General features: G+C 41.5%; 1 protein-coding gene across 15 annotated transcripts; it reads left to right on the top strand.

The window, feature by feature from the left end:
- The first annotated feature begins 90266 nt into the window (after window positions 1-90266).
- MEF2C (myocyte enhancer factor 2C) lies at window positions 90267-260825 on the top strand. 15 transcript variants are annotated; one of them, XM_053409318.1, is made up of 12 exons: window positions 90268-90451; window positions 105091-105188; window positions 166666-166862; window positions 186174-186377; window positions 213487-213624; window positions 225688-225874; window positions 228279-228326; window positions 247812-247984; window positions 251198-251221; window positions 252294-252423; window positions 253595-253730; window positions 259454-260825. In XM_053409318.1, exons 3-12 carry the CDS (start codon window positions 166809-166811, stop codon window positions 259773-259775), a joined length of 1416 nt encoding a protein of 471 aa, XP_053265293.1. In that variant the 5' UTR covers window positions 90268-90451; window positions 105091-105188; window positions 166666-166808; the 3' UTR covers window positions 259776-260825. The 15 variants fall into 15 exon arrangements, with proteins under 15 accessions (XP_053265298.1, XP_053265293.1, XP_053265295.1 ...); XM_053409321.1 differs by lacking the exon at window positions 213487-213624 and adding an exon at window positions 213281-213424 and having other exon boundaries at window positions 90271-90451; window positions 259550-260825; XM_053409312.1 differs by lacking the exon at window positions 213487-213624 and adding an exon at window positions 213281-213424 and having other exon boundaries at window positions 90273-90451; window positions 166669-166862.
- The last annotated feature ends 27533 nt before the right edge of the window (window positions 260826-288358 follow it).

Raw genomic sequence — 288358 nt, 5'->3', positions numbered from 1 at the left:
AGGATGGTGGCCTGCATTTTTAATAGTTTTGTCAAAGAGGGGATGTGACAAAAGGATGTAACATTATTCAAATAAAATGGCAAATTAAAAATAAATCACTGCTCTTAAAACATAGTGACTCCTTGAGGACTGTGTTGGGGAGTAGGACACCCACCTGCCCACCCACCCCCAGCAACGCTTCTATATTAAGCAGGATTAAAGTAGAAGTAATGTAAATGCAACTAGACTACTTGGCTATGATTTAGGAACCTGATTTTGCAAACCCTCCAAGGAAATGCTGAAGGTGTCTACAGTTTCTTGCTTTCCGCTGTAGGGCAGCTGTTTGACGGGAACCTTACATGGACAAAGTAATCAGTTTTCCTGACTTTGACTTGACAAAGGTCATTCATGAAACTCAGTTCATTCTATTTAGTCAATCTCATTTATGATTTCTATGGAAGACTGGCTGAAAATGGGAGAGGTACAGCATGGGATGGTCTCAGAATACTAATATATCCTCCATTTCCATTCTGAGATATTTTTTTCTAATGACATGTGAAAAATGAGGAGCTCTTCATTGCCCTGATCAATTTCACAACACACGTGGATGATTCCTTATCAAAACACAGGATGAAGTGTGGGAATAATAGATCCAGAGACAAGGTGTAGGGCTCCCCCCCCTTTTTTTGTCATGTCTTCTGATTTACAGCTAGAATGTCCTGGGTTCTTCCTAATGCAAACTGAGTTGCCTCCATACTGCACTTCATACAATATATCCAAGGGCTGTTCACAATAAGAATGAACAATAGAATGTAATGCCAATTTTAGACCTTGGTTTAATGACCATAAGACCGTTCTGGTGATGACTGACAATTTGAAATTAAAATTCAATAAGAAATTCCATATGCTTAGGCTGGAATTACATGATACAGCCAGCATGTTGCTGACCAAGAAAATAACAGTCACGGGCATTTCCCTACCCTCTCCAGGGTAATGTTTAGTAAGGCAAAACATGTGATCTGTCACCATTGCATCAAGAATGTTTCCACTACTGCAAGCTGCAGCCAGTATGGTGAAGTGTTTTTTGGGGGGGGGATGCACTGTAATGATGTAACATCATATTTTGCATGAATTAATAAACTTTAGGGGAAAGATGGAAAGAGTAGCGAGTGAGAAGAGCATTTGTCCTTTATATGCAATGTAAACTGAATGTCTTTCTTCTCCACGTTTTTATACATGCTTTTCAATATGACTAATATTCCATCAAACCAGCTAAGATATCACAAGAAAATATTTTGAAGTGTGAAAGTGAGCTATTGATTGCTATGCCTGTGTCGAACCCATGGAGACGAAACACTGGCAGGAAGAAACAACATCTGGAGGGCATCTGATTTTTATTTTTATTTATTTTTTAGGGTCTGAGAGATTGGTAATACATGCTTGCATGGATTAAGTTTAAAGATCCATTTTTTTACCTCTATGGATGAATCTCACAGGAGAGCTATTAAAGCCTTGAAAGTGCAGGAGCAGCAGGATAGAGCAACTCAGTGGGCATCGCATGATGGTGACCAAGTTAGAGTAGCAAGGCATGGTCAGGACCCTACGCACAGACAGAGAAAAGCTTAGAGGAAATTGGTGCAGTGAAAATAAGAGAATGTCATCCCACCAGCCACTTCTCCAGTGTCCACAGCATAGAAATCATCACCATCAATCAACCGAAGGTCACATAATCCATGCCACTGCATTCCACTGAGAAGGAATGTTCTAATGGTCCAATCAAGTGCATATTGTAGGTATTGAGCTAGAAATTGGTCACGGAGTTGCTTGCACCTCCCTGACTAGTGGTTTGTGTTGCTATACAAAGGTCTGTTTTACACTCTGACACATGCTGGGCTGTGGCAAACCTGAGCAGCACAAATTTAGGACAAATGGAAAGTGGATTACATTCTCCACAGCTGCATAACATAAAAATACAAGATATTTTGAAACTATTTGTAATTGCTCAATTGAATAGATTGGAATTTTTTTTCTGCATATGCAAATCATCAATTACACATCCGATTTCTTTTTGCCTCTAGCCTCTGTCAGAGAGGCTTCTTAACTACATCCCATGGGAAAATGCATATAGCCTGACTCATTTTCAAGCCCTGACAATTGGGATCCCCTGCAGTCACAATTGCTGAAGCACTCTACATTGTATTTTTTTTTAATATAAAAAATTCCCCTGCTATACATTTCTTAAAGGTGCTGACTGATTAAATCTAAACCTCCAAAAGGTGTCTAGGGAATGTCTTAACAATGGAAAGTTAATGCAAACATCAGGTGCACCTGAGTTGCTTCTATATGATGAGATCTACATCTTGCAAGAGAGCAGATTCAAATGTTAGCATTTCTATGGGGAGTGTGAAGGCAGAAATGGAGAGAGGTTTGCAAAGTCTATAAAGAAATTGTGGAAAGCCAGGGAGAAAGGGATGGGATGAAGTTAAAGCAGAAAGGGTGGTAGATGTGAGCTAATAATTATGAGGGAATAAGTAGTCCTTTACTTAGCTGCAGCTATATTAAAACTTTAGAAATGGAGAGTTGATAGGAAAGGCTCATGCCTCAACACAGAATTATTGACCTACACTAAAAGCCAGTCTATGCAATCAACACCATCATGTACTTCAAGAAGATAACAGATGGATTGATGAAAATACCTCCCCAAAAAAGTAAAAGAAGAAAACTCAGGAAAGGAGCTCAAGGAAACTCACAATAATCCAATTGTGTCAATCCCAAAATGTTCTTCCCAGTCCAAGATATAGCAGTCTGTGTGTGCACAGTCCCATCAACCAAGTCAGCCCTAGGATAAGGATGGTGGTGGGGGTTGAGGATCTGATTCAGGTCACAATTAAATCTGAACATGCCTAATTCACACTTTCTGAATAGTTATACAGAAACTGAAACAGTCATCCTTCAAACTTTATGCTTCTCTGAATTTTGAGGTGCAGTTCTCCACAAAAAATCATATACTAAAGTGTGCATAGCCATGCAAAATTGCATTGTGGAAGGAAAAATGTGTATATTGGGCAAGATTGCATACAAAAATGTGTCTATTAAAAAAAGTTATTCTAAAATGTTGATGAATTTTCAGGAGGACGTTTCTTTTCTTTTCTTCTCTTTGCAAACTTAGGTGGAAAAGTGGTGGATCAAACTTAAGAGAGAAATTGAAACTGACAGATTCACCATCCCCCTTAGTAAAAGTGTATTTCACCAGGCAACCAATAGCAGGAGCTGAAAATCCCTCTGCTTTGACTGGTCATTGGGGGACTAGGCATAGCTCTATGAGAGATCCTTAGCATGCAGAAGGTCCCAAGTTCTATATCTGGCAACTCTGATTAAAACAATTTCAAGTAGCAAGATGCAGAGAGAGCCAATTCCAAGTGGAGAAGACTAGATGAACAACAGTGTCATATTAATTAGATTCAGATAGGTAGCCATGTTGGTCTGATGCAGTAGAAATATATATATATAATAACAATAAATGTCCAGTAGCACCTTGGAGACCAACTAAGTTTGTTCTTGGTATGAGCTTTCATGTGCATGCACATTTCTTCAGATACGTGGAAATATATTTTTTTAAATTAAAAAATGTCCAGTAGCACCATAACGGGGTGCGCTCCCGTTGCTCGGTCCCTGCTCCTGCCAACCTAGCAGTACAAAAGCAGTCAAAGTGCAAGTATATAAATAGGTACCACTCCAGCAGGAAGGTAAACGGCGTTTCTGTGCACTGCTCTGGTTCGCCAGAAGCAGCTTAGTCATGCTGGCCACATGACCCGGATGCTGTCCACGGACAAACGGCGGCTTCCTCGGCCAGTAAAGCGAGATGAGGGCCACAACCCCAGAGTCATTCGCAACTACACCTAATGGTCAGGGGTACCTTTACCTTTTAAGGAGCTACTGGACAATTTTTTTAATTTCTTTTATATATTTCCATGTATCTGAAGAAGTGTGTATGCACACGAAAGCTCATACCAAGAACAAACTTAGTTCATCTCTAAGGTGCTACTGGACAATTTTTTTATATATATATTTATATTAATTAGACAATGATAGACAACTAAGTAGCAATAAACAAAGTTCAAATGCATACTCAAACTCTCTTCCCTTTAGTCTCGCTACCAATGAACTTCCATTTGATTTTTTTAAAAAAAAATATGACCAATTAGCAAATCACACAATACAAATTAAATAGCAGATTTTAAAAAAATAAAAATCCTGAATGCAATAGCTTTTAGATTCATGTAGACATCCCCTTATTGTGCTGTTCTTTATGCAGTGCTGATTTTAGGTATCTAAGTGAAAATGAAGCCTCAACACATCACATAAAGGTGGAGCTAGGTGATAAGATAATGATGCCCATTTGGAATCTGCTATCTGTAGTGATTGCCCGTGGCATTCAGATTTGAAACACATCTTCCATTCTTTTTCAATAGGTGTTACAAATGTTCTTATCAAGGGCATAGGTGGAGTATCTTGTTTTTGTTGGACTCCAATTCTCACCAACCCCAGACAGCTTAATCACAGGCCAGGGTTGATGGAAATGAAAGTCCAGCAATGTCTGGAGGGCCATAAGTTTCCCACCTCTGGAATATAGGGCGTTATCCAATTGCTATTGTTGTTTAGTCGTTTAGTCGTGTCTGACTCTTCGTGACCCTATGGACTAGAGCACGCCAGGCACTCCTGTCTTCCACTGCCTCCCACAGTTTGGTCAAACTCACGCTGGTAGCTTCGAGAACTATAGACAACAGGAAATTGTGTTGTGAGATGAGGGCAACAGCATTTTCTTTTTGAAAAGAGACATTTCAAAATGCCCTAAATTTGCCTGGTTTCTGTCTCCCCCCCCCCCCAACACTTCAAAATGTGGGAAGTAAAAATACTACTTTACATGGATTTTGAAAATATTATTTCAGCCTTCTCTTGATTTGATGTAGGGTTTTCTCCATAAACATGAGGTTATGCTACTGCTGATGTAAAACAAACAGTTGAAAACCACCATTATAAGTATTCTTTGAACTGAACTAACACACATTGTTCAGTACGAATCTGTATAATACTCTCAACAATAAAAACAAGTTGATAGCAAAAACAGAGAGTAATTTTTCAGGAAACAACAAGCAGGTAACAGCCTTGTGCTGCCAATTTCAAATTAGTCACACTTCCAGTTCCTGTATCTACATGGTGGTTCCAAAATATATTCTGAGTGAAGTCTACTTTTTATTCCCAGTATGTTATCATTCTTTTTCCCAAGTCCTGGTCATGCAACCAAACAAAGTATCTCCAGACTCATATAAAGGTTATTAGAGCAAGTACTTAACATCGCACACACACAAACACACAATGAAACAACAAATTGCACCTACTAATCATTCTAGTAGAATCAGTCACACCACAACCTTCATGGAGTCATTAACTGTCATCAGGTGTTGTGTACAGAACTCATATGGATATATATGGAGGTACCGAGTATCAGAGCCCCTGCTCCAACTTCAACACATTCAATATCCTGCTCAGTCATGTGAACAAAGTCTTTAGCTCTCTTCAGGTGTGTGCAAAGCCAACATGAAAATAGGAGTGAGCATGCCAAGGTCCACTACCACCCCGCTGCCTTCTTACTTACCCAACACTGGTGGTGCAACAGCATCTTCCACTGCTGCTGAGGGCAGTAGGCTAGGACAAGTCAGGCCATGTGGCTCAAACAGCTCTATAGTGGTACCTCAGGTTAAGTACTTAATTCATTCTGGAGGTCCGTACTTAACCTGAAACTGTTCTTAACCTGAAGCACCACTTTAGCTAATGGGGCCTGCTGCTGCTGCCGCGCCACTGGAGCCCGATTTCTGTTCTCATCCTGAAGCAAAGTTCTTAACCTGAAGCACTATTTCTGGGTTAGCGGAGTCTGTAACCTGAAGCGTATGTAACCTGAAGCGTATGTAACCTGAGGTACCACTGTAACATCTTGTCACTGCTCCTCACTCACCTGTATTTGCTGCCTCAGGCAGCCACTTCATTTTACCTAATGGTAGGGCTGGCCCTACTACAGAAATTTGTGTAAATGGATGAGAAAGGTTAAAGAACTTGCAAATGTTTGGAGGGGCTCTTTTCATGCAAAGCTATCTTCAATGTAGCCAATTGCATTTCAGGGTCTGCTTTGACAATGGGTTAAATCAACTCAGAAATATTATATCAAGGACCAAACTGACTCACTATCCTTATGGAATAAAATAGCATGGCTAAGCTAAATCTTTTTAGACATTCTTAATATTTTCAGAATAATTTTATTTTTATTGTGTTGTATTGTTACTTTGTCATTTGCCGCCCTTTGGCAAGCTACACTCCTTTGGGAGGGAGAGCCAGAAATGTAATTAATAAATAAATATTAGGTGGTGGTGGGGAACCTATCACAAAGAGGGGGAAAGTATTCAACTCATACTGTTTCTCACACAATCTTAAAGCAAGATCTCTCTTCTTGTGCTATCTGTTGCTTCAATTATATCCGTATGCTGAACTTACATTAATAATAGTGTACTAATAATAGCAATAATTATGCTGCACTGTTACCTTTACAGCTTCAGAGATTTTTCAGAGCCATTAACCAATTAGTACAGCAGTGTATGATTATCATTCCCATTTCACAAAAGGGGAAAATGGAGGCAGCTTAGGTCAGAAGTCCCTGGAAGGAACCACTGAAGTGAAGAGTTAAATGGCTTGTAGTTTTTCTATCGCATATATTGCTATTGATCCTAGTTATGCACTATTTTCAAATCCCTCTTGTCAAGTAAATCGCTTTGAATAATCTAATTTCTGTAGCATTTCTTTCATCCTGTGGAGATTCAGCAGATCAATGTTTCATAAGATCACTGTCTCATCCCAGCTGATTTTCAGCTCTAAGTATTAAATTAGCCAATGTCTAAAATGATGCTTTCACAAACCAATGCTCTGTTGATATTGTCAGCTTAGAGGATTGATGGGATGAGGGAGTGTAATACAAATTACAAATATCAAAGCAAACAATCACATCAGTGCTTTGTGTGATTGCTATAATGCTTAGCAAATATGTTTACTCTTCAATTGTCATGGCACTCCTTTTGTTGGGACTTTGGAACAAAACACCAGTTCAAGTATGACAAACATCTGTGCTGTTTCTCCACATAGACATGCCTGGTGTTAGGATGTACGAGAGAAATGTATGAGGAGAATTTCTAGTTTAATGGTAGCTCTTCCTGACTCCCAACCTGGCCTGATTCTATGCTCTAGCCACCTCAGGCCTGGAGAGCACAAATGGCCCTCTAGTGCCCACTCTCTGGACACATCCCCTCCCCATCCACACACCCTCTTCCCTCAGGCTACACTGCTCAATGACTTTGCTGTGCACCCTCCTTGGGTGGTGTTGTTGCTTGCTTAGAATATGTCCTTGAACTCTGGTCATGCCTCTTTCTTACCTAGATGAAGGACAAAGAGAGGTGTGTGTGCACAAAGGTGAAATTTAGATGTGTTACTCCACCCACTTTTTCCTCTGGTCCTGCTTGCTTCTCTCTCCGGCCTAATTGGTTCTTGGCACAGACTTCAAAAGCCTTCTAGCCACAGCAGGGACCATCAGCTTCACCAACCTCTGTCGCTGCCAGCGGTCTCACAGCAGCCATCAGCAGTCTTACTCTCCTGTAAGCGCCATGGCTCTGGACCCATAACCCTGTTGTTGGGATACTGCCGAGAAGATGGGGGCATCAGGCAGGCCCCCAGCTGGCTCCAGCTGGCAGCCAGCAGCTGGTCTCCCTTGGAACAGCATCAATTAGCAACACAAGCCTCAGATACGTTTAGTGCACGCTCTATCAACAGAGTGCGTAAATCTTCTCACAGCAGAAGAAGCGGACAGAGAAATGTGTAAGCATAATGTACAGCATTTTATTCAGCATAGTTCAGGAACAAGGGAAAACATGTCTGCTTCCCTTCGTCTCCAGCACAAACAGCAGTAACACAAAAGCTATATACAAGCGGAAGTTCCCAGCAAGTGCTGGAAGTAAACAGGCATGTGACACACAACAGCCTGTTCTCTTTTAAGGTGGAATGGAACTACGGTATATCCTAACACTGTCCACTACTGGCATGTGACTCCCAGAAGGTTGCCCAAAGAGAAATGTGGTCATTGGGCTGGGAAAGGTTCCCACCACCACCAGGTGCTCTAGCTAATGCTGGGCTGAAGTATAACGTCCTGTTTTTTTCCACCAATTTAGGACTGCATGGAGGCAGAAATGGTCCTCAAAGATTGGTATGTTCTTTAGGGGCATGCCAAAATGGAACCGTTGTTGGAGAAGTGGCTAACTCTTCCAGTGAAATGGCGATGTTCTGCCTCCCCAGTTAGAGGCAATAATGTTTCTGAATACCAGTTGCTGAAAACCACAGGAGGGGGAGAGTGCTCTTGTACTCAGGTCTTGCTTGCAGGTTTCTCACAAGCATTTGGTTGGCCACTGTGAAAACAGGATGCTGGAACAGATGGTCCATTGGTATGATCCAGCAGGCTCTTCTTATGTTCTGAACATCTCCCTCTCTTTTCACAATAAAAACATATCTAACATGTGATGCTGGTGGAATAGCCTGACAGTGTTTCATCTTCATTTTGAATGGAATAAGGTTATTTGGAGGACGACGAGGAGGAGGAGACAACCACCCACTCCCCTAGTCTTGCTGAGAAACTTTTTTCTGATAGTGCTGATACAAACTTTAAAAAGAAAATTTGAGCCTGTTTTAGGATAGTTACTTCTTTATTGTGGAATCAATTTGCCACTCAGGGGAATGCCTGACTACTACAATTGTTAGGAGAGACATTTCTTAACAGTGCCTGTATAGCATTTGGTGTAGCAGTCTCATTACTGTGGAACTCCTTACGTATTAATATCAAGCAAGTGCCAGCAATATGAAATTTAAGACACTTTCTAAAAAACTTATTTATTTGCTCAAGCTTTCCCTGAAGTGTGAACCAGCCATGTGTTATATATGTTGTATCACCGATGGATTTAATAGTTTTATTGTTTGCATTCTATCTATATTGTTTTATGAGAATCCTATGTTCTTCATGGCTTAGATCTATCTTATAATTAAACATTGCACAAATCTGTATAATCTATTAATTGAAAACCTAGAAAAGCAATGCACATTTTGACTGATTATATACAAAGGACCCCTGCTAGAATCCAGTGATTGATATGGCAGGGAGAAGCGTCTATACACTAAGCCATCAATATTACAAAAGTTAAGTGACCTTGACCTTTCAAAAGCTCATAGCTCAATCACCAGTATCTCTGAAACTCTTTTCTCCATTTCTTCAAGCGCACATCAACTATTATAAGAGTGCTCAGGAGCAGCTGGTCACTGAAGCCACACTGCGCTCAGCTCTGCGCTTGCCATCCTCTGCCCCCTAGCTTTTCCTGATTATTCCTCATTTTCTAATGTTCCTTTCACACGGCAGTACCTGTTGTGTTGTGGAACCATGGCTTTTTAACCAAAATACTAGCATGCAGTGCTAAACTTCATTCCTACCAGCTGATGTTGTGTGATGCAACAGTGAACGACACTGGATAATGTCGCTACTCCTCTTCCCATTCTACACATAATTGCTTCTGTTCCCCTATGATTTCCCCATGAAAACAGGACTGGATGCTGGTACACTGCCCCAAATTTATCACTTTTCTGCCATGTTTTTCCAGGTTAAGGGGCTGCAAATGAATTTTTTTCCTGAAATCAAATAACACAGAAATGAGCAGTGGCGTAGCATGGGTTGTCAGCACCCGGGGCAAGGCAAGTAATTTGCGCCCCCTAACCTGTGGATTTTAGCACTCAAGTCTCTTCCACAGTGCGAGTGCGCGCCCCCCCCCGATATTGCGCCTGGTGCGGCCGGCCCCCCCTGCACCCCCCACGCTACGCCACTGGAAATGAGTTCTAACCTTTTTCCCAAAGTGGCTTTTATGTTGCTTAAATATAATGCGGAAATCAACAGGCAGGGAGATGTCTGGGAAATGGAAGAAACTGGCTTGTGTATGCAGCCGGTAATGGTTACAGTTTTTACTTGATTACTAATGATCCATGCTTAAGTTATCAAGACATCAGCAACCATGGGATTCTGTCATGTTATTGTTGAAGCCAAGCTGACAAACCTCACATGGGTGAGTTGTGCATTCACGGTATACTTGCTTCCATGCCATTTAAAGCATGCATTGCTAACAATTCTCATACAAATCTTCCTGTAATCTATTGAATAGCTTCAACTAAACTAAGGCATTAATTTCAGTGTGTCTCTCTCTCTATGAAATATGATTTGTTTGTTTTCCATTGTGTAAACATCTGCTCAGGAGATGCTTGCATAAAATGTCTCCCGTTCACCCCAGATCATACATACCTAGCACAATAAACTCGCTATTGTCATTTCAGACTAGCAGATAACCTCATTGTTTCGGGGAGGAAAAAACTGAAGGTGAGCCTAAACTGTCTTTTAATAGAATTGATAGAACAGTTGTTTAGAGATGACTGTCAAATCTCATAACCACAGCTCTCTGCTTCACAATATTAGCCATCAAATACAGTTTTCTGCTTGTCATATCAACATACATAATGTATCAGAAGAATGTGGAGAGACAATGCATAGAATTCCTTGCCCTTTGTTTGGTTTGCAGCTTAAAATTTAAATATAGAGTGTACTTAGCCCAAAGGTAAGTCATTTTAAATACTGTTGAATTTAGTGGTAGAGATTTGACTGCAGTCCTAAATTTACTTACTAGGAAATAAGCCCCATTGAAATTAGCAGGATTACTTCTGGGTAAACTGTTTTACACTTACAACACATGCTTAACTCCTCACTGAAATTCATGGGGCTGCATGATTATAACTGGATCCTGGTCAGTTTACACCCATGTTAAGCCATTTATAATATTTTAAAATAAAAAATAAACAGAGAAAATCCTTAAAACAAGTAAGTTTAAATGGTTGGGTGAGCAGGATTGTTTAAAAGTCTGCCTTTTTAAGGAAGGTGTTCCACAGCCAGAGCATCATTGCTGAGAAATCCTTTATCAACTGTATTGCTAATGTGGAATTGCAAGCTTCTGCTGAAGGAGGCACCTGGACAAAGGCCTCAGCAGATGATCTACAAGCATAGGGAGATATGGAAGGAAGCACTTTCTCAGGTATTTCTCACTAGTTCCCACTGAGACATGTGGGCAAAGCAATGCTCTATCATACTTCTGAAGTTAACAGAATTCACATGGATCATTTTTAAGCTCTGTTGAAATTAGTGCTGACAACTGGCCAACTATGGATGGTGGCAAAGAAGAAGTAAGCTATGACTCAGAGGCACCTTGTGGGGATAGAGGGCTCTGGACATAAAGTCTGTCAGTAGAGATGATGGACTAACTGCAGTCACTGGAAGGTCTTGCAGGCTGTGACAGCAATCTCTGATGCAGGACAGGCTCTCTCCATCACCTACCACTGTAGCCATTTTCACTCATTGCCTTTGTGGCCTGATGAAACTCAAATCCCCAGGACCGGATGGATTGACTTCCAAATACTACAAGGTTCTGAAGGAAGGGTTGATACAACCTTTGAAGGAAGTCTGTAACGAGATTATGGAGGGGAAAAGGGCACCTGACACGTGGAGAGAGGCTTATATTACGCTTATACCAAAGACAGAGACTGAAAAGACCCAACTTAAAAACTACCGACCCATCTCGCTATTGAATGTGGACTATAAAATCTTTGCTGACATTTTAGCAAAGAGACTGAAAAGAGTTTTGATGGAGGAGATTCATGGGGACCAAGCAGGCTTTCTCCCGAAAAGGCATTTGTCGGACAATGTAAGGAATATAATTGACATTTTGGAAAAGTTGGAAGTGAATATAAACACTAAGGCTGTTTTGATATTTGTGGACGCCGAGAAAGCCTTTGACAACATTTCTTGGAGTTTTATGTTGAAGAACCTCCGGGGGATGGGGGTAGGCCAAGGGTTTGAGAATGGTATAGGTGCAATATATTCTGAACAGAAAGCAAAATTAATTGTAAATAATGTAGTTACAGAAGAGTTCAAGATCGAAAAAGTGACACGACAGGGGTGCCCTATCTCCCCATTACTTTTTATATCGGTCCTGGAGGTTTTGCTTAATATGATTAGGAGGGACCAGTTGGTTAAAGGGGTTCAGGTCGGAGCTAAACAATACAAACTGAGAGCATTTGCAGATGACCTAGTACTTACATTGCAAGAGCCAGAAGCTAGTACGAAAAGAGTTTTGGAAATAATCCAAGAGTTTGGTCAACTGGCAGGATTTAAATTGAATAAGTTAAAGACAAAGGTATTGGAGAAAAACTTAACACAGGTTGAAAAAGAAAGGTTTCAGAATGAGACAGGGTTGACTGTGGTTAAAAAAGTGAAATACTTGGGTATAAATATGACAGCTAAGAATGTGAACTTATTTAAAGATAATTATGAAAAAACTTGGACAGAAGTGAAAAAAGATTTAGAGATTTGGTCAAATTTGAAGCTTTCCTTGTTAGGCCGAATTGCAGTTATAAAGATGAATGTATTGCCAAGAATGTTGTTTTTGTTTCAAGCGTTACAAATAATGGATAAAATGGACTGTTTCAAGAAGTGGCAGAAAGACATATCTAAATTTGTCTGGCAGGGCAAAAAGCCCAGAATTAAATTTAAGATTTTAACGGATTCAAAGGAAAGAGGGGGGTTTGCCCTGCCAGACTTTAAACTGTACTATGAAGCGGCAGCATTCTGCTGGCTAAAAGATTGGCTGCTTCTTGAAAACACAGACATTTTGGATTTGGAAGGTTTTAACAATATCTTTGGGTGGCATGCATATTTGTGGTATGACAAGGTTAAAGCACATAAAAGTTTTAAAAACCATATTGTCAGAAAAGCACTATTAAATGTCTGGGTCAGATATAAAGATTTGCTGGAAAACAAAACCCCAAGGTGGTTGTCGCCAATGGAAGCTAAGGCAGTTAAAAAGTTAAATATGGAGCCGAAGTGGCCAAGATATTGGGAAATTTTGGAAAAGGAAGGGGATAAACTGAGACTGCAGAGTTTTGAGAAACTAAAAGACAAGGTGAGAGATTGGTTGCACTATCATCAAATAAATGAAGTGTTTAAATTGGACAGTAAAATTGGCTTCCAGGTGGAAAAATCAAAATTGGAGACTGAATTGTTAGAACCCAGTACTAAGAATTTGTCAAAAATGTATAATCTTCTGCTGAAATGGAATACACAGGATGAAACGGTTAAATCAGCTATGATTAAATGGGCTCAGGACATTGGTCATAATATTTTGTTTGCTGATTGGGAAAAGTTGTGGACCACCGGGATGAAGTTTACGGCATGTAATGCCTTAAGAGAGAATATTATGAAAATGATCTATAGGTGGTACATAACCCCAGTCAAGCTTGCAAAGATTTACCATTTGCCTGACAACAAATGTTGGAAATGTAAGGAAAAGGAAGGTACATTTTTTCACCTCTGGTGGACGTGCCCGAAGATTAAGGCATTCTGGGAAATGATCTACAATGAACTGAAAAAGGTATTTAAATATACTTTTCCCAAGAAACCAGAGGCCTTTCTCTTGGGTATTGTCGGCCAGGGGGTGTCAAAGATAGATATAACTTTCTTTATGTACGCCACAACAGCAGCTAGAATACTCATTGCGAAGTACTGGAAGACGCAAGATTTACCCACACTGGAAGAATGGCAGATGAAGGTGATAGACTACATGGGCTTGGCAGAAATGACGAGCAGAATCCGAAACCAGGGAAGAGAAGCAGCGCAAGAAGAATGGAAAAAGTTCAAGGACTATTTAAAGAAATATTATAAAATTAATGAAAGTTAGAATGATGTTGGACTGGAAAGCAAATGGTTACTATTAGCAATGGTTAAGACAAGGAGAATAAGGAAAATTAGTTCAAATTTTAATTAAAATAAGGGAAGATTTGCTGAGTTATTGATAAGAACTTGGAATACAGAAAAGGGAGGCATGAGGAAGTCGGGGAAGTAAGGTATAAGAAACTAAGATACGAAATGGTACATGTTTTTTGTTCTGTTTTTGTTTTTGTTTTTTATGTTTGGTTATGTATTTGTTATATGTTTGTGCTGTTATAAAAATCTGTAATAAAAATTATCTTAAAAAAAAAAAGAAACTCAAAATCCTCACACTTCCCTAGACTGGATCATCAGGTCTCTGTGGACATTCCATTGTATCTTTTCAGGCTAGAAACATGATGCGCTCATGATGACAGATTTTTTCTTGTAGACTCCAATGACAGTCAGCGAAAGAGAATGGCACAGATGATTCAGGGCTGGGGAGCATTATTAACACCTTAACGAATGAGCTTGCTACAGTGTAAGCAGGTTAATGATGAAAAATAATTAGTTATGTAATTAGACTCTGTCCACATGAGACACATGCAGGTCTAAGTGCTTTGAATTAGATAACACCTGACTTACCCAGAGAGAGAAAATAATGAAAACTTGTTAAGAGCTCTGCTCTTTTAATTAGAGTACTGTGGAGTCCTGAAATTTTCTCAGTTTGTTATTTTAGTTCCTGGTTGGGGAAAACAGCAGCTTCTCACTGGTGTCTTGGCCTGCTAAATTCTTTAGCATTCATTTAGACCAGGGACGGGGAAACTGTGGTCCTCCAGATGTTTGAGGACTCCAACTCACATCAGTCCCCGCCAGCATGGTCAGAGGGTTGGAGTCAAACAACAAGTTCTGGATGGCCACAAGTTCCCCACCCCTGATTTAGAAAACAAGTAAAGTTGGTTAAAGTGTGGTTCTGATAATACCAAGGTTGCAGGTTCGATCCCCATATGGGACCACTGCATATTCCTGCATTCCAGGGGGTTGGACAAGATGGCTCCCTCCAACTCTACAACTCTATGATTCTATGACCTGCCTGTGCTGCTTCATTTTGCCAGACTTAGACCTAGGGAAGGACAATCATGCTTTTGTAACCTACATGGTAGGATAGAAAGCTCTACAGAGGGTTATCTAGTTCATGACTACTGCAGGGTTTGCTTGATTTTCATGAGAAGTGTCTCTTTAAGAATGTGAGAGCATAAGAAGAGCCTGCTGGATCAGACCAGTCACCCATCTAGTAAAGTATCCTGTTCTCAAAGTGGCTAACCATATGCCTGTGGGAAACCTGCAAGCAGGACCTGAATACAAGACCACTCTTCCTACTCCCTCTGTGGGACAATACCAGCAACTGGCATTCAGAAGCATTACTTCATCTGACCTCTATCTCTCTCCTAAGACTAGAATTCACTATCACTCAATGGCACTGATCAAGAGCAGATGCAGGGTGGACAAAACGCTAGACATCTTCAAATGATGGGAGAGGAATTTGATTCAGTTTGCATTTCAAAATGATCCTACCTAAATGTGTACTTTATGAAACAGCAGGCGAATCATAGCACAGCCATTATTTGGAATTTGCAGTTCTTTTAAATTTTGCAGTGCCGAGTAATGTACACACAAAAATGCATATACTAGGGTAAAAATGTACGTGAAAACATATATTTATAAAAATGGCATTTACAAATGAAGGGTTGATTTGCAAATATGTGTCCATTGGGCAAAATTGCATACCCAAATGTGTATAGTGGAAAGATGGCCATTAAAATGCTGGTGCTATATTTTCATGCGGTTTTTTCAAAACATTTTTTATAATTCCCATCAGTCAAGAATCAAGATGGTGGCTGCCAGCAGAGCTGTGGCGAATCAAATTTAAGATTGGAAAAATGAGAAATGGAGAGCAACAGATATTTACAGATTCACCCATTCCTACAAAGCACACAATTCGTTTTTTGGAATGTGCTGCTGCAAGATGTGATGACAGTTGCTACCTGAGATGACTTTGAAAGGGATTGGACGAGTGCACAGTCTACCCATTGCTCCTACTCATGATAGCTAGATGGAATGTCCGGGTATCTCAGTATCAACTACTGGGAAGAAAGAATGGGAGAGGGCAAATCCCTTCTTGCCCAGATACATTTGTTTGGCTATAGTGGGGAATAGGATGCTGGAGTAAGTGGACCTTTGGTCTGATCAAGCATGGCTCTTCTTTTGTAGCCAGGATCCCAGATTGCAGGCTTGTTAATCCTAAATTACACACAGGACTAGCAGCTCATGGGGCATTCTGGGTTAAAGAAGCAGCAAGTGGTCGTTTTCATATATGATGCAGACTTATAAATCTAGCTTGAGCTTGCTTTGAAAGCCTCGAGCCCTGTTACCTGTTTCCCAGTTCACTGGGACACAACAAATTCTTGGAAGCTGCCTCCTTCCCCATGTCCCAAACACATATCTCAAATTAACTCAAAGTACCCTCTTAGCAACAGCATCTGTGCCTATCTTTTAATTTATTTTCTTCATAAACTGATACAGGAAATGCATCAGAATGCTCTTTGACTATGGCATAGGATCTCTGACCAATCACAGGTACGCCCTGTTGCTGTCCTAATTCAAAAGCATTTCTAATATCTTCCCACTTTGTTTCCTTTGTTTCAAACATAGAACGAAAGAACAATGGAAGATTTTGCAAGTCGGGAGGAAATATTGCATTCACTGCATCTGTTTCCCTGGGGATTTGACATACACTTGCTTTCAAGTCACACTTTGTTCCTTATTACCTTAGATTTGTAGAAGCTAAAAGCAAGAATGGGTTCATTCTTCTGTGGAAAAACCAACTGTGGCACCTACATGTGATATCGTCAGTCTACGGAATCCCACAAGCAGCTGAGAGGGCCAGTCTCTCTCTCTCTCTCTCTCTCTCTCTCTCTCCCCCTCTCTCTCATAAAAGCCTGTCCTGTTGATAACATTTCCTAAGAGTGAATAAAAGATGGCACATTTGAAAACAAGATGGAGAAAGCATCCTCTCAGTCTACAGTCACAGAGCCATTTCTCTTCTAGGAATTTTGTGCTGCTGCTCTGACATTGACAAGGTGTTTATATAGTGCATTTCTCAAGATGTCCTTGGTTGGAGGCCTGGAGAGTTGCCACAAGCTGACACATGAAGTTCCATGCAGCGCACAAAAGCCATGGCTGTACACAGCAACAGCTGGACGGCCACATCCGCCAATTGCTCCGATAACACTTCATTAAGAAACACAGAAAATGCTCCAAATATTTCCATGCCTCACACTCTGAACCTGGTAAACTGATCAGGCAATGTAAGGAATTGAATGTTGAATTCCACCCTATGAGTTGTCGCCTTTTTTGTCATAATGTAGTGTAGTTGCTCAGAAGCCTTGTAACAGTTAGTCTTATTCCTGATTTACTCCCATGTAGGGCAAACTCGAGTGGAGTGGGACCACATTTTTAGTCCCCAGTCTTGACTTTGAGCCTCCCCCCCCCCTTAGTTTGGGTTGAATGTGGTTGTCTGCATAGGAAGGCCAATGAATGAGTACCTGCACTTGTGTAGAGGCTCAGTACAGTTGGGACACTCACACAATCCCAGGTGCCCTGGTCATGCAGAATCCCTACATGTAAAGAGGAGTTAGCCTTCCTATGCAGACAACCACACTCTGCACATGGATGTAAAGAAATGTATGAAAATCCCTGACATCAGGGATGGGGCTACAGGTTTCCCTCTGCTCCCATCTGTACTTGAGCATGCCCTACACACAAAAGACTTCTGCATGGGCCTACTACCTTGCTTGGAGGTTTCTCACAGGCATCTGGTTGTTCAGTGTGAGAAGAGGGTGCTGGACTAGGTGGGCCATTGGCCTGTTTCAAATTTACTTCTGCTGATTTTAAGAGGTCATTTCAAAGGATATTTCACTTTTCAGAAAACATTGATCTAATTAATCATGGATAGAAAGAAGTGCCATTTTAAGTGGAGTGCCGTGACATGAAAAGGCCAGTGCCCAGAATTTGTTGAGGGAGGAGATCTGAGTCTTCCAAAATGACTAAATCAAAAGTGACTCCGACATGCCGCTCAGCTTGCCAAATAATGTATAGGCTCATTTAAAAATAAATAAATAAATCAGAAAGTCCTTTTTCTCTCTCATTTAGTGCTGAGCTCTGCAAATAAAAGACATGCATTCATCGGAAGAAGGCGTAAAGATGTGTGCATCGAAAGGCTGAAATACTGACAGTCTTTCCAGTGAAAATCCTCTTTATCCAAAGGCGAAGCACTCTGCAGGCAGCTACACAGAAGCTTAGAGTCCTTATGTTACCCTCCTAATAATAATCTTTAGGGCTGAACAGCAATGCAATGCCCATGTCAGCTTAAAATGCAAACTTCCTGCTGACTGAGTCAGACAGATGATTGTGAGTGAAGGACCTTCTCTCTCTCTAAGAAACAAATTCCCTTAAGTATTACAACTTCTGTATTTCTAACCATATATAAAGGCACAGCAACCATCCAAAAATCAAGTTTCTTCAACTGCTTCTATGGATTATATATTTAAATTCCTCAGCTGAAAACAGAGGACTAATGAGCCAATCCTAAGACTTGCTGAGCCAGCACATGGCTGCTTAGGATGGAGTCCTGCTGGCTGCTACAACAGGAAGACTGCAGGGATATTAATGCTTGTCATTAAATAGACATTGTGCCAGGGTTGCAAGCAAGAGAAGATGAACAATCTTGGGGGCCTGGGCATGGATACTTGCAGAAATAATTCTGGGATGGGGTCTATAATATTGTTATTGGCTTGCCAAACACAGTCTTTGTAGAATTGAACCCATGCACCATAACATGGTGCTGAAGAAAAGCAACAGCAAAGAATGGTGAGCTGTGCCTGTTGGTGATTTCCTGGATTGCATGGGATTATACATTTCAAAACTAATTTCAAACAAATTGCCTTCCTAGAATCATAGATATGTAAAGCTGGAAGGTACCTAAGTAGGGGTGCCAACTTGAATAAAATATTGGGGGGAAGGCCAAGTAAGCCCTGCCCTGCATAATCCATCACACAACACAGTGCACAGTGCACCATTTGAATAGCAAAGCCCATCAATTTTGGGGTGATCGATTAGAATATAGAACCATAATAATTAGTAGTCATTGATGACTAGTGCTAGCAATAAATCAATTGTTACAGTACAGTCATACCTTGGAAGTAGAATGGAATCCATTCCAGAAAGCGTGTTCTCCTTCATGGAGAGCACGTGTTGCGGTGGGGTCTGCTGAGCCACCCCTCTGTTACCAGGCAGGGTCTCTAAAGATGGCCTGGGGCAGTGATTGGTTCACTGGGTTGCTGGGGAAAAAAGTTATGTTGCAATTTTGGTGGGAGGGGTAAAATGTTTAAATACTCTGCACGCAGCCTGGAGCTTTCTCTTTGCTGCGTGCAACGGATCACCCGCCCACCCGCCCTTGAGTAAGGGGTTGTTGCATTGACCTTGCTATGCCTGTCATGGGGTCGTCTGCTGTTGGGGCAGGGTAGGAATTTTGTCCATCTGGCTGATTGGCTGGGCCATTTGGTTTTTGCCTACTGCGTAGCAAATCGTCACAACTTGTAAGGTTGCGGTTAGGCATTGGTTATAAATTGGTGGAGGAGGGGTTAGGATAGGCTGGGCCTGCCCCTCCATGGTTGCTGCGGAAAGGGAATTCCGTTAAAGGAATCCTGGGGCTTGCCATCTTTTCGTCCAATCCCTGGAATGGGACTAGGGCCGGCAAGCCTTCGGGGAGCATGCGGATGAGAATTGAGGGTCTGTGACTCAGCTCCATTTCTCCCCAACTTGCTTTCCCCAGCACTGTCTTTCGTTGGTGCCCGGAAGTCAGTTCTGTCCCCAGGCGGGGGGACAGATAGTCTTAACCAATGCCTAAACAACCACTCATGGTTTTGTATTTAAATAAAGTTGTGGCCAAAATTATGCCAAAAACCTTAAACAAAAATTAAGTGTGCGTTGTGAGTTATTTGGGGGGTGGCTTGGGGACCTCGACACGCAAGTCCGTTCGACTTCCAAAACATTAGGAAACCAAGGTGCGGCTTCTGAATGGTTGCATGAAGAATGTTCACAAACTGGCACATTCACTTCCGGGTTTGCGGCATTCAGGAGCCAAAATGTTCAACTCACAAGGCGTTTGGGATCCAAGGTATGACTGTATATCACAGAAGTCTTTCAGCTCTCTCTGTAGCTTCTGTTTCTCTTAATTCCTTCTCTTCTTTCCTGGAATCTAAGCAGAAGTGTTAATTTTTAAAATCAAATGGAGCACATTATGTACCACTTTTTGCCAGTCTCCTATCATTGGTCCTAAGTCAGTTTTCCATTCTTTTGTAATTTCAGTTTGTGCAGTTATAATTACATTACTAATCATCTCCTGGTGTCCTGTGTGCACCAAATTAGCGACATAATTCTAGAGAAGCCTTAAGTGGAGTTAAGGGCAATATATATGGGTATCGCCCGTAGCTTTTCTTCTGCAATGTTTTGCGTTATGTATACACTGGCGTACGTGTAACAGTTGGCATCGCTCATCATTCCTCACCTTACACATGCTGACAGGGTGCAAACTCATTACATTATCTCGATGCAACTTAACGTACAGTATTATGCGCCCTGGTATTGAATCTGAGCTCCTGAAACATGCTGCAACCCAATGGAAAAAACATCCCTATAAATAGCAGTGCCATTTCTAGGCAAAGAGAAGCAGTATTTGACATTTTCTTGAAAATGTTCCCACCTGGTTTTGCTTGGAACAGCAGCACGATCGTTCAATGACAGGAAAACTCTCTGCCAAGCAGCTTTTCCTTCAATATGATCCCGCTTCTCTCAAATCATGCAAAGAGGGTTCATATAGCAGTGCTTTAAAATACTGTATATGAAGAGCTATATAAAGCGGTGTGTTTTGCTCTACATCCCATATTAATAGCCTTCTGCTGCTCAAGCAACTTTATACTACAACGTATTATTCATCACCTTCTATTCTAGTAGTGATTATTTTGTAAACGCAACACAAAGGTCTGTCATAGGGAACTATTCTAAATCATACCAGCAAAAATAAACATTGCTATATCAAAGCCCATTTCTTTCACTAAGGTGCCTTATAATGGCACATTAGCATAAAATACACAGTGCCGGCTTTTCAGGTTCACCCATAACGAGGCATTTGAATCTAAGTGCATTAGATGCTGTTACACATGCAAATGATTTTGGCAGCAGGCTCAGTTGTGAATCATATCTGCACAATTTAAGCACACTTATGCAGTCTTGATGTGTGCTTTGCCTAACGGTTACTAGCCACAGATGGATTGGTCCCCAATAATTCTCTCTTACTCTGTCTCTGTCTCTTTCTCTGCCCCCCCCTTTAACCTATCATAGATTCATAGAGCTATAGAGTTGGAAGGGACCCCAGGGTCATCTAGTTCAACCCCCTGAAATAATAATAATAATAATAATAATAATAATAATAATAATAATAATAATAATAAAAAAATAATAAAAACAACAACAACAACAACAACAATAATAATAATAATAATAATAATAATGATTTATTTATACCCCGCCCATCTGGCTGGGTTTCCCCAGCCACTCTGGGCAGCTCCCACTAGCATGATAAAACATCAAACATAAAAAACTTCCCTATACAGGGCTGCCTTCAGATGTGTTCTAAAAGTCAAATAGTTGTTTATTCCCTTGACATCTGATGAGAGGGCGTTCCACAGGGTGGGTGCTACTACCAAGAATGCCCTCTGCCTGCAGAAATCTCAACTAGATAGATGCTTAAAAACCTTCAAGGAAGTGGAGTCCACCTCATCTCATGTATGTTCCACTGTCGAACAGCTTTTACTGTCAAAACGTTTTTCCTGATGTTTACTATGAATTTCCTTTCCTGTAATTGAATCCATTGGTTCAGGTCCTAGCCTCCAGAGCAGGAGAAAACAAGCTTGCTGTATCCTCCATGTGAAAAGTCTTTAGATGTTTGAAGATGGTTATCATATCTCCTCTCAGCCTCCTCTTTTCCAGGCTAAACATACCCCTCTCCTTTAACTGATCCTCATAACAGCTTGGTTTCCAACCCTTGATCATCTTGGTTGCCCTCCTTTGCATACATTCCAGCTTGTCAATGATCTTATTAAATTGTGGTGCCCAGAACTGGACACAGTACTCCAGATGTGGTCTGACCAGGGCAGAATAGAGTAGTTTTATTACTTCCCTTGATAGGGACACCATAATCCTGTTGATTTGTCCCTACTGAAATTCATCTTGTTAGTTTGGGTGAAGTTCTCCAATATGTTAAGTTCATCTGAAATCCTGAATCTGCCTTCTGTGGCATTGGCTGCCCCTCCCAGTTTGGTGCCATCTGCAAGTTTAATGACCATCACCTTATTACCGTATGTAAAAGTGAAAAGGAGTATTTCCTTTGGTTGGTCTTCTGTACATGCTTGAATTGAGCTTCACTTCTGCTCTGTAGTAAAATCAGAGAGCGGAAAAGTTCATCAAGATCACATGAAGATAATTATGTCCCATTGATCCTATGAAGTCTTTTATCAAAGGGAAAGTATGTGATAATGTTTTCCCCCCGAAGACTTGTGTAGTAATTGTTGTAATTTACAAAGCCCTGAACAACTTAGGTCCGCAATATAGGGACCACCTGAATCCTTGTATTCCAGCTCTATCACAGAGATCATCTGCAGGAGCATTGTTGGTTGTTCTCCAAGTTGGCGAGGTTCATTGCTATCATGGCAGAGTACTCTGCCAATAGAGATTCAGCAGGCACCTTTTCTTTCAGCTTTTAAATGCCGTTTGACTCCTGGAACCATTCTAAAACCAAGGCGCAGCTTCCGATTGGCTGCAGGAGCTTCCTGCACTCAAATGGAAGCCACAGAAGCCATGGAAGTTGTGTTAGATGTTCGGCTTCCGAAAAACATTTGCAAACCAAAACACTTACTTCCGGGTTTGCAGCATTTGGGGGCCGATTTTGTTCACTGTACATCTTTCCATAATAGTTAGCTGAGACAGGTTTCTCAATCCTGTCTGAAGATGCCAGAAATCTAACCTGGGACCTTATGCCTACAAAGACACTGAGCTATGGCCCTTCGGTTGTTCCTTTTAAGGGCACCTTCATATAATATATTTAAAGCATATTTAACACACATGTCAAGCACATGTCTTCCCCATAAAGGATCCTGGGAACTATAGTGTGTTAATGCTTCTGGGAACTGTAGTTCTGTGAGGAGTAAACTAAGTTCCCAGAATTCTAAAGTAATATGTGTTAATTGTGCTTTAAATGTGTTGCATGGATGTGACCTAAGATTCAAGGCCTTCTCCAATTGTCTTATAAAAACCCATGCTCATTTGAATCAATCAGCACATGATTATCATGATTCAGATAAAGATGCATTTGCAAGCAAGGCTTTGTTCTCTGAATGCAATTATAAGTAGCCATTGTGCTAAGAACAGCATATAAATCCATTGTGAAAACCTGGATTCGATTGTGCCTTAGTACCTGGAAAATTAGAGCTCCTTCATGTACACAATAGATGAACACTCCCCTGCTCAAGACACCCTGTCACAAATCCAGAACACAGATAATAAACTGGCACTGGGCAGAAATCACAGTGTGGCTCCCTGTGGATCCTGATCTCTAACACACTCTTTCCTAATCATCGGGGGATTCTCTTGGAAACAGGGATATGTTCAGTGGGAAATTCAGAAGTGCATGGTCCCTTCATGAATGTCATGTCCCCTGACAGTCTAAGAATATGCAATAATCTTAAAGTTATGTGATAATAATAATTAGGTGTTCATTTCAACAATCAGTGTGGATCTCTATGGGTTGCCTTTCACCCAGACCTACTATTTTCTGTGCACATACATGAACAAATGATTTGGAGAGTTCCAATATCTTCTTGTAGGGTGATTTAAGTTGTGTTTTCCATGAAGTTCCATTGTACGTGACAGAAATTGCACACCCTTCTCTTGAAAGCACCCTGTGCTTGCAGTGCTCCTAAATCCTTAGCTTTGGAGCCTACAGCGGCAAAAAAAATGCTTCCCTGTCAAGCTGATTGGGCAGCTCTTGGATTCTAGAGACAGAGATTCTGCAGGGACCTTGCTGAAGAAATGGTAACAGGCAGTGCTGTTTTTCTAGAAAAAAAGAGGTTCCATAACTCACCATGAATGCCTCCCTGGTTCTCTTATAATGGCAATGGCACCCACCTGAGAGGTGCCAGAACTAAGTTCCAGCAAGTTCCAGCTGAAAAAAGCTTGGGTAACAGATATGTGACATAGACACACACAAGTGACCCCAGAATAATGTAAAGGTAAAGGGACCCCTGACCATTAGGTCCAGTCGTGACCGACTCTGGGGTTGCGGCGCTCATCTCGCTTTATTGGCCGAGGGAGCCGGCGTACAGCTTCCAGGTCATGTGGCCAGCATGACTAAGCCGCTTCTGGCGAACCAGAGCAGCACATGGAAACACTGTTTACCTTCCCACCAGAGCGGTACCTATTTATCTACTTGCACTTTGACGTGCTTTCGAATTGCTAGGTTGGCAGGAGCAGGGACCAAGGATTGGGAGCTCACCCCGTCATGGGGATTCGAACCGCCGACCTTCTGATCAGCAAGTCCTAGGCTCTGTGGTTTAACCCACAGCTCCACCCGCGTCCCTGACCCCAGATTACTGCCCCACTAAATATGGCAAAGTGGCCTCCAGGATCCCAAAGTTTGCTTTTTTCCAACCCACTCCTTCAATTTTCTCACCTGTTTCTCTCCTTGGACAACCCAGCCCTATCCTCTTTTGTACATCTTGGATCAAAATGGAAGGAGGGTTTTTTTGGTACAGCCGGTTGGGCCTATAGCTTAGGAATGGAAACATTCATATACACAATGTCCTGTCCACGACTGGCACTGAAGGAAGCTATCCATCTGATTGGAAAAACTCGGGTTGATGAGCTGTTATAAAAAGACAGGTGCCTCGGCTTCCAAAGCCCGGCTTTCCAGTTTGACTTCCACTGATTCTCTGTGGGCCTCCAGTGTTTGGAATACAGCATAGGAAAAGATCGGCATGTGATGAATGCTCAAAGGCTCACTTCTCCGCTTAATATTTTTAGATGATATATTCCACTTTCCAAGCTGCGGTTGGCTTGAACCACAGCCACTGCACTGACGACATTACAGGCAAGAAAGGAATTCTGAAATATGACATATCCTAAAGTCTGTTCCCTTGCTGTACAACAAATCCCCCGTGTTTTCGATTAAATTAGGGGAAACAGGAAGCAGAAGTTGAAGTTTATACGGCATTTCACTTTGTTCTTTGAACAAAGTTTTGTCTGCTCCCTTTGAGTCAGTAAGAATCAAAATAACGTTATGGCTCTTTAACACATAGCTAGTATGGATGGAAAATTGTAAGGGCTCATAAATCAAAGATCTATTAGAGGGCAGAGCTCAAAACTAATTACACTAATATGTGACATGCCCTTTTCTTCTCATCCAAAATATGCTCTGCTCACACCCTTGCCATCTCCTTTGCAAGTTTTAACTACATTATTTATTTTTGCACATTGCCTGCAGGCAGTTCACAGGACAGAGGGACCCTTCCCCATTTTATAGGCCCATTTAATGGTTTACTTGGCAACCCTAAAACTTAAGAAATAGTGTGTGTGTGTTATGATAAAAGAAACAAAGTTATGTTTTAACCGTCATCTCCCTCAAATCTGAAGCTCTTTAAATATCCGGACTCATTGTGGGAAGTTAATACACTGCTTCACTGAATTTAAAATCAGTGTATTGTACAATTATCTCTGCCCTTCTGAAGCTTCGAGCATCATTGGAAATCAGTTCTAGAGAGCAAGAGTCAGAGTTAGCAGATGCAAGAGACATCGGGTTCAACAATGACTAGGCTGTGTATGACCTTCTGCTGATTCACCTTCATCTTCTTCTTACTCCTCCTTCTCCCTTCCTTGCCAGCTTTGCTTGTTTGTTTTCTTTTTACACAGTGGGAAGATGGGCATAACATTTATTATTATTATTATTATTATTATTATTATTATTATTATTAACCGCTTAATATATTAAAAATAACTCTAAGCAGTGTACAAATAACTGAAGCAACAACAGACAACTTAAACAAAATATTACAAAAATACAGCATTACATATAGAAATGTTACATTAATACAAAGTTACTAATATAAAATGTCACTGGTTTTTAAAGCTGAAGGGTGATATACATTGTTAGTAACTTAAAGTCATTAATTTCAATGGATTTACTCTTAGTTGGATAGCAACTGAAGACTCACCCATCACAATACAGGAAACAGTTTTAAAGTGAACTATGGATGTCTATGTGTGATACTAAAAGTTCATTTCAGCTCCATTTGCACAATGGGAGTCCATGAATGGGTGCTACTAATGTGGACATCCATTATTAGAGTAGTGTGGCTACATGGAAGAGGATAATCCAAATTCAGCATCTAGCTGAAAAGGGCTGAGTCTGTGTGTGTGTGTGTGTGTGTGTGTGTGTAAATACTTACATCACTTCCAGCTGTGAATGGCACCAACCCATTGGTGCTTGTGAAGTTGCCAATAAATATCCCACTCCTGCAAAGAAAAATCTTTGGAACATGTATGCATGTCATTTGAGCTGCAAAGGTAGAATGAAGCCAGGCTCACCTCAGGGCTCAGGGATGTAGTGACAGAACTCTTTGTGTTATGACATCTGTCTTCACCATCATAGTGGATCACTTTAACCTCTAGGGTTGCCAATGCATGGAAGACAACAATTTTAGTCCATAGGCCAGGGGGTTCAGAAGGCAGAGATAGATGTGCCTCTGGAGACAGAGTTCAAGGATTAAAGGACAGAGCCCCTGCGACTGGGATGAAGCCCAGGATTAAAGGAGCAGACAATACAGAAAACATTATGATGGACTAAGGTTCACAAACCAAGCAGTACATGCATACGTGGTTGAAAACCAAACGCAGATCATTCTAACACAATCCAGACTACAGCTGTCTCACAAGCATAAAGCAAGACCTAAGAGTGCATAACTTAAGTAGTCTGCGGCTAGGCTTGTCTACTCCTCAGATCGCAAATATGGAGCCTATTATTCAAGAATTGGGTACTCAGGGGGGGAAATCTAGAAACTATTTGTCAGTTTCACAGGGAGGAAGCACCAAAACAGAGAGTTTCTATCATGGAGGACAAGCAGAGAATTCATAAAGCGAGCTCAAAAAACATGCAAGGCAGATAATTCAAGGAAGTGAGCCAAGCCACAGGCTATAAATTAAGAGAACGCGTAGCAGAGGTATCAAAAGAGCAGATCACTCAAGAAAGTGAGCCAACTTAGCCATAGACTACAAGTGGTCATAATAGGCATTATATTGTCAAGCAACTAAACATGTAGAAAACATGTTCCCATTGCAAGCCTCTCCCTTTCATAGTGACACTCTTTGTCACAAGAGCATGTGGGTCAGTAATCATACAGTTGAAACTCCAGTTAACTCTTGGTTAGCAAAAACACAATCCCTACAGACTGAGCTGAGTGTCAGACCTAATGAGCACAGCAGCTCATTCCTGGTGGTCTTAATCCATGAAAATAAGTTGCTGAGACTGAAAGTCCCTGCTTCCCCATAGCCGTCAGTCCCCTCCTCTCCAGCAATCAGAGCGTGTGTGAAGTCTGATGCTGCCCCACCTATTTCAGTCCTGCAATGATGGCTGCAAGGATACTTCTGGCTCAGAAATGGAAGAAGCAGGAACTTCCAACATTGGAAGAATGGCAGATCAAGATGGTGGAATACGTAGAGTTGGCAAAGTTGACGGGGAAGATCCGGAATCAGCACGATGAACTGTTTCAAAAGGACTTGAGCAAATTTATATTTTATATGAAAGAACATTGTAAACATCTGAAAACGTTTGTACGCTTGAGCTGAAATGTTTTGTAATGTGAATATAAGGAACTGATTTACATATAATGAGATGAAATATAAAAAGAAGATAGAAGGTAAAAAAAGTGGCTATAGAAATGCTAAGAATTTAGTAAAGATGTTTGGAAGTCAGAAAGAGGGAGGGAAGGAGGTCAATGCTCAGTTTGAGCAATGTCTTAGGTTATAGAATTATGTAACAGAATGTGATTATGATAAATAGGGGAAACTCAATAAAAATTATTATTAAAAAAACCTATTTCTACTTCTGGTTCTGAGAGACAGGGCAGGAGGGGAGCTTGTCGCAGTAGGAAGAGGAAAAACCTGTGACTCTTCATCAGCCTAACTCATCTCTGCCTCTTGGCCTCCCTCCTCTCCTGCTTCAGCTTCTGCCTCTGATTCTGGCTTTCTCTCTGCCGCAGACTCTCCCAGCTCACAAAGCCCTGTGACCTCTTCAGCTTCTGACACCTCCTTTTCTCAGTCTTCTCCCTCTGACTGCTCATCACTGTCCCACCACCACTTCTCAGACTCCGAGCTTTCTTCCCTTGGTGATTCCCCAGCTAGCTCCTCCCACCACTCCTCTGCATCCAACCAATCCATGATACTTTTCACACAAGCACACAAGCACAAACATGATCACATTTTCACTCCTAAGATAAGAACATCTCTCTCACTGACTCACACAGTCACAGAGCAGCTACTATCTCTGGATAGTGTGGATGTGGGATGGCCAATATAGACAGCAAACAGTAGTGGTAGGTGGCTGGTTCAAGGAAGAAGAACACCATTTCCAGCTGCTCATCAATATACTAATGAGACTGCAATCCCATGGAAACTTTCCAGTGCTGTAGCCCACAGTTTTTCTTCCCTCTTTAATTTTGATGCCATCCATTTCTTGCCTTCACTAGATTTCTTTCCTCTCCTCAAATATTCCTCTTCAGCAGCAAGAAGTGGAAGGGGAGACAACCCCTCTAGAAACATAACTAATTCTTGCAGAAATGGCTTTTCCAGTTAAATTTCTAATGGGAATGTTTTTGAGAGGTATTTTATTTCTGCCCAGGTGCTAAGGAGCAAAGTTAATAAATTAAATGTTCATATTCATTTCTCTTTGGTCACAAGTTAAGGAAACTTTTTGCTGTCTTGGAATGATGCTCAGGCCAGCATGCTCTCATTTTTCCTTTTGGAGTACATTGAAATGTGCATAACCATTTGTTTAAGTGGTTTTTACTGAAAACTGACCATTGTAACAATAAATACAGCATAGACCTTTTTATTCAGTTATGACAGGGAGAATGAGCTTGTCGAGCTGATGGAGGTAGCAACAGGAAACTTATTTTACTAGGGGCATAGAGCCAAGTTGGGGAGTGAGTTGACATTAGAATGTAGCACTCTTCAGACACACACATCAAATGTGTGAAGATAGCTACAGGCTGTGCACACAAGTGAACCCTGAACATCCCATGACTCCTGGAGACCTTCCAACATTGAGCAGGAAGGTCTGAAGGGTCTGAACATGCTTACCTGTAGTTGGGAGGATTTGGGGGGGCGAAGGTGGGAATGATGCATGCTGGGATACTGGAGATGGGACTGGTGTGTCTTGTCCCATGCCCTCTACACAATTTGGGATACATCCTGTTCAGGAATAATCCCTTCTACTAACATCCTCTTGGCACTGGAGCAACCCCAATACTTAAAAACTGAGAGTTGGGTCAAATCTCACAATTTCCAGGGCATTTTCTTTTTCTTCTTTTCTTTTTCTAAGGTACAGATAGTTAACAGTTGCAGAAGATAAGGCTCAGTAAAACAGTTCCAGATGTTGATACAGCTTGTAGGCTTTTGCAGATACAGATACACTTACAAGTACAAATGATCTCTGTTCTTCTAACTAAATTGAGCCATTCTATCATTTACCTTATTGAAAAAGACCGATGTTGAGAGATGGAAAGAAGAAAGAATCCCTACCAGAGAGGAATGGCAAACCAAGCTGTTAGACTACGGCAAAACGGCAAAACTGACCAGAAAGCTCAGGGACCAAGAAGACAAAAGCTTCAAGAAAGAATAGGGAAAATTTATAATTTACTTAGGAGACTGCTGTAAGCAGATGACAACATTAGCAGGATTTCAACCTCACTTGTAATATAACAAATACTATGGACAATGTGGATAGATATAAAATATAGATTATGATATAATCTGCAGGACCCATGGAGGGAAGTCTTGAAATTCGGAGAAATCTCTTTATATGGAATGTATTTGGTTTTGTTATAAATATATATCTGTAAAATCAAATAAAAACTGTTTCAAAAAGAAAAAAGAAAAAGACTGATATTGGGGTGTTGGGGTGTTGGGAGAGGTTTGTTGTGTGTGCCAGAACTCCAAATCCATTTTCATCATGCGACCTCAATTTGCCAGTATGTGATTGAATCCCTCCTGAAAATACAGTCTGGAAGCTACCAAGGTGAGAAGCCATGCAGGTGAGCTCATTTCCAGACCTATGAGCCAGAGGTAGCCCCCAAAACAGAGCCCATTTTTGTTCTACGCCGTTACACATTCAGGATACGTTGATGCATTACATGAAGCAGTTGGGAGTACAAAGTGTACCTAGAGGAAGCTGTGCAGTTAAAAGGACTGAATAAAAGTGCCTTACTGTAGCAATAGCCCTTATTTTCCCCTCTAGGCTTTTGAATCCTTTACCAAAAGGCATTCAGAGCTGTGTCAATTCCCTTGCCAAAACAGGTGTAGTTTCTTGGTGAACATCTTAACAGAGCTTGCAACTTCAGATCTTCCTCTGGCCTGTGGCTTGGCCTGTAGCTAAGCTATTGATAAGCTCTTGGGGCTTAGAGTGGCCACCCATCTTGTTCTGCAGCTAAACCTCCCAGTTTTGTAGGTGCTTTCCTGCCCTTCCAGTTTTGAACTTACAGTTTGATTCTTCCCCCCCCCCATCCACTGTGATCCTATCATGCTGCTATCTAAGGTTTGTGAGGCAGCTACATTCTCTTGAGCAGTGTGTGGTAGTATAAGGAGCAAATAAAGTACAAGAAGAAAGGGGGAAGCTTTTACCCTTCGCCTGGCCTGTGTAAATTGATCTGGCACAAAAAAATTGAAGTGAATAAATGCTTTAGAAACCTCAACAGGAGAGAGCAAACTTTTAAAAGATCAAGGCAGCCAGGGACCCCGAATGATTTCTGGCCTTCCAGTGAACAGAAACAGAAATACATACTGCAGCAATGTGTCTAAAAGATGATTGATTTGTAAGATCACACTGTCTATCGGAGAGTCACAGTAGATCTCATCCATCCCACCCCAAGTCTTCAACTCACCATGCTAGCGTGGATCAGCAGTTCTACTTCTATTGTCTACATCAGGGTTTGTGAACCTGTGACCCTCAATTTGGACCACACCTCTTACAATCCTAGACCATTGTCCATGCTGATGAGAGTTGGAGTCCCATGACACCTGGAGGTCCCCATCCCTTGTCTGCAACAACAATAAATAAATAGTAATAATAATACATATTGAAATTACCAGTTGGAATCCATCAATAGTGGATGGGCTGAGAGCAGTCACTAGTGGCCGAGCTACATGGGTGGGGAAAGTCTTCTCCACCTTCTATTCATTCTCACAGTGTGTTGTTCCATACATGCATCAGGCATGGTAATTTTTAATGTTCTATCTTGATTGATTGATTTTAGAATATGTATATGTATTTGTGTTTGTGTATATTCAGGCATACATACACATGTATATATGCATGCAAAATGTGGCCATTATACACTGCACTGTGTGTGTGTGTGTGTGTGTGTGTGTGTGTGTGTATCTATCTATATTCACACATGTATACATATAGACATGCACATACAATACACAGAACTTTCTGCCCCTACTTTAGCTCACATTCTGGGCATAAATATAATGCATACTCAGGCTGGGAAAATGTTTTCTGTTGGTTAATGCTTCCTGTCATTATTCCTTCCAAGATCACCAGCAGCTTTCAATGCCTGATTTAGCCAAGGGCCTGGCATGATATAGGTTTGTGCTAATCAATCCTTTAATTTGCTCAAAGTAAGTCATTCCTACTAATGTTCAAGAGCAGCAGTGGTGCAACTAGTGCAGTGTTGAAGGCCACAGTGGAAACATATCACAAACCACATCAAATATGCATTCCTCTGTTGCATGTGATGAACATAACTTCCACTTAAAAATAACAAAGCAGCTGGGTTTAACTGCTGCCATATTCTGAACCAGTTGAAGCTTCTGAACCATGTTCAAGAACAGTCTGATGTAGAACACATTGCAGTAATCTAAGCTAGATGTCACGAGATGTCATGGCTGCAGAAACACTTTTTGAATATCCCAACTAAGGGCTTGTCTCATGACATGAGAATCATGCCCCCTAGTCCAAAAAGACTGGCCCTGGGTCCTGGGCTGTGGGATATGTGGTATACTACAGAGACTGTTCCTGTATTAATGTAATTACCACAATATGCTGATGACACACAACTCTACTTCTCCTTTACATTTGCAGGTGTGGCAGTGGATATACCATCTTGCCTCAATAATGGGCTAGATGACAGTCAGTAAACGGAAGCTCAGTCCAGATAAAATTGAGGCACAGTTAGTGGGTGGTTCCCTAGACCAGATGGATGGAAGTTTGACTACTCTTGAGGGGTTACACAACCTCTGAAGGAGCAGGTACATAGCTTGCAGGTCCTCCTGGATCTGTTGCTGTCACTTGAGCCTCAGGTGGCCTCAGTGGCACAGAGTGCCTTCCATCAGCTTCAACCGGTGACCTAGCTATACCCCCATCTGGACAGGAATAGCCTCATTCCTGTCATCTATGCTCTGGTAACCTTCAAGTTAAACTATACAATGGGTTATATGTAGGGCTATTTCTGAAGACGGTTCGGAAACTTCAGCTGATGCAAAATTCAGCAGCCAGGTTGCTCACCAGGACAAGATGGTTTGAACATATTGCACCAATCATGGTGGGACTGCACTGGCTACCAATTACTTTCCGGGCCCAATTCAAAGTGCTGGTTTTGACCTATAAAGCTTTAAATGACTCAGGACTGCAATACCTCAGGAACCACTTTTCCCCATATGAACTGACCCTGTGATCATCATCTGAGGCTCTTCTTTCTGAGCCTCCTCTGTGAGAGATTCAGAGGGTGGCAACATGAGAATGGGCCTTTTCTGTGGTAGCACCTTGCTTGTGGAATGCTCTCCCCAGGGAGGTTTGCCAGGCACCTTCATTACATATTTTAAAGTGTCAGGCAAAACCATTCCTCTTCTCCCAGGCCTTTGGCTAATTAAACAATCAATGGCCTTTTAAACTGTGGGGTGGTGGTGATCATTATGATGGCGGCAACCACATGAGATTCTTAAGGCAGATAATATGCTAGGATTTAAGACACTGACAGAATTAAGACACTGATATCAATCGCAATGATACTCATACAGTCATGATGCAAAGAGCTAAATATATGCAGAGAGAGGGATATGTTGTGTTTGCATTCTTGCTAGCTCTCCATTTCAGAACTGCCAGACTGTTCCCAAAACCAAACAATTTCCTGTGAAGCATAGGATATTTATAAATAGCTGGTGTATGTGTAAAAGTACTGAATAATGTAATAAGTTTCTTTGCACAAGTAAGCAATACCTGTAGACCTTTCTTGACACCATTTGGTGATTTATATAACACCTAACACCCCTTAGCAAACAAGCTCTGGTTTTAAAATTAAAATGAGCGTAGGTAAAACACCACCAACAAAAAAACCAACCCTCATCCAAAAAAAAAAGTGCTTTCCATAGGACCACAAAGAGTTACACAATAGGGCTTCTGTAGCCGCCAAGATTATCTTGAAAAAGCAAATTCCGGACATGAAGCAACCCATCCGAGACAAGGAAAGATCAACCATTTGCAAACCAAATAAATACAGCCTGCTGCTGTTGGCTACCAAATGTGACTCGGCGTAGGAGGAGAGGAGGAAGAGGAGGGATTTGGGGAAGCAGGGACCATTTACCGTAAATGAAAGCAGAAGGTGCCCAAGAATGGCAGCAATCGTAGGTGGAACACTGCAAATGTCCCTCCAACCCCTGGGAAGAGACCCTCACATTTTAGCAAAATAATTCCATACACGTTGTATGAAGGGCATTGACATTCCTAATACATGTGCACGAAGATCATTCATCTATATGGTGAACATCAGCAAAGTAAGAGGAAAGGAGGATTCAAAGAACGCCTTGTGATTTCACAGATTTCATAGAATTGTAGAGTTGAAAGGGACCCTGAGGATCATCTAGTCCAACCCCCTGCAATGCAGGAAGATGCAACTGTCCCATACGGGGATCGAACCTGCAACCTTGCTGTTATCAGCACAGTGTTCTAACCAACTGAGCTTTTTAATATCTCTGAGTCCCTCAAGACTTGTCCCTTCTTTTCTGGCCTATTTCCACTTGGTCTGGGTGGGAGGAGCACTTGCTGATTCTAGCTACAAAAGTTGCTGCTGAAGGTACAAGAGGCTACTCTGCATACCCTGCAACATTTTTCCGATGAAAATAGGGACATCCCATTCCATAATAATAATAATAATAATAATAATAATAATAATTTTATTTGCACCCCGCCCATCTGATTGGGTTTCCCCAGACTCTCTGTGCAGCTTCCAACATATGTAAAAACATAATACAACATTAAACAATAAAAAACTTCCCTATACAGGATTGCCTTCAGACGGCTTGGGGGTTGGATAACTCCATACCCTCCAACACTTCTACAATGAAAATAGGGACATCCTAACAAAAAATGGGACATTCTGGGATCAAATCAGAAACCGGGATGCCTCCTCTAAATCAGGGACGTCCTGGAAAATAGGGACACTTGGAGGGACTGACCTTGCTGTGAGCCCAGAAAAACATGTTGCTCAAATGCTTTCATTAACTTATTGATCATTTAGATTTTGTTAGATTTTGTAATTTAGTGGATCATGTGATACCCCTCCTCCATGCTGTGAACCACTTTGAGCATAGTTTCCAATGGAAAGATGGCGGACAAATAAATGGCGATGGTGAGAACTCTTTTCTCAACTTGTAGCTGCTATGAAGAGCGCGTTACTCATCATCAGATGCTGCCTGGGTGGGAGATTGCAGCTGTCATAGCTGTAGTGACCAGAGGGGCAGGGCTAGACAGTGACTTTATACCTACACATACCAGCATTTTGTGCACACATAAAGGCTGTCAAATTCTCTATTAGGGCAGAGGTTCTCTACAATGCAATATACTGAGCAGAAACTGGGTTTCTCCTCATTCTTAGTGAATATGCATTGATGGAGACATGCAGTTCACAGAAACCCAATCCTGCAAATAGACAATTGTTCATTCATCATTGTACTTCTATTTCAGTAGCCACCACCTAATAGTCTATTCCAGTCACTAGAATGTGTAGTAACTTACCATCACAAATCGATGGTACTGGTTTGTACGATGTCAGAGATGTAAGGCTGAAAGGGATCAAAATATGAATGTAAGTGAATATTCAAGTTCAAAGCTACTCATTATTTAGACGAGGTTGCTCAAGGATGTCTGAATATGCCTTTGATATTTAAGATCTGATTTCATATATGCAACTGATATGTAATGTCTAATTTCATATATGCAATTGAAAATATAAATTTGAAAATATAACCTTGGTTAAGGCCTCGTCACCTTTGGAAAATTCTGTGACTTCCTGCCCAAGACTGTGGGAATCTATATAATTCTAAATATATTTTTTAAAACCTGGAAAAAAAATGTAAGGGGGAAATGCTTACACTAAAACCCCAGCCATAATGAACCAATGTAAAAAAGAATTCACTGGCCCAAAAATGGAAACAGGAAGAATTACCGACGGTGGAAGAATGGAGAATGAAATTAACGGACTATGTAGAACTTTACAAATTAACGGGGAAGATTCGATACCTACGAGATCATACGTTCACCGAGGACTGGGGCAAATTTGTAGATTATCTGAAAAGAATATGTGATGAACAGATAACGCTTGTGGGTTTCCAAGAAGCTCTGTAAAAGTATTTGGAATATTGTAAAAATGGGAATAGGGTTGAGGAGGGTATAAAAGGGTATATTAAAAGGCAATATTAAATTAAGAAATGCGTAAAGGAAAATATTAAAACAGAAGATTGGCAGAGAAACTGAGGGAAGTCTAAAAGAGGATTGTGTGAAAAATCTTGATATGGTTTTATAAATTTGTATTTGAAAATGAATAAAAAAAATTATAAAAAAGAGTTCACATTATATGCAAACAACTTGTGGGTAATATCTGTCACTGGGTGCTTGTGAAACCCTTTCCTCTTTAGAAAGCCGCAAAGAAGCAAATCCATATTTAGTACATTTAGAATAATCTCACAGTAGGTTCTCAGAGGGTCTCTGGTTTTTACATAATACAGATTTACTCTTAGTCTTCCGGGTAGCATAACAAAGTTGTCAAGACATTAATTGCTGTGATTAACTTCTGTGTGGTCTTCTTCCACACATCACATGGAACCAAGTCATTATTCAAAGTGACAAGGGGCTGATTAGAGATCCTTTTCATGTCATGGATCCCATCATTGGGAAGGTTCAGAAAGACAGATAATGTCTTGCCACTATCACCTCTGAGTATTCATATCTATTCTCAGAGTGGTTTAATAGTCAATCCCCCTTTCCAGGGAACTCTGAAAATTGTAGTTTCCTGAGGAGAATTGGGTTCTCATAACAACTCTCACCACCTTTAACAAACTACAGGTCCCACAACCCTTGGTTGTGTTTGTGATTCCATTTAAATGATATGAGGACAATGGAAAAACTTGTCTTTGCTCAGTTTTAAATCTGCATGCTGAATGAGGCAACTGTTCCACCACTAGTCTGAGACAGGTCTGCCACTGGTAAAAATATTACCCCTGTATCGACAATGCAGAATATTCCAGGGGATGAGAAAATGACGTCTTCTTCTGCAACATATTCTCTTTTGCCAAAAGCATTGGTGCTTGCTGTTGACTGTCCACCAAGGGGATAAATTTAGCTTTCTGCTATGAATACTTATTTGTTCTCTACTTCTTTTCAATTATTATCAATTCTTTTCTTTGTGCTTTCACAAATGGGGGAAAAGTCAGAACCACAAATTGTTCAGAAGCTTAATCTGCTGCACAACCAGAATTAGATGTGATAATGAAGTTTCTGTTGCTGAAAGAGATATTGCTAACTGATGTATGTAGTGAGAAAGATGTCCACAAAACCAATACAAAGGCTACGTCAATTTTTAAACATCTTGTTCATTTTTTTATTCAGCTGATGTCACAGCATTTGTGTGAAGATGTTCTTTTAATTAATTACGTTATATGTTGGAGAGCAGTTTCTTCAATGCTCTTATTGAAAACTGACTGGAGATTAATAGCATCAGGAATATTCCACAGACCGATGCAAACCTATCATTCTCAGAAGACTATGAGAACTGATGCTTTCAATGCGGCCTGAGGGACAACTTAGTAGTTGCAGGGATGGTTCTTATTTGTGATGGAGAAGATTTGGTGTAGCTTTTTAAAAACAAGCAAAACACGTTGAATGTTTCTTTTAGGCTTCAGATAAGCAACAAAAACAGGAGAAGATTAGTGTCTGAGTCTTTTGAGATGTGACAAAGCCTTTCCAGCATCTTGCCAACAATGAAGTCGAGTGGCAGGCTGTTTTCTTGAAACTTTACACAAACAGGAGTCATATAGTCATCAGACTAACATCAACAATCAGAAGGAAAGCAAAGATATTGGAATATCAAATCCAGGCATTATGTATAGGAAGCTTCTCCATTCAGTGGAATGGTACGGAATAAGCCATAAAACTAACTTAAGTTCTGTTGACTTTAAAAGGATTTCAGTTTGATGAACACGGGTTAAATCAGAGCCAGAAAGTTGAATGTATGAAAATCACATGCACACCATACACCTAAAGCACTCATATCACTTTAAGAGTCCTGGCTTCCCCCAGAAGCACCCATAACAACCTACAGTTCCCAGGATTTTTCTACCTTATTGTGCAACATCTGAATTGGAATGCTGTACATCTTCCCCACAATGAGAACCATGAACTAACTATTTTCTATTTGCTTTCATTAGCTAGCTGGCGATTCATTTTGCAGTATGTGCGGACAGGCCCTATTAATCAGAAGACTCACAAGTTCAGTGCCCGGAGACATGATATTCTGATCCTTCTTTATATTAAAAAGTTTGTCTGTGTTCTCAGTAACTTTTTCTTCCTTCCTTAGTATTACAGTTTCATCAAGATGAAAAGTAAATTGGTCAAAGAATCAAAAGGGGAGATTGGTGGCATTTGGTAACCTCATTAACCAGTGGAAGGCTGTTCCACAATAGTTCATGCTATCAGAAAACAGGTCTCCTACTTCTCAATAAATTGCATGAAATTGCATGACAGCATGTTACACTTTCTTATGGTGTCAAATTATAGACATAGAACAGCAACACTTGAAAACAATATGATGCTATCTAACTAGTGCTGTGATGGAACGTGAGAAGGGGCGGGGGAATCATTGATATCCTTCCTTGAAATCTACCACCTTACCTGGATTGTTATAAAGAGACAGGGCTTCTTTCAGAATTCCCATTATCATTATTAGAACACTGTTGACAGTCTTGCTGAACTTCAGATGCATGACTAAGATTTTCTTGTTGCAGCAGACATTTTAAAGTAGTGTTGAATTTTGTGAAACATTTCTATTGTTTGAGTGTCCCATTTACTGTGGATTGTTTTTATGTTCACCTCTTACAAATGTGAGCAATTAAGTGGTATATAAATGTCTCAGATAAATAAATAATAAAACCCACTTTATTCCCTGGAAATGGGGAGACTGTGGTGACTTTATGATATATGGTTTATTTACACAGATATACAACCTGAGCCGATAATGGAGGGGTTCCCAGCATTACATTCCAAGAGCACCTCTTGCTTCTCTTTAGGGCCAGCAGCCTTGGGTGCAAAACAGAAATCGGCCATGCTCTTTGCCTCCTTTTACAACCCATCCCAGTTTTGCTAACTCATAACTGTTAACTGCAGTCCTTTAAAAAATTAACATGGGCCTTTTGTCTTAATACCTAAAACCAGGGCCTAGGGAGGGGCTTCACCCATTTGGCTGTCTAGCATGGAATCTCCTCATGGTCTTGTCACGCCCCGGGGGGGGGGACTTAAACACAATGCAGAGTTCCCCCCCAAAAAAATAAACCAGAGGCATTATACTTCATCCAGCAAAGCTTTACTGCTACTGAAGGCAAATCAGCATAATGGTTACAAATCCAAAACATTCAGGATTGGCACAGTATAAGAAATGCAGTTGCAGCACTTACAATAAAACTTACAATACTTATAATAAGACTAAATTTTAACATGAAGCACACAGAACACCACACCAGAACAAAGAGACAGAAAGAGAAAGTAAGTGAAAACCCAGGCTCCTTCTGGCCTCTTATTATAGTTAGCATGACCTTGACAGAAAGATAACAGAACCAGTTTAAACCAGCTGTACTCAGCTTCTCAGAAGGAATAACCCAAACAAGAACCTTCCAGAACACTCTTGAAATAATCAGAATAGGAAAGATCTCTTCACATCAGATCAATACTTTCTGTACTAAGAAATGCAAACTGACAGGTCTTTCTGCCTACCTTTCATTAGGTCAACAACTTTGCCATTATCAAGTGAATACCTCATGAGGAAGCTGGCCTGTGTTATTTCCAACCTTTGCTAGATCCAGGAATTTAGGGCTTTGCTTAAATTCCAGCTCTCTACTGAATCCAGAGTTTTAGGGAAGTCTAACTGCCCCCTCAGAAACTCTTAAGAGTATGTATCAGTACTGTATGTCAACACACATCAGGATGTGATCCAACCCTTATACACTCCTGTGTTTGTAACTTTTGCCGCTTATGGAGATCAGGAACATATCCAGAAATGTCCTAAGGCTCATTTCTCAGAGTATGATGAAGCATAGATGTAACACCAATAGAAGTTATGTGTCATCTTGAAAATATTCACACCTCACTGAGGAGCTAAATGGGGACAGTAGGCTGCCCACTGTCAACACTGTTGAATGCAGTTTGTAAGAGAACCCTGCATACTGTATTGCAACTTAAGGCTCATCCAGACTTCTTTTTGTACCACGTTTCTAGACACAGGGCTGCACTTTAAAGTTCAGTGTCTGAGCACTTGTTTGTTTGATTGATTGATTTGACCCGGTGATTTCCCCATGAAAACCAGCTCTTTAACCACTGAAAACAATTCTGTGAAAAACCTATATTGTCATTTGTTCTGATTCAGAGTTGGTTTTCCTAGAAAAAGTGGAGGAGGCACTTGGTCATGGACTGGGAAAGTGCTGATCTGTGCCTTTAAAGTGCCTTAAAATTGTGTATGAGCCCTTTGGTATTCTGCTTCATTTTAATCCTGCAGTCAGGAGACACATGCAGCATGTGGCCCATAGTTTGTGTGAACTGGTGTCTCCTCCAAACACTTATGACTTGCCTCCATAACACCTGCTATGGCTGTTGTTCAGAAAAGTGCTGCCGCGATGGCATCAGTTGTCACAAACAGGCTCTCATGTGAGGTGTCACTTGGTAAATAAAGAATGGTGGGCATAAATCTGAGGTGCTTCCCAATGTGCATCAGAATGGACATCTGAGTGCCAATGCAATCTGTTGGTCATAGAATTCGAGTTCCACTGAAAGCACTGAACTGCTGATGAGGGAAACTGCATTCAGTAACATCTGAAGGGACTGTGCTGGCTGTCCCTGGCCCAGCCCATTTATTAAGCTGTCATGGTCTGAGTGCTGTGAGGAGGCTCAGGCATGAAGACCTAGAGTAGAGCAGCAGTTTGTTCTGGGGCAAGATGTTCTGGGAAAATCTTGGAGGAGGCCAAGTAGATGGTCCGGAGACGTCTGCTTTTCAGCTGTGATGCTAAATCCTATGAGGTATTCCCCTCCCCCTTTTTTTTGGTCCTAGCCCAATGCAGGCTTCTCAGGCAGGCCTGGGTTCTGGCACACTTCCAAGGCTTCCAGGGAATTTCAGCTTTCTCTTTTTTATATAAGATATTTATTAAGATTTTTTAAAGTATTACAATAAAAATGAAAAAAATAACAAAAATACAAAATAAAAATAGTTAAAAGCACACAGATTTTCCATTGCTTATTTTCCTTTAGCTTGTTTCCCGGACCTCCTCATACCTCCCTTTTTTGTATTCCACTTCAAATTGTTGGTTCAGCAAATCCTTACCATTAGATTTTTCCCTATTTATAACCCTTTTTCCATATTCTCTTAAAGCATTGCAGCTGGAAACCACTTAATTTCTATCCAACATCATTCTAACATTCATTAATTTTACAATATTTCTGTAGATAGTCTTTGAATTTCTTCCAATCTTCTTCCACCGACTCTTCTCCCTGGTCTCGGATTCTGCCAGTCATTTCTGCCAATCCCATATAGTCCATCACCTTCGTCTGCCATTCTTCCAAAGTGGGTAGATCTTGTGTCTTCCAATACTTTGCAATGAGTATTCTTGCTGCTGTTGTAGCGTACATAAAAAAAGTTCTGTCCTTCTTTGGCACCAATTGGCTGACAATGCCCAGAAGAAAGACCTCTGGTTTCTTCAGGAAGGTATATTTAAATACCTTTTCCATTTCCTTGGGCACGTCCACCAAAGGTGAAAGAATGTACCTTCAGTTTCTTTACATTTCCAACATTTATTATCGGGCAAATGATAGATTTTTGCAAGCTTGACTGGAGTCATGTACCACCTGTATATCATCTTCATAATATTCTCTCTTAAGGCATTGCATGCCGTAAACTTCATACCTGTGGTCCATAACTGTTCCCAGTCAGCAAACATAATGTTATGTCCAACATCTTGTGCCCATTTAATCATAGCAGATTTCACCGTTTCATCCTGAGTATTCAATTTCAACAGCAAGTTATACATCTTTGACAAAATCTTAGTTTTGGGTTCTAACAGTTCTGTTTCTAATTTTGATTTTTCTACCTGGAAGCCAATTTTCTTGTTCAAATTATATGCCTCCATTATCTGATAATAATGAAGCCAATCTCGCACTTTGTTTTTTAGTTTCTCAAAACTCTGCAGTTTCAGTCTATCTCCCTCTTGTTCCAAAATTTCCCAATATTTCGGCCTTTTGGCCTCCATATTGAGCTTTTTCTGGGCTTTTGCTTCCATTGGTGACAGCCACCTTGGGGTTTTATTTTCCAATAAGTCCTTATATCTTATCCAAACGTTAAACAATGCTTTCCTGACAATATGGTTTTTAAATACTTTATGCGCTTTGACCTTGTCATACCACAGATATGCATGCCATCCAAATACATTGTTAAAACCTTCTAAGTCCAAAATGTCTGTGTTTTCCAGAAGCAGCCATTCTTTCAACCAGCAAAAGGCTGCTGATTCATAATAAAGTTTAAAGTCTGGCAGGGCAAATCCACCCCTTTCATTTGCATCAGTTAATATCTTAAATTTTATTCTGGGCTTCTTGCCCTGCCAGACAAATCTAAAAATATCTCTCTGCCACTTCTTGAAACAGTCCATCTTGTCCACAATTTGCAATGTTTGAAACAAAAACAGCATTCTAGGCAATACATTCATTTTTATCACAGCAATACGACCCAACAGTGAAAGCTTCAAGTTTGACCAAATTTCTAAGTCTTTTTTCACTTCCGTCCAACATTTTTCATAATTATCTTTAAATAAGTTCCCATTTTTGGCTGTCATATTAATCCCCAGGTATTTCACTTTCTTAACCACAGTCAAGCCTGTCTCATTCTGAAACCTCTCTCTTTCAATCAGTGTTAAATTTTTCTCTAAAACCTTAGTTTTTAACTTGTTCAGTTTAAATCCTGCCACTTGACCAAATTCTTGAATTAGTTCTAAAACCCTTTTAGTACTAGATTCTGGCTCCTGTAACGTCAATACTAAGCCATCTGCAAATGCTCTCAGTTTGTACTGTTTGGCTCTGACCTGTATACCTTTAACCAACCGGTCCCTTCTAATCATATTCAGCAGAACCTCCAGGACCGATATAAAAAGCAATGGGGAAATTGGGCACCCCTGTCGTGTCCCTTTTTCTATCTTAAATTCTTCCGTCACCACATTATTTACAATTAATTTAGCCTTTTGTTCAGAGTATATTGCACCTATACCATTTTCAAAACCTTGGCCTACCCCCATCCCCTGTAGGTTCTTCTTCATAAAACTCCAAGAGATGTTGTCAAAAGCTTTCTCCGCGTCCACAAATATCAGAACTGCTTTAGTGTTTATATTCACTTCTAGTTTTTCCAAGATATCAATTATGTTCCTCAAATTATCAGACAAGTGTCTTCCCGGGAGAAAGCCCGCTTGGTCTTTATGAATCTCTTCCATCAATACTTTTTTCAATCTCTTGGCCAAAATGTCAGCAAAAAATTTGTAATTCACATTAAGTAACAATATAGGGCGGTAGTTCTTAAGCTGAGTCTTTTCAGTCTCTGTTTTCGGTATAAGTGTAATATACGCCTCTTTCCACGACTCTGGTGCCCTTTTCCCTTCCAGAATTTCATTGCAGACTTCCTTCAAAGGTTGTAATAGCCACTCTTTCAAAGATCTATAATATCTAGAAGTCAGCCCATCCGGTCCTGGAGGGAATTTCAGCTTTCTCAAACAGGCCCAGAGCCATTATACAAGCATATATATATAGATAGATATAGATAGATATATATAGATAGATAATATAGATATATAGAGATATAGATATAGATATAGATATGGATATGGATATAGATATAGATATAGATATAGATATAGATGATATAGATATAGATCTCTGAGCCACCTCTACACTGTCCTGTAGGTTGGTGGCAATGCTCTAGAGAGAAAGAAGATTAACACAGAGGAAGGGGAAACTAGAGGAGCTCTCAGTGGCATTGTGATGGCTGTAGAGACAAGGCCTGGCTTCTGATTGTCATTGTCAAGTCTTCTACCTGGGTGGTTTTTGAGACACAGTACCTTCACATGTGCTCTGCCCCTGAGCTTTAGCCTTTCCAGACTACCCTTGTTGGTGGTTGAACTTCCATATGCCCTCATCCCTGGTTTAACCCAGGACCATTCAGGAGCATGCCTAAATGAGGCTCAAAAGTGTCCTGTACCAGCTGATACTGAGTGTCTGCAGTTGTCCACTCCCCAGCAGCTGTGAAATCAAGCTTTGTATCATTCTTTTTCTTAAAAAAAATAAAAAATAAAACAGAACCCATTTATTTCCCACTTCAAATTCTCCCTGAAATGACTTAAAATGAACAAACAAACACACATCAGTTTGTGTGCAAATCTGAGATGATCACGAAAAGCACACCAAATGGGACAAAGAAGGAACAATAAACTGAGAAGTAAACATGGCAAGGATCGCTAGAGAGGTTTACTGAGGCAAACCCGAAATCAGAATACACGTCCTAGTGTGGTCGCCGAAACACAGCCGCCCCTCAATTTATTTAGATACATCTGTACATATAAATATCTTCAGCTCCTCATCGCGAGATGTGTTTAGGTAGTCGGCATCTGGGTCTGGAAGGCTCCCCTCCTCAGACACTGAATCGTCAGTCTCCTCTTGACACACAAGTGCAGCAAAGCAGTAGCTTCTCCTCATGGCACCAGTCTGAGCAGCTGTATCTCCTAAATCATCCACCCAGGTCTCCGCTTCTGTGTGGGTGGTAGAAAGAGAACAGAATGACAGAGCAGGCAGCTAGTGCTAAAGAATTTAGGAGTAGTAGCCTGAGTCATAGGAAATAGCTAGCGATGTCTATGTGAGGTGGCTGGGCTCTGCCTGCCAGTCAAATCCTCACTCAGCCATGAAACATACTGGAGGATCTTGGGCCAGACACTATTTCTATTGTGTAGATGAAGGCAGAGAAAGGGAATCTCTGCTATCTTATTTAAGCAACTTGGAGGAATGGCAGGATAATGATAGCCTAATGATGCAATCCTTGTGTATATTAAGGCATGCATTAGTTTGTACATATCTTTATATGTGTGAATGCAAGAGTGATGTCTGAACTTGGTAGAAGGGTGATCTTAATTGCTGGAAGCTGTCTTTTTATGACACACACACACACACACACACAGCCAGTTCTTGATCCTCTGTGGGAACAAGTACCCGGAGTGTATTTTGATTACATGTCAGTGACTGTCTTCTCAACAAAAACAAAAGCCTTGCTCACAAGCAATGTAAATATAGGAAGTGACTAATTCACAGAAGATCACCCTTTTTCCCTTGTGAAATGGAAACTTGCAGTTTTCCATTTCAAAGTAGAGGAGCTGTGATCTCGTGCAACTGTGCAGCTCCAATGATACAAATCAAACTCTCTATGTATGTGGGGATGAGGGGAGGTTGCTTCCAGACTGTCAGTATTTTGCAGGAAGCATTCGAACAGAAATTTAGGTTTGCATAATTAAGGTGGGTTCAATAACTCTGGTACAACAAATCAACTTTTTAAAGGACAGGAAAGTGATAGGAAAATGCACAAAGAAAATGCACACAAAGAGTGCCCAAGATTGGGGGGGGGCTGTCATGCACTCCACATGCAACAACATGTACGCGACATGTGTCACACACATAACGTTGCATCATCAGAAGGAGGCTGGCATGGTGCGGCTTCTTCTCATGCACTTAGGAGGAGACAGTCACTGAACTGTGCCACACTTGGTGTGACACTCAGCTTCCTCCACCCCCCTTAATACTAAGGGGGCTCAGCCCCCTGCCAGCAGATATTAAGGGGTACCAAAGACACTACCCTTAAGAGTCGGCACACCTGCTAAGAAGTGTGGGATAGATTGATAATGTGAAGGTGAATAACCACGATGCGTCTAAATCAGAATAAATGTGCATCAGGATGAAGCTCAGCAAACAGGTTGCTTAGAGTAGCTGAGAGAGTGTGTTTGTTTTGACTGTTGCCAGGCTTATCACTGGAACTGATCCTTTTTGATCATCCCAATATGAGTGGTTAGTGCAAGTCTGTAGTTCTGTTATCACTTGTTGATCACAAATATGGGTACATTTTTCCACCGAACCAGTTAAAGATAATGTAATAGCTGCTTAGACACATAGCATGGGTCAGGACTGGTTTTGTTTGGGGAGGTCCCCCCCGCCCCCCCATAGGATGAAAGTGAGCATCAGAAAGTTAGAAAAGATTATGGGTTAACATTTGATTAACATAAAATACGTTTTCAGCACAAGCTCACTGAGGTATAGCACTTTTCTCCCACCAGAAATGCAATTCAGTGTGAGTTGTTTCCTAAAGGGAAAAAGTACATGTGAGAATTTAGATTATTTTGTCTAGCACAGCTGCTGCCTGTACTGCAAAATGAGAGCTGCAACTGATGACAAGGTAATATGGAACTTGACACCTCTCTTGGCGTTCACCCAAGAACGCAGAATGTTTTAGCTGGCCTGTGGCATGCGATACATTTCTTAATTGTTGATAACATATAATTAGGACAATGTAAGCTAAGTTTAATGAAGGCAGTAAGTTAAACCAAAGGGCTTTACTATACTTGGACAGACTCTGTTAGTCTTGGAGTGTGACTCTGCAGAATAACATTTTATAAACAGGACAAAATAGCATCTTCTCTTCACAAACTATCAACCTAGAATTATGGCTGACACCCTAAGCCACAGTAAACGCTGTGTGCTGAATAAACGTCAGCTGGTCTGAAGGGGACACGGTGCCTAAAATAAACTTTTCTCCTTAAAGATGCTAAAGTCAAAGCCTGCATGGAAATTTCTGGCATGCAAAGGAATTATTATCTCATACTGAATACTCTCTGCTGATCTTTACAGACTTAGGCTGCAATCCTGTGCACACCTTACCTGGGAACAAAATGAACTGAACTCAGTGGAACTTACATCCGAGTAGACACATGTAGAATTGCACTGCACTTTGGTCTTAAAGGTAACATTATGATGGGGGATGATCTAGTCATGCTGAGCACTTTTGAAATACTGATGCCTCCAACTGAAGTGAATTAAGAATGCATAAAAATATATTAAAATCTGTGAGAGCTGAAACAGCTTAATCTAATTAACTCCTGACCACGTATTTGCATGGTGAGCTGCCATCAGGGGCAGGTGCCGGGAGCAGGTCAGTAATAACTCACATGGCATCAGTGAAGTTAACTCTTTATTCAAAGAAACAAACAGCTCAGGAGACCAGGCCTAGTGAGCACAGCAACTCTTCCTGGTAGAGCTTGCCCCAATTAGGCAATCTGAAACTCCTTCAATGAGTTTATATCTGCTCCGCCCTCTTCATAACTTTTCTGTTCCTGCAAGACCATGGGGGGAGGGGAGCTGGTCACAGCAGGATGGGGAGAGTTCCTGGACTCTTCTGCAGTCTGCCTCATCTCTGTCTCCTGCCCCAACTCCTCTCCTACCTGAGTCTGGACTGCCATCTGCCACAGCATCTTCCTACTCACTAAGCCCTGTTACCTCTTCAGCTTCCGACACCACCTCCTCCCAGTCTTCTCTATCTTTTTCCTCTGACCACTCAATGTTGTCCCACCACCAACTCCTGGGCTCTGAGCCTTCTTCCCTTAGGGTTCCCCAGCTGGTTTCTCCTACCACCCCTCTGCATCCAGCCAGTCCATGACATGTGCTGTAAAAGCATGAGTCACTGGCACAATTTCGTGTGACTTACTTCAGAGTAGACATTCACAGAATTAGATCATAAGTAATAATTACATCCTACTTTATTTCTATAAGAACACTATAGGCTAATCCTTGGTCTCCCACACCAACCCAATTCTTCCAATGCTTGCAAAAGATACCAAGGCTCACAATTTGATGAGCCTTCTACGAAAGGAAATTCTTCAAAATATGAGAATAAAGGGTGATTTGTAAATTATAACATGAAAGACACGTGGAAGCCTTCTTTGGGAATTCAAAAAATAGGTTAACTTAACACATGCAGGGTATGAGGAAGAGCTTTCTAGTTCCACCCCCTCATTCTCTCACTCTCCATGAGCCAGAGGTGGACCTTCTGAAGATGCAAACCTACTGAATTCATGTATGCTTCCTACATGTTTTAGAACTCTGATTTTCCAAACGTAGGAAGCCCACACAAAAATAGACTCTCTGCTTCAGAAAGTCACCTTCCAACTCAGGCAGGGTTGACAAAAACTGTGGGGGATAAATCTAGTGTGCTGTGCTTATCTTCACAGTGCCCCCCTGGTTAAGTTACAAGTACCTGAAGGGGACAAGCTGTTTGATATGGTGGGTACCTCCTTGCAGAATTCCATTAGGAGATTGCCATACATGAGGGTTTTGCCAAGCTTGAAAAAGACTAAATATATTTGGGTGGGCACAGTGGCATGAAAATACTCTCCCAGCCTGTATGGTAAGCTGCTGCAGCAGCCATCAACACAGAGGAAGAGCTGCCAAATAGAGCAATTTAAAATAGTGACCTATCCAGCATGTGAGCTAGTCCTAGGAGTGGGAGAAAAATTTGATTCAGTTCTCCTTTGAAGGTGGACCGGACTAATTCATACTTTCCAAAGCAATATGCAAACCAAAACAAAAATCGCACTTTTCTGAACTTTGCAGTGCAGTTCTCTGGCCAAATAGTGTGTACAAAAATGTATATATTAGTAAAAATAACATACCAAATAGCATTATATTAGGGCAATCTGCTCTGCACAAATTTGTATAATAGGTAAAATTGCATAAAAAGCTGTGTCTACTAGGATAAATCCACATTTTTAAAAAAGCACAAGCTTATGTGGAAATGTGGAGAAATGAACCAAAAACTAGGGGGAAAGTGAGAAACTGGGAAACAGTGAAATTAACAGATTTGCCCATCCTGGGTTGGTCTTCCCATATTTCATTGAGTCATCCAATTTGAGCTCCTGCCCCTCAGGTGATAAGCAACAAGGCTAGAGGACCCTACTTCCATATGAAGATTATATACACATTTGTTACTGTGATCTCCTCACACTCAGCTACTCTTGATTATTGTAAGCAGCAAATTCATTCTTATATATGTCTACTCAGAAGAGGCAAGCCTTGTTGGATTCGGATGGCTTACTCCCAGGAAAGTGGGTACAGGATTGCATCCTTGATGAACTGCTCATCTTGATGGATTCCTGTTATGGTTATTCAAACAATCCTTTGTTAAATAAAATTTTAAAAAAACCAGGAATAAAACGTGGCCGGGTATCCAAGACAAGAGGGAAAATGCAATTATTTCAGTATATTAAAAGAAATCTGCACAGGGAATAAAGATGGTTCTGTTTATTCATTGCATGCTTTCGAAGGCTTTTTGCTCTTTAAATTTGTTCTAATGTTATCAGAATTGATTTTTCATCTCTGTAATCCCAGAGAGAATGCCTTTGGTGAAGCTCTCAGTGGTTACCTATAATGAAGAATCAGTTTGCAGAACAGTTGCTATGCTTGCTCTTAAATCCAGAGCTTATCTAGAAAAAAATCCAAAGGGCTAAATATAGAGGTATGGCATATATGAAATATTTATTTTGGCACAGGTGTCTAGAATACCAGGAAAGGGTGTTTGTTCGCATATTTTATAGACTTTAAAATAAACCTTGAGTCTTGCTGTAAGCTTGCTTTAAAAATTCACAGGAGATAATAATGCAAGAGACAATATCATTTGTGTTGTCACTGATGTCATTATAAGGGGGGTGGGATTAGCGCAAAGCACATGTTATTCACACAGTTTCAATCTTTAGCATCTCCAGAGACAACCAATAGGTGATGATGGGAAAGACCTCTGCTTGAGACCTGGACAGCTGGTGCCAGTCATCAGTGGTGACTGGCCCATTTAGGCACATGGGGCACTGTTGGACCCGCCAGCCTCAGCCTGCCCTCAGCCAACTCCCAGCTGCCTGCTTTCTACTGAACAACCAGTCCAGCAGTTGGTACTGCCCATCAGCTTCCTTCTCCTCGATTTCAATGTTGCCCTTTGTGAAACTCAGCAGGGAGGAGGATGGGGTCTAAACTAGAACGATCTGGGGTAACTTGTTATTGGCTCTGGCACTGCCTGTCATTGGCTCTGGTTCCACTACTGATGAGACGCCTTGCCTTCTGCCCTACAAGTCACAATGAGCACCAGCCAGCACTGGTAGATAATACTGAGCTGGATAGGCAAATAGTCTCATCTAGATTAAGGCAACTTCCTATGCTCTTGAGAATGAAGTCTCTTAGTTGACACTAGAAAACATTGTGTTGCGTGAGAGCTAGTTGCATGTTTACTTTTTACCTTTATTTAAGGATAGCATTTTAATAGAGCTGGCTCTCTTGGGCAAAAAGCCCAATACTATTTTGGGGTGTTAAGTGTCCTAAACTGTGAACTACATCGCACAGAGCAAGGGGGCAGAGAAAGAAACAACATATTTAAGTTCCTAGTAGTTTTAAGAGGCAGCCAACATTTCTGAATATTTGCTAGAAAGTCAACCCTTCAGCCGCACCTATTTCCCTGATCTACTAACAGTCCAGAAATAAGTATTAATTTATGCATACATCATTCTGTTTCATGTATGCAAAACATATATTTAAAACATGAAAGGGAAGAGGAGACTGAAAATATGGCAGCAGAAAACGATGACAAGTGGCATACAATTATCACTCGTTTTTTAAACCCTTCTCTCACAATATCTGTATATTGAGAACTGGTACATAATCCCATCCCAGGGGGAAAAAACCACCCCTATAAATCTCTTTGCTTGATAATGCAGCTTCAACTTCCCCAAGCAATTACTGTTCACATGAAGGGCTTCACTGATTTCAGTTACCCTTACAGGGACAGGGTTGAATTACTGGCCCCTGCACAGATGTCTGTGTTTACAAGGCAAATTTTGGATGACACCTTTTTTTTTTCCACCTGCACTTGCCTGTTTGCCATTTGAAACTCTGTTCACAGCCCTGGCAATCAAATTCCATTGTACAGATGTTTCCTGAAAACTCAACTGCATACTGGCCAGCAGGCAGCCACAAAAATTGTCTGCAAGTGGTAGGAGGAAATGGGAACTGTAGTGGCGGCTGATGACTAAACAGAAACCATTGATGAAAAAAACCACAATTTAGCACAAAATACTATGCATTGCACCATGTCTGACAGTGCTTTTACATTAACTGGGGGGTACGGGGACGGGGAGAAGTAATGGGTTAACATCCTAATAGCAACATTTTGATCCCTTCATAAAGTTGGCTACCTCACTGCTTACTTCTGACTAGGTGTGGAAAAATCTGCCATTTCTCATTTTTTTCAATCTTAAAGTCAGTTTTCTACATGTCTGCAGCAATTTGCAATTTTATAAAAAATATTCATGAAAATTCACCAGGATGTTAGTGCAAATCACTCCTAATAAACACATTTTTGTATGCAGTTTTAACTAATGCACACAGTTTCAGAGACAATTTACACTAATACGTTACATTTTAGGGTATTTTCACAAGTATATTCATGTTGATGTACAACTCCCCCTATTATATGCATTTGTGTGGACTGGAGAACAGCATCACAAAATTTGAATAAGTGTGGATTTATTTCAAAGTATGGCTGTGTTCTGTTCCAAGAAGTGCAAATTTGATAGAATCACCTTTAAATGTAAACTGAATTGAATTTCTTCTCCCTCTGTACTTGCAACTGCAGATAATTTATGAATATGTTAAATATCAACCAATACCAGTCATTGACAAATATTTTTCTTTATGTTCATTGTTTGTTATCTACCTGAAATAAGGTAGCACTTAACACTTACCAGAACAAAGAGCCCATTAATGCTGAATCACAAATTTTATTTAGTTTAGGGGATGGCTTTGTGGTCCTACTTCCTCCCTGAAAGTAGCAGCTGGGGAGGTTAAGAATCTAAGTCTTATAAAATGCTTTAGCCCTAGAGAGGACTTCAGATAGAACAGGGGAGGGGTAAGACTAGAAACAAGCAGGTGCTTGCTGGCTAGAAATGTAGTGGTTTGTTTTTAGTTTGGCTGCTGTTATAATTATCAAGATAGGGGTTTGTGGGGAGGGGGTTAATTATGCATATAACTTTCACTGAGGTGTTAGCATCAAGCTGGATGTCTGACTTAACATTTCTGGCTGATTTCTGGGGGCAGCATAATTGCATGTCAGCTCTTCATACAACCTTGTATTTCATGTTCTGTAATGGGTTAGCAGCCCACAAAAGGCCTTTGGGACACGGGTGGCGCTGTGGGTTAAACCACAGAGCCTAGAACTTGCTGATCAGAAGGTTGGCAGTTCGAATCCCTGCGACGGGGTGAGCTCCTATTGCTCGGTCCCTGCTCCTGCCAACCTAGCAGTTCAAAAGCACGTCAAAGTGCAAGTAAATAAATAGGTACTGCTCCAGAGGGAAGGTAAACAGCGTTTCCGTGCACTGCTCTGGTTCACCAGAAGCGGCTTAGTCATGCTGGCCACATGACCCGGAAGCTGTATGCCGGCTCCCTCGGCCAATAAAGTGAGATGAGCACTGCAACCCCAGAGTCGGTCATGACTGGACCTAATGGTCAGGGGTCCCTTTACCTTTACCTATGTTTTCTCAAGAGTCTCTGGTGAGGGACTTCAAAGAGTTTTGATGAAGTCTGTGTATATGAGGACTCCCAGTTCATCCTTCAGTTATATGCTTGTTGACACTCTCAACAAATTCTAAAAAACTGATAGAAGAGGATGGAGCCATGCTAATTCTTCCTCAGCTAGGCTTGTTGTGCTTGCTGCCTGAGGCAAAGCTCAAGATGACTCCTTCCTAATCCATGTACAGAAAGCCCATCAGACTTCATAACAGCGTAGCATCCTCCCCCCATGCCTGAGGGCAACGAAATAGCTTAGGGGGGCAGGGTAGGTCATGTGGTGCACACAGACCTGTCTTCCAACAACTTGCCACTGTTCTGCACTTCCAGCATCTGCTGCCTGAGGCACCTGCCTCACTCTGTCTAATGGTAGGGCCAGCCCTGCTCCTGAGCAGATTGGAAACAGGTCTTCTCAGGTTCTGTTTTAAAACTTCCTATAAGCATCTGGCTGACCATTGTGAAAACAGGATGTACAACTAGATAGGCCATTGGCCTGATCCCACAGGCTCTTCTTATGTTCTTAACACACACACACACACACACACACACACACACACCTGATTATGGGTATCATTTAGGTCACGTACCCTTTAGTTTGTTCTAGAGCACCGTTATTTTATTGCACCTAGAAAATTTTGTCTCTTTGCCGTGATCCACAAGTACATTTACCCAAGATGTGTAAAAGCAACTGAAGGACAGAACTGTCTGTTTTTCTCCTTGGAACATTAACATGTTTAAGAATCTAGCTTTCAAACACACAATTGTCCTGACAGTGAATTTTACTGAAGTCTCAAATGCAAATAAATAGTTTGAAACAAAGGTTGTATAAATATCCGCCTGTGCCAGCAGTTCAGTTTGAAAGAGAACGCTGTAAACATGAAGTAAATTAAAAAGGGATCTGCTTTTGTGGAGCACTTGGAGGAGTTATTACAGAGAAAATGTCTGCTGTGTGGTGCAACAGCACGTACCCATGTGGCTAACCCACAACTGGTCAAAGAAACAAGTCCTGCCCGTACCTAGGACTTCTGCCACAGCCAGACCACAATTCCTGAGAGGGATAAGCTTAACTGGCTGAAAATAAAGCCCAGGCCCTGTTGCAGCTCATTAACTGGTCACAGACATGTTGCAAGGGAGGGAAAGTGGGATCTGTTGGACGAAGCTACTTCTCTGTGCACTGCAAATAAAACAGACTATTGGTTTTGTTGATAAAGGAACATTGTTTGGCTTGTGCCAACTAAGTAATGGGAGTCAGTGGCATTTTTGGCCAAATATAGCCCTCCCAGATTACTCCAAAAAACCCAAGCTTTTAACTCAGGAGCTGACACCATTGAAAAGGGGAGTAGTTTACATTCCGGCAGTCTCCTGTAGCAAAGCCAAATGAATGTTTGGCTTAAGTTGCATCTCTGTCACAAGCCTCTCTCAAGCCAGAAAATGTCATTTTTATAATCAAAGAATTGAATGCAGTTTACTATTACTGTGAGGGGCATCATAAGGTCACTGCAGTGGGCATGGGAGCAGCAAGCCAGTAAATGCAGAGCTGTTGCTGAATACAGACACTGCATCCTTCAGAGACATGCTGAATAATTATTACCTGGGTACCCTCTTCTTTCTTCTTTTATTGAAAATGAATATAGCCACCCACCCTTATTTATTTATTTATTTATTTATTTATTTATTTATTTATTTATTGTTTATATAGCATCTCCACCCCCCCAATCAATAAAAATCCCTGGGACAGCTGAAGAGCAATTCAAATTACAATGTATGATACAGTGGTACCTCAGGTTACATACGCTTCAGGTTACATACGCTTCAGGTTACAGAATCTGCTAACCCAGAAATAGTGCTTCAGGTTAAGAACTTTGCTTCAGGATGAGAACAGAAATTGTGCTCCAGCGGCGTGGCAGCAGCAGGAGGCCCCATTAGCTAAAGTGGTGCTTCAGGTTAAGAACAGTTTCAGGTTAAGTACGGACGTCCGGAACGAATTAAGTACTTAACCCGAGGTACCACTGTAATTAAAATATACCCCCCAAAATAAAAAAGAGCAAAAGAAGCACAAGCACTTTCCCATACAAGAGGCTACTTTGCTTAAAACCCTTTCCCTTGCAGCTCTTTCCCTAAACACTTTGCAGCCTGGATTTAAAGCTCTCGGTGAATAATAAGGTTTTAGACAGCCAGCCAAAGAGAAGAGGCAGGCAAGCCTCTCTGCAGATGAGAGCGACTTGTCTCTCAAAGTGTCTTGTGAACACACCCCAGTGTGATTTTGGGGTTTCTACCAAATCCCCTTTTGGACAAAATTGCTTGGGAAAAAAGCTTTGCTGGACAACAATGAGAAGATACAATGGTGGAGGAGAAAAATGTTTCATTGTCTCCATCACAGTGTAGGTCTGGTAAGGCAGGGCTGGGGACCCTGACTCCCATCACCCTTGACCATTGGCTATGTTGCCTAGGATTGGTGGGAGTTGGCATCTAACAGCATCTGCAGGGCCACAGGTTCCTCAGCCCTGTGATGAAGCTTTCTGTTTGATTCACCTTCATCCCAGCTTCTTCAGGTGCATTTCTATCCTAACTTCCCAGCATGCCTCAGGCCCTAGCTCAGAAGAGGGGACAGGAACAATGCAACTGCTTTAAAACAGACAGTCAAAACAAAATGTTATACTTTTCTGAGGTCTCCTTGAGGATAGAAAGCACTTGTTATGGCTCTTATAGCTGAAAACAAGGAGTGTGGGCAGTGACATGAAGAATGACAGCTTTCTGTCTCTCCCTCTCTCCTTTTAACAGCTCTTGGCTGACTACAATGTGGACTTTATCTATGTGCATGCACTGAACTAGGTCTATAATAATAATAATAATAATAATAATAATTTATTATTTATACCCCGCCCATCTGGCTGGGCCTCCCCAGCCACTCTGGGCGGCTTCCATAGAAACCAAAAATACAGTAAAATCACACGTTAAAAACTTCCCTGAACAGGGCTGCCTTAAGATGTCTTCTGAATGTCAGGTAGTTGTTTATCGCTTTGACATCTGCTGGAAGGGCATTCCACAGGGCGGGCACCACTACCGAGAAGGCCCTCTGCCTGGTTCCCTGTAGCTTTGCTTCTCGCAATGAGGGAACCGCCAGAAGGCCCGCAGCTCTGGACCTCAGCGTCCGGGCAGAATGATGGGGGTGGAGACGCTCCTTCAGGTATAGTGGACCGAGGCCGTTTGGGGCTTTAAAGGTCAGCACCAACACTTTGAATTGTGCTCGGAAACGTACTGGGAGCCAATGTAGGTCTTTCAAGACTGGTGTTATATGGTCTCGGCGGCCGCCCCCAGTCACCAGTCTAGCTGCCGCATTCTGGATTAGTTGTAGTTTCCGAGTCACCTTCAAAGGTAGCCCCACGTAGAGTGCATTGCAGTAGTCCAAGCGGGAGATAACCAGAGCATGCACCACTCTGGCGAGACAGTCCGCAGGCAGATAGGGTCTCAGCCTACGTACCAGATGGAGCTGGTAAACAGCTGCCCTGGACACAGATTTGACCTGTGCCTCCATGGACAGCTGTGAGTCCAAAATGACTCCCAGGCTGCGCACCTGGTCCTTCAGGGGCACAGTTACCCCATTCAGGACCAGGGAATCCTCCACACCTGCCCGCCTCCTGTCCCCCAAAAACAGTACTTCTGTCTTGTCAGGATTCAACCTCAATCTGTTAGCCGCCATCCATCCTCCAACTGCCTCCAGACACTCACACAGGACCTTCACCGCCTTCACTGGTTCTGATTTAAAAGAGAGGTAGAGCTGGGTATCATCCGCATACTGATGAACACCCAGCCCAAACCTCCTGATGATCTCTCCCAGTGGCTGCATGTAAATGTTGAAAAGCATGGGGGAGAGGACAGAACCCTGAGGCACCCCACAAGTGAGAGCCCAGGGGTCTGAACACTCATCCCCCACCACCACTTTCTGAACACGGCCCAGGAGGAAGGAGCGGAACCACTGTATGACAGTGCCCCCAGCTCCCAGCCCCTCAAGACGGTCCAGAAGGATGTTATGGTTGATGGTATCAAACGCCGCTGAGAGATCCAGCAGAACTAGGAAACAGCTCTCACCTTTGTCCCTAGCCTGCCGGAGATCATCAACCAGTGCGACCAAGGCAGTTTCAGTCCCATGATGAGGCCTGAATCCCGACTGGAAGGGATCCAAATGGTCCACTTCTTCCAGGCGTGCCTGGAGTTGTTCGGCTCAATCACCTTGCCCAAGAATGGAAGATTTGAGACTGGGCGATAGTTGGCCATTGTGGCCGCATCTAAAGATGTTTTTTTAAGAAGCGGTTTAATAACCGCCTCTTTCAGCGGGTCTGGGAAGGCTCCCTCATGGAGGGAAGCATTCACCACCCCACGAAGCCCATCGCCCAGTCCTTCCCGGCTAGCTTTTATAAGCCAGGATGGGCAAGGATCCAGGAGACAGGTGGTTGGTTTCACTCGTCCAAGCAGCCTGTCCACATCCTCGGAGGTAACAGATTGGAATTGATCCCACTCAACTTGACTAGACAGAACTCTAGCACTCTCCCGCCCCGGCCCTGCTCCCACGGTGGAGTCTACTTCTTCCCGAATCTGAGCGATTTTATCTGCAAAAAAACTTTGCAAAATCATTGCAGGAGAACATGTGGCCCGTACTGGGCCCCGATGTTGCAGGTGGTTCCGCTAAATTGTGAACCACCTGAAAAAGTCTCCAGCTGCTGTTTTCTGCAGATGCAATAGAGGCGGTGAAGAAATTCTTCTTCGCCGTCGCTATTGCCACTTGGTAGGCTCGACGTTGAGCTCTAACCTGTGTCCAGTCAGATTCGGAATGAGTTATCCGCCACCAGCGCTCTAGCCGTCTCAACGATTGTTTCATTGCCCTCAGATCCATGCAAAACCACGGGGCTGTCTGGGCTCCATGCAATCGGAGAGGGCACTTCGGAGCCAAACAGTCAATAGCCCTGGTTAACTCCACATTCCAGCGGGCCACCAGGGAATCAGCTGAAAGGCCATCAACATGGGATAAAGCATCCCCTACCACTCTCTGGAAACCATTTGGATCCATTAAGTGGCGGGGGCGGACCATCCAAATTGGTCCCACCTCCCTGCAGAGGGGATGGGTCGCAGAGAAGTCCAGTTGCACCAGGAAGTCTAGATTTTTGTGACCAGAGATCCCTTCCAGACAGGGTGCTCTTTCCACAGCAAGAGAGCCCTCTGCACCACACCCATCCATTGGTCTTCTGAGCAGCAAGAATGGTGATTTGGGAATCACAATCGGGCTCAGTGTCTAACTCAATGGGCCCTTTAAATAACCAACAGCCTGCTTACGGGTTGCTGATTTTGTTGGGTATTGGTTTCAGCCGTGATGCCAGCATTACAGATCTGTTGACTATGGGCCACGAGAGAAATTTACACATGATCTTATCATAACAAATAAAGCCTTGTGCTGCAAATGTGCAGAGAGGAAAAGCAGGGCAGTGCCAATACTCCTTGCTCCTGACCTCCAGGCATTCATTCAAAGTTCTGAGCAAAGCCTGTGCATATACAAGCTTTGTGCATCTACACCCAGTTGGTGGGGTCCAGGGACTCTGCCTTTTGCAAGTTTTCCACACGTGCAAAGAGACCTGAAGTCCGTTGCTTTGTTCAGACCCTCAGGTGAACAGAACTTGCTATCAAGTAAGTGTACTGTATTTAGAACTGTCTGCAGTCAGTGCAGGCTGGTTCATTCGAGTGCTGCCCCACCAATTTCAGTTTGCCTTCAGCCAGCCCTCGGCTGCCTCCCTTTTTATTTATGACCAGTCGAAAGAGTGGAACTGCCTGCCAAGTTCCTCCTCCTTGGTTGCAATGTTGCCCTAGGACTCAGCAGGGAGAAGGATGGGGACAAAACTGGAATTAGTTAGCTCTGGGCTTGTCTGCCCTTCCACTTGTCCTATGCCTGGAAAGTATGGGTCAGAGCAGTTTTCTGCTTGCCTTGTGCTTTCTAAGCATGGCTGCAAGCAATTTTACTTTTGCCCTGATGTTTTTCCTCAGAAAACCTGCTCTTTAGGGCTAAATCAGAACAAATGGAAATTCGCAGAAAACCCAATTGACGTTTGTTCCAATTCAGCACTAAACCACATGTTTTCCCAGGAGGAAGTGACAGAGCAAATGGATGCATGGTTGAGCCTCCTGCCTCTCATTGGCTGTGGTTCCACATGTTGGTCTCCCTTGCCTTCTGCCCTATCAGTCCCAATGAGCACCAGTCGCCTCTGATGGCAGTGCTACTGTTGTTATTGTTGTTAAGGGTATAAATGATCATGATGATCATCATGCATTTTGCTGAGTTCAGTCTTTGACTAAACTGATCATAACGATTTTACCTAATATTTTAAGGGTTCCTGTTTCAAATACCAAAGCACCCAAGATGCCTTATGAATAAGACAGCAATGTTTTTTAAAAGAATAATAAAGGAATCATATGCTTGTACTCTGAAACAATTACTGAAAATGTATTAGAAGAAAGAGGGACGCTTCTCCTGCTAATATGGTAATAGCAATGTATGCTGCACTGAGCTTCGTTCTGTGTTTTTATGGGGGGGGGGAAGCCCTCCGAGGGCAGAAATTTCACTTCTATACTATTTCGAAATGTCTAGCCAAACTCTAAATTAGAGGTACCAACATATTATGGGTGAAAGCTCTCCCTGACTTCAAGTAAGCACCAAAATTACGTTCTCGCTGCCTCCAAGCTTCACCGTGTTAAAACTTTTGCCTGGCAAAAGCTGATCTCAGGGGTGGGAGAAATGGGTGGAAAACAGATACTAAAAGCCTGAACACATGAAGGAAAAACACCCAAGTGGATATAGCAGCAGCGTGCTCTACTTCTTCCACTTGGACGGGTTTATGGTCACACTTTTGCTTGAGCTACTATGACTGATCCTGCTGCCAACGCCAGCACTTGATGTTTTGTTCCAAATAACAGTCCACAAGGAAATGGGGTGGAAATTTCCAAAATGCAGGCAGTCTGTTTGGATAAAGACTGCCTTTTATATCACTCCGGGGCCTAGCCTGCCATGATCACTGGTTCTGTGTGGGTTTGCTTGTGCGAGTCCACGTGGATGGAGTCCACAAATGAATGAGGCTCTCCCTCCCCTGGCAGTCATTGACTCCTGGGGTGTTGCAAAGGAGAGGGGGGGCAATTAAGCATGAAGGGAGCTGTCAACAACCCCTTGCAGTTAACACACAGCTCTTACTGGGAGTGTGCTTGGCTCAGGGCCTAGAATGGTATATTGTCTTCTTCCAGAGGAAAGGATTTTTTATTTAAAAAAAAGTTTGCAAAAAGATGCTGTTGTTAGGAGGGGTGCTTTGCTCATATACAATACTCTTTGCTCAGTGGTAGCACGCAAAACAGAATGTGAATTTATGGCCTAACATTTACTCTGCTAAAGCAAATGCAAACGCTCCCGCTGCCAAACGCAGGGGTGGCAATAAACGTTTAATGACCCAGAGAGGCAATATGTTATAGTGGTTAGAGCACTGGCCAATGACTGGGGAGAGCAGGGTTCAAATCTCCATTGAGCCATGAAGCCCTTTGGGTGATTTTATGTCAGGTGAACCTTCCTCACAAGAGGAGGAGGAATTTTGTACAGTAGTGTGGACTCCCTGGACAAAAGGTGAGACATGAATGTAAACAGTTAGGTAACTGAAAATCTCATTTATCTTGTTTAGTTTGGTCCTCGGACACAGGGCTTATCCACACTTAGATTTCACCCTGTTCTTTCCAGGCACAGGTTCACACTTTAAAGCTCCATGTCCGAGGGATCAATTTTTTTCCTTGGAGCTTTCACCGTAAAAACCTGCTCTTTAAAGCTGAAGCGCAACAAATGGCAGTTATGGTTTTCCATGGACTGCCGTTTGCTCCAGAAAGTGTGGAGGAAGGGAAGTGTGGATAAGTCCACAGTCTCTCTTACAAATGTAAATGCTAAGTAAACATGAACATATTATTGCACTGAATAATAATAATAAAACTTTATTCGAGAACAAGAGGAAGAAAATTCTGCATGTGCTGCTCATAAACATTTGCACTATTATATTACCCTGCAACACTTAAGCTGCAATCTGTTACCTGTAGAATTCAGTGTACAGATGGATGGATGGCTCAATCAATCAATCAATCAATCAATCTATATTCAACCCATGTCAGTTGTTGTTTTTCATGAGCTAATTCACAAATCTTTTATGTTGCATTTCCACGTCACTCTGCAGATTAAAAAGAAAAGGGGGGGAAGAATTTGCATTATTTCTCACAAAATATGCATTTTTATATGCATTTTGTCCTAAAATATACATTTGTGAGTCTGTATATTTTAACCTAAGATATGCATTGTATATGCATTTCTTTGAGGCAAAAGCTGTGTTGGAAAATTTGGAGAAGTGCATAAAATGAAAGATAACAGTGTTCCAATTAGCATGTTAGTCTGGGAAGCACAAATCAGGCCAATTCACTTAAAAACGCAAACTACTTGAAATCCTTGAGCACCCCTAATTCAGTGGGCCTTTTCCAAAGCCATATATAGGAATATACCATACAATACTGTTCCAGCATACGATTCCAAGCTTTGTAGTCCTGTACAGTGTGTGTGTAGGCACAGCAGTCCTACAGCCATTTCTACTCATTCATGAGCTGTCACGGCACATTTTAGCGCCAGGCTATTAGTAACCAAAAAGAAGGAGAATATCTACAACCATTTTTTTTGTAAATGCTGGTAACAAGAGCATCAATATTCTCTGGCATAAAAAATTAATAGTGTTTGTGTGTGTGTGTGTGTGTGTGTGTGTGTGTGTGTGTGTGCGCTTTAAATACTATGAAATGAAGCAGCTGAAATTAGTTGCCATTGCCAGTGTTTTCTAAATAAGGTTTTCGGAGCTTGCTTCACCTGTTCCCATATTAGGAGATTTTTCCTTAGCTTCTTGAAAGATTTTCTACTTTTTTTGTCAAGGAATTCAGAGTTAACATAAACTGCAATAAAATGTAGAGTAACACGAACCACTTGGCAGTACTTCTCTTGCTTACTGCTCTGCCATTAGAGTGGAATAAGGCTACCAAAGAGGAACTGCTTTGAAAGGGGTTGATGGAGAAATTGGATTCTCTCCATGAGTTTAGAGCTCTCATCATTTTCCTAACAGCCAAAGAAAGTATTTTCCAAGAAGAAGAATGGCTAAATATAAGTTGAATGCTTAAGTGAACTTCTTTGAACACACATGAATGTGCACACATGCACACACACACACACACACACACACACACACACACACAAAACTGTGTGAAAATACAAAAAAAGTCATTATTGTTTCTTGAATTATGATGATAATAGGAACATAGGAAACTGTCTTATCCAGAGTCAGACCATTGGTCCATCTAGTTAATATTGCCTACACCAGTGACCCCCAAATATTTTTTTTCCATGGACCACTTGAAAATTGCTGAGTCTTGGCAGACCACTTAATGATTTTTCTGCCTGTTTGAGAAATCACAATGCACTGTGCTAGATTTTAAATTGCATTCTATTGCTTTTCTTATTTCTTTCTTATATTGTATTTTTATTGTATTACAATTTCAATTCCATAAAATTCAATTTGTAAGAATTCAGACATGCAGTGCACAACCTGAATGCAGCTTGTGGACCACTGCTGCATAGGCTCCACCTGTCCCCCAAGTCTTAGGACAGTCCTGGAAAATCACTAGTCATTGCAGCAGAGATGTTGCCTTGGGCCACAGATTGTGGGGTCCAGTGGCATGGCACCCACAATATCTCACGGACCACTTCTCCCCATATGAACCAACCCAGACCCTGTGATCATCACCTAAGGTCCTTTTTCATGTGCCTCCTCCACAAGCGGTCCAGACGGTGTCAACAGTAGAACAAGCCTTTTCTGTGGTGGCTCTCCATTTGTGGAATGCTCTCTCTTCATTTCATACCTTCAGGCACCAGAAAAAAATGTTTATCTTTAACCAAGCCTGATTAACATTCTATGACATTTTTAATGTGTTTTGGGGAGGTGGCTTCTTGGTTTGTTTTTATTTTATTATGTATTTTGTGTCCTCATTTTATATTTTTATGTTGTGAACCACCCAGTGATCTTCGGGTGAAGGGTGATATACAAATTTAATAAAGAATAACAAACCATACACTGACTGGCTGCATCTCTCTTGAATTTCAGGCAGAAGTTCTTCCCAGACCTACCTGGCGATACTGGGAATTGAACCTGGGATTTCCTGCATGCAAAGCAGATAGTCTACTGCTTTTGCTATAACGTGGACTAAATAGCAATGTCTTTTCATTTCCCCTTCCTTGGTTATGAAGTCTCATGCTTCAGATCAATGTGTTTTTTGGAGAGCAATCCCAAGCAATCATGCGGTCATGGGAAACTGGAACAAATGACCACTTGCTGTGGAAAGCAGCACAGTGCGAGGCTGAAATCGCTCTTGTTTACCTAGTGCCTTGACTCTCAGCGACAGGTTAAAAGGGAGGGAGGCAAGAGCTGCCTGAAATATCACGTTGGGCCTGTAAACCCAGGAATGCTCAATCAGCTGCCAGCAGTGCTCCCAAATGATCTTGCATAGTTTGCCTTCCCTGAAACCTCAGTGAATTTCAGACATTTCTGACTGAACAAGTTTGCCTAAGGTGAGATTTATCAGACAGTGTCAGAGCTAGTGTACGACACATACTGGGTTCTCCTTAAACCTAACTTCTGCTCCCAACTCTATGGACACCCCAATGCACACTGAAATATACTCAGAGTCTAGAATGGATTTCATGCTCTTTATTCAGCTCATAGTGGTGAGGAGGGAATGGAAGTCCCCTCAAAGTATCTGCTTTATATACATTATTTACACAATGGGCTGCATGTGATTGGCTAATTCCGGAATTCTCCTGTAGGCCAATCAGGTTGTGCATTCACTTCTATCTGGAGCTGGATTGGGTGGCTCCTGCCGACCAATCATACTGCTGCATTGTTCTAGGACCAATCAGACTGCTGCATTCTGAATCCTATTGTTCTAGGACCAATCCGACTGCTGCATTTTGGATCCTATTGTTCTAGGACCAATCAGACTGCTGCAGTTTGGATCCTATTTAACTCAGTACATAACACACACACAGAACTCTGGGTAATCAAAGGGATTTGTCAGCACTGCATGATGGAAAGTAGGTCTCTCTTTTGCAGCGTAGTTTTGGAGTTGCTGTGGACATGGCAGTATTTCAAAGGAAAACCCCCTTGAGACATTAGAACTCCAGACATGTATCGGAGGTCCTACACACGTAGCAAGCTTCTGAATCAGGATGTTTGCCAAATTCTTTCCATGCCAGTTTGAAGCAGAAGCATAAAATGGTAGACTCCCTAGACCAGCTTATGGTACGTGGGGCCAATTTTAAGGTGAAATTGTTTCGTTACAAAAAAGTTGCTTACAACACTCAAGTAAATGTGTTAAGAAATCAGCATTCTTTTAAGGAGAGGGAATGTGAGGTGAGGAATGTGGGGTGAGGCTCCGTTCTCCCCACTCTTAATTCTGTCACACAATCCACAATACCACACCAGCTAAGGGCAACTATAAAGGAAACCTCTTGATAAATGGTGGGAAGAGGGTGAAAGTGTCAAGAGAGAAAATTGAGGCAGAAGCAGAAGCTATAATGGAAAGAGAAGGAGGGAGTGAACGACAAAGAATATCTAAATTGAGCTTCTGTGCAGTGGATAATTCTTTTTTAGTAACATGCATCACCTGGAAATGTAAGTTGAATATAATAAAGAGTGTACTACAGTTATTTAGAAACTTAAGAGACATTTAAATTCAGTAGAAAGCAACCCATTTCATTCAGAGTTCAAACATAACATTAGGACTGTTTACTATTTTAGATTTACTTTTTAAAATATATTAAATACCCCCAGTGGTGGAGCTTCATGCACTGCCCTCAGGGGCATGGCGCATGTCCTGGGAGCAAGGCATGTGTCCTGGGGGCATGGCACCCAGCGCGGGTGGGGGATATAGCCACAGTGGCACCCCACCAGGATTGCGCTGCCGGGGGTGGTGCGCTCCCCGCACTCCTCTTCCTCCGCCAGTGAATACCCCTTCATCCTGTGGATTCCCTATTTAATCCCTTTTTAACTAAACAAGCACTGCCTTTGGATCAAAGAAGACAGTGAGGGCCACTAACCTAGATAGCTTTAGAAGAGGATTTCATAGATTAATGGAGGAAAGGGATATTAGTGGCTACAAGCCATGATGAGGACTATGCTATGCCTCTGCAGTTGGAGGCAGTAATGCTTCTGAATACAGTGGGGAGAGTAATCTTGTGCTCGAATCCTGATTGTGTAGCCACTTTGAGAACAGGATGCTGGACTAGATGGGCTTGATCCAGCACAGAGCTTCTTATTTCATTTTTTATTTGAACACTTCACACACATTATCTTGTCACAATCCCTATAACCCTGTGAGATAGGTTAGTATCATCATCCCTATGTTGCAGAGGATAAGGACAAGAGATGGTGGCATGTGTCCAGCCACCCAGGGAGTTCGTGGAAAAATCAAGATTCAATATGGAGTTTCACAGCTTGGCCTCAGCCACTAATTTCTCAGATGACCACATTACAAAGGGACCAATTCATCCCCAGTTCACAGGCTACCATACTACCCAATTAGGGAAGCAGATGCTTTTATTTAGCATTCCCTCGGTTTTTATGTATCTTTTTTCCTTCACTATTAGGCTTATTGGTGTTCTTTTTAATCAGGTTGGTGTTAATGAAGTAAAACACCAAAACAAGACCAGCAAATCAGTGAATGCATCAATACTACCAACACTTCACAACATAATTCCTGTGGAGTCTGTCAGAGTGAAGATTTGGGGCTCATTGTAGCCATGAAGAATTAGCATGCTTACACACATTATGATTTTGGGGCTGCACACACAAGTTAAACTTGGTCAGCCTAATAATATCAGGACGTGGGCAGTTTAGACGGGGGAAAGTAAAAGATGAGTAATAAAGAATGCTTTCTTGAGGTAAACAGCCTTCCTGTAGTGATTTGCCTCTATTTTCTGTTACACCTGACCCAACTTTACAGTGAGAAAAAATATCTTGTGGTATTTTCTGTTTTTCTTTTTAATGAAAACCAGGCATATCTGTGAAGGACAGTGAACACAAGAAGAAGCAACCATCTCTGCAAAGCAGGAAATAAAAAGAAGGAAAAGGCAAGTTTTGTAATAAGTACAGAAAAATAGAGTTGGGAGGACTAGTGACCAACTATCTATATGGTCCAGGGATAGGGAGGAAGCCTGTGGTTCTTTAAATGTTGTCGGACACCAACTCCCATAATTCCTGATCATTGGCCATGCCAGCCAATGACATCTGAAAGGCCATATATCTAGTCCATGAGGAAGGAAACATTCAAACTTCTACTATGTTCTCTTTAAAAGCTTCCACTTGTAAAAAAAAAAAAGAATTCCACACAGCTATTTTACTTATGCATTTTTTGCCTTGTATCCTGTGCTTCTTCAAATGACTTCAAGGTATCACACATGGGGAGGGGTTATTCTGTTTCATCCCCACAACAATCCCATGATGTAGGTTGGGCTGAAAGATCAACTTGCTCCCAAATTACTTTGTATATTTTCCCGGTCGAAACCCAACCTGATCCAAGAATATTGATTGACCAGTTGGGTAGGTGGTTGAGAGTCGATATTCTAGGCTCAGCATGTGTTATGTTTTAAATTAAGTTGTGTATGCTCCCCAGCCATTCTCGGCTTGAAGGCACTCCCTGTGTGGCCTGGTGCCCTGACTCATTTCCAGTAACACGGTGCCTCAAGTCTCATTCCAAGTAATGGCTGTATTTCATTTCCTTTACTCCTTCTTTCTGACAGCTTCCACCTGCTGCACAGCAGGAGCAACTGGGGCAAAATCAGGCTGGGGAGAAGGAGAGGTGAACTTACTTGTACAATTAGAACTTTAGGCAGGAATACTAGTTCTCCTTAGAAACATAGGAAACTGCCATATCTTGAACCAGACCATTGGTCCACATAGTCAGTGACATAGCCTGGGTTGCCAGTGTCCAGGCTGCATGGAGGAGTGAGAAGGAGGGAAATGGACAGAGTATGCATGCACCTTCAACCCGCCTAAGGAGTCCATGTCACCCAGGAGATCACAACTGCAGAGATAAGAAGAGTTGTTCCGTTGTCTGGAGAGGTCACTTCCTGGTTCACATGGAGAAGTCGTTTTCAACAGAGCCCAGCAATGGAAGCATGCAGCTGTTTTGAGGCAGCAATGTGAATGTTGAAATTTTACACCCCTAACAAATTTTGCACCCAGGGCAACTGCCCCTGTACCCCCTCCCCATGCTATGCCACTGCCCCTGGCCCAATATCTCCAGGGTTTGGGTAGGAGGAAAGAACCTGGATGAAAGAAGCTGGGAGCTTTTGCATGTAACACACGTGCTCTACCACTTAGCACGTGCCCTTCCTCACAGTCTTCCTGCCTATGGCTTTCTTGAATATTCTGCAAGGCAAGCATCAGTTCTGCCAAACCCTGTGTTGCTAGCTGATAGTCCAAAAGCACTAACAGGATTAGCATGGGGAAAAGAGCAACCTTTATGCAAAATCAGTAGCTGTCATTTCAAACTTCCTAGTTTCTTCCTACTTTGAAGCTGATGACTGTCATCACTGGAGCGGGGGGGGGGAGCAATAGGATAAGTGCATCCATGGCTACGTGCACCTTTTAGGTTCAGGGCCATTCTGCATTATATCTCTGAAAAGCAGCAATTGAGGGGCAACAAGGGTAGAGTCACTGCCTTCCTATCCTGCCTTGCAGGCTTCCCAGAGGCATCCAGCTGGCCACTGTGGGACTAGATGGACCCTCATGGTCTCACCCAGCAGGGCAATTGTTATGCTCTTACGAGAAGTGCCTGGCTGTCAATGATGTTCACCTCAATAAGATGCCTGTGGAGAGCAGCATGTTCATTGATGGTGTGAAAAGCAATGGAAAACGTAATTATTTAAAGCACCAGCAGCCCACACTTCAGAGACAACTGGAATAGCGTACATGAATTCCTGTGTTTCACTTTTGTCTACTAAGCATTGCAACATGGTATCATATTCTCACTTGTCAGAAGATAACTGCAGGTTCAGTCATATAGTGGGATGGGGGATTACAATGTTGTGCTCTGGGATTTACATTTGTTGATTCCTGCAGCCCCTGAATGTGTGTCTTTCAGGACTTCCATCCAAGCAAACATGTTGAAAACATAAGCTGCTGCCACTTCACCGTGTGCCTTTGTGGGAACTCTTTATCAGTATTATGTCTGTAGGTATATTATGCCCTTGAATGTTTGAAACCACTTCAGATATTAAAGCTGGGAAGGTCTGAGGAATCTGATGTCTAAATAGTAATTCAGTACAGAAGGCTTTCTATTCACATGCTTTTTTTTAGGGGAGGCCTGAGTTATTTTAATCTTTATGTTCATGTCATGATTCTTGTCCTTTATTTCCACTGTTCATCTTATCTTATGTTGTCTGCTTTGTAGTTTTGAGTCAGTAATTTCTTTTCAACCATAGGAATCACATGCAAGAGTGGGGGGGGGGGAGTTTCCTGCAGTGGCAATAGCAACGTCCCCATGACTTCTTCCCAGACCTGCTCAGCTCAGTTAATTTTCTGTATGTCAAGTAGGCGTGATGCCTCCTTTGCCTTGGGACTTTGGTTTCTAATGGATCTGGGCATTAAGCCTTCTCCCCTCCCTTAATCCTTTAGAAGAGACTTGCATTCTGCTTATTCACGGACAAGTGGATTCCCACCCACCCCGCAATGCTTTTAATCTTTTCAGACACAGATGTAATGTGAGCACGGACAGAGATCTCTCTCAAAACCAGGAGATACTCACTGCAGGAGGACTGAACGCACTAGCTGTGCTCCTCATTTCCCTGTGTTGATCAAGTCTTTTGCACACAACCTAGGCACACACATGGAAACCTGCACATGAATTCTGCATGATACAGATCATGCCAACAGAGCCTGCGCATATATAGTTGGTACAGGTGTAGGCTCCATGCAGAACACCTTGACCAACATGTGGAGATCTGGCAGATGGCCAATGGATATGAACATGCTCCTCTCTCCATGCATTGACTGTCCCTGGATTTTTAATTGTCTGACTCTTCAACACCTCACATGTATGAACATACTCCACAGAGGCCCCCCCCCCCAGCACCCATATCTCTCACACAAAAAGCATATCTCACTCACCGTCATGTTTGGCAGGAAGGGAAACTGGGGGGGGGGGGAGGTGATGAAGACATGTGTCTCTGCTGGAGCTTTTGCTGAGGATATACTGGCTCTGGTTTTGCATTGTTGAACTTTACCACACAAAGTAGGTGTGTGTTGTGTGTTGTGTAGGGTCCCTGCCTTCCTTTTCTTCATTTGCAACTTCTTCCTTTAAGGAATTCCTGCTGTACTTTTGTGTCTTAAGTTTTAAGACATCAGCTAAGCATGTTGTGATACAGACTTTGAAAACAGAGATTGCAAGTGGTGCAGAATGCAACAGCTAGGCTGCTGGTGGATGCTCCTACCCAGACTCACATCAAATGTTTTGAAGGATCTACACAGACTGATGAATCATTTCCAAGCCAAATTCAAGGTGCTTGCCCTGACATATAAAAACCCTAAAAGACTTGGGACCCAAATATCTGAAGGAATGCCGATGTATTTCTGTCCTGACTGAGCGTTAAGATCTGCAAGGGAGACTCTACGGATGGTCCCACTGCAAGATGTTCAGGGAGCAGTGGCAAGGGAAAGAGCCTTTTCCACATTGGTGCCCCATCTCTGGAATGACCTCCTCTTACAAGTGTGTTTAGCACTGACACTGCTGACTCCTTGTCTGATGGTGAATATGCACCACTTGGCCTAGGTCTTTGGGAGGGAGTGACAGCTATAAGGAAGCTGCTTGTTGCCTCATGTAAGTTGATCTTGCATATTTTAAGGATATTTTATGATATAGATAGTTTTTGTTTTACTGACCTGTACTTTTATTGTTGCTTTCCAGTGTTGGGACCAGTTAGAGAAGGGTGGGTTAGACATACTATAAACCAGGGGTAGGCAACGTAGGGCCCATGGGCCACAAGCGGGCCATGGGGGTCATTTAACTGGCCCACAAACCACCCACAAACTGAGCCACCCACTCGACAAGTCCCCACACGCTGCACTAAGCTGGCGTAGCACAGCGTGGGGACTCACTTCCGCGGCGCCGAAAATTGTGCATGTGCAGATACCTAAATTCACATCTGTGCAGATGCCGGAAATCGCGGGTGTGCGTGCGATCCAGCCCATGGAGGGGTCTCCACTGGAGTGAACCAGCCCAGGCAAGGTAAACCTTGTCAATCCCTGCTATAAACAAATAAAAAAAGAACAGCCTTGAGGATTGGGTTCATTGAAAGCCTTACTGATATATACTCACTACAGTTATGTTACTGGCAACCTTTAGACAACCCAAAAGGTGAGAGGGGATTGTTGTTGTTGTTTTACGCATGAAAGGATGTACACTACAATGTTTGAGAATTGTTGCTTAGTTTAGAGAGTCACAAAGAATCAGAGATTCAGTAGGAAGAGTCAAATGTGTATGGCTCAGTTTGTCCAACACACTGGGAATTTCTAATGCCAAATTATTTGAAATTGGCCTTTTCTCTGCCTTAATAAGGATATACGGGCTTTGACTTTGCCTTCTTGAAAATATACCACCTCTGGCAGAGGAGGAGAGTGTGTGTGTGTGTGTGTGTGTGTGGTGTGGTGTGTAGGCCATCACCTCTTTTACATGTTTAATTGACAACAGAAAGGAGACAAAGCATTAAAAGGTTATTATAATTATATTTGCTTCCATTTCTTTTCATTAGCTGCATTTTGTTAACTTTCTAAATTATGCAGTGTTGCTTCGACCTATATTTTTAAATGCCTGAAAGAATAATAAAAGATCTGAAAGGCAGTAATTTTGGACTTAATGCTTGAACTTTGAATGCTTGTATTTTTAGTGCATATTCTAAAGGTGCCTGTAGAAGGAAAAAATAGGTTTAGGTCAGCTAATAAGAGTAATTTGTGAAAAACAACAGCCCTTTGTGAGCTTTTTTTAATTGTTCATCTTTTTCATGTCTAAGGACATTATTTCCTTTTAAACTGACAATTATGTAATATCACAAAGTCTGACCAAGAAATACTAATCTATCGTAAGCACTTAATATCAATGAAGTCTTTTACCCTTTTGAGATCTTATGAATACCTTCAATGTAACAATGGAAATAAGTGTAAAATGAAGATATCTAATTACAATAAAATTATGTCATGACATGTATTCCAAAACGGAATCTAAGCTGTTTTCCATTCCAGAGGCTATCAGAATATACTCTGCCGGATTCTTAAGGAATATTTGGGATTCAAGAAGCACAAGACATGCTCAAATCCTTGGAAACTATGTCTCAGACTTGGTGGCTGGTGGCTCTTCCAAATGGAAAAAAGTCCTACGGTGAAATCTGACAAACATGAAGCAACTGTTCTGAAGAATGTGCTTTACAGTTTTCAGATTGAATGACAGCAGTTGGATTCGGTGTTCGTAGAGAGTACAGACCCGTGGAGCATCACACTTCTGTTTCATTGGGAGCATTCAGAAAGATTCACCCAAATAGCACTTTGTGGAATGCCGTTCCAGTGCAACATCCATTGAAGCAGACAAACAGTTCCAAGGAGCATTACTGCTGCTTAAGAAACTGTATTGACCTATGCAGAACTCCTTCTCATATAAGGCATGGGATTGCACGAATCTAGAAGTAATGAAGCAGAAGTAGACAAAGTTTCACAAATTATGCTGGCAGCCCAGATACCAATGGAAAATTACTGCTATTATTTTCCTTCTGCAGATAAGCTTTTCATAAAGATATCCTCACATTCCTTAAGAAATCTCATTGCCTCGAAATGGCTCAATATCATAAGAATAGGAATTTATCTTGTCCAGAATTTTAGGTCAGCAGCAGATGTTGGCGAATTCCCATAGAATATGTGCCCAGCGTGAAGGCATTTGTTTTATTTTATTTTAAAGTGGCAGAAATCTGCTCGCTATTCTTGCATTATCTGCAACAGCTGAGCAATCTTTCAGTGCCACAGGGAGATTGAAAACTTGGCTGAGAGCTAGCACGGACAAGCTTGCCTTAATCACATTGCTCTTTTACATTTGCACAAGGACATCAATACTGACAGTGCCACAGTCAAGCCGCCATTTGCTGAAAACAACTGTCAACATTTTCCAGTTTTTGGAACCTTTTACAATGCGATCTGTGTGGGCAAAACTTATATCACTGTATTCATCGGCTGTAAGCTCCCTTTACCAAACATAGCAATATGCAAAAAAAGTGCATTGGCTGCTACCTGATTCTCCTGACTGACAATCAGAAAAATGGAGGGGGTTGCAAAATGAATAAATTGAAATGAACAAAAGTTTGTGTCAAATTATCTGTTATTTAAGCCTTCCCACAGCTTTGAACCTAACCCAGCATTTTTTCTTGAAACACACAATTGGTCTTCTCTGCTTTCAAAGCTTTCAACAGGGAGAAAAGAAAATTAAACTAACTGTCTTTGTTGGTCATGAGGACTAGCCAGTTGTTTTCTATTTGGGTGAATGATCTTGACCACTTGATTCTGTTGAGTCTGTGGCAAAGCTGAAATCTCAACAATGACACAGAAGCAAAATGTGGTCTAGTGAATCATCATACAACCCTAAATTAAAGTCAGATCTTTAGATAGCTTTTTAATAATCTTATCTTTGTATCAGTCTGTGGCAACTTCTCTCTATAGGAGTGAGGGACAAGTTAGAAAGGTCTGCCCCCAGAGACTCAATGAACCAAGTGGATTCCCGAATGTTCTGGGAGATTTTCCATTGGTGATCCTGTTGAGGCTCTGGTCTTGCTCTGGAAAGAAGAAATGAGGTAAGCCATTGACAGGATCACTCCTGAGTGTCCTATGTGGTGCTATGAAGCTCGCATTGGTCCCTCATATACCAGAGACTTGTGAGTTATAAAGCAGGCAGGGTGAAGACTAGAACAGAAGGAGTGGAAAACTTGTTTCAAAACTGGGCCAACATTGGTGAGTAGCATGTAGGCAACTGTGCTTACTATGTAGCATGAGGGCAGTGAAGAAGGGCTGCTCTGCTGCCTCCATTGCATCCTCTATTGGCCCTTCAGGGATTTTTGATAGGCCCCACAGAGGGTCACTGTGATGAGTATACTGCCTGTCATGAGAGACTTTTGAGGATAAAGTCACTCAGCATCACAGCAATCTTGTTGTCGTGGCTGGTGCTGAATCAATTGAGGTGTCCAAAATGCATATTTAGGAGGAGATGCATTGGAATGTATAGAAAAATGTGCATTTTAGGGGAAGAATGTATATAAAAAACACTCAAAATGCATGCAATTTAAAAGTGATATATATATATATATATATATATATATATATATATATATATATATATATATTGCACAGGATGGATCGGTGATTGAACACATGGAAAACTGACATGGAAGGAAAATAAGCTGGTCCACACATCCCTAAGATATATATAGGTATACTTGATGTAGGTAGGAAAACCTTTTATCACCTTAGCCACTATTTCTAAAAGGCACTATCAGTAAACTTGCTGATTCTTTCACATTCGGTTGTTGTTGTTTCTGTCACCTACGAGCATCACTTCTGAGATCTCTGAGTAAACACTAAACAATTCTTGGTACTTAGCTGTATCTGAAGTGAAAGACAGAAAAAGGAACATGTGTAGAGCACACATCTGGCCCAAAGAGTTTCCTTTCCTATGAGAGGTCTGGGCTCCCTGTCAGACGGAATGGTGTCTTACAGTTAATTTGTTTAGTGGCCGGCGGCAACAAATAATTCTTGTCCGATGCCAGGAATTAGTCAGCTGTATAATCAAGACCAAAGCCTTTGCTTCTGTAAAGCCAAAGGCTTTGTGGCCATTCTTTTTCTTTTTTCTTTTAGAAAAACCCGGAGATGATAAGGAAATGTATACATTGCCACCGGCTCAATGAGGTACTTGCTCTCGGCTCTCGGCGTAATTAGTTTCTAATTGTTTCCAAAGTTTACAGCCGATAAAATGGTTAATCTGCACGATGGCAAAAAGGAAGCAGGGGGAAAAACGTGACACACTTGAATGAACTGTAAGGAAATAAAGTGCACAACATGTGATAATGCCATGACTCCGTGTTGCTGCTGCACATTTCTGGGCTGAAAAGATATAGCTTGATGGGTAATTTGTCATGCTGTGCAATAGAGAACAACAGTAAAGAGACTTCAGACAGAAGAAAATTACACAAATAGTAGGGTGGAAAGGTATAATTGAAGATGGCAAAAGATTGAAAGAAAGACATTTAAAATTACTGTACTGACCTGCTAAATGCACTTGGGCGTGGAATCCTGACCCCACAAGAAGAGGCATTAAATGACTGCAGGCTGTGACACTACTACAGGATAATGCCAATCTAGCAAAGAGCTTAGAAAGAATGGGAGGGGGGAGGCAGGCAGGCAGGCACCTACTGAAGTTACAGGAAAGAACCTGAAGCTTATTCACGTGGAATTCAAGCAATTTAAATGGGAGAACCCTGGATAAAAGAGAGAAATGGAATACAGAATCAGAATTTTGTTTGATGCTCCTGTTGCACTGGCAGCCCTTTGATGACGATTTATCAGATTTTAAACGGCACAAAAATGCTTCTAAAGGTTCACTTTCACCATTGCCATTTTACAAGTGGGGAAACGAGCTGTCTCCTGCTTCTCATGGGCTTTGCCTCCACCCACCCTTAACTGCAGCCACTCTTTCTCCCTTGTTGCACCTTCCCCTTTCAGCACAACTGGTACTGAGGGTCAAATAAGATGTAACTATGAGGACGGCAGCAGACGTGGCGCAGTGGAGGTTTGCTCAACCCTTTACTCACCTGCTGCAGCTCAGAGGAAACTCCCTCCACTGAAGCTGCTATTTGCATCCGGAGGAAATTCCTCACTGGTTCTGGCCAGTAGGGGATTTCTCCCAATGCAAAGAAAGTGGCTTTGAATTTTCCTCATTTCCACAGCAGGGGGAGAAAGGGTTAAATCCCCCCCCTGCACACTTGCTGCGGTGTCTAGAGGTAATCAGCTCTTCTTGCCCCCACCCCCAAGCTGATGCTATTTGCATTTTTAAAACTTGCACATTAACTGCAGAGGCACATTTAATGTTGCATCTAGTTTAGTCCTAAGTGTGTAATCCAGGTGTCGGGAACTTCTGGCTCTCCAGATATTGCTGAACTACAACTCCCAACATCCTCAGCAAGCATGGCTAACGGCCAAGGGTGGTGGGGGTGTAGTTAGGTAACATTTGGAAGGCAAAAGGTTCCCAAAACCTGCTCCGTTCCTTACAGCTCTTCCAAAACCCTGGTGGTGGTACATATGCCAGAGCAGAAACCCAGCCCTTCCAGTCTGTGGTGGAGAGCAGCTGCTCCCACAGCCAGTACCAGTTGATGTTGTGGAGAAGGCAAATTGAGGGTGTTCATACAGGCCTATTTCCTAGTATGGGGTATCTAGATCTTGTGAGATTTGCTGGAACCAATCAGATACAATGTTAGGACAGAGCAGGCGCCTTTCTAAAAAGTGAGCTGCTGTCACCAGCCCCTTTTGAGTATTTGCACTTTTTTTAAGCTTAGAAGGGACATCCATGAGGATTCCAGCATGAAGAACCTCTATCCTTTCTTGGCTCTCCTTATGCAGTACTAACTCTGAGGCTGGAGATCAGCAATGCATCAAAGGAAATAGAAAACAGTTTCCCAAGAAACACACAAAATGAAAGACAGCTATCCTTTGAAATTCACTTTTCTAAATTTTGCAGTGCAGTTTTTCAAAATATGTATTTAAACACACACACATTATATGGGAAAGTGCGCATAAAAATGTATGGCATCGGGGGAAATCGCTTGCAAAAGGTGTGTGTATTTGGCAAAATTGAATTCAAAAATTATATGTATTAGGAGAAATGCACTGTCAAATGCTGATGAATTTTCATGAGCACTTTTTAAAAATCAAATTCACAAACTGATGCAGAAATGTGAAGAACTGAATTTTTGGAAAAGAGAAAAAACTCCAACTAACAAATTTGTCAATCCTTAGACACAATCGACATTTAATAATTATGTTAATATAATACTACATTATGGAGGGCACCACATCTGTTAATCAATTACAACAACAAACTCTCAGAGGAAGGCTAGGCAGGGTTAAACCTTTTCTGTAAAAAAAAGGACACTTGGTTTTGTTTTCAGCTGAACATCAGGATGCAGCTGGCCTCTTTAACCTCAGAGAGTTCCCAGTTTCCTCTGAGAGTTTTACAGGTATGCGGGTTCTAGGAAGCTGCTTGGCATTGCAAACTCTGGAAATTTGCCATGGCAACCACCTACTCCATCTTCAATCTGGGCAGGGAAAAGTGATCTTTTCTGGGGTTTACAGAGAATGAGCAAGAATAATTCAGAGGATTCTAGTTTGCTTAATTTAAACGCAGGAGACCTGGCTAGGCAGATTGACTAGTAGGAGCTGAAAGGTTATTCCATTCCTGCAGGGAGCATCACACTGGCACAAACTGTGTGCCTTAAATCTCTCTTGCTGAAATTAGTGGGGCATCAAAGTGATTACCTTTAATGGACCGTGCTCAAGAGTTTTAAGCAAATGCGTTTTTTCTAGAGGTGAAAACATTCAAAGGATCTGTGTTTTGTTCAAATGGTCTAAATCTTTTTCATCTGAATGATCTCCAGGGGCAAAGAGCAATTCAGGTGAGCATAGAAAGGGGGGGAAATAGGGCCGTCACCTTCATGTGAGTCACAGCTCTCAATATAGTTATGCTGAGTCAGTTGCTGCATCCTCCATGTAGTTCAATGGGACACTGTAAGAATGCCGTTTATACAGAATTTTAGGGCAGCTGCACTGGGCCTCAATATTTGGCATGCAGGCCAAACTAGCATATTGTTAATTTGTTCCATAAGCAGCAGGCATGAGAAAGCCTGAGCTATCATGGTCGTGTCCAAAATTGGGGCTTTTTGTATTTCAAGGAAAGCTATTGCCCTGATCGACCATTGGCGTCAACATCAAAGAGGTGATTTTTGATAAAAAAGAAACAGATACCAGGATATCAAGGTAGCTCAAGTTTCCTGGTGGCTGCTATTTATAACATGCATACACACACACTGTGCATGTTAATAGAATTCATGAAATTAGCACATGTCTACTTGGTCCCCAAATGCCAGATAACATGGGCAAGTTCTGTTTCCTGGGCAGGCTGCCCCAACAGATTAGGGAGGGCCATAGCTCACTGGTAGAGCAATTTTTTTCATGCAGAATATTTTTTTTATGTTTAATCCCCAGCCTCTACAGGTAAGGCTGGAAAAGGTTCCTATCTGAAACCCAGGAGAACACTTGTCATTCTGTGTAGACAATACTACACTGGATGGACCATTGGTCTGATTCAGTATATGGCAGCTTCATACATTCTTAAGAGATCCTGGTCCTGACTTTAATGCTAGCTCAGAAAGGAAGTCGACAGAGGCAAGCAGATCATTATGACATACAAAATGAAAAACTACCCACAAAGGTGTTCTGAAGAGTGGTACTAGAATCTGTACACCAAATGTGGTAGATGGCAATGCATGATTATTAATGATCAACAAAGCTAGTATGTTACTGTCAACTTAAAACACTAAGAGCAAGGCAGCGTTCCAAACAGCAATTGGATTTTACGGTCTTGTCTTTTCCAGTATTCACTTATGGTTGTTTAAAATAAAGGGTGCATGTCAATAATGCAAGTTTCTGCATTTGTTTAGGATGTCCAATGAATGTGAAGCAATGTCCAAATGTTATTCTGTGGCTGCTGAATATGCCAAATAATCCATCTGCTTCTGCAAAACTTGGCTCCAAAAGCAAACATCCACTTTAAGCAAATTAAATTAATTAAATATCATAGCTCCACCCTTCGGTAGCAAACTAGAATCTTGCCAAGTTTCAGCTGCGGCTGCCCTATTGATCTCAAGTGTGTATAGCACTGATGGCCAACAGAGGACATTGAAATGGGCAACAATGTAAGCCAATCACCATCACTCAATTTTTGCAGAGATACCTACATGTTTTACATTTGCAGGGGGTTTCACTTGACTAGAGACTGGAGGTGCCTCTGGTTAGGTGGCCACAAACTGATTTCCGGATTTTATGTATAAAATAGTGCCTTTCAGCTGGCAGAATGACTCAGCAGGATCAAGATTAGTATACTATGCAAAATTTGTGTTCAAGGGCAGAAGTGAATGATTTTGAAACAAAGAAGGAAAATTTGATGGGAAAGTCATCTGTTTAGCCCTACTCAGATCTCACCCTGGGTGGGAGCCCCATCTTTCCATATACCAGCTTGTTCCATTCCAAATATCTTCTATTTATGCATGCAATATAGATTGATCAATGTATAGGTACATAGAACTTTCGTGGCCAAGAGATAGTGCATCTCTGAGTGCTACACCCTATAGGTGAGCTTCTAGAGGTATTTAGCTGCAGATGGAAGGCAAGTCTTTCTTCTTCTTTCTGATGTTTCTTACCCAATGTTTGCTTTCCTGGCATATGTGAAAAAGGAACTAAGTTCAACTAACTTAGCCTGCATCCAGGGCTGGTTCTACCATGAGACAAAGTGAGGCAGCTGCCTCAGGTAGCAAATACTAAAGGGAAGCAAGTGGGCAAAGCTGTGTATGCATGTGCCATGCAGTCTGCTCTGTACCTGCTAAGCCAGTCTTCTGCCTTCAGGTACAGTGCAGGATGCTGAAGCAGAATGCAACTGCCAGCCTGGTCAGTTTTTGGGAATGGAGTGTATACTTGGCCTCAGGCAGCCCAATGTCTTGGATCCATCTGAAAGTGAATTGTTGCTTGGATCTCCGCAATTGCACTTCATGCATCGTAACAGACAGTATGGCATAATGTAAAGCATTTAGATCAAAATATACAAAATAATGGGACAAGTTGATGACGGGCTATTTTGCTGGGGGCAAAATGCTGTCATGCAGCACTGAAAGCTACAAGGGTCCTACAAAACGCTGTCATGCATCCAAAGCTACAAGGGTCCTACATGAAGATAAAAATTGGCAGCCTGTAATGTCCCTTTGGAAGTGGGCATTGCTAGCATTGCTAGGAAGCCTGGAAACAACAGACCTGGCTTATGTTGTCCCCAAGCTCTGAATCAGCTAGATCTACAGGTTTGGGTCTGCTCATTATCTTCATCCCAGGGCCCTTAATAAACTGATTTCCTCCCACCATACAGCTCTAAGTGTCTTCATCCTCACTAGGGACGAATTCAATCCTCCATCTCAAACTCCTTCTGCCTTCAGAGTTCATCCTCCTCAGTCAGCAATCCTTTCCTGCCTAGGATGGTCACATAGGTCATCCTGGGAAAGGAGTAAATGCATTGTCCAAAAAACATAGCATGGCATAAACTTTGCATAGCCCAGTTCATGTGTTGATGAAAATTTAGAAATCATGTGTACAGTTTAAAGAGAAATACAGCGCATCTTACTATGGGGAGCCTGCCTACCAGTTCAGCCTGCGGTTCAATGGCTAAGTGTCGATGGGCAACTTTAAGGCCCTTGCTCTCCCTTTGGATGGTTCTTTATCCTTCATTTTGACTTAGACCAGACAGCCTCTCAAAACAGACGCTTGTCCCCTGGCAGCCTTTCAAATAAAGCATGGCACATATCCACCTACTCCAGCCACCTGTTGTTCTTTGCTTCAGCCCACTGGCCTTGGCATTATTCTTCCAGGAATCCTCGTATCTGGCCTGAGGCTCCACTCTCACTTTTTCCATTCTTCTCCCTCCCCAATATGTGACTCGCTTGCTTTGTCCTCACTGTTCCCCACCCCCACCACTAGCTCTTATATATGAAAGCACAGGCTCCTCCTCTCCTCTCTCCTTCCTTCTCTTCTCCTTTATCCTCATCCTTTGCCTCCCTGTCTACTGGGAAACTGGAGTGTGTGGCTATAGATGTCAGAAGCTGGATGCCAGCTTGCCAAACTTGGTGGTTCGTACTGGGTAAAAAAAAAAAAAAAAAAAGGTAAAGGACCCCTGACAGTTAAGTCCAGTTGCAGACGACTCTGGGGTTGTGGTGCTTATCTCACTTCACAGGCCGAAGGAGCTGGCGTTTGTCCACAGAGTTTTTCTGGGTCATGTGGCCAGCATGACTAAGCTGCTTCTGGCGCAATGGAACACCGAAACCAGAGCAGCGCATGGAAACACCATTTACCTTCCCACCGGAGCGGTACCTATTTATCTACTTGCACTTTTTGGTGTGCTTTCGAACTGCTAGGTTGGCAGGAGCTGGGACCGAGCAACAGGAGCTCACCCTGTCATGGGGATTCAAACCGCCAACCCAAGAGGCTCAGTGGTTTAGACCACAGCGCCATCCGCATCCCCTTCGTACTGGGTAGTGAACAGCAATTACACAAGTGACCAGATATCATCAGGTGACAGTGCTGTCTGGATAGGAAGCTGCCTTATAAGGTCCATCATATGCTGTCGTTGGTCCATCTAGTGCTTTCCTGGCTACACTGACTGATAGTGGCTCTCTAGAATTTCAGACAGGAGCTTTTCCTAGCCCTGCCTAAAGGTACCAGGGGTTGAACAGGGACCTTCTGTGTGCAAGGCTCTAACACTAAGCTACAGTCCTCCAAGGCCCCTGCTATGCCTTCTTCTGGTTCTTTTATCTTTAAACCATGTGGATGGACAACCTTTCAGACAGGAGTCTCCTTTCACATATTAAAAACTATCTTCTGTAAAGTAGGACACGCAGCCAGCCTATTTCTAGCGTATTCGTCCAATCCTTATTGAGATATTGGGTACAAGTGAGAGAAGAGCAATTCTGCTGTTTCTTAGCAAGCATCTGAACATGCTTCTTAGCAGGATTCTCTCATGGGGAAATTGGCATGCAGTCAGGGTCAGCTGTGCTGCCAAAGAAAGGAAGGAATATATACTTTCTGTAGTGAAGAAATATGCTCACTTTTGCACAGAGGGTGCTTTACACAAAGTAATATGATGGATTTTAAAAGAAAAGCTCACAATATGAGCTGACTTCTCACAGTATTCATGCTACGCTCCTCTGTGCGTGTGCATTTTAATATATTTTGGAGGACAATGATAGGCATGAGCTCAGAGCGAAAAAAAGAAGAAGAATGCAGTAATCCACCAAACAAATGCTGAGTTGGTGGAAAAAGCTTTGCTCATGTTACAAAATAATATTGCACAAGCCGAGTTGTGTGATGCACTCCGAACAGCTAATTAGAGCAGATCAATGAAAGCTAGAAAGATATGTGACAGTTGTGTGTCATCAAAAATGTACCTGACCTATCATCCAATCCCCATGAGAAGATGGCCCTGGTAAGTACTCTGCAGCAGCCATCCTCAAAGCACTAACCTGACAACACACCAGAATAAGCAATTTTTAGCTTCTGCCGCAGCAGTTCTCAGACCATTTCCTGATCACGTGTTCCTTTAAAGAGAAAAAAAAAGCAACTTAGGACCAAATTCCAGGGCCAGCCCAAAACACTCTCGGGGCTGAAGGACAAGATGACTTTCCCTATCTCTCTATGTACAGAAACTGACAGGACTGACAGCTGGATCTTACTGTAACACTGGTCATGGGACAGTGTCCTCCACTTCAGTTGAAGACAGCTGGCTACTTTAGGGAGTGCATAGCAGGCCACATGGCACATACAGCTCTATCCTCCAATGCCTTGCCACTACCACCCCCAACACATACCTGCACTGAAATAAGTCCTGGAGCGGCACTCCCTCTCCACTATACCACTGGTTTCTGGGGATAAAATGTAGCATACAAATGGTTGGCTGGCATCCATCTGTCTCTAGAGATAATGGGGTGCATCTCCAGAGGTGTAGCACATAAATATATCATTGAGAAAAAGAAGAAAATATTGGTATTTACTCTGGACACTTCTAATTCAAAATAGCCCCTCTTAGTTTCAAACTTTCTTGTTTTTAATACTGATGTAATTGCACAGCATTACAGATCTGCCAAAAAACTAAGTTCTTGGCTTCAATTTAAAAAACTTTGTTCAAAGTCGCTAATTAATTATTTTCCTTTTACACCTAGTTCTTCTTTAACCTAAAAATATTCAGTTTTATAATATAACTCTTGGCAAGCTGAAGAGACTAAATAGGCAACTAAATACTAAAAGCAAAACTATGCAAAACAGCAAATATCACGAAAGCTTAACACTAAATAATCCACACAATGGATAAAGCAGACGTCCATCTGGCCACAATCAAGAAGGTGGCCTTTTCTGTGATGATGCCCACTCTCAGAAATAGTCTCCCCCTCTCCTGACCAAAAAAAGGTATACACAAATATCTGCGCAATTCAACACATGCGAAAAATGTTTCTGCTTTCTATAGTTTTTGCTGGCTCCTGTTCTCTGCTGCTGTAGAACTTTAAGGCTTTTTTAACCACTTGGTTGTTATACATTGCTTTTTTATATTGTATTTTATGATCTGCTGCAAACATGACAGGCAGCATATACATATTTTTAATAAAGAAACAAAATGAATATTAAGAATAACCACAATAATAGTAACTTCTGTTTATAAATAGACACAATTTGGTATGCAGTGTAAGCTACAACCCTTGGGTACCCGTGGCATTATAGAACAGCAGTACACAAAACATTATTAGGCATCTGTGAAACCAGCTTGAGAATATATTATTTATTTACTTATTGCACACTTCCTTTTACCAAAGTTGTACAGTGGAACCTCAGTTTGCAAACTTAATCCGTTCTGGAAGACCGTTCGGCTTCTGAAAAGTTCAAAAACCAAGGATCAATGGGCTGGCTGCAAAGTCAATGGGGGGGGCGTGAAAAATGTGCCTTGGAAGCCATTCAGCTTCTGAAAATCGTTCGAAACAGGAGCATTCATTTTGAGGTTGTCGGTGCTCAGGTTCCAAATTCTTCGGCTTCTGAAGCGTTCAGTAATCGAGCTTCCATTGTACTTGCATGAAAATCCAATTTAATAGAATTCCAGTTGCACACCAGTTCATTCAATATTATAATTTCCGTATCTTATGCAAAAGATTCCAGAGGTTTGTTTGTGTTTTTCATTTGCAATAGCACTGCATTGTGGATTTTCTAGATGCAAAATTGCCTGAACAATTAAATCAGTGTTCACAAGGATGTGCGATTGGCTCGTAAGAATGAGGATGGCTTTGCCACAAAACTTCAAGGAATGATCCATGCTGCAAAGTTGGAGGTTTCCAAGGATGCTTGGGCAATCCCGTGCTGAAAATTATATACTGTAAGCATCCAGACCTCCCTGCCACGGCCTTCTTCTCCTAGCTCTGTAGTCTCAGATTGGTAGGGCAGAGAGTAGTGTGGAGGCCCTCTTTCCTATCAGGCAGATTCCTAAATAAGGCTAGCACGCCGCTTTTCCCAGTTCCTCTACCAGGCATAGGCTGGTAGGAGAGGGAAAGGGGAAAAGGGGGGGCTCCTACCTGCTTTCTATCTAATCAGAGTGGAGAGAAGCATCTGTTCTACATTCATCAGCAACTGCACCTCAAAATTCTGCACATCTGAGTGCATCTAGAATGGTTGCCAGAAAAGCTTTCAGCCTGCCATTTGCACTTCCGTTCCAACTCCCCCTCATTTTCTGCACCCCCTTCCATTCAGTTAACATTCTGTGGTCACAGAGCACACTGTTTTGAGGTACCACCCCCTTTAGGGGGTTTTCTAAATATTTTTGAACATCTGCAAAACCTGGGGTTCCCCCTCCCCCCCCAAGTCGGCTGATACCTACCTCTTGTGCGTGGAGGGTACCACTTTCACCTAATAAGGATCCACACTCAGAGATCCACACTCAGAGACTTATCAGCCTGTAGGACACTAATAAAAGCATCATATGCCACCAAAGTGGTTGCATCACTGCAGTTGACAGGCCCCAAGTTAAAACAAAGGAGATGCAATGGTTTGTCTTGGTTAACCAGGCTAGCTGTGCTTTCCCTTGTGAAGAGTTAGCTGGAAATTACCCAGTGATGCTCCAGCAATTGCTCAATTGTGTGGGCAAACCTGCTCATTCTTATAACTTTACTATGCAAAACCACAAGAATTGTGACAAGAAATCCAGTTTACCTCATCTGCAGGAAGTAAATCACACCTAAAAGCTGGTCCATTCCTCACCCCATTTCTGCTGTACTAGAGCTGCGCACTTCTACAGTGCAAGTACAGTGGTACCTCGGGTTACATACACTTCAGGTTGCATACGCTTCAGGTTAAAGACTCCACTAACCCAGAAATAGTACCTCAGGAGAGAACAGAAATTGTGCTCTGGCGGCGCGGCAGCAGCAGGAGGCTCCATTAGCTAAAGTAGTGCTTCAGGTTAAGAACAGTTTCAGGTTAAGAACAGACCTCCGGAATGAATTAAGTACTTAACCCAAGGTACCACTGTACCCAGCAGGACTCCATGTTTTGACCACATCCTTTTCTTGGCTTTTATGTTTAGCATCTTGGCATCACTGTAGTAGCCCAGTGCCTGCTCTCAGTGATGAACTGAATGAGAGCCAATAACCTAAAGCTTAATCCAGATGAGATTGAGAAACTGTTAGTGGGAGGTTCCCCAGGCCAGATGGGTGGAGTTTGGTCTGCCCTAGATGGAATTAAACTCCCTCTGAAGCAGCAGGTGCATACTTCTGTATCCATTCAGATTGCTTGAGGTTCAAGTGGCCTCAGTAGCGCAGAGCTTTGGCCGGTGGCCCAGCTGAGCCCCTATCTGGACAGGGACAGCCTAACTTCTGTTGTCGACACTCTGGTAACGTCTAGAATAGATGACTGCAATTTGTTGTATGTGGGACTGCCTTTGAAGATGGTTCAGAAGCTGTAGCTGGTGCAGAATTCAGAGGTTTGAAAATGTAACACCAATCCTGGTGCAACTGCACTGGTTACCAGGTAGTTTCTGGGCTCAATTCACATTGCTGGTTTTGACCTATAAAGCTCAGGAATGCCTCTTCTGACATAAAATGTCCTGTACAGTGCATTCATCATCTGAGACCCTTCTCCTTGTGCCCTGTCTGAGGAAGGCATGCAGGGTGGCAACACAAAAACCGACCTTTTCAGTAGCAGCTCCCCATCTGTGGAAAGCTTTCCCCAGAAAAGCACACCTGGCACTATCATTGCCTGTTTTTAGGCACAATCCAAATACATTTTTATTTACCCAGACCTTTGATGATTAATTAGGAAGGTAACTAATTCTATCTGGGGTCTTTTCCCCACTTTAATCATAAATGTATGTACAAACACATAACCATCCAAACAATAACATAACCATACACGGAGCATATTTATATAAAAAACAAATTGAAGAGATGCAGTTAGATTTAGCCAAGAGGCCTTTTTTTAGTGCTTATCCTTTTATTTTTATTTTTTAAAATATTTTTATTAGAAATTTCAACATCACATTTTATCAAAAAACATATCATCTTTAAATTCCCCCCCTATTTTTCCCCTCCCCCTCCCCACAAGTGCTTATTCTTTTAAATGAGGTAGGTAGGGTTTGCACAAGGTCTTGTTTTATTGCTGTTTTATATTTGGCTTTAGTATTTCTTGTATTTGTATTATGTAAGTTGCTTTGAGACGCTCAAGAAGTGACGAATATATACAACAATACCTTCATAGGCATTGGGGGGTAAAGTTATCTTAGGCAAAAAAGAGAGAAATACACCAGTCTCTATATTTTTACCATGTCCCCCACTGTAACAACAACAACAACAACAACAACAACAACAACAACAACAACAACAACAACAACAACAATATACCACCGTTCATCCATAGATCTCAGGGTGGTTCACAGCATAAAAAAACAAGATAAAACACAAAATACATGATAAAAATAAGAACAAAAATAAGCCAAGCCAATAAACCTCCCTCCTTCCCACAGACACATTTCAAAGGATCTGGGATGTTAGTCAGGCAAAGGCCTAGTTGAAGAAGAACCTTTTCGCCTGGCACCTAAAGGTGTATAATGAAACATTCCCCAAAATAAAGAGCAGCAGTTGCAACAACAGTGGCAAAAAACCCTCTTAGTACTAAAGGTAAAGATAAAAAGACCCCTGAACATTAGGTCCAGTCGTGACCGACTCTGGAGTTGCGGCGCTCATCTCACTTTATTGGCCGAGGGAGCCGGCGTACAGCTTCCGGGTCATGTGGCCAGCATGACTAAGCCGCTTCTGGCGAACCAGAGCAGCACACGGAAACGCCGTTTACCTTCCCGCCGGAGTGGTACCTATATTTCTACTTGCACTTTGACGTCCTTTCAAACTGCTAGGTTGGCAGGAGCAGGGACCGAGCAATGGGAGCTCACCCCGTCACAGGGATTCGAACCGCCAACCTTCTGATCAGCAAGTCCTAGGCTCTGTGGTTTAACCCACAGCACCACCCACGTCCCCTCTTAGTACTACTAATAATTAAATTATTATTTTCAGGATTCCAGCCAGCCAGCCATGCCCTTTTCCAAGATATGAGGTTACACTCATTTCCAACTGTCCATAACAGCCCTTCACCCCTTGGAAAAGTTTATCCTTCTCATCTGGAAGCTGGGCAGTAATAAGAACAGATGCTCATTTGGAGAAAATAAAATATCCCCACCTCCCGTACCAGTCCTCCTCTTCATCTCCCTGTTGCAGTGACCGCTAACACAAAGAAGATGTTGCTCTCCCAAGAACTCTTTCAGAAGTTCTTGTGAAAACCAACATCTACCATAATCCCCTGGGTTCCAGTCCACTGTTAGCCAGCACTATGGGGAGAAAGGGAGGGGGAGAAAACTTCCATCCAAGCAGGAAAAAAAATATTCAGGGCTAATGTGCACCTCTCAATTTGACGCAGGCTTTCCAAGTGCCTGTCGTTCTTTTTCTAGCCTGGCTCAGGAAAACTTCACTGGTGCCTCTAATTTTAATATTGTGCTGCGGTGCATTTAGAACCATCTTCCATTATTTTGTATGAAATGCATATTTCGTCCCACTGCACATGCCAATATTTTTGTTTGTTAGTTTTATGTTGAGTAGACAACAGTTGGAACATCACACACACACCCTTACCAACCCCATTTTAAGCAAAGTAAGAATGAGAAGTGCCTAAAATGGCTGCCCAAGTAAGTATCTGGTTCTAAGTGTCAGAGCACAGCAAAGTCCCCAATCCGCCCCTCCGCAAGGGGGTTTACTTATCTAAGGCCTTGGAATAGATCCAACCATTTTTGACCAGGTTCTAGAATCACAATGCTTAAGTAAACTTCTATAAAGAATCCGTACGCATACAGACCTGAAGAATGATGCGGAATCCGAAGCAGGCATGTGGTAAAGTAACATTTTTATTGCAGTAAGAGAAGTTTAATATAGAATGTCTGCAATACCATTCTGGCTTATTGAGCAGAGAATCTGTGGGATCATTCATGCCATCTGCACTCAGCAGGGACGGGTTGCTGAGAAAAGTTAGCAAATAAAAACAATAAAGAAAGTAAATGAAAATAATATGCAGAGTGATAAAAATAGGGAAGCCAGAACTCTAAACCAGTTGGATTTCAGTTACCTCCGCTGCATCTTTCAGCAGAGAAATGTGTTGCGGTAATGGCTATATTTAATGAAATGCAAATATAAGACCCTAGTCCAGGTAGGGGAACTGCTATTTACCTGATTGAGGCTGTAATTCATAAACTACTTAATCGGGATTAGTCAGTGAAATCCATGCAAAATGAAGCTCATTTTAAAACAGATCTTTTTCTCTCTTCATTTTCAAAGGTAACAGATTCATAATGTTATCTCACTGGAAACTCTGAAAAAAATGTTTTAACTGCTTGTGTCTGGAATTTTTGCAAGACTTCACACTCTAATTTTTTTTTATCTTAGTATTAGAAAGCATCATTGGAAATTTTTCTTCTTTTTTGTAGTAACCTTTTTTGTTTTGTTTTATATTATTTGTTTTCCATTGCCTTTTTTTTTTTTTTTTTGCTTTTGGCTTTTTGTTCCATTAGAAGACTATAAAGATATTAGAAGACTATAAAGATAATACCATAGTTTTCAAAACATTTGTTAGAGCTAAATACATAAATACCAGTTATCAACCACTCCAAAGTCTGCTGGAACCACAGTACCTTTACTCTTTTTCAGGATTAAGTAGACTTTACTGGAAAAGAAGTTTCATTACTATTCTTGGACATCATGCCCAAGAAGGATCTATCTGTTCTTTTCATGGTCAGGCCTCATTTCCCAGTTATATGGAAACTTGATTAAACCCTTTCCTAGTGATTTTGCTAGGTGCAAATGTCCATACTACAATATGGATATTAGTCACTACAACTTTGTTCTGAAGAAAAGGGCACTAATGCCATGAGATTAACTGATAAAAAGTACTTGTGGACATGATAGACATCTGGGCATCCAAAAACAAGCGTGGATGTTTCTTAGCTCCCTGGCTAAGAAACTAATATTTCAGGGAAATTGATCTCCCATGCACAAAAGAAATTTGAATGCCTCCAGATCACAAAGGCCACCTATAACCATATCCTCCATTTGATCTAGATTCAGCTTCAATTGGTTTGCCTTCATATATTCCTAGATGTCAGTCTATAACCAAGATTACTGTTGACCAGGCATAGGCAAACTCGGCCCTCCAGATGTTTTGGGACTACAACTCCCATCATCTCTAGCTAATAGGACCAGTGGTCAGGGATGGTGGGAATTGTAGTCTCAAAACATCTGGAGGGCCGAGTTTGCCTATGCCTGCTGTTGACTCTTAAAAAGTATGTGTGAGATTCTAAGTTCTACTATCTTCAGAGCACAACAGTACCATCACTTATGCCTCATTATCTTCATGAATATTTCCACCCAAGACTGCAGCCTACACACAAATACTCTAGCCTTTAAAAATAAAGGCCTTTTTAAAAAATGATTTCATTTGATTCAAACACAGTGCATGCAATTCTGGCCTCTCACTCTAGTCAAAGATTTTGTGTTGCCTGGCTAATTCTATGACCTAACAATCAAGGTATAAATGCTTTGAAAATCTTCCTATTTTATTTTGTTGGGGGGCAGGATACAATAGGAGCACTGCCTAACTACTAAGTAAACAAAGAAGCAGCTTTGTTCCTGTACTAACAGAGGTTCCAAGTTTCAAACTCCTATTCACTGGGTCTTGAAGAAGGTAGCTTGCATTTTTTGGTGTGTGTGGGGTGTGTGTGCATGTGAATAGCTAGAGAGTCTAAACCTCAAACACACAATTTTTAAAAAACATGATGAAAGCATAAGGGCTTTGTTATGGCACACGCAACACCCCAAACCTGTTTCCCCTTTGCGAGCTTCTAAAAAGTATCTCCCATATAATTATTAAATGAAAACACTCACTTACCCAGTACTCAGCCTTTAAATCTTGAATAAGAGACATTCACTCTGAGAGAGGTACTTACCGTGTTTCCATGGATACTGGATGATGCCAATCAGGTCCATGTTTTTATCTGAAAGTGGTACCCTGCAGAGAAATGAGTTTGGTGAGTAGCTGTTTATGTGCAGTAAGTAAATAGGAAGCTTGTTTATTTGACAAAGGGCCTGTGACCCAGCCTCCCCTTCCCAATACCTCTCATTCTCTCTCCCCTCAACCCTCCCCCCCTTTAAGCACAACAGTAATGGGGCATGTCGTCAAATAGTTTGCCTAGTTTCCTGCCAAATCGCTGAAGATCAGGATTTTGGTAATGCAGATAGATCATTTAGCTGGTATTTCACCCATTTAGTTAATTAACCATACTCATGGTAACTACCAGATTCCCCCCCCCCCCAATATCTAGTACCCTACACTTTTTTTCTCTCCAAGGTTAGGCAGAAGAGTAATAATAGGTTACATAAATACAATAGAAGTTACATAGTCAAAAACAGCCTGTGAGTTGTGTGTGTGTTGTTACCAGGATGAATAACAATAGCAGACTGGCGAGACATAAATGTCCTTACCTTAGTCTAGAAAGGAGAAAAAATCCAGAATGAAAGTGCTTCAACAAGGTTTTACTTATGCACATTTGCTCCGATTCCTCAATTTTCGAAGCCTCTGTGTAATTCTGAAATGCAGTCTCTTAACACGACATTCTAATTTGGGGAGTGAGATTACTGAATCCTCTTTGAGAAGTTTTAGGTTTCTAATATTTCTCCGGATAAAAGTAAGAGTGAAAGGGGAAAGAAATCCACTTTAATACTTAACATAGTTTAATAACCCGAATGATGTGTGTTCTGTTTCCATTTCTAAAGAAGTTTCCTTCCAGCTGTAATTAAAAAGTACAAAAAGTTGTCTTGTTCTAAAATTATTCTTGGAAATAAGATTTTTTTTTAACTTCACTGTAAAAGAGGGGTATTCCCCCCCCCACCCCACACACTTTTTTTCTTTTACTTTCGGCCATATGAAAGTCATTTCATTTTGCTTCCTCCCAAGAAGTGATTTTTGGATAAAGCTACTGATTTGATATTTTCCAATTGAACTTACAGCTTGCTTTGTGGACAGAGTAATTCTATGTTCTTTCGCCAGAGCTGACAAAGGTCTGCTTGTCAGTGATACCTTTTACAGCTAAATTTACTCTCGAGTGACAGGAGCAGGTGGGGCCAGGCATGCCAGACACTTGTGCATGGAAATCACGCATCTTACAGGTCAACAGCAAAGGGGAAAAAGCTTGTGCCTTCATAGCAGAGGGTGAGTGAGGCAAACAGGACCCAAACTGGGGGGTTTCTCTTCAAAGCCAGCTGGTCTGGCTTTATTCTACAGGAATTTTTTACCTGTCAGTTTAATCATCGAAACCCTCAGCAGGTGCTGACGGGTACATCTTCCTGGAGAAGAAGAAGGGCACTGGTGAGTTTAAATAAATAAAATCCTTTTTCATATATATATTATATATAAAAATAGAGCTGAGGCTGATCTCCTAATTCTACTATAGAATTCTGCCTAGGACCAGGAACCGCAGGTAAGTTTTCAAAAACTTAAGGGATATTTTTTTATTTAAAAAATGAGACACATTTGGAAACATGCTTCTTTCTAATAATTCCTTTGACAAAAGAAACTTTCACGACCAAGTTCCAGTGTTTTATATTACTGGCCCCTTTTTGGAAAAGGTATTCTGAAGACTAAATGCTGAGAATATATATGTTTAGCATGCAGGAGGGAAAACTGGCAGGAAAGCTAGGAAGCACATCCCCTCTCCTCCCCCTTTCAAAATGATTTTCCTTTTTTAAAAAAAAGGGAGAAGTGAAAAGAATATGTTCCATTTTGTTTCCCTCATTCTACCTATGATTCTGAATTTGTTTCTGACCCCTGTTGAATGTCCTATCAGATATAATGTACAGGAGTGAGTTTTTCAATCAAATGGGGAGTGAATGTGGAAGACTTTTAAAAATTTTAAGATGTTACTGATCAAAGGGCAACCATACGTTAAATACTGGTGGTGTCGCTGGGGAAAGAAGTTGGATTATGAAACAAAAGCTACGTGTGAATATAATAGTGTATTTGCACCCTGATTTCACTATAATTGCATCATGTGTGCTGTTTGAACAACTGTTAATTTCATAAAACCGCCATTCTGCTGGTGGAGTCTACAGAGAGGAACATTTTTTCAGGACAATCTTATTTTAATTACTGAAAAGACATGGGAGGGAAAGATCAAATGCTAAGGCGTATTTTAGGGAGGAGCAGAATTTTTATGATGAATTTCTATTTTCACAAGCTTGTGCTTTTAACTGTGCTTCACAGCAGTTCTTACAAACTGTCAAACAAATTGAAAGCATTTCTGTAAACAAGTAATCAAGTTTTTTTATTTAAAAAAGAGAGGGGGGAGAAGAAGAAGAAGGGGGGGGACCCAAGACAAAGTCTATATACAAAGAGAACATATGAAACTGCTTTTAACAACCAGATTCCATACTGACATACTGCCTGGCACGCAAGTTTAAAGAGCACAGAACAACAGATAGATAAATTGTGACATTAATTTGGCACTGAAGGTTATGCTGCTTGGAAAATAAGCACGGGAGTTTTAAAGCCAGGATTGTTCAACAACTTTAAAGAGATTTTCTACATGGAATATTTGTGATTTTCCCTATGTATGGAACATGAAGTCCAGGGGTTACTGATCTCAAGAAATGGGCGAGGTTTTTCAAACACTAATCGGTTTTTCAAAGTAAATCCAAACAATTTCCTTTTTTTTTTTTCCTACAAGAAATTTGTGTTTACGATCACAGCCTTGGTCTGCCTGTCTGTCTTGTTCATGAAAAAAAAAGTGAAGCATGCAGAACAGCTGATTTGTCTTTATATCTGTCCTAAAACCAGGCAGCTGCCAAAGCAGAATGCCATTGACACAGACATTTGCAAGAACAGTTTTCAATTTGTGAACTGTCACTGTAGGTCACTTGATTTCATACAATGACACAAATTATGTTCAGAAAGAAGGGGAAAATATGTAATCGGTAACTTAATTGGCTGTTTAAGGAACCTGAACCTGTGTTTCCTCTGATATCAATCCAAGACTAAAATCCTGTGCACACTTGCCTGGGATTAAGCCATATGAAATACAGTGGGGTTTACTTCCAAGCAAACACGAATAAGATAGCACTGCATGGAGCTATACACTGATTGATAATACCTAAATATGTAGCATACCACATCATTTGCTTCCTAGGCTATGACCTGTTGAACACAGGGGGACTTATTTTGAGTAAACAGCCAAAGAATGTTGCCTTTAATTTCTGAAAATCCTCTATGCCCATTATCTTGAAAGATAAATAATTCTAGAAAGTTTTCTTTTTTAAAAGCAAAACAGATACCTATGGGAAATTACGAAACTGTACAAATTCATGAGCAATGGCAAAAATAGTAAGCTACAAACTGTTTTTCTTTTTGTGGAATCAAGACACCTGAGCTTCTGTTAATGTGACTCACTTAATTAAAATCTTTGTAAATAGAGTTTGTAGCCTGAGTTCCTTCTGTTTAAAAATTAGTCTGTTTTGTTACACCTGAAATCATAAAGTAGTTTACTTCTTTTGAATAAGAAACCTAATTTTGTGTATTGGCAATCATATATGCAACTTATTTAGCTTCATACTGATTAACCCTGATCATTAGCTTTTGACATTGTTACCATATCATCTAAATATCTGAGTGTAACTGAATAATAAAGGGTTAACATTTATCTACTAACAGATAGTATCTGTTAAATGGACCTTTCCTCTAGTCAGTGAAATTTAAAATAAATAAATGTTGTTGTTTATTTAAAGGTTGGATGGTTTAAAAAGCAGAATTGGTGCACTTTTGTCCTTTTCCTAAACACATGCTCAGGAGTGACTGAAACAAATTTAAATGACTGCCATCAATAGCTATGTATATTCAGAATTGTAGACTCTTAAGATTTGTAAACTGCCCCGGAGGACCTTGAGTCCAGTTCCATTATTTAAGGCACTCTAACCTGCATCTCAAGCTTTTCTGATGGGAACATTCACAGTATTTGCATAAAACCTTGCAAGGAATAACATTCTGGAACCTCCATTGGTAGTTTACTGTTGCAGAATTCTTCCTAGTTCTAATCTTAAAATTTTGTTTGTGTAATGTGAGGCGGGTGCTTTGTACTCTATACTTGGAAGATGTGGGGCATGGTCACTGGGGACTTCGTAATAGGCAAGCCCTATCAAAATACACCTTGCCTGGCCCCTGTTCATTGCAATGAGATTTCCACCAGGGGACTTCCACATAGATTGTGCATATAGTTACTCTCTTCCTTCTTTCTCACACCCTTTTAAATAGCTAAAAACAGCTCATGTGAGCCCCACAACATCTTTTTAGGGGGGAGGGGGGCTAAATATACTCTGTTTATCCAGATTTTCCAGATAGACCTTTTATTATCCATTCCATTCCTTTATGTAAAAACGACAACACCCAGCAATCTAGTTCACTTTTCTACTACTTCTTTGTCTTTACCAGTAAATTGTAAAACTTGACAAAGTTGTCTCTATGTATTTTCTCTAACTGTGACTCACTGGAAGTGCAGAAGTTTTGCATATGCTATTTCTCCTTCCAAGCCTAGAAAGCCATGAATGTGTCATATACTTTCAAAGCGATGCATGCCTTTCTTTCTTTCCCTTGCACTAGGGAAAACTCATAATAGCTTTAATGAAATTAAGAGAATGGACAAAACTGCTGAAATTATAATCTTGCGCAATTGCCCTTGCATTCATCTGTTTGCATATATATTTATTGATATTTCTTTTTAAAAGGTAAGTGATACAGCTGAAAAGCCAATTTGCAAACTGGTTTTCCTTTTGTGTGTGCATTAGATGCAGTATTCCTGCAGCGTAAACCCAATGCTCCTCTTCCTAATCATTTAATTTAGAGCAGTCTTGAAAAGTACAAAAATATGGCCTAAGAACAAAATATTCTATCAGAATCGCTCAGGTACTACAAGACCACTTGAGTGGCAGGTATAGTAAGTTATTCTTCCTGGAAGGAACTGTTACACACCAAGGGCAGTTGAATGAGTAGAAAATTGTTAAGTTCTGGACTTCCGGGTTAGCGCCATCGACTAATGGCGGATTCCCTCTGAGCTCCGGAGGGAATCGGCTCCGCAGGATCAGGTCTGGCCGCTGCGGCGACGCGGGGACCCTCAAAAATCACAGGCGGTGAAGCCTGTGAACCTGGTGACTCGGTGGGCACCATTTGCGCCCCCCGATCTTCGAAGGAGCCTTTTTAAAGGCTTCGGAACGGGGGACGGGGTGAGCGGCGCGGTGCTGAGAGTCGACTGCTTCTCCTGCGGAGTGAAGCCGCATTGCCATGGTCAGAGAGCGCTGACTTCTTCTTGTGAACAATTGGATTCTAAAAGTAACAACCCGTGAGTACTACGGAAATTGGAATTGTAAAGAAAATTTTTTTAAGAATTAGGCACGATCGGGGAAGGTGTAAAAAGGAAGTCTGCCTCCCCGTCTTGTAAACAAGTTAAAGCAAGAACCTGCTAACTAAGGTCGAGAGAACCTCTTTTTCCTTCTTTGGTAAAAGACTTTAATTTCACGGTTTGGCAGTATAAGAAATCTTGCTGGAGGATAAAGAACTAATTTTGGGAGCTGAAGTGCCACCCTCCCGGACCAGGGAGTGTTCCGCGAGAGAGCCTGTTGATGAGGTACTAAAGAGTTTGACAGCTGTCAAATTAGCTGTCAAGACGGAAAAAGAGAACTTTGTTTCTGCTGCTTCTGCTGGTTATATCTGTTACAATTTTGTTACAATTTGTTGAAAACAAGGAAGAATTGATACAAACTAACTGGATTTTTGGATTTGAACTGGAATGAATATTAAGAAACCAAAATCCCTCTAGAGGGGGTTTTGGGACATTACAAGAATGGCTGGAGGAGGGAAAATCCAGGCTGAATTGGACAGAGTCTTTGTTCTCTTGGGAAAGCTACAAGGCCAAATTGATGTTTTGGCTACAAATGTTACAACTCTGGACTCAACTGTAAACAATATTATTGAATTTGATAAGGATTTGAATCAGGAAGTTTATTCAACTGAACAAAAAGAGAAACGTGACAACTTTGAGAATTTGGAGAAGGAGACGTATGTTGTCCCTGAAGAAAAGGAAGGAGGAGCTGTAATTTTGCAGATGATGAAGGAGGACTTGAGGCCTGACATGATGGTAATGAAGGAAAATAAGAACTGGATGTGGAAAATCTGGCCTGAATTGGAGATTGAAAAAAGGAGAGATCTCCTTATGTGGAGATCTGAAGACCTAAGGATTATAAATTTGCTTAAGGTGGAAGTTGGAGCCTTGGGGACATTTGGACTTGAAAGGAGTAAGAAACAAGATTTGGGCTCCACTTTTAAGTATGGAGGACTGGTTGGAAGAAATATGGATCCCGTAGGGCCAGAGCTTCTCCGAGATTTGGTGTTCAATTTTAAGGACTATCAAAAAAACCGGCAGAGAGGAATTGAGAGAGAATTAAGAGCCTCGGATGTGAGATCTCCAGGCTAATACTAGATTAAGACTGATGGACATTTGTTGGGGACTGAAACAGGGAAGGGGGGGGTTGGGAATCCAAAGGGTACATAATTATAATGTGTTCTGTTTTTATTTTGTTTTTGTAATGTGTATGAAAATTGGGAAATTCGTGGAAGGGAATTTGGGTCGACTTTAGAAAGAATGTTTTAAGAATGAATATTGATGTATAAGTATTGATGTTTAAGTTTGGATAAAGTAAAATTGGTTTTTTCAAATGAACTAAATTAAATGAAAATAAGGTTAGCAAAAATAAATTGAGGAAATGGATGAAAGAGAAAAAGTAAAATAATAATATGTTAAACTAAGTATAGAAATAGGTTAAAAATTATGGATAAGGATTTGCTGAATTAACAATTTGAAATGGAATACAAGAAAGGGAGGTATGAGGAGGTCAGGGAAATATGTTATTGAAAAATAGGTACTGTGAACTTTATGTGTTTTTAATCTTTTTTGCTTTTTGCTTTTTGCTTTGTTTTTTATTGTATTAAATTTGAAAATCTTAATAAATATATTTAAAAAAAGAAAAGAAAATTGTTAAGTTCTTAGAATAAATTATAGATCATATGAACCAATACTCTCAAAATCAGCCATGCTCCGATTGTGACTCCTCACTAATCCCTGAAATTAATTGAATACTTCCTTGACGTTGTCACATTCAGAGCTATTTGACCCTCCCTTTCTTCAATGTATTCTCATTCAATCATCTTGGGCGATTATCAAACACCACATTTTAATTCTACTCCAAGCCTGCAATAGATTAGCCTTTTTGTATTTCAGTCATGGCCTTACAGTCGAGTTCCATACTATTGGAGATCCAGCAGCTTAGGAAACTTCCAAAACAGCATCACTTGCAAAATATCCATATAGCTGTCTCAAGACAATGGAAAAAAAATACAAGAGTATAGGCATATAAATGAAAAGAGTCTAATGTAGAATCAAACACAACTATGAACCAAAATGTTCTGTGGTGAAAAGTGGCAGACTCTGTTCTTCTATCACTCTAGTATGTTATCTTGGAACATACTCCTCCAGAGTTCACGCCAAAATGAAAGCTGCCCTCAAGTATCTGACAGGCTTTCCTGAGAAAGATGAAGCAGACTCGTTCTCTCTTGCTCCAAAGAGAAATTAGAAATTGAAAGGAATCAGAGCTGGGTGAAATATTAGGAGGAACCTCCTAACAGTAGCAGCTGTTTGACAGTGTCTTTTCTAGAGGCCTGTCAGAAACATTGCAGCTGCACCCTGTATTGTAGATCATGCACTGAGCTGGGGGTTGAGCTAGGTGACTTCCGAAGCTCCGTTCCAACTCTAAAATCCTGAAATCTTCCCTGATCAACACAGGTCACATCCACTCCATACATTTAAAACACATTCATGCCACTTTTGCAGCCATGTCTTCCCCGCAAAAAATCATGTGAATTGTAGTTTACCATGCACAGAGGCACAATTCCCAGCACCTCTTAACAAACCACAGTTCCCTACAGGAGTTCTGGGAGAAAGCCAAGTGCTTTAAACATATGGTGTGGATATGATCATAATCTACACAGAAGACATGCAGCATCACAGAGATATGGGCTGTGTTGCCCACATAACCAATTCAAAGATAGAATTCGAGACGGTGGAGAATCCCAGACAGTGAATCAAAGTTATGAGCCCAGAAAAAGGGGAATCCGAGATAGTGGGGTGAAACCCACATCTCATTGTATTCCATGGAAAATCTCGCTTTTATTTCTGTGAATCATATCCACAGCATGCTCTGACTTGTTCTTATGATCAAACAAATTATTTACACAGCGGACCTTTATATAGGTGGGTTGTGGTCTTTCTGTCTATTTATAAAAAGTTATATTTATTTGGGAGAGCGAAATTGCTAATTTTTTTACCAACTATATATCTAATAAAACTATTTAATAACGAATGTACTGTACTCCTCGTTTAACTCCTATTTACTAATTTGGCTGGCTTCCAAAACTCCTGGGGGAAAAAAAGACTGACCGTTTTTAATAGAATATAATGTATTTAGTTTCTGAGAAACTTGTTAGGTGTTGAAGTTTTTAACTGATTTCACTCATATTCACAGCAATGCAAAGAGAAAGGACAATGAACAGATTAGAAAATCCATATGAATAAAGAAAGGTAGTTCAAATGCTAATGAATAAGCACCATTTAAAGTTTAAGAAGAATGTTTCTGATTGAAAACTTAGTAAATTGTGGATATTGTAATCCCAAAACTACCTGTTTTAAAATAAAATAAATAAATACTCTGGGGTGGTATTTTACATATGTTTCTGTATTAAGAGACAACTGCTGCTTTGTGATGAATTTCAGGTTAAAGAAAGGAATCAAGCCCGAGATGTTTTTGTTGTGTTTTAACTGGCCTAGCATTTAGACTTGTAGTACTGCAGATGAAGTGGGATCTCATTCCTGCAAGCCTGGCAATGCAAGCTGGCTTTATCCTGCTCATCAGAAAAGCCTTCATCTCACTGCTTTGCTTTCCCAGTCCCAGTGCATCCACAGTTCCTACAGCCCATAGAATCCAACCTTGTTTTAAAATATCATTTTAATACACTGAGTGCTATTTTATATTGCGCTGCACTGGAATATCTCTCTTCCACACCCAGCTTGACTGCCTTCCTGTTTTTGAAAACCTCTCTATTCAGTGTTTGCTCTCACTCCCGAGAGCTTGTGTTTAGTCCACTGATAGTGCAGTGCTCTCTCTAGCAGGTTCAGCTGTTGTTTCATTGTTTCAGATGCTTACTGAAAAACAATATACTGTATACCAATACTGAAAGTTTTGTGGTTTGCAAAGCAATGGAACATAATGGTGAGGAGCATTTTGTTTTGTAGCTCATGCTGCTTTCACACTCCGGCAGCTGACTTTCAGGCTAGATTAACCCCAAGGCTAAATATGCTATTGAACAAGGCTTGGACCCCACAGTGTACAAGTACAGCCATGCAGTGCTCTAAGAGCATGTAAAGTGTGGGCTGGGCCTATATTGCATGCCTTCATTCCATGCCAGTCTCCTTTCAAATTCCACTCTTCTCTGAACATGGCAGCTGTGTGCTTAATCACATGACAAGGGAAGAGTGATATCATGTTCCCCAGTTAAGTACCAAAAGGCTGCAAAGCATGAGAAGCAGGATAATGAGCTGTATGGGACTAACGGGGCACAAAGAGGATGCTTTTAGGGGCTTAATTGTGCCAGAGCCAAGCTCAAGATCTGTTTCCAGCACAAGGGCTTAACCCTGGAGAATATGAAGCCCAGTTTCCACTCTCAAACAGGACTCCCATTGCAACCACATTTGGGGAGAGATCACATGGCAATAGCATACCTCTTACCTAACGTCACAAAGTATTGTGAGACAGTTGAGAGACCACACCTCTCCACTCCACCCTGAGTTGCACGAAGGGCAAGTCTTCTGTATGTCCAGTCCCCTGTTCCTGCAAAAAAATATAGGCTCAGTGAGGATTTTTTTGCCAGTCCATCTGATTTGGCTTCGGTGGCTTTTGCTGTTCTTGTTGGCCTTCTTGTATCGATTTTGGGACAGGGTTTATGTTCTGTAGGAACTGCCACAATTGGTGCTTTAGCATTGGGCAACAAATCAGGGTTAGAGATATTAGCAACCCATTTGGGAGTCACCTTAAGGGCTTTGGGCTACTAGAAATAACTGTATCCCCCTCTGGGTCAAAGGTTAGGTAAAGGGACCCCTGACCATTAGGTCCAGTTGTGGCCGACTCTGGGGTTGCGGCGCTCATCTCGCTTTATTGGCCGAGGGAGCCGGCGTACAGCTTCCGGGTCATGTGGCCAGCATGACTAAGTTGCTTCTGATGAACCAGAGCAGTGCACGGAAACGCCGTTTACCTTCCCGCCGGAGCGGTGCCTATTTATCTACTTGCACTTTGACGTGCTTTCGAACTGCTAGGTTGGCAGGAGCAGGGTCTGAGCAACGGGAGCTCACCCTGTCGCGGGTATTCGAACCGCCAACCTTCTGATTGGCAAGTCCTAGGCTCTGTGGTTTAACCCACAGTGCCACCCGCGTCCTGGGGTAAAAGGTTAGTTGGGGTCTATTCTGCCTTCCACCATGTGGTTTTACCAAGCAGGAAGGTTAGATGCTGCATGTTGATGAGGAATTGCAGCACTAGACTTAATGTCCTCTTAATGTGAAACTGTCATAAGTTGGTAAGGGCTTTTTTCACTCAGCTCAGTACATCTAGTTTCTGGTGCCTTTCACTTCATCTCCACTGCAAGGATATGTAAAGAGAAGATAAAAAGCCTTCATCAGCAAGGGGCTATAGAGTCCCCCTGCACACCAAGGATTAGACGGAAGAGCTTACAGATCAAATGCCAGTAGCTGGAAACTGCAGGAGGGGAGAATGCTTGGGTCTTGCATGCAGGCTTCCCAAAAGGACACTGGGCTAGATGGGCCATTGGCCTGATCCAGCAAAGCTCTTCACATATTCTTATATTCTTAGAGGTTGCTATTGGCAGGTAGATTTGATCCTAAATATGTAGCTTTCTGGATCCTTATTATTTATCAAATGTATGCTTGCTTTGATGTTTGCCCTGACTAATAGCTCAGATGGGAGAGCATGAGACTCTGAATCTCAAGGTTGTGGGTTTGAGCCCCACATTGGGAAAAGATTTCCACATTGCAGGGGGTTGAACAAGAATAGATAATCCTTGTGGTCCCTTCCAACTCTACAATTCTATGATTCTACTGTGGTCAAAAAGAAAAGAAAAGGGGATGACAAGACCTTGCATTAATGTGCAATGAACATTATATAGTTTAGAAATACATGATGTTGGGGTGGGGGGCAGATCCCATGTTTCATGCCTCATTCCCTGGTAGCACTGTTGGAGGCAGTATGTCTCTGAATACTAAGTGCTGGGATGCACAAGTGCTATAGTGTGCGTATACTGCTTGTGCGCTTCCTACAGACATCTGGCTAGCCATTGTGAGAAGAGCATGCTGGACTTAAGTGGGTCTTTGCTCTGATCCAGGAGGGTTCTTCTTAATGTCATTATAGCGTATGTATTTTTTACTACTTGTTACTTTGTTACTTACTTTTTTACTGCATGGAGGGAGGAGAGGTGCTTGTGGGATTTTAGTTGATTAATTTATGTTGTCTTGGGAACCAAAATAACTTGATAGGTCTTCATTACCATGCAGCTTAACTTTTTTGTGACTGGCGGGAGGCAGGGAACATCTGCTGCTCCACCCCAGGTACCAAAATGCCTTGGGCCATCCCTGTTCAGAGGGCATTCCCAAGCAGAGGATGAGGAGGGGCAGGGGCAAATGTTTGAGCCCTGGAGATCTTTTTTTGTTTTCCAACCTTATACCCCACCTCATGTTCAAAAGAATCCCAAAGCAGCTTTTACAATACAAGACATAACACCCAAATAAAATGTATAAAACATGCCATGTTTCATTGCAAAAATGAAAACGTGTGGGAATGAGATCTTCTACTCTTCTAAAGCAACATGCCCTGAGCTGGTGCCCTCCATTAAATTTTGAACTACAACTCCCAGCACTGGGGCTGTTGAGAGCACAATACACCAAGTTGGGGTAGACTTTCCTACAAACCCGGCCACATTCCTGAAAAAATGATTTTGTTTAAGAACACACCTGAAACACAGAGAAGAGGATCGTCCTGACCATCTCTTTTACACGTGTGTATGAGATGACTCCCTATAGATCCCCAAACCTCCTGCCAAACAGAATCAACCCAGAGCACCCAGGGAGTTATCTCCTTGTTGGCAGATTCCCCCTCCTTTCGGATGTGGGTTTTTTTCATACCCCCCAAATCCTTGTTGCACTTGGAAGAGGAGGATCTGATCTCTGCACCGTGGAGCGCCTGAGCTACTAACCGGCAGCCAAGCATTAAATCGCTTTGCAGCAGGAGGAAAATGAAGAGGGGCGGCGGGGTAGCACATCAATAAGGTCCGAATGGAGCGTTGGAAAAGTATGAAGCGCTCTTCTCGCTCCCCACCCCCGCACCCCCGTTGGTCGGTCCCAGTTTCTAGGGCTTCCTGCCAGCCGCGTGGCTAGGGCCGCACCAAAAAAGGCTGGAAGCGGGGGGCGTGGAGGAGGAGAGAGGCTGGGCATCCGGCAGACTGGACGCTTCTGGGTGCTGCCTGGCCCATCGGCCCTTTGGGCTCCTCACGGGCGATATCTAGGCGCAGGAGACGGCATGGCGGCAGCCGGAATGAGTCGGACAGAAAAGGAAGTCTTCCGGCGTAGCCGCCGTGGGGATCGCAGCCCCGTCCCGACGCGCCTCGTCGCCGCCTGCGCGGTTTTTCTGGCTGGCGAGCAGCGGGGGATGGAGGCGGTGAGCGGGTTGCAGGCGTCGGGCTGTGCGACCTCATTGGCCCCTTTGAGGATCTCTCTCTTTCCTTCTTTCTGAAACTTCCCTGAGACCTGCGTGGCCTGAGGGAAGGCAGAAGAAGCAAGGAAGTCCTGACACATACCACCAGCTCCCACTTGGCATGAGAGGACTCAGTCAGCCTCCTTTTTATATAATGTATTTGTTTTAGTGTTTAACTTGCAAGCCACCTTGGGTTTCCTAACAGAAAGGCAGTATATAAATCCAGTCAATAAATACACTTTGAAGCCACAGGTTGACCCTCTTTGCTTTTCAAAACCTTGAGGTCCTTCTCCGTGAAGTCTTGCTCTGCTCCCTACCCCCTTGGCAAGGACAGTGACAGTGGCCCTCTTTTTTTCTCCTCTGGAAAGTACATAAAGCTGAAGAAGCAAAGTTGGAAGAGGGACACCATGGCTGTACACACACATCTGTTTGCCCAGCATCAAGCACACTTGGTTTGGGGAGAGGTATGCGCATGATGTTTGCCAGAGCTATTCTGCAATTTCTTACGAAACGCCGCATTTCGACGCTTCCTCTGCCACCCCTTCCGAAACAAGTTTCGATCCGAATTGAGAAAAAGAACAGCCTAGCTGCGTTATAAGCTACTAAATGTGTGCACAGTCTAGTTCTCACTTCCTCTTTCAGCTGTATGGGCTTTTCAAAGCTCAGATTAACTCTTCTAAACCCTCCATTGATCCCTTGGAGAAGTAAAGTTTGTGCACTCACTTTTTCTGTTGAATGAGGGTGGGCTGATAAGAGGGAGTGACAGGTGACAAGACGTGGGGGGTGTCCATGGCACTCACACCAAAAATCCAAATGTGTTCTTGGGCCTAAAAAGGTTGGTGACCCCTAACTAAGAGTTTTTGCATGCCAGAGCATTCCAGAGACCATGTGAAAATGCCCACAACTCCCCCACAGTAGGTTTTGTGTATTGTGTGTACAACTGCATCAGAATGTAGAAGGAATAGGTTAACCTGCAATCCTTTCTAGCAGCCTCCATTGTGGAGGAGGTAAAGTGTGAAAAGAACAAGCAAGTTGAACACAAGTCTGCAATGCAAAAGAAAAAATCAAGGCTGCAATTGTGGGCTTGTTGTTTATCTGTGACTAAGGTCCATGGACCATAGTAGGAATTGCTTCCAAGTAAACAACCCAAGACTCAAACTGGCTTAGACTCGATACAGTTAACAGGGTTTTGATGTAGATACAGACTATCAACACTTTGTTACTGCGTACAGCAATACAATGAATGGCACCTCCATGATTTTGTGAGTTAGGAACATAGAAAGCTGCCTTATTTTGGTTAGACCTTTGATCCATCTAATTCAGTGTTGTCTATGCTGACTGGAAGTGGCTCTCCAAGCTTTCAGGCATGAGTTTTCCACAGCCCTACCTGCTAATGCTAAGGGTTGAACCTTGGATCTTCTGCATGGAAAATGTGTTCTACCACCAAGTTATGGCAACAACCTAGAATAAAACATTCACACACATAATTCAGTTAGTGATGCATTGTATATCAAATGCTGTGTGTGCGCGCATGCACATGCAGGTGTGCATGCGTTTTCACCCTCCTTGCTTCCTTCAGAAGTTCCAGTGAGGTTGTTTTATGGGGGCAATTTTTCTGTGAGAGACTTAAGGCCCCTCTTGTAGCAAACTTTATTTACAAAATATACTGGAGGAGCAGTAGCAAAAGTCACCAAGCAACACCCGTCCATCTTCCCAACATCCTTTACCAGCTACAAACCTCTTAGCAACCACTTCTAGTAACCTCAGTCTCAGATTTCTGTTTTCCCCTTTTTGCTTATATTCAAACACACACACCCAACAACAACAACAAAAGCCTATATCTCTCAGTGTCTGCCTAGGCTGGTTGGGTATGATAAACTCCAGTGAATTAGGGTAGCCAATAGCATGGGAGTAGCCAGGATTCATTTTAGGAGGGGGGCACAGAACTGAGTTATATGGGATGCAATTGGTTGGTTAGTTAAATATTTTTATTTATTTACTTGATTTAGGGGGCCTGGCTGCACGTATGGCCAATTGTCCTCAAAGCCATTAATCAGGAGACCCTCTTTCCACCATCAGATGTCAGGTTGGAGAGGTCCTTTAGCATGATCAAGAAGAATGACTATATCTACACCACTAGGAACTAGAATTACTTTGAATCACAGCCCTTACAAAGCTTTTAAAAAATCCAAAAACCCACCCGTGTTCCAAGCTAAGATGGTAGCTCTGTTGTGATGTATTGACTCTGAAAGGTTGTCCACATAAGACTCTTGTGCTTCTTGTTCAGCACCTTAACATACAACTAGAATGTAGGTAGAAGTACTTTGGGGTGGGGAGCACCATGTTGACCAAATATATTCTCAAGGGACTGTATCCAATGTTGGTCAAATTCAGAGCAGACCCATTAAAATTTGTGATCAGGACTAACTTAGGTACAGTAATTTCAATGGGACTCATCTGAGTGGTGGTCTTTCCATTAAACATGCCACCAGCACTGCTATCATGATTCCTCTGATTTAATATATCTATTGAAGATGAAATAGCTGTAAAGTTATGGAGCTCCCTCCTACTGGAGCTACAATTGGCCTGCCCAATACTGTAATGTTTTTCTAACACATTTATTTACTCTGTTGTTTGAAGTTGAGGCACTAGTTTCGAGTCTCTGGGACTGTTCTATGCTGTCAGATTACTTTATTTTAATGCTAATTCTTTTGCTATTTTAATATTATCATTTTGTTTTATTGTATGGTTTTATATTATGTTGTATACTGCCCTTAAGATGAAGGGTTGTCTAGAAATAACAGCAACAATCAGTATAAAGCATCTCACATAATATGCCAGTTTGCATTTATTTCAGTCTAGCGTTCCAGATTTGGTGTGGTTCACTATTATGATAATTCAGCATCTTGGATAATTTAAACAGTATTTACTCAAAATACTCAATCTTAGTTGCTTGTTAATACATAGTTTCTAAGTGATATCAACCAGTTTGCTTAAAGCTTTACAGGAACTGTTGTCTTCAAGAATTTTCATATTATTTGCTTCACGAATAGAGATCTGCATTTTAATAATGTCTTACTGTTCTGCTTTTAAACATTCAAGGTGCCGACTAAGAGTTGTAAACTGTGAAGTAACTACTATGGAACAGCTTAAGTAAAGCACTGAAGGTGGATGAATTTGAAATACAGAGGGTGTATGTGGTGAGTGTTTCATATTTTAATTCCCTGCCTCCTGCAAGATCATTCAATATTACAAAAAGCTCTATTTATTGCTTCCTTTTTTGGATTTAGGGCTCAAGCTAAACTCTGCAGTTGTGTGTACTAAAAGGTATACGGATGACAAAGCTTCTCCCTAATCACTACTTATTGTACATTATATCGTTTTAGCCATGGCATGCCACGGTATTTAATATACATGTGTCACCCTTTCAGCTCCTACCTTTGAAAATATATTTTACAATTAATTCATTCCACAAGAAATTATATACATTTTCATTCTCCCCTACGGATTGTGAAATATTTAAATTACCCTCCTGGAATCTACATCCTATTATAACGAGATTTGGGGAATTTATATGTTATGGGCAATTATAAAAGCAATATGGATTGAAAGAATATTCTGAATGATTGGAGAACAAATACAGTATTGTTGAATAAAATCTTGTGGGGTAGATCAATCTATAGCCTTGGTTCCTCTCAGGGTGGGTTGCTGTGGCAACCGCCCCAGCTTCTATATATATATATATATATATATATATATATATATATATATATATATTCCCCTAAAGCTTGTTTCAAGAGCTGTACCCAGCATGGGCCAAGCTTAAAAGCAGACAGATGTAGAAAGAAGTGCTTTCGTGAACTACTCTTTCAAGACAGGCCTGTGGTAGAGAGGAGCATAGGAAGGCATGGGGTGGGGCTGAACTATGAACAGAAATTGGAACCCAAGTCACCCAGGGTTAGGATGTATAAACTCTGGGGTATTCTGATGTGACTCTGGCACTCTGTAATTTAATTGTCGCTTTTGCAATGTAAATTGGCAGCGCTGTTTCTTTTGAAGAAATAAACATTTGACTATCACTCCAAATTGAAGAAGGGGGGGGGGACTCGGATAATTACTGAAAGGGGATGTTAACTGAGCTCACCATGAAATAATCATACTTCTAAGGGAAAGAGACACTTGGCTGCACCTCAGCCCGTGGTAAGGGTATGGAAGGGTTGATTACTCCAATAATTACACCTCCTGTTGTGCATTTTTCCCCCTGTGTGTTTTGTTTAATTCAGATGTACGTTTCAGGTGGAAGGCTGGGAAATGGTGCAAGATTTTCTGTTTCCTGTTGCCAGCAGGCCTAGGTCTAACAGGAACCCTTAATCTTACCTTCCTGGAAGAAATCCAAAGGGGATTTGCTGCCAATTATTGGCTGTTTGTAACACATGTTTTTAAAATAATGGTCTGGAGGTGATGGTGTTTCAGTGTAAATTATATTGAATGCTAAATGACACAGGAAGATTCTTCAGGTGTTGTAAGAACTATTTTTATTTGAAGTCTAAAAATATTCTCTACTGAGTTTCAAGAATGAAGGAAACAATTTGACTTCTATACTGCTTGTCTATGAAGTACTGAGACACTTTTTTTTTTTAAGGGGAGGTGTCTTATTCATTGCTTTGGGCATCTTTGCTCTGACTGAAAAATAATGTTGGCACAAACCACTGAGTATCAGTCCCCAGGATAAGGTCATGTCTATTTAAAAACTGGGCCCTAATAACCTAAATATGTAGACGGTGCACAGGACATATGAAGCCACTGCATATATTTCTTTCAGTGGTGTCATTCTCTGATTTTGGGCTATTGAGCCAAAGTAGTGCTGACCTTTGCCCTGTCAAGCTGAGAGCCTTGCCTTTGAGACATTTCAACACTTTGCAGCAGCCTCCCCCCAAAGAAATGCAAGAAATTATAGAATTTTGCTCACTACACTTGGGTTGGCTTCATATATTTCCCCCTCCCCTTATTTCACCCTCTCCCAAGTGATTTTGTGTTGTGTGTTTAGCAACATACCAAGATGACAGACACTGTTGAGTTTTGTCACCCCTTGTCCAAGAGACAACCATCTTGGTGGATATAATTTCCTGCATTTTTTTCAATGCCCCCAGCTTTGCTTTGAATAATTTCAGACCAGTTTGGGCTATGTGAACATACAGTTCCTGGGTTACCATAGTTAAGGATTTTCCAGTGTATTTCTTTCTCTGTCTAAACAGCAGCTGATAGCCTGTAGATTGAATTTTGATCACCCTATTTTTGTGCGCAAAAAATAGACACTTTGAACAAGTAATAGCTTCTCTAGTCCTACATCTACCATCATGATATCTATGAGAGCCAGTTCCTAAATCCCATCTCAGAGCCACTACCAGACTGTTTCTATTCTGTGGATAAGAATTCAGTTGCAGATCTGCAAATTCACTTTGCGAAATGAAAGTGGATTTAGCCTTCTTGCACAGCAAATCCACTTCCCCCCAAAATTGGACATTTTCAGTAAGGAAAATGACTGGAAAGTATGAGAAAAAAATATTTTGATACAAAGTTGTATAGACTCCCCACAAACAAATCAGGATGAGTGTGCAACAAACAGCCAACATTGTACAACCTCCCCGCAAACTTTGTGAAGAGAAATCGGGATGAATGCTCAATAGGTCACCTGGAAGCAAGTTTTGTCCTACTGAGCACTCTACTGCCCTTCTAGCACATGCTAGAAATCTGAAATGACAAAGAAATTGTGGGGACCATAGATTTTTGTTTATATTCAGATTCATTACTGATCTCTATATGAAGTCAGGTTATGGTAGGCTCTTAGGTCTCTGTTTCTCTATGTGCATGACTTCTTTCCTTGGGGGCAAACTGGCTTCAAGGGTCAGGTGGTGCTGCAAGTTATGAAAGAGAAGTTTTCTCTCCATGGAAGAGCCAAGCCTCCATTCATGCCTTGCTTGTCTCCTTGGAGACAACCAGGGTGTGAAGGGGCAGATGGGCCTGTGAGAGTGAAAGAAGGAGTGTCCTCTCTCCTAGTGCAGGCTGGTGACTCTGAAAAGAATTGAGCCATACCCCATGACCATGCAGCCGCTCCTCCCGCAAGCAATGGGTAAAAGCAATGTTTCTCTCACTTCTAATTTCTCCGGTCTTAATTTCATTGTTGTTGTTGCTTTGGAGAATGAAGTCCTCATGAAAATTCATAAGCATTTCACTATGAATATCTCCTAATATACAATTTCCCCTTATGTACATATTTTTGCCCAAAAAAAAATCTTTCCTGTAATATAATACAATTTTTAATGCTATTTTCAATTTTTAATATGTGCATGTTTATTTACAAAGCTGGTGCATCATGGTCCTCGATCCAATTTATGGGGCTGTGAGGTTAGACAACATTATGTGTTCGCTTCTTCTTCTGTGACTTTGAACAGCCAGGTATCTTGAAAGGAATTCTTGGTGTTACTGCAATTCAAGACGGATCCTACAAAAAGTTACATGATCTACCTTAAAGCCCGCAGTCCAGATCCAAAGGGACCACCTAAACCTGAAAGCTGAGGAGAAAACGATGTGCACATTTCATCAAACCTTTAAGCACTTTGAAGCTCCGTTGATTTCAAAAGGAGAGATTAACTCTCCCATTGAAATCAATGCAGGTTAGCAGAAGTTTCTCCATGCATTTGGACGTTTTGATGGCTGCAACAGCAAGTAGTTATTTCCATATGTGAAACAGCCATCACAAATCAAACACCATCTCACACCATGTCAAGCACAATGATTTTCAAGTGAGGCAGCTCACCACAATCAGTGGCAAGTCACTGTGTGGTGCATTATTGAGTGGTGTGCATTCATACATGCATGTGTCAGGAATGTGGCTGCATAGGGACGAAGTGATATACAGTCAATGAGCAAATTGCACAGGGGTTCCATTCTTGGATCCCATGCGTGTTAGTGGAGAACGTAGAAGCACACCCCACCCCATTCTGCTCTGCCCCTGTTCCACCCTTTCAGTGACGTGTTTTCTGACGTTTTCAGTCATTTCTGGGTTTGGTGCTGTGCACACATGTGCTTTTATGCATCTTTTGGATACATCTTAAGCGGCCGTTGCCAGTATTGTGAATTTCCCCTAGAGCTTGGTCCCAATAATAGGTATACATTGAATCTTGAAACCACAGAGGAGTTATAGTGTATCAACCTTCATAGTGCATTGCAGCATGTCATCTGTCTGGGGTAACTAGATTTTTCCTGTTGTCTACACCATTATCACGTTAAAGGTGTTTGTTTTGTTTGTCACTGTGGAAGAAAGAGCAGGGTTGGTGCTGAAAAGAAATGCTAGTGCTGTATGACTGAACGTGTGGCAGTTATCAACAGGCCCACATTGTCCTGGATACTATTTGATGCTGTGGATTTCAATCCTGAACAGTTTCTACATTGTTTCAAAACCAGTTCCTGTTCAAAATGTAATTTAAAAAATCCCAAATACTGAACAATGGTAAAATTGCTCCTCAGCCATTTATGGTGTGCCTCTTATATCCATGACAGAGATGTGTCTGCCTGTTGAAATACTAGAATATCAAGTCTTTCCAATAACACATGGATCAGTGAAGCAATAAAACAACATCACGTTGCTCTTAATTTACAGTCTTACCTTGTATTGTGTGCTATGATAATTGTCACTATGATGTGCAAGAGTTTTGTCTTTGGTGTTCAATGGGAACCTGGAGGTTCCTTCTCCAGGCAATAAAAAGAAGTTATTCTACATTTTCTGGTCTTTATGCCCTCAACTCTGGAAGTTCACAGGTCCTGTATGTATTTATTTATTTATTTATTTATTTATTTATTTATTTATTTATAAATTCATTTATAAAGTTCAACATGTCTGCATACATATACTCTAAATATGTAAGAAACCATTCTTTTGTGGTGCATCCAAACTGATAGGCGCTTGACCATATGAGATGGCATCATCATCATCCATTCCTCCATCACAAAAGAGGAGTCATGCCATGGCCAGATTGTTGGATGTGGACATGAGAACCTTAAGTTTAAATCTGCCCAGCACCATCATTGTGCAGTGCTTGAATAAAGCTTCCCTTTAGCAAAAAAAAAAGTGCAGTATCTGATGGAAGTGATAGCAATTGTAGAAGAATGGCTGAAAGTGGATTCTCTCTGAAACAAAGTCATGTGCTTCATAGACACCTCCTGCTCCCCTCCTGTTCAGCTATAGATTCCTTAGTCTATCTTTTCCTTATGCTACTATCTATAGTGTCATCTGTGTGCCAGGTGCTGGACAAAACACTGAAGTCTGGTCGAGAGGACTTGGCAGCATTTGAATTACGTAATATGTATAAAAGGTGTGATCAGAACTTAGAACTTATCTTAAACATTCCCATCACGGTGATATACCAAACAATGTAAGGAAGGATTCAGATATCATACAAAATGCTGGAAGGTTCACTCTTCAGTGGCATAAATCCTAACACCCAGAAAATAATGCTCAAGCAGCAGCAAATTATGTTGAATTGGTAAGTGGGCAGAGCAATCATAGGTGGTAGAGGACTCTGTGGCAGAGAAACTGCAACTTTATAAGTTCTGCCAGCAAGGTGTGTGTGTGTGTGTGTGTGTGTGTGTGTGTGTAGGAGACGGGTTTTCCATTCCCAAGACCCACCACTGTTCAGCCTTCCAAATTTCTCCCTCCCGATGACACTGATATTCTATTTTTGGGAGTGTGTTCAGTGAATGAGAGGGCCTTGGATCCAAGACCTGTCCTCTCCAGCATTCTTGAACACCCTGTTTCTGGCCTTGCTCCTTTCAGAATTACTACTGGTAAACTCTGACAGCAGCAGAACCTGGTCCCACACCCAGAAAACCTCTGCCTGCAGAGAGGGAGGTCTACACCACCCAACAGCTTCTCAGCCACCCTTGCAGGGAACAGAAGTTCAGTCCCTTATTCCATATAAATAATTAGCTACCTTTCCATTCCTTTTCTTTTTAAAGAAAGCCACTGAATTCCAAAGTACAGATACTTTTCTTTTTCTTTTGGCAATAGGGATATTTAATTAAATATATACTTTTATGTTTCCGTTAAAAAAAATACAAGTGGCTGCATTGGTTCATGGTGTTGGGGGAATCTAAAAGTTAACAATATGGTGATATGCACAGTAGGAGAAATGTAAATGTCTCCACGTACTGAACAAGCTTCAAAGCACCCCAGCACTCTTCTTCAGATGGGTTGTTAAACAACAAGCAGAAAAAGAGAGGAGCAAAGAAAAAAGATGGTCTTGGGTATCTAAAAAAACCCAAAAAACTCTCTATTTGCCCACATTCTGTTTTTTGTTTTGCTTTGCATCCGGCCTGAAGAAGCATTCTGTGGAACTTCAAAGCTTGCTCTCTGTTGTGTGACATTTCAGTTGGTCTTAATTAAAAGGATTATCCTGCTCTTGATTTTGGATTTAACCTGGATTGTCTCTTGTTTTCGGGGCCTCCAGGTTGTGAAGTAGTGTGAATATTTAAGCAATATTCATATACCTGAATATTCATGGTGAGAGGTGAGGCTGCAGGGAACCAGGCAGAGGGCCTTTTCGGTAGTCACTCTTGCCCTGTGGAACACCCTCCCAGCAGATGTCAAACAGATAAGCTGCTATGTGATTTTTGAAAGGCATCTGAAGGCAGCCCTGTACAGGAAATTTCTTAGTGTTTGATGCTATATTGTGTTTTTACTGTTTTTTGTTGGGAGCTGCCCAGAGTGGCTGGGGCAACCAAGACAGATGGGTGGAATAATAATAATAATAATAATAATAATAATAATATATGCTCCATGCCCTTAATTTATCACCTCTGTAAAAGTCATGTTTTATTCTGTATTTGAACGCAACGAACACCTTTCCTCCATTCCCACCCCACTCCGCAATGAAAACACAACCCTCCATGTACAGATCAGAAGGCAAGTGCCAAAACTACGACGAATCCAGAAAGCAGACCGTCGTGGAGTTTCACAAGTGATCTACCGCCCTAGAGAAACAAGGAGGAAGGTCAGCAAGTCAGCCTGTCCCCTTTCCGAGAGCGGCCACTTTAGGGCCCAGGGAGCGCTTCTTGGCCGCGCTGCGGTCGCCAGGCAAAGGGGCAAGGTTGCTCTCAAGCTCTTCCCGGGCGATGCTCTCGCAGAGCTGAGCTGGTGAGCTGGCACAGCGGAGTTTGCGAAGGCCAAGTGAGGATCTGTTCAGACGGGGCACCAGGGAACGCGAGCTGCTGCCAGACGAGCGAGCACGCCTAGGCTTCCCCCGAGGAAGGGAAGGAACCGTTATTTTATCTTCCAGCCACCCCGACCCAGCTGCCCTACTGGCAAAGCCTGGCGAGTTTTATCTGGCTCCCCCCCCCTCCCCAAATCGTAGGAGCATCCCGCTTGTTCCCCCGGAGCCCGCGCGCCTGTTTCCTGTGCAGTTTGTTTGGAGACGTTCCGGGTAAGTGAAGTCCCGCTGGCGCGGGGAGACGGAAAAGCCTCCCGAGTTTGGGAAGTGGGGCTGCTCCACTTTGGCAAGAGCGGAGCGGAGGGTCCGCGAGGAAGGCGCAGCAGAGGTGGAGGGAGGAGGGGGGCAGAGGAAAGGTCAGCGCGCTGCGAGAAACGAAACCCCAACAGCAGCCTGCCTCTCGCCTCCCACCCCGGCTGGGCGAAGGCTTTCGGGCAGAGCAATGTTTTCAGAGCACGTTGGAAAGTTAGGCTGGCTGGACAGCGTGGAGCGAGCGCTGCCGCCTCCAATGTCGACGAGATGGTGCTGCCGCCGCTAGCGGCGGACTTTCCCTTGCAGTGCAAGCGGGACTCCCTCTGCTGCTTCCTCCGAGAACCTAGCCGCTCCTCCGATCTGCTATCCCGTTGAGCCGGAGGGCTCGGATCGGAGCCCATCCGGACACGCACCTCGCGTTTATCTGCCGGTCGATTCCCTGCTTTAGCCTCATCTCAATGGGCAAACGAAGACGCCACGCTTCCTAAGCATTTAAGCAGCTCCCCCACCCCAGCTCCGTCCCCTCGCCCTCCTGGCTCCACATCCATCCCATCCCGGCCAGCCAACCCACCGACCACCGGTTTAAAAAAGAAGTGTTGCCCCTGGGGACCTCCGGGCTCCCTCCCTCCCTCCTTCCTTCCTTCCTTCCTTCCTTCCTTCCTTCCTTCCTTCCTTCCTTTCCTCCCTCCCTCTTAACTTCCCAATCCACGCGCGCCTGGGGAGCTGCCGGGGTCGCCTCTGGCCGAGACCACTTCGCTGGCACAGACGACTCCAACCACGATCTCGCGCGCCCTCTCCTCTTCGCCCCCACCCGCCCCTGTCCAATATCTTTTGGGGGCACAGACAGACCTGATCAGGAGGGGGACCGGCATCTGCCGGGCAGTGTTCTCCGCATCTCTGCCGCGCGATCGCTTTGCTCGTGAATAATAATAATAGTAATAATAATAAGGATTGTCATCAAAGCTTGTTCCGTGGCATATGCCAAGTCCTTCGACTCCCCATATCCACTAACCAAGACGTTTCCCCCCCCCACCACTATTGCGCGCGCTCTCTCCCTGCCCCCCCCCCCGTGGTAAAAAACTAAAATTAGCAAAATGTCAGGCATGGCAAGATTGATTCAGCCAAGATGCAATTATCATTTAAAAAGTGCTTGATTGAGGTGCCTGATGTTGGGTGATTTATTCTGCATACCATATACATAATTAAAGTAGGGTAGTGGAGTAATTTATCAATCTCGTTGAGACTAGAGAGGGGCGAGAGAGAAAGAGAGAGCGAGAGCGCTTTGCCATCGCCTCTTCCTCCCCTTCTAGACTCCTAGCTGGTCTCTCGCCTCACTCTCACTGTGTTTGTTTTATTAAAACGCTTTCGGGCTGTGATCCCGCCCCCTTTTTTCAAGAGTGAAACTGATTATTTCTCCAGCTCGGCAGGAGAGAGTCATTCGTTTGGGATTGTGGGAGAGAGAGGGGAGAAGAAGAGGAGGAGGAGGAAGAAGAAGAAGGGAGGAGGAGGAGGGGAGGACACAAGCAAGAGAAGCTTCGCCGGGCGTGTAGTTGTGAAGCTTCCTTTCCCTGCCTCCCTCTCTCTATCTCTCTCTCTCTCTCTCTCTCTCTCTCTCTCTCTCTCTCCTCCATCCGTGATGTTACAAAGCCTGTGAGCTGTTCTTTTCCCCCACTCGCCTCCTGTCACTTCCTTCCTAGACGCTCTCAGGACGATTCCTGCTTACTTTTAATCCGGCCAGCAGCACGGGCACTTTCGCCTCCTGAATCCTCAGATACACACACACACACACACACACGCCGCCACCATCGCCAGAGAGCTGCTGGCTGCTCATTGGATTGCTTTGCAAGGTTGTGTGTGTGCGCGCGTGTGCGTTGCGCGCGCGCGTATGTGCGGTTAAAGGAGGCTGCATGTTGAACCAGGTGGTGAACATCTTACAAGGCTGGAAGAACTAACGGCTCCCCCCACCCCTGTTTCCTCCTCCTCCTCCTCCTCCTCCTCCTCCCCACCACTCTCCTCGGTCTCTTGTCTCTTCTTCTCCCTCGGTTGCTCCCAAGAAGGGGGAAATATCTCAAGGACTAGCCTGATCATCCAGCCCTTTGCAATGTAAGTACACGTGCGATTTCATCGCGAAGTAGCATAGACTTGCTCCTTCAGCCCCTCGTGGAGGCTTTGCAATGTTTTGTATGGCAGGAGGCTTAGCATGTACTGGGAACGTGCGTGGCGCAGACATAGCGTAATCGGGTGGCTTTAAAGTAACTTTGCACTCAAATCCAACATAGTTAAAAGTTGCAGAGAAATTGTGTCTCTTCTCTCCCCCCTCCCCTCCCCATCCTCCATCAGCTGCATGAGTATTTAAACTTTCATGAAGTTAGTTCACGTCATTGGTGTGTTTTGATATTGTGAAGTGCACTCAGGTTTGTTTGTCTGACCTTGGAGTACTTGCCCTGCGAGTTATCAAACAGTGCAGTGAAGAAATAAGCTGGCATAAGTGCAAATGGCCTTTTCAACTCGGCTGTGTGCAGCACATCACTTTTGTTTTAATGCCTCAGTTTTCGACACAGCATCCATCCCAGAGCATCTTTTTCATTTGCACACTTTGCTTTGAGATGGGGGAATCTGGGAGATCCGAATGGGGAAAGGTCTCTCTCTCTCTCTCTCTCTCTCTCTCTCTCTCTCTCTCTCTCTCCAGCCTTTCCAACTTTAGCTGTAAGTTAAGCAAAGCTAGATTGCTCCCTGGCAAGCTGTCTAACTTCATTATTTATCTAATTTTCACTCGGTTTTAGTTTTGTGTGGAGGAGGAAGGGAAATCTATAGAAGATAGTGTTTCATTATTTGAAAATAGTTATATTTTGGAGTAGCTCAATAGACTTGACTTGGGAGAGCATGTGAGAATAGTGTTACTTTAATAATGCTGTTGGTCTGAATTGTAGAACTTGTTGTTTTCATATTTATGTAACTGGCCAAGCTTGTAGTGTCTCATCTTTAGAGTAACCAAGATAGGTCTTTTAGAATTAAATGCTTATGGTACGCACCTCATACCTGCTACTGTTTTAAGATGATTAAGCGGAAGAAGGGCATTCAGCCAATATTTCAGTGGTGGTCTATAGATTCCTAGCTCAAGACAAAATGCTTTTTAGTAGCATATATAAAATGAAACATGAAGGCCATTGTCTTAAATATATATCAGTACCTTACATTTGCTTTACTAGAGGATATAAAAGTGTCCAGTTGGCCAATTACATTAGACAGATATGTGAAGCCTGGTTTTTTTCCCCTTTCCCAGTGGCACTTAGCAGTGGCATTGTCGTTATAGAGTATACATATTTATATGTAATATAATAATGCTAAACCCTAAGGCATAATAGAGGCAGGGCATAGGAATATAATCACCTGTGAACCAAGACCTATTTTTTACAGAGTAATTTCAGGATGCTACTTCAGTCCTAAATAAGGTTCAAGGAATCTTTTTATCATAATGTGTTACTTATGTTTTAAGGAAGTTATAGTCAATAAAATGAGCATCTTTTGAAGCATTTATATGTCCCCCCTATGCTTCAGTGCGCATTGTATCTATTCTTAATATTATACAAGATTACTCAGTGCCACTGGAAGCACTGGAATATATTTCACTAGCTAAAATCCTCAAGATTTGGAAAGCATTGCCTGCAATCTAGCAAAACATACGTATATGAATTGTTATTGTATGTTATGATATTAGTTTCGGGGGGGCAGTTCTATGATTTGATCCTGCACATCTTTCTATGAGTTAGATTTCACAAAACTGCTTGGGTGACAATAGACAACTCATAGGAATGAGTAAAATGAAGCTGACAAACAGAAAGAAATCTCTTTTTGACAGGTTCCAAATATGACATAAATGATTAGATAGCCATTTTATCCTTGCTGATAACTGCATATAGTTGGAATATATGAGTTTCGCTTTTCTCTAAAGTGTGCTAAATTATAAACACTGCACCTATAGTGAGGTTGTCTCAGAAATGTGTACCTGGGGTTGCATTACAAATATTGTACAGAATGCAGTTAAAGTTACTTGTTTGGGTTGCCTGTTCTGGAATCCTTAATGTGTGTAATAATGACAATGTTGTACCCTCATGGTAAGGATGTTTACTTGGAAAAGAAGTTGTAGGCAAATAACTCACATGTTGATAAATTCTTATGATAATACGGCAGATGGCTGACTTTTCATAAACCATCATGTAAGCAGGTACCTGTCTTAATATACCTAAACTATATACATTTATATACCTAAAGCATATATTCAAAGATGTAAAAATATTTTTGTCTTGTGATTTAAAAATATTAAGTTACTCTTAGGAGTTACCAGTTCTGAACTGAAAACTAATTAAGTTCTATATTTTCCATTTATTACGTGGATAAAAATGGGTAACACCGCACTCCAAAACGCATTTACTAAGTTGTAAGTTCTGTTGAAATCTATGGAACTTGCTTCTAAAGGAAAGTTATTTGCCAGTGTTGTTGTATTTAATAGAATTTGTTCACAATTATTTTGCTTTTAAAATGTCTTATTTGTAAGAAGTAAATTTTTCAGAAGTTTGACACACTAATCAAGGGCATACTATCTCTACAAGACAAGCAGCCTTTTAAATGTTTTCAGCAAGTCATGATTTCATGTCAGATGCCAGAGAGAATGATCACTTTAATAACTTTCAGACTTTAACCTGTTGGACATAGACCAACTTCTTAGCTATGTAGCCTAACCAAAATTAGAATAACATGGATCTGAGTGGTTTTAAACTCTCTGATTATTTCTATATGAGGTTCACAAAGTTCTATTCATGGAAATAAAAATAGTATCTTCATCATTTCTACACATCATGTTGTATTTTGTGTAATGTGGGTTCTTTCCCCATGTTAAATTCAAGTTTTATGTAAATGTACGTTCCTGGCTACCCGGCAAGTTAAATGTTATAAATGAAATTCAGAAAAAGTATACATCTTGCTAAAAAGTTTGTTAACTAACTGAAGTGTAGCAAGTTGTGGCTTTAAATGACTGATGGCATAGGTCTGCAGCATTTATGTTTGTAAAGTACAACGTATATACTTTAGAACTAGTTGACGCAGACTGCAGAAGTTGCAAGTGAAATCTGCAGATATTCAGGCACATCCCCTTGCTTTTTGAATATAGTAATTGGTTTGCTGCTCTGAACAGATTTAAGTTAATCTCCTGAGAGCTGACGGTCAATATGTTACATGCGGACAGGTGATTAAATCCCAGTATCTTCAGTTCTGTACCTTAATCTCAACTGTCGCATTGACTGCAGTGCAGTAGAGCTTGGCTGTTCGCTGGGATTTGTCATCTTTAGGAAATCAGAGCAGCTTATAGAGACAATTCACAAAACCAACAGTGACAACAAAGTCTTATGTGCCTTACAAAAGGAGGATTAGGCAGTTCAGATGTCAACTTGATTGGACAGAGATAAAAGCTGATTGCTGCTGCGTGGCAAGACACACTTCATTTTCAATTGGTTATTTATTACATAAGGGCTACTATAGCATGATTGCTTAGTCATTGTTAAGTGCAATTGGAAGCATGGGGAAATCATTTTTAAAAAAAAAATGGAGGGGGGATTGCAATGTGATCATTCAAAAATTGCAGCTTAATGGTATTCTAATGCTTTGAGAGCTCAGTGGCTGTGCAATTACGATAGAACCGTAAAGTTTTATGTAAATGCACTACCTGGTTATATGAACCTTCTTCCCAAGTAATCGTTCAGAAAGTCAGAGACTACACCTATTTCTTACTGTACCTCTATAGCAAAATGCAACGTAAAGGCACAGTGAATCCTCTAACAAGTTTATTTTGGAGGGTTTCTGTTGGAATCATGGAGATTGCTATTGAATAATTTCAGGATGGCAGCTATTTTCCTCAGTTTATAATTTATTTATTTTTTATGTGTGCAAGGCTTTTAAACTCTCTTCCTCCCGGAAACTTTTGGATATCTTTTAGAATGGAATACTCAGTTGTGTTTTTTGTATTTGGATCTCTGGAGGGTTAACTAATATTTTTTGAATTAAACTTTGGAAGCACTGAACGTTCTAGCTGACTAATTGTCTAGTTTCTCCCCTTTTATTAAAACCTGATAAAACCCAATGGATACCTCTTGGTGTCTTACGCGGTGTGACCCCAATGAGTCAGCCATAAATGTAAACATACCATTCCATTGCCTTTGGCAGAGGTAAAGGTGATCTCTAAAATTAATACTGATTTTTTTTTAGTGGTGGTTTGTATTTTTAGAATTTAAAATAAAACACTCATTTAGCTATAGATTTCCCCCTATTTGTCATATAGGAAATTTCATTTCCTATGTGTTTCTCTCTTGCCCTCATCCTCCCCGCCCCCACCTTTTCATTTCACATGACCTTATTTGTAGGATTCATTGCTTGGTTAAGGTGCAGTACATGTTAATAAGCTGATTTGGACGGTGATCCTAAGCACACTTACTTGGAAGTAAGTTCCACTGAAATCAGTGGGGCTTAAAATAAATGCTTATAGAGATGAAGAGCCAGTCACTAGAGAGAAGGGACTCACCCAAAGCTATGTCCCTAAGCATGTTTACTTGGAAATAAAGCTCTTCTAAAACTAGTGGGATTTGTTTTTAAATGATGTGTTAGGACTAGGGTGCCAGTCAACTTAAATCAAAGCACTCTGGTTTAACTAGATTGTGGACTGGAGTGTGTAAGCATTGAAAATGAACAGTGGCAAGATTGCCGTCTTACTTTGAGGCTGCAAAAATATATAAACAGTGTAATAGAGCGTTTAACCTACCCTGAGCGTTTCATAGCACTATAAAGTAGAAGTTTAAGTGGCAAGAAACTGTTTTAAGGCATGTTGTTATACTTCATGAAGCATTATTAATAATAAAGTTTAATAATAGAATGTGTAGATGCTGCTGGGAATTAAATGTATTCTTTCAACTTACTCTCAAGTGTCAAGAATAGAGTGGAAGCTCACAACTGCTCTGGTTTATGTTTGTGTTACATGTTTTTTATAAAATCTGGATATGTCTGTGTTGGTAAGCAGCATTTTCAGCGTACAGATTATGATTTCAATCTGTAAATATCTCTGGTAGTGATTATTTTCAGTGGGGGCTCAGCCACCAAACAAAAATCTCTTAGTTTTCCCCTGTTTTGTGTGGTCGCAATGGATTCTGAATAACTTAATGAAGTGAATATCATCTAGCAGTAGAGGGGTGTATTAGGAAGGGAGAAACTTACTTAATTTAGCAACTTTTTCTTATTGTTATAACAAAAAGTTGTGAGATGGTCTTTTATGGGTCACCAGCAGTGTTTTTGTTGTGTGTGTGTATGTAATCGTGAAAGTCTGTTTAGGTGGCATTAAACCATTTTTCACAAATCTCAACTTTTGGAGAAAGTATTGGGATATGAACATCCTCAGCAATGAACTGTATTTTCTTTCTGACACAAGACCAAGATGCCATAAGGTGCCATAAATGTGGTTTATGGCCTAGACTGCAAATATAGAGGTGATAAGACACTTAGCCTCATTCTGTCTAGAATTTACACTATAGACTAAAAGCATCTGAAAGAAACTGGTTCCCACCCTCCCACTACAACCCACAGCTGAAGATGTGTGTTCATATACACTCAATTTCATATAACGATTAATTAAAACAATTTTCTGGGTGTGTAGTTCTTGCTGACATGCTGAAATTTGTTATTATTATTTTTTATCAAGTGTGGCAAATCTTTAGGCTAAAATGCTGCCACACAATTAGCTGTATTTCAAATGTCTGTGCAGTAGAAAAAGAACAATTCTGGAATCTGCCACTTATTCATGTCATTTGTGATGGGACTATGGCTCATTTGTCACCTTACAGATTCTTGCTATCAAGTTAAGTGGTTTTAACAAAGGCATCTAATGAATTAGGCTCTTGATGTGAGCTCTTGGGCTACTATTTATCAGTTGCTCAGGTGCCACAGGATACTTTGGCTGCAATCCTGCACATAGTTAGGCTGTTTAAATTTCTCTGGAGCCAGTGGAATTTAAATAGATTGATTGTGCAGAGGATTGCACCTGGAAATGTCTTTTCTTCAGAGGAGGGGGTATACTGCAAGCTGCACTGAATGTATAAGAATGCATGAAATGTAACATCCCGGTAGACAACAGATTAGTAAGTGTACGTGCATGTTCACATGAGTGTGTACTCCAAGTTACTCCAGAAAGGTGCTATAGAACTGAGTAGGTTTTGGGGGGGGGGATGTTACACTCTTTTTGGCTCACCTGTCCTTCCAGCAGGAAATGGCGTAGCATATGATAAACTGTGTTGAAGCATTCCCTAGTAAGGCATTTGTGGCAATTCCCAAATGGTTAGTTAAATATGTACATGCTGGAAATGTCAAAATACATGAGAGGTTTTCACCCTTTAGCCAGGAAAGCAAACAAGCAAAACAGATTGCAAACTTTCCCATGAAAAGACATGCTTTTCTTTTTCCTGGAAAACAGAAGGCAACTTTTAATGCTTGCGTACATTGCATTAAAGAAGGACCTGGATTTTATTGGGCAATCCTGTTAAGCAAGTGTGCCTAGAAGATCTTGTAAACTATTGTGGCAAGGAGTGGGGTGGGTGAGAGTCCTTAAAGACAAATGTATAATTTCTTTCTAAACGAGATCATAGTAGCGGCTCTGCAACTAAGAGTAAAGTATGTGGGCTGGATTGGAATCAGTAAATGCACTGCTGCTGCAGTTAAGAGATTTAGTTATTTCTACCGTGCTCCATCTCTTACATCCATAAGTCTTGACCCTCTCCCCCAGTTCCTACAGGTTCCCCCTGTCCATAAAGCTATCATAGCAATTCAGGACATCAGTGCCGAATGAATGAGGACATCTTGGTATGCCAGAATGATTTAAGCCAGTGCCCATGTTCTGTCACATCACTGTCAAGGAAGGATTTGAAGGATGGGAATAAAGAACAGGAAATGGAAGGGACTGCATAGGCCACAGGCTGGACACCACTGTATCACAGTGTCACAACAGAGTCAGCTGTCAGAGGAGGCTGGGAACTAGGAGCTGAGCCAAGGAGTTAGCTCAGAGAGACCATAGTGGGAATCGGAGCTGAAGAATGCACAGGAATACACCAGAGCAAGGAAGATCTTGTTCAGGAAGTCAAAACAGGAAGCCTTCATAGTCTTTCATGTCCCGGAGGACCCAACGGCCAACATGGATCTAAGGAACAAGTCTGGGACCTGAGAACACCGTTGCCAGGAAGGTTGGGTAGCAGACCACACAGGGCAGCCATGCAGAAATGAAGGTTCCCAGTGCTATTCCTGGCAGGTCCTGACAAACAGCAAGGAATAATTGCCTAATGAAAAAGAGCTAAAGAGTTTTCTTGTAGGCAACAGAGCCATGTGTGGTACTGCCTTGGTACTCTGGTGACATTCTGGGTATGTCAGACTTACACCCTCCGCTGATGTTGGCAAGTTCTGTCTATAGCAATTCCCGGATTATATCTGATAAATTAAGACCACTGTAGAGCTCTGAGCTCTGGAACTTGTTCTAAAAAATTCTTTGTGGTGGAGATGTTACAAAAGAATTGACGCTACCTTTAGAATAAACAGTTGTTTTGGCAGACCCAGCTATGTGGGCATGCCAGAATATAAAGAGTAAACTATATGTTACATGCTCACTCACTTCGCTATGCCCCAATGCTTATTTTGACAACAACAAAAAATTACTTTGGGAGTGGAAAATTTACAGCAAGCAAAACAATGAAGTTCAAGTGTGATTAAACTAACACTTGAAGCAAACCTTTTAGAGAAAACGACACTTGGACAATGATTTGAAATGGAGAAAAATGTGATCAGGGAATGAGTTAAATGTGTGCTCCCTCCTCTGCAGTTAAAAAAGATAACAAAAAGAAAAGATAGTTATATGTGAAATGTTGCTTTATTTCTCAGTGGGGCAGAGAGGGGCTAATATTACCAGTGTTTAATGTTGGTTGCTGACAGCATTCAGTTGACCCTATTATTTGCAATATGATTGAAGTCAATGCTAAATTTATATGCTGGCCTAGGAATCTATCTAATATATGTTTTAATTTTTTATCTTTTAGTACTTTAAGCCAGAGATGTAGAGTGCGATAAACTCAGTTAAAGACAGTGGCTGAGTTTGTAAACGTAGCAGGATGAGTGCCGCTTGCGGTATGCAACTATTGCCTGGGTTAAACTGCAGTATTTGCTTTTAAATATTCAATCAATACCTGTTTAAAGAGGAAAGACTTTGTACAAAGGGCTGAGAGGACTAATTGCTTAGAGACAACTTCTATAGAAGCAAAGTTAGCAGATCAAACAATCCTCAGGAAATGATGCCTTTTAACAGTGAAATGATGTAGCTATTGTGAATGTTTTCTTAATTTTAATTGTCTGAAAATATAAACTATCAGCGCAGTTAAAGACAATGCAACTGCAATAACTGCTTCAGTTTTGATGAAAAGCAGATTTTTGTTCCGGATAGTGAAATGGACAAAGTTGTTTCTGCACAATTGGTGACAGCAAGAGAACTTCCTGATTTAAAAAGGAAGCCCAATGTGGTCTAAACAGTCACATCAGAGTGAGGATTTGGGTGGTCCTGTTTCTCCTTTGGTTTTGCTACCCTAAACCACATTTTAGAAGGCCAAGTCTTCATGTCCATGTTAACACTGTGGACTCCCAGAATGACAACGTTTTTGCTTCTGGTGGTGGAGAACCTCCGGAGCCAAACAGTGGGTTTAATTCTGAAGCCCTAAGCACAATTTACTATGAAGTAAGTCCCATTGAACTTGTGGTTGTTACTTCGGGCTAAAACATGCTTGGAATCCTACTGTGGATATGTTACTTAGTTTGGCTAGATAATGCCAAGAAGATCGGGGATGATGATTTCCAAAATAAATTCTTCATCTCTTTGATTTTATTGCTCCAATTCCATATTCCTTTCTCATTACCTATTGTACAGAGAAATTTGTAGGTGGGTTGTAGCTAATAAAATAATTTTTCAACAAAATACTGTCCTTTTATAAAGGAGACACACGTGCATTTGGTTTTAAGGGGTTAGACAAGCTAGACCAGTGAGGAGGGAGAGGCAGATGAATCTGCTTTAGCAGTTTCCCTTAACCATTTCAGGGGTTTTTTCCTCAAAAATTCCTTCAAAAGTCATGGGCAGATTAAATTTAATTAATAAATAAACAGGATACTGTTATCACTAATATTTTTTTAAGTGTTTGTTTTGATTGAAAGGTATTTTGTAGCAGTTTTTGGTCACATTGTACATGCTTGTCTGGAAAAAAAGAACTGACACACATTACTTGCAGTGATTTTGCTGTCCACGGCAAAAGAAGTTGTCAACCCCAGTTTACAGTGTTCAAAATGCGAACTGGAATGTTCATAGGCGCCTTAGACATTCTGTACATCACACAGCTTAAAATGCAGACTAGAATATGCATCCTTGCCACTACCATAGCATGTAGCTATTGAACTTAACCAAAAATACATTTATGTATAAATTCACATCACAGTAATATGATCGTTAATGTTAATGAGGTACGGTAACCTGATAGAATCATTAACTACCAAAGAGAATGAAACAGTATTTCATTAAAACTGCTTAAAGTGTAAACATTTTGTTTAAAAAGAATTTTGTAACCTAGTGATATCAGATCATGGATACTGTGATTAAATTTAAAAGCATGGCAGTGCCGACAGTGGAAGATAATTTAATATTGTATTTTAAAGGGAAAGCACTAATTAGTCGCTGGAAACCCGACATTTTAAAAGAAGTGATTGAATGTGCAACTACTAAAGTACTTTAACATATATGTGGAATTGATGCCATGAGGCCATCAACTTAGTGGGATCAGTCCAGCAGGAAAAATTTTCTTAGCAATTGTTCCCAAAGAACAATTACTTTATTTGTCCATTACTTCTCAACAACAGAAATTTGAAGTATTTTGAAGCAAATTTTCTATTTTGATTCTGTCTTTTGAGTTTTGTTGAATGCAAGAAACCTTTGCCAAACTTCTTTAAACTGTACCTTTCATTATTTTGAATGGCTGACCTGTATGCTTTATGGGCTGCAGACTTTGCATAGCTTTTTTGTTTCAGAAAAGTCCCATGCCACCCTAAAGTGGTCTGCTACAGAACTTATTGCTGCGTGAAGTTGGGGGGGCTTTTTACTTAGCCTTCAGCACTGAAAAATAAATTTGCTCTCTGATTGCAAGCTAAGATATGTATATAATGAGTCACCTAGTATATTTAAATGGTGACTTTGCAATGGTAAATTATGATGGAGGGTTTGCTGACTTTGACCGCAGGAGTTATGTTTTCCTGTGTTTTTGTAATTACCTTTAATAGATATTCAAAATATATGTGAAATGTGTCACAAGAGGCTATTGAATGAGAATGACAGAAGATCATTTTTCTTGAGTTATTGGTGCAAAAATGAGAGTCTGGGGATAGAATGGGACAGTCAAATGGCACAATATGAGGTGGGGAGGATTGTGGTACCACTATAATAATGCTGAAGGGACACAGGTGGCGCTGTGGGTTAAACCACAGAGCCTAGGACTTGCCGATCAGAAGGTTGGCGGTTTGAATCCCTGCAACAGGGTGAGCTCCCGTTGCTCGGTCCCTGCTTCTGCCAACCTAGCAGTTCGAAAGCACGTCAAAGTCAAGTAGATAAATAGGTACTGCTCCGGCGGAAAGGTAAACGGCATTTCCGTGTGCTGCTCTGGTTCGCCAGAAGTGGCTTAGTCATGCTGGCCACATGACCCGGAAGCTGTACACCGGCTCCCTCAGCCAATAAAGTGAGATGAGCGCTGCAACCCCAGAGTCAGCCACGACTGGACCTAATGGTCAGGGGTCCCTTTACCTTTACCTATAATAATGCTGACTCAAACTAGCCAGTAGTTGCATTTTGAAGTAATGCCATGATCAAAATAGCTTATCAGCTGCCCCTCCCCTTCTCAGCTGTGAGGAGGACAACTTGTGCAATTATGTGATTATACAAGCTCAGAACCCACCCACCCCAACTCACTAACATCCACACCAGAAACCCCATTAATACGGGCCTCTTGCAGTGGAAATACTTCTATTTGTGCTTTTCCGCAGTATGGAGGTTTAGGTCACTATCAAAATATGCTGGTCTCTGCATTGCTTTGACTCTTAATGAAAATAATCCAACAGAACGATTGTGTAGTGAGATCTACCGAAGGAATCAACAGAATGATTTTCCATTTAGGAGGGAGCTAACAAGCATAAGGCCTTCATAGGCTCATTAATGCGACCCATAGCACTCCTAAGATAATCTATACAAAGCAGCCCAGTGGGTGCTAGTGTGTACCTCTGCTTCAGCCTCATCCAGATTGAATCTAATTGGAACACAGCCATAGAAAAAGGAGTGTGTGCTTTACTAATGTCAGAATTTGCAATGAATAGTGAAGGATGTAGAAGGCTGACAGTGGCATGGGCGCTTATGTTGGCAGGATTGGTGAGGGACACAGGTCTTTGGGTTTGTGAGGATTTGCAAGGGAATGTGCTAACCTTGAGAAAGAGCTGAGAAGGTGAGGAATGGGGAGCTTTGGTGTTGCTTAGACCAAGATGAGTGAGAACTGGTGGCCTGAGTTTGCAATAGTAGTAGCAATGAATGGGTTTTGGGCAGGCAAGATATGGAAGGTGTGAAACTTTGGAACTTGGTTTTAATGGACATTCTTAAGAGTCATCCCTGGTCCTACTGCTGTGAAAAAAATTGTAGCTGAGATCCCTGGGCACATGCTGTGTGAGACTTTAAACCCTGCAACCCATTTCAGATTGCCACCTGTAATTTAGGGAAATCGCTGTAATAGAATAGCTAGTCTACTGCAGTACCATAATACTTGGGGAAAGGGCTGTAACTCCATGTTAGATCAACTGCTCTGTATGCAGAAGGTCCCAGCTTCCTTGCCTGAAAGTTGAAAGAGCTGCTGGCAGTCAGTGTCAATCAACTAAGTTATATTCAGAGTACATCCATGGAAATTAACGAACATTCCCAAGTTAGCTCTATTAATTTCAATGGGTCTACTCTGAATAAAACTTAGTTGAAAACCGCCTAATATAAGGTTGCTTTTTCATGTTCCTATGTACACATACAGTGGTGAGCAGCTCAGGCAGTGGGGAGTAAATGGTAGTGAATGTCCCGTTTCTGGAACTGTTAATATTTACTGTGCTGACTGAATGGCTGTGAATCTGCATTTGATTTTATTATGCTGCCTGAAAGAAGAATACCAACAAACTGGGCTAGAACATCCAAGCACATATTTATTCCCGCCAGGCATTTATCTAAAAGTAATTTCAACTTGAAAACAGTTGGTTTGCAACTGAAAATTGTTATTTTTTATTTTTATTTTAAGGCGGTACAATATTTACACATATAGATGCATCTGATAAAAATAACAACTTGTAGCGTGAAGATGAGCTGAAGGCCAGATTTATCACTGGTCTACTTTTGTCTTAAGTGGAGATTGGCAATACAATACTACGCATTTTTATGTGGAGGCTTGTCTCACTGCCTTCATTGGGGCTCACATGGGATGGCAGCCTGCGTCCTACTGCTAAACCTCTGAAACATACAGCATTCCTGTCAGAGTGCTGCTGCAACAAGGAATTCACTGAAATGCAACATTGTGCTTACTAATTCTTATTTTCTCTGCTACTGTTCCTTTGTGGACTCTAGCTCAGAGCTGCAAGTGTATCTGTTTGTGGCTCCCAGTGGCCGGGCATTCCAAGCAGATGTAAGAAGTTAGCAAATCCTCATCCTGCTGCTGCTTTTGTTATCTATCTGTCACTCTCTCGAATTCTGAAGCCGGAGCATAAGGAGATGCAGTGACGGTGAGATAAAGCAGGGCTTTTTGCTGGCTGCAAAACCAGAAGTGTCTATAACTTTATCTCTTAGAGTTGTTAGGTATAGAATGTCATGAGATGCAGGAATTTGGGAGTATCAGATACTGTAAATGTAGGATGCAGCATGACATGTTGCAAGTCTCTCTTTTTTCCCCTGTTTGTTTATTTGTGTGTGCATATGCAAAACAATACACAAATGAAGATGTTAAGAATTAAACTGGATGTGGAAAATACAGATCATAGCAGCAGACAAAGAAGAGGAATCTTTTGTACTTGTGTAAAAAAACCCAGGTGGTTTCCAGAGAAGGTTTTGGCCAGGATGCACTATGCTAATTTTTCTCAGATGGATATTTCGTCATGTGCCTTAAGCAATGTGCTAGAGTTGTGCATTGGTGGGAGGATTCGGGAATGATTTCATTACAGAATGGGAGAGGGGGAGTACCTCCTTTTTGTCTACTGATTTCAATTATATTGGAACAATAAACACGATTAGAGTAGCAGCAGAGTAAATTTGCAGCATAATGAAAGTGCCCTACATTTCAGCAAGTGCTCTGGAATCCCACTTCTGTCCATGAGCAGAATACTTATTTGGTGTAGGACTTTAGCTGTTGTGGTCTGTGGGCTGAATTTGTTCCTTAACTGTGAATGGAAGTTGAACTCTACACTTCAAACCCTTGCAGAGTGTTTATCCTGCATGCAACATACCTCAACGTAGAACACAGCCCTTGGAGGTATAGGATAAGCTTCAAGTAAATTTCCATGAGTTGAAAGGCAGAAATATTAGCGCTGCTACTCACACATCCCAACAAGAAGGGGGGAAATCTGAAAAACAAACAAGCATGAATTATTTGGAATGACTGCCAGCTGACTGACCTGCCACTTGTGACATGGTTGTGGAATGCCTTGCATAGAGCAAAAGCAGGGGTGTTTAACCTCAGGCCCAAGGGCTGAGTGCAGCTCTCCAAATCTGGGCCCCAGATCTCTGCCCTGAGACCACCCTTCCCTGGCCTCATGCCACACCCTCCTGCAGTACTTTTATGTGCCTGGAATATGTCTTTGAACTGGAATAATGCTTCTTGCTTGCCTGGATGGAAAGATGTGCATGCAGAGATGGAGAGAGAGAGAGAGAGAGAGAGAGAGAGAGAGAGAGAGAGAGAGTTTGCAAAGGTAGACTCTACCCTACTTTTAAAATATAAGAGACACATCCATTGTCCCACCAACCTCTGGCAATGTGGCCCCATAGTTAACCAGAGGGATAATCAGGCATAAGAGGGGCACTTAGATGAATGCTCATGAGCTTCATGGGTAAAGCCCTGAATAATATGTCTGGTGACCATTGTTTTTTCCCCTTGGGTACATTTCAGCAAGTAGAACATTAAAGGGGGAGGCGGTATTCAGTTTAGACCACTTCTAGTACTATAGCTCAGGGATGGGAAAATGTGGGCTCTCTAGATGTTGCTGAACCTCAGCTCCCAGCAGCACCAGCAAGCATGGCCAGTGGCAGGGATGATAGAAGTTGTAGTCTGGCAACATCTGGAGGGCTGAAGTTTCCCCATACCTATTACAGTGGTACTTCAGGTTACAGACACTTCAGGTTACAGACGCTTCAGGTTACAGACTCCGCTAACCCAGAAATAGTACCTCGGCTTAAGAACTTTGCTTCAGGATGAGAACAGAAATCGTGCTCCAGCGGCACAGCAGCAGTGGGAGGCCCCATTAGCTAAAGTGGTATCTCAGGTTAAGAACAGTTTCAGGTTAAGAACGGACCTCCAGAACGAATTAAGTTCTTAACCCGAGGTACCACTGTATGGCAAAAGATGTGTAAAAAGAGCCACAGTTTCAAATTTCACACACACACACACACACACACACAGAGAGAGAGAGAGAGAGAGAGAGAGAGAGAGAGAGAGAGAGAGAAAGGGAGAGAGATTTCTTAACGTCTTACAAGGGAGTCGTAGCTCTCCTTTTAAAGCCCATGTACTCAGAATTATTCCCATCTGTCCTTCCTCTACTCCCATTCAGTAACCTTGTTGCAAGGTTATGATTAGTGAGAAATGGATCTTAATCACCAGTTGTAATGTTCCCCTTTTTGCTGCAGCTGCTCGAGAGAAGCGAACAACGTTGCAAAACTTTGTCTTCGGTTTTATTTGCTACCCAGAAAGAAAGAAATAAAAGAGAAAACACTTTTCTATACATACAAGATATGGAACTCAACAGCGGGGAAAGAGAAAGGATGCTATATAACAGAACATGCTTGTTTAGGCGTGTTAAATGTGTCTCTTTCAATGGCATTGTGTTTAGTTGGGCCGAGTCATCATTAAATGGATAGTAGAAGGAATAACAAAAAGCATTCATTATATAGTCTTTACCTTAAAAAGAAAAACTTCAGAATATATTACATGCATGGACATTCAGTCTACAATATGCTGCTGAATTTATTTAATTAGAATTTAAACATGTCTCTCTGATTATTTAATTGTGTGAGGGGAGGGGGGATTTGCGTTTCTTTTTCGGTAGTTGTGCCAAGCTATCCGTGTGTGTTTCTTCGGTGGTCACCTGCCTCGTTCCTAGCAGATGCGTGCAATCTGCTCATCTTGAAGATGTTAGAACGTGCTGCTGGTGTAACGCATGAATCTTTTCTTGGGCAGAGGGTAGTAAAACAATTAAATAAGGAAGCTGCTTTATACGAAGCCAAGCCATTAGACTATCCAGCTCAGCATTTTCTGCACTTAACAGGAAGAGGGTGTCAGGAGGGTTTTCACCAAGCCTAACTTGAAGACTGAACCTCGAACCGTCTGCATGTAGAGCAAAAGTTTTACTACTGAGCTATAGCTGCTTCTTTGCTGAAGTGCTGTTGCTCAAGGTGTGGCGATACCCATAAGCAGTAAAAATGTCTTACTTCAGGAGGAGTTGAACAAGGGACCTTCCAGGAGACAGGCTTCAGCCTTGAGTCACTTATTCTCACTTAAGCTCACTTATTTTTAGCATGCAGACACAGGTCACCATCATCATGCTTATACACTATATCATAGCCTATGTCCCTCCAGATGTGGCTAGACTACAACTCCCATCATCCTCGGCCATTGGCTTTGCTTACTGGGGCTGATGGGAGTTCAGCCACATCTGGAGGCCCAAAGGCTGCCCCCACCTGCTGCTATTGCTGCGGGGGGGGGGGATGTTGTATGATGACTGCTCAGAGTGGATGAAGGTTTCCTTGCGGGTCTGTGGGCATTTCTGGCATTTTCACATCATCACCATCATGGGTACTACTGTTTTCTGTTTCACTACATTTGATGAAGAGGAAAATCCCAGAATACCAATAGCAACCTATTCATTGTGACTTGTTTTTTTTACATTGTGACTGGATGCTTTAGGGCATTGGTAGGCAATCTAAGGCCCGGGGACCAAATCCGGCCCAATCGCCTTCTAAATTCAGCCCTCAGACGGTCCGCGAATCAGCATGTTTTTACATGAGTAGAATGTGTCCTTTTATTTAAAATTCATCTCTGAGTTATTTGTGGGGTATAGAAATTCATTCATTCCCCCCCCCAAAAAAAATATAGTCTGGCCCCCCACAAGGTCTGAGGGACAGTGGACCAGCCTCCTGCTGAAAAAGTTTGCTGACCCCTGCTTTAGGGCCCAACTGCTGATGGGGGGGGTGTGCTTTCCAACTCATGGGGTAGAATCTCTCCCTGCCATCCATGCCCCTTCCCAGGCCACCTTCCAACCTCTTTAGGTCTTTTTGCATGGTTGGAATGAAGAGGTATATGTGTGAGTATATGATTTTTGACTGACTGACATGTGGCCCCAAGAAGATTGGATAAGTCAGTTTGCAACCCTCCGACGTACAACAATTCCCCACTCTTTCTGTAGATGTTCTGTTGCATAAATGTCCTGTTACTTATGAGAGGGCGTTATTTGTGGAGATTTTTTTTGGGGGGGGGGGTTACAGCATGAGGAGAATCTCTCTCTTATCACTTCTCACCACCACCAATAAAAAGGTGCACATCTTATAGTGTGCTCTGAGAACCCAGCTTGCTATATGAGGCAGAAGGTAGCAGTTGTTTCTCTGTGGGAAGAAAGTTATGTGTTATATGAGCTTACACGGCTCTGAGGAAAGTGTTGCAATGTGTGGACTATGGTACAGGAGCTTGGTGGATAAGATGCCCACTGTCGGTGGACCAGGACTGATATATATTTTGATATACACATTGGATTTGTTATTCTCACTACCCATCGGCATACCCAGTGTGATAAGGAAGAATGGAATTCAGAAAGAGCAATCCAGATTAAAGCACTGATACAGAGGTTTGCACAGTTGCATGCACATAGCTCTTGCTAATTTACCGCATTCTTGCTTGTCTAACTGTGCAAACCTCTGTATCAGTGCTTTAATGACTCTGGTCAAAAGGTGGATATACATTCAATAAACAAACACGCACCTTTTTAACTTTCTCACCATCATGCTAGTCTTCACAAATCTTAATAAGCAGAAGGGAGGTGTCATTGGCTACCTGCCTTTCTTTCCAGCAGCCTACCTGGGCTCATGTCTGAAAATGGAGCTCTTGTCAAGGGTAGCCAATTGAAACATAATTGTAAGCAAACTCCAGGCTGTTGTTTTGCGTGGACAGGCGGAGTCCCCAGATGCCGCGCAGTCCCCCCCCCCGTCATGTGGAATAACGACTCAAGACAATGTGCTATGGGATTAAATTGGCCACAACTTTATTAAATTTCAAATGTGGGTAGACCTTGGCTCAGGCATTGGGCGTTCTCCCTCCCCAGTCCCCAGCCGGGGACCTAGGGAGCATCAGGGTTATCCAGTGTGTGGGGGGGGGATGGGCCGGCTCTGGAGAACATATGTTCAAGCAGAGATAGCCGCCCCCGTTACGCCGCCGCTGCAGGGGAGAGCAATGACGACCTTTCGGCGTATGGTCAAAGCCTCCCTTCAGAAACCCCTTTAACGGGGAACCCTGGTATCGCCGCCGCAAAGAGGAAGATGGACTAAGTGAGGATTCCCAGGTAAGATCCTCCTCTATTGTGTGGGCAGGTAATCCCTCCCCTACCTGGCCTGGTCTTCTTGGCAACGCTTCCCCCAGGTGGGATTGGACAACTGACTGAGGTAGGCGGAGACCTCCAGGTATCCCACCTGAGGGAAGGCAAAGCCAAGCCTATGCTGTTGGAGCCACTCCAGATCTAGGGGCTGCGCGCGTCCACGCAAAGGGCGCCCCCCGTTTTAAGCGGGGATCGGTCATTGTGGCAAATAAAGCAGAATAGGGTGCTATTCATTTTACACTACTGTTAAAACTTCATGGAACTCTTTAAATATATTTACACCCATGCAGTGCTATCTTGAGATCTTGAAATGAACTACTAGAAGAAGTATAGCATTTTTTAAAAAAGACGTGTGTTAACATTAAAAATGTGTAGACACAATGCATTCATACCGAAGAACAGAATTTGTGTTACAAGTTAATGTCATCCATCATCCTATTATTCCCATTCTTAACGATAAAACTTCTATCTTTGAATTGTCCTCTTTTCAGAGGAGTTGATTTCTTTGGGCTTTTTCGATAGCTAAAAAATTAATTCTTCAACAGTGGAAAGCTCCATTAATTCCCAAAATCAAAGACTGTTTTAATGAGCTTAGTGACTTGACTGAATTTAAAGTAGCTGCAATATACATTTACATAAATTAAATATATTTAAAGAATTTGATCTCTATTTTTAGTGGGTTTTTTAAAACAAAAAATCTGTTCTACTTTAGGGCTGGTTGCCATGAATTTAAAACCCAAATTATTCATGGTTATTGAGTCAAGAAAAAAAAACCCTACTATGTGTTTCTTTAAACAAGCTCAGGTGATATATTAATAAAAATTATTCAATGAAGACAGTCATATCTGTAGTGTACTGTTGGTGACACTAGCCTTCTGTTTTTAAAAAATGGATCCAGGAACAGCAATGTGAAACATTATTTCAAGATGTGAAGTGATACTTTTAGTCTGAAGTCTAAAAACGCAACTTCCTGTATGCTACTTCAGCAGAGTTAATGAACAGATAAGTCTAAGACATCTTAACATTACTTTATATATACTTTACTTTCTATACAAATGGCTAAAAGAACCGTGGTTGGTTTAAAATGCTGTGAAAAACACATCAACCTGTACCTGAACCACAAAGAGCCAGGTTTCCTCTTCTTCATGCTGTCAGTTTCATGGCAGTACTTGAGGCCCTCTCTGTCCCCCATGGATGTGGTGTTACTAGGGCATTCCAGTTGCCAACTGAAAGTGAACAAATATATTTTGGAGTGGGCACCTCAATTAGTACACTGGCTATGCAGTTGCTCCTAGAAGTAAAAAGCAGCAGCAACAAAAATCTTAGCCATAATAATATCAAAGTAGTATTTCAAATAGACAGTTTCCATATTAGAGCTGTATACAGTTAAGGCTGCAATCCTAGACCCATTTACCTGGGAGTAAGCCTGTGAATTCATCTACTGCTGAGAGGGATATGTTAAGATTGCCCTGTAAATTTCATTCATTTCGGTAGGATATAAGTGACCTACCTGTGTGCAGGATTGCAATCTAAAAAACTCCAGCTAGAATTCTAGTGCTGGTAGTCTGAAATAGGAAAATTCCTTCCTGGGCCCAATTAAAGCTGTGACACTGGACAATGTCCAATGATGGTGTGTGTGTGTGTGTGTGTGTGTGTGTGTGTAACGTGTTAGGTTGCTGGTGTCCACACTCTGAGGATAAGTGTGCTGCTAGCCTCCTGAAAGCCAGAGAAGACTGGGCCAGCAACCTCTTGCCACCCAACAAAATAACTCTGACATGCCTTCCCTAGCCTTTCAGAACAAAATTAGCTCCCTCCTCAGTGGAGGAAGTGGAGATATGTGGGAGAGAGTGTGGTATTTTCAACCACTAATGGACTAAAAGCCTGCATAATGCTTCTGTTATTTCTGGACGTCTGTGTGCTTGGTTCTTTTTGATATCTGTTCCTTATGTGAATTCTGAATCAACATTTGTGAATATCTGAATTACCCCTTCAGGATAAACTACCTGGAAAGGAGAATGTATATACACTAAAATCTTACTGTTCAATCCTACACATGTTTACTCAGGAATAAACCCCATTGAACTAAGCGAAGCTTGCTCCCAAAATGAGTGCATTTGATTGAAACCTTATAGTATAATCCTTTGCATGTTTACTTGAAAGTAATTTCCATTGTGTTCACTGGGGATTATCCCCCCAGTTATGTAAGTATGTATAGGATTGCAACCTAAGACAACTTTGCCTTAAACATCAAACATTTAGTAGTTTATCTACAGTCAGAAATAGTCCAACCCAGCAAAAGGCACACCTCATGGAGTGTCTGAATATTGGTTTTTAGTTCTTGGACTGTATTCTATCTTATTGAACTCAAGATAACCAACTGACTGCAAGTTTATATTCTATATTAGGGATGGGAAATATCTTTTGAATCTCCTGAAGGTAATGAATCGAGGGCTGCATGCTGGCAGTGGGTGTGGCAAAAGGCAGTGGTAGACAGGACTAGACCACATGTATCCCACACGTGTATTTCCTTGAAGAAAAGGTAGAATAGAATTGCAATACAATAAATAAAAGTAAATACATTCCACACTTCAGCTAGGCAATTGCTCTTGGTATATCTATCTTCCCTCTTCCAGTGGTAGTAAACACTGTTGTATAACTCACAGCAGCAAAATACTTCCCATGTAATCTATTCATTTTTTTAAAAAAAAAAGAAAAAGAATCACCTTATCATTCATCACTTATGATTTTCATTTAGACAAAGATAGCTTTTATAAAACTGGAATGGAAAACAATTTCTTCCCTGCGGTTATACCATGGGAAATTAAGGAAATGGCATTAGAGGCAGAAAAATATATATATATAAAATCTCTTGGTGCAGACAAGATATGACGAGCGTGGGCATTTTGCACTTAAAAATACCCTGCAATGCCTTTGCCAGCAGCCTCTGTTTCCGAAAGGGAAGGACCACCCTCTTTAGTGGTGAAATGCAACTCTTTAGTCATGCCTTTCTTGGGAACAGACAGCTTGTTTTGTGAAGCTGTCCCAAAATATGTATTATTCATGGATGGTGGCCCACCAAGGAGACTTGGTACAGTTGTAATGATAGGTTAGAACTTTGCCAGTCCAGTTCATGCTCTTCTTCAGACTCTGTTTCAAGTGGAGTGGGGAAAGCATTTATCTTGACATTTCTTTGTCCATGTCTACATGTGCTTGCTGTGTGGTGTTCATTGTGGTGTTCACCAATTCTGAGTTTGTTGTTCAAGGTGTGAGTCCACCTGAACATGATCCCCCTCTCCCTGACTGTGTCAGATTTCTCCCTGTTGTGTGTATGTGTGTGTGTGTGTATTGATCTGATCTCCATAGCTCCCAAGCACATTTGAGTGTATAGGGACACAGCATGGTGTGTGGTCCTGCAAAGTATTGTTTGAAGCCTATTTCAGCATTTTTTATGTCTTAGTCGGCAACTTCAGAGAGAAATCTTTGCTTTTCTAGCTGTTTTGAAACTTCAGCTGTTGTAATCTGCTAAATGGAGTGGTCAGCATTTATCCCTGGCTGGCTGTGCTTCCTGATCTGGAAATATCCTCATGGGAGGAGTTGCCCCATGAAGCATGTACCCAGAATGCTTCAGGGTGTGGACCATGGTTGAGATAATGTATAGAATGGTGGGAAAGGGGACCACATGACCCCAACCACCTCAAAAGTATGGTGAGTGGGACAGAAGACTTTAGCTGATGGAGTGTTCCTTTTACTGTAAATAAGTATACATGAAATTTTTGATTTTGTCTACTGCTTCTACCCCTTGGAGCGGATGTAGTTATACGTGTCATTGTTGTTATTTCTTTTGCCTGGTCTTTGACCATGATAAAGATTGATGTATTGAGACATAAATGCAATTTTTCTCTGGATTACATAAAAAGGTAAATTGAGAAAATGAGCACAAAAGGGGTTAACAAATCTTTTAAATAATAAAATAAAATAATGGTTGGGATCTTTCCTAACATATGCATTCACTGGAACCTCAAAGCATGGATGCAAAACAACATCTATAGAATATCACACAATGAAAGAAGAAAGACAGTGAGAAATCCCCTTGGTCCTTATTCTAACCTTGAGAAATTTGTTAATGAATTTTGGTGCTTCAACATCTTGTTCCATCTGTCGGTGGCAATTTTTCTTAAAGTAAAGCAACCTTAAGCAACGAGATGGAAAATGTCCAGAAAGAATTAAATGATCCACTAGTTTCTATATGTTCTCATCTTTAACGCCTGTCTGGCTAAGGGTATTATGTTTTCAGAAAGTTTGACGCCATATGGGGGAAACAGGAGTTTAAGTATTTGGAGGAAGTGGAAATATATGCAATACTTACTTATCAAACCTATCCATCATTTACTACTGAAATGTGATGTGTAGTGGATGAAATTGTACGGTTTGGGATACTAATGTCTTTTTTTTATTTTATTCAAACCATCATTGCAAATGCACCTAATGTTAGAAATAGAACAGCAAACTGATTCATGTCCCAAGACATCTTAGGATAGCCTAGTGTTTGCAAATCAAGGAGAATACGTATAAAATACAAATTGAAAATACAAACTGCTCTCATTGCAGTGAACAGAAGGAAGGCTTTATTATGAGGCCTATAGCAAGAGTGGCCTGGAATGAAGAACGACGCAACTACATCCACAGACCTAAGGAGAATATTTGGCTCTCTCAAACAGGAGCCACTTCTGCTTCACATGGAAACAGGGGAGTTTTTAAAGCCAATTAGGAGCATAGGAAGTTTCCTATACTGACTCAGTCCATTGATCCATCTAGCTCAGCATTGTCCACACTGCCTGGTAGTGGCTCTCCAGGGTTTCAGGACGTTTTTCTCCCAGGCATACTTGGAAATCCTTGGCACTGAAGCTGTGACCAACTGCCTGCAAAGCCCTTTCCAAAATTAGGCTTCAAGTCTGTATTTAGACTCAGTCTGAAGACAGAGATTGCAAACCGAATAAGAGATTTCCTTCTACTGAGTCGAAAGTTTTGCCCATCCAGTTCAATTCTTTCTGCACCAACTCACTTTAAAAACAACAGCAATCCAAATTGATGCAGAAATGTTGAGAACTGAACGTAAGATTGAAAAAAGAGAAACCAAAATGTGACAGATTCACCTATTTCTGGTAGACATGTATAAGAACAGACAGCAAGCATTATTGTAATTTAAGAGAAAGACTCTTAAATTTGTTGAAATAGTCTCTCTCTCTCTCTCTCTCTCTCTCTCTCTCTCTCTCTCTCTCTCTTTCTTTCTTTCTTTCTTTCTTTCTCTCTCTCTCTCTCTCTCTCTTTCTCTTTCTCTTTCTCTCTTTCTCTCTTTCTCTCTCTTTCTTGCTTTATCCCAGTAAGTGTTTAGATGTTGACAAACTATGTTGAAGCTAAGAAGAGGAGTTTGGATTTTTTTGCTTCTCATTTCAGTTAATTGGTTTACTATTATTTCTGAACTGTGGTTTATCTTAACTATAGTGCGTTTAAACTTGCTTGCTTGCTTGCTTCATCCCAGTAAACAATAAACATGGAGGAAAATTAACATGATCCATAGTTATTGCTCTTTCACATGTGAGATTACTCCTTGACTACGCATGTGAATTCAGTTTATTTTACTTGATGAAGAAAGATAGAAGAATGGCCAATTTCTCCATTTCAGGCCAGAGAGTTTATCTGTTTGGGGGGGGGGATTCCCCTCTCAGAAAAAGGAAAAGAAGAGAGAGTTCAGTCTTCCTGCGTTGTAGCATCACTATTTCATTCGTCATTGATAGATATGGGATTAAATTACCCTGACCAATATGGCTGATGTTCTTAGATCCAGTAACAACACTAGAATATTTGAACAGAGCTAGCGCTTGCATTTGTTTGGAGGTTATTCATTTTCAACTTTTATAATTTCTAAAGTACGTTCCAGTTCTTTTCATAGTTATCATCACAGCAAACCTATGAGGGAAGTTATTCTTCAAGATTTGCAGAAGATAGCTGGGGGCTTAATGTTTTGCAATGAAAGTCACAGTACAAATCCATGATTTAGTCACAATAAGAACACTATTTTCCTGATTCACAATTCAACGTTCTGTATCTGTGCAGGGGTAGCCATGATGGTGCCCTTCAGAAGTGGTTGGACTCAACAGGCAAACTGAAAATTCATGCAGAAGTCTTTTTCTTTGTCAGGACTACAGAGTTAAGTCAGCCTGATGCATCTCTGAGAAGTTCACATGGTAAATGTTACTGGCTACCTATCTTCATGCCAGAATTATTAGCCGACTATATTTTATTGTGTCAAGCATGGAGTGAATAACAGTTCTATTTGAAGCACCACAGACGTGCTGAAATTTGCTTGGCAGATAACAGTCTCATCATCTGACCCTGGGTAGCATGAGCTGTAAGCAGCAAAGTCCTAGGCCAGTTGCTGAAGATCAGAGTTGCTGGCTTTTGAAATGGCTCTGCAGTTGTGCCTTTAACAGCTGCTTGATACTTAGGCATTAAGCAGGTAATGATCTTTCACCCTGTTCATGTGGTACTTACATGCACAACCTAAGTGTGGAGAGCAAGGAGCTTTTAGGCTCTCCCAACCTAACTGCCCACCCAATAACTTCAGGTGACATGTGGATATGTGAAAAGAAAGCCTGTGTGAGCTCCTGCTCATATGCAATCAGTTTGGGGAGACCTCTGGGATCATTACCGTCATTGGAGGCCTGAGTGGATTTCTGGATCCATTCGTTTTGCCTCAGGCAGAAGTGGCCTCATTGGTACAGAGTGGCTTCCATCAGCTTGGGCTGGTCTGTCAGTTGCAACCCTACCTGGCCAGGGATAGCCTAGTTTCCGTTGTCTGTGCTCTGATAATCTCTAGATTAGATTACCTCAAAGACAGTTCAGAAACTCCAGCTAGTGCAGAATTCAGGGGCCAGATTGTTGACCGCTTTCATCATCTGACACTCTTCTTCATGTGCCCCCCTCTGAGGGAGCTTTAGAGGGTAGCAACATGAGATTGCACCATCTCAGTGGTGGCTTTCCAGCTGAAGCATATTCCCCACAGAGTTGCATGAAGAAGTTCCTATTCACCCAGACATTTCACTCTTAATTGGCTTTCATCTTTTAGTTGGGTGTCGTTGGATGTGCCCTTTTCATATTATTGCAACACTTTCAGTTCATAACTTTTTTTATATAAAAACCACACACACATGTATTGTATGCTTTTTAAACATATATGTAAGTTTATTTGAGGCACTTCTTTAAATAAGTAACAAATAAATATTTTAATTGATCATTAAATGATAAGATAACAATTCCAAGGCAACAGTTCCACCGAAAGCAATAAATTTGGTAGAAACATATACATCCATTTATAGATCATGCAACAGTTGCTATGAATTGCTATCCATAATATCCAAATAAATAATTTTTAAAAATGAAAATAAAGCCTAATTGTGTGGGTCTCACATAATGGAACAATTCTCCATACAAAAGCGTAAGAATAAAGTATGTCGGGGGGAAAGTTCTGGACTACCCTTCTCTCTAATGCTCTTGTTTTCCATGTGTAGGATTATTTGTTGGTTTATATGGAGTAATATTTAATTTTATATGCTATCCCCCTGCCCCCCCACCACTGCCAGTAGTCCAAAGTGGCACATCTCAGAGCTGTTGGATTACCACCACAGTAAGAACAAAACCTTCATCAGTAAATGATTTTTTTTTAGAAAAACAAAACAAAACAAAACAAAACAAAAAGACCCAGGCCTGATATTCATTTTTGTCTGTGTCAGTCTGAGAGCTGAATCAGTTAGAAAGGTGTTGTTAATTGTTTTTGGAGTTTGTGTAGATTGTGTCCTTATTTATCCTGCTGTGACCTCATGATGCCACACACGGCCTCTTAGAAGTGGGACAAGGATTATTGCAATTCCCTCTAGAAGCGCTCCTCTGTCACTTTCAAGCTGTTGAGAATGCTCACCGTCTCAAACAAGAGTACATTCAGCTTAACAAATTAGCTGCAGACGTTTTGAAGCAAGGGTTTGATTTTTAGACAACACTGCAGCTTTCAAAGGCCTATAACAATGTGGATCTGGGATGTTTTCAAGATGCTGTCTTTGAACTTCATTTTGGCAGGCAAGTGAACCCAAGCACACCATGTTCCCTTTATGAATCTCTTCATTGTATATGAGATAAGCAAGTGATCAAGCCTTTGGCATAGCAAAAGCCTGCGCTCACCCACCATGATTTTATTTTATTTTTTTGTAAAGCAGACATAAGACTTTACAGTCTTCCATATCTCCTATCTCTGCCCACTATTCCTAACATCTTGTTTTCAGATACAAAAAATGAATATTATTTGTTATATTGTACTGCAGATTTTATCAGATGTATTACAACATGGAGCATCACATGTTAAGGTCCCGAACCAAAGGACTTCAGGGAAGTCAAAAGGTTATTATGTTCGGTCTTCCATAGCTCTGTCAATCTACACCAGTTTGTTTTATTTAATTGTTACTTGCTGGGAACAGCAGGAAGGCCATATACCCACAAAATTGGAGGATTTTTAGGCGATGTACACACTCTCATTTACTCTGTATCCAGTATAGTCCCACTACTAGTTTGAGAAGTGGTGTACATACAACATTAGCCACAATCCATGTCTATCCTGTATCTCTGCAGTTATTTCTTAGGAGGTAGTGTGCTTTGATGCACTCCTCCACCCCTCCCAAACCAGCTCCAACCCAATTTGAGAAAAAGGATGCCTGAACTATGTTTTAAGCTGGTAATGTGTACATAGTCTTAGTGTGGGTGATATTACAGGGGAACCTGATACATACGTTGTAAACCCTAAACCAAAAGAAAACTGATTTTCTTCTGTAGCCACTTGACCGTGCTTTCTATGTTTGAGAAGCACAGTAACGAATCCACATGGAATCGGTGCTTTTGGGCTGATCTGCTCAAGCTGTATAGTGATTTTCCTGTTTTGTATTAGCAGAAGCCATGCTTCTAAAAATTTTGAAGCTCATTTTTCGTATAAAATTTGCCGCTAAATGTAAATTATTGTAATAGTTTGGGTATTCTGTTCATTGGCACACAACTCCTGGGTAGACGGTGCTGTGTTCTCTGGCGAGCAAAGCACGCTGCTGTTTGTTGTGAGCGACATATATTACAAACGTGCTATATAAAGAAAAAATGTAGGTAACAGGGGAAGTTGACGTAAATACCTACATTTCGACAGAACTATATTTAGTTCCTGTGAAACTAAAAATATTTTGGTGTATTGTTCTGGTCAGGTCAGGTCACATGGGTTGGACAATGCAGTTACGTGGTTAGTTGTCTGGCTTCCTACTATTGGCAACTTTGTTTTGCTAGATTACAAGGAATAAGGAAGTTGGAGGTCATTTAGCAAAATTTCTGGTACACCTCGATGGGGAGGGGGGGGAGTAATAGGCCTGCTTTGATTTAGGCTTTTTGAATTGTATGTTAGATCTGGCACTGATTATGTCACATTAGGTTTTGACATATCGTATTGTTCATCTTCATCCTGAGCATCCAGACAAAACACGGTGCATTTTTAATAGCAAAGGCTTATAGCGAGCAAGCTTTTATTATGGCATTCTGAAATATTTTCTATGCCTTGATGGTATATCATCTTTGGATACAAGTCAATAAAGATATGTGCTCATCTGTTTTGATTCACAGTTGCAAAATTGCTATGCTTCTGATTTGTGAATATGGACATTTTGATTAAATTTATTGTAAGTGCATCTGGCAGCCCATAATTGCATTGAACCGAACTATCTTTAAAAACACTGAAACCTCAGATCATTTGTGAAAATAATCATTTGGAACATAAAACACAATTCTGCCATGCCAGCTTGTTTCTTCAACACCCCCACACCCCTGCTTTACCACACTCAGGAATGGCAGCTTGAGGGTGTGGATCATTCCCCACATGCACTTTTTTAGGTCCCCTGCTTCCCAGTCTGTGTGTATCTATAGGTTGTATATAGTGCAATTGCCCAGGGATGGTTACCAGAATATTGGGACTGTCCCTTAATACAGACTTGTTCGATCATATTCATGAAATAGTGAATGGCCCAGGCTCTGCCCCCAAAAGTGGCTTTGGGGATGAGTGTTAATGATCTCTCAAGGTCCCCAGCTCAGTGGTTCTGACTGTAAAAAAAACAACCCAGAGTTAGCAACTGACAAGAGTATAGGAATGGGCCTGACAAGAACATGCCCTGTTTTATTTGAAGATTTTCAACTGAGCTGCTGTTTGTTCATGAGAAAGAAAGATTGTGGGTGGAGGGGGTGGGATAACTTATTTTTGTCTGCTGTCTGGCCCAGCGAAGGGGGCAAGCTAGGTTGCCATTTTTGGCCCCAAATTGGGCCCAGATTTGCTGGAAGTGTCCCTCCTATAAACCTAATGGGAGAGGAGGATCTTTTGGGATCCCTCTCCTTGCTGAGTAATCAGGGTAGACGTAGCAGGATTCACATTCCTGACATGATGTCTTTCTGTCTGGGGAGAGGAGGGAGACAATGAGTCACTGAGGCTTCCATGCCCAAGAGTTATCAACCTTTGGGGGCCCAAAGCTATTGTGGGCACCGCACACACCACACAACCAAGGCTGTTTGCGACAATAGAATGCTTCTTTCAAGAATAATTTCAACGGGAGAGAGGAACTCAGTGGGCACCAGGAATGGCCTTTGAGGGCACTTGGGCACAACACAGGTGACCCTTTCATATATACTTACCCTGGGAATAAGTCCCATAGAACACAACAGGATTGCTTTTGATCCTGGGTGGGTGGACATGTATAGGATTACGCAGCAAGGATCCTTGTCACCTTGCCTTCTGAATGCAGAGAGCAGGATCAATGGCAAAAACAAACAGGCTTTTAGGTAGGCTATCAATATCCTTCTGAGACTTGAGAACACTTGGAATTATGCTTTAGAAAGCATACTTAGGTTTATTTGTAACATTTATTTCCCGCTTTTTTTCTCGATGGCTCAGGACCATGTACATTATTCTTTCCCCCATTTTATCCTTACAGCGACCCTGCAAAATCAGATAAGCTAAGATGGTAACCAGCCCAAGGTGAGCCTCATGGCTGAGTAGGAATTGGAATTTGGGTCTCCCCTTTTCTACTCCAACCACCGCACCAGGGGTAATCAACGTGGTTGGTTTCAGACTGCAGCTCTCATCATCCCTGATTGTTATCTATACTGATAGCAGCTGATGAAACTTGCAGATCAGACATCTAGAGGGCATCCTGGTAACTATTAGCCCTGCACGACACCATGCTGTCTCATCTTGAATACAGGCAATGACCAATTTGCACGGGGGTTACAGTCCTGTTATGCCCCATTGTGCCTCCACTCCGCCCCCTGTTCTGCTCCCTTTTCCAGCCACTTCCTGGTCACCATGATCCACACATGCACAGTCACACATCAGCTGGTCATTGCCTACATATTGACAATATCCTAAAATGTCTTTATATCTTATCCCCAGCACAGATTAATAAGCATGTGTGAGAAGAAAAGTAGCTGGCTTTCTTTTAAGATGCTGGAATTTTATTCACCTACCTGAACTTCACAGTGTTATATTTAAGAACATGGCAGTGCTCAGGGGTGGGATGGGAATAAAGACAGCTTTTGACTTATGATGTCTAGCACTTTACAGTACATGACCAAGCTGAGTCTGACCTTGTTGGCATCACATGAGTAATCTTTGCATAGGGACGAACAGTTCTTTGAACAGTTTTTAATGCCTATTGTACAAAAGGCTTTCCCTTCAAGTCTAGTGCATATCTTTTTCTTCTTTTTTTGTACAAATATAAAGAAATGACTACAGTGGTACCTCTGGTTACGTGCTTAATTTGTTCCAGAGGTCCATTCTTAACCTGAAACTGTTCTCAACCTGAAGTACCACTTTACCTAATGGAGCCTCCTGCTGCCACAGCACCGCCAGCGTGCGATTTCTGTTTGTAACCCGAGGTGTTTGTAATCCGAGGTACTACTGTACTGGCAAAATCATGCTTTCTACTTCCCTTGTAGTTTTTCCCCCCTCATGCATGGTGGCTTGCACTTCCTTAGAGCTCAGATGTGGGGAATAGAGACATATAAATATTTTGAGTTTACATATCATCAATTTAATACATGGGGAAGGGATGCAACTGGAGGGAGAGCACAAGTTTGGATGCACTGCTCATGACAACAATTCCAAAGCAATATTATTTATTTAGGATAATAATTCATAATCATTAATCTGGGACCCTGATGCTGTGAAGATTTTTAGACTAATATAACATAATCAAAGAGTGTCACAAGTTTACAAAAGTGAGCATTTTATATATCGTATAGATGTTGTCGACCCCCATCTTTCTCGTGAGACAATGGAGGAGTGTACCTTTAGGGGGTCACAGATTGCAGTGCCTGCTGTAGAGACCAATATGGGAGAGGCATGTTTTGTTGCAGCTGGGGCAGATAAAGGCATTTGGTTGTGCTGCTGCAGATGCACCATGGGGTTTCTTCTGTTTCAGTTAGAATTTTATTTGATCCTACATGTGCAAAGGAGATAGCAGTTAGGGATGGAAGGGTCTGGCAGTTTTGGTTCTCTCAGTTTCTCACTCCCTCCCTCCCCCCAAAAAAACTTCAATACAGTTCTCCACATTTTGCAGCAGTTAATGCTTTAAAAAAAAAACACCCATGAATATTCATCAACATTTTGAAGTCAATTTCTCCCAATAAACACGTTTTATATACAGTTTTGATTAATGTACACATTTTTGCAAACAATTTCCCCTAATGCAATGCAATTTTGTATTTCTTTTTCACTAATATCTTTATCTGTGTGTTCCATTTCCCCTACTATATTCATTCTTGTAAATATAGGTTGGAAGACTGCAAAATTTGGATATGTATGAATTTTGAAGACTAGCTGTCTTTCCAAAAGTTCAGATACAAACTGAACTGAATCTCTCCTCTATCTGTAGTAGCAGTAGTGCATATTTTATGTGCATCGTGCTCCTTTGTGGTCAAATGCTTGGCAGTGAACCCATTCATGTGACTGCACACAGTTTTGGGCCAGGGAGACACCACAGTACACGTGCATGAATGCAAAAGTCAGAACAGAGCCTTAATGCTATAATCCAATCAAGGGGATCTGCTGCTATCATAATCTCAGACTGAGTGGTTCATAATCAGCAGCTGAGACTGGGAATGAATTGCAGCCCTTAGCAACATATTTACTCAAGGGTTACGCTTAAGAAGATATTCAAAACATATGTTAGGTTTATTGGTGAGGACAATGTCAGGATGTGTTTTCTCCTTTTGCTTGTAGATCATTGGCTGAGTGAAGTGAGGCCATCAGTTTAACTCAGCAGTGTATCGTTCTGTTTAAATCTGTTTGCCAGTCTGTAATGCGATAACACCATTGAATATGGACATATCAGAATGAAATTTGGTATACACCTTAAGGGCAACTGTTATTTGCTTCAGATTGGAATACCAGCTGGATCCTTGCACCCATTTTCAGAGGATGAGGGGATAAAATGCAAGCTATAACACACTGTGATATGTGCCTTAGAGACAAAGATATAATGAAACGTGGTACATACATTCAGGGCAACTTACTGCATTTCAAATATGAACATTTCCCACCCCTACGATAGAATTTTTAAGGTGATTTAACCAGAACTGTACCCCATATTCAAAGTATGGTAGCACCATAGATTTGTGGAATGGCATTATTATACTGGCCATTTTATTTTCAGTCCCTTTCTGAATGATTGCTAGAATTCACCTTTTTCACAACTGCTACACACTGGGTCAGCATCTTAATCAATCTATCCACTGCAACCCCCATCTTCTCTTGACTTGGTGTGTATGTGAAATTAGGATACTTTTGCCCCGATGTGCATCATTTTACACTTGTTTACACTGAATTTATTTGCCATCTTTGCTGCCCATCCACTCAGTGTCAAGAGATTGTTTTGGAGCTCCTCACAATTCCTTTTTTTTCTTTTAACCACCCTGAGCACTCTGGTATCATCAGCCAGCTTGACTGCCACACTGCTCACCCCTAACTGTGGATCATTTATGAACAATTTAAAAATCAAAGGTCCCAATTCCTTGGGGAAAAGGAAACTGAAATGACAGGTTTGCAATATTACATATTGATAACATGTTTCATTCTATGAGTATGCATCTGTGAAGGATACAGCTTCCTTCATTTAGGTGACGTAGTATTGGGAGCTAGAACTTGCTTTGTAATACTGTAACAAACGTAATATACATAGGGTGGAAGTGAATGTTGCACTAATGCAACATCACTGCAAGTGTTTCTACTTGCCAGATAGAACCATCTCTGCCCTCCTTCCCCCATGGGGATACTCCTGAGCCTCCAGAGCAGATCTGGGGGAAACTCCAGGGGCGTGCAGTGAGAGGAGAGTGGGGAGAACCCTTGTTGTGCTAGGCATGAGGTCTTTTGCCAGCTTCCGCTTGTTCTTCAAAGCAATCACTTGGAGCCTTAGAAGCGGCTTTATTCCAGAGCACGCTGCTCTTACTTTTACTAGTAAACATTTATGTAATGCTAGCAAATTTTGTTTAATTTCAGTTTGGATCAATCTTTTGGAGTGAATGGCATTCCAACTGCAGAAGTGCTCGTTGGATTCACTCCTTTGTTGCCAGACTCCATTTTGGACAGGTGACTCACCCCTTTACATCCACCAAGCTTGGGGCAAGTTCTGCTGCTGCAGTTCGGAAGCTGTTCCATCCTGTGGAGCTGCAGCCAATAACATACATTGATAATAAGCATAATTACGGGTGTATAGGCTTTTGTCCAAATGGAGTCTGGCAATCTTACTTGAGCTGTGAAAATTGAAGATAAACTTTCAATACTTATTTCAGTCTTTTCCTTGGAATATCAAGTCTAAACTTTATAAATACTACCTATTTAATCCCAGGAAATTTTCATTTGGTTGTACCTGGCAGAGAATATCACTGGGTGACTAATTCCATTTCTGCTTGCAGGTTTGAGGGAAGGCATTGGGTTTTAGTGTGAAAAGCACTACACAGTGGCATGAACAGCGAACACATTGCATGCTAGTAATACATTGTGTTTATCCATCTGTGTTAAAACACCTTGGCAGTTCCAGGGCTCTGAAAGCAACAGTGTGGTTTGGGTCTGCTACCGTGTAGTATCAGGGAGTGTTTTAAGATGAAGTTGTTTCAATTAGAAGCTTATAAGATCAGATGAGTGAAAAAAAAATCTTAGCATTGGCAGCGAGCATTAAAGTTCAAGTCGGTGTCAGCAATTGGCAACATTTGGTTGCATCTCAGCCTTGGAGGGGGATTTGCCCTTGAAAGGGTTGTAAACAGCACTAGGCACATGTTTGCGATCAGGTCTCCTCTTTATCTGAACTGCATTTTATTTTTGTCTTGCTAGACACCATAGAAAGGATGTTTTCTCCTCCTCTTTCACATGACAATGTTTTATTTAGGGTTTTACAGTGCTATACCACACATCTGTGTCTGATTTATGGGACGAAAAAAAAGGGGAAACAGATTTTTTTTCCCCCAAGCCACATCTACACCTCCTTTTCTTTTTCTCTTTGCATCAGATTAATGAGCAAGTGTTCATATGACATACTGGAAGTTGGGACTTTCATGAGCTACCAATAATGTCTGCATAGCTGTCTTCTAGTTTGGCCATGATTACTTCTCATAATGTGGGCAAGAATGTTTAAAATTCAAGGGACAGACTAGTCTGGAAAATCATACTGCTTTTCTTTCAGACTTTGCAGGTCAAGATAGATACCTTTGCATTCAAAATAGCTACAACACTGTGATATAATGCAGCCATATTTCTTTCTCTGTGTCACATGCATATGCTTGGATAATTTCCCCCCACTTTCAGTAGTCCGGTAGACAAATGTATATCAACCTTCAACAGACATATCAAAGATCTATGCATTTTTGTTACTTTGTGGCTCAGTCAGTTGGCTTTATAAGGTTCCTGCCAGGAATAACAATTCAGTATATAGGTTTCTGAAATGTTGCTGTCACTGAGATAACAGGCTTAATATTCAGCCACAATTATTCTTAAATAATAGTACTTGACATTGGTATGGTACTTCAAAATGCTTCACGTAAATAGTAATCCTTCCAACAACACTGTAATGTTATTTAATTAAGTATTGTTAACCTCCATATGGAGTCTGAGAGAATGGCAGAGGCAAGTTTTGGACCAGGGACCTCTTGAGTCATAGCTCAGTCTCTTAGAACGTTAAGAGGACCTTGACAATGTGTGATAGGGTTGTTTGCTGTAATGCCTGCAAAAATGCAGCTTAGTGTTTCTTCATTCTCTTGCCTTGTAACATTAACAAAAAGTATAGTACTTTTTGTCCTGTGAATTGTGTTGAAACCAGCAAACTTACGCTTCCTCTTAATCTGTTTATGCCTTGCTTTGATGTATGTGTTCCTCCTTGCTATGTAGCCGTTGGCCTCTTTAAGAATGTAACCATAATTTGTGATTTCAGAACAGAAAGTAAAACTTACTGTACCAAATACCTTTGAAGGAAAAGCTTCTTCTGTAGTAAACACAACAGGCTATATCCAGTGGTGTTATTTTCGGACAGCTCTTTGATCTAGTGGAGGCTTCCATGAATGGAAGGGGGAAATAATTTTTTTGCTGATTCCCCCTTCCCCCAGGGGACTCTGGGTTCCCTCGGAATATCACTGGAGGTGTTGTGGGTGGGGGGCTCTAGGAGAAAGGGAAAACTTGTCCAAAAGTGCTCCCCTCTCTGTCCATTCACAGTTAGATGAAACCTGTCATAGAGATCGTAGACAAATCACAGTTCATGCATCTGTACACACGTTATCAGAATATAATGTGTTTGCATAAACTGTGAATTGACTACACATTGAATTAGTCAGTTAGAGCGCATGGAGTAATCCTATGATGTCAGGTGTTTAAGAGGTTGTCTGAATTTGCCTTGGTTTGTGCAAAACATCGACAAAGTAAAGTGCAGGGTGATTATGTTTTATTGTGGTGGAAAATGAGCTGAGGAAACCCAGCCATGCAAACTCATTTGCAACCTCCACCAGCAATTCTGCAAGTGCCATCAGGAACATCATTTTCTAAAAAGTAGTAATTATTTTCCATGAAATCATTCAAAATGGGAATATATGAATGATTGCTTCCTGTGAGTGTCAGAGTGTACTACAGAGTGTAGTCTATGGTAAATAATTTCTTCATTCTGCACTTTGTGTTAATTGATCTATGTTTCTATGGTTTAATAAGCATACACAGGCTTTTCTGCTACTCCCCAAGCAAGAATGTGTTATGAACTGAAACTGGCTTCTGTTTCTTGTGAATCTTGTCATTGCAGAATAAGAACTGAACGTAGACCCAGAGTATGGCATCGCCTGCTATGCAAACATGAACACACCACAGTTACTGGCATGAATAATTAACATTTTAAAGAGGCATTTGCACAAACAATTACACCAGTGTAAGTTCCACTAAAGTCAATGGGATTATAACAGTGTAAGCTGTCATTGAATCCCTCCCACCCCCAGTAACTGCTCTGCCCTGGACCTGATTGGATCATGTCAGGAGCTCATGTGGATTCAGGGAGGCAGAAAGTGTCTCTTTCTCGTTAACATGGTTTGGCCATATGTCACACAGTTTAAGTAGTATGTGAGGCCTTTTAATTAAGGCTGACAGGTCTTTAAATGGACAAATCTATAGACTGGACTTGGCCAAACTAATCTTTCCTCCCACGTTCTTCTCTTGAATTCTGCATATCTATGTTCTGATGTGTGCTGTGCCAAATAAATCCCCCCACACACTTTTCTCTTTCTCTTCATCATTTGTTGATTTTTGTGAGTATCCTTTATTTCATTCTGCAAATCATTCCTCCAGTGGTGTGCACACTGCAGCCTTCATATCAGATAGCTCAGTGAGTAGAGCACGAGGCTCTTCATCTCATGGTGGTGGGTTTAAGCCCTATGTTGGACAAAAGATACCTGCATTGCTGGGGTTGGACTAGATGACCCTTGTGGCCCCTTCCAGCTTTACAATTCTATGATTCTAAGAATCCTTGTTGTTTCCTGCAAACCCCATGATATCTGCGACTAACTGTGCAATCTGGCTTTGTTCAATGAAGCTTACTCCCATGTAAGTGTGCATAGGATTTCAGTCTTAATCACAAGGGCACCCCAACTCACTTTCTCCCATTTCCACATCTTTTTATTACCGAGAAGGTTACTGACTTTGGTAGAAGTGTTCATGGCACAGCGTGGGCAGAAGTATTTGCAGGAACAAGGGTGTGGCTGAACTGGAACTGATATGTGACTGATGAAATAGGAAGGGATAAACAGTATGATATGATCTTCAAGGGAATGAATTTCATACATGCACATCCGATATAAATAGAAGTGATATACAGTTCAAGTACTTGAGCAGAAGAAAACACCTCTTCCATAATGGGCGCTCTTTTATGTATTTACTTATTGACTTGTTTGATTAAAATTGGACCTTGCCCTCCTCCTCGTGGCACACATGGAGTTAGTTCCCTTGGTGGACACAGATGACATCTGCAAGTTTTTGCAATAAAAACTTTTGCAATTGGTAAATAAAATAAGATTCTTCTGTTAGGCTTCAACAAGAGGAGTTTCGGTTTTTACTGATAAATATTCATACTTAGAAGTTTTAAAACCTTTGGATTTGTTCCAAAAATGGAGAGAATGAAAAAAGGAGAAGATATGCACTCAGAGCCACGCAGATGCATGGGCAGAATGGCAAAACAGAATGGCACATTTAAAAAAGATGCAAAGGGCATAATGTTAATGTTCCACAATATTTGGGGTGAAAGACCCCTATCCTTACAACAGTTTGTATGTTCAATGAACTTACAGCCATTATTAATGCATATAATGTAGGTAGATGAATGGGTTGCATCTATATTGAGGTGTTGTCTGCTCATGCAAGGACTGTTACACCTCACACTTGGGAGTTAATGAGGAAAGGGAAACTTAATAATAATAATAATAATAATAATAATAATAATAATAATATCTTATTTATATCCCACCCTCCCCAGCCAAAGCTGGGCTCAGAGTAGCTAACAACAACACAAGTAACACAACATTCAAAAATCAATTCATTTTAAAATCAATTCAGAATCAAATTCATGGCAACTATTGGGCTAGTTTGAATCTTTTTTCCCCCCTCGCTTGTGTGAACTCTTTTGCTAGTGGCTATTTTTGTTCTGCTCGTCATTCTTTGGATCTGTGGATTTGTTGTGCATGCTACTGGTTTGTAACATTCCCTTCAGTCCACCCACCTGACTTAGGCAAAATCTATCCAAAGTTTAATTCTTTGGAAGGTGCCTCTTGGAGTCCAATGAATTTAATTGGTATTTTGTAAATAGTGTTTCTTTATTCACTAAACTTTTGCACAACAACAACAACAACAACAACAATAATAATAATAAGCTCCCATCACTATTAGGCCTAAGGAATGCCAGGATTGCCTCATGGCCCTTAGGCCTTGCAACAGTTCTCAATAGAGCTGTAAATGACCACTTGCAACAGTTCATGGTCGGAACTGTAAACTCATGGCACTCTGTTCCTAGCTAGGAGCTACTGTGACTGCCCTACTCATTCACAAGCACCACCAGTGCTTGATGGGTCATGTCAACACAGTTTGGAGCATTGTGAATCATGCCATATATTTAACTATGATTGGATTCCCAGCCCACATCTGTCATAAGTACGCTTTCTTAGTCTTAAATCCAGTAAGTTTTCAGTAGAATTTGCATTCAGGTGGCAAAATTCACTATTTTAAACCAAAAACAAAACATTAGCTCATTCTTCCCTAATCTGGTGCTCTCCAGATCTTTTGGACTATAGTACCCTTAATCCCTGACTGTTGACCATACTGGTTGGGCTTGATGAGAGTTGCAATTGGAAACATCTGGAGGACACCAGGTTGGTAACGGTCACATTAATGTCCTCACAGTAGTACAGGAATCTGGATTCTTGAGGTTTAGGGTGCACAGTTTAGCTGGATTTTGGATTGCAGTCCTGAAGCACATGTGCTTGTATTTGTGTAAAAATGAGAACTGACTGTGCTTCCACCTGGCAAGCCAAAATATATCACTGAAGGCTCCCCTATCTCAGGGGATGGTCTGTATTTTCAGATGCCCTTAATACAAAATAGCAGCTGTGGTGTTAGCAAGTCTTGCTACTATTCTAACTACCAGTGGTAACTCCAAAAAGAAATACTACAATTTCTCTTCTGTTTTTAAGCCCTAGTATCCATTATCAGTTGAAATACTAAAAGACTAATGTTTATTTCTTAAAATACAGAATATTGGATTTGTCTTGGCTCTTCAATCATATATTAGCAGTTCTGGAGCGTCCCCCTCCCTGGCATATGTTAATTGGTTGTTTTCTTTGACAAATTATGGGCTCTTTCTTTGATGAGGCTCAGTTGCAATCATGCTGGAGTCAAGGATGTAAAGTTTCCAGTCTCTGCTTGCATCTCGAACCACTACAAACATCTGCATGTTACTGCAGTGCTGAGTAATGGTGAGATTTGTGTTGGTCTGATTTCCCTAGAGATTCCTCCACCTCCCCCTGGATATTTTCTGCTCTGTGTACTAAATCTGTTACAGGGTTTGTCCTTCATAGCAGAAGTATGCCCTAAAATTACCATCTTTTCCTATTACTAGAACACAGTCAGAAAAAGTATACAAAAATAATGCATTTGTATCAGGCCTGACAACTATGACCCATGAAGTCAGAGGCAGTTCACTGACTACTGCCTGGGGCTTCAGAAGTTGCCTGATTTTTCTGCATGCCTTGGAGGAATATCTCACAACTGGACACCGCCCCCTCAACATTGAAATCAATGGTATTTTCTTGTGAGAAAATATGCTTCATACTGCACTGTTAGACTCCCTTTTAGTCTACTGATGTACTGTTAAATAAGAGGCACACACCATCAAGAATTTAAGCAGAATCTAGAATGCAACTTGGAAGTCCCTACTCTATTAGATTCTCCTTGCAACTAGGAACTAATTTAATTGGTTGTTTTAATGATTTCCCAGGTGAAGCCACCCTGTGCTCCAGTTCAGAGGGGGAGGCAGGGTACAAGTCTATCCAATTAATAAATAATACTGTGGAGAACCTGAACTTTATGATGACTCCATATCTCCTTTTCTTCATAAAGAAAAATCTAAAATTCCAGCAGAGTAAATTTGATACTAAAATCTTCAGATGAATTCTGTGATACTGTAAAGTTGACTTCATGAAATATAAATCACCTTTGGATTCTCTTGACTGTTCTCCCTTCTTTTGCTTCCTCTGGAGAGAACAAGCAAACTCCTCTCTTACACGACCACTTGACAGACACTGGCTTTCTTTTGGTTGTGTCTGAGGCATGTGTTTTCAAAATAAGGAACTGACTAACATTTCAGAATTCAGTTAGTTTCTGTGGAAAGCATGTCTCCTTCATCTCACCCCTCCTTTATCTGAGGTGCATTTGGCATCTTGCATCTTGTCCTCACAGAGGCCAGCCGGGCCTGTGGGAAACCCATGAACAGGACAACAGTACTATCCCCACCTGCAGTTACCAGGAACTGGCATTCAAAAACTCGTTCCTCATATAGTGGAGGTAGAACATCACCATCCTCATAGCTGGTAGCCAGCAGCCTTATCCTTCATGAACTTGACTTCTTTTAAAGCTGTCCAAATTGCTGGCCATGATGTTTACATATTGTAAACATGAGAGAGAATTCCATACTTTACGTATGTGCTATGTGAAGAAGTACTGTCTTTTGTCTGTCTTGAGTCTTCCAACATTCATTGGATGGTCCCCCGTTCTAGTATATGAGAGACCTGCTCTACAATTGTGCCAGTTTGTGGAGCTCTCTGGATCTGGAAATCCATCTGACTCTCACCTTATGTTTTTGCCTCTCTTTTAAGATCTTTAGGCAGTTGATAACTTGGTTAAGCAAATAATTATTTTAAATACTCTATTTGTTTTTAATTGTTGCAGAAGTTCTTTTGATCATGTGATGCTGAACTATTTTTTAAAATTGATTTTGAGCCACTTTGGGTGGCAAGGCAATATATGAATCTTCTTCTTTTTAAATAAAATAAAAATACAAGCATACAATAATTGTGGATTGTGTATTACTCCTAGTTGGACATCCATTATTTCTACTTAAGCAGTAGCTAAGTAAGAATGGTTTTGCTATATTTTATTGCCTATGGCCTTGAAGATTGGTTAACAATCCTTAGCTAGATGAACCATTGGTTTAAACTTGGAATAAAACTCAGTGGTAGAAAAAGCATACGTTTGCAAAGGAAAATGTATCTCTTTTTTTATTTCATTGTGAAAACATTCTAGTCTCAAAAGACACTTGAGTGGAGTGGATCTTCACAGTGAAAAAAGAAAGAAAAGAGAGACGTTTTTCTTTGCAACCTTGTACTTTTTCTATCACTAGATGAAAGTCTGTTTTGCACTATCTGGTCCTTTGTTATCTCCTTCAGTTCTGAAAGCCATTGTGTTTGACTATATTATTCCTGCAACACAGGGAACATGAAATAGAAAACACTTTCCCCACCTACCCAGCAGTATTAATCGTTGTAAAGAAATATAGCAGATATTCTTTCAGCTGCCATTTTTAATGTCGCATCTTGATGAGACTGTTTGAATAATTCTCCTATCTTTAATGAGCCATTGATTAAAAATATGGCAATGTACTCTATGTGTTATCGTTGACAGCTGCACTGTCTGTAGTGACTGTCATACTGAAGATATGTATATGGAAATGTAAGAAGTCATGTTTTTAAGAGCAATACACATATGTAGGGGTAGTATCTTTCATGGTCTGCTTCTGCAGAAGAACAAAATGTTGGAAATAAATCACTCTCTGAAGTATTCCTTAATATTTGGGTTAGCAACATGAAGATGATCTAATCCCCCTGTTCCATATCTGTCTGATGAAAAGTTATGTGTACCTTGAAAAATCCTCATCCCACCACCAAACATATACACTAGGACTAGGAAGCACAGGATCTGATGTCTGTATGTACCACTGTGTAAAAAAACCCCACACGGTTGTAATCTTCTTTTCCTCTGAACAATGGGGTGGTTGATTTTCATCATGACAGCATATGTCTACATGGGGTGAAGACAAGATGTTAGTGGCCTTAAACATGCTCTATGCTAATTAAAATAAGATAATATCAAATAATTATCATTTTTATTCTGGGGATCCAGTCTTATGGCATGGCCATAACCCAAGGAAGAACAGTGATAGCCTCCTTTAACATTAGCAGTTTAAATGAACAAAGAAGGGCATAATATATATCGCAATAATTGTAGCACAAGGTCATGTGGCTGTGCTTTGGCCTCCAGAAAATGACTAGAGATAAATCTCTGCTGTTTGTTCTTCAAAGCAGAAGATGGAGGATAGATTCCCAGGCAGGTGTTAGCAGTTTAGATTAAGATGAGCCAGATGTGTCTAGAAACTACTTTTAAGTCTCCGGAGAATGGTTTTCATTCATTCATTTCCCTGGAGACTTCCCAATCAAGGAGCTCCAAATCCTGAGGCTACCTGCATTTCAAGTGAGGCACAGCAATGTCCCTCCAAAGCTTTGTACATGAACATGTGTGAAAAAATTAGAGCAGAAAATTAAAGATGTGTTCTCATCATCCCTTCCAAGCGCACTTTCCATGTGTCTTTAATTCCCGTGCCCCACAAAGAGTAAATCATTTCTTCCAGTCTTCAGCTAGTTTTGCCCCAAAACCAACAGAGGGTTGCTAATCATGAATAGCTGCTATGCTATATAATAATAATAATAATAATAATAATAATAATAATAATAATAGCTACGTGCCCTGGTGTGAACAGACATTTGATCTCCAGAAATGAGCAGGAAGGGCATGGCGATAAATATGATTGCCTGCTAATTCCTACGAATCGTTGCTAAAGACATAGGAACAGGAACCAGTTCAGAAGCTGACAATTCCAATGGTTACAGATTCCAAATGTGGGGTGGTGTCCAACTAACATGTTCCATCACTGCAAGCATTTCTGCTTGCACAACAGGACTCACCCCCTTACCCCTCCACTTTCCTTTTGCATGGGCTGCAGCTCATATGAGTCACAGTCATGGCCACAAGTGGTTCACCAGGCAAGATGGAGCTGTCACACTAGTTTCCTAGCAGGTGGGGTGCTGTTGTTTACTGGGAGCGGGTGGGTAGGTTGGCACAGTCCAGACACCCTAGCAGAGCCAATCTAGCACTCCTGCTGGTGTGTTTGCACTGCACTGACTGCCCTGCCATCTCTCCCCATCCCCTCTCTCTTCCATTCAGCAAGAGCAACACACCTGCTGGGAAGCTAGCCCCACCTGGCAAGCCGCTTCTGGTTGTGGGAAGAGTAAGATATCATTTAGAATAGTTTATGAAACATAAATAATGGGTTAGATCCAGATTACGTAAATTTTGCTTTAGTCTCCTTGAAATAACTGGAACAAGTTATTACAACACAATAGCCTTCCACTAGAATATAGATCCTTCTTTTCTCCTTTCTTTTTTAAAAAATACAGTTCAGGACTTATATTCACAAAACTAAATTAAAAATAGGAAATGATATCAAGAGAAAGAAAGTATAAAAATAAGGGGCGCCAATAAACGCAAACACAATTTGGTATGTTGGCTCTTCTCAGGTATTTATCCATTTCCATCATTTTGAAAGCATAATTGTTTAGATCATGTAAAGCACAAATTAGTCAGCCTCTCTTTCTCATACACACACACACACACACACACACACACACACACACAGTCACTTTATTATAATAGGTTCATTAGAACAGAGGGAATGTTTGCAGAAGACCTCGTCCATTACTTGGGTATGTCTGAGCTACAAATTGATACGTTGTATCATGAATTAGGACTCACAATAGCCTTCAATTGCACTTGATCAGAGGAGCTTAATTGGCATTAAGAAAATAGACCAAAGTAAAGAGAGATGTACAAGTGAGAGGATTCGTCACTTTATTGGATTTCAAGACCCTGTGAGCCATGAATCTTAATTGGGGCCAGTTGGGATCATTTAATAATTGCTGTCAGAAGATCAGATTTAATTCTCTTTATAAAAATACCACAGTGGGATGGAGTTAAGCAAATTGTCATTCAAGGTTTCAAATGAACAAAGCTTTAATTAGGTTGATTAGCCTACTGTAAGGAAGAGGAAAGATACAGACAATTGATGAATCTACTATAAGCCATATGTGGGCCATAAAATGACAGAATTATCAAATACCTTTATTTCAGTTTGGTATATGTTATTTATCAATATTTATTAATATGCTACATTTCAAGAGTAGCTTCCAAGGCCGTTTATTTCTGTATTTATTTTGTTTGCTTGCTTAGATCCATTGTTTTGCATGTATGTTAACTTTGACATGCTGTTAAAGTTATTGGAGATTTTCTGGAAATTAATCATTTATAGCACACATTTACCACAAAGTAAAATGGGGCTGACTGCAACCTTACCTGAGATTAACCCATTTTACTAAATATGATTTCCCCCCCCCCCGTGTAGATATGCATAGAATTGCATTGCAAAAATTGAAGTGTTCAATGTTTTGTCATGATAGCATCTTCTATGTTTTCTGGCCACAGCAGAATGAAATATTATACCTTTTTATACTAATGTTCATTCTATAAATATGTACCAGTGTGATGTGCTTAATAATGACTAGTCTATTTGTGCCAATAGAAAGTCTTCCTGTTATATTCCTTCAATGGTCCCTCTAACCTTGGGGCTGTGGAAACTTGCTGTTCTCAACTGCAGAAACTTTGGTGGACTCCATCTAAGTGTAGAAGCTGTCAGACCTGGGGGGTAGTGTGAACTCACATGTACATTGTTTGTGTGAATGCTACATCAAAAAGAATATTACACAGGTGTAAACAGCAGTCCAAGTTCAGTAGGGCATGTCCAACCTGATCCACACTAAAAAATGTAGAGGATACCCATTTTGCCCTGCTTTGTCTGTGAAGTGTGCAGTTCCTATGCAAATTTATCCAGAAGTAAGCCTCAATTGTGGGACGCGGGTGGCACTGTGGGTTAAACCACAGAGCCTAGGACTTGCCAATCAGAAGGTCGTGGTTCGAATCCCCGCGACGGGGTGAGCTCCCGTTGCTCGGTCCCTGCTCCTGCCAATCTAGCAGTTCGAAAGCACGTCAAAAGCACAAGTAGATAAATAGGAACCGCTCTGGCAGGAAGGTAAACAGCATTTCCGTGCGCTGCTCTGGTTTGCCAGAAGCAGCTTAGTCATGCTGGCCACATGACCCGGAAGCTATACACCGGCTCCCTTGGCCAATAAAGTGAGATGAGCGCCGCAACCCCAGAGTAGGTCACGACTGGACCTAATGGTCAGGGGTCCTTTACCTTTTAAGCCTCACTTGGGGGATTAGACAAGCACATGGAAAACAAAGCTCTCTGTGGCTACTAGTCATAGTGGCCATAGGCTGCTTCCAGGAAGAGCAGCAGGATGCCTGTGAATACGAGCTGCTGGAGAACAAGAAGGAGTGAGGGCCATTCAGTGCTATTTTTCTAGAACTCAGTGCCAGAATTCACCATGAATGCCTCCCTTGCTCTCTCATAATGGCAATAGCGCCCATCTGAGAGGTGCCAGAACTGAGTTCCAGTGGGTTCTGGGTGAAAAAAACACCTGGGTCCATTGCCCTTGTGTCCTTCCTTGGGGCTTTCTGTAGGGAACAGGATCTGGACTATTTAGATATTTGACCTGCTCTGCATCAGTCCTTTTACATTCTTATTTTAGTAGAATACACTCCCACCAAGTAGGCTTAGGATTGCAGCTGTAGTTGCTACTCTCTACTATTTCATTCTCTGTGTCGCTCTATGGGGCAGAGAGGAGTAGGGTGGAAATGGATGCAGAATTTTGCTGGATCTCGAAAGTTCTCACACTGGAAAGCGTTCCACTGCAACTGGGTGTGGCTCCCATCCGTGTTAGTGAATGGTGATTTTTTTCCTTTCTCACAGGTTGCAGCTTTTAATATCCTTTTGTCACTCCGTATACTAACAGGTTACAAAGAGCCATTTCTGAGAAAACATAATGCACACTGAAGGCCACGAGAAAGATTAGCTAATGTACCTTCCAATTGATTTTGTTTATTTTTTTCCGGCTTACTCATTATGACAATAATAAAATGAAAAATATTGACAATAATCCTGAAGTGGAAAAAGAAAGTCTTTCCCCCACTGAAAGAGAGATTGTTAAGTGAACGGGTATTTGGTTACTAAAAGCTAAAAAAAAAAATCAGCATGACAGCAATATTTCACCTATGTAAATGAAGTGTATTTGTATTTTTGTGTCAAATTGATACTGACCTTCAAGGAGAAACCCTGCCAAACTATACGTCCATCCATCTGCAGTTATGGGCAATGTCAAAGTATCTCCTGTTTCTATGTACACTCCTATAAGTGTCTCTGCATGGTTGTTCATATCTGTCTTGAGAGACAATAGAGTATGCCTCTGTGGGTGAAATCAAACGCCTGCGTTTGCAGCATTGAAGTGACCTCTGCGGAGCACAAGTCTAGGCAATGTGTATGGAGGTCCTGGGCTGCCCATATGGCAAGACCCTCCTTGGCCTCACTAATGTGGACCAAAGGAAAGCCGAGCAATAAGTTTGGCAACAGCTTGGCTGCAGGAGTTGTTGGAAGGAGATGTACAAGGAGCCATCCAACCATCTTAGGGACTCCACTCCAGATTTGTGTAGAGTTTGCTCCTTGGCCTTTTCTTCTCCCAAAGATATCCCATAAGGCAGTGGAGGTTTAGAATAAGAGTTTTCCTTCTTATTTTGGAGGCTTTCTGTTACAATTGCTTCTCCATGCAAGGAACAACCCTGGAAGATGAGCCTGCTGTGAAAGTCTAGAGTAATTTCAGGCTTTGATTATTCAGGACATAATCAGATCCGTCTCTCTTTTGCTAGTAGCCTACATCAGTGTTTGTCCTTCCTGATGATCAGACACACTATTTTGTTTATAAAATAATTTCTCTAAATGAATAAATTTATGTCTTATGGCAATGCAATATGGAAAGATGAAATAGTTCTTTGTCAGAAGGAATACAGTTTTACTATGTAATAAATCTCATCTGTAATCCATAGAAGAATCTATAAAAGCAAACACACACAAAAGCTTTATAACAAGTTGAAATCATCATCTTCATCATTTAATATTTAGAGTGTTATTGGATGCCGTAGATAAAATCAAATAAGTACTTGCCCACCAAAGTCTAACCCAAATTTGTAGTTTATATTCAGGGCTGGCCCTACCATTAGCCAAGGGAGGTGGGTGTCTCAGCTGGCTGAAATTGTGGGATGGTGAACAGAAGCAATTGGAGAACAATGTGTGCCTGTGACACATGGTTCGTCCTGCACTCTCTAAGATAGCCTGCTGCCTTCAGTTGCACTGGAAGACAGGGTCCCATCATCAGGTTTGAAGCAGAATTCAGTTATTGCCACTTTGATCAGTTTTTGTACTTGGAATGGGAGAAGGGAGGCATCTTGATTTTTTGCCTCAAGTAGCAAATCATCTGGGGCAAACCGTGTTTATGCTTGTAGGCAAGGTTACAGCTTCTGTATGACTTCAGTGTTTGTGCTAAACTTCCTGTTGTAAAATGCATGCTCTCCTGAGATGAATTTAGCAGATTAGAATGAAATCCCTTGCACATCTTTTAATGTGGCAGACCAGTCATAAGATCAAAACACATAAATGTAGGTTATGTTAAATTTCTGAACTGGAATGTTTGAGACAGATGTTTGAAATCTTCGGATGACTCAGATTCACTTTATTTATTTCTTTTAAAAATAATGGCTTTCTGCCCAAATTAGATTACTGCATATAGTGGAGCACGCTGTTCGTGTGTTACAGATCTAGTGCAGCAGTAATGACATCTAGTGTATAACTGTATAATGAAAAAGTTGTTTTAAAAGGGCCAGATTCTGGTTATATCCTTGTGTGATTGGTGCCAGGGGAAATGGATTTGGCAACGTCTGTACTGACCCATGCCGGCCTCTATATATTCAACAGCAGCATACAGATCATGTCCCATAATAATTTCTCGTTGGTGGTGCTGGCTGGACTGGATTTAAGTATTCCAGGTTCAGATTCCTACTTAGCTGTGTGTAAAACTCTTGGTGGCTTTGAGCAAATCTCTGTCTCATTCAGCCTGATTTATCTCACAAAGTGTTATTTTGAGGTGAAGGCTATGATCTTATACATTCTTATTACTAGGGAGTAGGTTGCATTGGAAACTCTGGGGTTTATTTCAGAATCAACAGGAATAGGATGGGCAGAATATATGTGTAACAATATGTGTTATGGCCCACATCAAACCATAGATTAGCATGAATTTAGGATACTCCGCACCCATATACAAACACTGTTCCTCATCTGCTGTTCTTCAATGTTGGGCTGCGCTGTGACCTGCGGTCGTTCATGGTCCTATAAGGCAGAACAGTTGAAGCTTTCTTTATATAATATTAACTATACTTTTCTGTGCCCGTTGTTATATTGCTGCTTTCTTTCTGGCATCAGTTGGGCTTTCTCTCTTAGTGTCAAATGTACAGGCTGTGCTTTTTGAAGGAATGGAAGCAAAGCCCCTTCTTCATCTTTGAAAACAGAACAGATTTTTATTTTTATTACAGGGCAATCCGATAGATGTTTACTCAGAGGCAAGTTTACTTAAAGTCAATGGCGCCTGGGCATAGGATTGCAGTCCTATTCACACTTACTTGGGAGTAAGTCCTAGTGGGAATTACTTCTGAGTAGACCTATCTATAGGATTGCGCTGTCAATCTCTGCCCATGACACAAGCTTGAGGGTTCTTTTGTTTTTGTTTCAAATGTAAGAACCGTTACATTTGAATGTAAGAATATGTACAGCCAGGCAAAATGGGTGGGGGCTGCTATTTATGGGACACTTTTTGCATTTTCTAACAAAGCTTCCATCACCATTAAATAAGTTTTCCCTCTGGCTACCACTTTGTTTATAAATTGGATGTATTGAGAGTTCTCTGTTTTGCTGCTTCTTCTTGCCCCTTGGGTGACTTGTTCAAAGGGACCTCTGTCTGGGGTGTTATGCAGCTGAGCAGATTCAGAAAGTTCTGTTCGCAGAAGGAAGTAAAGAGTTTTGGTTCCCATTTTGCACTTCTGGAACAGTTTAAGGAAGGAAGCACCTTTACACCTTTTATTGTTCGTGGTTGCTGACATCATCTCCTTCCCTGACCACTCAGTGCGTGTTTCCTGCTATTCTGTCAAGATTCTTCTGTGTTAGTGAGTGGGAGGGAAAGAGAAGGAGAGAGAGGGGGAAAATGTGTGAGAGAGGGAGTGAAGAATGGCTGTCTGCAGTGCTGCATCTGCCCACTGGAACTCAAATCACTCTTCCCTCAACTATCTGTGCCTTTGGCAATCATAGAGCGAACAGAAGCCCGCCAAACTGAAGTTCCTCTTTTTAGTAAACAGTCTGATTTTATTTTATCTTTACAAAAGTATTTGGGTTTCCAAAAGGGGGGAAATGCTGAAGGCTGTGATTTTGAAGAATGTTAATATCTGAATAATGAAACATCGACATTTTTTTAAAAGATGCATTTGTTTACATATAACTCTGTCATTAGCCTGGAAGGTTTATTTAATGTGGACACTATTTTGACAGGGCTTCTGGAATAATTTTAACTTGCCATATAGCTAGTTTTGCCTAGTGCACTTTTTTATTTTTAAATGCAGTCTGAGGGTTTACGAAGCACTGCAATTTTTCTAACACTTGTAGTGTACATACCTTGAGATAACACCCTTTGCAACTCAAAGCATCTTTTCCAAGTTCCAAGGGCAGGTGGTAAGGAATTCTGGATCTCCTTCACTCTTGGCACAGATCTTTAAAAATATTTTAAGGTTTATGGCTTTTTTGTTCGTCCCATGATGTATTTTAATTACATTTCTATGTATGGTACTTTGCTGTATGGTTGGGAGTCTTGCCCGTACGTATAAAATAAGATGGATCCTACATTCATGCAGTTTTGCAAAAATGCATGTGCGTGTTTGTGTGTGGTGTTAATAAAATAATGCATGTTAAAGAGAGAAATCGTGAAAAAGACAAAATAATATGGTTTTGACATTAAGCAGGATAGTGTGCGGGGGAATCCTAAAAACGATTTTTTAGTCAAAGCAGTAGCACCAGACTGCAACTTCCCTAGCTATAGAACTGCAGTATTTCTGTGTGGTGTGGGCTTACATACACGCATAAGCATGTATATATGGATTAAAACAGTTGACACATTGTTTCTTGTTCCTCAGCCTATATATATATATATATATATATATATATATATATATATATATATGAGAAACAACAACATAATAATTGGACTCAATGCTTCCTTTTTAAGCCATACAGGCTTCTTTTCCCCACCTCAATCTCCCGCCTCACCACTTGTCAACAGATTGTTGCGGCGAATGGGAACAATGATTCAAATTCATCTCATAACTTACAATGATGTACATTTGGAGTTCTTTCGATGTACCCGGTGAGCTTGCGCTAGATTTACGTCTACTGAGTCCAAGAAGTGTTTGTAGAACTATTTGGAGAATATTTTTATGTAGTTGTGGAATGCTTAACGTTCCTGACACTGGGGTGTTTATAATCTTCTTCTTCTTCTTCTTCTTCTTCTTCTTCTTCTTCTTCTTCTTCTTCTTCTTCTTCTTAAGCTCAGTATGAAATGTGGAACTGCTAGTTGTGTGGGAGGGACTCACCACGTTGTTACTTCACCAGGGGCTCTGCATCCTTGTCCGAACAGACGAGAGTGTCAGCATTTTGTGATCTCTCCCCCGCCCCCCTCCTCTTTCTCATTCGGCTCCAGCAGCTCGATCCGTAAAGCAGTGCTCCTCTTGGCTAACCCCGTGTCACCACTTCTCTAATCTGTCCACTCTGACCTTCCACCCTCAACAAAGCGACAGCTTAGGCAGGCATAGGACTGTAAGCCGATAGTGCCTCGGGCTCCACGTGAATGAAAGGAAGGGAAATTGTTCCATATGCATTTGCTGTGGATTAGTCTATTGGCTTACTGTTGTGGAGAAAGCCTGTTAGACTTCCTGCACGTACATGGGAATTACCTGGCTTTTTATATCAGAGGTAAGCTTGACTGTTGGGGTTGGAGAGATGCGGCGGGGGGGGGGGAGAGAAACTCCCAAGGAAGCAGTCCAGCTGAGAGTAGTTGAAAAACATTCAAAATGAACTTATTGTCCTGGTCACCAGCGAATGTCAGAGAATGCAGCTTTTCCAAAACATGCTTAGATTGTATTTAAAGTACTTTAAAAAAAGAAAAAGAATCTACTACAATTGAGCGTATGCACTCTTTCTGTGTTTCAAGAGTAATGAAAGCAGGTAGGGTTGTTTTGTCAACTCAGACTGCATAAAAGTGAGTTCATTAACTATTTTAAATGCCTAAAACTGCAGAAATGATGTGAGTTGATAGTTTCGTTTCTCTGCTATACTGTAAGTAATGATACCAGCACTGGATTCCTTAAGACTTGGTGGTACAGTGTAAAAGCTAACTTATGGTGTATAAGATTTGGAGTTTGTGAATGAGTAATAGCCTTCTAATTTTTTTTCTTAAGAGCCCAGAACACAGAATAGCTGTAAAATAAACTGACGGAAACAAAATGAGCACAAAACTGAAAATTTGAGTAAAGATCAGCTTTTCCGATCGGAATTTTCAGGCCAGAATTTTCAGCTTCAGAATAAAGTTACATACTGTACCTTTGGGGATAATTTAACAGGTTGGCTATAGGAAAGCCAGCCTACAGTTCAGATTGCACTGTCATATTTTAACATTCTTGTGAATTAAGAAATCATTTTATTGGAACACGGTGGTGTGTGTTGGGGAGAATTAGGCATTAATAATTATAAATGCAATTTTTGATTTCTCTCTATGTGTGCTAAAATTTGTATTTTAGCCTATGTGTGTCTACTCAGTAGTGAGTCCTATTGAGTTAAATGGGAGCTACACTTGGGTGAGTGTGTATAAGATTGCAGTCTCAGTAGACATACATAATAAACATTAATGTTTGCAATGTGCTACAGGGAGATATTTGATTTTATCCGCATAACTGTCGTATACCTTTCGCTTGTGACCTTTTGCTTATTTTTTCAGCTTTTGATTTGCTTTTTATGTAATGTTTTGCAACAGTTTTGAATGAATCCTCTGGTTTATTTTTTGTGTGGAAGAATATTAGGAACACATTGTCATGTGTTTATGAGCTTTCTTTTGCAGTTATGACTCTTTATGATGTGATTAGTTTTTTGCCCTTATGTGTGAAGGAATGGTAGATGCGTGGATTATATTAACAACTGCACCAATTATTACACTTATTGTAGGTGGAAATATATACAAATATATTTAGTCTGTAAAAAAAGCTCACTTTTCAATATGATAGAGCTAAAGGGGTATTTTTCTCTTGAACTATTTCATCTGCAGTCATTCTCTTTCTTTTAAAAAATGGAATATAAGGTTAAAGGATTTAGATTTGGCTGACATTTCTCATATATCAAATAGTACTTTAATAATGGTCTAGCCTAGTTTGCATAATAAGAAACATTATCACCTCTTCTGTTTTCCTTCAAAAGTGAATTAGCTTGATTACTTAGCTTGCACAGGTATGGAAAGGTTCATTAACTCCCTGATTTAGGTAATTTTTCATATTTCCAAGGAAGTCTTACAGAACAGAGAAAATTTGCATCTATGAGAAGTATGAGTGCATGCACTTTAATTGTTTTAGTGATGTCTTAAAAGCTTTCTTCAGCGCTTATATCCAGAGCCTAAGATGTATGTTCCCCACTGAAAGAGCATCTCTTACTTCTGAATAACTGTCTGAGGGTTGAGGTGCCATAGCTGCAAAACAAAACAAAAATCCAGTTTAGCGCAATTACTAATAATAATGCCTAATCATTTCTGACTTTATTGCTTATTTAGCAATTCTGCATTCAAAACCACACTTAAGCAAGTTGGTAAGATATCATAGTAGCATCGTTCTATAAAGATTATGTCCAAATAACTCCCTAACACTTCATTTCTTTTGTGTACTTAGCAGGAACGGATGCAGGGGTCTGTGAATTGAATCGCGTAAGTGCTGAAGAAGGATTCTTGGTTTGAGGAAACAGGAAAGAGGAAGGAAAGATAAGAAGAAAATACACGAGTGTAGGAACGAACGAGAGAAGAAAAACGGGGACTATGGGGAGAAAAAAGATTCAGATCACAAGGATTATGGATGAACGTAACAGGCAGGTAGGTTGCAAAATAATCCTCTTTGCACTTCACAGTCACATCATGGCATAAGTCAGTTCTGTGCTTTGGGGTTAATTTTTTAAAGGGCTCAAAAACATCACATCTGCATCATATATCTGACATTTACAGTAATATTCACATGCTATTGTCTGTGAAGCTTCAATGGTTTTATGCATATTGTTGCATGTTATACACTTTAAAAAACACTCTCTAGTTTTAATATAATACAAGATCCTTCTGCTGAGGATATATCACTGTGACACCTGAATTGTTTTGTAAGATCAGCTCCTTTCTATCAATTGCAAACTACTTTAATTCCAAAACTAACTTTGCTTAGATTGAGACTGTTGCCAATTGCAATGTCAATATTTATTTTATAAACCAGAAAAGCTCAAGGTGGTATGTTGTGGACCTGATCAAGCAAATTTTATTATTTTTCTTTGTATCCCCCCTGTCAAAAATCTGTCATGGACTAGGGTTTTTAGTCATAAAATTTTCAGGCAGAATTTCAGTCCTGAAATACTACCAATAAATCTGACACCTATATGGCAACCATAAAATTGAATTAAGACTTTAAGAAAAGTTTCTTACTTCCGTTTTAAACCAGAGTCAACCTTATAGTAGAAAGGTGTTTGCTTAGACAATCCAATGTACAGAGCAAGAAAAGTACAGAAACAACAACAACATCGAGAAGAAGAAAAGTGAGAAAAGCAAAGAAGTAAATAACATTGTAGCTTCTTACCTATTCAAGAAGTGGTTTGTGCATGTGTGTTATAATTATTTTTACTCTCTCCAAACCTTCCCACAATATTATAGGATAGGTCATGATAACTGCATGTTAAACCGTTCTTTTATAGTGCAGATGTCACCGTAAAACACACTCATACTTTACTGTTAAGGCTTTAAAAGGCTCTGATCCAGAGAAAACTGTGGGTAACAAGATGTTGCTGACTACCAGCAACAGGCAGGTAACAGCTATATGAATTATCCCCGAGGGATGCACATTCCCCTTTTTATTATAAAACTGATGAGAAGACGTCCTCCCATCTGCTCTGCGCAGTGCTGATGTCTATGTACATTTTGATGCACATCTGTGCCAGTTGTGTGCTGAGCTCTGTATGCAGAGTTCTCACTGGAAGCTGTGTGTAGAGTCCCACATCCCAGCTATCTGTGTTGGGGCTCCTTGCACGTTTCACCTTGTTGTGTTCTTAGATTTCAATCCAACAAGGGCAACTTGTGTAGCTGGAAGCCAGCTTGTGTGCATGGCCCTCTGCTAGCTGATGAGCCACATGCCCCTTGTAGAAAGAACCCAACATAGAAATAATTTATTGTTCTAATTTTCAAGCAAGCCTTCTATGAAATTTAAAACGCTGCAGTGCAGGTATAACTTGCCCTCTTCGTGGCAGAAAATCAAGTTTCAAATAAAGCAAACAATGATAATATTTATGATTGATGCATTCTGAGTTTTCCCTGTAGGTTACTTGTTGCCCTGGGCCAAGCCAGAAAGCAATAATTCTGTCAATACCAAGCCACCATATTTGCTTTAATTGTTTATAGCTTAGAATTTAAATTAAAAATGGAATAGTGAGCAGCATTAAGCATTTGGACATCAGTTGTTTTGTCCATGAGCATATTGCCAGTTTGTGTAAAAAAAAATGCCTAAATTAAATTAAATTAAATTAATGGTTGAGGGGATTAATATTTTGCAAAAAGAAGCTTATTTTGATTTTTTACTATTTAAAATATGGCCAATAGTTCGGAAGCTATTATTTTATTCAAGTGCTATTTTATCAAGAAATAGAACACTCTAACTTCCCAGAATATGGAGGTCCATGGGCCTGTTAATCACCTCTCTGCCAAGGTTTAGCACATCATTTAACTCATTCATATTGAATCAATGGGTTCAGGCATGATTTCTGTTTATGGAATTGGCTTTCCAAGGCAGTTAGATATGTGCAATGTATTGCACAAGACTAAGTTAACCACCCTTTAGTCCCATTAAAATCAATGGGGCTAAGGGCTTGTCCACACTTTCTCTTGCCCTGCCACTTTTCCCTGGGGAAGCATGCTACATGCCTCTGAATCTGAGCAAACATCAATCAGGTTTTCCATGAACTGACATTTGCCCCGGTTCAGCGGTAAATAGCTGGTTTTCCTGGGGAAAGCGGTGGAGCAAACAGAGAATCCTTCTGACTTGTGCCTAGAAAGCACAGGGCAAGTGGAAAACCTCCTGGACCAATGGATGAGCCTTTAGTCATGACTAGCTTGTTTCATTTTAACTAACTTCCTCAGGATCAAACCCACAGTTGGTCATTTTAGATTGTACAGTTTTAAGATTTACGTGTTTGATCTGTAGACTGTAGACAGTAAGACACAGTTAGAAGTCTTGAAATGAACTACAATATAAGCTTACTCTTTGGGCACTATAAGGGAAAGTTTCACATTCTTTACAGAAGAAGAGCACCGGGAAGGATTGCAAGTGTAACGGGAAGGGGAAATGGCTACGTCCTCAACATAGGAAGCGTCCTCATACCAAATTCACACACCTAACTGAATGGCAGGTTTTCAGAGAAGGGACATTCCCAGTCATATCTGGAGATGCTAGCAGTTGAATCTGGGGCCTTCCGCCTGCAAAAGAGATGCTCTACAACTGCGCTATGTCACTCTTCACTTACTGTGAGAAGAATATACAGATGACACGATTCATTCAAAGCTAAGCATAAGTCCTGGTCACTTCCACGGTGAATTTCAGAAAGACTTGTTTTTTTCTCTTTAAATGAACGGGGCTTGAACTTTGCATCCATAATGGCTCACTGAAGGTGCTCTAGATTTCAATGATTTAGTAGAGAGAGTGAAAATCCTGACCTGGAAGATGTCAGGATTTGTCTTTCCTCTTAAGCTAGCCCTGCAGTTGCAAGATAAACTCATGAAACCGATTTACAATTATGGCATTAAACTATGCTTGCCATTTTCCCTTTGTGACTGCATGTCACACATTCAAGGTTGTGTTCTCAATCTTCCCTCTCTACAACTTAACAATGTTAGAATTGTTTGACTAGTTTTAAAATAGAAGCTGAGATTCTCAAGACCTCAGGTATATTTAAAGAACCCTAAAATCATATGCTGTGGCAGATTTTTAGTAATGCTAAAAATAATCTAGTGCGATTTGAGAGTTTACTGAAGTAAAATTTGCAGGGTTCTGCAACCCTTGCTTTTGAGTATATCTGTGATTTGAAGTAACCCTGATTTGAATCCAGCTATGATTTGAATCAGAACTCACTGAAATTGATGGACTTAGCTTTGAAATTAGTTGAATGCAACCCACAAAACTTGCTATTGTTTTAAGCTTATTTTTGCCAGAAGGTGTATAAGGGGATGCCCAGGTAAGGAGTGTAATATGTGAAATGTAAAGACAAATTAAAGATACCCAACTCTGTATTTCCCACAGTACACTAATGTAGGGGCAACGGGTAAGAAATAAATTTAATCCCGTTTGCATTTATAGGCAAATATACCTAGTCTGCATTTTCCAAAACAATACGAGAACTGAAACACAGCCATCCTTTGAAATTCACACTCCTCCAGTTCATCGCAGTTCTCCAGCCAAGTAATGTGTACAAAGATGCCAACATTTGTGAAAACAACCTACAGAGATGCATCGTATCGGGGGGATTGCTTGCAAAAAATGTATATATTAAGCAAAACTGCATTAAAAATTTGGCTCTTAAAATAAATGTGCACTAAAATAATGTATTTTCACTTTTTAAAAAAATCAGAAAATGACATGGAAATGTAGAGAAAAATGAGCAGGAACAGAAAGAAAGAGAAATTTTCTGATTCACTCATCCCAATTAGGGGCTAGAAGAACCTTCTGGAAGGTGGGGGACTGGCAGATAGGAAGGAGAGTTTAAGCTGTCCCCTGCCAGCTGGTTCTCACCTACAAATGTTGTCACTCCTTGGTAGTTTTAAATATTCTTCCAAGCTGAGCTCTGAAACCACTAGTCAGGGGTAAAAGATGCAAGGAAGTTATTGCATAGAATCATAGAATTGTAGAATTGGAAGGGAGCCCAAGGGTCATCTAGTCCAACCCTTTGCAATACATGAATCTCAACTAAATCAAACATAACAAATGGCCATCCAACCTCTGCTTAAAAACCTCCAAGGAAGGAGAGCCCACCACCTTCCAAGGGAGTCCATTCCACAGCCGAACAGCTTCTACTGTAGGAAAGTTATTTCTGATGTTCAGTTGGAATCTCCTTTCTTGTAACTTGTAACCATTGGTTCAGGTCCTACTCTCTGGAGTGGAAGAAGCAAGCTTGTTCCATCTTCCATGCAACAGCCCTTTGGATATTTGAAGATGGCTATCATATCTCGTCTCTTTTTTTTTTTATAAGATATTTATTGACTTTTTCACACATTATAAGCATACATATCACAACAAAAAACAAAAACATAAACCATAAACACACACAAAACACAAAAAACACCACATGTATAATTTCAATCCCTTATTTTCATAAAACTTATTTTCCCGACCTCCTCGTACCTCCCCTTACTGCATTCCAATCCCTAATTAATTTTGATCAACAAATCCCTCCCTAATTTCTAATAAATAATTTTGACCTTTCTTTTCATATTGCATAATGATTACAGCATGCAACCTCATATTTTCCAAATCCACAACGTCTTAGCATTCAACAATTTTACAATGTTTCTTAAGATAGTCTTTAAATTTCTTCCAATCTTCTTCCGCCGTCTCTTTACCCTGGTCTCGGATTCTGCCGGTCATCTCTGCCCATATCTCGTCTTTTTCAGGCTAAACATACCCAACTCCCTCAACTGTTCCTCATAAGGCTTGGTTTCCTTAATCATCTTGGTCCCCTCCTTGTTTGCAAGTGAGAAGTGGCATAATATCCAGGAAAACAAAGATTTGTCCTATTGTCCTATTCACACTGACCTGGGAGTAAGTGTTACAGAACTGAGTAGGATTTATATCCAAGTAGGCATACATAAGATGGCACTGTTAGACTTCTTCCGGCTCACAACCCAGAGAAGGAGATTGTCTTTTCCAGACATTTCACCCTTAATATATTTTTATTCCTTCACAATGAAGATACTGTTTCTTTTTGTATAAGCCTGCTTCGTGTAGCCAAGCGCAGGAGTACAAGGTTGCAAGATGGTACCCAGCAACTCACAAAACTGTTTAAAATCACAAAATTAAAAATACAGTACAATAAAGTTTTGTGCAACTTTGTTTTTGCTGTTAGGAAGGGAAACATTTAACAGAAATATATCAACTGGAGCAAGCCTTGTGAGTTAAAATACAAATCAGTAGATATTTAGAATATTTTTTCTCAGAAGAGTTACCTTACCTCATTTAATGTAGCTTGAGCTTTCGTGGGGAAGAGATTTTCAACACTGCAGTGAGACATGGACCCCAAAACAAAATCCTACAACAAACTCTGCTGCCAACTCTTTCCACACATATAGGACTGAATGATATAAATTACAGTATTCCGTAGTTATACTAGCACTGCAGTGTTTTTAATTGATTGGCAAAGCGATTCTATGGTGGGGTGACAGGAGATCCAAAACGGAGTCCTGCCAGGTTGCAGAGAGGGGTTGACAGCTATATATTACCCTTTCCCCCTCCCATTGACCCAGATGGAGGGGATTTAATTTGGCAGCTCCAGTGCTAGTATAGCTTTGAGCTGATTTTGACACTATATCAGGGACTTTAAAATCTGCAGATCTTTGGTTTCCCCCTGACCATTTCTCTACAGTACTCCATTTCTGTGATGGTGGTGGGTCTTTACACGGCTGCATCAGGAAGGCCTCTAGTGGTGGACCTCTCTCTCCACCTGTAGAAAAAAAAGAGTTCTGTGGCAGCCTCTGGCCCCACAATTGCCCTTCTAGAGTTTTGTTAGCGTCATCCATTAAAATCCCTTTACTGACTGAAAATATGGCCTTATGAATCAGGCAGCAGAGTCCCGTCCCCCTGAGCATTATTTTTTATTACAGGAAGATCAAAAACATAGTGGGTGACAGCCTTCTTCTTGACTGAGATGTTGCCCCAGCTCTCCTACATGCATTAGAATGCTCTTCGAATATGGCATCTGTTCTGACACACATGGGCATCATCTAAAAATAAAGAATGGGAACTGTTTTCTTCCTATTTTTTTATTCATAGGGAACCAAATCAAGATGTGATACATGAGTTAAACAATTAAAAGTCATGTGAAGATGATTTCTTTAATTGGGCTACTGCCTTAGTTCATATATGTATACCTTTTCCATCACCTACCATCAGTGCCCTTCTATGGTTTGAATGTGGTGAACATTCAACATGTCCTTTTTAAAATTGTATTTATGAACGGATTGGACATTAGAAATGGACAAGAGAAACTTGGGGGGGGGGATTCAGTCTTCCGTTGCATTCCATTTGTGACCTATACTTCAGGGGGGAGTTTAAGAGACAGATAAAGTATGCTGAATGAATTCATCTGTTAATGAATTAACAGATCTGACACACTTTCTTCTGGTTTGAATCATGAACTCAATAGGCTAGGTCACTACAAACAGAAATGATCTCATGTATGCTGTGTCATGCAAATTGAGCACAAGCCTGCAAGTGTTTGGGGGGAGGCAGAATCCATCTTCATTTATGGGCTTCTTAACTAAATGTCATTTATGTTGATTTGATAGATGGTGTCTCTGCTTCAATTGTGTGCTCATTTTTAATTCCAGTTTACAAGCATGTGTGCACACACAGCCCATCTTTTTCACTGTCTGCTTCGTGCATTAAATGAAATCTTCCCTATGAAAGCTAACGCCACAGTTCATACTCCAAGTCATAAAAATATGAACTAAGCATTGATTCCTATAAGCTTGTATTCTTGCTATTATTTGTACCAAGACCTATTTTCTTCCTGATAGCTGTGAACAAAATGTTCTACTTTTAAGAACAAATTCCATTTCTTTCTCAACGTAGAAAACAATGTTTGCTTCTTCAGCCTAAGAAATTTTTTTTATTCCAATTAATTTCGTTGGGAATCACACATAATCATACCTGAAGTCATGTTTAGTTTTATTGTCTGGGATCCCAGTTTGATTTTTATTTTTTAATGCTCCTATAGCACAAAGTATTATTCATGATAGTGTGTGTGTGTGTGTGTGTGTGTGTGTGTGTGATGAAACAGATTTTGAAGGCAATTGCTAAACAGATTATGAACATTGTGGCTCTAGGCTGTTTGTACAGTACTACTAAACTATACTGGAGCACAATTTAGACGAACTAGCTTCAAATGATATATTTAGATCCCACTGTTTTTAATTGTTAGTATTATCAAGTAGACAAAGTAAAAAGCAAGCCAAGTCAGTGAGTTGTCACAGACACAGGCAAAAGAAATGATCACTTCTAAAATTCATTTGGAAGGCCCTGAGGGAGTAAGAGCTGGAGGTGGGAAGCAAAACTAAAGTCATTGTGTGGAGGAAGAAGTTGCACTCTTCCTGTTTTGACAGGAAATGGAGACAAATGTGCTTCCTGACCATTTGCTCAGTAGGGAATGAAATATTCTCTGACCTTTACCTCATGAACATTTTAGCTTTGTTTTAACTAGTAAACATGTTTTCACCCCAAACATTTATTTGTATTTGCCAAAATGTTACATACGGCTGAAATGACACCCTCATTGCTTCTGGGGGTGTGCAGCATACAAACTCATTTGCAGCATGTGTGTAATGTTAAGCCGGGTGAATTCTGCTGCAAATGAAATGTTCTCCTTAGAAATTTATAACATACAGTTCTCCAAGGTACAATTTCAAACCCCACAAGATTCACAATTCATGTTCAATTAGGTATCTCTTTTGACCACCTAACTTTTCATGCATGTATGATTGCCAGTTGCCAGCATGTGTTGGTATGAGACAGCATGAGGAAAGGAAAGCAACTCGGAGTCCTTCCATCTTGCAGTGCATAACCACAAAATGCAGCTGCTATTCTGGCTTATGCTCATCTAACCAGCATGGGGTAGAAGGGAGGGGGGAGAAAGAGAGAGAGAGAGAGAGAGAGAGAGAGAGAGAGAGAGAAGAAGAAGAAGAAGAAGAAGAAGAAGAAGAAGAAGAAGAAGAAGAAGAAGAAGAAGAAGAAAGAAAGAAAGAAAGAAAGAAAGAGAAGGAAAGAAAGAAAGACTTGTTTTAGAATATGGGAGAACAAGAGATATGAAATACTTCTAAACCTTTTAAATTCTGGATTCTTAAAACGCCTGTTAATTAATATACCTGTGAACTACCTCTCTTCCTGTTACTCTTGAAGGCAAGTGTCATAACAGAGATCAGCAATCCTGTATTTGAAAACTTAGGACATGTACTGGGTTTTTGTTTTGTTTTTTACTAGATAGAGGGTGCAATTTGAACAGTTTGGTTAACTCCATGCTCCGTTATTTGTTTGCTACTATTCTAATGAGATGAAAGAGAGAAGACCTTTTCTATGATGTTCTAGACTGTTCTGCTTTATCACATCCTGTCTACAGTGTTAGAAACTGAGATATGAAAGCTAGGAGCTAAACAGCACCTTAAACCTAGGTTATGGGTGCTACCATGGAATGTCTAGGTGCACGTTTTTTATAACACAAATACAAAGCTGAAAATGAATGAACTTCAGCTTAAATCCTATGTTCATTTTTCACATGGTCTAGTATGAAGACTGCAAAAACAAAAACAAAGCTATGCTTCCCCTGCCCACCCCCTTAATATTCTTATGAGGGTCCCTCAAAACGCTGTCTTTCTGTAAGGCCAACTGAGAGGCAGAATCTATCAGCTTGCTTGGTGCTGCAGTGATCTCCTGGAAGTTGAGCAGACAGAAATTTCTCCTCCCACACCCTCAGCACCAGCAGTGGCAGTTTTAATCTGAAATCTTAGGTGCAGTACTGCGCCCAGAGCTCAGAAATTGCTCTTGCTAATGAAATTCCCAGTTGCAAAATGTGCCTAGAACAATGGGAGTTTTGAACGCTGCCTGTGTAATCCATTGCGCAGTTGAACTGGCATACAGTATTTAGTTCTGAGTCCGTTCATTTCCATTGAAGTCATTGACACTAAATCAGTGTACATCTTAATACTTAGCAAACTTGTCAATTGGCTGCTTGCAAGGTGGGGTATGTGTGTGATATATTACAGCCACAGCTTCACAGCATCTCTCAGCAGCTAGGGATCAGCATGCTTGTGCTGGTGACAATGGTTCTCTTCGCAGCCTGCCTCAGTGCTGTCTTGTCCCTGTGAATTATCCAGAAGGATTATAAGAACATGGCAGCAGGCTGATGAAGTGTGCCTGGCTGCTCTTTTTAAAGATCCTTTCATTTAATGGGTCCTGCCCAGTCGTTACACAAAGGAGGATTTGTCAGGGGGGAATCCTTCAATGATGCTTCGGCCATCACTGCTGTGGAGTGTAACCATAAAGCTGGTAGAAAAGAAGCCTTTGTTAAATCATGATTTGAAAACACAGACACACATAAGGAGATGCAAACTTGGGAATCTCATTACTGCAGAAAGTCATGTTCAGCTTTTTATGAAAGCTAATTGTGCTTAACTGCTTTGGATGCTGTTTTAGCAAACACATGCAAAAATATGATATCCTGGAGTAAAGAGACTTTCTGGCTTTGGTGGGGAAATATATAGAAATAGATAAGGAATGGAAAAAGAAAGTGTTGTTGAACAACAGTAAAGAGTTGGATCCAGAATGAATTAGTCACACTTGGGGCTTGTTGAAATCTATGTGAAAAGTTAGTCATCCTGGATTAATCTTAAATCCTGCTGGTTGTCATGGGAATGAAATGCAAATAACTCAGCCTGCAATCCTAATGCCACTTACCTGAGAGTAAGCCCCATTGAATCTAGCAGGAATTGTAGACATGGTTAGGACTGCGCTGTTAGTCCAGATCCAATTTAGCATGGCGAGCAATGTTAAACTGGTTCTTCAAAGTCCTTTGTAATCCTTATAAAATTATTTTAAAGCAAGGAAGCTTTATTTAAATAGGCAAAGTATTTAGCAGACATAATTCCTACCTACACATCGTACGCTTATGTGTCTATAGAAATGCCATGGTATAATGGCTCTAGTTTGTAGAGCGAAAAAGGATTTAAAAGGTCACAGTGAGTCCCTTCTCCCTCCACACACTTGGTGGACATCAGCACTGTTATTATGGGATGGTCAAAATTATTCTGCCAGCTTACTAAAGGGAGAGACAGGAATAGTCTGGGGAGTGGGGGCAGAGGAGGGGCAATGACGACAACAACAACTACACCCTGTATCATTCCCTATCACCACAAGAGCAGATGACAAAGTGGGTAGATTTGTGGCTTTTACCTTTCACCAATAATTTTTGCTCCTACACGGAGCCAATTAAAGCTAGGAGTGGCACAGTATGTCATCTGTAATTTTAGATAAACATAAACAATGGCCAAGTGCTGTTCCTTTTTTGCTACCACAAATTGTTGGGGTGGCTTCTAGGTGGAAGAAGTCAAATTTGTTATGTTTTACGAAGTTATATGTGAGGGGGACCTGCCTCCAAACAGGGAAGCTTCATTCACTACAAAGCAAAATACTACTTGATCTCTGTCTGCAATTACCGTACGCATAGGATCATATTGCAGTTTGTATACAGATTTATATTTCAACAAGTTCTAGTCCTGTTCACTTTCACTAGGGCCATCTTCCACCAGTGCTATTTAAGGACTAAGGACTCATTCATGACCACTTGAGCCCATGCTTGCCTGCGCTGTTTTTCACTGATGCAGCCCAAGGCTGAACCAGGAACTTGAAAGCTGCACACCATGTGTAAAGTGAAGACAGACTGGCTTTTTGCATGTCATCCCAACTGCTCAAAAAGCTAGGGTGGTTTGTCTATGATCAACTTAGATTGTGGCAGGCCAGCAGCATGAATGAGAATGAACTTTTTAAAACCACAAGCTCAGATGGTCATGTGAATGATCTGTAGTGTTGTTGTTTTCAGGGGGTGCAGCTGGCAATATATCCTTAGTGTGGTTCCCCTCTCTCATCATGTTCCCCTCTTCTTAGTGGGACTCCCCAACTCCATTGTCCATATCTTCAGCTCCTCCTTGCCATTGCTTTGACTTGCTCTCTAGCTAGAGAGCCCCAGTGAGCAAGCTGCTGTCCTCCCCATTGCTGTCCTCCCCATTGCTTTCATCATTTACTTGCTTACACTTTCTGAGTCAGAGAAACAGGGTTAATGTATCTGGAACCCTGCAGGAGAAAGAAAAATAAGTCAAGGGTAGAAGAGAGAGGATTTGATGAAGGCAAGTTGCAGGTAGAGGTAATTTTAGCGCGCGCGCGCGCGCGCGCACACACACACACACACACACAGTGGCTTCATAGCTACAAATTCCCCTTTCTGAAGTTGCCTTTTAAAAAAGGATGTTGGGGATTTACTTCAGTTGGTTTTGTGCCATTTCAGTAGCATTATTAGAAGACTGAGGGTGTTTTCAACTATCTACAGCCAGCCGGATGCAGTGATGTCTTATAACCAATGACTATCATGTGAATTCCTTTTGCGTGTTTTGAGTGTTAGTGAGCTGTGAAGTTTTAGTTGTCTTTCCTATTTTGTCGTGCCTGGTGGCAGAGTAGGCCGAATGTCTCCCTAAGGAGGGACTCAGTTGAAACTTAGTGACGTGTGATATACTTGGAGGTTGCCTAGCACCTGTTTTGCTCTCCAAGTAAGAGCTGGTTTACACGTTTCTTTATTCATGTGTAGCAGATTTCCACCCGATGATTATCCTCACCATTGCTGTATCCTCACCATTGTTGCTACTCGGATCCTCTGGAATGCATGGGGAGTTTTTATGCCAATACCAGATGTTCTTAGCAGCATCTGTTGCTTGTGCAGAAAGTCTCCACAAAATCCTGATGATCCGTGCGGCAAACCACACTAGACAATACAATCCTTGTTATGGCAGCCAACACAGGGAAGCCTTGAGCATAATGTAATGTGTAGACTGATATTAATTCTGAGTGGTAGAATAACGAAGTGCTCTATGAGAATACTTTTAATTTGAAGTTCATCTTTAGGAACATTGGAAGTTGTCTTGCACCGTGTCAGAGCATTGGCCCGTCTTGCTCCCTGGGGATTCAACAGATCTATCTGGAGATGCAGGGAACTGAATTTGAGACATTCTGTGTTCAAAGCAGATCCTTCTACTCAAGTTGTTGCTACAGGGTAACCTACAGGCCTGGACAGCTTCAAAATTTTCTTCAGTATCTGAGCCCATGTTAGTTGTGTGTGTTTTCTTGGCAGCATTGACATTCTTTCGGGAAGACCAGTGCTCACAGTGGAAGTGAAGGGCACTTTTGGAAGGCATGATTAAGGGCACTGGAATGTTCTGGAGCACAGGAGATGTTGCAGCAGAATGGTGCTTCAGGAAGAGTGGCCAGAATTTGGGTTGCTAATTGAGGGAGACTGAAAAGTGGATTAGCGAATAGAAAACAGCAAGGAAGCAGAAATAGTTGACTAAAGCAAGAAGCAATAGAAATGATATAGGGCTGTTGGTCAGTGGTAGAAATTTTGCAGAATGTTCCAGGTTCAGCCTCCTGCATCTCCAGGAAGACTGAGAGATAAACGTGTCTAAAATCCTGCACAGCTGGTACCAGTCAGTGTAGACAATGTCGAGCTACATAGGCTGATTCAGTATAAGGCTATGTTCTCATATTGGTGAAATATGGATGGTTCTTGAAGCTCTGAGCCATTCTGGGACTGTACTCGGCCCTGTCATACCAAAATGGGATAAGGTATACTTAAATGAAGACTTGACATTCCACAAGTGCAGCATCTCCCATTATGTTGTAGTGATGGGGGAACTGTTTTGCTTCATACCCTAATTGCATCTTCTATCCATGATTCATTCACAAAAGGGGGGGGGCAAAAGAGAAAGAGAGACAGGCAGAGGGACCACTTACAGGACCACAAACCTAAGCATGCAGGCAAACAGGAAAGTGCACGCACTCATTCTGACATGGGTGCACAGACAAAAATACCCCTATCAGTTTTCAAATCACAAGAAATGATACACACCCACAATGCAGCAAAATCAAACTTGAGCCTGACCTTTTTTAAACTTTCCTTGCAGTTGCCTCAGTTCTGGCTCTCTGCAAAAGAAGAAGGCACAAGCATATTAACTTATTTCTCATGGGTATTCTGGGTAAGAACTTAGGCAATTTTTTTTTGTTACAATCAGACCCTTCTCCCTGTCATATTCTTCAACTCTCAGTACCTTTTGACTCTGCATGGAAGTGGCATAATAGAGGAATAATCAACAACACTTGGAAATAGGGCAATAACTTGCACCAGCGATGGAAATCAGAAAAACTAGTTGCTTCTCCAGCAACTAGGAACTGGGTCCTACTTTTGAGGCTCCATGCTCTGCCTTCAGAATCTCAGGGTGTGAACCTCAGACGACCTGGCTACCCTCCTGGCTAAACTGTTTTCTGAAGATCAGACTGCACTACGTTGCCTGTAAACACTCTTCAGATATTTAGAGAGCTTCTTTGTGGATGCCCTTATGAAGAGTCTCATTGCAGAACTATATTTATATGTATATACTAATGCTGTGCTGCAACCCATACTCCAGTTTCTCAAATTATTTCTTCCCGAGACCGACACTCAGCTGAGGATATTATGGGGTTTTCAGGAAAGGCAGTACACATGAAGGCTGCAGAGTGCAGACCACTGGATAGATGATTTGTGGAATGAAAAAAAGGGAATCTACAAACATCCCTTGTCAAACTTGAATGTATGGTAAATACAACAATCCCCCGCCCCTCACCCCTTTGATAATGAACACATGTAATTTCTTTTCTCATCTGTTGGTAGAGAATGATAAAAAATGTGGGGATAGAGAATGATCGAAAAACATTTCAGCATAGCACACAGACCACATTCATCCTTTGTGCAGACAGTGGGTCATCCACTGAGTAAGACCTAGCTAGGTGGGCTCATTCCTCTAGGGTCCAATGCATTTCACTGTTTTTGTTTAAGTGCCATCATCCCTAAGTTTAGACCTGTACATACAGATCGGCTGCTTCCAATTTTGTATATAGTTGTGTATGGTGCTGAGTAATGTGAACCAACTTACAGAAAATTTAGTGTAGCCGTAGGGTAGGGATAGCCAACACAGTAGCCTACAGAGGTTGTTGGACTACATCTCTCATTGGCCCCAGTCAGCATGACTGTAGTCCATGCTGTAGTCCAACAACACGTTGGCTACCCCATTGCAAGGTTTTTGTGTGTACCCATTAGTCCAGCAAATGAAAACTTTCATGAGCTAGATCCATATTCCTGAACATGGACTGAGACAAAGAGACGACATGTTTTAATAATTCATGAAAACTATATACTCAGCAAAGTTTTCTCAAATTAAAGTCAATGTCTGCCATCTCAGTCTATGCTTATCAGCTAATTATAATTAGCTGAATAGCTAATTGAGTAGACTGGAGACCAATTCCACAACTTTTAAAAATTTAATATTGATTTTTAAATTTTATTATTAATGTAATGTGCATTCAAAAGATAATATACTTTTGTTTTTAAAGTAGGAATAATGGAAAAAAAGAAAATTCATTCTTAAATACCTTTCAAGATGTTCCAAATAGTTTCTGAAGTCTTTGAACTTTCAACTGTTACTAAAAGTATAGATTCATTTCTATGACAAGTTATTGTAAAAGTATGAGATATTAATGATTTATGATGATATTGTGTTAAGTGCAAAAATGTCTTTAAGTTTTTAACTTTAAATGAGTGGCATATTTTAAAAGAATTGTGAAATTTCTCTTTCACTTTAGAAACCGTGATGCATAAAAACAGTTTTATCTCTCTGTGAACAATGGTAGCATCATGATATAATACATTTGGAGAAGATGATAATGAATCAATGAGCAATTAAGATTACATTTTAAAGAGAAAAAATTAAACGAAACTTTTATTCATTTCATCTTTTTCATTGTGATGAAAAGAAATCATTTGCAATGGTCTGTGACACGTCTTATGAAAATTAGTATGTGCTGTGTAGCATATTTATGTGGTCTCCTAAATGTTCAGGAGGACCTAACTGTAAACACAAACAGTGGCCTTAAAGATATTTCTGTCCCAAAGTGTACTTTGATGGTGAGAAGCTGTAAATTCTGAGGTTTCTCTGCAACAGAAACCATACTATATGCAGACACTCCTCCTCCAGTGCTGTGGTCTGCAAGTCTGATTGAAAATAGCTTGAGATGCAGCACAGTATGTGGGGTTCGTGCATCCTACTCGTTCCATGTCCTGGGCTGTACTCAAGTCATGTATTGCCATTTCCTGTGAAGCAGAGACAGTCTTAAAACAGCATTGAGTTCAAAGTTACCAGGTCTGATGGGTTCAAAATGATGGTTTGACTGCCTCCACACCATCATGCATGCATACTTAAGCATTTTTATCAATTCCAGTTGTATAAGTCAGCTTGCCTTCATGAGTTCAGGTGCTTTGTCTAGATCATTTAATACAGACTAGTGAACCATTTAAACCACACGTTAGGGTTCATATCTTACATTCAACATGCGTACAATCTGCCTTCCTGTGTACACTCATACAATTAGATAAACATAAAATTCAGCATGCTTACACAACAATGGAGTTGTAGAGACTGTGCTTGTGTTCAGTTTAAAAAAACACACACAAGGAAAGATAAGGGATCCATGTACTTTTTCATATAATATTTATTGAATTTCATTTTTAAAACCAAACAGTTAACATTTTCTCTTATCATCACATATATTTTGACTCTCTGAGTCTTCGACTTCCCCCCTTCCCTCTAACTACATCAAAATTCCCTTCTTTTTCTTTACATTTCCAACACATATTATCACTTGTCCTATACATTTTTGCTAATTTAGTTGGTGTCAAATACCATCTATACATCATCTTCATTATATTTTCCTTTAAGGCTGTACATGCAGTGAATTTAATTCCTTTTTTTCATAGCTTTTCCCAAGCCTCTAATTGAATATTATATCCAAAATCCTTAGCCCATTTTATCATAAACATCTTAACTTGTTCATCTTTAGTATGCCATTCTAACAATAGATTATACATCTTTGACAAAAATTTACCTTTACATTCTAACAACACAGTCTCCAGTTTTGACTTAGTATTTGCAAAGCCATTATTTTTAACATCATCCTTAAAAACATCATGCAATTGATGATATTGCAAACAATCGGTCAATTTTCCTTTCAACTCTTCAAAATACTTTAATTTTACCTCATTTTCAACTTCTATTAACAAATCTTTATATGTGGCTCAATTTTTTTCCATATTTTTCTTTTTAACCCCTGTAGGGATCCATGTACTTCTAATACCTACAGCATAAGTGATTATAGAATGAGCGGCTTTTCTCCTGTGTGGCAAGCTACGCCACCAGATTCTCATTTTTACACAACTGCTTGTCACCCTTTGCATTCAGTCATTGTAGAGACGAAAAGAAAAGATGGACATGGATTGGGGTTGGGGTAAGGATAGAAGCACATGGATATTTGCTTTCTTCAAACCCAGCATATTTTCAAAAGAAGCTGTGGTCATCAGGTAGCCCAGTCCACAGCCTGGTTAAGCCTATTCAGTCCCACTATTGAACAACTGTTCAGTTGTTCAAACCTGTTCTCAGATCATTTGCTACTGGACTCCAACACTGCTGCATACATATTGGCAAATAGATAATAGCTGTCGTATCTTGCAGTCCATCAAAATTGTTGGATAGTTAGTAGTTGTAAACTGGGTTCAATCCAGTTCTCCAGGTTTGACTTGATGGTGGCTCAAACCACCCCTGAAAGGGGGCAGAGAAAGAGAGAGAGTACCATCCCAGTGCTGCAACCCTTTGGTAAAAAATTATTTTGTAATGGGAACAGGAAGATTGAGATGGCAACACAGAACATCATTTGGGTTTTGTTGTGGAAAATAAATTTGCAGCGAATTGGCATCTGGCCACATTTCTTTTAGATGGACTAGCTGGTGGGATTAGACAGACTTAATGTCACGTTTTCCATGGCATGACCGGCCGAGATTTCATGGCAGACTGGGGCTGCTGTTAGCATTAGCCTGCATTAGGCATGTAAGAAGATAAAACGACAGCTTTGTGAGCCATGTACAGTAGAGTCTTTTACGTCTAACAGAGATCCATGTGCAGAGGTACTTTTACTTATAGCATTAAAGAGCTGATAGTAACTAGCATATCATTAAGTAGCCTTGCCCCGTGTGCACTGTAGTGCTATGATTTTTACTATAGCTGTCTTTGATTTGGCAAATTGCTGTAGAAACTTGCAGTGGACTTTATCTCACAAACAAGCAATACTATATGAAGAAAGAGTGAACATACTGTTTTATATTGAAGAGCTTTTTGTTGTTTTTATTGTGGACAGGATCACTTTAAAATAGGCAATAAAGCTATCCAGTTTTTATGTGCACGTATTCCTCCTGTTAAGGCAATACAAGGTAGAGCAACAAAAAATTAATGTACAAAGAAATGCATTTGCCTGGGCACTATTTCCGTTCTCCCTGTCCCAAGTAGGATGCAGAATTCTCCACTGTTGTGATGTGTACAGGGAGAGGATATCCAGTTTGGACTGAGAAAGGCCCCTGTTTGAGGCCCTTGATGGCCCCTGTCAATCAGTGCTCTGGTTCACACATAGTACTAAACCGTACTTAACATTAATTATAGTTAATATTAATTATAATTTAATAAACAATAGTTAAAGGTGAGTTATCTGGCAGATGATCACTTCAACCTTGGCTTATTACATCACAGAGTGGTTAAAAGCCCCAGCAAGAGCAGCTGAGCCTTGAGAGTAGTTTGAATTGTTTTGCCACTCTTCAAGCACAGCTCTGTAGCAATGACAGTTTCTTAGCTAAGAAGGGGGTCCAGGTTCACACATAAGGCTAAGCTATGGTTAACATGAACTAAGGTTTATAAGCTGGTTACGAACCATGATTAACAAACAACCTTTAATCATAGTTAATAAAACATAGTTCATTTGCTGAGTTAAGTTCACACTAAGCCAAGGTTTAATAAGCCATAGTTTAATAAACCATCGTTTATCATATGTGCAAACCAGACCTACATTAGAGGTGATACTGAGCTATGTGGTCCAATGTTCTGACACAGTATAAGGCAGCTTTCTATCTTCCTACATTTTTGTACTTATGCTCCAAATATCAAATGTGAATTGGCCCTTGTTGTGTATCCCTGTACATAAGTACATAAATTGAACCCCTTTTCAAACAGCTATTATAAGATTATTATTTTAAAAAATGGCATGAATTTGTCAGGCTCTGGCTATTTTACTTGAACAGTATCATAACTAGTAAACTCATTTTTTATTGTCTCAGGCAGAGGTAAAAATTAGGAGGAAGAAATTGGGAAGATAGGGTGGAAGAAGAGTACAGGGCCCTAGTTCATTTCTACTTCATTTTGTAATTTAATGTACAAGTGCATGTATATGCCTGCTCATAAGTGCTTATATTAGCTTCTTTATTAATATTTGCTGACGTTGGAAGATGTTAAGCAGAATTGTTTGTTTGTTTGTTTGTTTGTTTGTTTGTTGATATTCTACCTCTCCCGGTTCAGGACTCAATAGTTCACGACGTAAATTAAAACAGATACAAGTTTTTTAAAAAACAAAATAAATATAAATAATAGAATGTTACAATATATGAAACGTAAATATCTCTAAATGAAATATAAATAATAAAATGAAAGCATTATCCTTTGTATATTTGAGGATTTCTCAAAGCTAAGATGGAGTCAGATTGGCGGCATATGTAAAGGAGTCTGCTCTTCCCTCGGAAGAGAGTACGTTTAAAATATTGCTATTGCTAGGACTACACTCAAGGTAGCAAATTTTAGTAAGTGAGAAGCAAAAGTTCATGAGTCTGAAAATACATGAAACAGTTTGTGTATTGGCAACCAAGTATGTTGAATTGCCTTATTACGCAGAGGGTTCTAATGCCAGTGTTTTGAACTTGTAAATAAGAGCAGAGATACCCAGCCCAGATTAATCGTTATGCTTCTCGCCTTTCTTGAGCATTAAGCATTGTTCATATGTCTTTCCTCAGTTACTTAAACGTCAGAGATATTTATATTATTTGTTGGTACTATATTTAGGTTGGCTGTTTCACTTCCCTCCTGAATTTGTTCAAGCCCAGAAATTATATCAACTGCAAGGTAACATTTCATGAAAAGCAAAACAGACGGACCTGAGTTCTCCCTTTCTTTCTTTTTTTTTAGGTGACATTTACGAAGAGGAAATTTGGGTTAATGAAGAAGGCTTACGAGTTGAGTGTTCTCTGTGACTGTGAGATTGCTCTAATAATCTTCAATAGCACCAACAAACTGTTTCAGTACGCCAGCACTGATATGGACAAGGTGTTGCTGAAGTATACAGAGTACAATGAGCCACACGAGAGTCGAACGAATTCAGATATTGTTGAGGTAAGAATACACCTCTTGCAACTCCCCCCACCTATACTTTGCCATGCAAGTTTCATACTGACTTTGTTTCCTTCATGTCAATTACTTGATGACGTTCAGCTGAAATAGCTACATGTGTTTCTTTCTACAACTCACAAAACTGTGGAACAGGACAAAGCAATATACTATTTGAGTCACTGTTTGAGTCCCTTAATTAATTTTGCTTCCATTTTATATTTATAAAGAAGTCACTTCCATCCAGTGCAGAAACCCTTTCTTACTGTCAAGCATAATAATACAAGCCATCACCTTCTTAAAACGATGGATTGACATTAGAGAGATAGGTAGGTCGCTAGATAGCCATCCAATAGGTTTTCTAATGTGAGTGCAAGTTAAACATCATGTAAAAATCTTACGGCGCAAAATAAACCAGGCCTTTTACCCATTCGGCCTTAATGTATTGTTCAGTGTGGTTTGAAATAAATATTTTGTTGCTTTGCAAGTAACGAAAAGGAAAACCCAGAAGAGCATTGATTCCCAAATGCATTGTATTTCTTGTTTGCTGCCATTGATTTATTCTGTAATCTTATGGCAGTACTTTTAAGTAAAGATGTAAACAGATAAGTGAGTCACCCTAACCAGCCTTAACCGTCTTTGAGAAATACTTATTTCAATGTAACAATCTCTGGGAGTTTTGCTGCTGATTTCAGTGGAGCCAGAATTTAAGTGCCTGTCTGCTTTGTGGCTTCCTGCACTTTTGGTTTTATGCTTTAATGCAAATCCAAAAGTGCACAAAGCAGTCCCATAAAGAAGAAGAAGTTTGTGCTCTCCTTCCCTGTGATAACTGTACCAACCGTGCTGGCTCTTTGGCTGACCAGACACCATGCTTAAGTCTTAGGGAATGCATGGGTAGCACATTGTTTGAAGGTTCAGAGTCTGCTCAGCAATCTGAGTACTAGGGAAGGTAAGCGACGTGCGCTCTGGTTTCCGTCACAGTGTTCCGTTCCACCAGAAGCGGTTTAGTCATGCTGGCCACATGACCCGGAAAGCTGTCTGTGGACAAACACCAGCTCCCTCAGCCTGAAGTGAGATGAGCGCCACACCCCATAGATGCCTTTGACTGGACTTAACTATCCAGGGGTCCTTTACCTTTTACCTTAGCTAATATTCTAGTTCTTCAACCACTCAGCCTGGCCAGTAAATAACATGTGGCAACTATGCTTTGTGACAGGATGTGCAGTAGTGAGTTTGGTGGCCGTGAAGTAGTGGCCGTTCATAAATTTGTGTCAACAAAGTTTCAGGCTCTTTCTACCAAAAAAGCAAAAGCTGCAGGGACATGTTGCATTCATTTTGATAGATTCAAATGGTTAAGCGATAATCACACAAAAGAGAGACAAAATGCCTTGAGTACTGTTTCTTCCATATGGCTTGCTGGCAGCTAAAATAGCTTACTAACTTGAAAGGATGTGATTTTCTATATTCAGACTGAAATACAGAGTGCAGAGGTCACTCTGGATTCAGCACTGTTTCAGGGTCAGAGGAAATAGTTTTGCAGCGTGTGTGGGTGTTTTTTTGGGGGGTAGAATCTTTACATTAGGGGAAAGGAGGGGGGGAAACTTCAGTGTAATTATATTGTTTTACTTGATAATTAGCATCACTGTTGCTAGTACAATGAAGCAAGAAAACAAAAGCTGAAGAGGCAGGCAGCTTCACACACAAAAGTAGCTTGAGTACATGTCTTAGTGCAGAATAAAGAATTGCTGTCTTTTAAATATTTAAATGCGCCAGGGAAATGCAAAAAAAGAAAACCCTATCCCACAGAAAACCAGAAATCTTCTTCTTCTAAGGTATCCAGCATTGTTTGACATTGATCTCATTCACATATACTGTAATGCTAACCCAAATTGAGCAAACTGTTCTCCCAAGAAAATGATATTTATCTTTTCATACTACAGGATTTAGTGCGGGATTTCTTTCTTTCTTTCTTTCTTTCTTTCTTTCTTTCTTTTTCTTTTCTCATCTCTGTGATTGTTTAACAGACTTTAACACATGTGTAGGCAAACTAAGGCTCGGGTGCTGGATCTGGCCCAATCGCCTTCTAAATCTGGCCTGCGGATGGTCCAGGAATCAGCGTGTTTTTACATGAGTAGAATGTGTCCTTTTATTTAAAATGCATCTCTGGGTTATTTATGGGGCAAAGGAATTCATTTTTATTTTTTCCCCAAAATATAGTCCGGTCCCCTGCTGAAAAAATTTGCTGACCTCTGCTTTAACAGAATCCATACTGCTTTTTTGCCACATATTGGCATCTGGTATGTGGTTGAGTCTTCTTTACTTCACAGTGATGCTGAGCACATGTGTGGTGATCAGCCTATAAATTAATGTTCTGCTTCTTTCTAAAATGAAGTTTCAATTCTTAGCCTATTCGAACTGAGCAGCTTAGAAGCATGGCCTCGGTCAGAGTAGGATAATTAGACGCAATTTCGCTTGTAAAGTATATATGTGGGAACTGCATGGAGGGGTTAGGGAACTAAGTGTGTTTTCAGTTCTCAAGATCCAAATATGACTGCTCCCTACAACACACTCTGGCAATGTGCATCCTTTTATTTTAAAAGCTATTTTATTTATTATTCATCTTCAATGGATTCTGCTGGAGCTAATAACACAGAGTACTTGCTATCAAATGTCAGAGGAAAACTGCAGTGGGACTATGTGCCCTTGACTCCCAGGTTTTTCAGAAAATAGAGATTTGATATCCTTTGCTTATCTGACAGGGTTTTCACAGCAAATTCAGGTATTAGACATGGCAGAGCAAAAAATAATCATCACAGATTAACTTTTTGACCTTCTAAATAATAACAGTTATTACTGAAATTGCTAACAAAATCATTCCTCCCACTTAAGAGTGAATCAAAATATACATTTGGAGACTCTGAGTGTTGCCCTTACTAGTTTAGACAAAACTATAAAGGCAGGGAACAGACTTTTTTTAAAAAAAGTTTTACCTATGAAATGAATTTGCTTTGGGACTCTGAAGGCTTTAGCATCTGGTGTGAAATTGTCTGGGCTTTTTAATGATTTCAGGGTAACATTTTATTACTTAAGGTTTTATTTGTCCATCCCAATCCCCTGGCACCACATTCTCATTGGTTGTACAGTGGTACCTTGGGTTAGAAACACTTCGGGTTACAAACTCTGCTAACTCAGAAGTAGTACCTCGGGTTGAGAACTTTGCCCCAGGATGAGAATGGAAATCGAACACCGGTGGCGAGGTGGCATCGGAAGGCCCCATTAGCAAAAGCGTGCCTCAGGTTAAGAACGGTTTCGGGTTAAGAACAGACCTCAAGGTACCACTGTACTTTTAATGCCCATTAAATCATTTGCTTAATTGTAGCACTTTGACATCTTGTGTTTTCTTCTCTATGACTGCCTCCTCAATTCCCATCCCTTGTTATACAGAGTATTGCAAACCTTTCCCATCCCCTGTACATCGGTCTTTCTTGTTTCTTCATTTCCATTCTCTCTCGTCTTTCACATAAATCATGCTTCTCTCTTCCTTCCAGACCATCGCTCACCATTTTTGTTACCTCCAGCCAATCAATCTTTTATTTCTCTGGTATTCTCACAAAGCTTCACCCTTTCCTGTCCTCACCAATCCACTCCTTTCTACCAAGTCCATGGCTGCTGCTTCATAGTTCAGATCCCCTGCTTCCCTGAAATATTTCATTTCTCTCCCTTCGAGAACCTCCGTCTCAGCAGTTCTCTCCTTAATTGCACAAACGCAGACACAAAGACACAACACACAGACATTCCCACATCCCCTTCAAACATTTTGGAAACTCACAACAACTCACTCTACTGAACAGTTTTGATGCTCCCATACAGTTATCTAGAGATGGGGGAGAAATTCAATTTTTATTTATTTTATTTTTAATGAGAAACTGCCTAATTCACTCTTCTCACATGACTGCATGAAATGAAACATAATTATTCAATGAGATACTCACTTCTCTTAATTCTGTGATGCAGTTTGCCAGCAACACAATGCTTATCAAAATGGATATATTAGAAGAAAGCATACATAAAAATGCATATATTAATGAAAATAATGTACATTAATACATCATGTTAGGGGAAAATGTGTATATTATTAGTGTGACATGTGAGCCAGGAAGTTGCCATGTCAAATTCACTTTGGTCATCACTTCACTAAAGTAATTTTCAGCACACTTCAATCTCAGTGCTGCTATGTCCAGTTCTGCAACATGCTGAGAATATGACTGATCCACTGTACAGAGTCGTTGTAAGCATTACTGAGATAATGGTCTAGTTTAGAGGAAACATGCTTGTTCTAAGAAACCATGGTGCCTGAATGCTGCATCCTCATCCACTGAACTTTAACGGTTTTGTCATGGTTATTAAATTGCAGCTTCCTAGTGTATCCAATCTGGAAAACTGTAGTTTAATCTCTGTCTACAAAGCAGGATTTGAAACCAAGGGATACAGTGGTTCGATAAGCCCTAGAAATCGTAAATTAAGACAAAGGAGAGAAAGGAAGAGGCAGCGCTGGATTTAGGGCGGCGTGGAAGGTGCTGAGGGGGTTGCAAAATTATAATAAATGAATAAGGAATTATTGTGAAAATAATAAATATTTAGGGGAGGCACTGAATTTTGTCCTCACTCACTTACTGAAGTCCACCTCCATGTGGACAAAACCCTCATATTTAGATTTCCATCTAGGAGCCTGTAATTCCTGAAAAGTCAACAATGAGATGGTGAGTAACAGGTTTCACTGACATGCATTTGTTCAGCACTACCAATCTTTTCTACCATCAGCCAAAGAAGAGTTTCGCTTGTCCAGTAGGCAGGGCCACTCTCAGTGCACAAAGGGCTCTAGTGAAATCCACTGTAAGCCCGTTTTATAACCTGTGTAAACTGAGTTCACATTCTGGAATATGCCACATATTTCTTCAGTGTGCAGAGGTTCCTTGACAAACACATAGGAGATAAATAAATCAGTGTAGAAAGGGTTCCCTGAAGACAGGAAATTTAAAACCACTGGTGTAGATCGTAATGGATATATGAAGTGTGTAAGATAGCTGAGTGAGTTTACAATCTCATGTTCTCTTTCATGAATGAGAACATCCATGTTCTATGTATCTGAAATCAAGTCTCACTTATTTCCATGGGATTTGTTGCCAAGTGAGCATGTGCTAAGGCTCATAACTTGCAAAAACTGCAATTTGCTCTTCTTTCTCATTGGCTGTGCCTGACAAATGTGGCTGATCTAACTGAGAGTGATCCTTGAACCAGAGGACAACTCTCTCTCAGCAGCGTGTTCACCATAGTAGTAGTAGTAGTAGTTACTGCAATACAGTACTAATGCTATCAATACTTATTATTATTTATACAGTGGTACCTCTGGATATGAACGGGATCCATTCCGGAGCCCAGTTTGCATCCTGAAGTGAATGCAATTCGCGTCTGCGTGTGCGTGGGTTGCGATTCGCCGTGTCTGCGTGTGATGTCATTTTGAGCGTCTGCGCATGCGTGAGTGGCGAAACCCGGAAGTAACGCTTTCCGTTACTTCCAGGTCACCGCGGAGCATAACCTGAAAACGCTCAGCCTGAAGCATATTCAACATGAGATATGACTGTATAGCATAAGTTGAGCCTTTAAAGTACTTCATGTACATTATGTAAAGATCTCAGTCTAGTAAATTATAGTTTATTAGACATTATAGAAATTTTAAAGCATTATTAACATAGTTTGAATCCAACCAAAAAGAATGTAAGAAGAGCCTGCTGGATCAAGTCAATGGCCCATCTTGTCCAGCATCCTGTTCTCATGGTGGCCAACCAGATGTCCTGCAAGCAGGACCTGAGCAGAGGAGCACTCTCCACCCTGCATGGTTCCCAGCAACTGGTATTCAGAAGCATTACTGTCCATGATCTCATATATACAATCATCATGCATACGATACAACACCGGTACTTTTTTTCTTCATGTGTCATGCAGACACTCTCAAAGACTCAGTAAGGTGGTAGTTCTATCCCTGATGACGATGATTATTACTGGTGATAAATATTATTACTAATGATAAAGTAGCCCCATGGATCAGTCTCTCACTAGATACTTGATGTGGCATGACACTCTCTCATCTGCCAGTTAATCTCTGATGAGAGGATATACACAGTAGTGCCATGGGATGGAGCCCTGGAGTCATGCTCATGACACTGGTATCATTGCTGCATACCTGGATGCACCTGGGGCAGGGGAGCACAGCAGGAGGGTGGAAGCCACACAGGGTGCCCTGGTGAGACTGCCACAACCTGGGACCTCGCCAGCTCTGTCCGGGTAAGCAGCAGTGACATTGGTCACTGCTGGATATACACACTGCTAAGAACTTTTATTAGCAGCAGTAGATGTAGCTGCTTTTTAAGAAGAAAGCTTGGCTGAGTGCATGTACCTCCAGCAAAAGTTAACTGCACCAGTGGTGTTGTGTCACTGCCATGAAAAAATCCTTGTGTATGTGAGATATAAGCAAAACAAGTTTGTAAATGTGACTGTTGGCACTGGAAAGAGAACCCATATTTTCTGGAGGAATATGAAACCAGTGCCAGTTTACAATGGGCATTTCTTAAGAGGTCTGTTTGCTTTACATTGGGTGATGAATTCCTTCGCTGTGAAGCTCAGTTGTTGCTGAAAATTAAAGAGAGATTTGATATAAGCAACAATATAGTCCTAACAGACATGAGCTGTTGGGGGGGGGGGACCCTCTGGTATAGGACAATGCAGGGTTCAATGTCACAACTTCAGTATTCTGAAAAGTTGGCAACCATTCTGCACTAGCTGCCATTTAGATTGCTTAAAGAGCACATATCCATGTGACTTGCTGCATAAGTGATACATTATGTGTGAAAGAAATGACACCATCCCATTTTGCTGATTGACTTACTACATTTTGTTGCCTCAGACCTTTATTGCAATGGATCCTATAGCATACCTAAGATTAGTTACCTGGTAGGAGGTTATGAATGAGATGAAGGAGGAAGAAATCCCCTCTGTCAATTATTTCTAAAGGTCACAGAGCTAATGACTAGCTGAGAGGTTAATTAGATTCTGAAAGCCTTTTTTTATATCAATTAAGACTCTTATCTGTATATCCATGGTAAATAACCACCTCTCGCTATTTCAACTTGTGAACCTTTGTTCTCTTGCTCTGGGTGGCCTTGCACATGACAAAAATGCAGGGAAGATATGCTTCTCCATCACATCTAGAACAAAATGGTTGCATCTTCCCTGTACCATGAGATGCACAAAGTCCTGGGAATGTGCACATCTCACTATGCAATGAAGCCAAGCATCTCACCAACACCTCCCCATCCTCTGTGAAGCTGCTATCTAGGTAGGATTCAACTGATGAGTCCCTTTAGTGGAAACCTATGCCATGACTTCTGCTAGCACAAAGGGGCTCCTCCACCCCACACTCTGCATGGTCCCTGTGCCCTTGAAATTAGCTGAGGGGGATCAGGCCAGCCCAGAACAGCTTGTGGGTGTGAGAGCAGGGATTGTTCTCCCTGGCAAGCTATAATGCTTGCACTGACAGAATGATTGTCCTAGTGCCACACCGAATTCCTCCCTAAGGAGTTGATCCAAAGGTTTCCCAGAAAAGGTGAGTTTCATTGAGGCATTGCAGGAGCATTGCAGGTGTAAAGGGGCAGCAAAGGAAAGGGGAGCAGGAGACTTTTGCAGAGCTGAGGATGTAGAGTTGGACAAGCAAAGGTCACAGGAAGGGATGTGTCAGGAAATAAGTACAGAGAGATAAGGAGGGGAAAGGCCGGGGGGGTTGAATTTGAGAACAAGAGGTTTGTACAGTATCTGGAAATGGACAGGAAGCTGGTGCAGAGATTTATCACATGGCCAGAGTGACAAGAGAAGTGAATAATTTTGGCACACTATTCTGAATGGATGCAAGTGGGAAAAGGTGAGACAATGGAAGACCAGAGGAAAGAAGACTGCAGTAGTCAGGGCAAGATATAACCAGGATATGGACAAGTGTTTTTTGCTGAAGGAATCGATAGGAATGTTGTAAAGCGAGAAGCAACATGACTTAGCAACTGACTGAATTTGGGAGGCAAAGGAGAAAGAAAAATGAACAGGGGGGATAGCTGACATTGTCAATAGATATAAGGAATGGCCGTAGCTCAGAGACAGAACATCTGTCCCACATCTAGTCCCCAGCATCTCCATGTAGGGTGGTGAAAGACCACTGTCCCAAACCCTGGAGAGCCACATGGTCTGACTCGGTCTGACTCAGTATAAGACGGCTTCCTATGTTCCTATGACTTGGCAGGAGTCTGCAAACTTTTCCAGCAGGGGGCCTGTCCACCGTCCCTCAGACCTTGTGGAGGGCCAGACTATATTTTGATGGAGGGGGGAATGAACAAATTTCTATGCCCCACAAATAACCCAGAGATGCATTTTAAATAAAAGCACGCATTCTACTTATGTAAAAACACGAGGCAGGCCCCACAAATAGCCCAGAGATGCATTTTAAAAGGACACATTCTACTCATGTAAAAACACGCTGATTCCCGGACCATCCACGGGCCAGATTTGGAAAGCGATTGGGATGGATATGGCCCCTGGGCCTTAGTTTGCTTACTCATGACTTGGGCAGTAAACTCAGGACCATTAACTGTGGAACAAAACAACATTCTAACATAATAAGCTTCCAGCGAAGTTACCATATTAGTTTCGTGCTGCAAGAGCAACGAGAATCAGTGTGATGAGGTGGATTTTGTTCCAAAGAAAGCTTATGGTGTAATAAATGTGTTCATCTTTAAGGTGCCACAAGGCTCTTGTGTTGATTTTGACTACTGTTAGGCAACCACAGAGACAGTGTAAAAGCTGAAGGGGGTGGGGCTTTGGAAGCTGCCTTAATTTTTGTGGGAGGGAAAGTAAGTTTATGCAAGCAGGACCCATGCATTTGTCCTAATTTTTCCACTCTCGTTAGTCATCCTATGAGGCAAAAGTAGGATGGAGTGCTTTAAAATTAACAGCAAGGTCTGCTTCACACATAAGTGTTTCTTCTTCAAGGCATAAGATAGCTGGCTCAGGAGCAGGGGGGGAAATCTTGCACATTTGTGTAACATTCTTATAACCTAATAGGTCTACTGTTTTGTTCTGGGTTTTTTCTCTCCACTCCCTCCTAATCTCATCATTGGATAAGGTTCTTTGTTTTTGTAGTCACTGTTTCACATAGTAACAGCTTGTTGTGTTTTGGTCTATTTGCCAGAGGCTAGGTTTATTTTTAAATCCTTGAACTTTTGAGTTTTCTTTTTTTCCAAGATTGGAAGCAGCTGAAATGCCTAGAGTTACAGGTTGAAAAGCTTGCTTTACAATATGAGAAAAAGGAAGCTCCGATTTCCCCCTCCCCCTTTTGTGCTGCTTTGCTCCTTCTTCTTTTTTTAATTTTTCCTAACAAATGTCTCTAACTGGTAGTTGCCTAAAAATAGAAAACCACCTAGCTAAAAATAGGTTTGCTCTCAGTCTTGCCAAGGAAAATGGAGAGGAATGGGGCGTGGACTCGGAGGCTGAGTAATCCAGCTCTATTCATTCAGAGATCCCTTTGAGAATGCAGGCCGATGATAAAGTGCCCTCCAAAAAGGGGGGGGAGCCACAGGCCTCACTTGCTCTCTTCAGACTGCTAGGTGCCAATAAACATTTTAGCCCAAGGATATATTTTTTTCTCAGAGTCGTAAACATTTTATGAAAGACAAGGCTTTGTTTCACAGAAGCTAACTTGCTGTCAAAAATAGCTGGCTTTTCCTAAAGCCTTCCTCCGTCTCCCCTCCAGCCATGGTCCCGCTTTCCTCAGAGTTAAAAAATAATTTTTTTAAAAAAAAGGGTTTCTCAGATACATACTGCCAGTGTGTGCAACTGAGATACAACCTAACATTTTATAAATTTAATAACTCGTTGACGCTGGGATACGTGTGGGCCTTGCTTTCAACACTTGCCCAAGTGAGAGAAATGGCATTTCTTTTTTTGAGTTTTAAATTGGTGGATTGCTATAATTTCCTAATTAACTCTTGCATCGCCTCAGAGTAATTTTTCGGTTTTTCGCATTCAGTGTTCAAAACCCAGGAGCTAAGGGATCTGTTTATGAAGTAGCATTAAATGAAGGAACTGGAATAAAAAGTATTCTTTTAATCTGAGGGACCATTAGGCACCTCTCTACCATATTTAGGCAGATTCCTTATCCTGCTTGCATTTGTTTTGTGTTCTTCCACAAAGAACCAGAACTTTGGGGTGTATGTATGTAAAAAGCTCTTGGTTTGGAAACATGTTAGTTCTAATAACACAAAACACTTGGTTCTGATAACACAAAATCAATACCATATTGATTCACATACAGTGTGGGAGAGACATTAATAAATAAGTCAAGGTTTGGAGGGTGGATTGAGAAGGAGGCATTTTATGTTCTGAGTGGACCTTGATTTTCCTTTCCTTTCCTTTTTTACTTACACAGAGCACTAGCAGAAATCCTAAAGCTGCAGCGTGCTTTCAAACAGCTTTCCTTGAGCTTTTGTTTTTGGAGTACTTTTAATTAAAAGTAATCTTGACAAATATACCAGCTGGGTGTGTAGAAATGTCAGCAGAGTTCAGGAGGTTACATGGGACTGTGTATTATTATGCGCAGTTCCTGTAAATGCGGCTGGTGATAGGACTCTGAAGACAAAGGACAATAATTGATGAGAGGGGACTTAAATCACCCCAGAAGAATCAGAGCCCTTGTATCTATACACATTAACTCTTTTAGTCTCTTTCCTGCTTATGAGGAATTTTGTCATTGCATGTTGCAACCCTCCCTCATCCCCCCCCCCAGCTACTGCTTTTTGTGATGGAGGCGAGGCAGACCACAAGTGACCTCTTTATGCAGTAAACAGGGTGTGATTGTGTCTGTGTGGTGTATTAGTAATTACCAAGGCTGAATTCCCATATTGAATTTTAACTGCTTGCATGGAAAAATAGGACACACAACCTTGTGCAACTATTTCCAACCTAGATAGTGATCTCCTCATTGCTGTGTTGCAGAGACAACTTTTGTTTAGCAGCAAATTCATTTTTCTATGTTTTATCATTAAGACATTCCTGTTATGCATGATAGATGCAAATCTTGTTTATGTGGAATTTGTTTATAGGTACTATTCAACAGATGCTTAGAAGTGCCACATCATCTAATGTGTGTGTGCGTGTGTGTGTGTATTAACCACGTACTGTAACCAAGGTTTGTTCTTGGTTTATGGCTTGTGGTTTGAACAGGCAAGCTAAACGACGAGTCCAAGTTTGCACACCATGCTAAGCTAACCCGTGGCTTAGCTCGGTGCTGTGCAACAGCAACAGCAGCCAGGGAGGAATGAGACAGCTATGAAAACTAGGCCACTGAGTGTTAATGTAATCTCTGAAGATTTTTGTTTGTTTGTTTCTGGTATATAGTCTGGTAGCCAAACCCCACAGTGGCCTGATGCAGGTGAGGTACTGACAACATTGCCCAGTTATTTGCTCCTCTCCTCCACTCTCAGATGGGTATCTGTGGTTTAATGTTATGACACTAACTCTTATTTGCCAAAACATTGCTGCAGATGTAACACAAACCATAGAGGAGTTTGTATGAAAGCTTAAGCATTCTCAGCAAAACTTCTAAACTTTTAAAGTAAATTTTTCTGGAAGTTTATAATTTATTTTTCAACACTAAGATATCTTGGTTGTCATAAGCCTGGTTTCGGCTCATTAAGATATAGAACGTGCCATTTTGGGTTGGATCAAAAGCCCAGGGAATTGAAGAGTCCTTTGATTTATTTGTTTATTGGGAAAATCCTAATCTTCTCTTTCATAAAATGCAACAGGGAAGCTTACAAGTATAAAATGCAACAAAATTAGCCCATAAATATCTATAAAACGTAACTAAAAGCATTGGCAATGTGCCGAAACAGATAGGATAACAGGTAATTCTCTACAGCAACTTGCAGATATTAGGAGGGCAGAGAGAAGTTATCAGACTGCAGTTGTTGGGAGTAGTGCAGGTGGGAAGGGACAGGTTGGTGGGAGCCATGTCAGTAAGAACCTGGCCCAGGGCTTAATTTTGAAGACTTCAGCTGATAGAGTTCACGTTTCCAGGTTTTTCTCTCCAACCATGAGGGCCAGTGTCTTAACATTTTTTAAACAAGGAAGGGGGCAGCTGTTAAAACAGAGTCCTGGCAGTTGTACAACTGTATCCACAAGAAGTGGCAGGATGCGTCACTGTTTTTCTTCAAATGTAGCCACCTTCATAGTTTTCCTAAATTCAGGGTGAATAACTTGCTCTTGACTTAAGATCCTCTCCTTCATTTTTTATACTTTTGGCAAAAAACTTGGTTAAACTTCAAAATATGCTGACTTCCCCCTTTGTTACAGTAAACAAATGTTAATTATTTATCTGTGTTCTGCATAATTTGCATCCATACTTTATGAATTAAGTAGATGTTATTGATTGGACTCCATTTGCCTTCCAAGAGGTCTCTAAATGTATGGCATGGGTTTACCTAAAGCTCAAGATGAAATTAACACAAATTATAAAAATCATAGTTATGTAAAAGTTTCAGTTACATTTGCTTTATTAACCCAGATACTTAATAATCGTAGGGTCAATGATTCACTGTGAACTATGTTCAGAATAAACAATTCTAAATTATTATTAATGCTTATGTATTAATTGTTCAATGCTGTTTAAATATACAATAATGATTTGTATCCAGATGCTTTATCATTTCAGCAGATCAGCCTAGATCTTCTTCTTTTATGCTTAGAAATTAATGACCAAGTAAATGTACCAGTAAAAGAAGTCTGCCCAACTTTATTTTGAATAATTTAATGTCTTTGCAATAGAAGCTGGCATTAAGGGTGAAAAACTTTGATGTATTGGATATGCATGCATTATAAAAGTCTCAAACCTACTTATTTACATCATCCTGTGCAACCTATAGACAACTATAATTACATTTTATAGAGCTCTATTATATATAAAAAAGTGCATGCACTTTACGTTAGGGTTGTTAAAGCATGAGTTTATTTCTTTGATCAAGCATTACACCACAGAGGCTGTTCAAAGGAAGTAAATTATAGAATAGTCGATAAGAGTATTTTAAACAACATGCAGCTGCTATAGATTGACTCAAAGGAGATCAAAATCTTGACGGAGAAGCAATTCCTAATGGATTGTGTGCTGTGTGTAGGGGGAGAGAGAGAGAGAGAGAAATTTCACTGCCACAATAGGACCATATGTAGAATATGACCGAACGTAAAAAGCACATAATGTATGCTTCCAATGCCTGTAATTGAGGGACTTGATACTGGTTATTACATGGTTTTAGTGTGTTCAAACTCGTATCAGCAAAATCGCAGCTCTTGCCCCCTCCCCAATCCCCACCAGTTATAAAATGTGTAGGTTAGCAGTCACATTTTTTATTTTTATTTTAATGATATATGAACATGACATTGATTCCTAAAATGTATATTTCCTGGAACACACCTACTGAACAACTTCCATCCCACCCTGCAAGGCTTTTTATTGCCATTGTGGCTTCCTTTCATGTGGTATCTTTGGTTCCTTCTCTTCTGCTCCAAAGCAGCAGGATGCTGTTGGGGTGGTGGTGGTTATATTACATGGTTCTTTGATTCCATAAGACAGGAAAAATCATGTCATGGGATGTCCCAATCCAGTGCTGTAAAAACCATGCAGACTCAGTAAGACTAATCATGTCTTTTATCTCTCTGGTTGCTTTTTGGATTCTGTGGGTCATTTCTGCATCTGTGTGTATATGTGCATATGATGTGCAGCTGGCTTGCAGCGCAGTGTCAATCCACTCATGTTGTTTGGATGTTGTGCATTAATACTATCTGGATCCACAGTTAGCCTAGTATGCGATGAAAGAGGGCTATGGAATTATGTAGAGAAGGCAGAAATATGAAGGATGCCTATTGGCAGGGCATGTTATGTACTCATACAGTAGGTGTCTGCATGTTACATTCTACAAGTGTACACAAAACATTGAGCTGTACAAATCAACAAGTGTGCACTCTACAAGCGCATGCGTGTAGAGATAGCTTGTACCTGTATTCATCATTATGTGTTAACAAAGCTATAGGTAAGAAAAGACAGGGGAAGGGTTTTGGAGAAGCAAGGGCAGCATTCCAGGGAGCATTGCCTATCTCTGTCCCTCACAAGCAGACAGGATTTTCAACTGTTTTCCCCAGCATGAAGTGGGGGCAGAGAGAGAGAAGATCAGAGGATATTTAAGTTGCTGCAGACTGTTAGATATTAATGGCAGAGGAGTAAAGTGGCTGTCAAGAGAAGGTAAGGAGAAAGCAGAGACAGCTGCAATTAATGTGAATGAAAATGAGGTGTGTAATGGCAGCCTTTGTAGGTCTGTATAGAGTTAAGGCAGACTTTAGACATGGATCTTAAAAACAGAGAGATTCAATTTTTTACTCAGCTATGGGCTCCTTGCGTGACTTTAGCCATTCATTAACTCTCTCTCAGCCCCAGTTTCCGTTTTGTGAAACAAAAGTATATCTGCAGATGCTTAACTGTGGTCAGTCCCTTCAGCAGACAGTGACATTGTTAGTCTCGGGGAAAAACAACCCCATATTTGCGTCAAAACACCAGCCTTCTTGCTGTTGATGTATCGCTAAAATAACAGCTTCCATAAGGAGCATCCACTACTTGTTATGTTTGTTGTATGTTGGCTTGCAAGATACACAGTACTCTTCCTCAGTTCAAGAAAAATTATTTTCTGAAGCTTTGTCTAGGGATTTAAAAGGTGTTTCTCTATTTCCTTCTCTCCAGATGTCTCCATTTATAGCTTCTAAATGTTGTCAGGTATAAATGGTTTCACCTAATTGTCTTCATTAGCAGAGGCCTTGAACTGTCAGCCCCCCTGCAGATAACAAGATTTGACAGTTCTGACTAGAGCTGCACTTCCTGAACCAATAGTACAAAGTACAAGTAGCTGAGAAGTCTTACTAGCAGGGCTGTGCAATCTCCTCACCCCATAACAACACACTACACTACATGACAAAGGATCCCATTTTACTTTTGCATTGCATATAATGTATTTTCTGAACCTGCACAATTTCATGGTGTGTCCTGAGCTTTAGTTTTTGAGAGAGGAGAAAGATCTGTCCCAATCCAATATATATATACCATTCATAATTTTATAAAGTTCTGTCATGACTCCCCATAGTCTTCTTTCTTCGAAGCGAAAAAACCTCAGAGGCTTCACCCTTCTTTCGTAGGAAGATGATTCAACCCCTTCATCATTTTGGTGGTGCTTTTCCAATGCTGGGATAACACTTTTCATATGGGGCAACAAGTATTTCGAATGTGGGTGCACCACTGAAAGGCATTATTATTTTCATGCCTTCCCTTATGCTTTGTTTTCCTTTTTAAATATTGCAGCATATTTAGCTGATTTTGTTGGATGAAATAGGAATTTCCTGGACAATATTAGAGCTTGGAATTCAGTCCACAGAAAACTGTGCTCCCTCGACAACTCCTTGTCTGGTTTGCAAGCGGGGCTTCCTTTCGGTGTTTATCAGCTGATCGGAATATAATGGAAACTCTGCTGGGATTGGCTGGAGCAGGGAGCTCCCTGTCAGAAACTCCCTATTGCGGCTGGGGGGATGTGGAATCTCACTTTCTATGTTTGGAGCAAGTGGTTTGGATTCAAGCTGCTTCTTCCAAATGGAATATTTTTATCTCTGCAAACGTTGCAGCTGCTTCCTCTGCTGAGGGGGAAATACTCTGTTTGGACTTCAAACGTAGCATCCCCTCCTTCCCCCAGATAATCTGCAGAAGGAAATATGCTTTGTATCGAAGCAGCAGCTTGAATCTAAATAGTGTCCTCCAAACAAACTTTGAAGGGCTTCCCTGTAACTGCCAAGCAGCTGATAAGCGGTTAGAGGTAGCTCCTTGGAGCTTCATCAAGTGATTGGCCCACCTGTCAAAGTTGGCCAACTATGGTGGAGGTATTGGGGATCTGACCCACTGGCCAGATCCAGTTTCCCACCAGTGCTTTAGTTGAAGTATAGTTTAATGTGATGTGTGAACCAAACCTTTGTTGATCACTTTGTTATCCACAACTGTCTAAGCAGTATAACAGGGACCTAATGTGGGCAGTGGACATGGTACTATTGAAATGATGAATTTGGCACAATTCATAATGTATTGTGCGCACATGCACAAATAGTGCCGTGCTGTGTCTCCCCTGCCCACTGTCCCTTTTTGTTCACTTCTACTTGATCACAATATTGCACAGCCAGCAATGTGAGCAGCTGCCATCTCAATGCAGCCTTAAATAAGTCTTGAAACCTCTTTGACAACAATTTTATGCTGAGCCATTTCTTCTTCCCTGATGGGACAACAATTAACAACCATTTCTGAACCATAATATTTGCCGTTATTGGATTTATGAAAGACAGGATCCTGTTCGATAAACTCCAAAACTGATGCAGTGGCATTTCTGTCTGTTCAGAGCAATGTAGGAGAACCATATTGTTCAGATGTTTTGGACGAACAGCTAAGTCAGGAGAACCATGTATTTTCTCTGTGCAGTTTATTTATCTCACTTGCTCACAGTTAAACTCATATGAAGGTTACAGCTGGCTATATTAGTCATACCCTGCCATTGGTCAGAATGAAGATTTGAAGCAACAACATGTAACTTAAGGAGCAGGGTGTGTTTAGAGCTATGACCCTGCACATATCCATTTGAAAGGAAGTTCCACTGAAATGAATTGGGTTGCTTGAAATGACGATTCAAATGTTTTAGCTCCTCATATGGAAACTACCAAATGTCCTTCTATTTAGTAGGAAATCTTTAAAACAGAGTTCTGGTTTCTCTGACCGATTGATTCCTTCTCTGAAATAACCACCACCAAACCTGTCAGGTTAGTGGTTAGGTGGAGAATCTTCCTGAAATTTAGATGAACCAGGTTTATCCAGGAATTCAGATATTTCAGCAAATATGACCACAAAGAATAGAAGTTCAGTGTTTTGTAGAGCTGGAGCTGAACCTCTTGAACTAGCTTATTCTTGCAAATAAATGTGTTTGAGAATCTGAACAAAAATAGTACTATCTTATACAGTTTTAAATGGCAGAGTAAATATTTTGCTTTTTGCTTTTTAATTATTACTGCACTGCATTCTGCGTTAAACTGGAAGTGATATAGCAAATGACTTCCAGACTTCTAACACTTTGTAGCTAAGAGGGCAGTCCCCCTTTCTCCAGCTTCATTTGTTGGCGGGAAGATGCCTTTCATTTGGGACTATTGTATAGGGAGAAAATGTTAGATACTATCTCCCCCCCCCCATTCCCAATCTTGATTGGCCCCTGCATTTTTTAGGACAGGGGAGACAACAACCATGTTACCTGGAAAAGAAATGGTTAAAGCCACAGATTTGGTTTCTAGAGAGAAGAAAGAAAGGCCATAGTGAAGGAAATTTCTAGAGCAATCTATGACTGTGTAGACACTATACCTTTGAAGCACATTTACAACACGTTCTTTCCTTCAAAGAATTCTGGGATTTGTAGCTTGTTAACGGTTGCTGGAATTTGTAACTCTTATACCTTACAGTGGTGGTTCCCAATTAGCTAAGTACTTTAGAGCCCCCATTTTTCCAAAGCCAAGCCAAAGCCTTCTTTTGGAAATGTTTATATCTCTGTTGTAGTTTTGTTATGTGAATGGGACCATGGACCACCAATTGGGAACCACTACCTTTCAGAATTACAAATCCCAGAAACTGTTAACAAGTTGCAATGCCCAGAATTATTTGAGGCAAGGACCGAGCTTCAAATGTGCTTTAAGGGTATAGTGTGTGTAAAGCCTATACAGACCATAACCAAATAGAATAGTATTGTGATAGGCCTGCAAAGTTGTTCCACTGAGTTTTTAAAGCAAGGGGGGTTGGGGCAGATGCTAGAGCAGTATACAACAGTGTTGTGTGGACTGAGTGGGGAAAAAGTGTGGCTGTTCCACTGTAATTGTCCAGTGTGAATGCAACTGTGCATTATAATTATCATTATGCTGTATTTCCAAATAAACAGCAGAGAATCATTACATTTGTGTTCTTCTCACCGAGTAGATGCACTTTCTTTTTCTCTTGCTGCTCTTCGTATCTTCTCAGATAGCTACAAAAACATGAAAATTGGCCCCTTGACTATTTCACAGCTGCTTCTGGAGTTCTGAATACTAGCAGTATAATTGGCCAAAATCTTGTTAATTTCACTTGCCTGTTGCTTTACGAAGCTATGAGAAACAGCAGGGGTGTTGACCCTGTAGTTCTGTTCAACTTTGTAAACCAGCCGTGCTCTTAGCTTTTATTACATGATTCTAACAATGCTTTCCTACTTCCCTATTGCTTTCTGCCATCTCACTACATCCAAAAACCTATCCTGGAGTTGGGAATGATGTGCAATTATTGTTGTTATATTTATACCCTGCACATCTGGCCGGGTTTCCCCAATATTGTCAGGGAGAGGTGCATATGGAGGGAGGAGTTTGCTGAAAATGCCTTTGTTGTGTGAACAGAGGGATCCAATCAATTATCTTTCCACACAGGATTTAATGAGTAGAAGAACTTCATATGTTTAAATGAAAGTTTATATTTTACTGAATCAGTTTTCATCTAACAACAATATCTTCCTAAAACTAAACAGATCATCCCTCTTCTTGCACATGCTTGCAAAAATTATATTCCAACAGAGAAGACCATAATGGTGGTGCTTAGCATTCCAGAGTCCCTATTTTCCAGGGACAGTCCCGGATTTACAGAAGTCATCCTGGTTTTTGATTTGATCCTGGAATGTCCCACTTGTCCCTAGGATGTCCCAATTTTCATCAAAGAAATGTTGGAGGATATGGAGCTATGCAACTCCCAAGCCAAGGAGATAAATAACTAAACAAGCTTTAGAAGATATCTGAAGGTAGTAGCCCTGTATAGGGAAGTTTTTAAATGTTTAGTGTTTGATTATGTTTTCAATTATGTTGGAAGCTGCTCAGAGTGGCTGGGTAGGGTATAATAATAATAACAACAATAATAATATAATAGGACATCCATATTTTCATCAGAGAAATGTTGAAGGGTATGGCATTCTGGTGAGGAATTCCTCCTTATTTATAAAATGTGAAGTAACAATATTGAGAGGAGAAAGCACCGAAAAGTTCTGTGACTGTGTAGAAGAAGAAGAAGAGTTTGGATTTGATATCCCGCTTTATCACTACCCGAAGGAGTCTCAAAGTAGCTAACATTCTCCTTTTCCTTCCTCCCCCACAACAAACACTCTGTGAGGTTAGTGGGGCTGAGAGACTTCAGAGAAGTGTGACTAGCCCAAGGTCACCCAGCAGCTGCATGTGGAGGAGCGGGGAATTGAACCTGGTTCACCAGATTACGAGTCCACCGCTCTTAACCACTACACCACCCTGGTGTAGTGTGATAAATGTGATAGTGGTGTGCCCAAAGCCCTGGTCTATGTCGGTAGGGCTTTGTTGAGAAGCACAGTATGTTCCGAACTACACCCAGGTTGTGGTTTTGTAGCTATAACCAAAGAACTGCTCCCTCTCACTTTATTACTGTAGTAGATGACTAATTCCCGCCCCTCACTGTTAATATCGGCTCAGTCATATTAATTTACCAAACTGCCTTATGCTGAATTGGACAATGCTATATATTTATTCGAGTTATCTGTACTAAATTGCCACTCTGGTTGGCAGTGACTCTCTAGAGAACCTGTGGTTCTCCTACATGTTGTTAGACTACAACTCCCATCATCTATGTCCATTGGTCATGCTGGCCGAGGCTGATGGGAGTTGGAGTCCAGCGACATATGGAGGGCCACAAGTTGCCTACCCTTGCTGTGGATTGTTGTTACTTAAAACATTTCCCCATCTCATTCTTGAGATACCCCAAGCACCTTATACGCACACCTAATATACAATGTAAGTCATACATATTATAAAGTAATAGTAAAGATAAACAATTTCAGCAAGAAGAGGGAAGTTGTTAGGCTAGCAGATCCAACACCAACCAGAGTTAGGCCCATTGAAAAAAGGACACTTCCATGTACTAACTAAATATCACCAAAAGCTATTTTGCCCTCTGGTCAATGAGTTCCATGACTTGAGCACTATTGCAAAGAGTCCCATCTAGTGTACTACTTATCTGTCATGATGGAGGGACATGGAGAAGAGTGTCTCCTGTTGAGCTAGGTGGACAGTTGAGTTACATGCCACACCTTTTACACTGCCACAATTCCTTCTCTCCCTCTCATCATTTTCATAATAGACATTTAATTGAGAGTTATAAATGTTTCCGTTTGCAACGTTTGGATTTTTTTAGTTCAGCTCTCTCCCGGGAATGTCTGTGCGCAGACACACTGTAAAATAAAGACATTCTAATGAGCAGATAAAACGCCTACAACTTTTAATAGCTGTTTAAAGACCAGGCCTGTGATCTTACACGCAGGGGTTGGGGGGGGATGTTGTTTTTCTGAAGGTGCACAGATTCCATTAGGTGTACTCATTGCAGTAGAAGAGTTTTGTAATTTACTAGAATCAATTCTGTGGATTTATTCACTGGTATGTTGCAACCGTTATGAACAAGTAAGCAGACAGCCTGCTGTGATGAGCACTGACTGTTTCTGAGGAGCTACATGCGTGTTGACTGGCAAACACATGTAAGAGGACCCTTGTGCCATTTTTGTGTGTGGTGTTTAGAGCAGAGAAATCAGAGGGGTGTTTTTTTCAAGGGAGTCCATAGTTGCACTTCCTAATGTCCATCTAGCAATTGTTGTTATGTTGTAAAAATAATGTAGAGCACGCGGGAGGGGGGTGGATGGAGAGAATTATCCCAAAGAAAAGCTTGCCTCTAAGAACCATTTTTTTAAAAAGAAACTTCTAAGGAACAGCCAGGTGCTGTCAAAAGTGGGGCTGGTATCTCAGTTGGTGTCAGGCTTTCTGCTGAGTCAGCATTGCCTGGCCTCTGCCTTCAGTGCCATCTCTGGAAAGTGTGTAGCCCTCTAGATGAAATGCAAAACCAAAATATTGGTTACTTAGAATTCCACGGCCCGTTATACAAGAGTGACTGTATTACTTCCAAAGTCTAAAGTGGGGGGGGGGGAGTCAGGCTCTAGTAATTATATTCTGCCGTTCAGTTTCTGCTGGCTGCATCACACATCATTTCCTGCTCTAAAAATAGTTGCTGGCAAAGGATAATTCTGATGTTTCCACCCTAGAGGTAGCCGCAGCTTGAGAGAGAGCAAAAAAAACCCAAACTTTTAAAAATTCTTTTTTAAAAAAAGAACTGGTGGGGTATTTTAATTGTGTCCATACAAAATATGATACATTTAGTTTTTATCTTGGCAGCTTTGCTTCTTTTTAATAGAAAAGCTGGATATAAATAATAAATGAAAACTTCTTTTCCGTAAAACTTGTGGCACATGCTTTTTTTTTTCCAGATGTACGTGCACCAGACTTTGTTCCTCAAGTGCAAACTTAAACATGGAAAGTGTAACTGAGACAGACCTGTGCTTGCAGATGTGTGTGTGTGTTGTGCAGGTGCACGCATTTGGGAGTCAGGATATGCTGTGGCTTCCTATTAAGTAGATGCTCAGCATCAGGCTCAGTAAGAGGTGGTGCATATGCATTTATTTCCATGCGTCTTCTCGTTTGCTTCTGACGTTGGGATGGAGGAGCTTCCTTTATCTGTGGAAGGACAGAGAAGCGCTGAATTCACAGCTGCCACTGCCCCCTTTTCTCCTTTCCCAACTCAATTCAGGTATTGGCAACAGAAGTAAAGGGATAAAGGGTCTGGAACCACCAACTGCAGGAAGCGGGGAAAGAATTCAGTGCCTCTCTCCTTTTAATGTGATAAAGTAGTGGGAGGGTGAAAACTACGCAATATGCCAGTCACGAGGATTGTAGTTTTTACCCTCCCACCAGGGGTTTTTTCTTTTCTCAAAAATTCTGCATGGGTTCCCTGATTTGGTTTCTGGACCCTGGCATACAAGGCTAGGGGTGGGGTGGGTTTTTTTAATCCTTTGCTCCACAGTGTAGATCTCACCAATAGCAAGACCCACACACTATTTGCTACTGAGACAAAAGAAACCCTATTTGGATATGGCTTCACTAACCCCATGAAATACCGTACTGCAGAGCGAGGTGTAGAATGAAACATTGGGGAATGGACAATACATACAGCTATTGTGGAAAGTAATCCTGTATTTTTTTTAAAAAAAATTAAAAATCATGAATATTATGTTCTTAAACACTTAGCACAGTGAAGAGCTGAAAATTGTGACAACGTTACAAGTACAAAAAGCAGACTGCTGAAATCCAGAGAGATTAGCAGCCCCAGTCTGCATAGACACAACTGAGAAAAGCCATCTATGGCCATGTTGCAGCAGAAGCGACGGCGATTGGCTGCTGTCATTTGGTCTTTGCCAGAATAGACAACAGGTGCAGAGTCGCTGACAGGTGTGGATATCTAGGATGAGTAAAATTGCTGATGCCTAGTGATGTAGCCTTATGTCAGATTGTAAACTGCTGAGCTCTCACGGAACAGGGAGCCAACTTGCATGTTTTCTGATCACTTGATGTGCCCTCGTTCACTCCCTCCTCCCCACAGAGGCTCTTGATGAATGTCTGGATGACTAAACTCAATCCCTGCCAGTGCCCCAGGATGTTGGTGTGTCTGTGGGCATAGCCCACCAGATATGTATCCTGCATTAAGTCTCTTGAGATTAAGAGAGGGGTTGTGTGTCTTGCATTCCGGTTCAAGGAGACTTGCGCAGAAGAAGTTTCCATCCTAGGAAATTGTGCCCTACGAACGTTGTTGTCGTCATTTTTGTCAGTTGGTGACTTCCCCTTTTTAAAAATAATTTTTATTAGAGTTTATAAAGAGAAGCACAAAACTTAGTCTCAAATATCTTTTTTCTTCCAACATTAATCTAAGATAAAAACATGAAGAAAAAGGAAAGAAGGAAAGTGAAAAAATACAGATAGAAAAATAAGGAAAACTTTATCTTTTTTATCTTTTCTATTTCCTCTTGAAAGTTGGGGTTCAGTAATGTTTAAATTTTACCTCACGCCTTCATACTTGTTAATATGAAGGCAGAAGATTGAGAAAATGTATTACATTAAAGCATTATGAACATCCTGGAATTTGAAATGAGATTCAGAATTGGAGAGTTGGAAGGGATCTCGGAGTTATCTAATCCAACCCCCCTGCAATGCAGGAATTCTGTCCACTGCTGTCCCTGGGTGGGCTCGAACCAGCAACCTCTTGGTTAACAGCCAGACACACTGCCCCATTGTGCCATAGGAGAGTCTGCGTAATAAGCTGAGATATATGGTTGTAGCCAACAAAGTCATTGTGTGAGCAGAACAACTTTCGCTCCTTCTCCTGCCCCTGCACAAATAACCCCAAATATGCTCTGGTAGGGCTGCCGTATGTCCGGATTTTCCCAGACATTACTGGGATTTCAAAGGTGGAATTGATGTCTGGGGGGGATTTCCAAAAGGCGGGTGCTTTGTCCTGGATCTTAGGCAAGTCAATCGGTTTTTTGGTATTTGTCTTAAAAAAAGCTCAATAACTTTCCCCTTGCTTTTACTTTTGGAAATATGGCAACCCTATGCTCTGGCATTTCCCCAGCTATCCAGAGCAGATTTGGTTGACTGTGAGTAGCACATGGAAGAGGAGAGGAGAGGGGAAAGGAGGGGAGGGAAAGCTCCATTGCACAAATAGAAGTCATTCTGTTCAAACAATGACTTCACTGGGATTCAAACCATAGATTAGGAATCCATGACTGGAGCCAAATGGTCACTTGATCAGTACAACCTGACTCTTCAGTATCACACCGGAAATGACAATGTGATATGGAGGCAGTGGCAACTGTAGCAATTGTTTACGGTCCACCTTGCTAATAGATGGTGTTCAAGAAATAAAAGCAAAGCAAAAGCACATATCTTTTTCCAGTTCACATCTATGTGTAGCTTTACAGATGTTGAATTATCAGCTTGTCACATTGCCTGTGCTGTGCTTACTTAAATAAGCAAGCACTGTTGCTGAATATTGAGTGTAGATCTGGCCACTTTGACTGCATTGAATTGTCAATGATGAGTTTGTTCAAATGAAATCCTAAAAGTTTATATCTTTTAAAACTACATCATAAAACGCACCAGTTTTTAAACAGCGTTTTGAGTGACTAAGAGCTACTGCTCAGAAATGCTATCTAACACCTTTATTGAACTTTCTGCATTACCAAATACAGTGGCAGCCTCTGTACTCACAGTAGAGGTGGACTGGGAATATACTGCACAGATTTCTGCCTCCTTGAGTTACTTGAGACATAAATCTTCCTAATGGGAGCAAGGAGCGTAAGACCTGGCTGGCCTTCAATGACAGAGAAAGACATTTCAGATCTGCAGCAAGAAGCAATGACCAAGGGAAATAGGCTTCCCCCCAGCACTTGAGGGTTCGTTCCCTTCCTGCACACTGTGTCACAAGGAAGGATTTTTAAAAGAGTGGCACTTTGAGCCCTTGTGGTTTTGTTGCGTTGATTATCCAGGCTACTGAAATCTGAAAAGAAGAGACCCATTAGATTACTGTTCACCTGATGGAGTTCAAAAGTGACTCTAGGAGTAGATTTTAAACAAATCATTTTCCTGGGAAATACAAGAAACTAAAATATACAAAATTCACAATGAGCAGTCCAGGACTTCACAATCTGCTGCTATACAGTGTTTCCTTGCAAGGTTCCCACTGTGTTTAATAGGACTTACTGTACATCCAGGTATGGATCCCCTGATAATAGTCTCATTCTTTAAAAAGAGGCATTCAGAGAAAATTGTGACAAACAAGCTGGAGAGACATTTTAATTTTATAGTCAAATTAAAAAGAGAAAGTTCAAAACGAAGGTAAAAATTAACAGAGCTTGAGGCTGTCAGAAAAAAATAACACCTTGATCTTCATTTGGCAAGACAAGGAAGACAAGGAGCAAACTTTACTGCCTTAGTGCTGTTTGATTCCTTCTGCAGACAGCCATGCAAGGGGCTTCAGTAACAACAACATCCCTAGCAGTTTTTTCCTCCCCTTTAGCCATGTTGCCTGCTGTTTAAATTCAAGTTAAAGTAGAGACATTTCAACTGGCTTGAGGCATATATCTGAAGGCCCCAGAAATTGGGCTAGTGGTGTGGTGATCCAATGTGGTGTAATAGTGAGGGGAAAATCCATGCTCAAATGCCCACACCATTGTGAAGTTCAGCGGGTGATCTTGGGCCAATCACTGTCTTTTAGCCAAGCTTACCTCTCAGGGTTCTGAGAAGATAAAATGAGAAGGGAGGGGAGGGGAGATCCATACCTACCACCTTGAGCTCCTTGAAGGAAAGGCAGTGGTGGCATCCTGGCTTTCAAGCATCCCCCATAGAGTGGCCCATGTTGCACCGATGCTATGATTCTGTCAGCATGGGATTAAAAGTTATTTTTTTATGTGGGTTAATTTAATTGATGGCAAGTATAACTTTACCATCATATTCTATCAACAGATAGATTTTAGAAATCCTAAAAGAGAAAGTCAGGAAAATATGTTATTGAAAGTGAGGACTTCGAATTTTATGTGTTTTTAAATCTTTTTGTTTGTTTGTTTGTTTTGGTTTCTTATCTGTGTGTGTGTGTTTCTTTTTGATTTTTTTGGATAATGGAAAAATCTTAATAAATATCATTTAAAAAGAGAGAGAGAGAGACACAGAAATAAGGAAATAAAAGAAACAAAGAAAGAAGGACTATCCCCTCCCAATGCACTCCTATATTTAAGATCTTAGTAAGAGAAAAGTGTATGTTCGTCACACGAGAAACGAGTGTTGTTTGTGTTGTACTTGTGTTGTATTGTTTTATTGTTGTTAGCCGCCCTGAGCCCGGCTTCAGCTGGGGAGGGCGGGATATAAATAAAATTTATTATTATTATTATTATTATGTTGTGTATATGTAGACACAGACATGTTGAGCTGCTCAGTTATGCTTTAGCATTACTTATAAGTAAATACATCAATACATCAATTTTTCTGTTGAATTTAGAGCTTGTGTGTGGGACAAAGAAAGAATCTGCATCCAGGAGTTCTATCCATTTCAAAGCTCATTCAATGTCTTCTTTGATAAACATAATTAATAATGTGTTGTTTGTATTTAACGATGTTTTAAAGGTCTCTTCTTGTATTATAATTTGGGCATAAGGGTGAGTGTAGCCTAGTGACTTGAAATTGTAACCTGGGCAGTACTGACTTAACTAGACAGTGTATCCTGACTTAACTTCCTTATTTTAGTCCTGCCCTGAGAAGTAGCAAGAAAGTGTCTGCTGATTGACACAAAAGCTATTACAGGCTTAAAACTGCACTGCCTTGAAAACTGCCTGTTGTTGTTTCTGGGATCATCATTCTGTTCACAGAGAAGTGCTAACAGCTCCCTACTTGGTCAAATCCATTACCCTTTCTGTGTGCTAAAAAAGATGTGAATGCTGAAATTTTTAACCCACTGATGTTTCCGTTGCAGGCATAATCACAGATGGTAGCGCAGACATTTTATTAGATTGTCTACTCTCTGCATTTATTGACTGACTCCAGATTCAGACGAGGTCACCGTGGCTTCTCTCTTTGCCGCTGGTAACAAGAGCCGTAGTTTGTTGACCTAATGCGTTTCTCTCCTCTTTCTCTCCCTGATGTAAAATGTAACAGCTTTCAACCACCAGGAAGCCTGAACTGTTTTAAAGGCCCTGGATCTCTCTTGCAGCCTATGTCAAGGCTTGAACTTTCCAAATTATGTATTTCAGACGTTGAGAAAGAAAGGACTTAATGGCTGTGACAGCCCAGACCCCGATGCAGATGATTCAGTAGGTCACAGCCCTGAGTCAGAGGACAAGTACAGGAAAATTAATGAAGATATTGATCTAATGATCAGCAGGCAAAGATTATGTGTAAGTACTCTGAACTCCCTTTCATTTTTTTTTACTTTCTGATATTTCTCTGAACCTGGCAGGCATTGAACAAGAAAGAAAACAAAGGCTGTGAAAGCCCCGATCCTGACTCCTCTTATGCCCTCACCCCACGCACTGAAGAAAAATACAAAAAAATTAATGAAGAATTTGATAATATGATCAAGAGCCATAAAATTCCTGTAAGTACCAAAGGTTAGATGGCTGTCTGCTGATAACCGCTGCAGTAACACATCCTAACCCTTTCAGTTCTGGTTTCTTCCAAAAATGCAAATTCAGTGGGGGACCCATTTTAATAGCTCCCACTTGAAACCAAATTGCATGTAGGACATACCGCACCAATGTATATATTTTGGTCCTGAGGTGTGTGAAGTTCCTTAAAAAGATTTATTTGACAAACCAGAGGCAAAGCCTAAAGAAGGAAGTTAAAAAATGTACGTTACATACAGGAGATTTTCAGAATTCTGGTTTACCACACTACCTACACCCAAAATGTATTTAGAAGACATCTGGGAACCTCGCTGTGGGCAGTTTAACATACTCACAGGCAACTTTCTGGGGGTCTAAAGGGAGGAAAAAAGAATGGCTTCAAGTTGAATTAGAGAACGTGCATCCTGCTACCACTATTATTAAAGCTATGCTCTAAACTCAGTTACCACACTGAAGGGTTACGTAGCTAATTGCTGGTTGCAGGAAAACAGACTGCATGAGAGCCTAATGGTAGCATTCAGTCACGTTGGCGTGTTGGAGGTGATTTTTACAGCTTTATCAGAAGATTTGCTTTGACCCCATCAGCATTCCTCTTAACGCTTTAACAAGCGCTAAATTTTGTTTTAACCAAGACAGAATTTCTAACAGTCATATGCCTTGCCAGATACTTAAAGAGAAATAACTCTGCATGTAGCTATTTTGTTTGCACAGACATAAAGGGGCAAACTTCACATGAATACTGTAAGCATTACATAAATACAATTAAGTATTATTTGTGTGTACTATATTTGGTCACAAATTTCAGAAGGGCACTTGTTTTCTAGGCAAAACAACCAAGATTCCTGTGGCATCTTAAAAGGTTTAACAAATATACCTTGTCATAAATGTGGATTAGACTCTGCTCTGTGAAAGCTTATGTCACAATAAACGTGCAAAGTCTTTTAGATATCACAGGGGCCAATGTTAAATTCTGTAGCATTGTGTTTGTGACACTGATTTGGGGGGGGGGAATCCATAGGTGATTTCATTCTCATAAAGGGACAGATTTTAAGAGAAGAAACTTCAGACAAATTCACACACAATAGCATACTGCAGGGGTCATTATGAAAACTTGAGCTCCTTATCTCTTTCACGTTAGGCAGTTACCTAACGGTGGGGACCAAGCTTGCAGGGAGAGGAGTATGTCAACTTACCATGGCTCTCACTTAAACCAAATCTGTAAACTGTCCTTTAAAGCTTGTAGGCTATGCTAATTTACCCCATACTTGAGATAAGATTGTTCCAGTTGTGCCTTTTTGGACACTGAAGCAACACATGAGTCTGTATGGACAGAAAGTTACTTAGGGTTGCCATATGTCTGGAATTTTCCAGACATAGCCGGTATTCAGCACTTGTAAAGAGTGTCGAGGCAGAAATTGCTGAAAAGTCTGGGAAAATCCAGACGTATGGCATGGAACAAGCAGAAGTGTGGATGAGCCCAAAGAGAGGTAACATTCCATGTTCTAGATGTGCCATTTGGTCTGTTTTGCAAGCCTCTTGCTCTGACCATGCAAGCCCAAGTGATCTGCAACATTGGATTACATTTCCAGAAGTGAACAGGCAGTCATTTCGCACAAACAATTTGAGTACTAGGAGACACAAAAATCTGTGCCTGAAAAAAATATGTATTCTCCATATGCAAAATGTGCCCAGCCACTTGTGTACACACAGTCCATTACATGTGCAAAAGCTGACATCCAGATGGGAGACATTTGCTCTTCAGAATTTCTGCCACAATTTGGAAAAAAAAAAATAGACTTTTTGTAACTCATTCCTATGGGAGCAGATCTTTCATGTACGTTAAAGAACACTTTACTGAATTGATCTGGCCTTTGTAGTAAAAGTCATGCTTTCGCAAACTTTTGGAAAACTTAATGTTTTACCCAGGAGACCAGAACAGCTCCAAATTGGACCAGTGTTCCATTTCAGAGCACTTTTTTCCGAAATGCTTAACATGTGTATTCAATTTTTAATTGAATGCATGCGCACTTGTGTTTCCCTTTCCACTCACGCTCTTCTCACTTGCCTAATTCCATATGGCGGAAGGAGAGCTTTGAAGCTGCCACTGTGATTTTAGCAAGCCAAGCTCCGACATGGAGGTATTGCTCAATAATGAAACAGCTATAGCCTTTTACTGACTCAGTGGTCTTGTGAAACCTCCAACCCTTCTTTTTCACCAGGTGGAATCCTTGCCACCGAAGACCTTTCCTCTTTCTTTGTTAAACTATGGTAGGGGAGCTAAAAGAGATAATCTCTGTTCAAATGGGATTCCAATAAGGTATCCAGATTTAAGAAAGAACTGAGGTCTTGTGCCTTTTGTGGGTGGGTTGAATTTCAGCAGATACATCCCCTCTTGCAATGCGGAGTCATATTGGAGCAGACCAAAGGTCCATCTGCTGTAAGCTTAACATCCTGTTTTCCATGGAGGCCAACCAGACATTTCTGGCACTGAGGGCAATAATTCTCTACTTTGACTTCCTCTCACACTGTCTCTGTGCATGAAGTTCTGTAGAGCCATCATGGACTTGTTCACTCACCTTTTAAATCTATCTGACCTAATAGCAATGCCCACATTTAATGCAAGGGAATTCCATTCAGTCTGTGAAATGTAAAGAAGTGTTTATTTTGTTTGCTGTGAATCTGCTGCTAGTCGCTGATAGCAGTGGGAGGTAAGGTAATAGTGGGAGAAGCTTAATTTCCTTCAATTCCACCCTTTAATGCTGGAATTATTATCACAGCCCTTCTAAGCTATGTCAAGCCACATAGGTTGCAATGTGCCCTCAGAGGCTTTTCCTAATGCCCACAGGGTCTTTCCCCCCTGTCCTTCCCTCTGCTAAATGAGCCACATTTGGCCAATAGAAGGCTTTTTTAAAAAGGCTAATTGCAGTGTGTGGGCATTTGTGGGGTCAGATTACTGTGCACCTGAGGTGCTTACAACAGTTTCTCGGAGTTGAAAATGTACCCCTGGTCTTGCCTGTATTGCATCTCAGCAATTTCAGAGTCCAGGGTCCAAGTCTATTGACTTTTCTGTGTAAAAGACAGCAGTCTTCCAAAAAGTTAAATCTCTTTACTTTAAAAAGTGGGGAGGAGCACATCAAGAATAACAGAAACAACAGCAGCAAGAACAGCAGTATCAAATTTACTTTTTTAATTAAAAAATCAGAAATCCATGTCTGGCAGCATACTTTTCTAATCTGAATTGTACATGGTGGCATATTTTTGTGAATGGACTCAATCGAAGCATCTAGCACCACCTCCAGGGTACATGTGGTAAAAAGCTTGTTTATTTACTTATTGCTTAGTTAGTACATGTTTTTAGCCCCCTTTTTTCAGATAACTAGAAAGACGGACAAGGGAAGAAGAGTGGAGGGAAAAGGTAGAGGAGGTGATCACTTCTTCTGGGGAAAAATAAAGCAGTGAACTACATCAACGTCTATCTTGTTTGGGCCAGGCTGGTCTTCCCTTGCTGGTGTTCTTGCTTGAATAGCAGTTCATGACTCTTGTTCCCTTGTCAAAGTGTTCCCCCCCCCCCTTGCTTCTGAAACTGGTCCTTGGAGCAGAGTGTTCTTTCTGGCAGGAAGGGGGAAAGCATGTTTCCTGCAGCTGTCCCATCTTTGGCTGATGGACAGGGCCAGTTTGTCTCTCGGTAGCTGTGATATTCTTCCTTGTCAAGATTGTGTTCACTCAAATTATTCCCGATCTCTTCTTCTGCCCTTCCTCTGGGCCAGTAAAGTATTGCATCGGTCTTAAATACTGAGCAGCCTCATCCAACACTGCCAGTGGCCTTTCCTACTCCTGCTGAACAAATCTGTTCCACTAGTCTAGACGTCAGGGAAACTGCACATGGCCATTCCACCCTCTGCAGGGCTGGTGTTTGTGACTAAAATCTCATCTGTCTCCATTTGGAGCATAAGAATCTGCCTTGCATTGAATCAGAGCAACAGTCCATCTGCCCTGACTCTCCAGAGTTTTAGGCAAGAGACATTTGCAGCCCTCCCTAGAGAGTCCAGCTATTGAACCTGGGACATTCTGCATTCAGAGCTGATGCTATACCACTGAGCTACTTGTCCTTCAGTTTGCTATGAACAGGAGCTGAAGTTATGCAGTTCTGTGCTTCGGGCAATGGAGAAAAGTGGTCACCATGAACAAAGCAGTTGTGTGCGCAGGTGTCCATTTTTTTCTTTGTTGGAGAATGTGAACAGGCCTTGCAAATTCCAATGTGAACTGACCTGATCAGACTAATAATGTTCTGGATCAGAATGTAGCTATCCTGAAGATATCATACATCTCTGGAGTTTGCAATCATTTGTCTTTTAAAAATAATGTTTACAAATCCATATCTTAGGCTAGAATACATTTAGAAATGTGTATTTTGAGAGAAAAATACACTTACGTATGTATTTATTATTATTTATTTCATAAAATGTATACATCACTTGATTGCAAAGAAACAACAACCCAAAAAACCTCAAAGCAATTTACAAAAGATAAAACAATAAAACATGCATGTGGTTTGGGGGGGTTGAATTCAAAAATACATATTTAAATATGATTATTTTGTACATTTTTTTTAAATATAGATTAATGCAGAAATTGAGCAGAACTGATTTATGGATGAACGCAAAGGAAAGTTACATGAACCAGAAATAGACTGAATTTCCCATACCCTAAGCATTAACAAGAAGAGGAGTAAATGTGTTTCTTTTCAGCAGTGTGTGAAGGGGCTTCGTGTGTTTCAAAATGCATATGTCCCATAGTTTATGGCTGGCAGTTGAAATGAAAATGTGGAGCGCAAACTAGCTTTAAAATTTCATAATGAAAGGCATTGGGGTCAGCCCAAATCAACACAACTATCTCCAGTACAGTAACTGCCCTGCATGCTTGCTCATACCCAGAGCTGAAGCTGCTTTGTGACAGCCGAATGCTTGCAGTGCACACAATGATATGTGGGCTGGCCTTTGGCCAGGCCATTTCAAGAGCGCAACAGGGCTTTTTTACAGTGAAGACAATCTGCACAATCTGTGTGCTCAAGACAGCGAGTATGTGAATGCCACAGTTCCTAGTTTGCACACCAGTTACCATGCTGACATTGTCTGAGTGTCTCAGTCCTAAGCCTGTATGATCTCTTGTGTGATCTCGCCAGGGGCCACCTCCAACATTCCTTTTGATATGCAATGGACCACTTTTTATTGTGTTAGCTTTTACAACAGTTCCCTTTTTTCTGGGGTGGCCACACATTGCAGCCATCTGAGAGAGAAGTTGCAAGTTGGGCTGAATAAGGCATGCCCCTTTTCTGACAGAACCCACATTTAGAGCAAACCTTTGAAAGGGCAGCATTGGGCATCAGTTTGTTTGGTTTTATTTTTAAAAAGAGTGTGTGTTTTAATATCTCCATATTGTGTTTTCACATTTGTGGACACACCCACATCTTCTGATGTTCATGAGATTGCAGTCAATGTTACCTCTATTGTCTGCCTGCAACATACCTAAAATGATCCAGTGTGGTGGAGTGGTTAGAGGATAAGGTGAGGAACAGGGAGATTGAGGTTCAAATCATTACTCAGCCAGCAAGCTCACTGGCTAACCTTGGACCAGACACCATCCTTTAGCCTTTGTTTGGAGTAAAGGAGCAGGGATGGAACAACCACCTACATTGCCATAACCTCTTTGAAGAAAATGCAGCAGAGGACTTTTTTAAATGCTGGCATTGATGTGTCCATTTTTATTCTCTGCATGAGGCTAGAGAAGAAGGCCTTTACACAAGAGACATCATCACAGAAAATGATATATCTCTTAGAGAAGTGGCTGTGTATCTAAAGTAGCAGGTTCACATCAGGCAGCTCCTAAGGGCTGGTTCTCAATTTACATTCTGTACTCTAGAATGGATGCCCAAGTTGAAAATCCATGACACTCTCATAACGTGTAGAGGAGTCTCTTATGGCCTGTTCAGAAGCAGGAAGAAGGAAAGGATTGAGTATCTGCTTCCAAGAATTAAAAAACGGTACACACTTGACGAAATCAGTGTCCATGCCTTAGTACAAAATGCAATTGGAGAACTGAAATACTGTACCTAGATCCTAAGGTTAAGTGTATGTTAGCAGTGGTTCAGTTGTGTTTCACATGCACTTTACCATCTGCACTTGCAGTGGCCTTCACCATTGCAGGGAGGGCCTATCCTTTGCTTGTGAAAGGTCCCATGTTTGATCATGTAGCTATGCTAGTATCTGTGCCTGATATACTGGAGAACTGCCTGTAGTCAGGGTAGACAGTAGATAGACCAATGGTATGACTCAGTTTAGGGCAGCTTCCAAAATACATATGGGTGCAATCATGAATTGAGGTGTCCATCTGATCACAGGAACACCAGGTCCTTCCAAGCTGCATCAGTCCTATGCACTCTGCCCCCGCCACCATCACCAGTATTGCAGACAGGGCCTGAGTTCATCACTCAGTTTGGCCTGACAGCTTTCACCAATGAGAAAGGAAATTAACAAGGTAATCAGGACTCAGAAATGATTTGTAGGGGGGAAATATGATACCTGTTTAGCCATTTTTCTGGGCTTATAAGGAAAGAAGAACAAGGCCAGAAATGTATTTCCCAGGGAATAGAGGTTATGAAATGCTATTTTGATAGTCTAGAAAGGATTCATGTGCACATCAGCCAAAACATCTGATAGCAATTATACATTTATTTGGGCTGCAAAAGATTCTGAAAGCTTATAAGGAAATGCAGCTATGAAGGTCACTTTACCATAATGTATTTTTAAGGTCGTGACAGGTTGAAATTAGAAAGCAAGACCATTTCAGCACTGCACTACATTGGAGTCAATGACTGCAAAGCATTTCAGGTGCTCTTTTTCCAAATTGCCAGTGTTTGAGTGGTCCGGAAATACCAAATAGATCCCCTTACAAATTTGTATTTGATCTGTTCTGTGATTTTTGAGATAGATGCAAATTGAACATGGCAGCAGTCACTGGTAATTCTGGCAAAGAAGACAGATAGCGTGGCATAATGGACACATTCCACTGGGAAACTCTCTGCACAATAATGTAATGAAAAAGAAAGTATTATGGGAACAATTAAAAGGATGTTCATGGCAGTCAACCCAAGATTGGCCGAAGGGTTTCTGAGGTTCTACATATGTTTTCATATAGCACAAGATCATTGAAACAAGAGTTTTCCATTGACTTAACTGGCCTCAAGACAGATACAAAACTGCTTGTTCAAATGAAGTGCAGTTGAGAACCAGCTGCTTTACTCTATGCTTCTTAGGCAAATTGGTGCTATTTTATGATAACTTGTTTGCATATGTATTATCCATAAATAGAAAAGTACTGCAAGCCTGGCTTTTAGAGTGACGGGTATTCATGGACAAGCTTCTTTTCTCTTTATTGTAACGTAATGACTAGGTCATCCACACCTTTTCCAGTTGTCTGTCTGCCCCCTTTTCTATAAGCTCATTTTCCCACCTATGTGTACCATTCCCTAGCCATATCCAGAAATGCTTTTTATATCCTCCCAATTCTTGCCACCTCACTCTGCCCTAGCATAGAGCTTGAACATTTAAAAGCTATAGGGAACAAGCCACCTTTGTCTTAAGTGTAATCAAGCCCAGCTGAAATAAACTGGAGTTGCAAAGGAACACAGTTGTACATTTTTCCTACATGCATGGTAAACCAAGCATTCCCCTCAAATTCACTTTGATACGTGACCATGATGAAAGACTACACAAACCCTGCTGATCCTACAGAAAGGAAAGGATGTGGGCAGGCGGCCATGTGTGTGGTTCTCCAAATCTCTTAGCACCCTGCCAGGTCAAGTGGCTTCACGCTAGCCTGTTCACTAAAGCGACTTGGAAATGGAATTATTGCATCCACTTTGACATAGGTTCATTTTGTAGACACTTACATGTGCCTGCTTGGGTCTTGGCAGGTATGAAATTCAAAATAATTATTTTTTTAAAAAACAGCTTGCCATTTTGTGTGTATGGTCTTGATTTTAGGGGAGCAGTGGTGATCTGAGACTGCTTTGCATTGTGTATCATTTACTATCCAAAATCTCCGGTTTCTACTACATAACGGCAAACTGTAAAATCCCAAGGCCCAAAGACACATAATGCAGCACCTTTGTGGAAGCTAATCAGGTGTGAGCCTTCAGTGCCTGGGTGGGAGATGGTTTCCTGGGAACCCAATACATGCAACCTTGAGTTTGCTCATGGAAGAAAGGCGGGATAGAAATGAAATAAATAAAAAAAAGAAGTTGCTATTGGAGGCTTTGTGCAGCAATAAACTACATCCGGGCAATTCACTTCTAGGCTTTTTTGAATTTGAAGTAGCTCTTTGATTGCAAATGAATCACCCAGAAAGACTGAAATCTTCGCTCTGTTGTGTAAGAGAAGAGCTGTTGACTTGGGTTGCAATTTCAGCCTATTTGCCCTTTTTATTTTTGTTTTTAAGTGAAGAGGGATTAGACTCTATTCGCAGCTCACAAATTCCAAGAAGTTCCTGTCGCATCATCCCAGCATTTGGGCTCTGAGCTGTAAAGGGTGAATTTCATCCATTGTGTTTCTATACTTGGATACATAATTGTATGATATTTTAAATTACATGGTACATACGTTTCCTAAGAAACTAAGCCTTCATCATAACTCATGCGTCTTCCATTGCTGCGGTGTATGTGTTGAAAAACAGGCTCTTCTCCCCGACCCTCATGAGACAGGTTAAGTGTGGAAGCAGAAGAGATTTTTATTTTTCATTTTGGGTTAGAAGAAATTTCATGCCAGGGTTTTACGACACAGCAATGACTCTCCCTATTTTTAGATTGGCTTCAGACATTCTAAAAGGGCAGCAGCAGAGGAAGCGCAAGTGAATTGCAATTTTTTGAACTGCCCTTTTGAGGTTAGAGGCACAAGAGTTAGTTTTTTCAGTGTGTCAAAAGCAGCCCGAGAGTCAAGGCTCGCCCCACTTCCATCTCTGTGGGTCTTGCAAGATTTGGTATTGTTTCTTTAAAAAAACCTGCAAAACTTGTTTGATAACAGAGAACACGAGAATCGCCTTTCAAATCACCATCAGCTCCCTAAAGAGCTATTGCAATTCTCCAGACTGGTATTGTAATGCTACTAGTAGTAATATTAATAATAATAATGACTTGTATTTAACAAGTCTGATTGGGGGTATAATTCAGCACCATCTGGAGAACACCCAAGTTGGCTACCCAAACCTAGGGGTCAACTATCTATATCCCCTATTGACCTCTGCTGTTTTGGTAGCTCCTGGCTAAGACAGAGTCAAGTTTATTAGGTTGCTTCCTATGAATGCACATGGAAACAGTTTCCGAGAGAAACTGGTTTCCTCAATGATAAAAACATTATCAGTAAGTGATGTGCATTGTTTTTTACAGCTACTGCTCTGTGGGCTTTGGTATCTTAGATTCCATTGATAGGGAATGTTCCCTGGAGAATTTCATCTCCAAAAGTTCCTTCTTTCACATGCAGATGTATACTCAACTTGCAAAATGATTATACCTTATGAAGGACAAGAGGAATAACTTCTTTCTTACTGTCTGATAACTATATGACTACAGTAAGGGAGGGGTGAAGTTCTGGATGTTGTGGGGGGAAGAGGGGGGCTGGAGCCCTTCCATTCCATTTTCCTCTTTCCTAAAGATTTTCCTTTTCCCCAAGTCACACCAAAGTAAATGGAAAGAAAAAATGGACTATATCAGCTGAATGGAGCAGGCTTACCAGCTGGTATAGTCAATTTCACTCCTAAAATAAATGGAAGAAGATGAGGGAGAAAAAGTAGTCACGCTTTTTAAAAAAATGGCGTCAGTGTAGATTAAATTTAGGTAAGTATTTGTCCTTTCAGCACATCTTTTTAGAATTAAAATTTCAAAATTGATCTGAGACTGAGTATATATATATATATTGCTCATCATGGGCCTTATTCAGTATATACCTGTGAAAGTTGTTCTACACAGCATCCATGCATCAGTTGCAGCAGTGTTGGTCACACTGCTTCCAAGAAGTTTCCATATAAATTGAAAAATACCATCAAAATTGCCAAATTTTGGAAAAGGCTGCTTTAGACCCAATGAAATGACAACAGCTAGGCTTGATACAGGTCGGTCTAATCATGCAACTTCCATAGTACAGGCCATATTGTGCCTTCCATAGTTATTGCTATGGAATGCTCAAAAACAAAGCATATGAACCAGCTTATAAAGTAATGCTGTTTTGACACTTCTAATGCATTTCCATTCAGCCTGACAAAGATTTCTTTATAACTTGGAAGTCTGCACATACCAATCCCAACTGAAGTTGTGTTGTTGTTGTTGTTGTTGTTGTTGTTGTTGTTGTTGTTGTTGTCATTGCTTTATGCTGGTTCTATCTTTGGATGTGATTTATTATTACTAAGAATTTTGAACTTCTGCATTAAGCATGAAATGCTTTGTACATATAAGAAAACAGTATATTTTAAAGCTATGGTAGAACTCCACTGGGAAAACATAACTTAGTGCTGAGTGTACTTCAAGCTCTAGCATAGATTGTCATTTCTGACTTGGTATATTTCCCCAATAAATGAGAGCAGGATAGGGACCTAGTGCCTACCTTTGTAGGTTTTGTGGAGAATCCATAACAAAACCATGATAATCATCATCATCCTTGCCATAATCCCTTAAGATAGTTTCAGTATCATTATCCTTTGTTGCAGGGGGGAAGCGTATTCCTAGCCCTGTATTACAGCTCTTGACTCACCACTATGTTCTTTTTAAATTAACAAATTTCTCCAGGGTCAAACTCATTCAGCTCTATGACATCACAGATTCAATTCTTCCCAGAGGAAGAATTCACCTCTATCCTATTCATTGAAGAGTTCTGATCCAATAGATGCCTCCATGGGTAGGATGGGGGGGTTGATTTTTGTCATTTTTCTTTTCCCCTGCAGCAGCCCCCACTACCTCTGCTGTCAAAGATTGTCCAACCCTTTGGATCAGTTTTGTGGGGTGGGGAGAACCGACAAAAAAGCCTGCCTCCTCTCCACCTCTTCCTCCAACAGCAGCTTTTTGTGAGCGGAGGTCCACTCATGGGAGCTTAGAAGCCAAGCCAATGTGTTGGTTTTTTCACATATATGGGTTGCAGGCAATGTTAGTTCTAGACCCACTGAAATTAATGCACATGACTAAATTGAGGCCATTAATTTCAATGGACCTACTCTGAGTAGAATTTAGTTGGATACAACCCATTGTCTCCATGAGTGTTTTTTTTTAATCTGTGTTTGTTCTGATACATCCATGGAGATCAAGCAAAGTGAGTACATTTTGCAAAAAGAAGAAGAAAGAATACAATATACTTGTCCCTTTCACAAAGCAGATCATAATCCCAAGCTTCTAAGATTCTTGAGACTGAAGCAAAAAGCTTCCCTTTTGCATTCCTCACCCTTCTAATATTTCTCTGTAAAGTGAAGTCATCGTAATCAAGTGTCTTTGATCTACATTCTTCTATGACACCATATTAAGATGCCGCAAGTAAGCAATTACAATTTCAGTGAATGGAAGAAAGCTAAAAATTGAAACTTAATGAAACAGGGTTTTCTTTTAAACAGAACTGTGAGAGAAAAGACCTCTCCAGTCTTTCAATACAAAGGAAATGTAGAAATAGGAGATGGGTGTGTGGGGAGAAAATAAATATTAATTCACAATCCATTAAGCATTTTAAAAAGGCTTTTCTCAAAGTTCAATGCTGTGCGGATTTACTCAGAGTAAGTCCCACTGTGTTCAACGGAACATACTCATGAGTTAGTCGGACAGGATTGCTGCCTCAGAGGTTAAAAACTTGCTGGTAGTGACATTTCATGTTCCTGACTCTTTTCTGTGTGCTTTTAACCAGTGGTTACAACATCTTTGCACTAAATGTAGCATAAGTGTTCTCTGAGACTGTTGTGCCTCCTTACTATTCTTGTCTTTTGTTTCCTCCTCCCCCCTTCCTCTTGTACAGGCTGTTCCACCACCTAACTTTGAGATGCCAGTTTCTATCCCAGTGTCCAACCACAACAGCTTGGTATACAGCAACCCTGTAAGCTCATTGGGTAACCCCAACCTGTTGCCTCTGGCCCACCCTTCCTTACAGCGGAATAGCATGTCTCCTGGTGTGACACACCGGCCACCGAGTGCAGGAAACACAGGTAAGGCACTACCCAATCCCATTTCTTCACTTTTAAGTTTGGGAAAGGGCTGTAGCTCAGTGGTAGAGTATCTGCTTTGCTTTTGGAATAGCCCAGGTTCAATCCCTGGCATCTCCAGGTTGGGCTAAGAGAGACCCGTGTCTGAAATCCTGAAGAATTGCTGCCAGGTGGAGTGGACCAGGTTTCCCAAACTTGGGTCTATAGTTGTTTGTGGACTACAACTCCCATCATCCCTTGCTAGCAGAACCAGTGGTCAGAGATGATGGGAACTGTAGTCCAAAAACATCTGGAGACCCAAGTTTGGGAAACCCTGGTATATTCAGTACTGAGATCATTTCTCAGAATTTTCATTTTTTTAAAAAAGTAAAGTTAAATTCTAAAAAGAGCTAAATCCTTTGTGAAATTAAAGATAATTAATATAAAGAAGACAATGTTTTTAATATGAAGAGAATTAATGGACTCAAGTTACTGGGAATGTTTGTGTGGCATCCAACTGAAGGAACAAATATTCATGTGGTGACTAGTTCACGAACATGAAGTAAAATGGTTCTCTTTAGAAAGTGCCCTTAGGCATCTGACAATAAATCTTTTTTACCCTCACTTTTGTCCTGTTAAAGACTGTTTCAAAATGTAGGCTCTGAATCTAGGCCCATTTGTCGTCATGTCATTAAAAAGCTACACATCTTCTTTCATAGAAGAAAAAACTGGGAAATGAGTTGAAAGTAGCGGGAGAGTTTAATCCTTGCTGGCAAAATAGGTCATTTGACTCCACAGTTAAGAGGCTAAAAGCAGCCTTTGTGATAATATGTCAGGTCATTAGAATCTCACTGATGGTGATGTATTGTTCGAACTCGTGGCTTGTTTGTCTCACTGTACAAGCAAGAGGTTGCCATCCACCCAGGTGTAGGATCACCTGTAAGTAGGATAAATAAGGATTAAGATCCTTCACTGTCTGATTGAAGCAGAGTCAGCCTTAAGCGTGTTGACCTCAGAAAAGTCAAGCCAGGTATCCACCGTAAGGAAGGTAGTAGAAAAAACAAGCCATTGATGCTTGCAAAAATACCAAGAATGTCATGCAAAAATACACCACCATTTGTTGGAAAGGTGTTAAGGGAAGTACTTCCAGTATGTCTTTGTAAGACTTCGACAACACAGGATTTGCTCCCTGTTGTTCCTGATATCATGCACTCCGGTCATGCAGGAGTACGATTTGGGGGTGGAATGCGAATTCACAGTACACATGCAAAACACTTGAGTCCCCTAAAGAGCTGCTTGGATCCTAGCTGTAATGTGCAGCTGGCATCCTAAAGTGCCATAACTGTGCATTTTGTGGGACTGGGAAACATGAGCGAAGGAAGCTGCCCATCTAGCTCAGCACTGTCAATTTGATAGACAGCACTTCTCCGAGGTTTCAGGCCAAAGCCTTTCCCATCCCTGGTGCCTGATATGCTTTTAAAAAAGACAGAACAAAAACAAAATATTGAAATGTCTTGCATTTCAGGGGGTTAGGGTTAGGGTCCCTTCCAGCTCTAAGATTATGTGACTCTATGAGGGATTGAAGCAGGGGTTTTCTATAGTCACTGGGCAGGGAGGTTTCCTAGCACTGAGCAGTCCTGCAACAGGTAGTCCCTTGTACTCTTGTGGGTGCTCAGGGTTCCAAGGCTGAAGGCATCACCTTAGGTATGCCATGGCATTGTAAAGAGCCATCTCATATGTATAATTGGTGGTTGCTTGACATCCTCACTGCATTTGCAGACTGGAAAGGTTGTGAGAGGCGTGTATGAAGCAGCAGCAAACCAGCCTCACATTCGCACCAGGGCTGCTGTGGGCATGCTGAGCCTTGCCAAACCTGATGCTGCTCACTGCAGCATCATTTCTTGCTTCTTATTTAAAAAAAACATTTTGGAGTTATCGGGGGGGGGGCTGCCCAGACCTAAACACAGTTATGGATGCACATGTTATTTTGAAAGTAAAAATACTAATTTGGGCACCTGTTTTTGCCATTATTTTTAACAGCACCCTTTTCTGTAACAAAATATTACTTATTCTCAAGTAAATGGGTTTATCATCAGGCAAGAGAAGCAACAAACTCCATTTTACTCTTGCTGTCAAGATGATGCTAAAGTTTAAGCAAATATGAAATATAAACTATCAGTTGCTCAGGGTATTATTACTATTATTATTGACAGAATGTCTGTGCAGTTCGAGAGGAAATGGATCCGCTTATACATATGTAGACAGAAGTCAGCATGGCTCAAGCAGCCTGAACTTTAAAAGTACCCTGGTGGTAGGAACTCTACTAGGGTTTGCATTGCTTTGAGGAAGAGGCTGTAATTTCTGTTTGACCTTTGTGGTTTCTTTCAGCTCCTCTCTCCATTTGACTATTTTATTTGTCTTCTCCTAGGTGGCCTGATGGGTGGGGACCTCACAACCGGTGCAGGCACCAGTGCAGGTAAACAGAGGAGTGTTTTATGTCCCCTTTTAAAATGGTTGCAGACTCCACAACAGAGAGCTAGCATGAAGCCGGTCTTAAAATAACTCTATATAATTTCATTAGGAGCAGAATTAGGTTAACCCTGGATGCTTCTGAAAATCCTACTCCCAAGAGCCTTCTCGATATTAAACTTCCCAATTTCCGTGCATTTAAAGACTTCCTGTTGCTGTTGTTTTAAAAGACTTCTAATGTACTGTCACGGAGACTCTCGTTACCAAGAGTTCCCATCAGGCGTCACCTACGGTAATCAGAGGACCCTTTCACAAATCCCTCACTGAAGCTGTCAGTGTGTGGTGGGAAAGAAAAGGGGGGTGATTCAGGAATGGTTCATGGGCCTACTCCATTGTTCTCATGCTACGTTAGAGCAGAGATCATGATTGTGCTTACACCACTGATTAAAAGGTGACTCGTGAAACTGGGTCCAAAGAATGCAAGTTTGAGTTACCTAACAACTCAACCTTTTTATCCAAGTGAATGCTTGGATTCTGCACTAATCGCTCCCATGTTTCAGCTTTTAAAAGCCATGGAGGCTGCTGATGTTTCATTGGATATGGCAGCATTAAAACCTCTGAAATAGCATCTTGACATCGCATCAACATTATGCAGTTTGTGGCTGCAGAATTTGTGATGCTTTTTATGAATGTAATTTATTGTTGATTTTATGCTTTTTACTGCCGTGTGTGTGTGCTGTTTTTTTAAAAAAGTTTGTTTCTACAGTCACTTAAGTATAGAGAGTGCAGAAAGCATGATAATCTTCATTGTTAGTTTCCCCCCACTTTTCTTGATTCTGTTAACCAAGTTCTGTTTCATGTTGGTGATATCTGTTTGAAGCATGTACTAAGATTCTTGACCTTTTATGTTAGAGAAACTTGAAAACTGCAGAGTAATAAGATAGGAATGGAACTTGATTGACCTACTAATGAGTGTCCTCTGCTGGTTTGTTAAAGCATAGCATTCCCCCCCCCCCCGCTCATAGGAAAGTGACAAGAATGAATTTTTGGTCTTTGGGAGGGGGTAACTTTCATGAATTGAAATGGAGATTTCTCTACATACAGAATTGGTTTAAATATCACCAGTTTTGTTGACTTGAAAGACAGTTGGCGGGAGAGACTTCTCTTGACAACTAGAAAATGAGAGAAATTCTATTTTAAAAGTGTAAAATATATTATTGACTGGAGAATTTGATTTTTTAAAAAATTAAAAGTCCTGATGGCTCCTTCCTGTGGAAGAGTAGTGTTTATATGAACAGATAAAAAGTGTGATTGTGCCCAGAATCCTGGTTCCTTTTGTGTTTAGACCTTATTGCAGATGTGCATTCTTCATGTCTTAAATTTGGAGCAGTAAGAAGAGTCATTTGCTGTAGGGCAGAAAGGAAGAGGAGAGGTCATTACGAGGTTGAAACGTCTGCCACAGTGGCATCATTCAACAATGGTTCTATTTTGGAGAGTCCCCTCTCCCTCTTAAATATCAAAAGTTCTTTGTTGACCATTTTTTCTTGAGGAACAGAGGCCCATGTGTACGTCGCCATTGCCATCTTAGAAGCTGATAGGGTGATCTTATGGATCAATTTGCCAGGGTATACAGTCTTTGTCAAAGTAGAAGTTCATGCATTTGCATTTTTCCTGTGGCACCTAAAAATAGCCAGTTTGCAACAAAGGAAGAAGAATGTAGTTGTTTTTGAGTTTTACTACTGTAAATATAAAAAGAAGCAACTTTTGATTGCTAACATAAGGGCATCAGTTCCTGCATTACTTTAACAAATTACACCGTAATGCGAAGATGGGAAACGGGGGGGGGGGGACCTATGTAGGTTAGATATACCCATGTTTTCAAAAGGCTGCTATTTTGTTGGTTTGGAACGTTTGGTATAATAATCGTGAAATTATCCACAACTTTACCTTGGGAACCTACCCAAGACATAAATAGAGCCTGGAAATAGTGACTACTTTTTTATTATCCCAAGCAATTAAATAGCAGTAGTGGTATTTTTAACTAAAACCAAGGTTATCTCAGGTTTGCTAGAGTACATTTGTTCAAAACTTTTCTCCAGTTGGGTAGCTTATGCCATGTGACCATCACAACTGCCAACAAAATGAGAGTGGACTTCCTATTTAGTAGTGTTGCTAAGCTATAAATAAAGCCACGGGTTTGGCAACTTTCTTTGAAACAAGAAACTTGTGATTGAAAGGAAAGAATAAGAACTCTTTGACCTTAAGCCATCATGTTTTAAAACAATCCTATAGTTACATTCTTCATCTTAACACTCAACTAAGAGAAAAAAACAACTGGCAATTAACCTATAAAATTTAAAATATTAGTTTGCTTTGTTTTTAAAGGGGCACACACATTGAAATGAGGCATAATCCTTTTCAAATTTGGGCAATAGGTTAAGAAGTATATATCAAGTATTGAAATGGGTTTTGAACTCTGACTATTATCTGGCCTATAATTTTCTTAATAACAGAATATTAGAATTAAATCTCAGGGGGAAACTCAACATATCAAATGAATAACACATTTTGTAAATGTATTGTGCGTGTTCCCATTTCAAATGTGTTATTGGCTCCAAAGAGGCTATCCTGATCCCATTAAAGTCATTTATACCAACTCAAACAGTTCAGGGAACTGAGACTGTATTAATTTCTACTACTCTAAAGTAATACTACAACTTTCACTATGACCGACATTTTATCTAATTGAACATATTTTATCTAATTGTTTTCATATTTGTCATGTTGAACAGAATATTATCTGACTGCCTCCCACCTCCCTTTTGCACTAGTGCACATTTTAAAATGGCAGTCCTCAACTTAATTTACCATAAAATCATGAGGAGCTGCTACTACTTTGTCTGACATTTGGCTCACTAGATGTCTGGCAGTGGAGATGGCAATGCCATCATTTTCACATCATGCTAAGCTAAACCATAGTAAAGGTAAAGGGACCCCTGACCATTAGGTCCAGTCGTGACCGACTCTGGGGTTGCAGCGCTCATCTCGCTTTATTGGCCGAGGGGCCGGCATTTGTCCACAGACAGCTTCCAGGTCATGTGGCCAACATGACTAAGCCGCTTCTGGCGAACCAGAGCAGTGCACAGAAACGCTGTTTACCTTCCCGCCGGAGCGCTACCTATTTGTCTACTTGCACTTTGACGTGCTTTCGAACTGCTAGGTTGGCAGGAGCTGGGACCGAGCAACGGGAGCTCACCCCGTCGCGGGGATTCGAACCGCCGACCTTCTGATCAGCAAGTCCTGGGCTCTGTGGTTTAACCCACAGTGCCACCCGCGTCCCTCTAAGCTAAACCATAGCTTAGTGCAAACTTTCTAGCTCCTGAGGAGGAGGCTGTGGCTGCTTTGCTCCTCCTGGGACTTTCTAGGTAAGCACAGAGCAGCAGCTAATCAAGGTTTGGTTTAGTGTGTTGTCCAAGCACAGGATTGTGGTTAAGGTCTCTCCTTCTTACTCGTGGTCTGTAGCCAAACTTTGGCTAAGCTACCATCCTGTGCTGACCTAAAAAGCCTGAGGAGGAACAAAGCTGGTGTGATCAACTCTCCTGGAGCAAGTCTCACTTACTCCCAAATAAAGGTGAGTAGTTGCATTCTGTTGTTACACAGTGATGTAGGGCTCATCACCAGTGCCATGCAAACATCTTCGAATCTAAAGCTTAGATGCTGCAAGCCCTGTACTGGCTATGGGTTGCAACATTCTCATGGAGGAGGAGATAGGTGGTAATTGTCCCCAACACTCTAGCTGCAGAAGGGCTTTTTGCCAAGTTGATGTGCTTTTGGCTCCTTGAGGGTTACTATAGTGTTAAGTTGCAGTAACCCTCTTCATGGAAGCTGATGACCCCTTCCCATTTCCAGATATGAAATGAAAGGGTAATCTTCATGTTCAGTAAGTATGGATACGTGTGTCTGTGTCTCTGTGTGTTTCTCTGGTTCATTCTTTATTTTTCAGTGCCTCCCTCTTCAAATAAGTTTTTAGAAACTAATGTACAAAATGTCCCATAAATGATCTTTGTCTTCTGCAAGCTGCATCTGATAAAATTGCATTCTACACCTGCCCTTACATAGAAAATAACCACAAAAATCTGCCAGGAAAAAAGCCTTAAAAATCAGAGAGAGAGAGAGAGAGAGAGAGAGAGAGAGAGAGAGAGAGAGAGAGATAAGGCAAAGGCAAACATTAAGCTAACTAGAAAAGACTTCCTGTAAATTAAATAAATCAGATATTTTCAACAAGGCAGCAGGTACTCAAAATGCTCCCCTGGCCACCTACTCCTTGAAAGTCCATCACCTTTACCACATATGTGAAGTGAAGTGATAGGCAGGAAGTGCCTGGCAGCAACAGATGCCGTATAAAAGCTTCCTCTTGGAATTGTAAGCTCAACATGACAGTGATTGTCAGACTTGGCCAGCTTTAAGCATTGGGCCTCTTAGCTAGATTATATCTTGTTAGCATTACACTACTCATTTTGCTGCTTTTGGTCACACGTTGGCCGGGTATCAATTTATTATACATTTCTGCTAGCATTTCAAACTAAATACAAATGAAGGTAATAGCTATTTATAATTTATGGGTCTCTAGGCCGGAAGAATTCTGGGCATGTTTTCAAAATAACATAACTTAAAGGAATGATTTGCAAAATGAAAAAAAGAAAAAGAAAAAGAAGGCAATATGCCCAAATAAGCTTATACCAAACAGGCACAGTATGAAGCAAGTAGTAGTGAGACTCTGAGCAGATCCTAAAATAACACGAGGCACCCAAAACTCATAAACATCAATGCTATGTACACCTAGTTCCCCTTTGTGCCTTGGCAATGCCAATCTAAGCAAACACGAGCACACACATACACATGTGCCACTGGTAGGCAACCTAGCATTATTAGTTGCATTCCACATTCCTTTAGCTCTGACAGTGTGCTACATGCTGTACAGAATGTGATTATTTGCCTCCAGATGGTGCTTTAGTGGCTTTCAGATATGCCCTGGTCACTGGGATATCACACAGAATAATGTGAATGTCATTGCAACCCTGTACATGTCTCCTGGAAAATAAGCTCACTTGAGTTCAGTGGGGCTTAGCTGGCAGGTAAGTAAGTGTAGGGTTGCAGCCAAAATGTAAACACTAGCTGCAAGGATACGATCAAAAATGCAACCATCTCAAAAAGCTTTCGCAAATACAGCATCTCCAAACACGATGGATGCCAGAGTCAACACATATTGGCAAAATAAGTACCAACCCCACGTTGCCCTCAATTTTTTATACCACAAATGTTCTGGTATATTTTTGTCCGTGTTCGTTGCACTATTATTGCCTTCTGGCAGCAGTAATGTGAATGCATTGGGCAAGCATCGCAACCAACTAATAAAACAAAATAAATCCACCCCTAACGCTTTGTTATTATGTTGTGAACTTGCTGCAGAATACAGCCACCATTTCACACCAGTCTGCAGTCGGCCCCTCATTTACTCAGGTGTGCCTGGTCAGTGTTCTGAAATCCATTTTGCACCTGGAACTGCAGGTGACCCATGGCATCTGGCTGGCCACTGTGGAAACAGAATGCCAGACTTGATGGACTTTGGCTCTGATCCAGCAGCACTCTGCTTATGCTCTGGTGGAGGAAGAGGAGTGCGGAGGGAGCGCACCGCCCCCGGCAACGCAATCCCAGTGGGGTGCCATCGCAGCTGCCCCCCTGCCCATGCTGGGCGCCACACAGGTGGTGTGCCACACCCCCAGGATGCACGCCAGCCCCGCCCCCACCTGCTCTCTGCCACTGTGCTTATGTTATTAAGAGAGCTGTTTCCAGCTCTATCTGATGATGAAGCCTAGCTTGTCCCTCAGATGAGGCAACCATCTTTCATGGCTTCATAAGTCTACCAGTTGTAATTTGCCAGTATTGGTGGGTTCCTACTGAAGCCTGCAGATGATGGTGAAGCTTCACTACTTTCAAGGATGTCCATTCCTGTGAGGACCAGTTTTATATCAGTGTGCCAGAGTCTGTGTTGGCTGCCAGTAACTTTCCAAGTATAATTGAAGGTTCCAGCAAAAACAGCCTGCGGGGAGCATTGATAGTTTCTGCTTCGGGAAAATGTGGCCTTTGCCATCTCTTTCAGCATTGTTTGCCTTAATATCATTCTCTTTTTAAAAGTGTTCCCAGTCTTACCTTCTCTCTAATTTACAATGTCTCAATATTTACCTTGGTACAATGATGGATTGAAAGAGTAAAATCATTGCACCAACTCTGAGAATCCCTCCTATTAAATGAGTCATAGAAGCTGCTAGTCTTTTCGAGGTGATTTTTTTTTAAGGATGATTGACTTTTTCACTTAAATAACAAGCAATTAAGTTTATTCTTATTGGGAACCCACAGTTAAATAAAAAACTTTTGAGTTGCTGCAGTCTGTCCTCTCCACGTGCTGGTGCCAAGATGATTGTGGTGTGTTTTCTCTCTGCACACAGCAATCTGTCCTTTTATTCAGAGAGGGAGAGTACAAGGAAGCATTGCAAATCAGCAAACATCTGGATTTCATGCATACCCTTGAGTATTGAAAGAGATAGTTGATGCCTTCTGGATACTTGGCTGCAGCTGTGTGTTTGCTCCAGAATGAAAAGCAAGCCATGCATTTAACTCCTTGGAACAAGAAGTCCAGATTTTGCTCCATGCACTATTGAGTTAAAACAATCCTTTCCCTTTAACTTTTCACATGAATTCTCTTTAAATCACTTTGGCTGCTTGATGTCCACATGCTTTGCAAGCGGATTAGCCTCTTGATAGTTGCTGAAGCTTTGACTTTGAGAAAAGTAAATAGATAGAAATCGAGAAGAACCACACTTTGGGCCCATCCAGGTGTCCTTTTTTAATTGTGCATCCATAATGATTTGTGTTCATTATGGTATTGGGGTGGATATACAGTACATGATCCCACTTTAAGTATTGTTTGTACCTGCAAAAGTTTCAGGATGAGCATACTACTTTGTATGCAATAAGTGTATGTCCCAGAGCTTGCTGCTGAAATTCCTGTAACTTTTAACGCTGCCTATTGAGGGAGGGGGGCTATTTTTGTTTCTCTATAGCACAGAATTGCCTCTCCAGATAGCAATAATGCAGTAACATTGGGGAAGCATCACAGAACAACTAATAAAGCAGAATGATGTGTGGATGGTCCAGTACAAATCCACTACTACCTTGGTATAATAATAATAATAATAATAATAATAATAATAATAATAATAATACTTTTTATTTATACCCCGCCCTCCCCAGGCAAGGCCGGGCTCAGAGGGGCTTACAAGCAATAAGAACAGCTTAGTTTATGAACAACTTGTATGAATAACACTGCAAACCCGGAAGTAGGTGTTTTGGTTTGTGAACTTTGCCTTGAAATACGAACGTGTTCCACTTCTTGTTGAGTGTGTTCCATTTGTAAATTGAGTCCCCCGCTGCTATGGGAAAGCACGCCTTGGTTTAAGAACGCTTTGGTTTAAGAACGAACTTCCGGAACGGATTAAGTTTGTAAATCAAGATGCCACTGTTATGCACTATTATTGTGCCAATGACGTGTTGCGGAATACACACACACACACACACACACACACACCCCAAAAAACAAACAACACCATTCTGGAGGAGCTCTTTACATTTAGTTTCTGTTTGACCAGGGTTGCCTCCAAACTGTGATTATTTTGCCAGAGCCATGCTTGCTGGGATTTGTAGTTCAGCAACATTTGGTGGGCCAAAGGTTCACCACTCCTGTCCTGTATCATGTAGATGCCATCATCTCTATGCAGTGTGATAAGTTTTGTTGGGTTATAGGACCACTTAAAGCCATGGCAAAGTTCCTTTGGTGTCTTGCTCCATGAGACCAACCACACAGTATAGCAACAGCTCTAACCTTGAAGAAGGGGGAAACACAATGTTCACACTTTATGGCCATGCTCTATTTGATGTTAATTTTGGTCTAGGACAACAGCTCAGAAAACAAATATCTGAGAGAGGCAATTGATTTCCAGCCACAGATGGAGGTAAATGAATAGCCCTCTATAGAAAGAAGAAGGGGGAAAAGCTTTCAGGTAGTCAAATGGGGATAAGTGCAAGGCAATGATCTACAGAATTGCAATGCATTCCCCTTGATGCTTCCCCAAAGGGGAAGTTGTATTTTCCAGGAAGGTGTTTGGTCAAATTAGCTTTTCTTTTTCTTTTTCCTTGTTTGATTTAACACTCTAGGAAAGTTAAGCTACCACCACCACCCCGCCCCACACTAGAGAGAGAGAGGGAGAGTTAATGTAATTTGCTTTCTGTGTGAAAATTGCATCTGTTGAGGGGTGGGGGCCCACGGAGCAGATCAGATATGGGTTCATCACCTGCATAATTGCTTTGCTGGATTCAAGCCCATCCCAGGACAGGCCGTCTGCACTTGGCAACTGTTGTTGGATTCTGTTGCTAATGAAAGTGTGGGAAGTTTGAGAAGCAGCAGCAAAATCTCACCGTGGATTGATTCCTTCCCAACTCTTTATTGTTATGCTTGTGGTCTCTGCAACCTTTTGAACTTGGAAAGTAATGGCAGTGATATTTATTTATTTATTTATTCATTCATTCATTCATTCATTCATCTATTTCACATGTAATGCTTTAAAGAAGAGGCTGGGGACTCTTTGTAGATTTTCTTCTAGGGGCCTCGTGCCAATGGTGAGAATGGCCAGAGGCAAAAGTGGGAATTCCCGAATAAACACCAACAATAATAACCAAGAGAGGTATGCTTATCAACAAAGGAGAAGTTCACATATATTTTTAGCATGCTAATTTTTTTTAGTACCCCTGTTTTTTAATATCCTTTTTTTTTTTTAGTATCCTTTCTCTGTTCTTTCTAATCTGGGGGGAAATATTTTATACCACTTCTAAATATTTTACTTGGAAGTTATGGGAGGGGTTCCCCTAACCAGCCCTATCAGCAAAAACCCTTCTCAATAACTTCACTTGCACAGTGGGGCTTCCCCCACTGTTCACGCCCTGCATGCTCTCCACACACCCTTGAAATTGGCTCTCGGAGGGTCAGGAGAAACCCCAGGATAGGCAGGAATTGTTCCATACTTGTGAGGATGGAGTGTTTGGAAGAGTGAGATGTTGAATCCCCACCACCCCAAAGACCTGAAAAATCCTTTTACGCACTCCCTGATTTGTTGTTTTGCAATGATGTGTTAATATTCTTACGGATGTGGGCTTTTATTTGCATCAACCCTTTTTGATTCTGTTAGTTTTGGTGTGTGTGTGTGTGTGTGTGTGTGTGTGTGTGTGTGTGTGTGTATTACAGTTTCCCCCTGTGGTTCTAAACATCCTTGAGATATGACGTGTTTGGGAAAGTTTTTTAAGTGTGTGTGTGTTTAGGGTACAGTGGTACCTCGAGTTACAAATGCCTCAGGTTACAAACGCTTCAGGTTACAAACTCCACTAACCTGGAAGAGTTACCTTGAGTTGAGAACTTTGCCCCAGGATGAGAACAGAAATCGTGTGCCGGCGGTGCAGCGGCAGCAAGAGACCCCATTAGCGAAAGTACGCCTCTAGTTAAGAACAGTTTCAGGTTAAGAACGGACCTCTGGAACAAATTAAGTTCGTAACTAGAGGTACCACTGTGGAAGGGAGAATCAGCCTGCTGTGTGCCCCATCCATCTTCTGACATCTGTGCACAGAACAGTATTCCAGCAGGCTCTCCACATGATCAGGAACCCCAGTTGTGCAAAGTTTCCCATCACACATCAGCTCCCCTTTTCAGATGCTGCACCAAATGTCAAGGGCAGGCTCAGCAGGTGTGGTCCTCCTCTGTGACTCATTTCTGCAAAGGACTCCAGTTTATAGGAATGGCAAGGCTCTAAAAAGCAAGGCGAGCACTGAACAGAGAGCACCTGTCACTGTGGCAAACCTCTGCTCCTGCGCCCACACATTCAGTATCCAGTGCTACAAACCTGAGTCTTACACATCTAGCAAGGATTCTTAAAGCATGCATACTCAAGACTCATATCATTCACACAGTCCTTTGGATGGAGGAGAAATTTGATTCTGTTCACATTTCAAGGCAAGTTTACCTGATTCGCACTTTTCCGAAACAATGCATGAACCAAAAATGCAGCAATCTTTTGCACTTCTCTGAATTTTGCAAAGCAGTTCTCCAGCCAAGTAACTTGTACAAAAATGCAGATAGTGGAGTAAAAGTCTGAATGGAAAATGCATATGTTAGTAAAAAAAAAAAACCCTAACATGCAAAATTGAATCATGTTAGGAGAAACTGCTTTGAAAAAAAAACAGTTATTATAGGCAAAATACATGTGTTAAGAATGCTGATGAATGTTCACAATGACTTCCTTAAAAAAAAAAAGGTGCAAACTGATCCAGAAATGTGGAGAACTGAATAGTGGACAGATGAGAAACTTAGAGAAACCAAAATTGGCTGATTTGACCATCCTACCCAACCCCCACAAATGGCTTCCATATAAATAGAGCTTGTTACCTGCCCATATAGCAGATGCAGGGAATTGTGGGTCTTGCATAAGCTGCACAGAGTAATGTGAGCCATGTCATGCCTTCCTTTTGGAAGCACCTAATTGGAAGTGTCAGAACCTCCCAACTGAGCTTACACTTAACCGTAAAGCCTAACCATGCGGTAAAACTACAATCCCTTACTGTAGGACTGCAGCATTCAATCAGTTGACCTTGATGTTTTAAGCCTTTTAAGGCTATGGCCATTAAAAAAAAAGAAGAGTCAGATGTGGACATCAGCATGTAATGCTTCTAAGTGGCTTGTTTAATTAATTAAAATGCTATTGCTGAGTTGACTGGCCGTGGGGCGGGGAGCTCCTAGGTAAACAAGATAATGTGATAGGTATAGTACAAAACAGTTTTGCTGAAGTGGAAACAAATAAATCAATGCAATTAGTAGCAGAGAATATAGGAAACACATGTTTTCCTGCATTACAGCAATATATTTGCCATCCCCCCCAATCAGATACCATTAAGAAACTATAAAGCATAAATTTCATAGCCTATGATTGCAAAACTGATAGTAGTATTGACTGCAACATCCATTCCTCACAAAAAAAACTCCAGGATCCTGATTCTGCACTTTATGCATGGCAAAAATATTACTTTGCCTTCAAATGCTTCCTTCCCTGCAAAAATCTGTTCTGTCTTCTCAGTCTCTGTGTAGTACAGCACTGGGTTGACCATGGCAGTCCCTCTTATTCCCCAGTCGGCAGTGCAGATGGGTGCATCTATATAAAGAGAAACTGCATACAGTACTGTGCAGGAGCTAACAGGCAGTGAGAGACAGTGTGGTTTGGAAGTGCTGGATGCACTGAATGTTATCACCAGAATTCGTTCGTTTCATTGGCTCTTGCCCATACATGGAAAAGCTTTAGTTCACTGGTAGAGCAACTCTCTTGCATGCAAGATAGCCCAGGCTCCTGGCAGCTCTTGGTAGGGCTTTGAGAGGCAGTCAAACAAGCAGCGCTTAAACAGGGGCTATACTGAATTAAGAAGATGCAGGCCATTGATGCTAACTTTTCCCTTTTTTGAACTCCTGGGCCACAGGTAAACCGTATAGAAAAGCAATTTGTGCAATGATTTTTTTAAAAAAATGGGACCTGCAACAAAACATTTCATTGTGAAGTTCCCCTGTTCAGGTTTCCAGTCACTCCATTCCATCCACCACCAGCCCTCTCTGATATTCCACTCCTGCCTCCAACAGCCAGCCACCATTCCGAGCCCACTGAGCATGCTCAGTCCCCATTTAGCTGCTTTGGGGGTTTCCCCCTACCTGTAGGTTGGTTGGTTCTTCTAAGAAACTTTTTTTGTAATCTGACAGCCTTGGGGTTTCCCCAGGCCTGCAAGTGCTTCCTTCTTGTGTGCGTTTCAACAACATAAGAACTGACACTGTTAGTAAAAAAAGAAAAAGAAAAATGGTGTGGGAATCAAAAGTTACTTCTAAAGATTTTCTCTCTCCTTGTTTCCACTTGGGTTTCCTTTGCTATTTGCACTTAGCCAAGGTAATGTACTATGAAATGCTTAACAGATGTAACATGTGAGTAGAAAGCTTCAATTAGCTTCTTGGGGAATGGGGTGGGTGGCAATGAAGCTGGATTGTAGACTCAGAAGTTTCATGCTTTTCTGGCTTTCCTTTTTGATTTTGCGAGTCAACACATTATTTATTATATGTATGTTTATTTATTTTTTTGATGCAACTTAGTTAAAAAAATCAAAAACCTTCTAAGATTTATATTCTGTCTTGTCATCCAGGGAATTCAACTTGGCATGCATGGGGGTTACTACTTTTCCCCCATAGCAAACCCTGTGCCCAGTGCGACCTGAAAGCCAATGTGGCTCATCTCCCTACTCACCTGTGTGCCTTAGGGGGTGAAGAATTCTCTGTCTCCATGCAATGGGATGGGGAGGGAGTTTCCATATAAAATGTAAATACCCCTTCTACTGCCCAGCCTCCCTTCACTCAATTTCCAAGGATGCTGAGAGTTCTTTTCATATTAACTCTGGGCCCTCTCTATCTGGCCTCCAGGACTCTCCCCAGACCTCTTCTTCTCAGCCCTGCTGCACCCCTTCCCTGAGTGCTTTTGCAAGGCTGGAAGTTGTCCTTGAACTACAGTAATACTGCTTACTTGCCTGAGAAGAAGAACAGCTTGTTGAATCAGGCCACCTGGCCCAGCAGTGGCTGACCAGATGCCTGTTGGGAGCCTGCAAGCTAGATATGAGCGCAACTCTGCCCACCAGCAGTTTGCTGCAACTAGTTTTCAGAGGTAGAGTGTGTTGGGATACTGCCAGGGAGACAAAGGCCATCATGGTTCCACGTCGCCTCCAGACGATCCATCGATCTCCCGTAGATACAGTATCAGTCAATTAGCGACACGAGCCTCAGAAATTACATGCCACATTCCAAGGCTGGTGCACGCTCTTTCAGCAGAGTTCCCACAGCGAAAGATGCACTCAGGAGAGCATTATTTACAACTTTATTCAGTGTTGGTCAGAACAAAGAAAAACATGACTGCCTGCTTCGATGTTCAGGCGCAGAGAGAGAAACAAAAGCAATATACAAAAACATAAACTTCCTGTGAACAGGAAATACGCAGGCTGTGACACAACAACCTGCTCCCTTCTTAAGGTGGAACGGAAATATCCTAACAGAGCGCCTCCGACAATAGGTTTGAAAAACAGCTATTGTGGCTAGTGGCCTAAACAGAGAGATCTGTGTGTTTCTAAATGTCTGAATTGCTTGAATGACAGTAGAGTCACATGTATTGTGACAAGAGTCATACCTGTTGCCCCACCTCCTTTTTTGCTCTGGCCACGCCTGCCACTGGTTGCCTGAAAAAGCTTCCCAACTCCTGGCCCCCCGGCCGAGATCCTTCCTAAATACATCACATTTATTTTATTTATTTATTACCTTTATATACAACCTATATCTTCCAAAGATCTGGAGGTGGTGTAGATTGTTTTCCTTCTCCCCATTTTCTCCTCACAGCAACCTTGTAAGGTAGGTTAGGCTAAGAGATGGTGATTGGCCCAAGGCCAATCAGTGAGCTTTATGGCTGATGAGGGGGGATTTGAACCCTGGATATTATAGATAATATATCTCAATATAGATACATTCATTATCTATATTGTTTCACTCAGAGTAGTAAGGAAGCTTTTTAAAGAAATTACATTTTTTTAAATTTTTTTTATCAAGTTAGGCATCTCTGTACAAGTGGGGAGTGGTGGTGTCCTGTCAACAAAGTTCACCCTGCTCATTTATTTAACAAAACGTCCTTTTCAAAGCTCTGACTGTTTCCCCTGAAATGAGGAGAGCAGAAGCAGTGACCAAAAAAGAAGAAGGAGGTGTTAGACAACATTCCATTTCTTTTCTCCCGCTGCAGTGACTTTGGTTCGTACAAAGGGCTCCCAGGGCATTCCGGGAGAAAGTGGTTATTTGCTGCAGCGCTACACTCAGCAAGAAATAAACTATCTGTAAACACAATTTGCTCAATAAAGTCAATAAAGCCAAAAGCAAGTTCTTGTAAGGGTCTAGGGAAAGGAGTAGTTTGCACTTAAAGCACCTTGGCTGAGGAAGACTATAAATTCACACCTCCTGACACATGCCCTTTGGAAACTTGTGCTTCCTCTGTTTTTGTTGTCATTATTGAGTGCAAGTGATACCCATAAATGTTGAGTGTGTGTGTGTGTGTAGATATATATATATAGATATATATATTCTGTTTCAGTAAATGTACAGCTTTTTAATCGAATGAAAATGCAACGCAAACTCAGCCAAGATCTCATCTGGTCTTCATTTTCTCCTAATTTATAATCAGGAAATCCATTCGTACAGGGCATATAATTTTTAAGCTTTCTAGTGGCTTGTGGAACGTACCGTTCTGCACACAGTCACATTTAAATTGATAACCGTCCAGGCAAAGTGTAATTTTAAAGTACAGGCTAAAGGAAGGGTTTGATCTCTATATTAGAAGGGCTGCTCCAATTTTGTTGCTGCTGGGTTTTCCCTTGAGTTGTTTTGCCTCTGAATTTAACCAAGACCTTCTTCTTCTCCAGTGCATTTGACTAAAGCTGCCTCAGTAGAGGCCAAAGCTTTCAGCGTACAGAGGAGGATGCGGTTTAAGCATCCAGATTAAATGCAGGCTCTCCTTAGCTGCAGGCCACATGCATGTATTCATCACTGATTTCCAAATGACGGGTTTGTATATCATTGGTTTAGAGTCCACAGCCTTACATTCCGGGACCCATATTCTGCCAAAAGCATAACAATTTGGTGGCTGGAAGGAGAAACAGTCATTATATGGCTCCAAATTGCTAGCTGGCACAATGTGCCAAGAACAGCAGAAATCCGCTGGTAAGGAGAAGATTGCAGTCGCTCTTTAAAATAATTTGATGTTCTAAAAATACAAATGCAGGAAATGTCATCACGTTTCAAAATATTTTACATTAGTAGGTAAATACATAAAGAGTTGCGTGATTGGTGTTTCTAAGTGTTACCGTCTCTAAATAATAGGAAAGCATTCCTGGTGTTGCGTTTTTGTATTAAATAAATTGCTTTGATTTGAAGTAAATCATTTGTAGAAAAGAACACCCCCCCCCCCCGCACCCCACTCCATTTCCCTTCCTTAAAATAACAAGCAGGGGGGAAAATCAGACTCTTGTAGTATAAAGACAGACACATATACATACTTGTTATATTTTTAAAATTGCATTATGTGCAACGTGTGTTTAATTGCACACATGCAAGAACGCCACATTCACACTCTGAACAACTGCTAGTCATGTCGCATTATATGGCATAGCCAACATATTTTTCCAGAACAAAATAGCCTCTTTATGTATATTGTTATCAAACCAAGCCTTACTTCATGTCTTCTTTATAGTACTTTCCTGAATTCCGTAAATATGCCTTTAGTTCTTTCCTTTAAAAAAAAAGTTCCCAAAAATAATTGTAGATTCCAATAATTATTTGAATCTCATTTCAAAAAATGTGGTTTGTTTTAAAGGAACTGGTTTGTTTGCAAAGCATTCCTGCATTTCTTTACAGTGAACTCCTACCTTTACTTTTTACATTTCTTTGCGTCACCGGTAATGCCAATCAGAAATCTGAACTAGCAGAATACATTAAAGTATATAAATAATGATGGAAATTAAGGTTGCAAACCTGGCCCCACTTACCTGAGAGTAAGCCCCACTGAACTCAGCAAGACTTACTACTAAGTAGACGTGGTTAGGATTGCACCAGGAAGCTTTCCTCTGCATGCTACATGGAAATGAAATGCCAAGATAATTTTTTATGCTTATGTACAGTATACGTTGTACAAGGGCAGAACTTCCTGAAACATTGTCCCTAACTTTGTAGTTTTAAGAATTTCCCGAATATTTGTGGTACAGTTTTCCTTCAGTGTTGTTGGACACAGATTATTTGACTGGTTAGGTCTAAAAGCAATTGCCATGCAATTTGATGCCTGTTTAAAGAAGTCTTCCTACATTGAAATGTGATTTAGATTTTAAATAGGGGCGGCTAACCTGCGGGTGTTGTTGAACTCCAATTCCCATGATCCCCAGCCAGCGTAGCCAATGGCCTGGGTGACCAGAGTTGCAGTCCAGCCACATCTGGAGGGCCACCTCTGCCTTAGTCTTAACTATCTTACTCTTGGCAAATGTGAAGCAAGCCTATTTTCTTTGTATTTGCCTAGCAGCTCTCTGTGTCTGTGTTTCCTGCGAGAGAGTTTGGGAGACTTTCTTCAGCGCACATTGTTGATTCCCTGCTATTAAGCACCAGCTCAGACATGTACGCTTCAAATAATTCTATCAGGGTTTCAGGATTCCATGTTCCACTGGAGTTCTCTGAAACACAGGGTGATTAAAGGGTAACTCTTTTGGTGGGCTTGAAAATGTGCCCTTAGATTTGAGGCTTCCAGCTATCTAGGCAACCGCACAGCAGGTGGATTTTGGCACAGAAGTCGCTGGGGGAGAAGAAGGGAGGGAGGGAGAGTAAATGAAATGTGAGCATAAGCCCCAAGGAGGAGAGTTGGGAAGCCAGTCCCGGAGTAAATATGTTTGGGGCTTTCTTCCTCTTCTTCTTTTTAGTAGGCGTCTCCTTTTCCCTGAGTGGCGTTCATGGGCGAGAAGGTGGATCCAGCTTTTGGGCGCTTGGGAGAAGATGCTAATTGCAGTGCCGTTCCAGCCGTTATCATTGTTATTATTGCCGTTGCAGAAAGAGAAGGGGCTGCTTCTGAAAGCACCAAATTAGCACAATACGGAGATGCTTGAATGTCAGGATGTAAAAGCCTTAAAAGCAAAAGACAGCAGAGATGAGATAGAGGGGTATTTTCAAAATCACACAGCCAACTCCTCCTGCTGAAATCAGCGTTCAGGATCGAGCTCTGAAGGTGGAGGGAGGGAGAGAGGCAAGACGGAGAAGCATTGAAGAATTTTCCTAGTCCTCCTCCAGTTGTTTTTTGCTCTTTCTCTCCCCCCCCCACCCGCCTTTCACCCCCCACCATGGAAATTATAGCCTTGCTGCACTTTCCTTTGTTTCAAAACAAAACAAAAAAAACCTGAAAGGGGGGGGGAGGAGTGAGTCAGGCAGAATCCTCTTGTATTTGTCCATGAAAACAGCCTGATCCAAGAAGGGTTTTCTTTTGTTCTTTCTGTTTCTGCTCCCCACCCCCACTCTCCCTGCAATATTGTCTGAGGTTAGCGTCTTTCTTCTAAGTAATGCACACTCGGTTGTATTCAGTTCAGTGTTCGATACTATATGACAAGCGCGCATAATCCAATCACCTGGTTGCCTTGGGCAACCCAAATTGTTCCCAAGGTCACCAGGATACCTGTTAGGACCCTTAAAAAAAAGTTTTGGCTTTTATTTTTAATCTCCCCCACATTTTTTGTCCGTCTGTCTGTCTTAGCTCTCTATCTTTATATAGTAACAGAGAGAAATGGGAAATAGAAACCTGGGATATTGGGTAGTATCCAACTAACTTGTTCCATCAGTGCAAGGATTTGCACTTGCGCAGTGGAAACCCCTCCCCCCAACACAACAAAATGCACTCCATGCCCTCCTCATATTTCTTCTGGGTTTTCTCCCCACCCTCCAGAGCAGATTTGGGCGAGGGGGAGGAGGGAAGTTCAGTTACATGGACATAAATCCGTGCACTGGCAACAGAGCAAGTTAGTTGGATAATGCACATTGTTATTAATTGCGCATGTATACTCCTAACTGCCTCCTTCTGAGAGGTCACAGCCATGCACTTGGGCATATCCCAGTCTCCCCCCCCCCCGCTCACTTTTACATCAGTCCTGTGTGGTAGGTTAGGCTCTGAGAGTTACCAAATGAGTTTTATGGCTTCCTGGTCAAGTGATAAGAAATGCTTCCCAAGTACAAGGCTGTGGCATGGCTGTGATATAGACGTTTGAGCTCCTAGAGGGGTATCCAGGCTGAAGGCTATGCAGATATTTCCCCAGCTTCTAACTGAAGAATCTGTGGTGTCTTTTCCCTACACAGGATGCCATTGCTATTTTAAAGTATTTGCATTTGATTAAAAAAAAATCTGTTCTGTTGTTTTCTGCCCTTTTGGATGGGATAGAAATTTAACTGATGATGATGATGAATTTGACTTTTGGCCTCCTTACACTGGGCAAAAGTAAGGACTGGCATTTTGCTGCCTAATTTGAAGCAGCAAAAATGATATATGAAGAGATGGCTGGATCAGGCCAGGGGCTCATGTAGTCATGTCCTCAGGCTGTATCCACATAGCAATAGAGAGGTGGAGAGTTGGGGCGCAGAATAAGGGAACTGCTCTGGATCTGCATATGGTCAAAAAGAGAATAGTATATAATCCTATTTACTAATTATCAGGATTGTCAGCACTAATAGGTGCTGATCCTTTTGTAGCTAAAGTGGAACCATTGAAGAGCAAGAGATAGATTTTGGGGGCTCCAAAACTCATAGAAGAAGAAAAATAAACTTGGGGGGAACCGAAGGGGATCCCCAAAAACATTTGTATAAGGACTGACCCCACCAGATGCTGACTGTCCCATGCAGGACCTGGAACTTGGGAAAGGGCATGGCTGTCTGGGCAACAACACCACACTATTGTACAACCTTTTGTTGCAGCTCCCATGTGTTAACAGAATATATTTGGCAGCTGATCACTGTTGGCTACTATGTGTTTCAGTGGCTTAGCAAGTGTTCTGATTCTATTTGTATGGTTGATTCACAGCATAATGGTGACATAGGACCGCCTGCCTTTTCTGTCAGTGTATTGTTGAATTAGGGAATGTTTAGAAAGAATAATCGTTTCAAGTCCATTGCTCCACTTGGTACCTAGGCCACAATTTCATAGAAGAGCACAGTGTTTCCGTTATCTGATGCTTTTTATCATCCATGGGCCGTTGGTGTCCTCCATGTGATATGTACTCTCGTATTTCAGGTGTTTTTGCATAGCTCTGGCTTTGAGATAGGAAACCCAAATGATACCCTCTCCTCCTACTCCCACAAATTAACATGGGACACAATCCACCAGGGTGTCCTCTTATGCATGCCTCATTGAGATAAACGGAACCTGTGCATGATCATTGCCAGGAGATGGTGTGGCTCTCATTTCTTAAAAGGAAGGTGGTGCAAGAGAACATTCTGGTGGATTGTGTACAGTGACAAATATCCAACTATATTCCACATTGTGCTGCTCTGAATGGGATGGGAAATCTGCAACCACCCTATATCGCATTCTCTTCTTCCAGGACCACTGAAACAATCCAAATATACACTTTACAGGAGATAGCAATATTTCTGGGCTCATGTTAGTGTTAACTGAATTCGAGTGTCAGCCTACGTACCAAGGAAGCGTTTTTCAGTCCACATCTCTCCTTACCGTTTTCTTTTTCTCTCTCTCTCTTCAAAATTCCACAGGGAACGGGTATGGCAACCCCCGAAACTCACCAGGTCTGCTGGTCTCACCTGGCAACTTGAACAAGAATATGCAAGCAAAGTCTCCTCCTCCCATGAACTTGGGAATGAACAACCGTAAACCTGATCTCCGAGTGCTGATTCCACCAGGCAGCAAGAACACGATGCCATCTGTGGTAACACATTTTCGTCCTTCCCCTTCAAGATAGAAATTTCCCAGACAGCACTAAGGCCATGGGGGATCGAACACAAGGGCTTGTCTAATGTATCTGTTGTAAGGCTTCCTTGCTTAAAAAGGGAGTTGCTCAAGCAAACTGAAACAAAACAAAGACTTAAAAGTCAGATCTAATTAAAATGTATCTAATCTAATGTAAAAAGCCTGAATCAAACTTAAGAGTTACATTGTTTCTGATTCAAATTAATTATTACTTCTCAGAACACATATGAAATCAAAGTCCCTGTACAAAAAGTTTGATGCAGCTGTTTGATGGGATTCTGGATAGCAGAGGGCCTTAGTGGTAGTTTCAAATAAATTTTGTTGTCTTCTGAGTAGGTCCCTTCTCTCTCTCTCTCTCCCCCTTCCTCCTTTTGATTTTAATGTATTTATTTTCTTCAAGTATTTTTCTTTCCTACTTTTTGTTTTACCACTTTGCTTGAATTGAGGAAGCCTGCCTCACCATGAGCAGTGGTAGATAGAAAGCCCATGGCTCTCCATCAAAGAGCTGCTTGACAGCCTTAGCCTTTTGATCAAGCCCAAAATTCTCTTAGTGTATTTGATACCGCTGGGACGGCTGTTCAAGAAAGCGAACATACAGGTGCGGTGTGAAATCCACACATTCTCCACCTTTGAAATCAATGGGGGTTGCAGTGCGGTATGCTTTCCACTAACATGCTTAATAAACCTTAAAACACAAGATGTAACATCAAACCATGGTCTGGTACTACGTGAATAAGCCTGGAAAATGGGTATATCCTCTGGCATGCTTTGAGCTGTTAAGTAGGAGGAACACAGAAAATTGTCTTGTACCGAGTCAGAACATTGGTCCACGTAGCTCAGTTTTGTAAAGTCTGCCTGGCTGCAGCTCTCTGGGGTTGGAGGCAGGGTCAGAGCAGGAATTGAACCTGGAATCTTCTCCATGCAAGCTATGACGGAGCTACAGCTCTTCCCTTTTAACAACTTCCTCTTCCTGTTGTTCTTGTTGTTATATCTAATACCCACCCTTCGCCAGCAGGTCCCAGGGTGGACTAGAACAAATTAAAATCCAAACAGATCACAGTCACTGGAATCGGGTGGGCCCTGAAAACATGCATGTGTCACAGACCAAAAGCTGTATGGGAGCCAGTGTGGTGTAGTGGTTAAGAGCGGTGGACTTGTAATCTGGTGAACCGGGTTCGCTTCCCCGCTCCTCCACATGCAGCTGCTGGGTGACCTTGGGCTGGTGACACTTCTCTGAAGTCTCTCAGCCCCACTCACCTCACAGAGTGTTTGTTGTAGGGAAGGAAGGGAAAGGAGAATGTTAGCCGCTTTGAGACTCCTTGGGGTAGTGATAAAGCAGGATATCAAGTCCAAACTCTTCTTCTACAGCGAAGAAGCCAGATACACCTTTATGGAGAGGGAATTCCAGAGCTTAGGGGCTGGACCTCTCCCGGGCCACCACCGTCCAAGTATCCGAGAGAGATGGAACTTCTAAGGGGGGCTCCTGTGCTGGTCATTACACCCAGGAAACATGCAGCAACACAGTGTTGCCAAACAGCATTTAATCCCGATTTGCAATCCCAGTTTTCAGGACAAGCTAGGGTGGGCAACCTGTGGCCCTCCAGACGTTGTTGGACTATAGCTCCCAGGGTTGGACATGTAGGTTAGTGTGGATGGGAGCCTTTCCTGCCACAAAGTCTCTTTCTACATTCCCTAGGAGTGGCGACAGAAGCCTTCCTCCTACCCCGATCCCTAGGGCTCATACGAAGGCCTTCTTTGCACCTCCCTGTGGGAAAATGTGCATTCTGGCCTCATCCTGGGAGAATGCATTTCTGCCATCAGTCTTTGCAACCCTTTTCTGCTCGCCTGCTACAACTTCACTAGGCACCTGACATGATTTTTCATAGCACTCATACACTGCTTTTTTTCTTTAAAAAATGTTTAGGGGCCCTCTCATTTTCCTACTCATATTGCAATACTGCCCCTCAGTGAGGCCAAACATAGATTCACAAAATGCTTAGGGGTATGCCTACCCCTGTGTACCGCCAGAAAAAAAGCACTGGACCGATATATTTTGGACAGCAACTTCCACCTTCCTTCTGTTTCATGGTTTCCTCTGTTAATATCTCAATAGGAATTTCTGAGCAATAGTTGATTCTTTATTTCACTGAATGGCATCAAGAAGTGGTGCTTTTGAAAAGTGAAGCTTTAAATCTTCCACTCTGGAACCAGGGTCACATTTTTCAATAATCGGAAACAGCAATTATTCTTCATGGAAAAATCCTTTCTGTTATTATTGGTTTTTTAGGGGGGGGCATTATTAATTTGGTGTTGTCAGATTATCTTAAATAGAGCTAGGATACTGTCAAGCCATCAAAAGTGCATGAGACATGCTAGTGTATTTTAATTCCCTACAAATTAGCATAGTGGAATGTGAATCTTTTACCAGAAATCTACCATTTAAAAGGAAAACATATCACCCTGCAACCCCCATTGATTTTAAAGGTGGAGAATGTGTGGCTTTCACACTGCATTTTTTTTCCAAAAAAAATAAATAAATAAGATCAAGGTGGCACATGTAAGTGACGCAGAGAATATTTGTTTTCTTCATATAAAATGGGAAGCAATATAAACAGTTCTATCTTCGCTCCTAGCATGATGCATTATGAATTAAATTTGGCACTCGAGGTAAAACTCCCTAAATGCAGCACTCCCCTCTTGAAGCAATGATATAAGTACAATCTCTCATGGGGCTGCTCTTCGGAGGACTTAGGCAGTGACACGGCATCTCCATCAAATGATTTTTCCCAAGGAACATTTTCAAGGGGTCCTCTTCCTGGTGGGGTCTCTGAAAACCAAGTACTTTGCAGCCACTGGGGCTGGATTAACAAGACAAAAGACTTGATTGGGGTGAAAGCTGGTCTTCACCTTTGAGGCAAATGTCTGGAGGCACTAAATGCAAGGCTTTATTCAACAGAGACAGGCCATGTGAGCTTCAAATCTTTTACTGAGAGCTGCTCAGGTTATTTATACTGCATGGCAAGATTACTCTGGAGTAAGCAGTTTAAGAGAGAAAGAGAGGGTCACCCCAGCTATGCTTTGAAATAGATCTATGCCTTGTAGAATAGCAAAGTGGCACACTTTAGAATATCTGCTTTTGCTAATTATTCATCCTCCTTTCTTATGCTGTCAGTCTGAGGATGTTGATCTGCTTTTGGTAAGTGAGAATGATCGTTGTTTTAGTAATGCAAAAATAGTTTGTTTGCCAGCCTTCACTGAGCTAGTAGGAAAGCTTCTTTACCATGAAAACTTTTATCAGATTATTTTTTTAATGCCATGTTACTTTCTGTCAGATCCTATAATTCAAGAGTTGGGAGTGATTCTGAATCCTCTTCTTGTTTAGAAAGAATATTGCTGTTCTAGGGATTTCATCTTCCAATTTCCCCAACTTTCATATATTCATACTGAATGCTCTGTACATTTAAGTATCCCAGGCTGAATGTTTGCATGTTAATAGCCAACACCAAGAAAATATAAGAAACATCTTATCCTTAAAAAAAAACCCCACAAAAAAAATAGTTTAAATATCCTTCAAGTAACTTTTGCCATTGATGAAAATGAAGTGGTCACAGCACCATCTGCTGGTGGAAAGTGAACATGCAGGTTTACGCTTTCATATACTGTGTCTTGCTTATTTGCAACATACAACACTCTGAAAGAGATCTGTGTGCGTAAGCGTGCTTCTGTACACATGCCACTTGCTGGGCCAGGAACTGTGGGTGTGACTTGGGTGTGCATCCATGTACATGTGCAGTCTATCTGCATTGCACTGCTTTCAATCAAGTGTGCATTCAGTGCTCTTCTATATTGTGACAAAGCTACCTGTTTAAAGCATGGATGACATGGGATGAAATGCCGTCATTTTAATAATACTTTGCAACCAGATTTTTAAAAAACCTAAACAATGCAAGTTACATATAATTAGTTATCACCATAGCCTCTTGGCTTAGTAGTGTGTCGGGGTGGGGTGGGGGCGAATCTTATATGTTACTAGTTTGGTTACCTAGGAGATTCTGATGTAATGGGTTACTATGGAGACAAGTGGTCTCTTGAAAGATTGTAAATCATAAGGATTGGCAGAGTTCATAAAAGCCAAACGATAAATGATTAATTTTGTGAAATTTTGTGTACAGTCGTATATCGTATGAACAAATCTGACACCTAAATATAGCTCATTTTGACTGTTTTGCACCCTGCCATTAATATGTTTATTTTACTTACTTTAAAAGAATCAGAGGATAAATAACTCTCAGTCTGCTCAGTCATTGGCTACCCCAGTGGTTTCCGTGGCAACTCCTACTTTGCCAGGGCAAGGGATGGGAGGATACCCATCAGCCATTTCAACAACATATGGTACCGGTAAGTTTCCACATAAGATGCAAGCAATGTAGATGGGGGGGGGGAGAGAGAAAAGCCAGATATTGACAATACTACTCAGTACTACTGAAATGTCTTCTTGTGCACTACTTCTTTGAGTGCCATTCTGGCAGAAAATGCAGGAATAAATAAATTGTCTTCTGAATCATAGGAATAGAGATGTATTTTTTATTGTGCATCTTAATAAGAAATTACGTTAAGTGAGCAACTTGGATTTTCAGCATTTGCTCTACAGCTTTCGTAGAAGCTTAAAACTGGTGTTCATCACCAGGCATCAGGTACAGCTTACCCAGTTCTTGAGGTTGTCAAGTATTCAGTACTATTTCTGATGTGCTCCGCTGTGCGTCTGTCCAATTCATGCCGTACCTCTTTTGTACTCCCACCCTGCATCCATTTGTGCAGCAGAAAGGTGTGGTCGAAAAGTGGTAGCAGCACATCTCACCTTTTAAATTGGACCCATCTGTTTGCACAGTCTGTCAGGGCCAGGCTGGGCTGTGGTTAGATGTGTCCAAATCTTCACCTGGAAGGGACACTCTTCAGCGCAGGATCTCCAAGCGCTGGACCCTTAAGTACAGAAGCGTTTTGCTGATCTGGCCAAGCTGAAGGCCGGGCTCCTAGAATTCACCCCAGTCTTCAGACTGCAAGAGCTGACATTGTGCAGCCTTGTTCCCTTCTGCACCTGAAGGCTTGCACATACAAAGTTCACAGGAGGTCCCTTGATGAGATCCCAGCCTCAGAGATTGGTGGCCTGTGAGCTTGGATGCCAACGTTATTCTCACTTTGTAGTTCCCAGTCATCCTCAATAAGCCCTGTTCACTTCAGGCCATACTCAATAAGATGACTCTGGAGTGAATGGATTGTTGGCTCCTGTTTCAACATACATTTGTGTTTGATGGTAACAAATGTATGCACAAAATTAAAAAATCGACTGTCCTCCAGGAATACTGAGAATCTGATTGAGTCGGCATTTGTTACCCAAGATAACAACCCGAATTTAAGCTTTTGCTGGAGCAGTGGATACAGCTTGATACCACAGGAGTAGTGAAGGCACAATGGCTTATCAACTGAAAGAGCAAATGCTTAGGTCTGTAAGTGTATATCAGGTTTCCCCATGACTTTTAAATAATGGCATGTTTTCTGTTCTTGCACCTAGAATACTCACTCAGCAGTGCAGATTTGTCATCGCTCTCTGGCTTTAACACTGCCAGCGCTCTCCACCTGGGCTCAGTAACCGGCTGGCAACAACAACACCTACATAACATGCCACCATCTGCCCTCAGTCAGCTGGGGTAAGTCACTACATCAGCAAGTGCTGTGCGCTCCTGAATATTGCATCGTGGTGGTCCGAGTGAAACAAGAATGGCTTTTCCCTCAGGGCAAACCCCTGTCTCTTGAGTTGATATATAGCAGCACAGTCCCGTCCGGGGTGAATTAACAACAAGGGGTCATCCAGCTCAGTACCAAGAGGCATCAGAGAACAGGATCCATAGTCTCCTATGCAAATGCTGACTCTGGAGGGTGTCTCTGATAAGACCACAGTCTTATCAGAGAAGCAGAATCTGCTTTGGCCTTGTCAGAAGGGGCTCACAGACAGAGCCGGGATGCTAGTTTCCCAACAGGTGAATCACTGTTGCCTCCTGGAAGGGAGAGAGGTGAGGCTGCAGGGAGGTCGGTGTGGCCAATCCAATAAATAGAAGAAATTGACACCCACCTCTCTGCCATCTTGCCCCTTCTCCCCATCCTGGCAGAGAATAGTTCCAAGTCACTTCTGGTCTTTAAATGAAGCCTGGGAATCCTCGCACTATCCCCTTTGCATATTCCCGCTTCTATGAATAAAAGTTGTTCTGCTGGTTGCAAGCTACTTAGAACACCCCTTTCCTTTGAAAAGCCAAGTTTAACATGTAATAATAAACTGTCAGTGATGGATACATCATGCAGATAAGCAGGATGTCTGTCATTTGGTCACACTGAACTCCTGGGGTGTGTGCAGTTCAATGTGTCCAGACTCCCTGCCCACTTCTGACTGAGTTTGCTTGCCCCATGGTCTCTTCCAGCTGAACTGCCGTGGTGTGGAAGTGTTGGCTCCATCTGAGATTGGGCTGCTTTTTATGGAGGGCTTTTTTCCCCTCCCCTCCCTCTCTTCCCTTGGCTCAGAGCAGCAATAACAACCCATGTCCAGAAGTGGCCTGTCATTGCGCCACTATAGCGATGGACAGGAATCCCTTATGTAGGAGGCATGTGTTAATACTCAGATGCTTTTCAGGTCAAGCAGTTTCTATCATTTTCTGTTTGCAGAGGGTAAGGATCTAGAGTTGGAGAATGGGGGGGAGGAGGGCGGACATTGCATGCAGAAGGTTCCAGGTTCAGTCCCCGGCCTCCCCAGTTAAAAAGGGATTAAGTTGCAGATAATAAAGATCTGTGCTTAAGATTCTGGGGAGCCACTGCTAGGCAGGGTAGACAGCCCTGGGAGAAATGGGCAAAGAATAGCAGAACTGTATCTACCTGTAGTTCAATCTCCTGCAGTGCAGGAATCTTTCAACCAACATGGGGCTTGAACCCATGAGATTAAGAGTTATGCCTGCACTCTGGTATAAGGCAGTTTCCAAATTGTTAATCTGCCCCTGATTTCAACTGTGCTTAAAAGTCATATTTTAAATATCCAAAACCTGAATGCAGGTAAGGCAGTTCAAATGCAACCTTACACCCCATCCCACCCCAGCCCTTCTCTAGTCTATTAACACAAAGGTTGTTTCACTAATTAGAATTCTAATATAATTCTCCTCTGCTTTTTTTAACTAAAGCTTTAGCACCACTCAAACTTTTTAACACTTTGCTCTACCAGTTTGCTGTGTATCTTTGCCTGATGTGTTGCCGAGTGACCTCACGTTAACCCTTATGTTTATCTGGCCATCCTCGCACAAGCACATTTCACTTATTTGGAATTCCATTCTAGGAACACAACCTAAATGCCTGCAAGCAAAGCTCAGTTTTCTTTCCCAGTTAAAGGGCATCCGTTCCTGCCCTCTAGTGGCTATTGCAGGAGAGCACTTTCTTGAAAGGAATGAAGCCTGTTGCAAACGTTTGAAACTTTCAACAAACTACTAAATTTGCACAACTGTAATAGAACAAAAAATGCAGAATACAAAATGAAAAAGAGCAAACAAGCTGAAGTGCTGACTTTTCTTATGATCTGAACTTCTACATACCATGAATGGGACAGGCTTGATGTAAGAATTGAAAAAGCCTGTGCCAAGTAGCAGTAATATCAATGAACAAATTGCTTTCAGTACCTCACCATAAGATGTAGCAACAAGCCTGTCTGTTTGAGGAAGCAAGGTAATAATTAAATGCTAAACCATCTGCAAGCCTTCAAAGAAATGCCATGCGCTATCCTCAATTTCCAATGAAGTCATAAAATAACTGCCCTAATTTTACCTGGAAAAATTGTTCTTTATTCATCATTCTAACTTTGACAGAAACCAGCACTTTAGGGGTAACCTTTAACCACACTTTCAGTGACCCCACAAGACACCCCTGAATTGAAAGAGCTTTTTTTTTCAAGCCAGAAGAAAGGTTAGTGAAACTGAATATTAAGCTTTTGGGCTTGGTATAATCTCCAAGCTGGTATATAAGCTGGTTTAAACATATTAGAAACAGTCAATTACTAAGAAAAATAATTTGGAAATCAACAGAAACCAAATCCACTGAATAATATTAGGTACTCATGGAGCAGAGATTATTCAATAGATTTCAGAATGCATTAATTCCTTTGTTCTAAAAATAAGCGGTGCTTTTCATAAATGCAGTATAATGCACCCTCGTATAAATTTGGGGAGAAAGAGGGGCAACCAACAAGCCTGTCCATACTAAGTAGAGTAACAACAGAAATACTATGGGGGGGGAGTGAATTACAGTGGGGAAAAAGAGTTTCTTGAAACAATACAAATTTGTAGTTGCAAATGTAACCTTTATTAAACCTACCCTATCCAGCATGACATTCTAATCTGATGGGGATAAGAAACAGTAGACACTGGAATAAAAAAGAGTTACTTGAGTCTGTAAGTAAATAAAAAATTCTGAAAATAACAAGTGCATCCTGCACTTTTCTCTATTACACCAATGTGTATTGTAAGTGGATCATTCTGGTGTTTTAAAACTTTTACAGATTTGAAAATGTTTTATATAAAGCTATTTTACAGCATCAAGAAATGTCTTTAAATTTTCAATGGCTCATTTGACCGATTTTCTTTCCCTAATGGCACAGTACTTTAACTACATTGTGGCCCAGTCCTGTGCATGTTTACTCAGAAGCAAGCCCCACCAAGCTTGTGGGGAAAACTTATTGGGCAAACTCACAAGAGAGTGTACATGGGGTCGCATCCTGAGTTTATTGGCTTCAGGAGCCCCAAACAATGCCTATCAGAGGAAATGCTGCACTTCCGTTTGCTCCTCACACAATCGCAACTGTAGGGCCAACACACTTGTCCTTTCTGTTTGGGAAGATAACGGCACCAATTTTGACAAAAATCTGCTGAATGCTGGGCAGATGAAAGCAATTACCCATGCAGCGTTCGGTTCTCTCTTTGTTGCCTAACAATAGCCATTCATTATTAAACATTGTGACAATTAGTGAGAAAAGCACCGCCACATCATTCCAAGTACAAATGTGTTCACATGAGATAAAGCATTATTTTTGCATTTTTGCAGAAATTTTGATAGATATTGGCTACAATCCTCCAGTTCTTGGCTCGGGAGGGTGTCCCACTAAGATTGCCAGAGCCGGGTGCAAATATTCATGGGCAAGTGGAGTCTCCCCTGCAGATAACTTTTCACTTCACTTCAAAGGAGCAACCAAATCTATGCTCAGAAAGGTTGACACAGGGCCACCATGTGCAAAGCACATCAAGCCCACATCAAATTTAAGTAGGAGCAAGCTGAAAGTTCAGTTTGATGCATGGTTCCGGAGCGTGATTTCACTCGTAATTGGCCAGCGAAAATGGTCGGTGTCTCCAGAGCTGTTCAGATAAACACTTACAACAACCACTGAACCTTTAAGGGGCAGAATGGTATAGCACCCACTAACTGTGCTCTAGCCAACTGCATTCAGGGTTACTGGGAAAGGGGAGGGGCATGTGTGATTAAGTGGGGAGGGGCATAGTCAACATTGTTGGGGTTGTGGCTTAAAGATGTAGTCCTACTCCCCCATCTCACAGGTTACTTGAACATGTTGGAGGGCATCTGAACAGTCTTCGCCTTTAGATGCAAGAAACTCCGTAGTGCAGGCATTAAATCTCACTTTAATTTAGACATTTCACACAGCTATCGTATCAGACTGTTTCCTACTGTCAACATTTAATTTATACTTCCCATTGAACTCATGCACCTGCTCCGGGAGATATTCAAAGAGCAAACAGCTCTCGGGGTGGCCCTGCGCATTCTGCAACTGCCAACCTGAACGAGTCTCTTTAATTGAAACGAGTGCTTTTGAATTCTTATCTTTCATTTACTCTCACGACACTTCTATAAGGTTTGTCAGGTTTGAGGTTTTATTCAGAAGTAGAGCAGTGGGTGTGACAGAATAGTGCCATTGCTGACAGCAGTATCGACATACGTTTCTCCACACACACACACACACACACACACACAGGCCCATCCCATAGCAAAGTCTCATCAAATTGGTTTTGTCATACTGGTTTTCAGTGCACTTCAAGCTGAAATCAGGACAGCCTGATCCCTCCTCTGAAGAGGCAGGCAAAGAGTAATTCCACAGATGTAATTTCTGTTGTGGAGCATGTTGGCTGTTGCCCGTGACACCACTGGAACACAGTAGTTTTACAGCTTTTTTGTGGGGGAAGGGTGCGTGTGTGTACATGCGTTCATCAGTACACACACACACACACACACACACACATTTTTTAAAGTAGCTATATGGATATAGGCATAGAGAGATGTAGATGTTATTTTCCTAGGCACCATTTTTCACTGAGCACACAGACCCTCTTTCCACCACTTATAGTCTACATCTGCTGTATTTTAAATTTTGTTTAAAAATAGTAAACCTTTCCCTCCATAGCCCACCCCACCCCCTTTCCATTTGTATGGTTATTGAGCTTCTGAAGCAGGACTTGGCGATAGGGCTGTCATCATAGAAAGGGGGAAATTACTTTTAAAATGTTGGAAGAACCCAAGATAATAACCCAGGTTAAAAGTAATGCTAAACCATCGTTTATGAACAAGGCCTGGGCTTGCATGCTTCTGCCTCACCTCTATGCCAAGTTCTGATTACTTTAAACTATGATTTATTGAAATACAACAAGCTGGAGGAGGAGAGGCGGGAAAGAGCCCATGAGTCCAAGGCTCACCGGTGCTCATTCATGTAAACATTAAACCATAGTTTAGCATTACATCTGAACCACTGAGAATTTTTCGAGAACTTTCTTGAGCAAGGATTTAAATCTCCCCCTCCCACATCCAGGTTAATCTTTTGAGTGCACTAGAGAGTACAGAGTGTAGATCCCTCTCGCTGTTCCTGGAAAGTGTGGTCTGAGTTTTGACCTTTCTTAATTTGCCTCATCCTGGCTCGAACCTCTTCCCAAAACGGCCACAGTGATTTGCAGTTCCGACAGGCAACGAGGCGTTCATGAGGTCAAACCGCCCGGCAGGGCAGAGCCGCAACACTAGCTTCCTGGCAGCAGCCCTGCTGCCACTTCCTGAGAAGGGCTTGAAGGAGGCTAGAGCTGTGCGGGCGCACCAGTGACACCAGTCCCACATTCCCACAAGCGAGCCCACACAGCCTTGACCTCCTCACCGCTGCCAGGGAGTAGGGTTATGGCTCCACCCCTGCAATGGGGCCACTTCTGCCTCTATAAATAATATCACCCCTTGCCCTCCTCACTTCCTGGCATGCCCCAGTCTCGGCCTCGAGTCTTTGAGCTGTTGTTTTGTGTTACGTGTGCATTTCCGGGGGGCTCTGCCTCCTCAGTCTGTAACTGGGTTTCCTTTCCTCCTACAGAGCTTGCACTAGCACTCATTTATCTCAGAATGCAAATCTCTCCCTGCCTTCTACTCAAAGCCTCAACATCAAGTCAGAACCTGTTTCTCCTCCTAGAGACCGTACCACCACACCTTCGAGATACCCACAGCACACGCGTCACGAGGCGGGAAGATCCCCTGTTGACAGCTTGAGCAGTTGCAGTAGTTCGTATGACGGAAGCGATAGAGAGGATCACCGGAACGAATTCCACTCTCCCATTGGACTCACCAGACCTTCGCCGGACGAAAGGGAAAGCCCCTCTGTCAAACGCATGAGGCTGTCTGAAGGATGGGCAACATGATAACATTATTAGCTATTAGGGGTTTTTTTTTTCTTGCAGTGTGTGTGTGCGTGTGCGTGTGCTATACCTTAATGGGGAAGAGGGCGGGCGGGAGGGGGTCGATATGCATTATATGTGCTGTGCGTGTGGGGGCGGGGGGGGAAAGTCAGGTACTCTGTTTTGTAAAAGTACTTTTAAATTGCCTCAGTGATACCATATTAAAGATAAACAGCAATGCTGAGATAAGCTTCGCACTTGAGTTGTACAACAGAACACTTGTACAAAATAGGTTTTAAGGTTAACTTCTTTTCACTGTTGTGCTCCTTTGCAAAATGTATGTTACAATAGATAGTGTCATGTTGCAGGTTCAACGTTATTTACATGTAAATAGGTGGAAAAAAAGAGGAAAAAAAAGGAAACGTTTTTTTGCCCAACGGTGGCAGATCTTTACTGAGAGAGAAAGCAGCTGTTATGCAACATATAGAAAATGTACAGACATTTTGGGAGACCCAGAAATTGGGTGACCAAATAAAAAAAGAAAAAGGATGGTCACCTAATATATCTGAAATGCACACAAATATGTTGGCGTATTATTGGAGTATGGCATTTAAAAGAGGACCATACTTGTAAAAAAAAATTAGTTTGAGGGCTAACCTATTTAATTTTTAAAATTCTGGGTCTGCATCACTTATTAAATAAAAATATAAAAATATGTAAATTACATTTTCCTTATTTTCATATTAAAAAGTAAGACAGAGTTCGCAAAGCATTGTGGCTTTTTGTAGTCTACTTAAGCCAAAATGTGTTTTTTCCCCTTCATAGCTTCGCCAATATTTTAAACATCCCTGAAAGAAACAAAAGGGGACTTTTTGTTTTTGTATAGAAAGCACTACCCTAAGCCATGAAGAACTCCATGCTTTGCTAACCAAGATAACTGTTTTCTCTTTGCAGAAGTTTTGTTTTTGAAATGTGTATTTCTAATTATATAAAATATTAAGAATCTTTTAAAAAAAATCTGTGAAATTAACATGCTTGTGTATAGCTTTCTAATATATATAATAATTATGGTAATAGCAGAAGTTTTTTGTTATCTTAATAGTGGGGGAATTATATTTGTGCAGTTGCACATTTAAGTAACTATTTTTTTCTCCTTTTGGTTTTTCTTTTAATCTGCATACATTTTACAGAATCAGTCAGCTGTTGAAGGCTAATCTGCAAAAGATTAGATTTCCCCCCCTTCCTATAGCAGCCCATATAATTCTAATCCATCTGCCATCAGTTTTCTGATCCATTGTATATACCGATCAGCTCCATCCTACTGATCTACACATTTGAGGCCCTCTTCTTACTTTATTTATGTCTTGCGTAACTTGTGGCTTTCTGCAAATATTGATCACAACATGATCTGGCTCAGCTTGGCCTTCATTCCATAAATTCATCAAAATTGGCATCCTCATCAGATTTGCTCTGATTTGCAACCTGGAGAAGAAAAAGAAAGGAAGTTTAGGGTAGCATCCTTCAAAGCATAGACATCCATGGTGGGAGGAGGCAGAGGAGGCAGTTCCCCACCCCTGAAGAACCATAATATCCTGATCCTCAGCTTTTTGGGGTATTTATAAAAGATTCCGTTTTTAGGACCTGAGATAGGAGGCAAAATGAACAGGCACTGTTCTCTTTTTTTGTGAGAAACTAGCCTGCTCTGCATTTCATATGCTTTTCCATTGCCACCGCAACCCTGGAAAAAATCCTTCAGACTCCCATGCTTCAAAGTGAAGTGGAAGTAAATATAAAAATCCAGTACGGAGTTACCTAAAAGGGGAGCTGCTATCCCAAGCGTAACTGTCTTTTAAACCCAAGGAAGGTTACGTTACCTCAGAAATGTGATTTGGCATGCAAGTGTGGAATATCTCTTCCAGCTTAGACAAAAATAATGGAGGACAGGAACAGCAGCACACCAGTTCTAAAGCTCATTGCAAAGATGAGTTGATGGAACCCGAGGCCTGATTTATATATGCATTTACATCACTTGCAGCACAGTCTTCAGTAGAGATTACTCCCAGGTAAACGGGTATAGGATGACAGTCTTGGTCATGCATCATTATGGTAACTTAGTCTCGTGTTGCAATCAGAAAGTGATGAGCGTGCAGGTCTGACCCAGCAACTCTTAGTGAGTAACAGGAGTGGACTGTTCCGCTCAAGAGCAGTCATGTTTTGCACTGCCTTTGTCGTGAGCAGACAAGATGTCCTTAAGTCCCAATCAATTGCTGCATCAGTTTCAGGCATCCCACAGTTTCATGACCATGCTAAAAGAATAGCCAAGTTGTGCTATTTCCAAACCTTCATTCCACAATCACCCCAATATGGAGGAAAGCAACTGTGGTTATCAAGCAGAAACATGTCCCACAGGGGAAAAGTGAAGGACCTCTTCTCCACCCGCCATTTCTGTTCTGATGGCTGCCTCTTGAGGCTTCTTTTCTTTAAAGAAAAAAAATTATAATGTTAGGAGGAACTTACACCTGCATGTAGCATTGAGTTTGTTCCTTGTGAAATGACATGTTTTGTTAAGCAGAAATAGCACTGCGTGAAAGAGAGCGTCATTCATTCCGAATGCATCTTTTCCTTCTCGTGTGGAACTTCAGTGGCAAGTGATTGGTAGTTAATTCATTTTCTTTCTTTTAAAATAATAATAATCCTGAGACTGAGGCTTGTTAGGAATCCAGTCCCTCTATTCCCAGATGTGTGTGTGATGGTGGTGAGGCTCTATGTAGCTTCTTGGAAGGATAAGAAAGGCACTCTGCAAACAGGTCAAAACACCCTTTGTCTTCATCACAACTTACCGTATTTGAGGCTTGACATGGGGCATTCCAAACAAGTCCTGCATATCAGCATTGCTGAGCTCTGCAAGTGATGCAGCACATATTCTCAGTTGGGAAGGAGGAATACGAGTTAGAAAGCCAAGTACTGTAAACTTCTTGTACTTCAGTGACGTAAGTCAGCTGGTGCTGCTGCTGTTCCTAAATTATCCCTACCTCCCGCATAGATATATTGCCAGTATAAAGAAGAGTGGCGAGAATGGAGGACCTCCTATCCTTTATTACCTGTTAATAAACACTCTTGCTGTGCACTGCTCATTAGTCAGCAATACTTTTTCAGTGTCACAAGCAAGAATTGCACTATGACATGTATGCAAAACATCCATCTTACATTGGACCAATGCTGATGTAGATTCATAGGTTTAGTAGACAGAGGCGAACTGTTTAAGTTTGGTTTACGCCACCCATCGCAAATTGTAACATGCTTTTGTTGACTCCTAACAACCCCCAATAATAAGCATGAACAACATAGGTGAAACTTCCCATTTTTTTCTCATATCATGAATGTTACTCTAGACCTATTTGCAGGTATACATTTGCACCTGTGTCTCTGCCTACTACCACAGCTTGTAGCATTGCCGTTTGGGGTGATGAGCTGGTTCAACAATTGCTTGGTCCCATCCTAAGTATTTATTGGCTGGCACAGAAAATCTTAGGAGCATGCTGAGACCACATATTCCAAGCACAGAAAAACAGCTGATCATGCATCATTCTTACAGGTGATTTACAAAAGATACGCAGGCATTAAAAGAAAGTAAGAATGGGGCAAATAATTGATTTTTTTCAAGACATCTGCCAAATTATATCCCTCACCTTGACATATACCAATAGTCACATTCTCCATTTGGGAACTTTCAACTTAGATGTGTCTTAAATATGCAAATATGTCACAATTGTACCTTGTCGTTGAAACAAAATGAGAGGGAGAGAGAAACAATATTTGGTTTTTCAGTATTGTTGGAAGTAATTTGTCAATGGGGCTGATGGGGTCAGTCTTCTGAGTCTGAAGAATAGCCATATGAATAGTTTACCGTACAGCTGCCTCAGCTACACAACAAGGGGGGGGAGATAACACTTGAGCTTCTGGAAAGAAGTGGGTGTGTAATGTTAACTTACCGCATTGTACCTGTGTGCAAGTAGGTAACAGTGTAAACAAGCTCATGCAACTAAGCTAGGCAATCTCTTGCAGTTAAAACCTTGGTTTTTATACAGCCACAGAACTGAATTGTGTGGAAATAGACGTGTTTTCGCTCCTCTTTCCTCTACTGAGCTAAAGTGAAGTATAGGGGCAAGAAGTGAGGGTTAATTCATAATTGTAAATGGAGTTAATTAATAAAGAAGCACAACTTTTAATTGTGATGTCGCTTTCTAGAAACTTTAACTGTCTATCTTTAACTGTTCCTTTTATCTGTACCTTAACCATCTATTGCATTTGCAAAGCTACTTTTGGGGCTTATTGTGTGATTCCTTTATATTTAAGCAGTTTGGGGCAGCGCCCCAAGAATGGATTAAGATTTACTTCAACCCAGGCAGTACAAAGGTATAGGCAACGTGAGATCCCTTAAGAGGAATCTCCTCCCTTTCTTGCTGATCCTTATTTGGGAAAGCCTTGTCGATGACGTTATTAAACCTAATCGCTGGTGACAATGATATGATATACACAATCTGCACAAATTTGTATATTGTATGCATTGATGCCTTTCCCGGTGAAGTCTTTTTAATCATTTCAATGTTTTTTCAAAGTTGTTTTTTGTAACCAAATGGTTTCTATTTTCCCCGGAAGCGGAATTTAAAATTTTTTAATGATTAATATAAAGATATCTGCTGTTTCTCAGAGCTTTTTTCAGGCAAAGCTAAAAGCAAGAATAAAACAACTGCTACGCTGTTTGCAAGAATGTCAAGAACCCCTTTTTATTGTTTGCATTTGTCTTAGGCCCATCTTCCCTAGTAGACACAACATATGTGGTTTTTGTTTCCTTTCTCTTCTCCTTCCCCCAGAAGGCAAATGCTTTGTCTTTGTTTCCCAAAAAGCCACTTGAAACCTCAATAAAGGCTGTTGCCTAAACACAGCATACTTCATCTGCTCCCGTTTTATGCCATCTGCAGTGACGTCCTCACTTCTGTGGCCTCCATTTCCTGGCATTACAGATCCCGTGAAGGAGTGGTGGGACATTGGGGTCGGTTGAGAATGCTTCACTGTTAGCTAATAACAGGCTTTTGTGAATATACTTTAACCAAAGATGTGGAGCAATCCAAGTGTTGAGTTCCATACATCCTGTATCATGTTCCGTGCTGGATTATGAGCATAACCAGGTCATTTGGCTTCACCATCCCATTCCTGTTCATCCCTCAGACTGACCCATGCCTCAGTGTCATTCAAAGAGGTCAACCCCATGACAGATGAAACCCCCAGCATTGATGCTCTCTGTGGAGCCACTAACATCAGTTCACATTGCACCACAAAGCATTTGACTTGGATTGCTTCAGATGATTTGCTTCTATTTTCTTTTCCTGGGGATTTGTTTTGATTAAATCAGCGATAATTAAGAAATCATCCTGTAAATGGGGGCATACGAGCATTTTGCAAGAAATATTAAACTTAAGAGGCTCACAGCGGCATAAGCTGGACTTTGTCGCCACTAGATAACAAGACATTATAACCAAGTTAAAAATCACATCTGTGAATCTCAAGGGACTTAATTCAGCTGTCTGTAGTGAACAATAAATAAATAAAATGGGAAAATTTCAAATGTTTCTCCTGCTGGAAATAAGGTATAATTTGTATTTTGCAGCCGAATCAGTAAAGTTACTGGCTTTCTTAGTGATACAGTGTCTCTGGTGCATTTTTTAAAATAATCATAATAATATAATAATTAAATAATGCTCTGCTACACAGTTAGACATTAATGTAAGCTCAAGACCTGGAGTCCCTCCCTAAAGCTTCCAGAGGCTTTCAACCTTTTTGAGTTGATGGTTCCCTTGACCAACTGCATTATTTCTGCCGCTCCCCTGTAGGGAAGCTTTCTCCAAGTCTCAGAAGCTCAGTTATGTTGCCCCTTGCCTGCCAAGCTGTCAGCCCCCCACCCCTTTTTTGACACCCTCCCTTGTGGAGGGTTTCATCAGCCTCCTCTCCCCTCTCCTCCAAGGCCACCTCACCTCCCAACAACCAACACCCCCATGCCTCTGGAGGCATGATTTGCCTGGAGAACTTGTAGCCAGGGCCACTGCAACAAACAGCTGTGCAAGCCTCTGGAAGCAGAGACTTGAGAGGGCATCAGAGGAGGGAGGGGACAAATAGAGGCCAATGCGTCCTGCGGCGCACCTGACCACCATTCAGAACCACTGGCTGCACCCACAACAGAAGAAAAGGGCTGCTTGGACCATTAAGGACAAATGGTGCCCTGGAGATCATAAAGCTGGAGGGGAGGAATTGGCAGCCTTTGGGTCACCTGTGGCTCTTAACTGAAGTTCATAAATCCATCTGCATGGAATTAGTTCACTTCAGGTTTTCTGCAAGTGCTTGTTCAGACCTGTTTTAGTGGAGAGCAGGAAAGCGGGATAAAGCCAAAACAAGTGGAGGGAGGGGACGCGCGGGGAGCGAGAGAAAACACTCTGCAGTGTTGCAATTTCCACCCACATTTGACTAGTTCAGCCTACCATGAGTTGACTTTTCTCGTAAATCAATCTTTCATAGGAAAATAGTCCTGTCTTGAAGCTAAAAGCAGGATCTTCAGATACGGATATGGCACTTAAAACACAGAAACTCATCAAAATATGTTATTGTTTTCAGGGTCGGGGAACCTTTGGCCCCCTAGATGTTGGCCTACAGCTCCCATCATCCCTGATTGTTGGCCATGCTGGCTGGGGTTCATGGGACATGTAGTCCAGCAACATCTAGAGGGCCAATGTTTTCCCCACCACCCACTTCATATGCTCTATGCTATTGGAACGGTGCAGAACACTTAACATTTCAGTAGGTTGGCTCAAGCCCAGAAGCATCCAATATAGCAATGGTGAAGCCAAACAATCATGAATCTCTGCCTAGATGGGAGACCAAGCCCCAAGTAAGCGGTTCTTGGCTGTCTAAGGGAAAAGTAGGCTATAACAAGCATGGAAGATAGAATGAGAGGTGTCTATTTCCTGCAGGTGGAGGGCAAACTCTGTGGCCTAGTAAGGCAATATAGCATTCACATACCCTTCAACATTTCTCCAAAGAAAATAGAGACATCTCCAACATTTCTCTGATGAAAATAGCGATGTCCTCTTTGACACTGGCCAACATTTCTTTGATGAAAATAGGGACATTCTAAGTCATCTAATGAAGAGCGGGACATTCTGGGATCAATCAGAAACCAGGACAGCTTCTGTAAATCTCAGATTGCACTTGGAAAATAGGGATACCTGGAGGATTTTCATGCACAGCCAGATAGCAGAGGTCAGATATCCCTGCATATTCTCTTGCAGAGGTCCCTGGAATTGTTGTTGTTGTTGTTGTTGTTATATTATATATTATATATTATTATTATTATTATTATTATTATTATTATTATTATTATTATTATTAAATTGCTATACCGCCATTCATCCAAGGATCAGGGGGGCAGTTTACAAATATAAAAACACAAAATAGCATAGTAATAAACAAAAACAATTCCATTTTTGTGCTGCTGCCAATCAGACCTTTCCTGATGGAGGCACACTAATTGGCAGCCAATGCAATCAGGTCAGGATTGGCATTCAGTGCTCAAATTTTCTTGCCCTGGTGAGCAACCTGGCCACTGAATTCTGCACCAGCTTAAATTTCTGAACCATTTTCAGAGGCAGCCCCATGTAAAATGTGTTATGGTAACTTAACCTAGATGTTACCAGAGCATAGACAACAGACGTTAGGCTATGCTTGTGCAGATAGGGGCGCAGCCACCAGCCAAAGCTGATGGAAAGCACTCCATGCAGTTGAGGCCACCTGAGCCTCAAGCAACAGCAATGGATCCCAAAGTACCTCACCTCCCATCCAGCCAGTCTAGGGAACTTCCTACTAATGGTGCCTCAGCCTTATCTGGATTGAGCTTTGTTCACTTTATTGGTTGCCATCCAATCCATTACTGGACTGGCACATCCACTGCCACACCTGCAGATGTAAAAGAGAAATACAGCTGTGTGTCATCAGCATATTGCTGACAATGTACTCCACAACTCCAGATGACTCCACTCAGCAGTTTCATGTAGATGCCAAACACCATGGGGGATAAAATCAGACCCTAAGGAGCCCCACAATGAAGACTCCACAGAGCCAAAGAGCCTTCCCCAAGCATCATCCTCTGGAAACAACCATCCAAGTAGGACCAGAACCACCGCAAAGTGGTGCCACCCACCTGCAACTCGGACAGCCGCTCCAGAAGGATACCATAGTCATGATATTGGAACCCGCTGAGAGGTCAACAAGAATTAACAGGGATACATTTCCTCTGTCTCTTTCCCAACAGAGGTCATCATACAAGGCAACCAAAGCAGCTTCTGTGCCAAAACCAGACTTAATCCCAATAGAAGTTGATCTAGAAAATCAGTTTCCTCCAAGAGCAACTGGATCTGGTCTTGACTTTTCCTTGCCTTTTCCAATTCCTCCCCTGTTCTGCCACTGATATCAGCAAAAAAAAATTCATTACATGCCCAACATATGATTAGGGAGGCTGTAAGACTTCTTTCTTTCCCTCCCCATTTTGTAACTACACTCCTTTTTGTAATTAAAGACCTCGTCCTTTTCTTTGTTGAAATCACACTCCTTTCATTACATTTGTTAAATTACGCTGGGTATCTTACAGTCACGTAATCTGCGGGGGTTAGTGGGGCATCTTGGCGGGTGAGTGACAGATGGAAGCTGCCAGGAATGGCCATTGTGGTCGGCTCACCTGCTGCCACCACCATTCACTTTGGAATGAATAGAAATTGAATGGGACACGTTCATTTAGAAATAAATGCACATCCCTAGATCTGACTTTTTTCAACCTGGTCTGACATACTTACATTGGGTAAATCTAGGAAGTGGCAAACCATGATGGAGAAACAGGCTTGGGCATATGGCAAAGCAGTTATATGACAGGTTCGCCATCTGCTTAAGCTTATAGAAATCAGCAGAATCAAACACCAAAGCTTTTTTCTGAACCGTTCCAATTTAAACTGCAGGGATGTGTGTGTTGCATATTTGGGAGGGGAAAGCATATTGGGAGAGATAATTTGAAGACTTGATATACATCTTCCACCCTCAACACATGCAAGCATTTATGGGCCCTTTAAAAAGTGCAGGATCCATCAGCAGTTCTTAAATGGCTACAGTAATGTTTAAACCAAGGGTGGGGAATGAGTAGCCTACTAGATGCAGTTGGGCTACATCTCCCATAGTCCTTGAGCATTTGCAATGCTGGCTGGGGCTGGTGGGAACTGGAGTCTAGCAACATTGTCATGGAGCCAGCTGGTCAGTAAATCACACGGCTCAAAGCTGGAGTTACCTCTTTATTAGCGGAACATGGTCTTCACAGACTTAGCTAAGTTTCAGGCCTAATGAGCACAGCAGCTTATGCCCTCCATGCAATCAGTCCCCAACTCCTGACAGCCATCTCCTATATGTCTCCTCCTCTCCAGGGCTTCTTCCAAGCTATAGGAGACTGTGCCTGCATGCAGCCTGACTTTGCTCCTCCCTTTTCATACATCGTCTGGTTCTGGGAGTCAAGAGGGAGGGGAGCCTGGACTCTTCACCAGGCAGACTCATCTCTACCTCTTCACCTCCCTCCTCCCACTCACCTGCTTCAGCTTCTGCCTCTGATTCTTGACTTCTCTCTGCCACAGACTCTCCCAGCTCACTAAGCCCTGTGAAGGGGTCTTCAGCTTCCAGCACCTCCTCTTCTCCCCCTCCTCCCTCTGACCACTCATTGTTGCCCCAACACCATTCCCTGGGCTCTGAGCCTTCTTCCCTTGGGGGTTCCCCAGCTCGTCCTTCCCACCATTCTTCTGTGTCCAACCACTCCATGACAGCAGACAGAGCATCTGCCATGTGTGGAAAACCCCTGGTTCAATCCCCAACATCTCCAGGTAGGACTGTAAGAGACCTTTGTGTGAAACCCTGAAGAACTGCTGCTCCCAGCCAGAGTAGGCAGTACTGCTCTAGATGGGCAAATAGTCTGATTCGGTATGAGGCAGCTTTCTATGTTCCTATTCAAGCATCTGCAAGAAAATGCACAGTTCTCCGTCAATTCAAAAAGATGGTTTGTTCCTACTCTTTCATCATTACATTCTTATGAATCTGCAACAGCCTCTGCCGCTTTCTGCACTTGAAATGGTTAAGCAACAATATTATACAGATTTTGTGCATTGCGGTTCATTGATGGAGTTGTCCAATTCTTTAATACTTGAATGCCTCTGCTAGTTCTCTGTAATTGGAACACATGGCCCTGGCAAAGCCCCTTTTCTTTAAATCCTGCTATTGCATTATATTGCACCTGATGTGACCTATTGTTTTCTGTGCTGGGAGGAGCTGTTCAGCTGGGCTTTAATGACCATCAGTCGTCTCTTTTTTCACAATGGCTGCTCATTTCTTGGGTTTCCAGTTCCCTCTGATTACCATGTTTGAGGATGTGTCATCTAATCAGAAAAAAAAGGAAATTAGGGGGGAAACATAATAGGAGTTAAAGAGGGTTCCGCAACCAGATGCAAATGAATGCACTGAAATGTTCAGAGGCTCCGTTATCAAGAAACCGTGCTGGAAAGGGTTTTTACAAGATAATGAACCCATGGCAAGGAACCAAGTGATGATCGGAAGCAACTGATTCAAAAAAGGATGCCAACCTCTCTCCCTTTCAATGCCCCAAGTCACAACATTAGCTCGAAGATGGAACCACGCAAGTGAGGGACAAACCTTCTTCACTTGCCCATCTTGGTTGGGCTTTTAGGCTTGGTTTGGGAAGGGAGAGCAAGAGGGAAACCAAGTGTGGGGAAAAGAAGTATGGGAAGGACCTTCCACCCTTTGCTCACCCCACTTGGTGACTTTGCAGAGCAGGAAGAAGCAATGGAGCTGCCTTGTCCATCTGAGTCATGAGCATGGCAAGACCTGAGAGATGGAGAGACTGCAGGGGTGTCAACTTGAATAAAATATGGGAGGGGGGCAGGTAAGCCCTGCCTCACATAACTGATCACAAGACATAGTTCACACATACCATTGGAATGGCAATGTCCAACAACTTTGGGGGGGTAAGCCCCTCAAATGTTTTATTTGGGAGGCTGAAGGGACCTCGACCCTTAGGAGCTGGTCCAGGTTTATAGCATCCTGGAGGACAGCATGACTGACTAACAGGCTGGTGGAAACCCCGAGAGCCAGTGTGGTGTAGTGGTTAAGAGCGGTAGACTCGTAATCTGGGGAACCGGGTTCGTGTCTCCGCTCCTCCACATGCAGCTGCTGGGTGACCTTGGGCTAATCACACTTATTTGAAATCTCTCAGCCCCACTCACCTCACAGAGTGTTTGTTGTGGGGGGAGGAAGGGAAAAGGAGAATGTTAGCCGCTTTGAGACTCCTTCGGGTAGTGATAAAGAAAGATATCAAATCCAAACTCTTCTTCTTCTGAGGCAAAAACACTCATGAGCAGCATGAAGATGCGCTGCAACAGATTGTTGTTGGTCCCTCTGGTTGGAGCCTGAATTTCCATCTCCCAAAAACAGCACATCTCCATGGCAAAGCTTTGGCTCGCTTGCTTCTTCTGCAATTCCCTTTCTCAGAGGAGGCAGTAGGAACTCCTTTTCTTTTCCCGGCGCAGGTACCTGTCAACGTGGGGGGGGGGGGAGGTGGGGGGATGTGTGTGTTGTGACATTATCCCACTGTTTGTATTATCTCCAGTTCCCGAGTTTAGTGTTGCCGTAATGCTGCACCAGCTCTGAGTCAAATCATGTGCTTTTCTCAGTGTGCAGTTACATTAATAGCCTTCTGTTTTGATAGATTTGCAAAGGAATACCTCGAGCCTGGTAATAGTCTTGAGAAGCCCAATTCTGCCCTCACTCTCCTGGGTTCAGCTCCCAGGGGACAGCAGAGTGACGGCTGGGTTTGCTGCAGCTTCTGCGTTGACTCCTTTTCTGTCTAAGACAGTAACTTATCCTGGTTTGCACATTACCAACAGGGAGATGGTTTGGCACTGCAGGGACACAAGCAAAGCAATGCCAAAGGCCCTGGGGTTTGCCTGGCTTTTTTCTTTCTTTTTTTTACTTCAAAGAAGTAGGAGGAGGACTCTAAGCTTGCAGCCCTAAGCACACTTCCTGGGGAGTGAATGTAAATCCCACTGAATTTTTGGGAGCCAGAGACTCAGCTGGTCCCTTTCTGCCCACTTATAAGCAGAACTTTATTGTTACAGTGGGCATTTTTAAAGCTATTTTTCATCTGAATATTTTAATATACAAGATGAAAAATATTACAACACAGGAAAATACAAATGCTTTCTGTCTGAATTGAGTTGAAGGGGAAATGATCTAAGGACACCAAAATGAATTAAATATACAAATCTATTAAAAATACACAAATGATTGCAAGGTTTCTCCAAAGAAATCCACACTTGGGGGATATGAGAGGTAAAAAGGTAAATGTAAAGGACCCCTGGATGGTTAAGTCCAGTCAAAGAAGGTTGGTTATTCATATGTAGCATACGATTCTGCAAGTTGCTGCATCATCTGCTTGTCCTCTTAAAAGTAAAGGTACACCTGACTGTTAGGTCCAGTCACGGACGACTCTGGGGTTGCGGCACTCATCTCGCTCTACAGGCCGAGGGAGCCAGCATTTGTCCACAGACAGCTTCCAGGTCATGTGGCCAGCATGACTAAGCCGCTTCTGGCGAAACCAGAGCAGCGCACGGAAATCCCATTTACGGTACCTTATCACCAGAGCGGTACCTACCGGTATTTATCTACTTGCACTTGACGTGCTTTCGAACTGCTAGGTGGGCAGGAGCAGGGACCAAGCAACAGGAGCTCACCCTGTCGCAGGGATTCGAACTGCCGACCTTCTGAACGGCAAGCCCTAGGCTCTGTGGTTTAGACCACAGCACCACCCGCGTCCCTTAAGGTGTGCAAATAGTGGGGAAGTTTCTCAAATAACTGTTTGTTGTTTGTTTGTTTTTGTTTGTTTGTTTGTAAAAGTATTTGTATACCACTATATCATTTAAAAATGTCTAAGTGATTCACAGCAATAAAATCATAAAAAAATTAAAACAGCTAAAAACAGACATCAAGTAACCATTGCAGAAGGATGTATGCTTAATTGCCTGTGTAGGAGCCAACTCCTAGAGGCCAAGGTACCTTTACTCCTGCCTCCAATAAAATATTTGAGGAGGCTGGGCCTTCCCAAAGTTGATGGACATTGTCATTCAAATAGTGTGTGTGCACTGCGTCATGTGACTGGTTGTGTAGGGCAGGGTTTACCTGACCCCCTCCCCCCATGTTTTATTCAAGTTGCCACCTCCAATTGCCTGCATAGGCCTGGTGGGATAGAAAAGTTTTCAGTAGGCACAGAAGGCATCTACTGAATCAATATTCATCTTTGGATGAAGGGTTTGTTATTATTGAATTTGTTATTATAAATCTAATAATAATAATAATAGCAATAAATTCCACAGGACAGAGCCAATGACTTTAAAGGCTTGATTTCTCATTGTTATCAAACAAGCTTCACCAACTCAGGGAGTGACAAGTGATGCTCCTGCAGATGATTTGACTTTTGGTTTCTGTTCTTGTTATCATGGTTGGTTTATTGTGTAAATATATCTGATTTTGCTTCTCTAGTTTTACTTTAAGATATCTGAAGCAGCCTTGAGTGGCATTTATGCCTTGAAGGGCAGGGTGTTTGTTTGTTTGTTTGTTTGTTTGTTTGTTTGTTTGTTTAGCATATTCATTGCCCACCATTCACCCAAGGGGGGGATTACAGCATGAGAAAAAGAATAAAATACAATAGACAGTAAACAAGTAAAACAACAGCCAACCGGTAAAATTATAAGCAGAAAGCAAACAGAGAGGCAAAGGGCTAGTTTAAGGGAGGGTAGAGGAGGGCATGTGGAACAGCCAGCCCAATCCTTGGGTATTATGCTGCCTTTCCACAGTATCTGCTACCTAAAGCAGCTGCTTCACTCTGCCTAATGCTAGGGCCGGGACATAAACATATAATGTGCCTGGGATTTCTTGCAAGATAAAAATGTCCAGAGTGGGAATTTTTTTCCTTAGATCAACATATATAGCTGCTTTAAATCTGGTTTGTAGGATAAAATATTTCCTCCCTAAGGTAGCATTGAAGAAATAGGTTTTTTAGGTTTGACTTTTTATATATAAGTCCATACACTATATAATCCACAACCCAGTTAAATCAAACCACTTGCATTTACATGAGCTTTCTCAGTGGGCATCAATGGGATTAAAATGTTTTGAATCCAAGTATTTTGGTTTCACTGCATTGTATGCTGGCTTGCCAGTTAGCTACAGGCACCTCCTTATAATGGAAACATGATTCTCCTTACATAAAAGAAAGTCATTTTGGCTTCCTTTGTCAAGCTCACATTCACCATTTCCCTCTAAAGGAAAATGGGACTTTTTTCTTCTTCTTTTAACAGAACCATTTCTTAGCAACCTAAGTATACTGAGGAGAGGAAGGCAGGCAATGAAACTTTCAGCTCCATCCTTGCCAGTATTATTTTCTTCTTCTTCTTCTTCTTCTTCTTCTTCTTCTTCTTCTTCTTCTTCTTCTTCTTCTTCTTCTTCTTCTTCTTCTTCTTCTTCTTCTGTAAACATTGCCTGCAGCAAAATGTCAGCTCTCCCTAACAAACAATCAAACCAGATGCAACCGACATTCACAAACAGGCTGTCTGACAAGTGTGCCCCAGTGATTCATGCAGCAAATTTGGCATCCAAACAGCCAGACAAGCTGTCTCTATTGACATCTGCTCCTGTTCAGCACATGAGTTATCCTCATGGGCTCTCTCATCTCAAGATATTCCAGTCCATGAGACCACGACTCATTCCTCCTCTCCAGCAGGCCCTCCATTATCCACAACTGGGACATCATACACACTGCTGAGTTTGCCCCACTGACACCTAAATGCACAACACACTTTACAAAACACCACCATAACTTTCAAATCAAATAATGCTCCTCGTGAAAGTAGGGAAGAGGTTGAGCATTGCCAAGAGGTGCCATTTGGGGCTGGTTCTATGGCAGGGGTACGAAACATGGCAGTGACGATGATGACGATTGACATTCATTTATATTGCATCACCGATGTACATGGCTCTGCAAATCTACCCCCAAAGGGCATACAATCCAAAACAACAAATTAAAAAATATATTAATAAAATCAGTAGTTTAAAATGTACAATTTTTCAGAACGGCATTCTTTTCCAGGCAAACGTCTGGGGCCACATGGTAGTGGTGGGAGGTCAGATACAAAAGTGAGTGGAGGAAAAGCCGGTTAGAGTGTGGTGCTGATAACGCCAAGGTTGCATGTTTGATCCCCGTAAGGAACAGCTGCATATTCCTGCATTGCAGGGGGGTGGGATAATAATAATAATAATAATAATAATAATAATAATAATAATAATAATAATAATAATAATTTATTTATTTTATACATACATACATACATACATACATACATACATACCCTGCCCATCTGGGCGGCTCCCAACAGAATATTAAAAACATGGTAAAACATCAAACATTAAAAACTTCAGATGTCTTCTAAATGTCAGGTAGTTGTTTATCTCTTTGACATCTGATGGGAGGGCGTTCCACAGGGCAGGCGCCACTACCAAGAAGGCCCTCTTCCTGGTTCCCTGTAGCCTCACTTCTTGCAGGGAGAGAACTGCCAGAAGGCCCTTGGAGATGGACCTCAGTGTCTGGGCTGAATGATGTGGGTGGAGACGTTCCTTCAGTATAATGCTCGTTAGCCGCAAGCAGTCCAGCAAGCACGGGAAATGGTTATCATCACTTCAATTGGTCTTTATTTACAAAAGCATACATCCAGAGTGGTTCTCTCACGACAGATGTCCTAATCTGAATCAGAGCTCCATCCCCAACAGGAACAGCTCCAGAACCCCGCATGCCTCTTCTACTGGGTCCTGGGGGGGGGGGGGCATGTTCCTGACATTCAAGTATACTGGGCCAAGGTCATTTAGGGTTTTAAATGGAACTAGATGATTCTCAGGGTCCCTTCCAACTCAGTGATCCTATGGTTCTGTGTTCCCTTTGTACAATAGGCTAGTTTCATCACCCACACCCCCTCATTCTATTCTCCACCCAAGTTAAGCAAGAGGTATTATCAGGGCTTAGGGACACATTCCAGCCAGGCAAAAACACTCAAAAAGAGTGTGCAAAGTCTGGATGAGAAGGGTGTGGTGTTGGACGAGAACCCTGAGGGTCAGCTGGAGATGCCCTCAGGCCTGAGGCTTCCCACCCTGTTCTAGGGTTCCGGGTCCTGAGATCCCTTTGTGATGTTTCCCCTAATGTATGCCCAAATGTGGCTAAGTGGCTGGGGTAATAATAATAATAATAATAATACGTATCTTAACATAGGATTGCCATACATCCGGAATATCCCGGACATAGCTGAGATTCAGCTGTCTGTAACAGCACCCAGGCAGAAATCACAAATTTCCAAAAAACAACAACTTTTGTGTCTGGGTTCTCACTTTTGGAAATATGGCAACCTTATCTTAACATGGCAGGTGATTTCCTCCAGAAACGGTCAGTACTAACTTAAAGCCATGAACAGCAAACACCTATTTTGTCAATTGCCTTCCAGGAGTAAGAGGGGAGACGTTTTGCTGAGGTAACTAAGGGCCGCGATTTTTTAAACCTGCAAACAGGATCTGCAGTGGATTAACAGCCCCTAGTTAATACTAAATCTCAATCCCTAATACAGGTAACTATTTGGTCTACAGCAGCAGGTGCCATTTTGCTCCCAACCGCAGCCCATCCTTTTGGATAAATCCACTCTGGCTCAGCACTACTGCAATGGATACTCAGTGGCTACTAAACCTGACAGCTATGCCCCACCTTCACTGTAGGAGGCAGTCAGTCTGCCTATGACTACCGGCTGCTGGGAATCACAGATGAGGAAAGTGACACTGAGCACCTGTCCTGTTTGTGGACTTTCCACGGGTATCTGGTTATAAGGCACTGACACTGAGCATTGAGCAAACAACATTGACTTTAATAGAATAAACAGTCCTTCAGATTGTTCCCAACAACATAGGTTACTGAATATTCATACACCAACACATAATGAAATCATTCTAGGTGAAGTATGAGGATGAATATATAATGTATTTAGAAGTGGGAACTGCAAAAAAAAAAAGAGTTGTGTGTAGTGCTATCATTCAGGGTTCCTGCCTACTAGCCATGCCCTATTCTAGGGTATTCCATTTTGTTCCCGCCTCTTATTTCCCATTCTAACCCCAAACTCCACCATGGACAGTCAGCATTCAGTGATAATTGGGCATGATCATTCATTGTGAGGCTGCTTTGGGGTCTTCCCATTAGTTTTTCTTTCTAAAGTATTTTGTACTTCTGCAGAAACTGGGGCTCTCCTGAGCCTACTGATACTTTCCTCTTGGGCTTGGCTGGTGCCACTGTGAGTTTGCCATTTGTGCAAATTTGTGATGGCACACATCTTTTTATTCAGTTTATTTACTCAGCCCTGTCTTCCAAGGGCAGGAGTGTGGGTGGGTGGGTGGGATAGAGGGAGAGGGGAGAGAGAGAGAGAGAGAGAGAGAGAGAGAGAGAGAGAGAGAGAATGTTTGTGTGTTCCATAATGTAGTTCAATTGAGATGTTTGCATCATCTTCTGTTTATGAATTGTGGATAGGGGAGATCCAGCAGACCAGCAATGAAGGCTTGGGTCTAGAAGAGGACATCCTGTTGCCATTGCTGTTCCTAGTAGAACAACATGTGTTTTTAGGAGCTGCAAAAGAGCAACAGGAGAGGCTTCCCCCATCACTGTGTCCCCAGGCTGAGTGCCTGCTGGCCGTGCAGAGCTCTTAAAAAGCACAGAGTCTTTGTTGGGGAAGAAAGGTGGTGACCTTACCTGTTGCTGTGCTCACTGACTTTGTAGGAGATCATCTGAAATCAACCTGGAAATCAATTGGGCAATGCTAATGGTTCCTGCTGTGATTCCTGCATCTCAGGGCATTGGACTAGATGACCCTCTGGGTCCCTTCCAACTCTACAATTCTATGATTCTGTAATGGGCTTCAGTGCCGCTGCTGGGCACACTGTTCACTCTGCAAAACCAGGAATCCCTTAAACACGTGGCCTGGAATAAGGGTTGTTGCTTTAAAGCTAATCACATCCAGGCAACACATTTCTCCAAACATTTCCCAGCTATCCATTTGCTGGAGGAAGGCAAAATTGGGGGTTAGGTTGTCACCTTTCCCTGCCAGAAGTGCATGGTGGTTTTAAAAACAAAACAAGCAGACATTCAACAGGTGCTGCTTTTCCCCATCGCTGTATCTCTTGGCTAGGAAGGTTGCGCTGGTGAACCATTGCCTAGTGTCCTGAAACTAGGAAAGTCAGAGAAAGCATCTGTGAAGAATGGGGTGGCAGAAAGGATAACAGTTGTGTCCCTAAGAAATTAAGTGCCCAGCCTGTGACATAGTCTGAAACCAGTCAACACAGCAATCTTGCAGGAACTAAGTGGGCCTAGATGGGAGACTGCCTGGGAAGTGTGCCCTGCATAGTCCCCATAGGAAAGATGAGGGTATAAATTCATAATAAAATTCATGCAAATATAATCCTAACATTGAAGATCTTCCTATGCTGCCTCCACTCGGTCCAAAATGGGCTTTGCATCCTTTGGATTTCAGCAGGTTTGTAATCACCTGGAAATGCCAACAGACTTCAGCTGCTGCCTGGTGCTCTGCGCTTGTCAGCTCCTTTCTCACCCACGTGGCTTGAGCATCCAGAAAACCCCTGCGGTGTGGAAGTGATTGAAGCGTTTCCTGTTGTGTTAAAACAAAAAACAAAACAATCCCATTTATTTATTTCTTGTGCATCCCTCTTCCTACTAAAGGTCCATCTTTCTGGCCATTTTTTTCACTCTGCCCTTCCGCCTTCTCGATTCCTTGAGCTGTCTTCTTCAGCCTTGTCTTCCCAGACGCTCCTCCACTCTAATTCCCATCTTCCCCACGGATGATGGGAGTTGGCGTCCAACCACATCCGCGGAGCCAAAGATACAATGCGTCTGGGCTGGAGACCGATGACTCATCCTCACAATCACCATTATTAACCGATTTCACTTTAACAACTTTATTTTTTTCTTACCTGGGTTATATGTTCGCTCCCTCCCCTTATTTTTCAAAGCCTCCAGGTCCGTTCCTCTAGAAAGCTTTCCGTGGAAGCGCTCTACTTTTGTGTCCAACAATAAACCGAGAAGACAGACCTTGTCGAACTTCCTTTATCCAAGTGTCTAGATATTTTGCACCCCAATTATGCAATACTGTTGTGTGTTATACATAGGATGCTCTCATGCAGGAAAGGGGGAAGAGAGGTGGCTTCCGTTTGATTCCTACATTGTTTCAGAATACAATCACAGAATTGTAGAGTTGGAAGGGACCACGAGGATCATTAGGTCAACGTGGGACTCGAACGCACCACGCGGAAATTTAAAGTCTCAAACTGTACCGACTGAGCTATCCCGGAAAGAGAGAAGAGGGGTAGGCATCAACATGGAAATAGTTCAATAGTTGGGAGTGCAAATAATTTGGGGAAGCCTGCAGAATGCGCGGGCGTCAGCCTCAGTTTTTTGGGATACAGGGTATCGTGGAACATGAGGACTAGAGACTTAGGATTTCTCCTTCATCCCCCGTCGCTGTTAGGGATTCGTTGTTTTTTTTAGAGGAACTTTTGAAGGTTTGGCTTTGCCTTTCGGTTCAATCACAATTTCATTTGGGCGCGGTTAAAATAGGCACCTGCGCGAACCCAGAAGGGGAACGCGGATTTGGGAGGGTGGGCAGAAACAACAGGAAGCTGCGGATCCTGAAAAGGCCCGGAGGATTCCTTTGCAAGAAATCATTTTGAGAAGGATCGCATCCCTGCTCAATTCCCCCACCTGCGCGTCTCTGTGTTTTTAGCGCACTGCGGAATCGGGGAAACTGAGCGAACAATATGATCGAATAATGTCCATGGATATTTTGGCTGTCGATCCTTATCCCAGTCCCACCAAATTTCTGGAAGAAACTCGTGCTTGTGGGAAGCGCAGGCGGGCAGAATCGCCCAACCAAAAGCCGGCCACTTTTTGAAAGCCCCGCTGGCTTCGGCGAGAGAATTAAAGACCGTCTGTCCCAATAGGACTTCAGCGTACGCAACCTTAACTGGATCGCGCCCTTGCAGAGTAAGTTCTGCTACGGCCAGAATTTCATCATATGAAGACTCGTGGAAGTACTTTCCATGGCGGCTTCTTTCAAAATCCAGCTATTATTTTTTTAGGCTACAGTTCTGAACGCGCTTGGCTGGGAGTAAACAAGGAGATTTACTTCCCAAGAAACGGGCATAGGATCGGACTGCGAGGGTCTCGGCCATCCCCGCTGGATTCAGTTGAACTACTGTATCTGCAACGCGCCCATTTAGAAGCTCTGAGGTTGTTTTATTTTGCTTTCTGGTTTTGTTTCTTTTATTTCAGCGCGCTTGGCAACACTAAAATCATTGTGTAGTTATTCTGCAACACGCCCATAAAATCAATCGCAGAAGCAAAGGTATTAAAACAAGACGAAATAAACATAACGAGAATAATGGAACCCGCAAGAGCCATCTGTGTAAGTCTCTCCTTTAGTCTGTCACCCTGGCCGGCACCTTACATTTAAACACATTTACAGCGCAATCCTGTTTATTCAGATATCCACTGTTTTTAAGGTACGTGGGTGTATAGGATACCCAAGGAAATGAGTTGGGATTTCTATGGAATTCGCTCCCGCAAGATGTAGTGATGACACCCAACCTGGGTGGCTTTCAAAGAGGGCTAGACAAATCCATGGAGGAGGATGCCATTAATGGTTCCATAGGGTCAGAAGCAGCAGCAATGCTTCTGAGCGCAAAGTTGCTGGGAATGGGCGCTGGGGAAATGGCTCCTGTGCTGGGGTCCTGCTTGCAGGCTTCCCATGGGCATCTGTGAGAACAGGGCGCTGGGCTAGATGGTTCATTGACCTTTCCCTATGATAGTGGACAAGCACAGGATTGCGCTGTGAATTGGCACGTCCTGCTAACCTCAGCGGGACTTCCTCCCAAATAAATTTCCTTATGGCAGAATCGCAACTTCAGCGTATCTGGGCACAAGCGTGCCAACCTGAACAAAATTATGTGTGTTGGGCGGGGGAGACCCAGGTAAGCCCCGCTCCACATAATCGATCACATGACACGCTGCACGCACACTATTTGAATGGCAATCAATGCCCATCAACTTGGGAGGGGACCCCTCAGATATTGGGGGGGGGGCGCGAAGACCCCTTGGCCCCTAGGAGTTGGCTCCTATGTCTGGGTGGGAAATGTGTTGGTTAAGGACCGGAATAACCGAAGTGCTATGTTTGTTCAATCCGGTGTGGAGTTTCAAAGAGTTATTGCTAAGCTTGCCTCTGTTGACCCAAAATGCCCGCATCTCCCCGTCAGTGGCTCTGAGCTTGTGAAGCTGCCCTATCCACAATTCGAATCGTTGCAGGACTCTTTGGTGCAACATCGCATCAGCTCGAGTTCCAGCTGAAAACTTTCTCTCTCGGGGAGAGACGCGCAGTTGAGACGACCTGAGCGTTTTGTTCAGCCAGTTTCCTTCCCTCGGTTCTTCAGGCGTGCATGGCCTCAATTCGCCACTAGAGGTCAGTGTCCCATCACAGTCTCGCTCTCGCTCGCTCTCCCCAGTTCCACCTCCCTTCACTCTTAAACTCAAATTAGCACAGTATTAATTAACGCTGTAGTCTATCAACCGGCTTTCCACAGCACAGTCCAAACGCAGGGTATGTGTAGAACAAAGAAAAAAACTAATTCTTGATTTATTTTCAAATGACACCCAAAAGCCCCATCGTCATTCACAAAACTGGAGGCGAGCGTCCGAGTTTCCAAGGTACAGTTCCTTCTGTCTTTTATAACTTGGGGTCTTAATTTCCTTGCGATGAACTCTCTTCTCCGCGTGCATGTTTCCAAGGTGGGAGGGGGCAGAAGGAGAACGGGCATTTCCCCCTTGAATTCTCTCTTGTGCCGGAATATAATTCTCTTCCTCTAACCAGCCTGAGTTTACTAAAATAATCATCATCATCATCTCGTTTCCTATTTAATAATCTACATTGTAATGAATAAGAATACTTCAATTGTCTCAGTGTTAGGCTTTCATCCCCCCTTCTCCAAGATGGGCTTCATGTTTCGCTTTTAGAACAGCATGTATGAAGAAGAGGGAAGAGAGTCAAGTCTTCTGGGAGACTAGATTTTTGTCCCAGATATTTCAGGTGATAGCTGGCAATCTCTTCAATTGCATGAATGAAGACGTGTTTGTTTTTAAGGAGCAGAGATAAACAGAACAAAGATACTGTAATGGAAGTAGGAAGTGAAGGGTTTTTTGTGGGGGAGTACGCATTTTTTTTCAACATAGATATTATACTGTACTCAGGAACCCTCCCGACGCTATGACCTTGCCAGATTTCCTTTTATTTTCTGGAGTTTTTGTACGTCTTTTCGTCCGCTCTGAAAAGGCACGGTCGGTTTGTATTTGCCAGCTTGTTCCTGTTTAGACAAACGTCAAGTGTCTAAACCAGATCTCCCACCACACCAGCCCTGATGGAAAGGGGTTCTATTCGGAAGCGAATAGATTTCTTCTTTTCTCCCTTTCCTCTCCCAGGACCAATTTTACCTGTCTGCTAGGAGGGTGTGTTTTGAAGCACAGGTCGCTTCTCTCTCTCCCTCTCTCTCTCTCTCCCTCTCTCTCTCTCTCTCTCTCCAGCTCTCCCTTCCTATAGGCCGGGAGATTTCGGGAGGAGGGAAGCCATTCAGCGGCGGAAGCGATTAAGTGGGGATCCATCATCGCTGCGCCAGGGGCCGAGCTGCCTGGGCGGCGGGCGGCGGTCCCCAGGGTGGGGCGGCGGGTGACTGGGGTCAATGACTGGTCCCTCGTAAGTTCATTCGCATTTCCATAGGGGAGCAAAGACATCCGGATGTCAAGCAGTCCGAGGGGACGGGCAGGGCTTTGGTGGTCCTTTGTTGGGGAGAAAGGCCCAGGGTCAAATGTCATCCTGCTTCCCCTCCGCCGCCCCCCCGCCCCCGCGCGCTCTCCTCAGCCGGGCTGGGCATATTAGGCGCCCGCCTGGCTCTGCGCCCTCGTCGGAAGCTCTGGGCTGGCCTGGAGGTGCTCCGATGCTCAGAGAGGCGCGCACCTTCCAGGCTAGCGGGCCGATCCTGTGCTCCCGGGGCCGTGGAAACTGCCTTCGGCCATCCCACCACCTTCCACACGGCCCGAGTCACTCGGCTTTCCCCTTGAAGCCCGGTGCATTTTCTTGAAGGTGCCCCCCGTCGATTTCTCAGCCACAGATTTCTTGCTTACAAGAGCCTGTTCCGCGTTGCAATGGCCGCGCTGTGGAGCGGGGCGGGGGTGGGTGGGTGTGAACGCGGTAGTCATCTGGAACACCGCCAGCAGGGCTTAATGGGCACAGATTCTCGGGCAAACTACTCAACAGCCTGGGGGAGCAAGACCTACATTGTGCCACACATACACACCTCACTCGCTTCCATCCCGGCTCTTGAAAGGAAAAATAAAACTGAGCCCGCAAATCCGAGCGTTATGTGACAGGTTTGGCACTGCGATCCCTACCAATAGGGATGCAGGAGACTTCTCCTCACGACGGGGTTACCTGCAGCTCAGCCGTGTGAGGGTAGGGAGTGCTTCTTGGCCGTGTGAGCGCGGTGGGAGGACACGCGTCAGTGGCAGGGATGGAGAAGGGGAAGAAACAGGGAAGCGATCCTCCTATCCTGCCCAAACACAGACACTTACTTGGCACCGACAAGGCAGCTGGGAATACTCCCTCCAACACAAACATACACATACACGCCACCCTTCAGATTCACATTTATTTGCCCACGGATACAGCGTTTATAGTCAGAAGAGCTTGGCTGTGGTTCTGGGTTGAAGTAGGCAGCGTTGAGCCAGATCCTGCAAAAATCCAAACGGGTGGCTGTTCAGTATGAAAGCCAATGCAGTCCCTTGCAGGATTCACCTGTGTGCCCGTGACTCACCAAGGCTTGGTCTCTATGAAAGAGAAGGAGAGAGAGAGCGAGGAGAACTGGTACCCAAAAGTAGCTTTGATGGCTGGGAGCTGGGGAGGAGGGCTCGTTCACCTTCATCCTAGCACTTAAAGGCATCTTTTTCTCTCTCCTTTTCCAACGCCCGTGGAAAGAGTCGCCCGTCTCCCACACGCGATTCGAATCCAAAGCGTTTCCCTTCACTGGAGCGCGCAAACCAAGCGTCTATCGGCTTGCGTCCTTCAGCACGACTGAAAGCGCTTTTGTTTGTGTTGATTGCTCCTTCTTTTTTCCACTCTTTAAAAACACTCCCGACTGGAGGGCTTTCCCCTTCCCCCCGGTAGAATTCAGGATGCCATGGGGTCCTTTTCGAGAACTTTGCCATGATCCGAGCTACCCAGGGGATAGGCGCGCTGAGTCCTTAACGCGGAGGTCCCAAAGGATGCCATCCACAAACATCTCTTGCGCGAGAGCGCTTGCGTTTGGAAACGACTTATGCCTCAATCCTAAATGCAGTTTATGAAGCCCCGCTGACTTCAACAGATCTCACGTCTAAGTGGAAGCGCTTAGCGCGCCGCAATTTTAATGGCACGCTTTTAACCCCTCCAAAGTTCAACGGAATCGTTTCGTTTTGTTTTTAAGCCTTTGCACGGTCCCGATCCAAATGGGTTCATCTTGCACCTCTTATTTCCTCAGAGTTAGGCTCGTTTCAGCTGCATTTTCGCTCCTGGTGGGTAGGATAGAGGTATGTGGTTTAAGATAGGGGCTTAGCCCGTTTAGGAATTGAGCTCCAAAAAATCAGATGGAATATTTATATAGAATTCTTACTAGAGGACGATAGTGGCAAATATGTCACTAAAATGAAACAAGCTGCGGGGTGGGGGGTGTCTTCACGATTTTAAAACAAGCAAAAGCGTCCAGCAATAGACTAATATGACGCTGGTTCTTTATTGGCTAGTCAATATCCCTTGGAAATTTCTGAAGGGATTTTCAAGGTAGCGTTTTGTAGCCCCCGGAGTTTGTGATACTTCCGCTGTCACTAGGGGAAAACAAAACAAAACCCCAATTTCGGCAGCTTTGCATAAACCAGGAGCGGCCTTGCTTTAGAGTTATTTTGGATCTCATGTTTTCTTTTGTGATAACTGAGCAAGGCGCAGCCAGGTAAGTCCTGCGCATTTTCACCCTGGAATACGTCCCAATGGATCAATGGGAGCACTAACTCTAGTAGTAAGCGCGCAGGTGGTTGTAGCTTGAAAAGCTTTTTTTAAAAAAAAGTTAATAAAAACATGACATTTATTTATTTGTTTGTTTGTTTTTCTTAATGAATTATTTTCGAAGCAGATTGTTCCTTATGGAAAAATTTTGAACTTAAAGTGGAGCGTACACAGAATACTCAAAAGAGAGTAGTCACCCCAAGAAAGTGGCAAAATGTTTTCCCAAGGTAGAGAGGGTCATAAAAGTTTCCACTAATCTAGAAATAAGGGGGAAATGAAACTCTGCAAAGGTTTTTAAAATGATTTATGCTAATTTTAGCCTCCATTTTTTAAATTTAAAAAAACACCAGCTCCCCAAACCCTTCCTAGATACTGTAATTATCACTGATACACAATACAGAGAAAGGCAAACTTTGTATAGCCTCTTCCCATACATATCCTTTCAAAAGTCCCATTGAGTTCAATCGACCTTATTTCAGGTAAGTGGGCACATGACTGCAGCCTTAACGTCCCCTGAGTTCAATCCCACTGAGTTGGATATTGTTTATGTTTTTATTATGGTGTGAGCCGCTTTGGTTTTTTTTCAGTTTGTTCTGGGTAAATGAAAAGCGGTATAAAAATCCTTTTGATAACATAAAACAATATATCTGAGATCATCACATGTTTAACATTTCCCCCATTAAACTAAACTGGACTTAAATATTAAATTTGAACTTGATATTGTCTTGTGTTGCTGTTGTTGAAGGGGACCATTGGAAGGAAGTCATGAAAGAGAATGGAACAATAATAACGTCTCCCCATTGAAGTTTCCTGTGCAGCTTCCGTTCATTTCAATGGGACTTGCGCAAGAGATCTTTCTGCTGCTCTGTAGTCCGATATAACCAAATATATGTTTTGTTTTTCCCGTTTTAAAAAGAATTTTGAATCCTGTGTGCCCTTGTTAATGGTTTAAAAAAATCTGATCAGCAGTTAGGTTTGGGCCATCATCTCTAGCTCCTCTGCTTCTAAGTAAATAACTCTGACGTCCAAGCAGGCAGGAGATATCAACAGAAGTTGTGTGACCTGCACCTTGATACTCGCACCCATTTACTTCTGAGGAAGTCCTAGGGAGTTTAGCTGACTAGCCCCAGAAACACAGCCCCAGATAATCACATAAATGTAGCATGTGAAGTCAGCGGGGCAAGGAACCTCAAAAATCTCATTAGGCAGAAGCATATGCATTGAAGCCGATGATTGCCTGTGTGGTTGCGTATAATCATTCTGCTACAATGGGACCTGATCGATGTTAATCCTAATTCTTCGATTTAACTGATAAATTGGGTTAAGGTTGTCGCGGGTAGCTATGTAAGCAGTTTGTTTTCAGTTCAGCTGAAATCAGTGAGATGTTTTCTCCATCTCTGCACCGTGACCAAGATGTCCCTCCTTGACTGGTTCGTATGGATGCAACTGTAGCCAGCTACTTATTTCAGTGAAACTGTTAAGGAAGGAAGGGTGGGGGGAGTAAACAACTAAGGTATTGGTCCATAAGAAAAACAAAAAACCTCAAAATCCAGAACTGGGCAATATATTTATTAGGACCAACCGAAATGTCACAAAATAATGAGCAAACCTTCGAGTTCTCCGCACGAGTTTCGAGTTACACAAAGCAATGGGAGGGCGGGGCGACGAGGAAGGACAATACGAAACACGACACGCAGATTGGGCAGGATCTTGTAGCCCTGAGGTCTGCGCTCAGACTTAGTGTCTGTTACATACTGCAAAGTTACACCAAGGTTTCTGAAATAAAGACCTCATGTCAGATTCCAGTTTGTCTGGCTTTTGGTTTATTTACATATAAACCGCCTGAGATCTATGGATGCACTACTACTACTACTACTACTACTACTACTAATAATAATAATAATAATAATATCATAAAGCCCAGCTGTAACTCAGATCTGTTAACTTTAAACAAAGCTCTTATGAGAATTGGTGAGGTTTATCAGAAATAGTTTATGAGAGTCCCTAAAGCACTAATAATGGTACCCCCATAGATCACTGAGGATGCAGTCTGCAGTTAACAGACCAGGTTGCTTCCAGTTTCATTTAAGGCAGTTTAGTCCTGACAAGACTGTACCCGAGCTTTTGACAATGGGGGGCGGGTTGTGCTTTATTTTGACAGTTGACAACAAACGTTTAGACTGGGGAAATGTTTCATACTAAAAAAGAAAGAAAAGAAAAGGATTTTTTTAAAATAAAAAAGTACAAAGGTAATTTCGAACTCCATCCGAATGAAATATACCATGTAATTGATGGTCCACAGTATGAAGTCAGTTAATTTAGTCATTTGGCAATTTTATGGACAATAGAAGGAAAAATTACTCTGCTAATTCCTGGTTTGAATAATAATGGACCGAAATTTTACATGCTTCAGATTATGGCATATTATAAAACAATATGCAGACGATTGTTCTCCAGAAGTTTCTCATAGTCGCATTAAGTCGATTTTCTTTTCATTTAGTGAAATCTGGCCCCAAAATATAATTTAAACGATGTTCCCAGTTTTGTTTTGACATTAAAAACTTTATGTTTTGGAGAACATGTTTAAATTATATTACTGCAGAAAATAGATCACTACATTTAAAAAAACATAATTAAGTGCACTTTGCATAAAGCCAGATTTATTATACATATTCTATTTAAATTTAACTAGATTATGTGGAAGACTAAGGGCCTAAGACACAATCCACTGGGATGTTCTCATCGCAAGCCCCATAGAAATGAATACGGCTTGTGCAGGAGAACTTCTCAGGGGGTGGATCTTCAAACAAAGCAGCTTATCCTCCGTTTATGAAACCAATTGTATAATGAGTTTAGAATCTCTCTAAAAGAGGGGGGTGTGTGGCAGCCTGAAGAATTTATTGTAGCACAAACTTTCCTGCACTAAAGTATACCTTTCCAGGTGACTGGTACACAGAGAGAGGGGGGGAGAGAGAAATGTACACTGAAAGCCCTTGCTGGATCAGACCTATGGTCTGTCTAGTCCAACATCTGCTTCCCACCCTCTTGGCCAACTAGGTGTATCTGGGATGACCAATAGGGCATGAATGCAATAGCCCTATTTGTGTGTAGATATAGTAAACCGTGGGGCAAAGCCGAAGAAATGCAAGTAAGTCAATTTTTTCCTGCAAGACTGAAATCTATGCTAAATAAGGGCACAGTGACGATTTGCAACAGCAATGATTCGCAATGATAGTAATG

Source organism: Podarcis raffonei, chromosome 11 (assembly GCF_027172205.1).
Source record: "Podarcis raffonei isolate rPodRaf1 chromosome 11, rPodRaf1.pri, whole genome shotgun sequence".
NCBI lineage: Eukaryota > Metazoa > Chordata > Lepidosauria > Squamata > Lacertidae > Podarcis > Podarcis raffonei.
Note: the sequence above shows the minus strand (reverse complement) of the source record. Positions and strands in the feature narration are given on the sequence as shown.

Coding starts and splice junctions, on each gene's coding strand:
- MEF2C (XM_053409324.1), top strand. CDS start 166,809: ATGGGGAGAAAAAAGATTCAGATCACAAGGATTATGGATGAACGTAAC. Junction 186,378..213,280: donor CGAATTCAGATATTGTTGAG/GTAAGAATACAC, acceptor TATGTATTTCAG/ACGTTGAGAAAGAAAGGACT. Junction 253,731..259,453: donor TCTGCCCTCAGTCAGCTGGG/GTAAGTCACTAC, acceptor TTCCTCCTACAG/AGCTTGCACTAGCACTCATT.